General features: G+C 47.2%; 10 protein-coding genes across 18 annotated transcripts in view; 2 read left to right on the top strand and 8 right to left on the bottom strand.

Moving 5' to 3' along the window:
- The window catches only part of AP1G1 (adaptor related protein complex 1 subunit gamma 1), a 65,101-nt gene extending 59,041 nt beyond the window's left edge, over positions 1 to 6,060 (bottom strand). Inside the window, exon 1 of one of the 2 annotated variants that reach the window (XM_040329566.1) lies at positions 5,912 to 6,060. In XM_040329566.1, the coding sequence (XP_040185500.1) occupies positions 5,912 to 5,944 (33 nt within the window). In that variant the 5' untranslated portion in view covers positions 5,945 to 6,060. The remainder of the gene's footprint in view (positions 1 to 5,911) is intronic. The other variant, XM_040329567.1, reaches the window with a different exon arrangement.
- Positions 6,061 to 16,307: 10,247 nt separating this feature from the next.
- LOC120917936 (IST1 homolog) lies at positions 16,308 to 50,412 on the bottom strand. Its single transcript, XM_040329565.1, has 10 exons — positions 50,231 to 50,412; positions 36,320 to 36,420; positions 34,073 to 34,253; positions 31,049 to 31,136; positions 27,172 to 27,255; positions 25,043 to 25,153; positions 22,723 to 22,851; positions 20,820 to 20,945; positions 19,525 to 19,573; positions 16,308 to 16,504 (listed from the first exon to the last, which is right to left on the bottom strand). The coding sequence occupies exons 2-10, from the start codon at positions 36,405 to 36,407 to the stop codon at positions 16,314 to 16,316; spliced, it is 1,047 nt and encodes a 348-aa protein (XP_040185499.1). The 5' UTR covers positions 36,408 to 36,420; positions 50,231 to 50,412; the 3' UTR covers positions 16,308 to 16,313.
- On the top strand, positions 45,611 to 47,751 carry LOC120916847 (protein PELPK1-like). Its single transcript, XM_040327790.1, has 2 exons — positions 45,611 to 45,697; positions 46,708 to 47,751. The coding sequence occupies exons 1-2, from the start codon at positions 45,611 to 45,613 to the stop codon at positions 47,749 to 47,751; spliced, it is 1,131 nt and encodes a 376-aa protein (XP_040183724.1).
- A 2,752-nt stretch (positions 50,413 to 53,164) lies between the features above and the next one.
- On the bottom strand, positions 53,165 to 75,130 carry LOC120916846 (IST1 homolog). The gene is made up of 9 exons (XM_040327789.1): positions 75,033 to 75,130; positions 69,149 to 69,243; positions 66,909 to 67,089; positions 65,482 to 65,569; positions 60,089 to 60,172; positions 58,852 to 59,013; positions 55,563 to 55,628; positions 54,304 to 54,343; positions 53,165 to 53,214 (listed from the first exon to the last, which is right to left on the bottom strand). Exons 1-9 carry the CDS (start codon positions 75,128 to 75,130, stop codon positions 53,165 to 53,167), a joined length of 864 nt encoding a protein of 287 aa, XP_040183723.1.
- Positions 75,131 to 82,680: 7,550 nt separating this feature from the next.
- On the bottom strand, positions 82,681 to 103,245 carry LOC120917935. 5 transcript variants are annotated; one of them, XM_040329560.1, is made up of 8 exons: positions 103,086 to 103,245; positions 94,389 to 94,424; positions 92,478 to 92,726; positions 87,991 to 88,071; positions 86,441 to 86,533; positions 85,954 to 86,037; positions 84,094 to 84,133; positions 82,681 to 82,900 (listed from the first exon to the last, which is right to left on the bottom strand). In XM_040329560.1, exons 2-8 carry the CDS (start codon positions 94,389 to 94,391, stop codon positions 82,746 to 82,748), a joined length of 705 nt encoding a protein of 234 aa, XP_040185494.1. In that variant the 5' UTR covers positions 94,392 to 94,424; positions 103,086 to 103,245; the 3' UTR covers positions 82,681 to 82,745. The 5 variants fall into 5 exon arrangements, with proteins under 5 accessions (XP_040185494.1, XP_040185493.1, XP_040185497.1 ...); XM_040329559.1 differs by lacking the exon at positions 103,086 to 103,245 and adding an exon at positions 96,450 to 96,573; XM_040329563.1 differs by lacking the exon at positions 103,086 to 103,245 and adding an exon at positions 96,450 to 96,573 and having other exon boundaries at positions 92,532 to 92,726.
- Positions 103,246 to 112,238: 8,993 nt separating this feature from the next.
- LOC120917934 (NAD(P)H dehydrogenase [quinone] 1-like) lies at positions 112,239 to 134,676 on the bottom strand. Of its 3 annotated transcripts, none has more exons than XM_040329557.1 (6): positions 134,640 to 134,676; positions 126,802 to 126,966; positions 125,122 to 125,252; positions 121,139 to 121,252; positions 118,265 to 118,366; positions 112,239 to 112,744 (listed from the first exon to the last, which is right to left on the bottom strand). In XM_040329557.1, the coding sequence occupies exons 1-6, from the start codon at positions 134,644 to 134,646 to the stop codon at positions 112,430 to 112,432; spliced, it is 834 nt and encodes a 277-aa protein (XP_040185491.1). In that variant the 5' UTR covers positions 134,647 to 134,676; the 3' UTR covers positions 112,239 to 112,429. The 3 variants fall into 3 exon arrangements, with proteins under 3 accessions (XP_040185491.1, XP_040185490.1, XP_040185492.1); XM_040329556.1 differs by lacking the exon at positions 118,265 to 118,366 and adding an exon at positions 114,181 to 114,282; XM_040329558.1 differs by lacking the exon at positions 112,239 to 112,744 and adding an exon at positions 117,725 to 118,142.
- A 5,603-nt stretch (positions 134,677 to 140,279) lies between these two features.
- LOC120917933 (NAD(P)H dehydrogenase [quinone] 1-like) lies at positions 140,280 to 151,231 on the bottom strand. Its single transcript, XM_040329555.1, has 6 exons — positions 151,099 to 151,231; positions 149,555 to 149,719; positions 146,249 to 146,379; positions 145,375 to 145,488; positions 144,026 to 144,127; positions 140,280 to 140,759 (listed from the first exon to the last, which is right to left on the bottom strand). Exons 1-6 carry the CDS (start codon positions 151,103 to 151,105, stop codon positions 140,448 to 140,450), a joined length of 831 nt encoding a protein of 276 aa, XP_040185489.1. The 5' UTR covers positions 151,106 to 151,231; the 3' UTR covers positions 140,280 to 140,447.
- A 5,754-nt stretch (positions 151,232 to 156,985) lies between these two features.
- On the bottom strand, positions 156,986 to 168,835 carry NOB1 (NIN1 (RPN12) binding protein 1 homolog). The gene is made up of 9 exons (XM_040329554.1): positions 168,688 to 168,835; positions 168,473 to 168,605; positions 165,422 to 165,555; positions 164,114 to 164,185; positions 163,245 to 163,388; positions 161,689 to 161,925; positions 161,505 to 161,602; positions 159,708 to 159,852; positions 156,986 to 157,851 (listed from the first exon to the last, which is right to left on the bottom strand). Exons 1-9 carry the CDS (start codon positions 168,754 to 168,756, stop codon positions 157,582 to 157,584), a joined length of 1,302 nt encoding a protein of 433 aa, XP_040185488.1. The 5' UTR covers positions 168,757 to 168,835; the 3' UTR covers positions 156,986 to 157,581.
- A 2,121-nt stretch (positions 168,836 to 170,956) lies between these two features.
- WWP2 (WW domain containing E3 ubiquitin protein ligase 2) lies at positions 170,957 to 249,604 on the top strand. 2 transcript variants are annotated; one of them, XM_040329551.1, is made up of 22 exons: positions 170,957 to 171,014; positions 173,450 to 173,521; positions 184,716 to 184,838; positions 185,294 to 185,351; positions 194,468 to 194,547; positions 197,287 to 197,479; positions 207,422 to 207,511; positions 207,663 to 207,837; positions 212,860 to 212,914; positions 227,833 to 227,914; positions 229,145 to 229,273; positions 230,011 to 230,095; positions 231,178 to 231,249; positions 231,817 to 231,905; positions 234,347 to 234,506; positions 235,639 to 235,772; positions 237,157 to 237,297; positions 239,539 to 239,659; positions 242,747 to 242,851; positions 244,567 to 244,663; positions 247,004 to 247,076; positions 249,171 to 249,604. In XM_040329551.1, the coding sequence occupies exons 2-22, from the start codon at positions 173,461 to 173,463 to the stop codon at positions 249,268 to 249,270; spliced, it is 2,223 nt and encodes a 740-aa protein (XP_040185485.1). In that variant the 5' UTR covers positions 170,957 to 171,014; positions 173,450 to 173,460; the 3' UTR covers positions 249,271 to 249,604. The 2 variants fall into 2 exon arrangements, with proteins under 2 accessions (XP_040185485.1, XP_040185487.1); XM_040329553.1 differs by lacking the exons at positions 170,957 to 171,014; positions 173,450 to 173,521; positions 184,716 to 184,838; ... (3 more) ...; positions 207,422 to 207,511; positions 207,663 to 207,837 and adding an exon at positions 212,511 to 212,546 and having other exon boundaries at positions 249,171 to 249,603.
- Positions 249,605 to 276,082: 26,478 nt separating this feature from the next.
- Positions 276,083 to 287,447, bottom strand: PSMD7 (proteasome 26S subunit, non-ATPase 7). Its single transcript, XM_040329550.1, has 7 exons — positions 287,293 to 287,447; positions 283,615 to 283,706; positions 280,879 to 280,971; positions 279,577 to 279,674; positions 279,415 to 279,495; positions 278,142 to 278,233; positions 276,083 to 276,827 (listed from the first exon to the last, which is right to left on the bottom strand). The coding sequence occupies exons 1-7, from the start codon at positions 287,364 to 287,366 to the stop codon at positions 276,386 to 276,388; spliced, it is 972 nt and encodes a 323-aa protein (XP_040185484.1). The 5' UTR covers positions 287,367 to 287,447; the 3' UTR covers positions 276,083 to 276,385.
- Between the last annotated feature and the right edge of the window lie 911 nt (positions 287,448 to 288,358).

Genomic DNA, 288,358 nt, shown 5'->3' with positions numbered 1-288,358 from the left:
CCCGCCCCTCCCCCAATGACACCCCCTCCCCCTCTGTCACACACCCTTCCCCCCCTCCAGCCCGCTGTCACTCTCACCGCCCGGTGCAGCTGCTCCTTCCTCGGCTCCGGGACACCCAAAATGGCGGCTGACGGGCCGCAGCACCGCGGCTGTGCGGAAGAATCCGGCCGAGGCCTGAGCGCGGACCGCCGCGGAGGAGACGGGAGGTGTCCGGGGGTCCAACGGGGCCGGTGTGAGTCCAAAGGGCCGCCGCTGTGGGAGGGAGGAAGAACGGGCTCTACGTCACCAGCTCCGGGGGAGGGAAGGGGGGGGGGGACCGGAACTTTTTCTCAGCGGCGGAAGGATACCAGTGAGGCGGCCGAGGGCAGCCAGTGATGACGTCAGCTCAGTGCCCCGTCACTGCCAGACCCGGAAGCGAGGAGAGGGCGGTGCCCGGGGAGTGGGCGCTGTCATGGAGCACGTGACGCCGGCACCTGAGGGCGGAGATGGATGACGTGAGCGAGCTGTCAGTGAGAGGCTCCGCCCCCTCCTCCAGGTGTCACAGCTGCTTGTAGGGAGGAGGAGATCCCATTCCCTGAGCTGAACCCAAATCCCTTCCGGACCCAACCAATCCTGACATTCCCCTCCTACGTCATAATAATCAATAATAATAATTCATCAATTCTTTCTTTTTATAGATAGAAAATTACTTAGGACTCCCAAACATTATATATATATTTAGCAGAGACCCTAGAGAATAAAATGTTGGTCATTGCAATTTAAAAAAAATATATAATTTAATGAATAAAAAAAAAAAACAATGGGCTGGATTCAGGTAGATTTGCGCTTTTTTTTTTACGGAGGCGCAGGGCAAATTTACTGCGCTGCCCTTGATTCATGGAGCAGTAGCTCCGTAAATTGCGTGGGCGCGCCGGCAAAATGCCCGGCGTAAGCGTGCGCAATTTAAATGATCCCGTAGGGGGCGGGAATCATTTAAATTAGGCGCGTTCCCGCGCCGATCGTAGAGCGCATGCTCCGTCGGGAAACTTTCCCGACGTGCATTGCGGCAAATGACGTCGCAAGGACGTCATTTGCTTCAAAGTGAACGTGAATGGCGTCCAGCGCCATTCACAAATCACTTAAGCAAACTACGTAAATTTGAAATTTCGCGACGCGGGAACGACGGGAATACGTAACATTGGCTGACCCTGCTAATAGCAGGGGCAGCCTTACGCGAAAACCGCCGTACGGAAACAACGTAAACTGCGTACGCAGGGCTCTCGTAACGTTGTGAATCGGCGTTAGTATGCAATTTGCATACTATACGCTGAGCACAACGGGAACGCCACCTAGCGGCCATCGCAAGAATGCAGCCTAAGATATGCGGGCATAAGAGCCTTATGCCGCGCAGATCTTAGGCTGCAGTCAGCGTAACGAGGTTCCTGAATCAGGAGCATTCGTTACGCCGGGGCAAGTAAGCAATTGCGCTGCGTAACCTATGGTTACACAGGCGACAATTGCTTCTTGAATCCAGCCCATAATATATATAAAAAAATTTTTTTTTTTTTGCAGAGACCCTAGAGAATTAAATGGCGACTGTTGCAATATTTTATGTCACACGGTATTTGCGCATCAATTTTTCAAACACGATTTTTTGGGAGAAAAAAAAAAACTTTCATTCATAAAAAAAAAAAAAAAAAAAAACAACAGTACTTAAAAAAAATTCAAACTTGTTGTTTACAAGTTAAAATAATTTTTTTTTTGCTAGAAAATTACCCAAAATTTTTATATACATAAATATTTATTTAGCAGAGACACTAGAGAATAAAATGGCGGTTGTTGCAACTTTATATGTCGCACAGTATTTGCTCGGTAATTTTTCAAACACGATTTTTTTTGGGGGAAAAAAAAACACTTTCATTCATTAAAAAAAAAAGAAATCACTAAAGTTATCCCGATTTATTTGTATAATGTGAAAGATGATGTTGTTGGGGTAGATTCAGGAAAGAATTACGCCGGCGTATCCATAGATACGCCGCGCAATTCCAAAGCTGCGCCGGCGTATCTACTTTCTGTATTCAGAAAGCTAGATACGCCGACATTAGCCTAAGATCCGAATGGCATAAGTCTCTTACGCCGTTGTATCTTAGGGTGCATTCTCACGCTGGCCGCTAGGTGGCGCTTCCGTTGTTGTCGGCGTAGAATATGCAAATGACCTAGATACGCCAATTCACAAACGTACGTGCGCCCGGCGCAATTTATTTACGTCGTTTGCGATAAGGCTTTTTCGGCGTAACGTTGTTCCTGCTATTAGGAGGCGCAGCCAATGTTAAGTATGGACGTCGTTCCCGCGTCGAAATTTGAATTTTTTACGTCGTTTGCGTAAGTCGTTCGCGAATAGGGCTGTGCGTAAGTTACGTTCGCGTCTAAAGCATTGGCGATTTGCGGCATAATTTGGAGCATGCGCACTGGGGTTCTTTCACGGACGGCGCATGCGCCGTTCGTAAGAAACGTCAAATACGTGGGGTCACGATTAGTTAGCATAGAACACGCCCCCAACCAGCCTCTTTTGAATTAGGTGGGCTTACGCCGCCCGATATACGCTACGCCGCCGTAACTAAAGGCGTAACTTCTTTGTGAATACAGTACTCGCCTTTCTAAGTTACGGCGGCGTAGAGTTTCTGAGATACGCTACGCCCGCCAAAAGGTAGGCGCATGTATGTGGATCTGGCCCATTTTATCTACATATATATATTTATTTAGCAGAGACCCTAGAGAATAAAATGGCGATTGTTGCAACCTTTTACGTCACACTGTATTTGCGCGGCAATTTTTCCAACACGATTTTTTTGGGGAAAAAAAACACTTTCATTCATTAAAAAAAAAAAGAAATCACTAAAGTTATCCCGATTTATTTGTATAATGTGAAAGATGATGTCACGCCGAGTAAATAGATACCCAACACGTAACGCTTTTCAATTGCGCCCGCTCGTGGAATGGCGACAAACTTATGTACTTAAAAATCTCCATAGGCGACGCTTTAACCGCTTAAGGACCGGGCCTATTTTTCAAACTTGTTGCTTACAAGTTAAAATCTGTTATATATTTTTTTTTGTTTTTTAGCAGAGACCCTAGAGAATAAAATGGCGGTTGTTGCAACTTTTTATGTCGCACGGTATTTACGCGGCAATTTCTCAAACACGATTTTTTGGGGGGAAAAAAAACACTTTCATGAATAAAAAAATAAAAAAATCACTAAAGTCAGCGGGATTTATTTGTATAATGTGAAAGATGATGTTGTTGGGGTAGATTCAGGAAAGAATTACGCCGGCGTATCCATAGATACGCTGCGTAATTCCAAAGTTGCGCCGGAGTATCTACTTTCTGTATTCAGAAAGCTAGATACGCCAACATTAGCCTAAGATCCGACTGGCATAAGTCTCTTACACCGTCGTATCTTAGGGTGCATTCTCACGCTGGCCGCTAGGGGCGCTTCCGTTGTTGTCGGCGTAGAATATGCAAATTACCTAGATACGCCAATTCACAAACGTACGTACGCCCGGCATGCGCCGTCCTTACAAAACGTCAATCACGTCAGGTCATCCATTATTTACATAAAACACGCCCCCCTTCCACATTTGAATTACGCGGCCCATTAAACCACCTCCTGCCCGCCGTATAGGCAAATGATGGTGACGGGGCGGCTCCTTTGTTCTGGGACAGCATCATTTAATGGTTGGCGCGCTGTGTCCCCGACGCGTCCCCAATCGAGGTAGAGAGCCGATCACCCATGTGATCAGCTGTGTCCAATCACTGTGTCCAATCACAGCTGACCACACGTAAACAAGGAAATGCCGGTTATTGGCTTTCTTCTCCTGACACTGAAATCATGAGAGGAGAGGAGAGCCGATCTGCTGCATTTCCTCACAGGGGGCACCTGTACTGATAATCAGTGCCCAGCAGTGCTGCCATTCAGTGCCCAGCAGTGTTGCCATTCAGTGCCCAGCAGTGCTGCCATTCAGTGACCAGCAGTGCTGCCATTCAGTGACCAGCAGTGTTACCATTCAGTGCCCAGCAGTGCTGCTATTCAGTGCCCAGCAGTGCTGCCATTCAGTGCCCAGCAGTGTTGCCATTCAGTGCCCAGCAGTGTTACCATTCAGTGCCCAGCAGTGCTGCCATTCAGTGACCAGCAGTGTTACCATTCAGTGCCCAGCAGTGCTGCTATTCAGTGCCCAGCAGTGTTGCCATTCAGTGCCCAGCAGTGCTGCTATTCAGTGCCCAGCAGTGTTGCCATTCAGTGCCCAGCAGTGCTGCCATTCAGTGCCCAGCAGTGTTGCCATTCAGTGCCCAGCAGTGCTGCCATTCAGTGCCCAGCAGTGTTGCCATTCAGTGCCCAGCAGTGTTGCCATTCAGTGCCCAGCAGTGTTGCCATTCAGTGCCCAGCAGTGTTGCCATTCAGTGCCCAGCAGTGTTGCTGGGCACTGTGGCCGTACTGTAAATTTACTATTGAGGTGTATCCAGGGCTGGTTCAAGGATTTTTGACACCCTAGGCGAAATCTAATTTTGCCGCCCTCCTGGCTCCACCCCTGACTCCACCCCATTTGCCCCGCCCATGTATACCCCACCTTTTTAATAAAGAGCCCATCAAATGCAGCCTGATCAGCGCCCATCAATGTACCAGTAACCATCAATGCAGCCTCACCAGCGCCGATCAATGTAGCCTTACCAGCACCCGTTAATGCAGCCTACCAGTGCCCATCAATGCAGCTTTACCAGCGCGCCACCCATTAATGCAGCCTCACCAGCACCCATCAATGCAGCCTGATCAGTGGCCATCAATACAGCCTCACCAGTACCCATTAATGCAGCCTGACCAGCGCCCATCAGCGTAGCCTTACCAGCACCCTTTAATGCAGCCTACCAGTGCCCATCAATGCAGCCTTACCAGTGCCCATTAATGCAGCCTACCAGTGTCCATCAATGCAGCCTACTACCAGCGCCTATCAATGCAGCCTACCAGTGCCCATCAATGCAGCCTCACCAGCGCCCACCAATGCAGCCGTACCAGTGCCCATTAATGCAGCCTCACCAGTGCCCATTATTGCAGACTATGTGCAAAGGAAGGAAAATATGGACAGCCGCACTCCAAATTCTTAAAAAGACGTGCCCTTTATTGGTTGAAGGAAAAATGCACTACAAGTGCCAGCATGCAGTGGGAAAAACATCTGACGCGTTTCGCATTGGATATCATAGCATTAATGCAGCCTACCAGCGCCCACCAATGTAGCCTTACCAGCGCCCATCAATGCAGCCTCACCAGCGCCTATCAATGCAGCCTACCAATTCCCATAAATACAACCTACAAGTGCCCATCAATGCAGCCTTACCAGTGCCCATCAATGAATGTTTGCTTGCTTCCATTCATTCGGGAGTCGGGACACAGACACAGTCCTCCTCCTCTGTGCCTCTGACACTATGTGCGGACGGAGCGGCGGCTGCTGGCTGATGCTGAGACTTAGTCGCTTGCTGCAGAGAGAAGAGAGCAGGAACACCGGTGGTCCGGGCGCCCCTAGGCAGTAGTGAGCCCTAGGCGGCTGCCTAGTTTGCCTATTGGTTGCACCGGCCCTCATTGTATCTAAGCCCCAAATAAAGGTAACATATTGCAGCTCAGCAGACCTCAGGGGGTCCCTATCCACGCTGCAGCGCCGGGGGCGTCATCACGCGCACTATTGCAAATTGCGGCGGCGGCCATTACATTTTGCACCCCAACAAGCGAAGGCGACGCGTCTGGTCACGTCCAATCTCTGTCAGGTTTCGAGTTTTAATGCATCCGTGCGCCGTAAACCTGCGTTCACCCACCTGCATGAACACATCGCGGCAAAACGGCGAACCCTCCCCCCCCCCCCAAGCGTAAAAAAAAAAATGGCGGTACCTTCAGAATCTGATCCATAATAATCTGCTCCATCTTCCCTTTTCCACGCGCTCCGCGCTCCGCGCTTCTTCCTTCATGCGGCCCAAGCAGCCGTGTCACCCAGACGCAAATTTAAACTTTTACACTCAAAAGTCAACAGCTAAGCCTTCATCACCGTTCTTAGCCCCTCCCCCCGCGACCTGTGACGTGGGCGGGGAGAAGTGACACTTGGATGTCACAGGAAGGACCTGCCCTGCCCCCAATGCGGGGATAGTGGACCTCCGACTCCGGCACAATACCGTCCTGCTTCTGGGAAACGGAAAAAAAGAAAGAAAAAAGTTTTGCCTGCAGTTTGTATTTCACCGTTGTCTTCAGTTTTGTGTTCCAGGCTCCGCCCCCACCCCCCCCCCCCCCCCCCCCCCCCCCCACGCCTGCAGCAAAGAACAGAAATATCTCAGGTGACATTTCCAGCGATAGGAGTGGCGTGTCACAGGTCAGCCGACGCAAGCCGATCACGCCGGTCGTTATACTCCGTGGATTCTTCTGCTCCGCTGTCATGTAAAAAAAAATAAAAATTGTGAAGCAGTTAACCACTTAAGGACCGGACCAATATGCTGCTAAATGACCCAAGGGCTTTTTACGATTCGGCGCTGCGTCGCTTTAACAGACAATTGCGCGGTCGTGCGACGCGGCTCCCAAACAAAATCGACGTCCTTTTTTCCCCCACAAATAGAGCTTTCTTTTGGTGGTATTTGATCACCTCTGCGGTTTTTATTTTTTGCGCTATAAACAAAAATAGAGCGACGATTTAGAAAAAAATGCAATATTTTTTACTTTTTGCTGTAATAAATATCCCCCAAAAACATATATACATTTTTTTTTTTTCCCTCAGTTTAGGCCGATACGTATTCTTCTACCTATTTTTGGTAAAAAAAAATCGCAATAAGCGTTTATCGATTGGTTTGCGCAAAATTTATAGCGTTTACAAAATAGGAGATAGTTTTATTATTTTTATTTTTTACTACTAATGGCGGCGATCAGCGATTTTTTTCGTGACTGCGACATTATGGCGGACACTTCGGAGAATTTTGACACATTTTTGGGACCATTGTCATTTTCACAGCAAGAAATTAATTTAAATTGCATTGGGCCAGATTCAGGTACAGCTGCGCACTTCTTACGGAGGCACAGCGTCCCGTTTTTGCCCTGCGCCCCCGCAAATTATCACGAAGCAGTAGCCACGTAATTTGCGTGGGCACTCCTCAAAAATGCCCGGCATAAGGGCACGTAATTTAAATGATCCCGTAGGGGGCGTGGATCATTTAAATTAGGCGCGTTCCCGCGCCGAACGTAGTGCGCATGCTCCGTCGGGAAACTTTCCTGACGTGCATTGCGGCAAATGACGTCGCAAGGACGTCATTTGCTTCAAAGTAAACGTAAATGGCGTCCAGCGCCATTCACGATTCACTTACGCAAACGGCGTAAAATTTAAACTTTGCGACGCGGGAACGACGGGTATACGTAGCATTGGCTGCCCCTGCTAATAGCAGGAGCAGCCTTACGCGAAACCCGACGAACGGAAACAACATAAACTGCGTACGCAGGGCTCGCGTAGGGTAGTGAATCGGCGTTAGTATGCAATTTGCATAATATACGCTGACCACTACGGGAACGCCCCCTAGCGGCCATCGTAAGAATGCAGCCTACGATATGACTGGCATAAGAGCCTTATGCTAGTCATATCTTAGGCTGCAGTCGGCGTAACGAGGTTCCTGAATCAGGAGCATTCGAAACGCCGGCGCAAGTAAGCAATTGCGCTGCGTAACTATGGTTACGCAGACGCAATTGCTCTCTGAATCTACCCCATTGTTTATTGTGAAAATGACAGTTGCCGTTTGGGAGTTAACCACTAGGGGGCGCTGTAGGAGTTAGGGTTCACCTAGTGTGTGTTTACAACTGTAGAGGGGTGTGGCTGTAGGAATGACGTCATCGATCGAGTCTCCCTATAAAAGGGATCACTCGATCGATGACGCCGCCACAGTGAAGCACGGGGAAGCCGCGTTTACATACGGCTCTCCCCGTTCTTCAGCTCCGGGGACCGATCGCGACGGAGCGGCTATAAACGAATAGCCGCGCCCTCGTCCCGGATCGCTCCTGAAGCCACGGGAACCGCCGCATGTACGGGGGAGGGGGTCCCGATCGGACCCCCGACCCATGTCTAGGCAGGGACGTACAGGTACGCCAATGTGCCTGCCCGTGCCATTCTGCCGACGTATATGTACATGCGGCGGTCCGGAAGTGGCTTAAAACCAATTTTATTTTTTTTCGATTATACATTTTTGTCTTTGATCATTTTTTCGCATTTTTTGACAGGTGGACGCGACGCGCACATCAGGTATTTATAACGTCACGTAGCCTTAGCTGCATTCTATATATACGTCGGCCTTGCATTCTTTTCTCTTTATTTGTATTCAGTTGGGTAAAGTGCGGAGGAACCCCGAGGCTGCGTTCGCACCTACGCCGATTGATTTTTGGCGTTAATTGCATTTTTTTTTTCTGGCGGTTTATTTAAAGCCGAGTTCCACCCGCATTTTTCACTCCTTACCTCGCGGCACTAATGTGCATCCTTAAAGGGGATGTGAAAGTTCCTTTTTTATTGTCATACTTACCTCCACTGTGCAGCTCGTGGAGTGACCCCGATCCTCCTCTTCCGGGGTCCCTCGGCGGCTCTCGCGGCTCCTCCCCGCATCAGATGACCCCCTTGGAGAAGAGCTCTCCCGAGGGGGCTACCTTGCGGGCACATTCCTGAGTCATACACTCGACGTCCCATTGAGGAGATTTCCCTTCACTTCCTGTCTCATAGCAAAACAGGAAATGAGGGGAAATCCTTAAAAAAATGAAAGCGGTTGTATATTTTTTTTTTTTTTTTTTTTTACTTTTACCTACAGGTAAGACTATAATAAGGCTTACCTGTAGGTAAAAAAAATGTTGACTCCTCCTCTGACCCACTGTTGGCTCCTCCTCTGACCTGCTGTTGGCTCCTCCTCTGATCTGCTGTTGGCTCCTCCACTGTCCCGCAGTGGCTCCTCCTCTGACCCGCTGTTGGCTCCTCCTCTGACCTGCTGTTGGCTCCTCCTCTGTCCTGCAGTGGCTCCTCCTCTGACCCGCTGTTGGCTCCTTCTCTGACCTGCTGTTGGCTCCTCCTCTGACCTGCTGTTGGCTCCTCCTCTGACCCGCAGTGGCTCCTTCTCTCACCCGCTGTTGGCTCCTCCTCTGACCCGCTGTTGGCTCCTCCTCTGATCTGCTGTTGGCTCCTCCTCTGTCCCACAGTGGCTCCTCCTCTGACCCGCTGTTGGCTCCTCCTCCGACCTGCTGTTGGCTCCTCCTCTGTCCCGCAGTGGCTCCTCCTCTGACCCGCTGTTGGCTCCTCCTCTGACCTGCTGTTGGCTCCTCCTCTGTCCCGCACTGGCTCCTCCTCCAACCTGCTGTTAGCTCCTTCTCTGTCCTGCAGTGACTCCTGCTCTGACCCGCTGTTGGCTCCTCCTCTGACCCGCTGTTGGCTCCTCCTCTGACCCGCTGTTGGCTCCTCCTCTGACCTGCTGTTGGCTCCTCCTCTGTCCTGCAGTGGCTCCTCCTCTGACCTGCTGTTGGCTCCTCCTTTGACCTACTTTGCGATTTAGGAGATATTCCCCTCGTAATGAGCCTCTGACTGCATGGGCGCATGCGCACAGGGGATTCTCGGCTATAGGCCCGGCAGACGCTGCACCTTGCCGGAAAGAAGTCAGCGCGCATGCATGGGAGTGACGACATTGCGGCTCCAGCCACTCACAGCGCTGGAGCCGCGATACCCGGAAAACACACTGAGGCAACATGTCGGCAACATGTCGGCATGGACCAGGTGAGTTACCGATGCCTCGTTCTAAGGTAAGTATTTCATAATGCGGCGAATACTAGCTCATTATGCCTTTTTCCTTACAGGTGACAAAAAAATTATGTTTTTGTTGGACTATACAACTGCTTTAAGTGAAGTCTTTGGACACCCCCCCCCCCCCCCCCCCAGGTCACCAGAACTAGTGTCCTCCTCATTGGAAGATTTCCCCTCTATTACTTTTCTGGGGACAACCCAGTAAGGGTGGAGTAATGCCCCGTACACACGACTCACCAAACTCACATCGGAGGAAAAGAGAACATGTTCTCTATGTAAACTCCGATGGAATTACTCTGATGGGCATACACACGGTCAGTCAGTCTTTTTCCATCGGAAATTCCGATCGGGTGTACGGGGCATAAGGGAGGGTTAGACCCCCTGTGAGGTTTATGTTTGCCATCTTTTTGGGTAGAGTTGGTTTCTAAAATAGAAATGATCCTCAAACACCCCTTATAATTAGGAAAGGTCCCTCCCTTCTGTACTATGACACGCGTCTCTCCAACCCATAATCTTCCCTGACAGCTCCTTCATTTATGTCCTTATTTCATCCGATCTCCGAATACCTTACAGCACACGCGGCTTTATATCTAATCAATCATTTCATTAATTACCCACAAGCAGGGCGGAGTCATTTACTTTCAACGTTTATTTTTATTTCTACAATTACAAGTATGGGGAATAATAAAGACAATGGGAAGCTAAAGGTAAGTTACATCCTCCAGGCAAAGAGAATTCACTTACTGTGGACACTTCACACGCGAATTTCAGATTGTAGGACCGATCGTTCTGCAGACATTACGCTCCAATCACACCTGGCGTTTCTGGAATTGATTGACAGCAGCGGGGGCCAATAGCTGCACTTCTATCGATCTATCCAACAAAGTGGATTTCATTTAAATCGCTAGTAAAAAGAATCGATCTAAATCAGAATTTTTAAAGAGCAACTGTCATCTCTGTGCCTCAGCAGCTCCCCCTCTGTCCCGGTGTTGACTCCTCCTCTGACCTGCTGTTGGCTCCTCCTCTGTCCTGCTGTTGGCTCCTCTTCTGACCTGCTGTTGGCTTCTCCTCTGACCTGCTGTTGGCTCCTCCTTTGTCCCGCAGTGGCACCTCCTCTGACCTGCTGTTGGCTCCTCCTCTGACCTGCTGTTGGCTCCTCCTCTGTCCCACAGTGGCCCCTCCTCTGACCCACTGGTGGCTCCTCCTCTGACCCGCAGTGGCTCCTCCTCTGACCTGGTGTTGGTTCCTCCTCTGACCCACAGTGGCTCCTCCTCTGACCTGCTCTGACCTGCTGTTGGCTCCTCCTCTGACCTGCTGTTGGCCCCTCCTCTGTCCTGCAGTGGCTCCTTCTCTGACCCGCTGTTGGCTCCTCCTCTGTCCCACAGTGGCTCCACGTCTTTCCTACAGTGGCTCTTTTCCTTTGACCTGCTGTTGGCTCTTCCTCTGACCCACTGTTGGCTCCTCCTCTGTCCCACAGTGGCTTCTCCTCTGACCTGCTGTTGGCTCCTCCTCTAAACTGCTGTTGGCTCCTGCTCTGTCCTGCAGTGGCTCCTCCTCTGACCCGCTTTGACCTGCTGGTGGCTCCTCCTCTGACCTGCTGTTGCCTTCTCCTCTGACTTGCTGTTGGCTCCTCCTCTGACCCGCCGTTGGCTTCTCCTCTGTCCTGCAGTGGCTCCTCCTCTAACACGCTGTTAGATCCTCCTCTGACCTGCTGTTGACTCCTCCTGTGACCTGCTGTTGGTTCCTCCGCTGACCCGCTGTTGGCTCCTCCTTTGTCCCGCAGTGGCTTCTCCTCTGACCCGCTATGACCTGCTGGCGGCTCCTCCTTTGACCTGCTATTGGCTCCTCCTCTGACCTGCTGTTGGCTCCTCCTCTGTCCTGCAGTGACTCCTCCTCTAAACTTATGTTAGCTCCTCCTCTGTCCTGCTGTTGGCTCCTCCTCTGTCCCACTGCTGGCCCCTCCTCTGTCCCGCAGAGGCTCCTCCTCTGACCCGCTGTCGACTCACCGACAGTCTTATTCACTTGAATGGGACGACAGCTGGTGATGCAGCAGTGACACAACAATGTGAGGGACGTGGCAGCAGGTAAGTGGACACCCACTAACAGGCGCTGCTATGATGGATATGAAATGACAGGTGCTCTTTAAATGTAAGGACTTATTCTTGCTGGTAGTCAGAATCTTTAAAGGGGAGGTTCACCCTAAAAACGACTTTCTAGTATTACAATGGCCCCCCACATTACAATACAATTATGCCTATTATGTTTTTTTTTGTGCTGTACATACCTTGGTACAGCGAATTCACCCGTGGCTTCCGGGTTGCGAGTCCCGCGGGAGTGGGCGTTCCTAACATGCTTTTGATTGACGTGATGACCAAAAACTAGCTCCCCCCGTCGCGTAAGCTGCGTCACGATTGGCGAAAGGAGCCGAACGGCGGTCCGCAGGCGCAGTATAGCGATGACTCGCCGTTCGGCTCCTTACGCTCATCTGATTCCCCCTCCCCCCTTCGATGCCACAATTGGCACCTTACAGGGGGGAGGGGGGACAGGATACCTGTCTATGACAGGTATCCTTTCCCACTTCTGGGAGCCTCAGCCGCGGATATTGACGTCATGGCTGGGGCTCCCTCTTCCTCCCTCCCCTGGCCGCGGGGGCCAGTAGGAGTGCAGCGTGGTGTGTTTTTTTTCACTGGGTCCTATGAGGCTGCATGACCCCTGACCCTCTATCTGGACAGTGCTGATTTGCCCTGTGCTGATCACATGCATCCTCCCCCCCCCCAAAAAAAAGAAAAACTCTCTAGCAATACACACCAAACTGAGCATGTGCAGAGTGCCCCCCAAGGCTCTGTACTATCAGCAGATATATTGGGGACAGCGGAAGAAGGGGAGGATCAGAAAAGACAGGATCAAACAGCCTTTTTACACAATGCAGAGGATTAACCCCTTAGGTTCCCCAGGGAGTACAACAAGCATGCTTTTACTGCATATACAGACTGATTTTACTGTTGTGGGTTTAGTAACACTTAAGCCCAGACTTTGCAAAGTGCAAACACTTTTTTTTAATTTTTATTAAAATAACAAACAGGTGATATTACATTTTTTGACACTATGTACAGAGATTCTGTGCTGAGGGAAACTGTTACAATACAATCTTGCTTTATTTTATACAGTATATCGATGACATACGCAGTTCTGGGTTGTAAAGATTTTGACACTATGTACAAACAGATACTGTAACAATACACACAATATTTATATTCTCTATTAAATAAAAAGATTACAATTTGTACATTTACTTTAACATAAATTTAGAGCAAATTCTGCATTTGTATATTGTTTTTTATTTTTTTATATTTATGCATTGAGATTTGTAGGTTGGCCACTAGAGGGCGCAACCATTCAGGCTGCAATCACACCTTCCATCCTAAAGAGCACCTGTCAAAAATGTTTTCCAAATTTTCTTGTTAAACAAAAAAAAAAAAAAAGTTTTCCAAACAAACGTACCTTCAAAATAGGAGCGGGAAAAAGTATCTTATCTGCTGCCCGTGCTGCCATACACCAGTGTTTAGTAGAAATTGCCCCCCCCCCCCCCCAAAGACACTTCAGGGGTATCGATCTCCTGGGTCCCCTCTAACGTTCGCTGGCTTCTCCTACTGCCCTCTGCATGCATACAATATTGACGTTGGAGGTCAGAGGGAGGAACCAATGAGAGCGGCGGGGGTCCCAGGAGAGGGACACCCCCGGGAGTGTCGCTTGGTAGAAGATTTCTACTAAACAAGAGGCACGCTACCGTGTTTCCCCGAAAATAAGCCCGGGTCTTATATTAATTATGCCAACAAAAGACACAGTAGGGCTTATTTTCAGGGTAGGTCTTACCATGTAATGTGCTGTCTTCTCTCCCCCTTCAGACTGTCAGGAATCCCCAGTGTGAACTGAGTTAAAATGCTTGTAAAATCCTATAATCCACTCTATTACAGTAGTATATAATGTACAATGTGTGCGTTTCTGTAATATAATTGTGCCAAATACATTTGTTATAGTGCCGCTCTGCACTTCCGTTACCCGCCGCAGCTCTCTTCCCCGCAATTATATTACAGAAACACACACATTGTACATTATAAACTACTGTAATATAGTGGATTATAGGATTTTACAAGCATTTTTAACTAGGGCTTATTTTCGGGGTAGGGCTTATATTGCAGCCTTCCTGGAAAATAGCGCTAGGTCTTATTTTCAGGGAAGGTCTTATTTTTGGGGAAACAGGGTAACAGTAAGGGAAGCCAGAAAGGCGAGTATTCCCTCACTTATTTAGCAGGTACATCTTCATGGAAAACTTTTTTCATGACAGGGCCACTTTAACAGCATTTGAGATAAGATATGGACTGCACAGGGAGTGCATTGTTTTCAGAGAGTCAGCTGACTCATAGATTTGCATGGTGAGGAAAGAGCAGTAAAGCACAGCCATTGTGTGGTGCTGCAAAGTAGTAAGCAGAGACTGCACATGTAATGAGACAATACAGTATATCATTACAAACCATCACACAAACCAAAGTTTATAAAACATATACATCACAAAAAAAAAATGATATACATTTGCTTTTATTGAACAGCTCTGGGGCCATCCTAAAATGTATTAAATAAAATTCTGAGATTAACAGTCAGAATTCTGAGATTAAAAGTCAGAATTCAGATTTTTAACCTCTGGATTTTGTTCAATACATTTTAAAGTGGCTCCTCCATACCCCCTAACTAGTGTGCAGAGCTATGCCTATTATAAAAAAATAATAATAACATTTATAAAAAAAAAAAAATCTGAGATTAAAAGTCAGAATTCTCATTTTTAATCTCTGAATCATGTTCATTCAATTTTAGGATGTCCACGGGGCTCCGCTGTACCCTTTAATGAGTGTACAGGGCTATGCCTATTATAGAAAAAAAAAATCTTAAACAAAATTCCGACATTAAAAATGAGAATTCTAAGATTTAAAGTCAGAGTTCTGGGCCCAGATTCACAAAGGACTTACGACGGCGTATCTCCAGATACGCCGTCATAAGTCTGAATGTGAGGCGTCGTATCTCGGCGCCTGATTCAAAGAATCAGATACGCCAGAATTTGTCTAAGATACGACTGACGTAAGTCTCTTACGCCGTCGTATCTTAGGTGCATATTTACGCTGGCCGCTAGGTGGCGCTTCCGTTGATTTCCGCGTTGAATATGCAAATGAGCTAGATACGCCGATTCACGAACGTACTTGCGCCCGGCGTATTAAAATACGCTGTTTACGTAAGGCGTCCGACCGGCGTAACTTTACCCCTCATAAAGCAGGGGTAAGTCATGTTAGGTATGGACGTCGGAAACGTCGGAACAGCGTCGTATTTTACGTTGTTTGCGTAAGTCGTCCGTGAATGGGGATGGGCGTAGGTTACATTCACGTCAACTAAACATTGAGCAAGTTCTTTGTGAATACGGCACTCGCCTCTCTAAGTTACGGCGGCATAGCGTATCTAGGATACGCTACGCCCGCACAAAGATACGCCCTCCTACGTGAATCTGGGCCCTGGAACTGTGTTTCCCAGAAGACAGCGCTAGGGGGGGGGGGGCGTGACTGTCTTTCCCCGGAAGTGGGTGCAAAGACCTGTAATATACAGGTATCTGCACCCCCCTCCCGTCTGAAAGGTGCCAAATGTAACACCGGAGGAGGGGAGGGTTCCCGAAAAGCGGAGGTTCACTTTTTGTGTGGAACTCCGCTTTAATGACATCCCAGTCTTAAACCCCATACACACTATAAAGGCCCCATCAGTGCCGCCTATGAGTGCCCAACAGTGCCGCCTATGAGTGCCCATTATTCCCCCTTTGAGTGCCCATCAGTGCCGCCTATCAGTGCCCATCATCATTACCCATCAGTGCCACCTCATTGGTGCCCATCGGTGCCGCCTTATCAGTGCCCATCAGTGCAGCCATATCAGTGCCCATCATTGAAGAAGAAAACTTACTTATTTACAAAAAAAATCACAGAAACAAAGAAAAACTTTTATTTTTCTACATTTTCGGTCTTTTTTTATTTGTTGTGCAAAAAATAAAAACCGCCCTGGGGTGATCAAATACCAACCAAAAGAAATCTCTATTTGTGGGAACAAAATGATAAAAATGTAGTTTGGGTACAGTGTAGGTTGACCGCGCAATTGGCATTCAAATTGCGACAGCGTTGAAAATTGGCCTGGGCAGGAAATGGGTGTAAGTGCCCCCCCCCCCGGTATTGAAGTGGTTAAGATATAAGAAACCAGAAAGCGTCCCTCTGTCGCCAGGCCTCGGTCTGCTTTGACTTTTCCTGGCAATGATCCTATCATTCAATGCAGAAGAAAAGGCGATGAGCGTTTCTGGCGCACAGACGGCATAAATCCCCGAAGATTGATTGGACAGGAAAAGTTCCAGGCGGCAGACACTTGGAGAAAATTGAATTGTTCTTCATCTTCATGAAAAGAAAAACAGCGGAAGACGTTTTATTTTTTATTTAGCGCATCCAAACGTTTAGACAGGTCCTCAAAGTCTATATCCTCGTAGGGGGAGGGGTCCGTTCTGGGGGTCTGCACGGGGCTGATGGGGACAGACGGGAGCTTGGGTAGCGGCAGGCCGTCGTAGCCGTCGGGGACATTGTTTGGGCCCAGTGTTGTCCTTGGTTTCGCTGCAGGCCCTACAAATTAGAAGACATGGCAATGGTTATTACACGAAGGGCTACAGGAAATCCACATTCTTATTCAAGAACTTCTAAGATCCAACCCCTCATATCCTGAAGGAATCTTCTAACCACTTGCCGCCCGCCAATGACAGATTGACGTCGGCAAAGTGGTTGTAGAATCCTGACTGGACGTCATATGGCGTCCTCAGGATTCTGAGCCGCTGCGCGCCCCCGGGGGCGCGCATCGCGGCGATAGTTGTTGCGGGGTGTCAGTCCGACACCCCGCAACACCGATCAAGGTAAAGAGTCTCTCACGGAGACTCTTTACCACGTGATCAGCCTTGTCCAATCACGGCTGATCACGATGTAAACTGGAAGAGCCGTTGACGGCTCTTCCTCACTCGCGTCTGACAGACGCGAGTAGAGGAGAGCCGATCGGCGGCTCTCCTCCTGACAGGGGGGGTTCGCGCTGATTGTTTATCAGCGCAGCCCCCCCCCCGGATCGCCACATGGACCACCAGGGATGCCCACCAGGGAAGGGCAAAAAAAAAAAAATGGGGCAAAAAAAAGTCTGAAAAAAAAAAAAAAAGTCTGGGGAAAACAAAAAAAGATGCCAATCAGTGCCCACAAATGGGCACTGACTGGCAACAAGTAAATCAGTGCCGCCCCACAGTGTCCATCAGTGCCGCCCCACAGTGTCCATCAGTGCCACCCCACAGTGCCCATCAGTGCCACCCCACAGTGCCCATCTGTGCCGCCCATGAGTGCCCATCTGTGCCGCCTATGAGTGCCCAGTGCCGCCCATGAGTGCCCATCAGTGTCGCCCATGAGTGCCCATCAGTGCCGCCTATGTGTGCCCATGAGTGCCGCCTATGTGTGCCCATCAGTGCCACATACCAGCGCCGCCAATCAGTGCCACCTCATCTGTGCCCATCAGTACTACCTTGTCGATGTCCATCAGTGCCATCTCATCTGTGCCCATCAGTGCCCGTAATTGAAAGAGAAAACTTACTTATTTACCAAAAAATTACAGAAAAAAATAAAAACGTAATTTTTTTCAAAATTTTCGGTCTTTTTTTAGTTGTTGCGCAAAAAAAATAAAATCGCAGAGGTGATCAAATACCACCAAAAGAAAGCTCTATTCGTGGGTAAAAAAGGACGCCAATTTTGTTTGGGTACAGTGTTGCATGACCGCGCAATTGCCATTCAAAGTGCGACAGTGCTGAAAGCTGAAAATTGGCTTGGGCGGGAAGGTGCGTAAGTGCCCGGTATGGAAGTGGTTAATCATCAGCTGGGAGCTGGAAGAACCCGCCACTCAAGCTAGGTTTAGACCCCTTTGTTAGATATGACCAGATTCATGTTATAATTCCTCCTTGGACTATCCCTGGTTACCAGGGCCGTTTGAAGGAATTTGGGGGCCCCAAGCAAAATGGGGGGGGCCCCCAAGCACCCACCCCGCATGCAAAGCCTACGTTAACGCTACACAATTTTTTTTTCTATTCTTACCTCCCGTTCTTCCCTGTAGGCTGCCGCTGTAGCGTGGCCGAGCTCCTCTTCCCCCTACCCCTATCAGATAGTGCCGGGTACCGCGCGTGGTACAGGAGATTCAGCTTCCTGTCTTCCCGGGCCGGACTGAAAGGAAGTGAGCACTCAGAACAGGAAACTGAATCTCCTGTACTACGCGCGGTACCCGGTCAGACTGACAGGAGTCCAGGTGGAAGGAAGAGGAGCTCGGCCACGCTACAGCCTGGGAAGGGGAAGTTGGGGGCCCCAGGCCAGCTCGGGGACCCCAAGCAATTTTTTGTTTTGCCTGTCCTGTAGCGACGGGCCTGCTGGTTACTCCTGCCCAGATCTGCCTTAATCCCTTGCCGACCGGCTCACACACTTTTACGTCGGCAGAATGGCAGGGCTGCGCAAAGCAACATGTACATATATATATACATTGCTTTAAAGTTTCATACTGTGCGGGCGCTAGCATGCCCCTGCCGCAAGCTCCGTGACCGTGCACGTGGGACCCGTGGACTGGATGTTCGCCGGTGTTCCGAGATCGCGTCACGGAGTGGCAGAACGGGGTGGCGTGCCGTTGTAGACAAGGCATCTCCCTGTTCTGCCTAGTGACAGGACACTGATCTTCTGCTCCCTGTCACCGGGAGCAGTGATCAGTGTAACGCGCGCGCCCCTGCCGCGAGCTCCGTGACCGTGCACGTGGGACCCGCTAGGTGGCGCTTCCATCGATTTCCCCGTCGAGTATGCAAATTAGCTAGATACGCGAAATTCCCGAACGTACGCGCGGCCGACGCAGTAAAGTTACGACGTTTACGTCAGGCTTTTCCCGGCGTAAAGTTGCCCCTGGGTGTATGAGGCGCAGCCAGTGTTAAGTATGGCCGTCGTTCCCGCGCCGAAAATGTATAAATTTACGTCGTTTGCGTAAGTCGTCCGTGAAGGGTGCCGGACGTCATTTACGTCCACGTCAAAACCAATGACGTCCTTGCGACGTCATTTTGAGCAATGCACGCTGGGATTTTTTTGGGGTAGATTCAGTAAGAATTGCGCAGTTTTTACGTAGGCGCAGGGCACCGTTTTTGCCCTGCGCCCCCGCAAAATCTCTGCGCAACCCGCGATTCACGCGTGGGCGCTCCGGCAAAAATGCCTGGCGTAAGCGCGCGCAATTTAAATGATCCCGTAGGGGGCGGGAATCATTTCAATTAGGCGCGTTCCCGCGCAAGGACGTCATTTGCTTCAAAGTGAACGTGAATGGCGTCCAGCGCCATTCACGATTCACTTACGCAAACTACGTAAATTTTAAATTTCGCGACGCGGGAACGACGGGTATACGTAACAGTGGCTGCCCCTGCTAATAGCAGGGGCAGCCTTACGCAAAAAAACGCCGTATGGAAATGACGTAAGCTGCGTACGCAGGGCTCGCGTAACGTTGTGAATCGGGCCACTGTTATTTTTTTTATACACATCCTGACTCTTTGCATTCTGACGATACTTAGATAAGAAGAAAGATACGGAACTTGTATTGTACTTACCATTGCCCGGCGCAGGAAAAACCTGTATGTCCGGTCCCGGGGGTTTCAGCTGGGAAGAATAAATACAACAAATTTACACAACGAGCCTCTAAAGCGTAATAACTCCCCCGCCCTTCCCCCGTTATTACACACAGATAATAAGGAAGCCTTGGGGGGAGTTACCCATAGCAACCGATTTCTTTCCACATTCCTTAGTTCTGTATGGCCAGAACAATGACGGATCATTAATGAAATTGGATCTCACACACTCCAGAGCATTGGCGTCTGCAGGTAGGGGCAAGGGGGGGTAAAGGGCCCCCCCCCCTGGAATCAGGGATCGGATCTTAAATTCAGCACAGTTACGCTGCTATCGGGGTGCGGGCACCGCCAGTGGGGTGACACCATCAAGGTGCTGTCAAGCCCCCCCCCCCACCCGTGTAGTGTGACTGCGGGCTCTTTTCCCTGCTCAGTCTCCTTTCTAAGTAAGGGCCCGGATTCAGGTACGACTTGCGCATTATTTGCGGAGGCGCAGGGCAACGATTTTGCCCTGCGCCCCCGCAAATAATTTGCGCTGCCCTCCATTCTCCGTAAATTGCGAGGGCGCGCCGGCAAAATTGCCCGGCGTAAGCGCGCGCAATGTAAATGATCCCGCCGGGGGGGGCGGGAATCATTTAAATTAGGCGCGCTCCCGCGCCGAGCGTACAGCGCATGCTCCGTCGGGGAAACTTTCCCGACGTGCATTGCGGCAAATGACGTCGCAAGGACGTCATTTGCTTCAAAGTGAACGTGAATGGCGTCCAGCGCCATTCACGATTCACTTACGCAAACGACGTAAAATTCGAACGTCGCGACGCGGGAACGCCGGGTATAGTTTAGCATTGGCTGCCCCTGCTATTAGAAGGGGCAGCCTTACGCTGAACACGCCGTACGGAAACGACGTAACTTGCGTACGCAGGGGGCGCGCAACATTGTGAATCGGCGTTAGTATGCAATTTGCATACTATACGCTGACCACAACGGGAACGCCCCCTAGCGGCCATCGCAAGAATGCAGCCTAAGATATGCGTGGCATAAGTGGCATAATTTTAGGCTGCAGTCTGAATCAGGAGAACTCGTTACGCCGGCGCAAGTCAGCAATTGCGCTGCGTAACTATGGTTACGCGGGCGCAATTGCTTACTGAATCTGGGCCAAGGTCTATATCCAAACTTGACACAAACCTTTGGAAGGGAATTCTTCCTACCCGCCCACTTCATCACCTACCTACAAACAGCGACTGATGGAGTCAGCCCAGCACCATCTCTAAAGAGGTACTTACCACGGCATAGGAAGGAGGAAGACCAGGGAGGGCTGGCGGAACATTTCCCTTCTGAGAGGAAGGAGGAGGAGGATACATGAAGGTGCACTCTTCATAGACCCCAACTTCAGCCGCAGGAAATTCCTCCTGAAAAAGTCATAAATGTGCCATAAATTAATCTGCACTCACCGACTAGAACCACTAGGGGGAGACATAGAGCGGAAACATTTCTTTCCTTTTGTTTCCATTCGTTATTTCAATCATTTTGTTACATTTGTTTTCGTTTCGTCTTGTTTATTCATTTTTGAATTTGATCCAAATTTTTCATTCTGATTCAAAATGATTCTATTCAAAATTCAGAAGATGGTTATTTTTTTTTATTCTATTGTATTGTTTTTTTCCTATTCAATTATTTTCTATTTTATTCTTTTATTTTCTACTTTATTTGATTCAATTTTTTTCTATTTGAAAATTCTGATTTTGGAAGACGGTTAAATTCTTTCTTACGTATTCTATTCTGTTATTTTTTTCTATTCTGTTATTTTCTATTCTGTTATTTTTTTCTATTCTGTTATTTTCTATTCTATTCTATTAAAATTCGAATGACGTTTATTTTTTTACATTTTATTCTATTCTATTGTTTTTTTCCTATCCAATTATTTTCTGTTCTATTCTTTTATTTTCCACTTTATTTGATTCTATTTTTTTCTATTCGAAAATTCAGATTTTGGAAGACGGTTAAATTCTTTCTAACGTATTCTATTCTGTTATTTTTTCTATTCTATTATTTTCTTATTTTCTATTCTATTAAAATTCGGATGACGGTTATTTTTTTACATTTTATTCTATTCTATTGTTTTTTCTATTCAATTATTTTCTTTTCTATTCTTTTATTTTCTACTCTATTTGGTTCTATTTTTTTCTGTTCGAAATTCAGATTTTGGAAGACGGTTATATTCTTTCTAACGTATTATATTCTATTCTGTTATTTTTTTATGTTCTTGTATTTTCTATTCTATTATTTTCTATGCTCTTATTTTCTATTCTATTCTTTTTTATATTCTATTAAAATTAGACTTTATAAAAATTTTAATTTCGGAAGATGGTTATATTCTTTTTTATTTAATTTTTTATTTTATTTTATTATATTCTATTGAATCGGCATTGGAATTCAGATTTATTCTATTGAAATTTGAATTTTGGAATATTCATTCTATTCTATTATATTCTAAAGTTTTTTTAATATTCAATTATTTTCTATTCTATTCTAATTAGAATTTATTAGAAATTTTAATTTTGAAAGACAGTTATATTCTATTGTATTGTTTTTTTCTATTCTATTCTTTTATTTTCTATTCCATTCTAATCCATTCTATTAGACGGTTTTATTCTTTCTATTCTATTATATTCGGTGCTGTTTTACTCTATTCTTTTATTTTCTATTCTATTCTTTTCTATTCCATTATTTTCTATTCCTAATTTATTCTATTCGTTTCCATTCTATTTTATTTTATATTCTATTGTTTGCTATCTTATTTTTTTCTATTCTATTTCTTTATTCTCTTATTATATTTCCTTTCTTTCTATTCTTTTTTTTAATTCTATTCTGTTCTGTCTTACTCTATTCTATTCTTTTGTATTCTATTCATTTATTTTCTCATTTCAAATTGGAACGATAAGAAGCGCACGTCTACTAGGGGGGGCGAAACGCGTCTGAGGGACCTCTCCTGTGGGTGGAGAGCAGAGCTGACGCCGTCTTACATGACCGGTTGCCATTTTTCTGTAGCATGTGTCTGAACACGGCCATGTTACTGGAGCGTTACAGACCGCCGTGCTAAATAATAATCTGTGCGCGGTCCCACCATTCACGCAATGCGCGCACTTTTGCGACGATAAAACTGGACATTGGTTGGTAGAAACTTACAATCACTTTGGGGTATAGACCGTTCGCGTTGCTTCCGAAACCGCCGCCACCGGCTCCTCCGTTCCCCGGACCCCCTCTTCTATTGCTGCTTCTAAAATCCCTTCCATCGACTTCAGGGGGCACCTCGCTCTGAAGAGAGAGAAGTACAAAGTTAGAATCGTCTGATTTATGAATACAAAATAATAGAATAGAATAGAACAGAATAGAAAATAAAAGAATAGAATAGATTAGAAAATAGTAGTCATACAGGTTGAGCTTCCATGCATTTGGTAACTCAAGCTATTGCAGAAAGCAATGCGTTCACATGGAGCCCATTCACATATATGGGGGGGGGGGTCACGTGACCGCCCAGCAGACGTCAGAGTGGGATCTCAGCCTCTCCCTCTGTAGTCCATAGATTGGAAAAGGAGAGCGGCAGGCGGTCACGTGAGCGGCAGTCGGTCACGTGACCGCCCAGCAGACGTCAGAGTGGGATCTCAGCCTCTCCCTCTGTAGTCCATAGATCAAAAAAAAGGAGAGCGCCAGGCGGTCACGTGACCGCCCGGCAGACATCACAGTGGGATCTCAGCCTCTCCCTCTGTAGTCCATAGATCAGAAAAGGAGAGTGGCAGGCAGTTCACGTGACCGCCCGGTAGATGTCAGAGTGGGATCTCAGCCTTTCCCTCTGTAGTCCATAGATCGGAAAAGGAGAGCGAAAGGTGGTCACGTGACGTCAGAGTGGTATCTCAGTCTCTTCAATGTAGTCCATAAATCGTAAAAGGAGAGCGGCAGTCGGTCACGTGACCGCCTGGCAGACATCAGAGTGGGATCTCAGCTTCTCCCTCTGTAGTCCATAGATCGGTAAAAGGAGAGCGGCAGGCGATCAAGTGACTGCCCAGCAAACGTCAGAGTGGGATCTCAGCCTCTCCCTCTGTAGTCTATAGATTGGAGAAAGGAGAGCGGCAGGCAGTTCACGTGACCGCCCGGCAGATGTTAGAGTGGGATCTCAGCCTCTCCCTCTGTAGTCCATAGATTGGAGAAGGAGAGCGGCAGGCGGTCACTCGGCAGACGTCAGAGTGGGATCTCAGCCTCTTCCTCTGTACTACATAGATTGGAGAAGGAGAGCGGCAGGCGGTCACGTGACTGCCTGGCAGACATCAGAGTGGGATGTCAGCCTCTTCCTCTGTAGTCCATAGATTGGAGAAGGAGAGCGGCAGGCGATCGCTGGCAGACGTCAGAGTGGGACCTCAGCCCCTCCCTCTCTAGTGCATAGATTGGAGAAGGAGAGGGTGGGCGGTCACGTGACCACAGATCAGCGAGTTAAAGTAAGGTATTTAGCAGAAGAATAAAAAAAGAAAATTTAGTGCATTTTGTCATAGCAGAGGGTCCGACAGTGATTGTGAGCACTGCCTTTACGAACACTTTAAGCCTTGTACACGCGGGTCGAATGTCGGGCGACGTCAGCTGGTTCTTTAGAAGCCATCCGACATTCGGCCCATGTCCGAGCACGCAGCTTGGCTGGCTTCCATTGGATGAGCATGCCGGAAAACCAGCAGACGGCCAACTTCCCCTGTCAGGCCACAAGAGCTCAGCTAGTGGTGTCGCTGGCTCTGCCAGTTGGCGTTGGCCCTGGGTCTATGAATGTAGGCACCATCAGGTAGAAGGTCGGTCAGCCACGGCTCAAGGAACCCCGGGAGACCTCCTGAGGAAGCCCGGGAGACCTCCTGAGGAAGCCCGGGAGACCTCCTGAGGAAGCCAGAGAGACCTCCTGAGGAACCCCGAGAGACCTCCTGAGGAAGCCCGAGAGACCTCCTGAGGAAGCCCGAGAGACCTCCTGTCCTGAGGAATCCCGAGAGACCTCCTGAGGAAGCCCGGGAGACCTCCTGAGGAAGCCCGAGAGACCTCCTGAGGAAGCCCGAGAGACCTCCTGTCCTGAGGAAGCCCAGGAGACCTCCTGAGGAAGCCCGGGAGACCTCCTGAGGAAGCCCGGGAGACCTCCTGAGGAAGCCCGGGAGACCTCCTGAGGAAGCCCGAGAGACCTCCTGTCCTGAGGAATCCCAAGAGACCTCCTGAGGAAGCCCGGGAGACCTCCTGAGGAAGCCCGAGAGACTTCCTGTCCTGAGGAAGCCCGGGAGACCTCCTGAGGAAGCCTAGGGTTGACAATGGCTGTAGTAGACAGTAGCTGGGTTCCTATCAGAGAAGGGAGAGTGGCGCAGTCTAGGTGCCAGGCAGTCATGGGGGAGTAAATGCCACACTTGCTGAGCCCGTTGGCACCTCGCTGAGTGATGCCACCGTTGTCTGAATGAAACCAGTGCTGCCATAAATCCCCCATGTCACTCACCATGACTCTGGCGTCCGGCTCATACTCCACTTTGTAATTCTTGGCGATCTCGATCAGGTATCTCTCCACCAGGATTTTAGGGGGCGCTTCCGCACTTAGCTTCTGCATGAGCTGCGGAAAGAAAGCAGATCAACAAAAGTTTGTACACCCCGGAATGAAATAACATTTTATTGTTCCTGTGGGCATGTGCAAAACTAAAAAAAAAAAGGGGGCAGATCCACAAAGATCTGCCCCGGCGCAACGTATCTGAGATACGCTACGCCGCCGTACCTTACCTGGCTTTGGTTTCGAATCCATAAAGATTTCGCGCCGCAAGTTACGGCGGCGTAGTGTATCTCAAGCGGCGTAACGGCGCGGAATTCAAATGCGGCGAGTAGGGGGCGTGTTTCATTTAAATGAAGCGCGTCCCCGGCGCCGAACGAACTGCGCATGCTCCGTTCCTAAATTTCCCGCCGTGCATTGCGCTAAATGACGTCGCAAGGACGTCATTGTTTTGACGTGGACGTAAATTACGTCCATCCGCGATTCACAGACGACTTACGCAAACAAAATATATTTTTTTTTAATTATACGCGGGAACGACAGCCATACTTAACATGGCTGGTTTAACTACACGCCACGAAATAGCAGCTTTAACTATACGCCGGAAAAAGCCGACTGGAGACGCCGTAAAAGAATGCGACGGCCGCTCGTACGTTCGTGGATCGTCGGAAATAGCTCATTTGCATACTCGACGCGGAAAACGACGTGAACGCCACACAGCGGACGCCGAAGAATTGCATCTTAGATCCGAAGGCGTACGAAGACGTACGCCTGTCGGATCTAACCCAGAAGCCGTCGTATCTTGGTTTGAGGATTCAAACTAAAGATACGACGCGGGAAATTTGAAAGTACGCCGGCGTATCAGTAGATACACCGGCGTATTTGCTCTGAGGATCTGGCTCTGTATGTACAATTTAACTTCTTGAGACCCGGGCCATTGACAAATGACGGCCACAAGGTGGCGCTACAGGTCCGGGAGGCCGTTTTTTTACCGCCTCCGCTCCTCCTCGCACTGGGGGGCGCGCGAGCGCCGCCGGCGCGTCACTGAGATGCCGATGCACGTGCCTAGCGGGCCCCCGATGTCCGCCAGGTACCCGCGATCACCCGTTACACAGCCAAGGACGTAAACACAGAGATCCACGTCCTGTCAGGGAGAGAGGAGACCGATGCTGTGTCCCTTGTACATAGAGACACATATCGGTCTTCTCCCCCAGTCAGTCCCCTCCCCCCACAGTTAGAATCACTCCCAGGGAACACATTTAACCCCTTCCTCGCCCCCTAGTGTTAACCCCATTCCCTGCCAGTCACATTTATACAGTAATCAATGCATATTTATAGCACTGTTCACTGTATAAATGTGAATGGTCCCAAAAATGTGTCAAAAGTGTCCGATGTGTCCGCCATAATGTCGCAGTCCTCACAAAAATTGCAGATAACCGCCCATCAATGTTGTCTATCAGTGCGGCATATTAGTGCCTCCTCATCAGTCCTGCCTCATCAGTGCTCATCAGTGCAGCCTCATCAGTGCTCATCAGTGCAGCCTCATCAGTGCTCATCAGTGCAGCCTCATCAGTGTTACCTATCAGTGCCGCCCATCAGTTCTGCATATTGGTGCCTCCTCATCAGTGCCTGTCAGTGCAGCCTCATGAGTGCTCATCAGTGCAGCCTCATCAGTGTTGCCTATCAGTGCCCATCAGTGCTGCATATTAGTGCCTCCTCATCAGTGTCTGTCAGTGCAGCCTCATCAGTGCAGCCTCATCAGTGTTGCCTATCAGTGCCGCCCATCAGTGCTGCATATTAGTGCCTCCTCATCAGTGTCTGTCAGTGCAGCCTCATCAGTGCCGCCCATCAGTGCTGCATATTGGTGCCTCCTCATCAGTGCCTGTCAGTGCAGCCTCATGAGTGCTCATCAGTGCAGCCTCATCAGTGTTGCCCATCAGTGCCGCCCATCAGTGCTGCATATTAGTGCCTCCTCATCAGTGCCTGTCAATGCAGCCTCATCAGTGCTGCACCACATTTTGCACCCTCCAGGTTTTAGTAAATCCCCCCCCTCCCCCTCCCGGTGTCAGTTCACAGACTATACTCACTCTTTCGCTGACTGTTCCGATCTGATTGGTCCGGCAGAGGTTGCCGTATTCCTTGCTGTATTTATTGCAGAGCTGGCTGGCCACCTGGAACAGAAAGTAGGAAAAGTAAGTCGCATTATTCATGTATTTTCTTTCGCAATAGCAAGAAAAAAAAAGTTTCCACTCCTAAACATCAAAGCAATTGGAGTCCTGAGCTTTCTCAACTGAATGGCAGAGGGCGGGGACTGATGTCTGGAGTGGGCGGGGCTTTATCTTGACTTTTAGCAGAAGTCAAAGCCTCTTGACAAAGACCTGTGCTTGGGATCTGGGCTTGGCTCCACAGGGACACACCGATCATTCTGAAACGCTAACAAAGGTGTTCAGAGACGCTTCACACTACACACTGCGTACTGCGGCCATTGGAAGTATAAAATACCCCCCCCCCCCCCGGCATCAGTGCCCCATCATTGGTTCTAGTGGGAGGAATAATGCCCCATTGATGGTGTTAGTAGGGTGAATGGTGCCCCATCATTAGTGTTCAGTTGGTGGAATAGTGCCCCAAGGGCCAGATAAAGACAAGCAAAGGGCCACATCTGGCACCCGGGCCCTTGTTTGGAGACCACTGATATGTAGGGCTAGATTCTCAAAGACTTAAGACGGGCGTATCAGTAGATACGCCGTCGTAAGTCCGAATCCGCGCCATCGTAACTTTAAGTGTGTGCTCAAACTGAGATACGCTTAAATGTTGCTAAGATAGGACCGGCGTAAGAGCCCTTTTACACTGGTGCGTTCTTGCAGCGTTTTCGCGGTAAAAATAGCGCTGTTAAAACGCTCCAAAAACGCCCCCTCCATTGAAATGAATTGAAAACGCTGTAAAAACGCGGTAAGGTAAAAACATGGTAAAATCGCTGTAAAATAGCAATGTTTTACCGCTATTTTAACACTCCACTATAGGCCTTTTCAGTGTGAAAGGGCTCTTAGTCTCCTACGCCGTCGTATCTTAGGGTGCATATTTACGTTGGCCGCTAGGTGGCGCTTCCGTCGATTTCAGCGTAGAATATGCAAATGAGCTGGATACGCTGATTCAGAAACGTACGTGCGCCCGTCGGATTTTTTTACGTCGTTTGCGTAAGGCTTTTTCCAGCGCAACGTTACTCCTGCTATATGAGGCATAGTATGGACGTCGTTCCCGCGTCAAATTTTGAAAATGTTACGTCGTTCGCGAATAGGGCTTTGCGTAAATTATGTTCACGTCGAAAGCATTGACTATTTGCGACGTGATTAGGAGCATGCGCACTGGGATACGTTCACGGCCGGCGCATGCGCCGTTCGTGAGAAACGTCATTTACGTGGGGTCATGTTTTATTTACATAAAACACGCCCACCTCTTGACAATTTGAATTTGGCACGCTTACGCCGGCAGATTTACGCTACGCCGCCGCAACTTACGGAGCAAGTGCTTTGTGAATACTGCACTTGCCTCTCTAAATTGCGGCGGTGTAGCGTAAATAACATACGCTACGCCCGCACAAACTTACGTCCCCCTACCTGAATCTAGCCCATAGTATGTAACAGAAATGTTCTTGCAGTTCTTCTTTTGACCAGGTGAGGGTGCAAAATACTCGCATCTATTTGTTCACTGTGATGTAATCATTGCTACTATTTACTTGCCCTGCAAAGCTTTTGGGAAGGGCTGTGTACACAGAAAATACATTTTCTATAGAGTTGTTATATCCCGGTTGGGTCTATGCTGCCTTCATGGAACATAAAAATAAAAATAAAAGCCCATGTTATTGTGGATTTTTATATTTTAGGTGTTTATCGACTAATAGTCTGTAATGAATAATCTCAAAGCAAATGTATTTTTTTTTAATTATTTTCCCATTAGTTGTGTGTAATAATATGTTATGGTTTTTCTGTGTACTATAAGGATGGTCATATATCTGTGTATTTAAATATTTTGAATAATATTATTATTATTATTATTATTATTATTATTATTATTATTATTAATAATAATAATAATAATAATAATAATAATAATAATAATAATAATACTATTAACACTACTACTACTACTACTACTACTACTACTACTAATAATAATAATAATAATAATTCTATTAATATAATACTAATTCTATAAATACTACTACAAATAATTATATTAAAATATTAATATTAATAATAGTAATAATTATTAATATTAGTAGAAGTTGTAATATTATTAATAATAATAATAATAATAATAATTATTATTAATATTTTAACAGAATTATCATCATTATTATTAGTAGTAGTAGTAGTTTGAGTAGTAATAGTATTTATAGAACTATTATTATATTAATAGAATTATTATTATTATTATTATTATTATTATTATTATTATTATTATTATTATTATTATTATTATTTTAATAGAATTATTATTAGTAGTTTGAGTAGTAGTATTTCTATAATTATTTTTTTTTTAATAGAATTATTATTATTATTTTAATAGAATTAGTAGTAGTAGTAGTAGTTTGAGTAGTAGTAGTATTTATATAATTATTATTATATTAATAGATTTATTATTATTTGTAGTAGTAGTAGTATTAGGCCCCGTACACACGATAGAATCCATCCGCAGTTAAATCCCAGCAAATGGGTTTCTGCGGATAGATTCTATAGTGTGTACACGCCAGCGGATCTGTTTCCGCGGAGAAATCTCCTCTGGGATGGATTCCAGCAGATCGGATATTTGCTGACATGCACAACAAATCCATCTGCTGGAATCCATTCCAACGGATGGATCCGCTCGTCTGTACAGACTTACCGGATCCATTCGTCCAAAGGGATTCCCCGCACGCGTCGTAATGATTTGACGCATGCGTGGAATTCCTTATATGACAGCGTCGCGCCCGTCGCCGCGTCATAATCGCGGTGACGGGGTGACACGTCATCGGCAGAGGATTTCCGCGCGGATTTCAATGCGATGGTGTGTACACTCCATCGCATCGAAATCTGCGGAAATCTTTGAGAGGATTTATCCGTGGAAACGGTCCGCTGGACCGTATCTGCGGATAAATCCTCTCGTGTGTATGGGGCCTGTGTGTTAATAGTATTGTTGTTATTATTATTATTATTATTATTATTATTATTAATATTATTCAATATATTTAGATACACAGATATATGACCATCCTTATAGTACACAGAAAACTGCAAACTATTGCTACGTAAATCATAAATATTACTAATAATAATAATTTTCAATATGTTATTAGTATTATTATTATTATTATTATTATTATTATTATAATAATAATAATAATAATAATAATAATAATAATAATAATAATAATTAATATTAGTAGGAGTAGTATTAAAATAATAATAATATATTGAACAAAAATTATAACAGATTGAAAACTATTATTATTATTATTATTCATGATTTACGTAGCACCAATAGTTTGCACAACGCTTTACAAAATTGAGGCCGACAGCCTTGTTTCCCATCTTCGCCCCCGGCAATGCTTGTCCCTGTCTCGGTGACTTGTTGTTAAGGTTCCCCTATCGAGATGGTTCCTGTAAGGACTGCGCAGGCGCAATCCTTGCCGACGGAAATCTCAGAACCTCGGCCGGCATCCAGGCTCATTCTTTAACATCCCCGTGGATTGGATGATGTTAAAAAAAGAGCCAGGAGGCCGAGCGAGCGGAGCGAGGACGTGAGGCCGACTGGCCACTTTCCTCAAATTCAACGTCGCCCTCCGAGGTTCGGAGATTTCCGTCGGCAAGGATTACGCCAGCGCAGTCCTTACAGGAACCATCCTGATAGCCGGAACCAGATCGTCAGATCACCGGCACTGGTAGACACCACAATGTTTTGGAAGCTGTTGGTAAATTTGTTGCTCACTGTCTTGAGCTCAGAGACTTCAGTCTGCATGCGGGGGGCCGCCCAGATCAGGGTGGACACAGCTTCAGCCAATCCGGGGTCCAGTTGCCTGTAGAAGAGAAGACGGTTACACAGGACCCTGAAATGGTTCTTCAATACTCATTTGCACATTTTAAGGTACTTTAGTGGCCTTTTTTAAACTTTTTTTTGCTACTAAGTGATAGCCCTATTATTAACCCCTAATCCTAATACTAAACCCAACCCTAATATTAACCCCTAACCCTAATATTAACCCCTAACACTAATACTAACCCCTAATACTAATCCCTAACCCTAATGTTAACCCCTTACCCTTATATTAACCCCTAATACTAACCCCTAACCCTAATATTAACCCACAACCCTAATACTAACCCCAACCCTAATATTAACCCCTAACCCTAATACTAACCCACAACCCTAATACTAACCCCAACCATAATATTAACCCCTTACACTACTACTAAACCTTAACCCATAACTATAATACTAACCCCGAACCCCAACCCCTATTATTAACCCCTAACCCTAATATTAACCCCTAAACCTAATTCTAACCCCAACCCTTAATATTAACCCCTAACACGAATACCAACACCTAACCCTAATACTAACCCCTAATGCCTCGTACACACGACCGTTTTTTCCGTCGGAAAAACTGCGATGAGAGCCTTTGGCCGGGAATTCCGATCGTGTGTATGCTCCATCGCAGTTTTTCCGACAAAAAAAAAAGAGAGCAGGATCTCTTTTTTCCTGTCAGGAAAAATCCTAGCGGGAAAACCGTTCGTCTGTATGCTTTTCCGACGGGAAAAAAAAAACGCGCATGCTCGATGTAGAACTTCATTTTGTCGGCTCGTCGTAGTCTTTTACGTCACTGCGTTCTTGGCAGTCGAAAGTTCACCGGACTTTTGTATGAACGTGTGTATGCAAGGCAGGCTTGAGAGGAATTCCGTCGGGAAAACCATCAGTTTTTTATCCGACGGGAAAACCGGTCGTGTGTACAGGGCATCACCCTAATACTAACCCCTAACACTACTATTAACCCCAAACCCTAATACTAACCCCTAACACTACTATTAACCCCTAACCCTAATACTAACCCCTAATCCCAACCTCTAAACCTAATATTAAGCCCTAACCCCAATATCAACCCCTAAACCTAATACTAACCCTAATATGAAACCCAACATCTAACCCTAATATTAACCCCTAACCCTAATTCTAACCCCTAACCCTAATATTAACTCCTAACCCTAATATTAACTCATAACCCTAATACTAACCCCAACACCTAACCCTAATATTAACCCCTAACCCTAATACTAACCCCTAACCCTAATAATAACCCCTCACCCTAATACTAACCCTAATATTAACCCCTAATACTAACCCCAACACCTAACCCTAATATTAACCCCTAACCCTAATACCAACCCCTAACCCTAATAATAACCCCTAACACTAATACTAACCCCTAACCCTAATACTAACCCCAACACCTAACCCTAATATTAACCCCTAACCCTAATACTAACCCCTAACCCTAATAATAACCCCTAACCCTAATTCTAACCCCTAACCCTAATATTAACTCCTAACCCTAATATTAACTCATAACCCTAATACTAACCCCAACACCTAACCCTAATATTAACCCCTAACCCTAATACTAACCCCTAACCCTAATAATAACCCCTCACCCTAATACTAACCCTAATATTAACCCCTAATACTAACCCCAACACCTAACCCTAATATTAACCCCTAACCCTAATACCAACCCCTAACCCTAATAATAACCCCTAACACTAATACTAACCCTAATATTAACCCCTAACCCTAATACTAACCCTTAACCCTAATAATAACCCCTAATACTAACCCCTAACCCTAATAATAACCCCTAATCCCAACCCCTAACAATAATATTAAACCCTAACACTAATACTAACCCCAACACCTAACCCTAATATTAACCTCTAACACTAATTCTAACCTTGATATTAACCCCTAATACTAACCCCTAACCCTAATACTAACCCCTAACCATAATACTAACCCCTAACCCTAATACTAATTCCTGACCCTAATAATAACCCCTAACACTAATACTAACCCTAATAATAACCCTAACCCTAATATTAACCCCTAACCCTAATATTACCTCTAACACTAATTCTAACCCTAACCCTAATATTAACCCCTAACACTAACCCCTAACCCTAATATTAACCCCTAACCCTAATACTAACCCCTAACCCTAATCCTAACCCCTTGCCCCAACCCCTAACAAAAATAAATAAATATTATTTCATAAATAATTAAAATAAATAAATAATCAAAACAATAAATAAATAACAAATTAATTAATGAATTAACTAACCCATAACCCCTTACTCTAACTTAACAAAAAATAAAAAATAAATGAATAATAATATTAAATAAATTAAATAATTTAATACATTAACCCCTAATCCTAACCATAAACTCTAACCCCTAACTCCTAACCTGTAACCCTTAACCCTAACCCCAAACAAATACATATGTACAAGAAAAGTATGAAATATGAATAAATAAGTAATAAATAAAAGCAGATAAAAAACCCCAAAAACACAGAAATACATGATGAAACTGATTATATTTTTCTGGGGTGGCTAATACAAAAAAAAAAAGCAAAGCTCAAAAACGCTTTAAAAAAAACGATGCAAAATGCTCAAGAAATTTGCATTAAAACGCAAGACAAAACGCCTGAAAAAATGATCAAAAAGGTGACGCACAGGTGTGACTGCACCCTAAGTTGAGTACACCGGATTTCTGACCAACTCTGATTGCTGTATGTGCCCCCATTGGAGCAATTACCATTCACTTCCTGTCTAAGTGACAGCAACACCGGGACATAGGGTGAGGAGAAATCAGCAGTAAAAGCCAAATGCCGTATTTAACCCTTCCTATTCTATTTTCTAAAAAAAAAATTGGGCTGGAGCCCCACTTTCATTCAAGTCTTACTTCATGGAATGGATTAATCCGAATCGGGCCAACAAGAGGTCACAGTACAACTCCAGGATCTCCATGGCCTCCACCATGTAGTCTTCTCGGATGATGTGCTCCACTCGGATTCTCGCTCGTTCGTCTTTTCTGCACGATAAGTAGTCAGCGATCTCCTTCCTGGACTTCATGGCCATTTCAGCTACAGGGACATAAACACTCAGTGATTAATTGTTATGCAGTGAAATCTCCACTTAATAAATTATATATTTGCTACACCAGCCATTGTGCAGTTATATTATGTAGCACTGCCCCCTTGAGGGGCTGCTTAGAGTCACATGTTCATCTGCACCGCCCTGGCCCTGTAAAGCCTCAAGCCCACCTGACACTCTAGGTTCAGACATTTTGCAGGCACCTTTAAATTACATTTCAACACGCGTCAGATAAAATATTCTCTTAGGTTTTACTGAAACAAAGATACGTGGATAGGAGGATATTAATCAACTGAGTCCTGAATGACAGCCAAGACTCAGGTATGGAACCCCCCCTCCCCAAAACAGTGTAATTACAGTTCAGAACCACAGGTGCAATATATATATATACACACACTGTGACAGGAAGTCAGGTAAATCTGTGGGTGTTGTCACAGATGGAACATACATTTCTGCCTTGTTTAGACAATACACCAATCGTTATTAGGCGTCGGCTGGAAAATGTGCCAGGAAGGCTAAGGGCCGTTGGAAGACTCCAGCTGTTCAGAGTGAGGCAATTAAGGCCTCTATAAGAAGTCCAGAGGGTTACCACTAATTGGCTGCATCACTCCTAAGGCTTTGTGAGTAGGAGAGCAGTGCCAGAAGGTCTTCTGTGGAGGTGAGGAGAGGATTGATTTTTTCTGTGTGATAAAAATCAAAAGACTATTGTTTTGTGCTGTACGACCAGCACTGTCTGCCCAGCAGTAGGCTGTGTTAGACTTCATAGATAGGTTCCTGTGTGCAAGGTAGACGCCCAAAGTGGCTAGGATTTATTTTATGTTTGATTTTGTTTATGCTGTTTGGATGCTTGCAATTGTTTTCCAGCAAGATGGAAAAATAAACCAAAAACTTTGTTTTTAACTGTCTTCGACTGCCAGTCTGTATAAATTCAGTGTGTGGTGAACCCATTCAAGGGGTCACACACCCCGCAACCGAGCTAACTCCTTACAACACACATATTTACAATAGAATAACAGTTAGAGATTGACTAGTTACTGCAGTGTGATATCACACTAAAGGGGAATCCCAGGCTGGCCTAATAAACCTGTATGTCCTAATGAGAGACCAGATAGAATAAGCATAGAATAGGCCGATAGGGACTCTTTAAATAGTAGTAACAGCAGGGGCGGACTGACAACTCATGGGGCCCCCGGGCAATAGAAGATTATGGGGCCCCTGGGCTTACAGATGGCCACCATGCCAGGAGGCAGTGCAGAGGCGGGGCATCTAAAATCTCGGGATTTTCACATCAAAAGCATGTCGGTTTCAGACATATCAGGGACAGATCTAAAAAAAAACATAGATTTTTACATACTGTCCCTGTTTTTACTGAGGCTGGCAACCCTGATGGGGCCCCCTAGTGGCATGGGGCCCTCGGGCAGTGCCCGAGTGACTCAATGGTCAGTCCGCCCCTGAGTAACAGCAATGTCCAGTGTGCAAGGCCTGCAGTGACCTTCACCGGCAGTTGGAGCTCTTTGAATTGTATCTGAGATATGACAGAGTGATGGTAAAGTAAGCAGGACAGCTCAAACTGGTTAGTGGTATTCCTTAAAGTATACTGCTTCCTGTTCCTGTTTCCTGCTGCATCAGCTCAACTGACAATATTGCCGTTCAACCTGCTGGTCTATCCTGGTGGCACATCTACTACACTGAAGACGATACAGACACCCATACACCTGCCAGGCTCTTGCGGCCACTGTTGCAACATCGGTGGCCCTTGAACCGGGGGGTTGTACGAGAAAGCCTTCCCACTACACGTCAGGCTCATCCATCAGGTACGTGACAATTTGCCATGACATGCAGAAACAGCGTGATCGCATGGCGGCTCTGGAGGGGCGCCCGGGCATCCTGGAAGATGAATGGGCGCCATTACAGCACGATGTGCATTATCAACAATCTTTGTCCGCTAAACATGCTGCCTGGCTGGATGACATGGAAAATAGATTATGTAGAAACAATGTAAAGGGCCATTGGCATTCCAGAAAAAAAATGAAGGAATTCAGGACAGAACACTCACTTTTCTTTTTTTCCAGAAGTTTTAGTCGGTTGATAACGAGTCTCAGATTGACCTTCAGCCGCTCAGCTTTAAATCCTGAACCCGGCATGGTGCCTTCTCCTCTAAAAAAAAGAGAGAAATGTAAGTTTACAGTAGGAAATTCCTGTAACTGCACAGTCTATTTGCCTTTAGTAAATGAGCCCCGATGTGTTTAATTCACTGCTCTGACTCATGCATATGTGTGTGTAAATTTCAGCTTGAACCGCTGAGGTCTGTAATCAACAGGATTTTTATAATTGGAAAACAATGAAAAATAAGTTTAATGGTCGAATTATACAACTGGCTTTAAGTAGGAAATATATTCACGTGCAATGTTCCATATATACCTGGAAAAATAATATAAAACATTTTTTTTTCAGTCGTTACCATAACAAACCCATAAAAAAAAAAACTGTATATCAGCAGCATCTCCTGATAACATAAAACAAGGGAGTAAAGGGTTAACCACAAAACAATCCTCTGCTATGTGGCTTTGCCAGGATACACGGTACCGCCGCGTACTCGTCTGGCAGGTGTGCAAATTCTCTTCCTGTGAGTTTGTCTCCATCACGTGGAAGAAAGAAATCCATCGGCGTGCGGGTGATAAGTAATGGAAAAAGACGTACTGAGTCATTGTTTACTTTGAACCTTTTTATCTTCTGTCACAACCATAGCTTGATGGGAAGTAAAGCTAACTGATATCGATTTAAAGCAACCAGCAGGCTCACTCTTCAGAGGTGTGGAGCAAAAGGGGAACCAATGCTGATCCAATCACTCCAATCCCACAAAGGCCGGTTTACGGAAACTAGGCTCAACCGCTTTTTTCTATTGGCTGCAAGTGTAAACGAGCCCTTATAGTGTAATTGTCTGCAAGAGCGTTAATATTTGTGTCATAATATAAACAATTGTCATGATAATTATTATTATTATTGGCCCGGATTCAGAGAGAATTTACGCCGGCGTATCCATAGATACGCCGCGTAAATTCAAATCTGCGCCAGGGTATCTTCTTTCTGTATTCAGAAAGCAAGATACGCCGACATTAGCCTAAGATCCGACTCTTACGCCGTCGTATCTTAGAGTGCATTCTCACGCTGGCCGCTAGGTGGCGCTCCCGTCGTTTTCAGCGTAGAGTATGCAAATTACTTAGTTACGCCGATTCACAAACGTACGTGCGCCCGGTGGTAGTTTTTTACGTCGTTTGCGTAAGTCGTTTTCGTCGTAACGCTGCTCCAGCTATTAGGTGGCGCAGCCAATGTTAAGTATGGATGTCGTTCCCGCTTCGAAATTAGAATTTTTTACGTTGTTTGCGTAAGTCGTTCGCGAATAGGGCTGGACGTAATTTACGTTCACGTCGAAACCAATACGTCGTTGCGGCGTACTCGGGAGCAATGCACACTGGGATATGTACACGGACGGCGCTCGTACAAAACGTCAATCACGTCAGGTCATCATCGATTTACATAAAACACGCCCCACCTTCCACATTTGAATTCCGCGCGCTTATGCCGGCCCCATTTACGATACGCCGCCGCAACTTACGGAGCAGGTGCTTTGTGAATACTGCACTTGCTCCTGTAAGTTGCGTCGGCGTAGCGTAAATACAATACGCTGCGCCGCCGTAACTTAAAGCGCAGCTACGTGAATCTACCCCATTGCTACTATGACTATAACTTATTTGGTTCTTCACACCGGCGCCAAAAATACAGCGTATTTAGGGTTTCAACTGTTCTTTTTTTTGTGATCTAGCACCGCGCTTAGATCATTAAAATAATTACAAAAATCTGTGTTAGGCTGCATGTACATGGGCGTATACGTTTTTGCATATCTTGCTGCTAAGATGTTGCTAAGAGACTCTTAAAGCGGAGTTCCACCCAAAATCGTAACTTCCGCTGTAAGTACTCCTCGCCCCCTTACATGCCACATTTGGCGTGTATTTTTTTTTTTTGCGGGGAGTGGGGGCTTCGTCAGGAGAGGGACTTCCTGTACCACTTCCCCCTTCCGCCTACAGGCCGCCTAGGCTCCTCCTCCTCTCCCCCTAGGTTAAGGTGGCCAGATTTTTTTTTTTTACTTATCTTTTATTTATGTTTTTTTCCAACAAACAGTCACAAATACTACAACTGACAAGATGTAATTACAACTTCAATACATTCTCCTTCAGTTTTTTTTTTCTTTAACAGTCATCATTCCTATTACCACTCTTATTTAATACCCCCAAACAACCAACCTCCTCCCCCCCTCCCCCCAAAAAAAAAAAAAAAAAAAAAAAAAAAAACCCATAGAAACCCCCCCCCCTCCCCCCCTCTCTCCTCTCCCGAGACGTAGGACTAATTCTTTCAAATTCCTTCTCCTCTCCCCTGCCTTTACTCTAATAACTTCTTCCCTTCCTCCGATCTTATAAATGCGTTCCATCCTGACCATGCTTCTTCATACTGTGTCCTCCTGTTCTGCGCTGAATGCACCAAATCTTCCATTGCACTAACCTCTTGAATCCTTTTAAGCCAACCTACAATAGAGGGGGGGCGTGAATCCCTCCACCTCAACGTTATTCCTGCCCTTGCTGCATTAACCATATGAGGCACTACGGACCTCCTATACTTCTGCACCGGTATCTGTGAGCTATGTAGCAGAAAAAATGCGGGATCATCTGGGATCACCTCTTCCTCAAATTTTTGTAAAATTCTTCTCACCTCCTCCCAATACCGTCTGATTTTTTGGCAGGACCAAAAAATATGGATCAAAGTTCCTTGTTCTCTATCACACCTCCAGCACCTTTCATCTGCTTCTTCATCAAATTGATGTAATCTTTCTGGGGTGTAATACCATTGTATAAGGAGTTTATAGTTAGCTTCTTGTGTCTTTGAGCATACCGAAGAATTGAATGCTAGGTAAATTATTTGTTTATGCTGACTTGGGGTAAAGGTTCTCCCCAAGTCCCTCTCCCATTTCCGCATTCCGGGCATCACAAATTCTTCCGGTGGCATGTTCAAAAACCCATACATTTTAGATAAAACTCTTGATATTGGTTCCACCCCATTACAATAAATTTCCATTGTTGTCAGCTGCCTTTGAAATTCAGTTACCGAGCCCAGAGATCTTACAAAATGACTTACTTGAAGCGCCTGCCACGTTGAGAGTTCAAATAAACCTCCCACCTCCGTCAGATCTCCGATCGATGGCCAGGCATTTGGCTTTAAAAAATCCGAGACCTGTCGGAGGTTCTTTCCTTTTAGCTTTTCAACTATATCCTTCTCCATCCCTGGGATAAAATTAGGATTACCAATTATGGGTAACAGTGGTGATTTACTTGGTGTATATTTCTTATCTCCACAAACTTTTGCTGAAATTAACAGTGTGGGGCCTATTATAGGGTGTCTCTTAAGTTGTCTAGGAAGAGCCGCGTAGCACCAGGGTGCTCTACACAAAGGTATCTGACTTATGTACTGCTCTATACTTACCCAACGTTTACACTCCCCATGTCTACACCAGTCTACCAACCTGGTCAAATGTGTTGCTCTATAATATTTTATTATATTTGGGACTGCCATCCCTCCTACACTTTTAGGCATTCTCAGCAGATCTCTTTTAATTCTGGCTTTTTTCCCTGCCCAAATAAATTTCATAAACAGGGTATTCACCTGTCTAAGAAAGGTCATTGGTATAGAGATTGGCAGTGCCTGAAATAAATACAGAACCTTTGGCAAAATGCACATTTTAACTATACTTCCTCTCCCGAACCACGAATGCATTCCATTTCTCCATTTATCTAACAAAATTCGTATTGCATTGTATAGTGGGGGAAAATTCAATGCATATATATTTTTAATCTCTGATGATATATATGTACCTAAATATTTTAATACCTTCCCCCATTTAAATTTAAAATTCTGTTTTATTATGTCGCCTATAGGTTCTGGGATTGCCACCTTCATTGCCTCAGATTTTGTTTTATTTATTTTCAGGTTCGATATCCTCCCATATTTCTCTATTTCTCTTACCAGGTTGGGGAGTGATACATGAGGGTTGGTCACTGAAAAGAGCAGGTCGTCCGCGTATGCAGCTACTTTATGTACCTGGTCTCCCATCTCGATTCCCTGGATATTCGCATTTTGTCGTATTCTATTTAACAGGGGCTCTAATGTAAGAGCGAACAACAGGGGCGACAGGGGGCATCCCTGTCTTGTTCCGTTCGTAATTCCAAAAGGGGGTGATATTACTCCATTAACCCTTACTGAGGCACGTGGGCTTGTGTACATACTCATGATCCATCTGACCATCCGCTCCCCCAAGCCCACTTGTCTCAACACTTGCTCCAAAAAACGCCAACTCACTCTGTCAAACGCTTTTTCTGCGTCAGTGTTCAAAAATACACAGGGAATTTTTTTCTTTCCAACATAATGCACCAGATTAAGGATTTTAATCGTATTGTCTTTTGCTTCCCTCCCTGGCACAAAACCCACCTGGTCCATGTCCACTAAATCTGCTATCAATGGTTGCAGTCTAGACGCTATTATTTTAGAGAAGAGTTTTAGATCAGCGTTTAACAATGATATAGGCCTATAACTACTACACTCTGCCGGATCCTTCCCCTCTTTAGGGATCACCGTAATATGAGCCAGCAGTGCCTCTGGGGGAAAAACCGCCGTTTCCCCCACTGCATTAAAGAATTTTGTCATCTGCTCGTTTAGTATTCTGGAAAATTCCCTGTAATAACTTACCGAAAATCCATCGGGACCTGGAGATTTCCCAACTTTGACTTTCTTTAAATTTTCCTCTACTTCTTCAGTAGTTATAGGGCTCTCTAATTTCTTCCGAACCGGTGATGGCACTCTAGTTAATCCTGCCGCGGAAAGATACTCCTCCGTCTCCAACTTTGTATCTGCTTCTGATGGTAAGTTATATAACCCCGAGTAAAATTCCCCAAATGTTTGGGCTATCTCTCTAGGTTTTTTTATAAGCTGTCCCTCTTTCCCTTTAATCTGCGGAACATATATCGACCTGCTCTTTTCCTTGAGTTTCCCTGCCAATAATTTACTACATTTATCGCCTAACTCATAATTGACCTTCTTTCCTCTTTGTATGATCGCTTTGGCTTTAAACCGCATAATCTCTGAAATCTGCCTCCTTAATTGTCCTAGCTCTCTCCCCACCTCGGGTGATTGTTTTTTTTTGTGTTGAAGTTCTAATTCCTGGATTTCCTCTAATATCTCCCTGATCTGTTTTTCTCGTTTTTTCTTTAAGTACGATCCATGTTTTATCAGAATTCCCCTGATTACTGTTTTATGAGCTTCCCACACCATACTAGGGTTACTCCCTGGCGTATCATTGACCTGAAAGTATGCCTCAATCTCCCTAGCGACATCCTCTCTTACTTCTGAATTTTGCAACAAACTCTCGTTTAATCGCCATATTCTATCTTGAGCAAATACATCCGCCGAAAGGGAGAGGCCTAGGCTAATCGGTGCATGGTCTGACCATGTTATGTTCCCAATAGTTGTCTCCGTTACTGAGGTAATCAGATAATGAGGGATAAGAAACATATCTACCCGAGTATATACTTGATGTGGATTAGAAAAAAAGGTATAGTCCTTTTCATCTACATGAAGGATCCTCCATACATCCACTAATTGTACCTCGTGTAGTTTCCTTATTATCCCCCTTCTGATACTCCCTGACACCGATGAGGTCCCTGAAGATGCATCTATTCCTGGGTCGAGCGTGATGTTGAAATCCCCTCCCAAAATTAATTTACCCTCTGAAAATTCATCCAATTCTGTAAGAGCTTTTTTAATAAATATGTCTTGTTTCGTATTTGGTGCATACAGCGAAGCCAGAGTCACCTTAACCCCTCCTATGCTACCTTTCAGGAAAAGGAACCTGCCACTAGAGTCCAGGCGTTTATCTTGTAAAGTCCAAGCGACTCGATTTGAAATCAGGATTGATACTCCCTTTGTTTTCGCCTCCTGGTTCATTGCGTGGTACACGCATGGAAAAAATCTATTCTGGAGAAATGGCAGGCTCCCTCCCCTGAAATGAGTTTCCTGTACAAAGGCCACATCCGTCCCCCAATTCCTTAAGTCTTTCAAAAGCATTTTTCGTTTTTCTGGAATATTCAGTCCTCTAGCATTCAGTGAGGTTACTTTTATAGTCCCCATCTCGAAAATCAGAGAGAGGAGAGAGAGAGAAGAAAAAAAAAAAAAAAAAAAAAAAACCCAACCTACCCCCCTCCCTCCCTTAAATCAACCCCAGTCCCTCTTCTCTAGCCCTAAGGAAAAATACCACCCAAGACTGGATCCTTCTCCAGTAGTCACCGTGGGTGTGTACCTACTCTGGGGGAAATAACGGAGCGGTCAAGTAGCACCGTCCAGCCCCACTCCACTCCACTCCTCTCCTCCCCCGACCCTCTTCCCATCCTGCTTCCCCATCTTCCCCTCCTCTCAATCCCCCTATCTCCCGCTCTCCTACGTCTCTTCCCCCCCCCTTCCCCTTCCCTCTCCTCATCCCCCCTCCACCATTCTATGCTTCCCTTCCTAGTTTCTTTCTACTGCTTTTCTCATTCCTCTTACTTATCTCAACTCCCCACCAGAAAACCAGGAAACAGGTTAAACTCACTCTCAGTAATCCTCTAACATTATAGAAATACCCTCATCATCTCTAACAGAGGGGGGAAGAGAAGAGAGAAAAAAAAAAAAAAAAAAAAAAAAAAAAAAAAGGGAAAAACCCCAAGAGAAAAGGGGGGGGAAGAGAAAGAAAAAAAACATAGGGGAGCTAAATCATTTATTCCGGTCCCCCCTTTCGATCCCCCCTTTCCCAGCCTCATGTCCCTTATGAGGCCTGAAAGGAAGATAAGACCCCTAATTCCTCCGTGGTGCGCCTCCCCCACCAACCCCCCACACACCCCCTTATTGTGCTAAATATTTATATCAGAGTGTATGTATCTATATATATGAATCTACTTCACATTTCACCCTTCTACTCATCCCCTATCTATCTTATCTACATTATTTAACATTAGCAGATACAGCTCAAATACAGTCCGGATACAGATACGGTCCAGTACTATCTGTGATTTCTATAAATCTGTGAGTCTGTGAAACGAAAACACTCAAAACACAAAAAAAAAATAATAATTTTTAAAGGTATCTGCTAATTACCTAAATGAGCCTGCCTTATTCCCAAACCTCCTCTCTCATTATTTCTCTTTTTCCCTGGCTACTTTATCTACTTCTTAATTTAGCAGATACAAAATCCAGTGTTATCTGTGAATTCTGTGAATCTGTGAAATAGTGAAATAGTGATTCTGTAACATACTACACACCGCAACCAAAAAAGAAGAAGAAGAAAAGGGAAGGGAAAAAAAAAAATTTCCCCTTTCTTCTTCCCCCCCTACTCCATATTCCTGGAGCTCCTTAATAAAAAGTAACTATATATATTTATATTTATATTTAAACAAGGGGGGCGAGAGAAAAAACCCCCCCCCTCCACTCATCCCCAAATACCCCCCCCCCCCTCCCCCCAAAAAAAAAAAAAAAAAAAAATTCCTCCATCCTCCTCTTTGTCCTGTGCAATTTGTGTCTCGTGTCTCAATTTCCTTAAATTTCTTAAGTTTCTCTTCTTATTGCCTATATCCTGTATCCTCTTGTAAATATGTGCAAATTCAGTGAAGGGGTCGGGCAAAAAAAAAAAAAAAAAAAAAAAAAAAAAAAATCAGGAGAGAGGGAAAAACCAAACCCTTCCCTCCTCTCCCCTCAAAACTAGGGGGGCAGGGGGGAGCGGGGGGGAGGGAGCCAAGCCACAAAAAAAAAAAAAAAAAAAAGGGGCACAAGGGACCCCCCCCCTAAACGTCCTGGGCCTCTTCAGGGTCCTTCCCTCTTCCGCCTCTCCTCTACTTCTGCTTAGCCCTATCTTCTTAACTTTGATAGTTGTAGCCAATCTGGGACTTCTATTGGTTCTATTCCCATCTTTTCAAACAAACCAGGAAGCTCCTCATGCTGCTGCAGGAGAAAGGACTCTGCTCCCTTTCTTATTGTCACGGATATTGGATAACCCCATCTATAGTTCCCACCAACCCCCTTTACTTTGTCCAGCAGTGGGCGCAACATTGCTCTTCTTTGTAGCGTAGCCCTCGATAAGTCCGGGAGAATTTTAATTTGTGCCCCTTCCAGCACTACCTCCCCCGCCTCCCATGCAGCTCTACTGACCATCTCTTTATGAGAATACCTATGGAAGCATCCAATTATATCCCTCGGTCTGTCCAGGTTCGTTGAACGGGGGCCCAATGCTCTATGCAACCTTTCAAATTCAAACCCCTGAGGGGGAGGCGAGCCCACCAATTGATTACATATCCCATTTATAGTCGTCTGCAGGTCCTCTTTTTCCACTGTTTCGGGGACCCCTCTGAACCTTAAATTCCTACGTCTGCTACGGTCCTCCATTTCTTCCAACCTAAGCTGGATATAGTCTACTTGGGACATTTTAACACTGTATATCTGCTCTATTGCAGTGACCCTTGCATCCAAATTTGTCAACAGTAATTCATCTCTCTCCAACTTATCTGCTATCTGCTGGACTTCTCCTCGTATCGCCTCCGCCTCCTTACGGTGGGACTCCTCCATGCGGTGCACCAATGCTTCCATATCTGCTTTGGTAGGGAGAGCTTGTAACATGGCTTTTAATATACTCAATTCAGTCTCCTGCGGGGGCTGTGGGAACTGTACCTGAGACATTTCTATTCCCCTCCGCTCCTGATCTCTCTCCTCTCCAACTTCCTTTCCTCCTGTACACAGCGTATCCGTCTCTGCTGACACCGTCGGGAAGGGAGAGAGAGTAATTGTCGGCGTCTCCCCAAGCGTCACACTACCATGTGACCCGGTCTCGCGGTGTTTGCTTGCAGCTGATCTCGTCAGGGGAAAGTACCGCTGTATCTCCGGCTGGGACGGGTAAGTCTGTTTTGCCCTTTTGGATGTCCTGGAAGGTCCCGAGGATCCAGACAGCCGTGCCTGTAGTGGTTCTTTCCGCGGCTCCTTTCCTGGTGAGTTGACAACTTTCCTCTCGTCCACTTTTTCTCTCCTCATCCCCCGTATCCTTCCGCTGTTATTCAGCTATCTGTTACAGTCTCCTCCGCAGTGCTATACTGTAGCTGCTACTCTTCCCTGCTAGGATCGCCAAAAAGCCACAAGCTCTGCTTCGCTACGGGTTCATGTCCGGGAGTTTCACATGAGAGGGTTCAATCAGGGTTCAATCAATCATACACTCTCGGTCGGGTGGGAGTACATGGCGTGGTGTGTGGAGCGGAGCCTGTCTGATCCTACTCCACCATCTTCCGGTCACACCCCCCAGGAGCCACCACCATGTTTCACGGTAGGGATGGGGTGTTCAGGGTGATGTGCAGTGTTCGGCCAGATTTTTTAAATGAAATCCGGGGACATATTTTTTCTTTACTAGTAATGGCAACAATCAGTGACTCTCTGCCTGTCGCCGCCGTGCCTCACAGCCTCACTCTTTGGGCCCCGGCTACTACTGGATGGGGAGCGGAGGAAGATCACTCCTCCAGGGAAGGCAAGGAGATAGGCAGGTGGCTGGCCAGGATTTGAGCCAAGGCAGAAGAACATGCGAGCGAAGCTGAATGGTCATGCGCCCAAAACTGAAGAAATATTCCCTCCGCTCCGACCAGCACATGATCATCAGAAAGGGGCACAGATAATGGGAAAAATTCAACCCCCCTATGCTAGTAGGCACGGCGGAGCAGGGGTGTGTAATTCAATTTTTTTTATTTTAATTCTGCACTGATTGTTTTTTAAATTGCCCCTGCCCCCTATTAAATCCAATCTGGGGACAAAACCAGGGACCGACTTGGTCCGGGGACAGTGTACTCAATCAGGGGACTGTCCCCTGAAACTGGGGATGTCTGGTCACCCTACCCTAGGTGGCCCCTCCCTCTAGGCAATCTCCTGGGACACATGACAGGTCCCAGAAGATCGCCTATCCACTACGAGAGCGCAGCGCGACTCGCGCATGTGCAGTGCGCGCCCGGCCGTGAAGCTTCAAGCCCCAGGCCCTGGTGGTGAATAAGCTTCAAATGATTGTTTACTTTATAATGATGATCCGCTGTGTCAGTGATAATGAATGTTAGTGACGTATTCTGGATCACATGCTCGGTTCATATTGAACTCTGTTGACAGAAGCGATTATATCTGTGCTTTGTGTGAGGGAAAAAAAGGCCGGCCTCCTCCATACAGGAGTTTCTGTCAGGTTATTATCGGCTGAAACTTGAGTAATGTTCTCCCACAGGAGGTAGGCCCGAAACCTGCCAGACCGGTCTGTGACAGAGAGCTGCGGTCAGCTGACATCCATGAGAGGCTCTTCTATAGAGCCCTATCCTTTCCATAAGTTCAGCTGAGCGTCCCTCACACACCGAGAGAGCGTCAGCTGAGCGTCCCTCACACACCGAGAGAGCGTCAGCTGAGCGTCCCTCACACACCGAGAGACCGTCAGCTGAGCGTCCCTCACACACCGAGAGAGTGTCAGCTGAGCGTCCCTCACACACCGAGAGACCGTCAGCTGAGCGTCCCTCACACACCGAGAGAGCGTCAGCTGAGCATCCCTCACACACCGAGAGACCGTCAGCTGAGCGTCCCTCACACACCGAGAGAGTGTCAGCTGAGCGTCCCTCACACACGAGAGAGCGTCAGCTGAGCGTCCCTCACACACCGAGAGAGCGTCAGCTGAGCGTCCCTCACACACCGAGAGAGCGTCAGCTGAGCGTCCCTCACACACCGAGAGAGTGTCAGCTGAGCGTCCCTCACACACCAAGAGAGCGTCAGCTGAGCGTCCCTCACACACCGAGAGAGTGTCAGCTGAGCGTCCATCACACACCGAGAGAGCGTCAGCTGAGCGTCCCTCACACACCGAGAGAGCGTCAGCTGAGCGTCCCTCACACACCGAGAGAGCGTCAGCTGAGCGTCCCTCACACACCGAGAGAGTGTCAGCTGAGCGTCCATCACACACCGAGAGAGCGTCAGCTGAGCGTCCCTCACACACCGAGAGAGCGTCAGCTGAGCGTCCCTCACACACCGAGAGAGCGTCAGCTGAGCGTCCCTCACACACCGAGAGAGTGTCAGCTGAGCGTCCCTCACACACCGAGAGAGTGTCAGCTGAGCGTCCCTCACACACCGAGAGAGTGTCAGCTGAGCGTCCCTCACACACCGAGAGAGCGTCAGCTGAGCGTCCCTCACACACCAAGAGAGCGTCAGCTGAGCGTCCCTCACACACCGAGAGACCGTCAGCTGAGCGTCCCTCACACACATAGAGAGCGTCAGCTGAGCGTCCCTCACACACCGAGAGACCGTCGTCTGCCCAGCCAGTCAAGCAGAACGTTAGAAGAAAAGCCTATTTTTAGGCCCCGATGCACTTGAGTTTCTACAGTGCCTTGAAGAAGTATTCATACCCCTTGACATTTTCCACATTTTTTCATGTTACAACCAAAAATGTAAACGTATTTTATTGGGATTTTATGTGATAGACCAACACAAAGTGTCACATAATTGTGAGGTGGAAAGAAAATTATAAATGGTTTTCAACATTTTTTACAAATAATTATGTGAAAAGTGTGGGGGGGCATTTGTATGGCGCCCCCCGGAGTCAATATTTTGAAAAAACCCCTTTCTTTGCAATTAAAGCTTTGAGTCCTTTTGGGGGTGTCTCTACCAGCTTTGCCCATCTAGAGAGGAACATTTCTCCTCCATTCTTCTTCTTTGTAAAATATCTCAAGCTCTGTCAGATTGGATGGAGAGCGTCTGTGATCAGCAATTTTCAAGTCTTGCCACAGATTCTCAATGGGATTTAGGTCTGGACTGTGACTGGGCCATTCTAACACATGAAGAGGCTTTAATCTAAACCATTCCATTGTAGCTCTGGCTGTACTTTGGGGTCGTCATTCTGTTGGAGGGTGAACCTCCGCCCCCCGGTCTCAAGTCTTTTGCAGACTCTAACAGGTTTTCTTCTAAGATTGTCCTGTATTTGTCTCCATCCATCTTCCCATCAACTCTGACCAGCTTCCCCGTCCCTGCTGAAGAAAAGCATCCCCACCACATGATGCTGCCACCACCATGTTTCACAGTTGGGATGGTGTGTTCAGGGTGATGTGCAGTGTTAGTTTTCCCCCCACATAGCGTTTTGCTTTTAGGCCAAAAAGTAAAATTTTGGTGTAATTTGACCAGAGCACCTTCTTCCACATGTTTGCTGTGTCCCCTCCCCCACATGGCTTCTCACAAACTGCAAACAGGACTTCTTATGTCTTTCTTTCTCCAATGTCTTTCTTCTTGTCACTCTTCCATAAAGGGCAGATGTGTGGAGAGACCACTAATAGTTGTCCTGTGGACAGATTCTCCCCCCTGAGCTGTGCAGCTCCTCCAGAGTTACCATGGGCCTCTTGGCTGCTTCTCTGATGAATGCTCTCCTTGCCCGGCCCGGTCAGTTTAGGTGGACGGCCATGTCTTGGTAGGTTTGCAGTTGTGCCATACTCTTTCCATTTTCCGATGATGGAATGAACAGAAGCTCCGTGAGATCTTCAAAGCTTGGGAGATTTTTTTATAACCTAACCCTGCTTTATACTTCTCCACAACTTCATCCCTGACCTGTCTGGTGTGTTCCTTGGCCTTCGTGATGCTGTTTGTACACTAAGGTTCTCTAACAAACCTCTGAGGGCTTCACAGTATTTATACTGAGATTAAATTACACACAGGTGGACTCTACTTACTAATTGGGTGACTTCTGAAGGCAATTGGTTCCTCTAGAATTTAGTTAGGGGTATCGGAGTAAAAGGGGCTGAATACAAATGTCCCCCCCCCCGCACACTTTTCACATATTTATTTGTAAAAAATTAGCAAAATCATTTTTCATTTACCTTCCACTTCACAATTATGTGACACTTTGGGGCAGATTCACGTACAGCCGTGCAAAATTGTGCGGGCGTAACGTATCTGATTTACGTTACGCCTCCGCAACTTACACGGGCAAGTGCTGTATTCTCAAAGCACTTTCTCCGTAAGTTGCGGCGGCGTAGCGTAAATCACCGGGCGGAATCCAAATTCGGCGGGTAGGGGGCGTGTATCATTTAAATCAAGCGCGTCCCCGCGCCGAACTAACTGCGCATGCGTCGTCCGTAAAATATCCCAGTGTGCATTGCTCCAAATGACGTCGCAAGGACGTCATTGGTTTCGACGTGAACGTAAATGACGTCCAGCCCCATTCACGGACGACTTACGCAAACAACGTAACTTTTTAAAATTTTGACACGGGAACGACGGCCATACTTAACATTGGCTGCGCCTCATATAGCAGGGGCAACTTTACGCCAGGAAAACCCTAACGTAAACGTTGTATCTGTACTGCGTCGGCCGCGCGTACGTTTGGGAATTCGCGTATCTAGCTAATTTGCATACTGGACGCGGAATTCGACGGAAGCGCCACCTAGCGGTCAAAAAAAAAATGCAGTTTAGATCCGACGGCGTAAGAGACTTACGCCTGTCGGATCTAAGGGATATCTATGCGTAACTGATTCTAAGAATCAGTCGCATAGATACGACGGCGCTAGGCAGAGATACGCCGTCGTATCTCGGTTGTGAATCTGGGCCTTTGTGTTGGTCTCTCACATAAAATCCCAATAAAATACATTTACGCTCTTGGTTGTAACATGAGAAAATGTGGAAAATGTCGAGGGGTATGAATACTTTACACCCGTGCTTGTGTATAGAAAACCTGACATTTAAAGGGACATACATCACATTTCCAGGGACTGCCTTTCCAGACCTTTATATCAGGAATAGCGAGCAATGGGGATAGTACAAGTCTAAACGAACGCTTTGCGGGATTTATGAAGGCGAAGGTCCTTACCTGAGCGGACTCCAGACAGGTCCTGACGGCGTAAGGAAGAGGAGTGAGACTCTGGAGGATGTAGTCAGGCTGGATAGATCAGTGTTATGGTATGTGTGGTAGGAAGAGGAAGGCACGTGTTGTGTTTAGTGACATCATCGCTGGGTGTGGATCATGTGACATGTGTGATCATCACACTGATCCCTTACCTGGGTGTGGGCGAGCGCTCACCTGTCACACACACTGCACTGCCGCTGTGAAAATAACACAGGGAGAGCTGAGTGTGGATAGACAGGCTGGAAAATGAAAGGGGTTGTAAAAGTTTGTTTTTTATTTTCCAAATCAGGTTCCTTTAACCACTTAAGGACCGGACCAATATGCTGCTAAATGACCCAAGGGGTTTTTACAATTCGGCACCGCGTCGCTTTAACAGACAATTGCGCGGTCGTGCGACGTGGCTCCCAAACAAAATTGGCGTCCTTTTTTCCCCACAAATGGAGCTTTCTTTTGGTGGTATTTGATCACCTCTGCGGTTTTTATTTTTTGCGCTATAAACATAAATAGAGCGACAATTTTGAAAAAAATTCAATATTTTTTACTTTTTGCTCTAATAAATATCCCCCAAAAAGATATATAAAACATTTTTTTTCCCTCAGTTTAGGCCCATACGTATTCTTCTACCTATTTTTGGTAAAAAAAATTGCAATAAGCGTTTATCGATTGGTTTGCGCAAAATTTATAGCGTTTACAAAATAGGGGATAGTTTTATTTTTTTTATTTTTTTTTACTACTAATGGCGGCGATCAGCGATTTTTTTTCGTGACTGCGACATTATGGCGGACACTTCGGACAATTTTGACACATTTTTGGGACCATTGTCATTTTCACAGCAAAAAATGCATTTAAATTGCATTGTTTATTGTGAAAATGACAGTTGCAGTTTGGGAGTTAACCACAAGGGGGCGCTGAAGGAGTTAGGGTTCACCTAGTGTGTGTTTACAACTGTAGGGGGGTGTGGCTGTAGGTGTGACGTCATCGATCGAGTCTCCCCTATAAAAGGGATCACTCGATCGATGCAGCCGCCACAGTGAAGCACGGGGAAGCCATGTTTACATACGGCTCTCCCCGTTCTTCAGCTCCGGGGAGCGATCGCGAGGGGGCGGCTATTCGAAACGAATAGCCGCGCCCTCGTCCCGGATCGCTCCTGAAGTCACGGGAACCGCCGCATGTCCCGGGGGGGGGGGGTCCCGATCGGGCCCCCGACCCACGTCTAGGCAGGGACGTACAGGTACGCCAATGTGCCTGCCCGTGCCATTCTGCCGACGTATATGTACATGCGGCGGTCCGGAAGTGGTTAATCTTGTGCATTGTGGGTTCCCTTACCTTTTCCTTCTATTTCCCTTCTAAATGTATTTTTTCTTCGTCTGAATTTCTCACTTCCTGTTCCTCCTCAGTAAGCTTGCCCCCGTCATCCGAGACGTTCTGGCTGGGGGTTAGGCAGCATGCTCGCCCCCCTCATTTGGGAATACATCCCTGTAGGGAGACGCAGGGATGTAGTGGCCTGGTAAGGAAGGGGTTAAGGTACAGTCAGGGGCGGACTGACCATTGATGCACTCGGGCACTGCCCGAGGGCCCCATGTCACTAGGGGGCCCCATCAGGGTTGCAAGGCTCAGTAAAACCAGGGACAGTACAGTATGTAAAAATCTGTGTTTTTTTTACATCTGTCCCTGATATTTTCGAAACCGAAATGCTTTTGATGTGAAAATCCCGAGATTTTAGCTTCCCCGCCTCTGCACTGCCTCCTGGCGTGGTGGCCATCTGTAAGCCCAGGGGCCCCATAATGTTCTATCGCCCGGGGGCCCCATGAGTTGTCAGTCCGCCCCTGGGTACAGTAGACTCCGATGTGAAAAAAAAGTAGTTTTCTAATTATCATATATACTCGAGTATAAGCCTAGGCACCTCATTTTACCACAAGAAAATGGGAAAACCTATTGACTCGAGTATAAGCCTAGGGTGTCCATCTGCATGCCTCAATGTGCCCATGCCTCACTGTGCCCATGCTTCACTGTGTCCATGCCTCACTGTGTCCATGCCTCACTGTGCCCATGCTTCACTGTGCCCATGCCTCACTGTGTCCATGCCTCACTGTGCCCATGCCTCACTGTGCCCATGCCTCACTGTGCCCATGCCTCACTGTGGCCATGCCTCACTGTGTCCATGCCTCACTGTGCCCATGCCTCACTGTGCCCATGACTAGACTGACGTTTAACATGGGAGTCTATGGAAGGGGTGCCCAGCTTTGAAAAATCGGTGCTTCCCAGCCATAGGTCCTCCAGACAACAAACTTTGCACACTTGTAGAGGAGAAATGGGGCTACATGTGTGCCAATTCCCGGGTCCAGGGGACCTATGATCGGCCGGTACCGGGCCACCAAATCACTGGAGAAATTACAGTTTAACATAGGAGTCTATGGAAGAGGTGCCCGGCTTTAAAAAATCAATGCTGCCCGGTCGTAGGTCCCCCGGACAACAAACTTTGCACACAAGTAGAGGAAGAGTGGGGCTACATGTATCCAGGGGACCTATGGCCGGCCAGTACCGGGTCCCTAAAGTCCGGGAGATCAGGCGCAAAAAGGTGACTTGAGTATAAGCTGAGGGGGTCATTTTCAGCACAAAAATGTGCTGAAAAACTTGGCTTATATTCGAGTATATACGGTACTTTCCTCATTTATTACACAGTTACATAGTAACTAGAGGTAGGGAAGAATATTTCCATCGGGTATTTTAACATACGGTGGTATAGGGGCACAAAAAGGAATACAAGCTGTAAGACTTCAATTAGGTTTTAATTTGAATTTACAAGAAATTATGATGTCATTCCATTCTCTGAGGACGTTGTTTCTCTGTAGCGGGGGTTGTGTCTTGAGCTGCTGGGTGTGAGGTCAGGCGGGTCATCTAATCTTTTTCGCTGTTATTCAACACTTCTTCTTTAAAACCAGGGACACCTAAAAACAGCAAACATTGTGATACAAGTTATAAACATAAAAGATAATCCTGTAGCATAAAGAGCAGGATGCAAAGTAAAAAAACAACATAGTAGCCAGTCCACTCATCTTCCAATGTTCTCTGTATGTTAAAGCGGGGGTTCACCCTAAAAAAAAATTCTAACATTACATTGAGCCGAGATGTGAGAATGACATTATGCTGACCTTTTTTATCCTCTTGCCGTACATACCGTTTTATCTATATTTTCGCCGCGGCTTCCGGGTATGTAATCCTGCAGGACTGGGCGTTCCTATTCACATGCTAAATGATTGACAGGCTTCCCACCGGCGCATACAGCGCGTCACGAGTTGCCGAAAGAAGCAAAACATCGGTGCGCAGGCGCCGTATAGAGCCGACTCGCAGTCAGGCTTCTTTCGGCAACTCGTGACGCGCTGTATGCGCAGGTGGGAAGCATGTCAATCAATTAGGCCCGTTTACGCCGGCCCCATTTACGCTACGCCGCCGTAAATTAGGAGGCAAGTGCTTTGTGAATACAGCACTTGCCTCTCTGATTTACGGCGGCGTAGCGTAAATACGATACACTACGCCGTACAAATGCGCCACCCTACCTGAATCTAGTCCATTGTTTCTTTTTCAAAATTGACGGTCGTTTTTTTGTTTATGGCGCAAAAAATAAAAAACGCAGAGGTGATCAAATACCACCAAAAGAAAGCTCTATTTGTGGGGAAAAAAAAGGACAAATATTATTTGGGTACAGCGTCGCACGACCGCGCAATTGTGAGTTAAAGTAACACAGTGATGCATCACAAAAATGGCCTGGTCATGAAGGGGGGGGTAAACCTCCCAGGGGTGAAGTAATTATAGCATATAAGTGGGCTGGCTAGGACCAAAAGCCCGGGAACTGAGCTTACAACACTTAACCCTTTCCCCCAGCCGGGGCCAGCCGATAACTCACCAGAAGCACATATTTTAGCCTGCTTTACACGCATTATAATAGATTTTTGTTCCTGACTTTAGATACAATTTAATGATCCCAAATATTTTCTGTTGGACAAGGTTTCTGCCTCTGGCCAAAGTTCAATACTCACAATCAAAAGAAGGTGGGTCTGGCTTCTGACTTGATGTTTCCTGTAAAAAAAAAATTAAATACAATTAAAAGACAAAATAAGGGACTTCTCTAAGTCCCCTTTCACACGATTTTGGGCTTCAAAATCGTATGACAAGTCATTCTCCATTATTCAATGACTACCATTCATACTGGCACGACTTTAAGTTGTGCCTACTTCAGAGTAGTCCTTGCACTACTTTGGTCCGATTTTGATGCCACTTACACAGGCATTCATTGAAATCGCGGCCGCGAATCGCGGTAAAATCGCGGTAAAATCGCGCAACTTTGAAGTCGTACAAGTGTGTCTGGTGACATTTAGCTGAGTGTTTAGTTCTAGCGCCACTCTGTTACCTTCCTCATCACCATCACATTATAGAACAGAGGAGAGGACTTCTATGTCAGGAATAGTTCTGATTGACGTCAGACTGGATTTTTGGCTCAGGGGACCCCGAATATGCATGAAAACTCCATGTCCCTGTAGTGCCCCCCTCACTAGCCCTTCAGGCTAACTTCTCCCCACAGTTCTCCAGACTGACACTCACCAGCCCACCCGGCTGACTCCTAGGAGATCTACCAGACCTGCTGCCCTCTCTCCTTGCTCCCGTGCCTCCTCTGTGTGCCCTAGCAGGATCTTTTAGTACCCGAGCCCCAGGCCTGAGGCCACCCCCCCCCCCAAGACTAGGGGGGTTACCCTCAAGGACCACCAACAGCTTCCTCAGCATTCCATCTCCATCTTCCACCCAACTGCCCCTCCCTGGCATGACTCATGCCTATTTGTGAGGTGGCCTGCCCCCTGCTACCCCTTTACTGGGGATTGGCTGAGGCTCTCATTAATATTCCAAGCAGCCCCTCTTAGCCTCCACACACTATGTCTAGAACATTCTCCAGTGTTCCACAGAACAGAAGCTGCTAGGATGAGTCACCCAGTCCTGAGTCAATGAACCCTGACCCAGATTCATAGCTCGGGCTAAGCTAAACTTTTACCTACACTAACAACAAACCTATCTACATTTAGTACACTAGAGGGTGCTACATATACAGTTCTGACACTTCCGCCTGGCTTTCCTTGCTGCTGCCTTGCCCCTCCCCCCTTCCGTTCAATTCTGGACCACTACATCACTACTCCTTTCAGACCCGAAGTGACACACTAGTGACGTTGCAGCCTTAGGAGGAAGCAGCAAGAATCATTCCTACTTCAGGTACTTCTAAGCCGTGAGGCCATCAGCACATGGGACTCACCAAACTGTTTTCTAAATCAATTCCTAATTCCTCCATTATATTCTCCGGATTAGGAAATTTCTGCAACTGGAAAAATAAAAATACATTTTTGGAAGATAAAAATGTAAGATAGCAAATTGTCTCAAGACTGTACGGCCCAGATTCAGAAACAACTTACGATGGCGTATCTCCAGATACGCCGTCGTAAGTCTGAATGTGAGGCGTCATATCTTGGCACCTGATTCAAAGAATCAGATACGCCAGAATTTGTCCAAGATACGACTGACGTAAGTCTCTTACGCCGTCGTATCTAGGGTGCATATTTACGCTGGCCGCTAGGGGCGCTTCCGTAGATTTACGCGTAGAATATGCAAATGAGCTAGATACGCCGATTCAGAAACGTACTTGCGCCCGTCTGATTTAGTTACGCCGTTTACGTAAGGCGTCGGTCCGCCGTAAGTTTACCCCTCATAAAGCAGGGGTAAGTCATGTTAAGGTATGGACGTCGGAAACGTCGGAACAGCGTCGTATTTTACGCCGTTTGCGTAAGTCGTACGTTAATGGGGCTGGGCGTAGGTTACGTTCACGTCGACAAAGCATTGAGCCGACGTATCCTAGGGAGTATTTGCGACGTGACTCTGAGCATGCGCGCGCATGCGCCGTTCGATCGGCCCCTCATTTACATGGGGTCACGGCTCATTTCAATACAACACGACCACTGCCTTGATCATTTGAATTACGCGGGCTTACGCCAGCCCATTTACGCTACGCCGCCGTAACTTAGGGCGCAAGTTCTTTCTGAATACGGTACTCGCCTCTCTAAGTTACGGCGGCGTAGCGTATATGAGATGCGCTACGCCCGCCTAAAGATACGCGATTCTTTCTGAATCCGGGCCTACATTTGAATACTGACACGTTTCACCCCTTGTATTACCAGACCATTTTTCAGTTTGCAGTGCTATGATACTTTGGCTGACAATCAGAGGCGGATCTCTAATAAGGAAATTAGCCACCAAATTTGCCTGTGCTCGATCACTAATGCGGGCTGACCATCTGGCTCCAGGTGCCAGCTGTAAAAGGCGTGCGGGCAGCCATAGGGCACACCGGGCTGGCCGCAAGTCCATGTGGGGCCCTAAAGCAGCTGAGCTGCTCCAACAGCCTGCGCCACCCACCTGGCCTCTCTGCGTCTGGCCGGCTGCCTATTCGGGTCAGCAGTCGGGCCAGGCGGCGGAAACTATCCAGCTGCCCTAGGACTGTCTGCGAAGGGGAAGGAGGAGCTCCGGTGGATGGATCCCATCCCAGCGCCTGCTGCAGCTAGGGTGACCGCATTTCCAAACTACCATTCAGGGACACCCCCCTCCCTTCCCAAAAATCATCTTGTGCTGTAACGAATCACAGCACAGTGATTGGACACAAGAGGCGGGATTTATGATTTCTCCAATCACAAGCAGGGGGCGGGGATTGTGCTCCTCCAGCCATTCCCGGTCAGGACAAGTACTGTCAGTGAGTAAAGCGGTGACGTGGTGGCCTTTTTTGGGGGGCATCAGATTGGGCCGGGAGAGGGGGTGGCTGTGTCAGTTTCATTCCGGGACACTGTATTGTCCTGGAATGAAGGTGCCCGGGACAGACCTGCAAAATGCGTGACTGTCCCAGCCACAGAGGCGGCTCTAGGCTTTGTGAGGCCTTAGGCAAAACTTGACATGGGGCCCCCACTCTCACCCATGATGGGAAAAATAATTAAAGGACAAGAGCCTCTTCCCCACAACCCTGGACGGTGGTTGTGGGGGTCTGCGGACAGGGGCGTTTATCGGAATCTCGAAGCCCCTTTAACGAGGTGGCCCCCAGATCCTGCTCTTTAATAACTAAGGGGCGGGGGCCACCCTGTGATGTCACCTGGTGAACCCGCCCCCTTTTCACAACATTGACTGAGGGCATTGGCTGGGTCATTGACGTCACAAGGGGTGATGTCACCAATATTCACTGGTTGTTAGGGACGCTGGCGGCCCCACTCCTGAGTCAGGGCTCATAACGCTGCCTGAGCACATCAGCGCTAAGGTCCCCTGTCCCTCAAAACTGGGATAATGCATTGGGCAAGTTAGGCTGCCGCTAGGCCCCTGTGAGTGTGAGGCCTTAGGCGACTGGCTAACTTGCCTAATTAAAAAGCCGCCTATGCCCGGGACACGTGGTCACCCTATCTGTGAATCGTTGATGTCGTGATAACTTGATATATTGTTGTGTTGCAGATCTTGCATTCCTGCACTGGATCTCTTCTGTTTCCGGGGACGGGTATATCTGCACACTGAGGGTTCTGGAGGTAAGTTAAAAACCTCATTGCACGCTATCTCTATAAGGTATTACCAAGAGGAGACTTTTGCCTTGCCTTGTGGAACAGTCTAGACCAGTGGTTCTCAACCTTTCTAGTGCCGTGACCCCTTGATAACATTTCCCTAGTGGTAGGGGCCCCTCACAGTAAAATCAGGAGATAGGATCCCTTCCAGCCCCTCCGCCTTCACATTCCTCACCAGTCAGCTGACCCGTAGTCTCTGGGCCCCCAGCCATGCCGTGAACCGAATGGGCGGCTGCAAAGAGGCTGAGTGGGCGGCCGCGGGCTCCGGGGACAGCCCAGCTGGGCAGCCGCGAAAAGGCTGGGAAAGAAGTCCGTGCTTCAGGAACAGCCCAGAATTTAGTGACCCCTGGCAAATCGTCATTCGACCCCCGAGGGGGTCCCGACCCCCAGGTTGAGAACCACTGGTCTAGACCAGGGGTCTCCAAACTTTCTAAACAAGGGGCCAGTTTACTGTCCTTCAGAGTTTAGGGGGGCCGGATTGTGGCCATTGAGAGTAGAAAAGGTCCAGACAACAGTGGAAATAAACAATGTCCCATTGATGGTGTCATTGGGAGAATTATGCCCCATCATTGGAATCATTGGGTCCCATTGTAAGTGTCATTGGGAGAAATTGTTCCCCATCATAGGTGTCATTGGGAGGAATAGTGTCCCATCATTTGTGTTGTTGGACTCCATTGTTGGTGTCGTTGGGAGAAATTGTGTCCAATCATTGGTGTCATTGGGAGGCATTGTGCCCCTTTATTGATGTCAGTGAGGGAAATAATGCCCCATTGTTGGTATCAGTGGATGAAATAGTGCCCCAAGAGCCACATACAAGCAAGCAAAGGGCCGCATCTGGCCCCCGGGCCACAGTTTGGAGACCACTGGTCTAGACCATGGCTGAAAGGAAACACCAACTGGATTTTGTATATTTAGCCATCTCGATGCGCAAACCCATATACAGTCCCACATATGTGTACTTACTGGTGTTTGAGGATATGGCGTACTGGCTCCAGGGTAAGGTGGGCTATTACCAGATCTTCCAGGACCGGACTGGTACTCAACCCCAGCCTGCATGGCGATATCACACAGGCGTTTCTCCACCTCGGATTTGGAAGGGGATTCGGCACTTAATTTCTGCATTACCTGTGGACACAAAATGGTTGATATGAAGGAACGTTTTAGGGTGACCACCATAAATGGCCAGACCTCTCCCTAATACCAAGGCCCGGACCGGTGGAATGCTCAGGAGTGGATCGAGCGATGTATCCAAAATGGAAATTGGAGCTCCAAACCACTGCTCAGAGGTACAAATGCAACTTTATTCCAATAAAAGTTGGGAGGACAATCCAAAAAGTCTTCAACGCCATTTGCGCCGTCATAAGTCCTAATCTGGCCCGGCGTATCTATGCGACTGATTCTTAGAATCAGTTACACATAGATATGCATTAGATCTGACAGGCGTAAGGCTCTTACGCTGTCAGATCTTAGATGTAATATTTTTTCCCGCCGCTAGGTGTCGCATCGTCGTTTTCCCCGTCGTCTATGCAAATTAGCTATTTACGCGAATTCCTGAACGTACGCGCGGTCGACGCAGTGATTTTACGACGTTTACGTAAGCGTAAACTTGCCCCTGCTATATGAGGGGCAAGTTTACGAAGGTCCGTCGTATGCCATGTTAAGTATGGCGTCGGGTCAGCGTCGGCTTTTTCCGTTGTTTAAGTCTTTTTCCTAAGTCGTCCGCGAATACGACTTTACGTCAATGACGCTCACATCGGCGTCATTGACGTTTTCCGTCGTGAGCTGGAGCATGCGCACTGGGCTATTTTTCCGCCCGGCGCATGCGCAGTTAGATCGGCGCGGGGGCGCGCTTAATTTAAATACAAGCCGCCCCCTTTGAATTACGCGGCCTTACGCCGGGCCATTTACACTACGCCGCCGCAAATTACGGAGCAAGTGCTTGGAGAATACGGCACTTGCTCCAGTAATTTGCGGCGGCGTAGTGTAAATGGCTTACACTACGCAAACGCCAATTCTATGAGAATCTGGCCCTAAATTCCAAACCCGAACTGTCCGGGTGAATCCCGGACAGGTGGCAACCCTAAGAATAGGTAAAGAAACGAGGAGGATGGAGACAGGCAGGGTCAGTAGGTAGGTCAATTCAAAACAACAAGGAAAATGGCGTCTATGAGCCGGCTGACAGTATATACTGTACACCTACTGTGCTATTGACAAATCCTGTTTTTCCCGAGCGGCACTGGTTTCCATATTCCCTGCTGTACTTAAGACAGAGCTGATGAGACACCTGTAAGGAAACAAACTCATCAGAACACTACAATACACCACACCTCGCCCAATCACCTGATACACCCAATAAAAAAACAGTTATTAATGGGCGATTCAGTCCTTGAGATAACGATGTGAAGGACCTGAACGGCGGAGGCTCCTCCCAAGAAACGTCCAATGGAGGGCCCAGGACTGGTCACCAGAAGTGCTTATAGGACCAATGCAGCTGATCTTTTCCCAGGACCAACTTGCAGGGTTTAGGAGTACGCTATGTACAGAGTGCACGGTTTAGGAGTACACTACATACAGAGTGCAGGGTTGAGGAGTACACTATGTACAGAGTGCAGGGTTTATGAGTATGCTATGTACAGAGTGCAGGGTTTAGGAGTACACTATGTACAGAGTGCAGGGTTTATGAGTACACTACGTACAGAGTGCAGGGTTGAGGAGTACACTATGTACAGAGTGCAGGGTTTATGAGTATGCTATGTACAGAGTGCAGGGTTTAGGAGTACACTATGTACAGAGTGCAGGGTTTAGGAGTATGCTTCGTACAGAGTGCAGGGTTTAGGAGTACGCTATGTACAGAGTGCAGGGTTTAGGAGTATGCTACGTACAGAGTGCAGGGTTTAGGAGTATGCTATGTACAGAGTGCAGGGTTTAGGAGTACGCTGCCTACAGAGTGCAGGGTTTAGGAGTATGCTATGTACAGAGTGCAGGGTTTAGGAGTACACTATGTACAGAGTGCAGGGTTTATGAGTATGCTATGTACAGAGTGCAGGGTTTATGAGTATGCTATGTACAGAGTGCAGGGTTTAGGAGTATGCTACGTACAGAGTGCAGGGTTTAGGAGTATGCTTCGTACAGAGTGCAGGGTTTAGGAGTACGCTATGTACAGAGTGCACGTTTAGGAGTACGCTTTGTACAGAGTGCACGGTTTAGGAGTACGCTTTGTACAGACTGCACGGTTTAGGAGTATGCTTTGTACAGAGTACAGGGTTTAGGAGTATGCTTCGTACAGAGTGCAGGGTTTAGGAGTACGCTATGTACAGAGTGCAGGGTTTAGGAGTATGCTACGTACAGAGTGCAGGGTTTAGGAGTATGCTATGTACAGAGTGCAGGGTTTAGGAGTACGCTGCCTACAGAGTGCAGGGTTTAGGAGTATGCTATGTACAGAGTGCAGGGTTTAGGAGTATGCTACGTACAGAGTGCAGGGTTTAGGAGTATGCTTCGTACAGAGTGCAGGGTTTAGGAGTACGCTATGTACAGAGTGCACGGTTTAGGAGTACGCTTTGTACAGAGTACAGGGTTTAGGAGTATGCTACGTACAGAGTGCAGGGTTGAGGAGTACACTATGTACAAAGTGCAGGGTTTAGGAGTATGCTACGTACAGAGTGCAGGGTTGAGGAGTACACTATGTACAAAGTGCAGGGTTTAGGAGTATGCTACATACAGAGTGCAGGGTTTAGTAGTACGTTACGTGCAGAGTTCAGGGGTATGCTACATACAGAGTGCAGGGTTTATAAATACACTACATACAGAGTGCAGAGTTTTGGAGTACGCTCAATACAGAGTGCAAAGTTCAGGAGTATGCTACGTACAGAGTGCAGGGTTTAGGAGTATGCTATGTACAGAGTGCAGGGTTTAGGAGTATGCTATGTACAGAGTGCAGGGTTTAGGAGTACGCTATGTACAGAGTGCAGGGTTTAGGAGTATGCTATGTACAGAGTGCAGGGTTTAGGAGTATGCTATGTACAGAATGTAGGGTTTAGCGGTGTGTTACATACAGAGTGCAGGGTTCAACTCCCTTTCACAGGCTGTCCACATCTCACTTCCACCCCTCCTCCTTGGCTATGACCTCTGCACCACCCTCCTCCATCCCCATGAAGTCGCACTGATGTCAGGCAAGTTGCACCTGAAGTCGCACTGACACGCGGCTTTGGAATTGTGCGATTTCAAGTGAATTTTCACGATTTCAAAACTCAGTTTTGGGGGAGGAGTCTCTATACAGCAATACAGCCTCAAGGAACCGTTGTCAAACCTTCATGTCTGGAAAGAACAGGGACAGTTCCTATCTTTCCTGTTCCCTATTCAATCAACGTATCAATATATTTCCTACTGTTATTACAGGTGAAATTTCCAGAAGAATCGCATCCCGGACACACAGATGACCCCGGACACACAGATGACCCCGGACACACAGATGACCCCGGACACACAGATGATCCCGGACACACAGATGATCCCGGACACACAGATGTTCCCGGACACACAGATGATCCCGGACACACAGATGACCCCGGACACACAGATGATCACGGACACACAGATGATCCCGGACACACAGATGACCCCGGACACACAGATGACCCCGGACACACAGATGACCCCGGACACACAGATGATCCCGGACACACAGATGATCCCGGACACACAGATGATCCCGGACACACAGATGATCCCGGACACACAGATGATCCCGGACACACAGATGATCCCGGACACACAGATGATCCCGGACACACAGATGACCCCGGACACACAGATGACCCCGGACACACAGATGACCCCGGACACACAGATGACCCCGGACACACAGATGACCCCGGACACACAGATGACCCCGGACACACAGATGATCCCGGACACACAGATGATCCCGGACACACATATGACCCCGGACACACAGATGATCCCGGACACACAGATGACCCCGGACACACAGATGACCCCGGACACACAGATGACCCCGGACACACAGATGATCCCGGACACACAGATGATCCCGGACACACATATGACCCCGGACACACAGATGATCCCGGACACACAGATGACCCCGGACACACAGATGTTCCCGGACACACAGATGATCCCGGACACACAGATGATCCCGGACACACAGATGATCCCGGACACACAGATGACCCCGGACACACAGATGATCCCGGACACACAGATGATCCCGGACACACAGATGATCCCGGACACACAGATGACCCCGGACACACAGATGACCCCGGACACACAGATGATCCCGGACACACAGATGATCCCAGACACACAGATGATCCCGGACACACAGATGACCCCGGACACACAGATGACCCCGGACACACAGATGACCCCGGACACACAGATGACCCCGGACACACAGATGATCCCGGACACACAGATGATCCCGGACACACAGATGATCCCGGACACACAGATGACCCCGGACACACAGATGACCCCGGACACACAGATGACCCCGGACACACAGATGACTCCGGACACACAGATGACCCCGGACACACAGATGATCCCGGACACACAGATGACCCCGGACACACAGATGACCCCGGACACACAGATGACCCCGGACACACAGATGACCCCGGACACACAGATGATCCCGGACACACAGATGATCCCGGACACACAGATGACCCCGGACACACAGATGACCCCGGACACACAGATGACCCCGGACACACAGATGATCCCGGACACACAGATGACCCCGGACACACAGATGATCCCGGACACACAGATGATCCCGGACACACAGATGACCCCGGACACACAGATGACCCCGGACACACAGATGATCCCGGACACACAGATGATCCCGGACACACAGATGATCCCGGACACACAGATGACCCCGGACACACAGATGACCCCGGACACACAGATGTTCCCGGACACACAGATGATCCCGGACACACAGATGATCCCGGACACACAGATGACCCCGGACACACAGATGACCCCGGACACACAGATGACCCCGGACACACAGATGATCCCGGACACACAGATGACCCCGGACACACAGATGATCCCGGACACACAGATGACCCCGGACACACAGATGACCCCGGACACACAGATGACCCCGGACACACAGATGATCCCGGACACACAGATGATCCCGGACACACAGATGATCCCGGACACACAGATGACCCCGGACACACAGATGATCCCGGACACACAGATGATCCCGGACACACAGATGACCCCGGACACACAGATGACCCCGGACACACAGATGATCCCGGACACACAGATGATCCCGGACACACAGATGATCCCGGACACACAGATGATCCCGGACACACAGATGATCCCGGACACACAGATGACCCCGGACACACAGATGACCCCGGACACACAGATGATCCCGGACACACAGATGATCCCGGACACACAGATGATCCCGGACACACAGATGATCCCGGACACACAGATGACCCCGGACACACAGATGACCCCGGACACACAGATGACCCCGGACACACAGATGATCCCGGACACACAGATGATCCCGGACACACAGATGACCCCGGACACACAGATGACCCCGGACACACAGATGACCCCGGACACACAGATGATCCCGGACACACAGATGACCCCGGACACACAGATGACCCCGGACACACAGATGATCCCGGACACACAGATGATCCCGGACACACAGATGACCCCGGACACACAGATGACCCCGGACACACAGATGACCCCGGACACACAGATGTTCCCGGACACACAGATGATCCCGGACACACAGATGATCCCGGACACACAGATGACCCCGGACACACAGATGACCCCGGACACACAGATGATCCCGGACACACAGATGACCCCGGACACACAGATGACCCCGGACACACAGATGACCCCGGACACACAGATGTTCCCGGACACACAGATGATCCCGGACACACAGATGATCCCAGACACACAGATGATCCCGGACACACAGATGACCCCGGACACACAGATGATCCCGGACACACAGATGATCCCGGACACACAGATGACCCCGGACACACAGATGACCCCGGACACACAGATGATCCCGGACACACAGATGATCCCGGACACACAGATGATCCCGGACACACAGATGATCCCGGACACACAGATGACCCCGGACACACAGATGACCCCGGACACACAGATGATCCCGGACACACAGATGATCCCGGACACACAGATGATCCCGGACACACAGATGATCCCGGACACACAGATGACCCCGGACACACAGATGACCCCGGACACACAGATGACCCCGGACACACAGATGACCCCGGACACACAGATGATCCCGGACACACAGATGATCCCGGACACACAGATGACCCCGGACACACAGATGACCCCGGACACACAGATGACCCCGGACACACAGATGATCCCGGACACACAGATGATCCCGGACACACAGATGACCCCGGACACACAGATGACCCCGGACACACAGATGATCCCGGACACACAGATGATCCCGGACACACAGATGATCCCGGACACACAGGTTGCACTTACATTCTGCAGCTCGGGGGCCTCCGTCACCAGATGGGGGGCCGCCCAGATCACAGTGGACACGGCTTCATACAGGCTTTCCTCAACGTCTCTGTACACAATGGAACAACCAACACTATTAGGAAATGTTTAATGCAAATGCAACAATGTTCAAAAGTATCTGGGCAGAAATTGTACATACAGGGCACTCTTATCATGCACAGTGCCTGGTTAAAGCTTGTAGGAGGAGTTTTCCTTCTCCTCTGACTGTCCTATGAGGCTGCATGACCCCTGACTCTCTGTCTGGACAGTGCTGATTGGCCCTGTGCTGTGTGACCGTGTGTATGCAACACAAGTTTGAGCCAACATCCGTCGGAAAAAAATCCATGGTCTTGTTGTCGGAATGTCTGGTGAGTGTCTGGTGAGTGTCTAGCGAGTGTCTGGTGAGTGTCTGATGAGTGTCTGGTGAGTGTCTGGTGAGTGTCTGGTGAGTGCCTGGTGAGTGCCTGATGAGTGTCTGACGAGTGTCTGACGAGTGTCTGATGAGTGTCTAGTGAGTGTCTAGTGAGTGTCTAGTAAGTGTCTAGTAAGTGTCTGGTGAGTGCCTGGTGAGTGTCTGGTGAGTGTCTAGTGAGTGTCTAGTGAGTGCCTAGTGAGTGCCTGGTGAGTGCCTGGTGAGTGTCTGGTGAGTGTCTAGTGAGTGTCTTGTGAGTGTCTAGTGAGTGCCTGGTGAGTGTCTGGTGAGTGCCTGGTGAGTGTCCGGTGAGTGTCTGGTGAGTGCCTGGTGAGTGTCTAGTGAGTGCCTGGTGAGTGTCTAGTGAGTGTCTTGTGAGTGGCTAGTGAGTGCCTGGTGAGTGTCTAGTGAGTGTCTAGCGAGTGTCTGGTGAGTGTCTAGTGAGTGTCTAGTGAGTCTCTGGTGAGTGTCTGCTGAGTGTCTGCTGAGTGTCTGCTGAGTGTCTGCTGAGTGTCTGGTGAGTGTCTGGTGAGTGTCTGGTGAGTGTCTAGTGAGTGTCTGGTGAGTGTCTAGTGAGTGTCTAGTGAGTCTCTGGTGAGTGTCTGCAGAGTGTCTGGTGAGTGTCTAGTAGTGATTGTCTGGTGAGTGTCTGGTGAGTGTCTAGTGAGTGTCTGGTGAGTGTCTGGTGAGTGTCTGGTGAGTGTCTAGTGAGTGTCTAGTAAGTGTCTGGTGAGTGTCTGGTGAGTGTCTGGTGAGTGTCTGGTGAGTGTCTAGTGAGTGTCTAGTAAGTGTCTGGTGAGTGTCTGGTGAGTGTCTCGTGAGTGTCTGGTGAGTGAAATATTGATACTTAGCGCCCATATTTTGTAAGCTTGTTGGTTAGATTTCTGTGTTATCAACATGGGATGTTTTGGTTTAGCAGAAGGCGTAGCACAAATCTATATAGAAATCTTTGGCGCAGTGATTGCAGTTTATTTTTCCCATAAATATGGCTACTTACGGTTTTGATTCTATCAATCCGACTTTTTTGTGGAGTACATCACATAACATTTGTACGATTTCCATGGCCACCAACAAGTTGTCCTCCCGAATGATGCGCTGTACGCACACTTCAGCTAGAAGGGTTTTCTTTTGCTTTAAATGATTTATGACGTCGTTCCTGGTTATCTCCATCCCCGTACCTGTATGGAAACAGCTTGTTGTAATTCATTGCCGGTGCTTTCTAGAGCAGCCGTTCCCAACCAGGACTCCATGGATTCTTCCAGAGGTTGCTCGGGCTTCCTTCAGCAGGGGCTGGTTGATCTCCTGCCTGATGGCAAAGACAGTGGTTTGGGAACCAATGGACCACAGCGTCTGTGTTGTTATCTCTGGTATACAGCAATGGGCCGTCCAATCAGGGATGGCCCTTCTATGGGTTCCATTGGGTCCATTGGACCCAGGCGGCAATTTGAGAACAGGGGTGAAGCCAAGTGAAGTGAAGGCCATGGAAGGATGGGGGGGGTCAGGCAGAAGTGTACAGCAGTGGCGGCTGGTGTTTTTTTTTTTTTTTTGGGAGGGCTGAAAACGACCACCCCCCCGGGCAAAACTCAATCCCCCACCCTCCCGCACACTTGCACGTTGTATGTTGGTCGGTCCCGCACATAACCCATCTAGGTGGCGGGTGGTGAGCGGCTCCTGTGGTCTCTCCTTCAGTACGTCAGTTCCGCCGTGCGTCTCCTCTCTGCTGCTTCTAGGTGCTAGGCATCCAATAGGATTGCATGTCCTTTCAGCTAACCGGGTGCCGGGTCTCACGCGACACTTCCTGATTGGCCCGGGAGGAGGATTATTGTGAGAATAGCGAATATTCAGTCGCTTTTGTCACACAACTGGGTGCGCCCCGAGCCCACCCTTTTTGAAGCCAATTAGAGCCCCCTCATTGGACTCCATGGTCCGGTGCCCTGTATGTAGATCAGATGGCAGGACGCGTAAATGGGGGGGGGGGCCGTGCCTGTGCGCCCCTAATGGACGGGCTGCCACTGGTGTAGAGAGTCAGCATACTCACCCCCTGATCCAGCACCAAAAGCTACGGCTGCCGGCTGTATCATGGGAGCTCACCCACAAGAACTTAGACTGCATTCACACCCTTGCGTAGGCGTTTTGTACCACGATTTGCCGCGACAAATTGCAGCGTTTTGTACCGATATTTGCCGCGAAAAAAGGCAGCGTTTTTAACCGCGGTTTTGTATAGGTCATTGTCGGCTATGGAAAACGCCGAAGCCGCCCGATACGCGCGCCAAAAAAGGGTTCCGGGACTTGTTTCAGCTTCAGGCGTTCGGCGTTTCGGCATTCGGCGTGGAGATGTGAACCATCTCCATAGACAATAATGTTATTTTTCCCCTCCAGCGTATTGTAGCGTCGCGCTTCAGGCGACAAAACGCCTAGGTGTGATCGCAGCCTAAGGCTGCATTCACACCTGAGCGTTTTGTCGCCTGAAGTGCGACGCCCCAAAACGCTGGAGGGGAAAAAATACATTATTCTCTATGGAGATGGTTCACATCTCCACTACAAAATGCCTGACGCCGAACGCCTGAAGCTGAAACAAGTTCTGGACCCGTTTTTGTCGCTCAAATTTGGGCGTTTGGGCGTTCTACATTGGTGACCCTAGACCTGTAAAAAATCGCGGCAAAAAACGCTGCGTTTTGTCGCGGCAAATCGTGGTAAAAAAACGCCGCAAAACGCTACGCTCAGGTGTGAATGCAGCCTTACCCTCATGGGCGAGAGCTCCCATGAAGGGGGTTAGTTCTTGCGGGGAAGAGCCGAGACAGCCGCCGAGGGACTCCAGAAGAGGAGGTTCGGGGGCCAATCTGTGCAAAACGAGCTGCACGACGTTATTTTAAAAAAAAATGTATCCTTTACAACCCTTTTAATCATCATGATATAAAATGATTGATGTGGGGGCCTTTTGGTGGGTGTCATTTTTTTTTTCTGGGGGGGCAGCATTTTATTTTTTGGACCCAGGCAGCACAATGTCTTGGGCCAGCCCTGCATTCAAAAGAGCCCGTTTGGAACCGATGGATCCTCTCTTGCCATCTTTCAGGTAAGTAGCCAATTATCTTTTTTTTTAGAAGTCAGTAATAAATTCGGAAACTCTGAACACGTCCCTAAGATTCCAAGACAGATGCCGTGTTCTATGCCAGGCCGATCGCCACCCACTGATAGAAGCCGACACGTCGCTCAATCCATCAGACAAAATGTACTTACTTTTTGTCTTTTTTTTTTTCTCCAGTTGATCCATGGTGTTTTTTAGGCGTGAAGACAAATTACTTGCTTTAAACCTCTCTCTGAACATCTTGCTTCTGTTAGGAGGGAAAAAAATACTTTGTAAAAGCCCAAATTCAGTGCACATTTTTGTACACACAGCATTTTCTCCACTTTCATTGGCTCGAATGGAACAGTCTAGGGATGTCTTTTTGGGCTTTTATTGGAACGATGAACTTGGACGGAGTGAAGGGAGCCCAAGATACCCCATGAAATAAAAAAGCTGGTAAACCAAACACTTTGAGGACTCCTTCTTTATCTTGCTGAGCTATACAAATACCCCACAGAATGCCTAATGCAGGGGTGTCCAAACTTTTTTCAAAGAGGGCCAGATTTGATGAAGTGAACATGCGTAAGGGCCGACCATTTTTCTGACATTCTTTGAACCATTAAAATTTGTGTTTGCCCGAGCACTAATACACGGCCCAACAAGAATTCTCCTGCCTTTGTGGCTGTGTGTGGTGAAGAGATGAGCTTGGGTGTGTTATTTGGATATACTGGCCCAGATTCAGGTAGAACCGCGCAATATTTGCGTGGGCAAAGGGCAACGATTTTTGCTCTGCGCCCACGCAAATATTTCAATTTGCCCGCGATTCACGGAGCAGTAGCTCCGTAAATTGCGCGGGCGCTATGCTAGTTTGCCCTGCGTAAGGGCGCCTAATGTAAATGATCCCGCCGGGGGCGGGAATCATTTAAATTAGGCGCGCTCCCGCGCCGAGCGAACAGCGCATGCTCCGTCGGGAAACTTTCCCGACGTGCATTGCGGCAAATGACGTCGCAAGGACGTCATTTGCTTCTAAGTGAACGTGAATGGCGTCCAGCGCCATTCACGAATCACTTACGTAAACGACGTGAAATTTAAATTTCACGAGCGGGAAGGGCGGCTATACTTTAGCATTGGCTGCGCCTACTATGAGTAGGAGCAGCCTTACGCTAAAGTTGCCGTACGGAAACTCCGTACCTTGCGTGCGCAGGGCCCGCGCAACTTTTGTGAATCGGTGGTAGTATGCAATTTGCATACTATACGCCGATCACAATGGCCGCGCCCCCTAGCGGCCAACGCAAGAAAGCAGCCTGAGATATGAAGGCATAAGGAGGCTTATGTCTGTCATATCCTAGGCTGCAGTCCGTGTAGCGATGTTCCTGAATCAGGGGCATTCGCTACGCGGGAGCAAAACAGCTATTGCGCCGGGCAACCTATGGTTGCGCGGGCGCAATAGCTTCTTGAATCTGGGCCACTGTATTTATTGGCATATAACACACACAATCACTTTAGTAGGGAAGTTTCAGGGAAAAAAAATGTAAATAAAGAACTGTGAAGCAAAATAAGGGTCATTGCCCATCAATGCAGCCCAATCAGTGCCATGAATGCAGCCTCGCCATTGCCATGAATGCAGCCTGATCGATGCCCATCTGCAGCCCCGGAGGGGAGGGGGGGGGGGCGGGACGAGTGCCAACAGATTACATACAGGAGAATCTCGTGTTTACACAGCAGCCTCTTTAATACAATGTCCCGCCTCCTATGCTAGACATAGGAGTCGTCCAATGGCAGCCCAGGAGACGAGACTTCCTATTACAGATGCCGCAGAGTAAACGGGAGATTCTCCTGTATGTAATTTGGCAGCACTTGTTCCCCCTCTCCCTGTCCCCCCCGAGGCAGCACCGATAAATACAGTATATATCCAAATTACCAGGGGGGCCACATTAAACTGGAACGGGGGCCGCAATTGGCCCCCGGGCCGGACTTTGGACATGCCTGGCCTAATGCTTACAGGTGACTGGACTTTCCTAGAAGATCAAATGCTTCACACAGTCACTTACTTCCAGCATCGGGGTCACCTACTTACATGGCCACAGGATCATTGGTCGCCTCCTTCTGATATCCACTGGGCACTCTCTATTTTGATTGAGACATGGACTCATACCACCATAGGTCAGATGGACATCTTTCTCCCAACTTCCATCTGTTACCAGTGGCAGCCCGTCCATTAGGGGCGCACAGACTCTGCATGCAGGGCACCAGACGCATGGTTTCCAACGGGAGGGGTGTTTTTTTTTAAGCACATGATTAAAGCCTAGAGGCGATTCAGTTCGCATGCGCAGCGCTATACAAGTCATTCATTCATTCATTCATTCATTCATTCATAAAGCCAGAAGCTCTAATAGGCATCAAAAAAGGGTGGGCTCGGGGCACAAAGCACTGCGCCCAAAGCTCACCCAGTTGTGTGACAATAGTGAATATTCGCTATTATCACACTGAATCTCCTCCCAGACAATCAGGAAGCGGGTCATGACACCCATCACACACTGATTGGTCGAAAGGAGATCCGATCAGAATGGCCGGCAGGAGGAGGGAGGAGACGCTCAAAGGAGAGGAGAGAGAAGACGCAGAAGAACAGAGGCAATAAGCAGCCCTGAGAGAAGCCACCGCCACGCTGCCCGTGAGATGGGGTAAGTGCAGGCGCCCCGACTGACTGAAGGATGGGGGGGTGCCGTCTGTGACCCGACGGACCGGGGAGGTTGAGGCAGATGCATTGTTTGCCGCCCCCCCAAAAGAAAAAAAAAACACAGGCTGCCTGGTACTCTCCAGTGAGCTTCTCCAGGCCCAAACAAATCCAGGACTTGACTCTGCAAGTAGGCCCTCCAGCTAAAGCTTCACTTTGGACCTTGATGTCTTCTAGATGGCACCTCTACAGACCTACACGGCTTAGGCGAAATTTACATAAATGACGGGCGCCGATGTCTACGGCACATGCACCGTAGACAACGGTGCAGGCTCACTTTAGCAACAGCGATCGTTCCGTTACTAAAGGAGCCCGTGCCGTGACTGGTGGCTCCCGCGCGCATCACAGCGCCAGAGCCGCGATACCCAGAAGTAACCCCGGGAAAGATGTCGGCCGCCCGCGCGGTGTACGAAGACTGCTGCGGGGGCTTCGATCGAAGGTGATTATTACATAATGAGCTAGTATGCTATGCATACTAGCTCATTATGCCTTTGCCTTTTCCCCCCAAAAAATGGGTTTACTTCCTCTTTAAACAAACCTCATTCCATTAACCAATAAATAATGATAGTATTTGTGTTTCTGGATAACCTGACTGAAATGCAGCCCAAAGCAATAATTCCTGGAATGTTTATTACCACCATCCCTACTCAAATACAAATTACAATATATATTGCTCAGGGGACTTTGAGGGCAATATGCATAAATCATAAACGAGATATGTAATAAAAATTGTACAACAACTTTATTAATAACAAACTATAAAACAGTAAAACTTAAAATTCCATCTTGGCTGGCATGTTGCCAGTATGTAGATACATCATTTATTGAAAAAATACCCAACAGTCCATAGTTGGGGGGGCGGTATTTATCCAGGAAGTTATAATTGTCAACACTCTCCCCAGACCAGGACAGACCTGTTGTGTTTTGGAAATTTCCTTCTCTGGGGGTATGGCGGGTATAGCGTGTAATAGAATGTATAAATAACTGACTCCATTAAGTAGAAATTAACTTTTGAATGTATGTATTTTGACAAAATTAGCTTAACTAACAGTTAGCATAGAAACACATCCTGCGGGTCATTGTGGTTAAGCTGATTCACGGAGCAGCCTGTTGTATAAGCAAAAGTATCAGCTAGTTCTTGTTAACTAAAGTCAGCAGTTAAAATCATGATAAGTAAAGTACTGAGTTTGTATAACTTTTAGAAACTATGGGCCAGATTCACAGAAGAGATACGCCGTTGTATCTCTGTGATACGCCCGTCCTAACTATGCGGCTGATTCATAGAATCAGTTCCGCATAGATAGCCCTAAGATCCGACAGGTGTAATTGAATTACACCGTCAGATCTTAGGATCCAAATTTTTGGCCGGCCGCTAGGTGGCGATTCCATAGCGGTCGGCGTAGAATATGCAAATGACTAGTTACGGCGATTCACGAACGTCCGCGTTACCCGTCGCTCTAACTTTACGTTGCTTCCGTCGAGATACGCCGCGTAAAACTAAAGCTGCCCTCTAGGTGGTCTAAGCAATGTTAAGTATGGCCGTCGTTCCAGCGTCGAAATTTAAAAAATCACGTCGTTTGCGTAAGTCGTCCGTGAATGGCGCTGGACGCCATTCACGTTAACGTCTAAACAAATGACGTCCGTGCAACGTCATTTAGCGCAATGCACGTCGGGTAATTTTCCCGAAGGAGCATGCGCAGTACGTTCGGCGCGGGAACGCGCCTAATTTAAATGGTGCCTGCCCCATTTGAATTAGGCGGGCTTGCGCCGAGCGGAATTACGTTACACAGCCGCAAGTTTACAGGTAAGAGCTTTGTGAATCAGGCACTTACACTGTAAACCTGCGGCGGTGTAACGTAAATGGGATACGTTACGCCGCCGCGGAGTAACGTAATTCTACCTGAATCTGGCCCATAGGCATTAATACACAGCCCCTCCCTTCTTCCTCTGTGGTACTGAATAAGCTCTTCCTGCATTACCTGAAGTACACCTGGGTGGCCGTATTACCTGTTTCATGGCGTATTTACAATATAATTTGACATTTTTAGATAAAGCGTTTATTGACTAGTATCCACCATATTGTAAAATCATCCCATACTCACATCATAAATTGTATAAAAAACACAGCCAAATTAAAATTGTTGTTTTTAATCCGGAAATTAAAATTCCATCATTATTTTATGGTTCATGGGATGAGATTTGTTTTAGCAAAAAAAAAAAAAGGGAAAACACGTGTTGGAGTCAGGGAGACGCACACCCCAACGAAATTGCAAAATAGAAAGGTTCCCCCAGGGTTTTTTTTAGCGGCATGATACATTGATCAAAGAAGATGGAAATATAATAAAATCTTTTATTTGTACAAAGAATGAAATACGAGCTATTACCGTATATACTCGAGTATAAGCCGGCCCGAATATAACCTGAAGCACCTAATTTTACCACAAAAAATGGAAAAAACGTATTGACTCGAGTATAAGCCTAGGGTATCCATCTGCTTGCCTCACTGTGCCACACTTTGCCTCACTGTGTCCATGTGCATGCCTCACTGTGTCCATGCCTCACTGTGCCTATGCCTCACTGTGCCCATGCCTCACTGTGCCCATGCCTCACTGTGTCCATGCCTCACTGTGCCCATGCCTCACTGTGCCCATGCCTCACTGTGCCCATGCCTCACTGTGTCCATGCCTCACTGTGCCCATGCCTCACTGTGTCTATGGCTCACTGTGCCCATGCCTCACTGTGCCCATGACTAGACTGACGTTTAACATGGGAGTCTATGGAAGGGGTGCCCGAGTTTGAAAAATTGGTGCTCCACAGCTGTAGGTTCCCCAAACAAAAAACTTTGCACACTTGTAGAGGAGAAATGGGGCTACATGTGTGCCAAGGTCCGGGTCCAGGGGACCTACGACCGGCCGGTACTGGGCCACCAAAATCACCAGAGAAATTACGTTTAACATGGGAGTCTATGGAAGGGGTGCCGGCTTTGAGAAAACGGTGCTCCCCGGCCGTAGGTCCCCTGGACAACAAACTTTGCACCCTTGTAGGGGAAGAGTGGGGCTATATGTGTGCCAAGTTTGTCCAGGTGTCCCAGAGTCCAGTTGTTCGGCCGCCATGGGAGAGACCTGTCAAAGTGGGCCAGTCTGGATGAAGTCCAGGGCCAAATTTTTGTCCCAGTCCAGCCCTGGACTGCACTAAGGTAAAGGAAGCTATTTAGGATATTTTTTTTTTACCTTTACAACCCCTTTAAGTACTTACAATAGTCTACAGTTATAATGAGGCCGTGTAGCTTGGCAGATACAGAATGGAGTTATCTATCGACTTACCTGGTCCTGGACAGCGGACAGTAGCCACAAGAATCTTCAGTAATCAGGATATCTTCATAGAACTCAATAGGTAACGCTGGCCTGTGGGTGGGACTCATTCATTTTATTATTGTGGGAGTGCAGAATTCAATATTCAATAATAAATAGCATTCTGGAGAAATTTAACTTTGACAAGGAAATAGTCTGAAGAAAAACATTTCATGCTTAACGTTTAGGTTTTATTGCTATTTAATGTATGTGGGGGGGTAAAGTATCTGCCTTCTGAATGCCTAATCCTTTGCTAAGTATCAAAGAGGAATACATGGGGGGGGGGGGGATATTGATTATTTGAAGGAAATCTACTTTCAAATACAATATCAATTTGTGACCTTTTAGAAATAGCTTAAGGTATCACACCATGTGCAAAAATATTTATTTCCTTAACCAAACCCCCCCCCCCCCCCTGTTTTACTCAGAAAAATTAGAATATTCATTAAAAATATTAAAAAGTAGGTCGCACATTTATAGAGCCCCTTATTTTGCTTCTAATAGTCTGCATGACCTCACATCCTCCATATTGTGTGGGAAATAACTCCGGTGGCTTTCCTTCAAGGATGCCCCCCAACAGGGCCGAGCCTAGGGTCACAGACTCCTGGGTGCAGAAATATTTCTGGCGCCCCCACATGGGCAGGGTCATCTCACTAACTCCCCCCCTTTACACATGTTTCTATGGCTACGATTTAAACACAGAGCTCCTCCCCTAAGAATTCTTCATTAGTGTCCCCCATCAGAGCCCCCCCCACAGCAGGTGTCCCCCATCAGAGCCCCCCCACAGCAGGTGTCCCCCATCAGAGCCCCCCCACAGCAGGTGTCCCCCATCAGAGCCCCCCACAGCAGGTGTCCCCCATCAGAGCCCCCCCACAGCAGGTGTCCCCCATCAGAGCCCCCCCCACAGCAGGTGTCCCCCATCAGAGCCCCCCCCACAGCAGGTGTCCCCCATCAGAGTCTCCCCCACAGCAGGTGTCCCCCATCAGAGCCCCCCCAGCAGGTGCCCCCCATCAGAGCACCCCCACAGCAGGTGTCCCCCAGAGCCCCCACAGCAGGTGTCCCCCATCAGAGCCCCACACAGCAGGTGTCTCCCATCAGAGCCCCCCCAGCAGTTGTCCCCCATCAGAGCTCCCACAGCAGTTGTCCCCCATCAGAGCCCCCCAGAGCAGGTGTCCCCCATCAGAGCCCCCCAGCAGGAGGTGTCCCCCATCAGAGCCCCCCAGCAGGAGGTGTCCCCCATCAGAGCCCCCCACAGCAGGTGTCCCCCATCAGAGCCCCCCACAGCAGGTGTCCCTCATCAGAGCCCCCCCCAGCAGGTGTCCCCCATCAGAGCCCCCCCCAGCAGGTGTCCCTCATCAGAGCACCCCCACAGCAGGTGTCCCTCATCAGAGCCCCCCCAGCAGGTGTCCCTCAGAGCACCCCCACAGCAGGTGTCCCCCATCAGAGCCCCCCCACAGCAGGTGTCCCCATAGATCAGTACTTGTCCAATAGATCCCTGTAGCTCGGGCGCGCTGGGAGCAGAAGCACATTACAGGGGGGGGCATACGTGGCATCTTTGGTTACTTGGAGGGTGGCACTCAAAGAGCATTTCTGAGAGTGCACGGGATGAATGACAGCAGCTCCGGCCAACCCAGAAGCCTCTCATCACACCGCCTATGGGAGAAGAGCCGACACACACAGAGGGGGCGGGGCAGACAGGAGACTGCTCCATGCGCACCGGACAGAATTAATTAGTGAAGCCTAGTACTGGAACGTGTTACTGTGGTACCCAGTTACCCAGTTACCCAGTACCCGGATTCCGAAGGTATGCGCTCTTGTCAGTTGCCAGCGGAGAGAGCAGGCGGGATGGGGAACCGCGGCACCCGCGACATGCGCTCCGCCTCTGGACACAGACAATGAGGAGAAAGGGGAGCACTTTGGAGCTTTGGCACCCCCACCTCTGTGGCGCCTGGATGCAGAGCACCCCATGCACCCTGCCTAGGATCGGCCCTGCCCCCCAAGATGATACAAAGATTTTAAAAAAAATTGTTTTATCATTTTTGAGCATTTTTTTAATTCCCCAAAACATGTCGCTTCAATAGGGCAGTGCAACGTTCTGCATTTTCTAAAACCCCTAAATCTAGGCCCCTGTGCAAATTGATAATAAATAATGTGAATATTAAAAAAAAAAAAAAAAAAATTTACTTTACGTTCACTTTAATATTGAAGAGAGAATCCCTTTCTCCTAGTCTCTCACATGACCATGGCCGTCTTTAACATGGGGCAAAAGGGGAATCTGCCCCAGGGCCCAGTCATTTTTGTGGGGCCCAAAGCAGCTGCCCCTTGAGCCTGTGCTCCTTGCAACTAGTTTTCCCAGCCAGGGGCGGACTGACCATTCAGGCACTTGGGCAGTGCCTGAGGTCCCGGGGTCAGTAGGTTGCCCCATATCCTCCCCCTCTCCCATGCTCTGCAGTACCCCACTGCCAGCTTCCTACCACTCCACCCACTGACCTCATCATCCTCATCTTCATCCCTCCTGGTAGCCCACTGCCAGCTTCCTTCCTGACCTCCCGTCATCATTATTCTCATTATCATTCCTCTTGTACCCCAATGATATGCAGTAACCTCTAGCAACCAATCAGTGAGCAGTAATAATGTGCAGTAACCTCTAGCAACCAATCAGTGAGCGGTAGGGATGTGCAGTAACCTCTAGCAACCAATCAATGAGCAGTAATAATGTGCAGTTACCTCTAGAAGCCAATCACTGAGCAGTAATTATGTGTAGTAACCTCTAGCAACCAATCAGTGAGCAGTAATAATGTGCAGTTACCGTATTTATTGGGGTATTGCGCGCTCCGGTGTATAGCGCGCACCCCTAATGTGGAGTACTCAGTTTTGGTGTCTTGCGCGGCGTCCATCGGCGGCCTCGTCGGGTCTGGCGTCCGTCTGCAGCTTCGGTGGTGTCCTCCCGGCTTCTCCCGCGCTGTCTCCCCGTCGAATCGCGGCTTCCCGCGCTCAGTTTGAATGCCTGCGCCGATATATACCGAGTGCAGTACACTCGGGTATATTCGGCCAGGCTCGGCTTCGCTCGTGCTCGCGCTCTGTGACGTTAATGCGTGAGCACGAGCGAAGCCGAGCCTGGCCGAATGTAGCCGAGTGTACTGCCCTCGTTATATGTCGGCGCAAGGCATTCAAACTGAGCGCGGGAAGCGGGTATCGGCGTACATCGCGCACCCACGATTTTCCCCTTGTTTTAAGGGGAAAAAAGTGTGCGGTATACGCCGATAAATACGGTACCTCTAGAAGCCAATCACTGAGCAGTCATTATGTGCAGTAACCTCTAGCAACCAATCAGTGAGCAGTAATAATGTGCAGTAACCTCTAGCAACCAATCAGTGAGCAGTAATAATGTGCAGTAACCTCTAGCAACCCATCATTGAGCATTAATAATGTGCAGTAACCTCTAGCAACCAGTGAGCAGTAAGGATGTGCAGTAACCTCTAGCAACCAATCAGTGAGTGTAATGATGTGCAGTAACTTCTAGCAACCAATCAGTGAGTGTAAGGATGTGCAGTAACTTCTAGCAACCAATCGGTGAGCCTCACAGAGCAGGGACGTGGATCTGTAAACACACAGATCCACATCCTGTCAGGGGAGAGGAGACAGATCGTGTGTTCTTTGTATATAGGAACACTGATTGGTCACCTCCCCCAGTGAGTCCCCTTCCCCCCCCCCCCCCACAGTAAGAATCACTCCCTAGGGAATTTGGAAATTTGAAGTTCGGAAATTCAGAATTTGAAAAGTTTTGCATTTTCGTGTTTCAAAGTTTAGAATTTCTGAAAAAAGCTAAAAAATGAATAAAACGAAAATTAACGTATTTTTCGGCAGTGCACATGTCTAAATGCAACTGTAGCATTTCTAGCAATACATCATATGAACACTATGTGGCGCACTTTCCTGCATTTGCACACAATGGGGTAGATTCAAAGAGCAATTGCGTCTGCGTAACCATAGTTACGCAGCGCAATTGCTTACCTGCGCCGGCGTTACGAATGCTCCTTATTTAGGAACCTCGACTGCAGCCTAAGAAATGACTGGCATAAGGCTCTTATGCCCGCATATCTTAGGCTGCATTCTTGCGATGGCCGCTAGGTGGCGTTCCCGTTGTGCTCAGCGTATAGTATGCAAATTGCATACTAACGCCGATTCACAACCCTACGCGAGCCCTGCGTACGCAATTTACATCGTTTGCGTACGTCGGTTTTTGCGTAAGGCTGCCCCTGCTATTAGCAGGGGCAGCCAAGGCTACGTATACCCGTCGTTCCCGCGTCGCGAAATTTGAAATTTACGTCGTTTGCGTAAGTGAATCGTGAATGGCGCTGGACGCCATTCACGTTCACTTTGAAGCAAATGACGTCCTTGCGACGTTATTTACCGCAATGCACGTAGGGAAAGTTTCCCGACGGAGCATGCGCACTACGCTCGGCGCGGGAACGCGCCTAATTTAAATGATCCACGCCCCCTACAGGATCATTTAAATTGCGCGCGCTTACGCCGGGCATTTTGCCGGAGCGCCCACGCAATTTACGGAGCTACTGCTCTGTGAATCGAGGGTAGCGCAGATAATTTGCGGGGGCGCAGGGCAAAAACGGTGCCCTGCGCCTACGTAAAAACTGCGCAAATCTTACTGAATCTACCCCATTAAATGGCAATGCAAAGCATACATCAATGCACATTGCTGTAACACGTTCTACAGGTCCCCAGATACACATCCCTAATCATTGATATCACCGGCGATCATTTATTATTTTCAGCCAGCAGTGAGATCCTTTTTTTGTTCTTTGTTTTTAAATTCTTTATTTAAATGTCGGTTTAAACACAAGAATAAAACCGGAAATAGCAAATATAGAGAAACAAAAATCTGAGAGTAGAAGAATACATAATAAATAATTTCTCTAAGCATCATAACGTAATAAAAACTGCAGAAAGAAAAAGAAGTTCACACAGGCAGTGATTGGTGGCTGATTAGCCTATCACAAAGCCCCAAGCCCTGTCCCTCGGGGGCGGGGCATACTACTAAATCCCTATGCAAATGCAGACTTTCAGGGCAGTGTTTGCATACAATATTTGGGGCGATCCCATTGGTGCAATAAAGGAGTGTCCGGTAAAGCTGGCGGTACGGTCATCGACCTTTCTGTCCTTATAAATGAGCCAATCGGTGTGCTGGCAAAGAAGCATGCTAATAGCGGTGAGAGCAGAGTGAGAAAGAGCTGAGCTCATCGCTGTGCTACTTCTCCTTTCACTGTCCAGTCACAATAGTGGGCAGGTTCAGAATGACCTGGGCTCAGAGGAAACAGGCTGAGTGATGCTGGCCTTAGGATACCCCAAAAAAGTACTGCGGGGGTAATCTCAGGATTGAAGGTGAATATTGCAGATGGTTTTGTTATTTAATTTTTATACTGGGCTCTACTTTTTACCTTTTTGGTATTTTGCCTGGAATTCCGATTTAAACAACTGAACAAAAAAAAATATACCTGTCTATCTGCAGCCCTCCATCAAAATCCTCCAGCATAAGTTGTACCTGTTTATCTACAGGACAGGCTGCAAACTCCTCCCACATAAGTTGTACCTGTCTATCTGCAGCCCTCTTAGGCCTCGTGCACACTGGTTTCTTGTAAACACTGGCCCAGATTCAAGTAGAATTGCGCGATATTTGCGGGGGAGCAGGGCAACGATTTTGCCCTGCGCCCCCGCAAATATTTTGCGCTGCCCTCGATTCACGGAGCAGTAGCTACGTGAATTGCGAGGGCGCGCCGGCAAATTTGCTCGGCGTAAGCGCGCGCAAGTTAAATGATCCCGCCGGGGGCGGGAATCATTTAAATTAGGCGCGCTCCCGCGCCGAGCGTACAGCGCATGCTCCGTCGGGAAACTTTCCCGACGTGCATTGCGGCAAATGACGTCGCAAGGACGTCATTTGCTTCTAAGCAAACGTGAATGGCGTCCAGCGCCATTCACGTTTCACTTACGCAAACGCCGTGAAATTCAAATTTCACGGCGCGGGAAGGCCGGCTATACTTTAGCATTGGCTGCCCCTGCTATTAGAAGGGGCAGCCTTGCGCTAAAAGTAGCCGTACGGAAACTCCGTACCTGGCTTGCGCGGGGCCCGCGCAAGCTTGTGAATCAGTGGTAGTATGCAATTTGCATACTACACGCTGATACACAATGGGAGCGCCCCCTAGCGGCCCTGCAAGAATGCAGCCTAAAATCTGCGAGGCATAAGAGCCTTATGCCGCGCAGATTTTAGCCTGCAGTCGGTGTAACAAGGTTCCTGAATCAGGAGCACTCGTTACACCGGAGCAAGTAAGCAATTGCGCTGCGTAACCTATGGTTGCGCGGGCGCAAGTGCTTCTTGAATCTGGGCCAGTGTTAATCCTGACCAGAGAAAATCAGGGTTACAAACTCACCTAAGCTGCATTTTGGGACTTCCGCTATTCTGGAATTACATTTTTCCTGGGATAATCTATGGCCCGGATTCACAAAGCACTTGCGCCGACGTATCTCGAGATACGCCGCGTAAATGCACATATGCGCCGTCGTATCTATGCGCCGGGCCCACAAACCGAGATACGCCTAAAAATAGGCTTCATCCGACCGACGTAACTTGCCTACGCCGGCGTATCGTGGGCGCATAGTTACGCTGGCCGCAAGTGGCGCTCCCATTGATTTCCTATTCAAATATGGAAATGAGGGAGATACGCTGATTCACGAAGTACTTGCGCCCGGCGCATAATATACGCGGTTTGCGTCAGTCGTACGTCCGGCGTAAAGTTATTCCCCATATAGGAGGCGCAACCCATGCAAAGTTATGGACCAGGGAACACAAGCCGTCGTATCTTTTGTCGTTTACGTTGTACGTGAATATGACTAGGCGTAGGTTACGTTCACGTCGTAGGCAGTGATCCGTCGTATCTTAGGGAGTAGTTCCGACGTGATTCTGAGCATGCGCACTGGGATGCGCCCACGGGACGGCGCATGCGCTGTTCGTTATTCGTATCTTTATGGCGCTCGGCCCATCATTTGCATGGGGTCACGCCTCATTTGCATGGCTCACGCCCACTTACGATGACTTACGCCTAAGAAACCCAGATTTGGTGGCAAGTGCTTTGTGAATCCAGTGCTTGTCTCTCTGCGCTGCGTCGGCGTAGCGTAAAGAAGATACGCTACGGCGGCATAAATAGGCGCCGCTGTACGTGAATCCGGGCCTATGTTTTTAGGAAGGAGGAAATTTCAAGTTTGCCAGATATTTGGTGACCATTAAAGTGTATGTAAAACCAAATCTTTTTTTATCACAGTTTTGGATAAAACGTGGAAGGGTTAGAGCCCCTGTCAGCCTTGTACTATCTTTTTTTAAATAGCCCAAAAAAAAAAAGTGACCCAACATTTTCTGAGTGGTCACAGAAGCAGGAAGTGACAGAAAACCTTCCAATGGAGAAACCTGTCCCTCACTTCTCTTTTTACTTCCTGTTGTGTTTCCAGGAACAGGAAGTAAAGAGAAATCTCCCTGAACCTAACAGGGGTCCTAACACTTCCCTTATCTGTTCAAAACTATAAAATAAAATAAAAGTTTTCCTTTTACATACAACTTAATGGGAAGAAATTCCAGTCTTTGGTTTTATTGTAAGCATTGCACAGTAATAAAAAAAAAAATCAGGATTGTTTCCCAACTTCTGCCTTCTTCTTCAGGACATCTACAGCGGGTTTCTTCTCGGAGGTGGCCACCGGTGCAGCATCAGGCGGGTTCTTCGTCTTCTGAGGGTCTTTGGTTTCATTCAGCACTTCCTCTTTGAAACCAAAACCGACGTCTACATAAAAAAAATAAAGAGCACACGTTATAAATTGCAAAGTATTACAATTCCAGAGACAAAGCGCAACATGCCCAAAACGAGTCATTTCCAAAACGATCATTTCCGCTCACTTTGCTCTCTCCTCCTGTCCCCCTTAACTGGTTGCCGACCAGCCGCCGTCGTTTTACGGCAGCAGGTCGTCTCCCCTGCGCGAGAGCACGTAATATAACGTTGGCTCTCGAAGCGGCCACTAGGGGCGCGCGCGCGCCCCCCGTTCGCCCTACTGACACCCGTGTGCGTGCACGGCGGGCGCGATCGCCGCAGGGGACACGCGATCGCTCGTTACAGAGCGAGGATCGGGAGCTGTGTGTGTGTAAACGTACAGCTCCCGGTCCTGTCAGGGAAGAAATGCTGATCCTCTGTTCATACAATGTATGAACAGCGAACAGTCATTTCCCCTAGTGAGGCCACCCCCCCTACAGTTAGAACACACCCAGGGAACATACTTAACCCCTTCCCCGCCCCCTAGTGTTAACCCCTTCACTGCCAGTGGCATTTTTATAGCACTGATCGCTATAAAAATGCCAATGGTCCCAAAAATGTGTCAAAAGTGTCCAAAGTGTCCGCCGTATTGTCGCAGTAACGATAAAAATCGCTGATCGCCGCCATTACTAGTAAAAAAAAAATATTAATAAAAATGCCATAAAAATACCCCCTATTTTGTAAACGCTATAACTTTTGCGCAAACCAAATAAACGCTTATTGCGATTTTTTTTTTTACGAAAAATATGTAGAAGAATACGTATCGGCCTTAACTGAGGAAAAAAATCGTTTTTTTTATATATTTTTGTAGGGATATTTATTATATCAAAAAGTAAAAAATATTCATTTTTTTTCTTCAAAATTGTCGCTCTATTTTTGTTTATAGCGCAAAAAAACTAAAAACCGCAGAGGTGATCAAATACCACCAAAAGAAAGCTCTATTTGTGGGAAGAAAAGGACGCAAATTTCGTTTTGGTACAACATTGCATGACCGCGCAATTACCAGTTAAAGCAGCGCAGTGCCAAATTGTAAAAACACCTCTGGGCATTTAGCTGCATATTGGTCCGGGGCTTAAGTGGTTAAAGGACTGACAGTGACGCGTTTTACCCATAAAAACTGACCAGCTTCTAGTAATAAAGACATTTTCGTTGTATAATGTGGTACTCACCAAACAAGCATGGAGGAGAGTGCGGAGCATCCGGCGCTGCCTGTGATAAAAAAAAGACAAAACAGGATATTTCTCAATATCTAATAATATTTCCTTATCTAATCTTCAACTTCTATTAACATTTCACCTCCTGCCTGCTGATCCTATCAGGGGGCCCGAGGTGTGCAGTCATTACCCATTGGTTGTCCATGTATTTTAATGGATTCCCATTGGTTGTCCATGTATTTTAATGGATTCCCATTGGTTGTCCATGTATTTTAATGGATTCCCATTGGTTGTCCATGTATTTCAATGGATTCCCATTGGTTGTCCATGTATTTCAATGGATTCCCATTGGTTGTCCATGTATTTCAATGGATTCCCATTGGTTGTCCATGTATTTCAATGGATTCCCATTGGTTGTCCATGTATTTTAATGGATTCCCATTGGTTGTCCATGTATTTCAATGGATTCCCATTGGTTGTCCATGTATTTTAATGGATTCCCATTGGTTGTCCATGTATTTTAATGGATTCCTATTGGTTGTCCATGTATTTCAATGGATTCCCATTGGTTGTCCATGTATTTTAATGGATTCCCATTGGTTGTCCATGTATTTTAATGGATTCCCATTGGTTGTCCATGTATTTTAATGGATTCCCATTGGTTGTCCATGTATTTTAATGGATTCCTATTGGTTGTCCATGTATTTCAATGGATTCCCATTGGTTGCCCATGTATTTTAATGGATTCCCATTGATTGCCCATGTATTTTAATGGATTCCCATTGGTTGCCCATGTATTTTAATGGATTCCCATTGATTGCCCATGTATTTTAATGGATTCCCATTGGTTGCCCATGTATTTTAATGGATTCCCATTGGTTGTCCATGTATTTTAATGGATTCCCATTGGTTGCCCATGTATTTTAATGGATTCCTATTGGTTGTCCATGTATTTCAATGGATTCCCATTGGTTGTCCATGTATTTTAATGGATTCCCATTGGTTGTCCATGTATTTTAATGGATTCCCATTGGTTGTCCATGTATTTTAATGGATTCCCATTGGTTGTCCATGTATTTAAATGGATTCCCATTGGTTGCCCATGTATTTTAATGGATTCCCATTGATTGCCCATGTATTTTAATGGATTCCCATTGGTTGCCCATGTATTTTAATGGATTCCCATTGGTTGCCCATGTACTATACCAATGTTCTGTTTTCCCCCCAAGCCTTGTAGTAGTTGCTCCTTTGCTGCCCATTGTATTGTAGGAGTTGTAAAGATATTACAGTGCCTTGAAAAAGTATTCATACCCCCTTGAAATTTCCCAAATTTTTTCACATTACAACCAAAAAAACGTAAATGTATTTTATTGGGATTTTATGTGAGAGACCAACACAAAAGTGTCACATAATTGTAAAGTGGAAGGAAAATGATAAATGGTTTTCTATTTTATTTTACAAATAAATATGTGAAAAGTGTGGGGGGGGGGCATTTGTATGGCGCCCCCCGGAGTCAATACTTTGTAGAACCCCCTTTCTCTACAAGTCTTTTTGGGGGTGTCTCTACCAGCTTTGCACATCTAGAGAGGTTTGTAAACCTCGTGTGACTCCTGTCTGCTCCACCAGGGGGCCTCGAGTCAGAGGTGTAAGAGAGGCCGTCCTCTGCATATCAGGCTCTACCGTCAGGTCAGTGACACACCTCTTGGTGCCCGGCCCGCCCTCCAGGAATCTCAGGCTCGCTGCTTGCTAAAGGTGTGATCACATGACACAAGGGGTGGAGCTTGTACAAGCGTGTGTCTTCATTCAGATTTGTCTAGCGCTTGCGTACTGGCTACATAAGGTCTCGCCTGAACTAAATCATCGTACAGAACTTACCGTTATGTTTGCTGGAGGTTCCTGACAGGTAGGCGACTCGATGCTTAAATCTTTCATGATTTTATCCACATTTGGAAACTCCCCCTGAAATAAAAATGATACAAAGTTCTAGAGGATAGACAAAAACTAGCAGCTGCAGCATAGACAATTTTATTTGGCCATCATGTCTAGTTTTAGCCCATTCCCATTCCCCCAAACTTCTGGGTGGCGTCTAAAGTTACAGGGGGTGGGGCTTTACTGAAGCAAGGGCTGGACCTGATTAAGATACCTTTCTTCATTAGCTTTACTGGGACACTTTACACAAAAATCCACCTAAAACTGATGTTTCCACCCAGAGCCACCAACCCAACATATACTGTGTAATTTTACACAATCTGGGGGGCAAATGCCTACCTGACCCTCAGCCCAGTACCCTCCCCCCCACATTGAGCCTTTATGCCATCTTGATGTGTGGAGCCAAGTTCAATGCAATACATTTTGGACTTACTGATGTTTCACAACAAGGAAATCCCACATCTTCGCCGGGTCTTCCAAAAAAGCCTTCAAAGCCAAGTCCACCGGGCTTCACTGAAGTATCAGTCTGGTAAGAGTAAAGAAAATCATTCTGAAGATATTGGGAGGTAAGACGCTAACACATGGAGAAATGCTGGTAGATATTAGAAGAAGGGGGAAGTGCCATTAAAGAAAGGAACTTACCTGGAATGGGGCGAAATGACAGGTGTACTTGTTAGATTGTATGAAGAGTTAACCGTTCTTTGGGCCAGTCAGGTTATCCCTTTCATGTTTCTAGTGCAATATTAGAGAACCCTTATTGTACATCACTACAGCTTATTAAGGACCTTGACCTTCTGGGGGATGTGTGCCTATCCTTCTCTCTCCAATCTCAGATTCCGAGACGTGTTAGGTCTTATTTTCAGCAGGAACGCGGGGGGAACGCATTTCCGGCACCTCTAGCTCTGAATTCATGTAGTGGCAAGGGGTGCTGGAGTGTACTGGAGGGTCTATTGATGCTGGCTGCTGGGGGATCTACTGTTGCTGGAGGGGAATCTATTTTTTTCAGTGGAAGGGTCTATTGTTGCTGGGGAGGTCAGTTGTCGCTGGTGGGGGCTCTATTGTTGCTGGGGGGCTACTGTGAGACAATTGTTGCTGGGAGACATCTATTGTGGAGGGAGGGGTCTATTGTTGCTACCTGCTCAGTCTAATATTGCTGGGGGTGCTCCATTGGTGCTGGCTACAGGGGATCTATTTGACTTTCTATCATTGACAAATTAAATACAAATTACTTAGCACCACAAATGGATACTTGGTTCTGTATCCATTACTGAGAGGTGGGTAGGCGTTGAAACTAAGCAATGGTGCTCGGAGGTGGGTAGGGGGTGGACACAAGAGGTGACTTGGAAGGAGGGAGTTCCTGCCCCTATTGTCTGAGAGAAAAAGCCCTGTAAATACCTATCCTTTGGTTTACAGAAATTACCTTCTAGTATTTCTTTATAGGTTTGTAGCACCCTCCTGGATAGGTTTCTGGAAAGGATAGGTCATTTTAGTTTTTTGGCTGCCCTGTAATCAGCGGAGCCGTTTTGTGATTGCTTTGGTCTGTTCTAGGCTTCACTGGCTGTGGGTTTGACTGCTCTTCCCTGCCTTCTAGAGAATTCTAGAATGTAGTAAAGTGAAAGAGGCAGACCCAAAGCCTGAATATTTATGTTGTCTCGGGCCAGTCCCTGATGGAGGGTGCCCAGTAGGTGGCCGAGGAGTGCATAAAGAGTCTGGGGTCTGAGGTAGCCCTGTTCTTGTACAGGAGTGGAAGTTCCCAGCCTCAAGGGATGCTGCCATTCTGGGCAGTCCAGCTGTACTTGTCTACATGTGCTCATCGAGGTCCCAGCTATGTTAAGAGCTGAGGGGCCCGTTATGCTGAAACTTACTGGAACTGATTACGGGATTTCACTGAGGATCTGGTCTGGACTATCAGGGAGAAGGAAGAATTAGGGAGAAAGAAGTTCAACATTTTGTGGGCCAATATCCTCCATCTGTGATACTTACTGGACTGCCTTCTGGAATCTCATTTGGGATAGTTGATTCAATGCCCAAGTCTTTCATTATTTGTCCCACATTTGGAAGGGCCTGCAAAAGATTGCAAAGGAAATCCTTTGAGGACGGCAAATTTGAGAAAAATGTATCTGAAATATCCTTTTTTTTATTTATAAAAGTGGGACAATGACTGTGCAGGGATCACTTGTGGCTTAAAGTAAGCCTGTAATGGACTGCCATTGCTGACCTCCTTCTGAAAATGCTAGCTGCCTGCTTCTTACCTCTGTTTTGTGTTGATCAGATTTTCACGCTGTTGTCAATAAAGTGCTCCTAAAGTATCTTCAGTAAAGTGCTCCTAAAGTATCTTCAGTAAAGTGCTCCTAAAGTATCTTCAGTAAAGTGCTCCTAAAGTATCTTCAGTAAAGTGCTCCTAAAGTATCTTCAGTAAAGTGCTCCTAAAGTATCTTCAGTAAAGTGCTCCTAAAGTATCTTCAGTAAAGTGCTCCTAAAGTATCTTCAGTAAAATGCTCCTAAAGTATCTTCAGTAAAATGCTCCTAAAGTATCTTCAGTAAAGTGCTCCTAAAGTATAATAATTGTCAGTGTTTTTGCCAGATTTATGTATCTGTCAAAATAGGAATCTGTTGAAGGCCGTCATTGAGGTTGGAGTGTCCATACTGGATATTCCTTCCTCAGTGCTCTGTGTTCAACACACAAACAGGAACATAGCTGAGGAGTTTTGTAGTAGGGTGGGTGAAGCCTAATTGGGAATCAAAAGACTAGTTCACCATCGGGTACATCTTGCCTGATTGACAGTTCATAGCAGTCTTGGGTTGAGTCAGGCTGAAGCCGTCTTTGTTGATTCACCTTTCTGGCCGGGTTGGTGTGTGGTGGTGTTTTTCCCTTTCCAATATAGGTGGACTCATAGTCACTATTCAGTGCAATAGTGGCATTTAAATCCACCCACCGCCACCATCCGCTGTCAATCAAGGTGGACCTGATGGGGAACTAGTCTCTCAATTCCCCATCAGGCTCCACCCACCCAGTGGGCGCTTTGGTTGTGGGGAATAGTTCCCCATCAGTTCTGCCTCTCCTGTGACTCATGTCATATCCCAAATATAAATGTTACCATATTTGGGTAATGACATTCCCACTATCCCAGCCCCCCTTGTTTACATGTAGCTGTTGGCTGGGAAATCTCCTGGGGCGTACTAAGTGGGGGGCGAAGGGGGTGGGCCGCCCTAGGTGTCACTGGGGATGTGTCAGGCTGATGCCCCTCCCCTCCGCGACTGAATCAGAGACAGCAGGCGGGTTTAGGTGTCGGAGCTGAGCTTAGTTACCGCCAGTTTCCAAAACCGCAAACTGGCGGTAACTCTTTAAGAAACGGTCACAGTCATAGCAACAGGTTCTTAAAGTAGCAATAGTTAGTACTACTTGAATTTGTCACACATGTCGGTAATGCTACTGAAACTGGCTGAAATGCTTGCCCAAATTAGGCACAGGTGGTTTTAAAGAGAGCTACTGCCAGAAAACTGAGGTTAGTGCTTTACCGAAAACCTCAGAACATCGTCAAATAAATACATAAAGTCCTCAAGGTGTTCTTTCTACACTTTACTCCACATGCTTTCACCTTTTGCTTTCATCTAACTGAATCCAATGAATCCAAATATTTACCCCTTTGTGTTAAATAGGTCAAATGTGCTTATTATATAAGTGCCGGTTCACACTACAGCGACTTGGGATCCAACTTGTCAGACCTCAAGTTGCCCCAAATCGCTGGACATAAGAAATTCCATTGAAGTGAATGGGAGCCAACTTAATGTACACTACTGAAGTCGCTCCGACTTCAGAAAAGGTTCCAGTACTACTTCAAGGCAACTTCAAGCCGACTAGTAACCATAGATTTCAATGGAAGTTGACTCCTTCTCTTAATTGATGTGATTTGGATCCGACATTACAGGAAGATTACCCGGAAATTACCCAGGAATTCCTTAAAGTTGCCTCACAAAATTGTGCCGACTTTCATGTCGCTGTAGTGTGAACCGGCACTAAGTCTTCACTCCATAAAGATCACCTTCTGCAGCCCATAGGTGTTTCATAAGAAAGACAAATCTTCATAGCATGCTCAATTTAGGATGATGCCTATACGATTTCCACCTAGGCTTAGATGTATCAAAGTGCTCCTACAAAGAACTGGAGTTGTTTTCCCTCCACTACTGGTTTCCAACTATCAGGACTGGTTTAAATGGGGCTAAAGGCTGAGTTATTTGGAACGCCACATCAAAGCAAGAACACATTGGGCCACTTGCCTCCTGGTTCTACCTATCCAATAGCTGGAAGGAAACCCCTAACCCTAAAATTAAACTTGTATACTGAACCATTTTGATGTGCAGACCTGTACACAAGCCTATAGGTTTGGACTCACAGAAGATTGGAGGCTACTTCGAACTTCACACCTTGGGAAGAACACATCCATACATCAAGTCTCTTGGCTCTTGGTTCTACCTATCCAATAGCTGGAAGGAAACACTTAACCCTAAAATTAAACTTGTTTGTTGAACCATTTTGATGTACAGACCCGTACACAACCCCATAGGTTTGGATTCACGGAAGACTAGAGGCTACTTCGAACTTTACACCTTGGGAAGAGCTCACCCAAACATCAAGTCTCTTGGCTCCATAGGTTTGTATTCACAGATGACAGGAGGCTGAATTATTTGGAAGTCCACATCAAAGCAAGAACACATTGATACATCAAGTCTCTTGCCTCCTGGTTCTACCTATCCAATAGCTGGAAGGAAAACGCCTAACCCTAAAATTAAACTTGTATACTGAACCATTTTGATGTGCAGTCCTGTACAGAACCCCATAGGTTTAGCCTCACAGATGACTGGAGGCTACTTCGAACTTCACACCTTGCAAAGAACACATCCATACATCAAGTCTCTTGGCTCTTGGTTCTACCTATCCAATAGCTGGAAGGAAAGACCTAACCCTTTCCTACTGTATCTATGTAGTGAACCATTTTGATGTGCAGACCCGTACACAACCCCATAGGTTTGGATTCACAGAAGACTGGAGGCTACTTCGAACTTTACACATTGGGAAGAACTCACCCAAACATCAAGTCTCTTGGCTCCATAGGTTTGGATTCACAGATGACAGGAGGCTGAGTTATTTGGAACTCCACATCAAAGCAAGAACACATTGATACATCAAGTCTCTTGCCTCCTGGTTATACCTATTCAATAGCTGGAACGAAATGCCTAACCCTAAAATTAAACTTGTATACTGAACCATTTTGATGTGCAGACCTGTACATAAGCCTATAGGTTTGGAGTCACAGAAGACTGGAAGCTACTTCGAACTTCACACCTTGCGAAGAACACAGCCATACATCAAGTCTCTTGGCTCTTGGTTCTACCTATCCAATAGCTGGAAGGAAACACCTAACCCTTTCCTAATATATTTATGTAGTGAACCATTTTGATGTGCAGACCCGTACACAACCCCATAGGTTTGGATTCACAGATGACTGAAGGCTGAATTATTTGGAACTCCACATCAAAGCAAGAACACATTGATACATCAAGTCTCTTGGCTCTTGGTTCTACCTATCCAATAGCTGGAAGGAAAACGCCTAACCCTAAAATTAAACTTGTATACTGAACCATTTTGATGTGCAGTCCTGTACACAACCCCATAGGTTTGGCCTCACAGATGACTGGAGGCTACTTCGAACTTCACACCTTGCGAAGAACACATCCATACATCAAGTCTCTTGGCTCTTGGTTCTACCTATCCAATAGCTGGAAGGAAAAACCTAACCCTTTCCTACTGTATCTATGTAGTGAACCATTTTGATGTGCAGAACCCTACACAACCCCATAGGTTTGGATTCACAGAAGACTGGAGGCTAATTCGAACTTTACACCTTTGGAAGAACTCCTCCAAACATCAAGTCTCTAGGCTCCATATGTTTGGATTCACAGTTGACTGAAGGCTGAGTTATTTGGAACTCCACATCAAAGCAAGAACACATTGATACATCAAGTCTCTTGCCTCCTGGTTATGCCTATTCAATAGCTGGAAGGAAACGCCTAACCCTAAAATTAAACTTGTATACTGAACCATTTTGATGTGCAGACCTGTACTCAACCCAATAGGTTTGAATTCCCAATGACTGGAGGCTACTTCGAACTTCACACCTTGCGAAGAACACATCCATACATCAAGTCTCTTGGCTCTTGGTTCTACCTATCCAATAGCTGGAAGGAAAAATCTAACCCTAAAATTAAACTTGTTTGTTGAACCATTTTGATGTGCAGACCCGTAGACATAGGTTTGGACTCACAGAAGACTGGAAGCTACGCCTTGGGAAGAACACATTGATACATCAAGTCTCTTGCCTCCTGGTTGTACCTATCCAATAGCTGGAAGGAAACACCGAACACTTTCCCATTATATCTATGGAGTGAACCATTTTGATGTGCAGACTCACAGATGTTTCAGGATAAGGCAGATTCACAGATGTTTCAGGATAAGGCAGATTCATAGATGTTTCAGGATAAGGCAGATTCATAGATGTTTCAGGATAAGGCAGACTCATAGATGTTCCAGGATAAGGCAGATTCACAGATGTTTCAGGATAAGGCAGATTGACAGATGCTTTAGGATAAGGCAATCGCGCATCTTCACTAGGACTTCCTTCTGAGCCTTCAACCTCAACAGTCTTCCCCGACATAGCAGCCTGATAATAGAAAATTAAATCAGACTGAGAAGACTGGACAGTACATGGCGGTTATTATTGGTTGTTATGTTCTCCGGTTCCAGCCCAAAACCCTTGTCATGTTTCACATGCTTTGTGATATGCCTTTAAATGTTATATGTATAATTCTGTCCCTGGTTCCTCCCCTTCCTGTATAGTTTGCCCCACCCTTTGTTCATTTTCCCAGTAATGCATCTCAGCACATGTCTGGACTGGATCACATTATGATCTTTTGACCTATCCGGTGTTCATTGTTGTAAGATCCCCACAGTTTATGGATTAAACTTCACAAGATCAACAAGGTGTCGTCTGGATCGAGTCACTGTCTGTTTATCCAAATAAGATTGGGGTTACCGACATCTCAACACAACTAACTGTAAGTTACGGAGATCACACTTTCAATGCTTAGATTGGAGAGACAGAACAACCCTTATCACCCTTTTAGTGTCCTTTACCTGGGAGAACCTGGGGGGCAGCACAGCTTCTGTATCATGAAACTGCTGTGATTGGCTCTCACAGGGAGTCGGATGTCTCTGGCTCCCAATCCAAAGGCTTCTCTACAGGGCCTGGGATAAGGGGTGGGCAGGAGTGACGGCTGCCCTGGGCACTGTGGCATCATGTGAGCTGGGGAGGGGCACCACAAGGAGATTGGGGGGAGAGGGGGATTTATGTTGGGAGGGGGAATTTCGGGGTCAGCAAAGGATAAGGATTGTTCTAGAAGGGGAAATTTGGGGAGGTATGCTAGTGTTGATTTGTTTTGGGAAGGGGGATGGGGAAGAGGATTTAGGCTAAGAGGGGGGATTTGGATGGTTTGTGTTATAAAAGTATAATGGTAGGGGGGAATGTTTTTGTTGGGGGGGGGGGGATTGGATTGGAGGGGATTTGTTCTAGGAGGGGAAATGTGTTAGGGGGGGGGGATTTGTGCTAGGATTGGGGGAGGGGAATTTGTACTGGAAGCAGGGGATTTGAAGCGAGGAGAGGATTTGTGCTTAGGGGGTTGATATTTTTGTTGGGGGGAGGGGGGGGAATTTGTGCTGGGGAAAATGGGAAGAGAGAGGATTTGACCTGAGGAGAATGAGGGGCAAATATTTGTGCTGGGAGAAGTGGGAATTTATGGGGGGTGAGCATGCAGATTAATGGTTGTTTTTTTTGGGGGGGAGGCCGGGATTTTTTGCTGACACATAATGCTCATACATCTTGGGGGGGGGGGGGGGGGATGGGGACACTTTATGGCATGTTCACCCCGGGCTCTAGATTTTTTTTTTTTTTTTTTTTTTAAAGGTAAATTTTTATTTTGAAATTTTTGTACATACAAAACAGACAATACAACAAACACACATCCTAGGCGAACATCGCCCGGTACATCATTTTACACCCCGGGCTCTAGATGACCTTGTATAGACAACATTTTAGGCACCTGCTAGGACTGATCTAGTGAATCCATAGGAAACCCAAATAGTCTCCAGAGTTTTTGCATTTGCTGATGATAATATTAGCTACCTACAATGTTTTACTTTGATCTATTAGTTCCTAATCTATTGTATTGAATGATAGCAGATAATTTATAACCTTTCTGTACTATTTAAAAAAAAAACACACAATACATAGATATATTTCCTTTCCAGGCCACCCGTATATACGCACCATAAGTGGGAGGAGTCAGTCAACACTCAGTATTACCTACAGAAATAAAAGAGAATACAGAAAGAATTACTATTCGGCAATCACCTCTTTGATGTAACTGATTAGTATTAGTATACAGTATATACATCATTTTGAGGAGGGCTGCCCTGTAGCAGTGTATCTGCCATGGGGTGGTCCTTAAAGGGTTGCAAAGGTTCATGTGTTTACCTTAATGCATTCTATGCATTAAGGTGAAAAAACATCCAAGGATTAGCGGGCCCCAAAGCCCCCCCCCCACACTTTACGTACCTGACCCCTCGAAAGTCCCGCAACCTTAACTATGGCACACTTATAGCCCCCACTCTTCCTCTACAAGTGTGCAAAGTTTGTTGTCCGGTGGGACCTATGGCCGGGGAGCACCGTTTTTTCAAAGTTGGGCACCTCTTCCATAGACTCCCATGTTAAAAGGTAATTTCTCTGGTAAATTTGGGGACCTGGTACCAGCCGGTCGTAGGTCCCCTGGACCCGAAACTTGGCACAGATGTAGCTCCAGTTCTCCTCTATAAGTATACAAAGTTTTCTGTCTGAAAGACCTACAGCCAGGGAGCACCGATTTTTCAAAGTCGGGCACCCCTTCCATAGACTCCTATGTTAAAAGGTAATTTCTCTGGTAAATTTGGGGACCTGGTACCAGCCGGCCGTAGGTCCCCTGGACCCGAAACTTGGCACAGATGTAGCCCCAGTTCTCCTCTATAAGTATACAAAGTTTTCTGTCTGGAAGACCTACGGCCGGGGAGCACCGATTTTTCAAAGTCGGGCACCCCTTCCATAGACTCCCATATTAACCGGTAATTTCTCCGGTAATTTTGGGGACCCAGTACCAGCCGGTCGTAGGTCCCCTGGACCCGAAACTTGGCACACATGTAGCCCCAGTTCACCTCTACACGTGTGCAAAGTTTTCTGTCTAGGGGACCTACGTCCTGGGGAACACCGATTTTTCAAACCCGGGCACCCCTTCTATATACTCCCATGTTAAACGCAATTGTAGTCATGGACACGGTGAGGCATGGGCACAGTGAGGCATGGGCACGGTGAGGCATGGACGCGGTGAGGCATGGACACGGTGAGGCATGGGCACGGTGAGGCATGGGCACGGTGAGGCATGGGCACGGTGAGGCATGGGCACGGTGAGGCATGGGCACGGTGAGGCATGGGCACGGTGAGGCATGGGCACAGTGAGGCATGGGCACAGTGAGGCATGGGCACAGGGAGGCATGGGCACGGTGAGGCATGGAATACTAACCTGCTGCTAACAAAGCAATGCATTAAAAAGGGGATCTTTGGATAAGCTCGATATTTTTGTACCTTTACTACATCTGTACATTTGTACTGCTGTTTTGTTTTTATTGACATACAAAATAAAAACTGTTATGTATAAAAAAAAAAAAGAAGGGGGATCAACTCCGGAGATAAAATGATATTTCCCCCGCTCTACAAGACTCTGGTCCGGACGCACCTGGAGTATGCCGTCCAGTTCTGGGCACCAGTCCTCAGGAAGGATGTACTGGAAATGGAGCGACTACAAAGAAGGGCAACAAAGCTAATAAAGGGTCCAGAGGATATTAGTGATGAGGAAAGGTTGTGAGCTCTGAACTTATTCTCTCTGGAGAAGAGACGCTTGAGAGGGGAGATGATTTCAATGTACAAATACCGGACTGGTGACCCCACAATAGGGAGAAAGCTTTTCCGCGGAAGGGAGTTAAACAAGACCCGTGGCCACTCAGAAGAAAAGTGGTTTAACCTTAAACTGCGTAGAGGGTTCTTTACTGTAAGAGCGGCAAGAATGTGGAATTCCCTTCCACAGGCGGTGGTCTCAGCGGGGGAGGGGCATGGATAGTTTCAAGAAACTATAAGATAATCACCTGAATGACCACAACATACAGGGATATACAATGTAATGCTGACATATAATCACACACAGAGGGGGGGACTTGATGGACTTTTCCACCTCACCTTCTATGTAACCGTGTCCCAGGACTGCCCGGGTAGCTTGACCAGTACGGAATAAGAAAAAGGACTTACCTGACCCGAGTCCAGAGAGAAGAAGAGTGAGAATGGCCCCGGGGATCGTCTATCAGGATGTGGTCATATGTTGGAAAGGTAACTCTATCTGGCTCATGTAGTTTATGTGTTATTCATGAGCTCCCTTTATTGTGGACGGGCGGACAGATGGAATCATGAAAAAAACATGCGGAGCCAAAAAAAAAAAAAAAGAATATTTAACGAGATAAGAATAGAATAGTACTGAAAAAAAAAAAAATATAACAAAACTATAAAGTGATCTCGGCTTCCTTTACAGCTTTGTGTTATTTTTTGTGTAAAATTCGATATAATATTCAAGCAGCTTTGGGCTGCTTTTGCTAATTTCCACGTCTCATAACTTGCTTCTGAGCATGCGCGCTGTTTTTCCCCCCCTCGTTAGATTGAACACACGACCTTTTTTCACGACGTGAAAAAGAACGATGTAAAAAAAGAAAAAAAGTTATTTTACCTTCATACCTTCTATGCATGAAGGTAAAAACACCGGCCCAGATTCAAGAAGCACTTGCGCCCGCGCAACCATAGGTTGCGCGGCGCAAGGGCTTACTTGCTCCGGTGTAACGAGTGCTCCTGATTCAGGAACCTCGTTACACCGACTGCAGCCTAGGATATGACAGACATAAGCCTCCTTATGCCTTCACATCCCAGGCTGCATTCTTGCGTTGGCCGCTAGGGGGCGCGGCCATTGTGATCGGCGTATAGTATGCAAATTGCATACTACCACCGATTCACAAAAGTTGCGCGGGCCCTGCGCACGCAAGGTAAGGAGTTTCCGTACGGCGACTTTAGCATAAGGCTGCTCCTGCTAATAGCAGGCGCAACCAATGCTAAAGTATAGCTGCGCTTCCCGCTCGTGAAATTTAAATTTCACGTCGTTTACGTAAGTGAACCGTGAATGGCGCTGGACGCCATTCACGTTCACTTAGAAGCAAATGACGTCCTTGCGACGTCATTTGCCGCAATGCAAGTCGGGAAAGTTTCCCGACGGAGCATGCGCTGTTCGCTCGGCGCGGGAGCGCGCCTAATTTAAATGATTCCCGCCCCCGGCGGGATCATTTACATTAGGCAGCCTTACGCCCGGCTGTTTAGCATATCGCCCGCGCAATTTAGGGAGCAACTGCTCCGTGAATCGCGGGCAAAGCGCAATATTTGCGTGGGCGCAGAGAAAAATTTTTGCTCTTTGCCCACGCAAATATTGCGCGAATCTACCTGAATCTGGGCCACCTTCTGTATGATGAGGTACTGACTAGTTACTGAAAGGTGTTCCTGCTGGGCACTGATTGACACTGTAATGGGCACTAATTGGCACTTTATTGGGCACTGGCAGGGGGTTATGATAGGGCACTGACTGGGCACCGATTGGCAGCTTATTAGTACATTTAATGGGGGCTGTGCTAATAATCAATGTGCTGATTATCAGCACAGACCCCCCCCCCTCTGACAAGGAGAGCCGCCGATCGGCTCTCCCCGTCAGCGCGAACCAAGGAATGTCATTTACCGGTGACTTGTCGGTATGGTTCCCCTATCGAGATGGTTCCTGTAAGGACTGCGCAGGCGCAATCCTTGCCGCTGACAGAGACTCCTTATCACGATTGAAGATGCGGCGTGTCAGACACGGGCGCGCGCCGGCATGTTATCCTGCTGTCTGATCAATATTCCTATCGCACACGTTCCTGGTAGATATTGCGCATAAAAATGGTGGGTGCTGCGGCAATTACCAGTTGGGTCCTGGAAACATCAAACAAGCGTACATATTCGCCAGCACACCATGGATCGACAAATTTCGTCCAGAAAGTTTTAATGAAAAGAGATCACAAAAGGTGCAATATTTTGGAGCCACGCAGGACCCCTTTGTCAGGCGTGTGATGACATGTGATGAGTAACATGCCTGACAAAGGGGTCCTGTGTGGCTCCAAAATGTTGCATCTTTGTGACGTGATCGCTTTCATTAAAACTTTCTGGACGAATTATGTCGATCCATGGTGTGCTGGCGAATATGTACGCTTGTTATCCTGCTGGACGTCATATGACACCCAGTCAGGGTTACAGAACCACTTCCCGGCCGTCATTCTACATACGGCGGGCAGGAAGAGGTTAAACAAAGCTTAATATCACTTAAATGCGAGGTTCAGAACTATCATTCCTGAGTGGGGGAAGCTGTGTTTTTTTCTCCAGGTTCGGAAGTTCTGGATCAGAACATTCAATCCTGTGTCTGGGTTTTGCTGGACGCCTGTGACCTGGCGGACTGCACAAATGTGCAGGGTCATTATATACGCAGGTCTGAGCACAGCTCAGGGGTCAGAGGTGGTCTCATCAAGGTGCCCCAGCCAGAAGCAAAGAGACAGAGGGTCTCATCGAGGGGTCAGAGAGCCCAGCCAGAGGCCAGGAGACAGAGGGTCTCATCAAGGGGTCCCAGCCAGAGGCCAGGAGACAGGGGGTCTCATCAAGGGGTCAGAGGGCCCAGCCAGAGGCTAAGAGACAGAGGGTCTCATCAAGGAGTCAGAGGACCCAGCCAGAGACCAGGAGACAGGGGGTCTCATCAAGGAGTCAGAGGACCCAGCCAGAGACCAGGAGACAGGGGGTCTCATCAAGGTGCCCCAGCCAGAAGCAAAGAGACAGAGGGTCTAATCAAGGGGTCCCAGCCAGAGGACAGGGGGTCTCATCGAGGGGTCAGAGGGCCCAGCCAGAGGCCAGGAGACAGGGGGTCTCATCGAGGGGTCAGAGGGCCCAGCCAGAGGGTCTCATTGAGGGGTCAGAGGGCCGAGCCAGAGGCAAAGAGACAGGGGGGTCTCATCAAGGGGTCAGAGGGCCCAGCCAGAGGCTAAGAGACAGGGGGTCTCATCAAGGGGTCCCAGCCAGAGGCCAGGAGACAGGGGGTCTCATCAAGGAGTCAGAGGACCCAGCCAGAGGCCAGGAGACAGGGGGTCTCATCAAGGAGTCAGAGGACCCAGCCAGAGGCAAAGAGACAGAGGGTCTCATCAAGGAGTCAGAGGACCCAGTCAGAGGCCAGGAGACAGGGGGTCTCATCAAGGAGTCAGAGGACCCAGCCAGAGGCCAGGAGACAGAGGGTCTCATCGAGGGGTCAGAGAGCCCAGCCAGAGGCTAAGAGACAGAGGGTCTTCTCAAGGGGTCAGAGGACCCAGTCAGAGGCCAGGAGACAGGGGGTCTCATCAAGGAGTCAGAGGACCCAGCCAGAGGCCAGGAGACAGAGGGTCTCTTCGAGGGGTCAGAGAGCCCAGCCAGAGGCTAAGAGACAGAGGGTCTTCTCAAGGGGTCAGAGGACCCAGTCAGAGGCCAGGAGACAGGGGGTCTCATCAAGGAGTCAGAGGACCCAGCCAGAGGCCAGGAGACAGAGGGTCTCATCAAGGGGTCAGAGAGGCCAGGAGACAGAGGGTCTCATCAAGGAGTCAGAGGACCCAGACAGAAACCAAGATACAGAGGGTCTCATCAAGGGGTCAGAGGACCCAGCCAGAGGCCAGGAGACAGGGGGTCTCATCAAGGGGTCAGAGGACCCAGCCAGAGGCCAGGAGACAGGGGGTCTCATCAAGGAGTCAGAGGACCCAGCCAGAGGCCAGGAGACAGGGGGTCTCATCAAGGAGTCAGAGGACCCAGCCAGAGGCTAAGAGACAGAGGGTCTCATCAAGGAGTCAGAGGACCCAGCCAGAGGCCAGGAGACAGGGGGTCTCATCAAGGAGTCAGAGGACCCAGCCAGAGGCTAAGAGACAGAGGGTCTCATCAAGGGGTCAGAGGGCCCAGCCAGAGGCCAGGAGACAGGGGGTCTCATCAAGGAGTCAGAGGACCCAGCCAGAGGCCAGGAGACAGGGGGTCTCATCAAGGAGTCAGAGGACCCAGCCAGAGGCCAGGAGACAGGGGGTCTCATCAAGGAGTCAGAGGACCCAGCCAGAGGCCAGGAGACAGGGGGTCTCATCAAGGAGTCAGAGGACCCAGCCAGAGGCCAGGAGACAGAGGGTCTCATCGAGGGGTCAGAGGACCCAGCCAGAGGCCAGGAGACAGAGGGTCTCATCGAGGGGTCAGAGGACCCAGCCAGAGGCCAGGAGACAGAGGGTCTCATCAAGGAGTCAGAGGACCCAGTCAGAGGCCAGGAGACAGAGGGTCTCATCAAGGAGTCAGAGGACCCAGCCAGAGGCCAGGAGACAGGGGGTCTCATCAAGGAGTCAGAGGACCCAGTCAGAGGCCAGGAGACAGAGGGTCTCATCAAGGAGTCAGAGGACCCAGCCAGAGGCCAGGAGACAGGGGGTCTCATCAAGGAGTCAGAGGACCCAGCCAGAGGCCAGGAGACAGGGGGTCTCATCAAGGAGTCAGAGGACCCAGCCAGAGGCCAGGAGACAGGGGGTCTTATCAAGGAGTCAGATGACCCAGCCAGAGGCCAGGAGACAGGGGGTCTCATCAAGGAGTCAGAGGACCCAGCCAGAGGCCAGGAGACAGGGGGTCTCATCAAGGAGTCAGAGGACCCAGCCAGAGGCTAAGAGACAGAGGGTCTCATCAAGGAGTCAGAGGACCCAGTCAGAGGCCAGGAGACAGGGGGTCTCATCAAGGAGTCAGAGGACCCAGCCAGAGGCCAGGAGACAGAGGGTCTCATCGAGGGGTCAGAGAGCCCAGCCAGAGGCCAGGAGACAGAGGGTCACATCAAGTGGTCAGAGGACCCAGACAGAAACCAAGATACAGAGGGTCTCATCAAGGAGTCAGAGGACCCAGTCAGAGGCCAGGAGGCAGAGGGTCTCATCAAGGAGTCAGAGGACCCAGCCAGAGGCCAGGAGACAGAGGGTCTCATCAAGGAGTCAGAGGACCCAGCCAGAGGCCAGGAGACAGGGGGTCTCATCAAGGAGTCAGAGGACCCAGCCAGAGGCCAGGAGACAGGGGGTCTCATCAAGGAGTCAGAGGACCCAGCCAGAGGCCAGGAGACAGAGGGTCTCATCAAGGAGTCAGAGGACCCAGCCATAAGCAAAGAGACAGAGGGTCTCATTGAAAGGTCAGTTGACACAGTAGGTCTGGAATAAGTTGCAATCAGCAGGTGCTTCAGGGGGTAGGTAGAGTACCTGCAGTATGTGGACACCCCCGGCCGCTGCCTCTGCAGTTGGGGGGCAACAACGCTCAACTGTGGGGTTTTACCGTCCCTAAACCTTCAATGTGAATGAGCCTTTAAAGTTATCCTGTCCTCACTCTCTGACCGACAACAATGTATCCTGTCCTCACTCTCTGACCGCCAACAATGTATCCTGTCCTCACTCTCTGACCACCAACAACGTATCCTGTCCTCACTCTCTGACCGACAACAATGTATCCTGTCCTCACTCTCTGACCGACAACAATGTATCCTGTCCTCACTCTCTGACCCCCAACAATGTATCCTGTCCTCACTCTCTGACCACCAACAATGTATCCTGTCCTCACTCTCTGACCACAAACAATGTATCCTGTCCTCACTCTCTGACCCCCAACAATGTATCCTGTCCTCACTCTCTGACCGCCAACAATGTATCCTGCCCTCACTCTCTGACCCCCAACAATGTATCCTGTCCTCACTCTCTGACCCCCAACAATGTATCCTGTCCTCACTCTCTGACCGACAACAATGTATCCTGTCCTCACTCTCTGACCCCCAACAATGTATCCTGTCCTCACTCTCTGACCGACAACAATGTATCCTGTCCTCACTCTCTGACCTCCAACAATGTATCCTGTCCTCACTCTCTGACCACAAACAATGTATCCTGTCCTCACTCTCTGACCCCCAACAATGTATCCTGTCCTCACTCTCTGACCGCCAACAATGTATCCTGCCCTCACTCTCTGACCCCCAACAATGTATCCTGTCCTCACTCTCTGACCCCCAACAATGTATCCTGTCCTCACTCTCTGACCGACAACAATGTATCCTGTCCTCACTCTCTGACCCCCAACAATGTATCCTGTCCTCACTCTCTGACCACCAACAATGTATCCTGTCCTCACTCTCTGACCACCAACAATGTATCCTGTCCTCACTCTCTGACCACAAACAATGTATCCTGTCCTCACTCTCTGACCGACAACAATGTATCCTGTCCTCACTCTCTGACCTCCAACAATGTATCCTGTCCTCACTCTCTGACCACCAACAATGTATCCTGTCCTCACTCTCTGACCCCCAACAATGTATCCTGTCCTCACTCCCTCCCCTAGATCTGCAGTCTCTGACACTCCTCTCCAGCATTACATACACTGAACATTATGTGTGGCTCTTAGGTGATGTCAGGGGCCACATCTGAGCCCCCCTTTAGCTCATAAGTTGACAAACACTGAGTTAGAGTTATAAAAAAGGTGAAAGGTCGGCATTAAATGACAGCAGACATTCGGCCTTGTGTCTTTCAATGTTTTCTCACCTCTGGATTGTCAGATTTTATTTTTGGTTCCGTTAAAGCGAAATCTATGATAACATACAATCAGATTGGAAGGTGTGTAGTCAGCTTTTGACATTTAGGGGGATTACTGGTGCTGAGAAGCCCCCCTGCACCCCCGGAGAGCTGGCAGAGATCCAAGTGTCTGCATGAAACAGCCGACTCAGCTCTGTTTCCAGCCTGTCCCTGCTGCCCAGCATTGAAATGTCATTGTACTTGCCTGCAGCCAATCAGGGAGGGAGCTGTCCTGAGCCCACTGTGTGCTTCTCTCTCTCCGACTCTTTTCCACCACTCTGGATAGACCCGCCCCCCGAGCCTGCAGGCAGAATCACTCAACTTCCTGTCCGGGGACTGAGTCCCATACACAGTGCGACTCATTTCTGATAGGGCCTTCCCCTGGGGAGGGGACTGAGTCCCATACACAGTGCTACTCATTTCCTATCCCTCTTCTGATACGTCCTTCCCCCGGGGAGGGGACTGGGCCAAAATCGTACCTTCCTCTCCGACAAACGTCAAAGTATCAAATATCTGGAGCAAAGGGCGTCCATTGCCCCCCCCCCCCCCCATCCAGAATATTGCCCTTCAACGCCGTTTTCTACCCCCGCTGTACGCAAATGTTTCGCTGAGAGGAGTCACTCCACTTCATGGGAAAAAGGAGCAACTTAGAGAAAAATTATCACATAAACAATTCATACACAACACAGTCATATTGTAACTGAATGTTATTACAAAGTATCTTTCCTTTTCTCTCCCCTCCCCCTCTTCTCTCCTTCTCCTCTCCTCTTTTCTTCTCTCTATCCTCTCTCCCCTCTCTATCCTCTCCTCTCCTCTCCCTCTCCTCTCCCCTCTCTATCCTCTCCCTCTCCTCTCTCTATCCTCTCCTCTCCTCTCCCCTCTCTATCCTCCCTCTCCTCTCCTCTCCCCTCTCTATCCTCTCCTCTCTCTATCCTCTCCTCTCTCTATCCTCTCCCCTCTCTATCCTCTCTCCCCTCTCTATCCTCTCCTCTCTCTATCCTCTCCCCTCTCTATCCTCTCCTCTCTCTATCCTCTCCCCTCTCTATCCTCTCTCCCCTCTCTATCCTCTCCTCTCTCTATCCTCTCCCCTCTCTATCCTCTCCTCTCTCTATCCTCTCCCCTCTCTATCCTCTCCTCTCTCTATCCTCTCCCCTCTCTATCCTCTCTCCCCTCTCTATCCTCTCCTCTCTCTATCCTCCCCTCTCCCTCTCCCCTCTCTATCCTCCCTCTCCTCTCTCTCCCTCTCCTCTCCCCTCTCTATCCTCCCCTCCTCTCCTCTCTCTATCCCCTCTCTATCCTCCTCTCCTCTCTCCTCTCTATCCCCTCTCCCTCTCCTCTTCTCTCTCTATCCCCCCCTCACCCTCTCCTCTCCCTCTACTCTCCTCATCCTCTCCTCTCCCTCTCTATCCTCTCCTCTCCTCTATCCCCCCTCTCCCTCTCCTCCCCCCTCTCTATCCCCTTCTCTCCCTCTCAATCCCCTCCTCTCCCTCTCTATCCTCTCCTCTCCCTCCTCTCCCTCTCTATCCTCTCCTCTCCCTCTCTATCCTCTCCTCTCCCTCTCTATCCTCTCCTCTCCCCTCTCCCTCTCTATCCTCTCCTCTCCCTCCTCTCCCTCTCCCTCTCCTCTCCCTCTCTATCCTCTCCTCTCCCTCTCTATCCTCTCCTCTCCCCTCTCTATCCTCTCCCCCAGAGCTTTTTTTCTCAGAAAATAGGTGCAGGAACTCCACCACGACCCCGTTCAAATTTCACAAACAGTAGAAGGGTCTTAAAGGGGCAATAAATACCAGGATTGCATTACATACAGAGTGCAGAGTCCAGGGGGTTACACACAGAGTGCAGAGCTGTCACTTGTAAACACAAAAACCAGACTTCTGTGTTTACAAGTGATTGTGGTGAGCAGGCACCAAAGGGTCTGAGCCAAAGGTGGTGGAACTGAGTTCCCCCAAGTTCCCCCTGAAAAAAAGCCCTGCTCTCCCCTCTCTATCCTCTCCCCTCTCTATCCTCTCCTCTCTCCCCTCTCTATCCTCTCCTCTCTCCCCTCTCTATCCTCTCCTCTCTCCCCTCTCTAGCCCCTCCTCTCCCTTTCTATCCTCTCCTCTCTCTATCCTCTCCTCTCCCCTCTCTATCCTCTCCTCTCCCCTCTCTATCCTCTCCCCTATCTATCCTCTCCTCTCCTCTCTCCCCTCTCTATCCTCCCTCTCCTCTCCCCTCTCTAGCCCCTCCTCTCCCTTTCTATCCTCTCCTCTCTCTATCCTCTCCTCTCCCCTCTATATCCTCTCCCCTCTCTATCCTCTCCTCTCCCCTCTCTATCCTCTCCTCTCCCCTCTCTATCCTCTCCTCTCTATCCTCTCTCCCCTCTCTATCCTCTCCTCTCCTCTATCCCCCCTCTCCCTCTCCTCCCACCTCTCTATCCCCTTCTCTCCCTCTCTATCCTCTCCTCTCCCTCTCTATCCTCTCCCTCTCTATCCTCTCCTCCCCCCTCTCTATCCCCTCCTCTCCCTCTCTAGCCCCTCCTCTCCCTTTCTATCCTCTCCTCTCTCTATCCTCTCCTCTCCCCTCCCCATCCTCTCCTCTCCCCTCCCTCCCCTCTCGACCCCTCTACATTCCGTCTCCTCTCCTCCCCTCTTCTCTCCCTTCCCTGTTCTTTCCTCTCCCTCTCCCCCTACTGATATCAATGATGGGGCACTATTCCTCCCACTGACACCAATGATGGGACACTATTCCTCCCACTGACACCAATGATGGGACACTATTCCTCCCACTGACACCAATGATGGGACACTATTCCTCCCACTGACACCAATGATGGGACACTATTCCTCCCACTGACACCAATGATGGAACACTATTCCTCCCACTGACACCAATGATGGGACACTATTCCTCCCACTGACACCAATGATGGGACACTATTCCTCCCACTGACACCAATGATGAGACACTATTCCTCCCACTGACACCAATGATGGGACACTATTCCTCCCACTGACACCAATGATGGGGCACTATTCCTCCCACTGACACCAATGATGGGACACTACTCCTCCCACTGACACCAATGATGGGACACTATTCCTCCCACTGACACCAATGATGGGACACTATTCCTTCCACTGACATCAATGATGGGACACTATTCCTCCCACTGACACCAATGATGGGGCACTATTCCTCCCACTGATACCAATGATGGGACACTATTCCTCCCACTGACACCAATGATGGGACACTATTCCTCCCACTGACACCAATGATGGGACACTATTCCTCCCACTGACACCAATGATGGGGCACTATTCCTTCCACTGACACAAATGATGGGGCACTATTCCTCCAACTGATACCAATGATGTGACACTATTCCTCCCACTGACACCAATGATGGGACACTATTCCTCCCACTGACACCAATGATGGGACACTATTCCTCCCACTGACACCAATGATGGGACACTATTCCTCCCACTGACACCAATGATGGGACACTATTCCTTCCACTGATATCAATGATGGGGCACTATTCCTCCCACTGACACCAATGATGGGACACTATTCCTTCCACTGATATCAATGATGGGACACTATTCCCCCCACTGACACCAATGATGGGGCACTATTCCTCCCACTGACACCAATGATGGGGCACTATTCCTCCCACTGACACCAATGATGGGGCACTATTCTTCCCACTGATACAAATGATGGGGCACTATTCCTCCCACTGATACAAATGATGGGGCACTATTCCTCCCACTGACACCAATGATGGGGCACTATTCCTCCCACTGATACCAATGATGGGGCACTATTCCTTCCACTGATATCAATGATGGGACACTATTCCCCCCACTGACACCAATGATGGGACACTATTCCTCCAACTGACACCAATGATGGGACACTATTCCTTCCACTGATATCAATGATGGGACACTATTCCCCCCACTGACACCAATGATGGGGCACTATTCCCCCCACTGACACTAATGATGGGACACTATTCCCCCCACTGACACTAATGATGGGACACTATTCCCCCCACTGACACCAATGATGGGACACTATTCCTCCCACTGACACCAATGATGGGGCACTATTCCTCCTCTTGAAATTTTAAAGGACAGTAAACTGGCCCTTTGTTTAGAAAGTTTGGAGACCCCTGAATTATAGGAGAGATAAAAGAGTTGTTATACAAATAATACTTTTGTTTTATAAAGTTCTAAACATCTGTCCAAAATGAAGAACAGCCAATAGAAAAGGAGGGACTGAGGGATCTGGTCCTGGAAAAGGAGGGTAGGAGGGATCTGGTCCTGGAAAAGGAGGGACAGAGGGATCTGGTCCTGGAAAAGGAGGGACAGAGGGATCTGGTCCTGGAAAAGGAGGGACAGAGGGATCTGGTCCTGGAAAAGGAGGGACAGAGGGATCTGGTCCTGGAAATGGAGGGACTGAGGGATCTGGTCCTGGAAAAGGAGGGACAGAGGGATCTGGTCCTGGAAAAGGAGGGGCCGAGGGATCTGGTCCTGGAAAAGGAGGGACAGAGGGATCTGGTCCTGGAAAAGGAGGGACAGAGGGATCTGGTCCTGGAAAAGGAGGGGCCGAGGGATCTGGTCCTGGAAAAGGAGGGACAGAGGGATCTGGTCCTGGAAAAGGAGGGACAGAGGGATCTGGTCCTGGAAAAGGAGGGGCCGAGGGATCTGGTCCTGGAAAAGGAGGGACTGAGGGATCTGGTCCTGGAAAAGGAGGGACAGAGGGATCTGGAAGATGGTCAGTCCCTGAAAATGAGGAGGATCGGGAGGATCGGGTTTTGTTCTTATAATGATTAGTAGAAGATAATGAAATATCCGATCCTCAGTTCATATATAGAATCCCCGGCGCAGTTCCTCCCGACACGTCCCGATCATAAAACGAAACGTTCTCGCAGGTCAATGATTACCTCGGATTCCGCAATAAACACTCCAGCATTCAGGATTGTGTTATACAGTGATATGTGAAAAAGTATTCATACCCCTTGGAATTTTCCACACTTTCTCATGTTACAACCAAAAACGTAATTGTATTTTATTGGGATTTTATGTGAGAGACACAAAGTGTCACATAATTGTGAAGTAGAAGGAAAATGATAAATGATACAAATAAATCTGTGAAAAGTGTGGGGGGAGGGGCATTTGTATGGCGCCCCCCGGAGTCAATACTTTGTAGGACCCCCTTTCTCTACAAGTCTTTTTGGGGGGTGTCTCTACCAGCTTTGCACATCTAGAGAGGGACATTTCTGCCCATTCCTCTTCTTTGTAAAATATCTCAAGTTCTGTCAGATTGGATGGAGGGCGTCTGTGATCAGCAATTTTCATGTCTGGCCACAGATTCTCAATGGGATTTAGGTCTGGACTGTGACTGGGCCATTCTAACACATGAATAGGCTTTGATCTAAACCATTCCATTGTAGCTCTGGCTGTACTTTAGGGTCGTTGTCCTGCTGGAAGGTGAATCTCCGCCCGGTCTCAAGTCTTTTGCAGACTCTAACAGGTTTTCTTCTAAGATTGTCCTGTATTTGGCTCCATCCATCTTCCCATCAACTCTGACCAGCTTCCCTGTCCCTGCTGAAGAAAAGCATCCCCACCACATGAAGCTGCCACCACCATGTTTCACAGTGGGGATGGTGTGTTCAGGGTGATGTGCAGTGTTAGTTTTCCCCCCCACACATAGCGTTTTGCTTTTAGGCCAAAAAGTTGAATGTTGGTGTCATGTGACCAGAGCACCCTCTTCCACATGTTTGCTGTGTCCCCTCCCTCACATGTTTGCTGTGTCCCCTCCCCCACATGTTTGCTGTGTCCCCTCCCCCACATGGCTTCTCACAAACTGCAAACAGGACTTCTTATGTCTTTCTTTCTCCAATGTCTTTCTTCTTGTCCCTCTTCCATAAAGGGCAGATTTGTGGAGAGACCACTAATAGTTGTCCTGTGGACAGATTCTCCCCCCTGAGCTGTGCAGCTCCTGTGCAGCTCCTCCAGAGTTACCATGGGCCTCTTGGCTGCTTCTCTGGTGAACGCTCTCCTTGCCCGGCCCGGTCAGTTTAGGTGGACGGCCGTGTCTTGGTAGGTTTGCAGTTGTGCCATACTCTTTCCATTTTCCGATGATGGATTGAACAGAAGCTCTGTGAGATCTTCAAAGGAGATTTTTTTTTTTATAACCTAACCCAGGAGCCAGATCAGGTGGATAGGAGGGGCGGCATGTTGGAGGGAAACGATCCTCTGCATTTTTACTGCCCTGAGGATCAAATGATTTCACCCCAACCGCATTTCTGAAGTCCATCAATACCCGAGGCCAGTAATTGAAGTCCCTTTTTGAGAGGGATGCAGTAGATCTGGTCGGCCACTGCAGAGCATTCTCTGTGTTCACCACTAGAGGGTGCTAGTGTGTAGCGTATTCAGCCCTCTGATGCACGGCGTTCAAACACGGATTTGTCAACCAACAACTTAAAAATGTCAAATATTATAAATTGTATGATCTTCTATTATATTATATGATAAGTTAAATAAAAAAAAAAACGTGTAGCATTTCATTTTAGAAGATTTTCAGAAATAATTATAATACTCATTATAATAATCTTCTTTTTCTAATTCTATATATATATATATATTTAAAAATGTTTTTAATTTTATATATATGTATATAAATATTTCTAATTCTATATATATACATACACATATATATATATATATATATATAAAATTAGAAATATATATATATATAATTAGAAATATATATATATATATATATATATATATATATATATATATATATATATATATATATATATATATATATATATATAAGAAAAACAGTAGGATACATTTTGGACAAAATGTATAAAGAAATTGGATATGTTTTATAACAGAAAGTAGAAAATATATTTTTTTTTTTTATTTATTTTTTTGTTTATAAAAACGTGTAGTTTTTTTTTTTTAGAAGATTTTCAGAAATAATTATAATACTCATTATAATGATCTTCTTTTTCAATATATATATATATATATATATATATATATATATTTAAAAATATTTCTAATTTTTTTTTTATATATATAAAATTTGCATGTGCTGCGCTATATAAGTTTTCATTCATTCATTCATTATACATACATATATAAGAAAAACAGTTGGATGCATTTTGGACAAAATGTATAAAGAAATTGGATATGTTTTATAACAGAAAGTAGAAAATATTGTTGTTTTTTTTATTTTTATTTTTGTTTATAAAAAATAAATAAACCCAGTAGTGATCAAATACCACCAAAAGAAAGTTCTATTTGTGTGGAAAAAAAAATGATATAACTCTCATTTGGGTACAGAGTTGCATGACCGCGCAATTAGCAGTTAAAGTAGCACAGTGCTGAATAGCGAAAATAGGTTCTGGTCATGAAGGGGGGGGGGGGTAAAACCTTCCAGTGGCACGGAAATAACACATATACAAAATGCAACATGATGCCAGATGCACTCCAACCTTTTATTAGGGTGACATTTTTGGAAAACTGAAAAACATTTATTATTGATATAAAACTTTTTAATGTTAAAATATTTCACTTCAAAACTTTATTGTTATCGCCTAAAAACCTATAATGACAGATACAATGAGGTATTGACATCTTTATAAACATCTGCTACAACCTGGTGCATCACTCTACAAATTAGACGTCTGCACTGCTAAAAAATGTGTTATAGCTGGATTCAAAGAGAGCGCCGCAACTTTAATGTGGTGTAGCGTATCGTATTTACCCTACGCCGCCTTAAGTCAGAGAGGCAAGTACTGTATTTACAAAGTACTTGCCTCCAAACTTACGGCGGCGTAGCGTAAATGGAGCCGGCGTAAGCGCGCCTAATTTAAATTAGGATGAGGGGGCGTGTTTTATGCTAATGGGGGGTGACCCGACGTGATTGACGTTTTTTAGGAACGGCGCATGCGCCGTCCGTGTACATATCCCAGTGTGCATTGCGGCAAAGTATGCCGCAAGGACTTATTGGTTTCGACTTGAACGTAAATTACGTCCAGCCCCATTCACGGACGACTTACGCAAACGACGTAAAATTTTCAAATTTCGACGCGGGAACGACGGCCAAACTTAACACTGACTAGTCCAGCTATTTGATGGAATAACTTTACGCCTGAAAACGCCTTACGTGAACAGCGTCTCTTTACTGCGACGGGCGCACGTACGTTCGTGAATAGGCGTATCTAGTCATTTACATATTCTACGCCGAACTCAACGGAAGCGCCACCTAGCGGCCAGCCTAAATATTGCACCCTAAGATACGACGGCGCAGGCCGTCGTATCTTAGCTAGGTTTAAGTGTATCTCAGTTTGAGAATACAATTAAACTTACGACGGCGCAGATTCAGAGTTACGTCGGCGTATCTACTGATACGCCGGCGTAAATCTTTCTGAATCTAGCTATTAGTTTTAGTTTCATTCATTTATTTTATTTTTTTTCGAGTCATTCTTTATGATCGAAATTCGTTATTTCAAATGAATTTGTAAATTCGAAAATTCAGAAATTCTAAATCTGAAAATTAAAAAAATCGGAAATTCAGAAATTAAAAATCTGAAAATGAAAAAATTTGAAGATTCGGAAATTCAGAAATTCGATGTCTCAAAATGTAAAAATGATAATAATTTAGAAATTCCAAAAATCACAAAATTCAAAAGAATAAAAATCCGAAATAATAACCAACTAACTAATAATAACTAACTATTAAATTATAGGTATTGGAAATTCCTTTCAAATTTTCTGTTAGTGAACGTAACGAATGTGAAGTTACGAATTATCTAATGATAGCTGCATCTAAACAAATGGAACTTAACAAACTAACAATAATAAATAATAATAATACGTTTTTATTTTTACTTTTATTAATTTGTTACGCTTCATTCGTTTAGATGCAGCATTTGTTATTTTCAGATAATTCGTAACTTTGGATAAATTGGTATTCGTTACTTTCACTAACAGCCACATTTGAAAGAAAAAATCCAATACCTATAATTTAATAGTTAGTAATAGTTATTATTAGTTAGTTATTTTAGTTTTTCAAATTTTTGGGGTTTTCTAATTTTCGTTCTTTAGAATTTTTGGATTTTCGTCCTTACTTTCAAATTTTCTAATTTGGGATTTTAAGATTTACACATTTTTGAATTTCGGAAAAATTCATTAAATGGGTTTTTGTTAATTCTAATATTTCCGATTAAACAAATTTGTTGAATTTCGGCAAGAAACAAATCTGGAACTAAAGAAATTGCACATGTCTAGTACAAATATTTGGTTGCAGAATACATATACTGTAGAAGCACAGAAGATATGGTATCCAATCAACGTCAACATTTCATGTTCTCATTATTGTACTGGAAACATGAAAAGGAAAGTCGTAATGGTTGCTGTTGGCTAAGGAACCATCCTTCTTTCAGACACACATAAACTAAGTACATAGTCACAGCTTTGTACTGTCTCCCGAGCCCCACCGGTGGCACAGTACTGCATCCCCTGAGTGCGCCATATACTCTTATGACAGCCTGGAGCCTTCTGCTTTCACCTGGCTGTCAGGCGGTAGAGGCTTCCCCAGGTTCTGCCCCACCGTCGGAGCATACTTGGATGCAGACAGCGACTCCTCCACCTCTTTCTTCAGTGAAAATCCACCAGAAAAGTCTTCGAAGTCTTTAACTGGAAGGTATTTGATGGGCTTTTCATCCCAGATAGTCTCCAGCCGCTTCTCCCAGCTCTTCAGTGTCTCCACGCGGACCTCCTGGGACACGTGAGCCACGCTGTATGAAATTTGGGGCGCCAAGACTTTAAAGCCACAGGAATTCAGAACACCGTTCTGCAGATAGAATGAGATCTCATGGTGAGTCATAGCAATAATCGTTGGGTCATGAAGATGTGATGCATGAAATTTGAGGGTGCCTGTCACTTTTCCTGCTGCCTACAACAGTGACCAGTTGGAGCTCCATAACCTGACCCAACTATAACACATGTCAACGTATCTGCCTCTTCATGATGATGGTGGACTGATGCGTTATATCTTTCTAAGGTATAATAACTAGAGGTATACTATATGGTCAAAAGTATTGGGACACCTGCCTTTGCACGCACATGAGCTTTAATGGCATCCCAGTCTTAGTCCGTAGGGTTCAATATTGAGTTGGCCCCGCCCTTTGCAGCTATAACAGCTTCAACTCTTCTGGGTTTAGGAGGGTGTCTATGGGAATGTTTGACCATTCTTCCAGAAGTCCATTTGGCACTGATGTTGAACGAGAAGGCCTGGCTCAGAGTCTCCGCTCTTATTCATCCCAAAGGTGTTCTATCGGGTTGAGGTCAGGACAGGCAGGCCAGTCAAGTTCCTCCACCCCAAACTCGCTCATCCACGTCTTCATGGACCTTGCTTTGTGCACTGGTGCGCAGTCATGTTGGAACAGGAAAGGGTCACCCCCAAACTCTTCCTACAAAGTTGGGAGCATGAAATTGTCCAAAATGTCTTGGTATGCTGACACCTTAAGAGTTCCCTTTACTGGAACTAATGGGCCAAGATCAACCCCTGAAAAACAACGCCATAATCCCCCCTCCCCCCACACCACAATCCCCCGTCCACCAAATGATTTGAACCAGTGCAAAAAGCAAAGTCCATTAAGACATGGATGAGCGAGTTTGGGGTGGAGGAACATGACTGGCCTGCACAGAGTGCTGACCTCAACCTGATAGAACACCTTTGGGATAAATATTCACTATTGTCACACTGATTCTCCTCCCGGCCAATCAGGAAGTGGTTTCCGAGACCTGTTTCCCAATTGGCCGAAATGAGAAACAACCCCCTTGGGCTAAGAGAAGGAGGGAGGAGATGCACGGCTGCCGTGATGCCGAGGACCGAGTGACCGACCCACCGACCGACAAGTCCAATCTTCTGGCCCCTCCATTCTGAGTGCTGTCTGCTCCTCCTGTGGCTGCAGAAGAGGGGAGAACACACCTATAGAGAATCGCCCTTGTTACACTGTGCACACCTCTCCGACATCGATCCCACCCTGCCAACGTCTGCTGACCTCATCAAGCTGACATCCCTGGGCCCGGAGCCTACACAGAGCCCCCTATTTTCTCCTGTTGGACCATCCAGCACAGCACAGGGTAAGAGAGCCGGTGACCAGGGGGTGACCGGCAGGTGGTCCATCTGCCCAAACGCTGGAGCACCAGCCACCACTTCTGGACAGGATGGGACATCAGGATGGGTTCTTATTCTTACGAGTAACAAAAAAGACAATGTCTTACCTGGAGTGGCCATAGAATGACATTTATGTCTCCATCTATTCCTGAAGGTGTGAACATTGATTGTAGGCTGCCAGTTGTGAATGAAAGCAAAGCTTTCTTATTCTGTAAGGAATACATGAAAAAAAAAAATGAAAACCAAATCTTAGGGTACCCCTTGCAGTCCATTATTCTCTGTCCCAGATCCTACATAGAGGGGTCATCTAGTGTCACATAAAACAAGAAGATCCCATTCTCATTATTAGTGGTGTTGTATTGTCCAGGTCTCCTTCTCTTTGGGAAATGACCACATCTAAAGCTGGCCACACATCTCCAGAATCAAACGTCCAGGACTGGTTTAAATATAACAGGACCAGCTTTGTAGATCAGCAAAAGAGAATGGGGTGGACTGATGCAATATAGGCAAACTTGGACTTCATCTCTCTCACTCTCTCATACTGGTCACTGGAAGGACAACATGGCACCTCATGGCAAAGAACTCTCTGAGGATCTGAAAAAAAAGAATTGCTGCTCTAGATAAAGATGGCCTAGGCTATAAGAAGATTTCCAAGACCCTGAAACTGATCTGCAGCACGGTGGCCAAGACCACCCAGCGGTATAAAAGGACGGGTTCCACTCAGAACAGGCCTCGCCATGGTCCACCAAAAAAGTTGAGGTCACATGCTCAGCGTCATATCCAGAGGTTGTCTTTGGGAAATAGACGTATGAGTGCTGCCAGCATTGCTGGGGGAGGGGTCAGCCTGTCAGTGCTCAGACCATACGCCGCACACTGCATCAAATCGGTCATGGCTGTCGTCCCAGAAGGAAGCCTCTTCTAAAGATGATGCACATGAAAGCCCACAAACAGTTTTCTGAAGACAAGCAGACTAAGGACATGGATTACTGGAACCAGGTCCTGTGGTCTGATGAGACCAAGATAAACGTATTTGGTGTCAGATGGTGTCAGGCGTGTGTGGCGACAACCAGGTAAGGAGGACAAAGACCAGTGTGTCTTGCCTACAGTCAAGCATGGTGGTGGGAGTGTCACGTTCTGGGGCTGCATGAGTGCTGCTGGCACTGGGGGGCTACAGATCATTGAGGGGACCATGAATGCCAACATGTACTGTGACATACTGAAGCCGAGCATGATCTCCTCCCTTCAGAGACTGGGCCGCAGGGCAGTATTCCAACATGATAATGACCCCAAACACACCTCCAAGACGATCACTGCCTTGCTAAAGAAGCTGAGGGTAAAGGTGATGGACTGGCCAAGCATGTCTCCAGACCTAAACCCTATTGAGCATCTGTGGGGGGTCCTCAAACGGAAGGTGGAGGAGCGCAAGGTCTCCAACATCCACCAGCTCCGTGATGTCGTCATGGAGGAGGGGAAGAGGACTCCAGTGGCAACCTGTGAAGCTCTGGTGAACTCCATGCCCAAGAGGGTTAAGGCAGTGCTGGGAAATAAAAAATAAATAAACCCAGTAGTGATCAAATACCACAGAAAGAAAGCTCTATGTGTGTGGGGAAAAAACATGGATATGTCAATCAACAACTAAATAAATTCAAATATAAATTATATGATCTTGTATTATATTATATGTTATATTCTGATTTAAAAAAAAACGTTTAGTATTTCATTTTAAATAATCTTCTTTTTCTATTTTTATATATATATATATATATATATATATATATATATATATATATATATATATATATATTCTAATTATATGTATGTATATATGTATATATATATATATATATATATATATATATATATATATAAATATTTCAAATTTTATATATATATATATATATATTCTAATTATATGTATGTATATATATATATATATATATATATATATAAATATTTCAAATTTTATATATATATATATATATATATATATATATATATATATATATATATATATATATATATATATACATATATATATATATATACATATATATGAATATAAAAAAAAACCAGTAGGATACATTTTGGACAAAATGTATAAAGAAATTGGATATGTTTTTTAACAGAAAGTAAAACATATTGTTTGTTTTTATTTCTTTTTTTTTTATATAAAAAATAAATAAACCCAGTAGTGATCAAATACCACCAAAAGGAAAGCTCTATTTGTGTGAAAAAAATATATAAATCTCATTTGGGTACAGAGTTGCATGACCGCGCAATTAGCAGTTAAAGTAGCACAGTGCTGAATAGCGAAAAAGGCTCTGGTCGTGAAGGGGGGGGGGGTAAAACCTTCCAGAGGCCAAGTCACACGGAAATAACACATATACAAAATGCAGCATGATGCCAGATGCACTCCAAACTTTTATTAGGATGAATTTGCCATTTTATTGTAGTGACATTTTTGGAAAACTGAAAAACATTTATTATTGATATACAACTTTTTTTAATGTTAAAATATTTCACTTCAAAACTTTTTAAATTTGTTATTTCTAATGAATTTGTAAATTCGAAAATTCTGAAATTCTAAATCTGAAAATTTTAAAATTAGAATTTCCGAATTTCCGAAAATCTGAAAATCTGAAAAATGTAAAAATTCCGAAATTCCAAATCTGAAAATGAGAAAATTCTGAAATTAGAAAATTCTGAAATTTGAAAATTCTGAAATTCAGAAATGCGAAAATTCGGAAATTTGAAAATAAGAAAGAAAATCCGAAAATTTGAAAGAACAAAAATCAGAAAATTCAAAAGAATGCAAATCCAAAATAATAACCAACTAACTAATAATAATAAACTTTAAATTATAGGTACTGGAAATTCCTTTCAAATTTGTCTGTTAGTGAACGTAACGAATGTGAAGTTCAGAATTATCTAAAATATTATCTAACATATGGAACTTAAACTAATAATAATAAATAATAATAATACGCTTTTTTTTTACTATTATTCATTTTAATTATTATTAATTTGTTAAGTTTCATTTGTTTAGATGCGGCATTTTTTATTTCAGATAATTTGTAACTTTGGATAAATTGGTATTCGTTACATTCACTAACAGCCAAATTTGAAAGAAAAAATCCAATACCTATAATTTAATAGTTAGTAATAGTTATTATTAGTTAGTTAGTTATTTTAGTTTTTCAAATTTTCAGGTTTTATAATTTTCGTTCTTTCTAATTTTTGGATTTTTGTCCCTATTTTCAAATTTTCGCATTTCGCATTTTAAAATTTGGGATTTCTTTTTCATTTTAAGGTTTACGAATTTTCGAATTTCGGGTTTTTGTTAATTCCGATATTTCCGATTAAACAAATTTGTTGAATTTCGGCAAAAAAAAGAATTTGGAACTAAACAAATTGTACATGTCTAGTACAAATATTTGGTTGCACAATACATATACTGAGGTAGCACAGAAGATATGGTAAGAAAACTGCCAAGGTTGGTCATTGTAAACTGTCTCAGGCTTATAAATGTCCAGAAGTCTTCTTTTACACATAGCAACCAATCAGATTCACCATTTCATGATCTCATTATTGTACTGGAAACATGGAAAGGAAAGTCGTAATGGTTGCTGTTGGCTAAGGAACCATCCTTCCTTCAGACACACATAAACTAAGTACATAGTCACAGCTTTGAACTGTCTCCCCAGCCCCACCGGTGGCACAGTACTGCATCCCCTGAGTGCGCCATAATATAGTCTTATTACAGCCTGGAGCCTTCTGCTTTCACCTGGCTGTCAGGCGGTAGAGGCTTCCCCAGGTTCTGCCCCACCGTTGGAGCATACTTGGATGCAGACAGCGACTCCTCCACCTCTTTCTTCAGTGATAATCCACCAGAAAAGTCTTCGAAGTCTTGAAGTGGAAGGTATTTGATGGTCTTTTCATCCCAGATAGTCTCCAGCCGCTTCTCCCAGCTCTTCAGTGTCTCCACGCGGACCTCCTGGGTCATGTGAGCCACGGCGTATGAGATTTGGGGCGCCAAGACTTTAAAGCCACAGGAATTCAGAACACCGCTCTGCAGATAGAATGAGACCTCATGGTGAGTCATAGCAATAACACCAGCCACCACTGCTGGACAGGATGGGACATCAGGATGGGTTCTTATTCTAACGAGTAACACAAAAGACAATGCCTTACCTGGAGTGGCCATAGAATGACATTTATGTCTCCAACTATTCCTGAAGTTGAGAACATTGATTGTATGCTGCCAGTTGTGAATGAAAGCAAAGCTTTCTTATTCTGTAATGAAAAATGAAAACCAAATCTTAGGGTACCCCTTGCAGTCCACTATTCTCTGTTCCAGATCCTACATAGAGGGGTCATCTAGTGTCACATAAAACATGAAGATCCCATTCTCATTATTAGTGGTGTTGCATTGTCCAGGTCTCCTTCTCTTTGGGAAATGACCACATCTAAAGCTGGCCACACATCTCCAGAATCAAACGTCCAGGACGGGTTTAAATATAACAGGACCAGCTTTGTAGATCAGAAAAAGAGAGTGGGGTGGACTGATGCAATATAGGCAAACTTGGACTTTACCTCTCTCACACTGGTCACTGGAAGTACAACATGGCACCTTGGCATCATGGCAAAGAAGATTGGCAAGACCCTGAAACTGATCTGCAGCACGGTGGCCAAGACCATACAGCGGTAAAACAGGACGGGTTCCACTCAGAACAGACCCCATCATAGTCCACCTAAGGGGTTGAGGTCACGTTCTTAGCGTCATATGCAGAGGATGTCTTTGGGAAATAGACGTATGAGTGCTGCCAGCATTACTGCAGGTATTGAAGGGGTGGGGGAGGGGTCAGCCTGTTAGTGCTCAGACCATATGCCGCACACTACATCAAATTGGTCTGCATGCCTGTCGTCCCAGAAGGAAGCCTCTTCTAAAGATGATGCACAAGAAAGACCACAAACAGTTTGCTGAAGACAAGCAGGCTAAGGACATGGATTACTGGAACCATGTCCTGTGGTCTGATGAGACCAAGATAAACGTATTTGGTGTCAGATGGTGTCAGGCGCGTGTGGTGGCAACCAGGTGAGGAGGACAAAGACAAGTGTGTCTTGTCTACAGTCAGGCATGGTGGTGGGAGGGTCATGGTCTGGGGCTGCCGGCACTGGGGGGCTACAGATCATTGAGGGAACCATGAATGCCAACATGTACTGTGAAATACTGAAGCAGAGCATGATCCCCTCCCTTCAGAGACTGGGTCACAGGGTAGTATTCCAACATGATAATGACCCCAAACACACCTCCAAGACCACCACTGCCTTGCTAAAGAAGTTGAGGGTAAAGGTGATGGACTGGCCAAGCATGTCTCCAGACCTAAACCCTATTGATCATCTGTGGGGGGTCCTCAAACGGAAGGTGGAGAAGCGCAAGGTCTCCAACATCCACCAGTTCCGTGATGTCGTCATGGAGGAGGGGAAGAGGACTCCAGTGGCAACCTGTAAAGTTCTGGTGACCTCCATGCCCAAGAGGGTTAGGGCAGTGCTGGAAAATAATGGCGGCCACACAAAATATTGACACTTTGGGCCCAATTTGGACATTTTCACTTTTGTTGCCAGAGGTTTAGACATTAATGGCTGTGTGTCGAGTTATTTTTAGGGGACAGCAAATTTACACTGTTATACACTCACTACACAACATTGTAGCAAAGTGTAATTTCTTCAGTGTTGTCACATGAAAAGATACAAGGAAAGATTTACATTAATGTGATGGGGTGTACTTACTTTTGTGAAATACTGTGTGTACCTAAGTAACAAAACTTCATTTTTTTTAATATATTATTTTCTTATAAAAGTAAAAGCGGCCAACATAAAACTAGTGCCATATCTGACAATGTTTCTCATAAACTAACACGATTCGGCACTACGTCGCTTTAACTGACAATTGCGCGGTCGTGCGACGTGGCTTCCAAACAAAATTGGCGTCCTTTTCTCCCCACAAATAGAGCTTTCTTTTAGTGGTATTTGATCACCTCTGCGTTTTTTTTTTGTTTGCGCTATAAACAAAAAAAGAGCAACAATTGAAAAAAAAAAATATTTTTGACTTTTTGCTATAATAAATATCCCCAAAGAAAATATATAAAAACAGCAATAGCGATCAGTGCTATAAAAATGCACGGATTACTGTAAAAAATGACACTGGCAGTGAAGGGGTTAACCTCTAGGGGGCGCTGTAGGGGTTAAGTGTGCCCTAGTGTGTGATTCTTACTGTAGGGGGGCCTGGCTGGGCGTGTGACGTCACTGATCGTCGTTCCCTATGACAGGGAACAGTCGATCAGTGACAAGCCACAGAGAAGAACGGGGAAGGTTTGTTTACACTTACCTCTCCCCATTCTTCAGCTCCTGTGACCCGATCACGGGACATCGGCGGCGATCGGGTCCACAGGTGCCGCGGGCACGGTCATGGAGCTTTGGACCGGGTCCCACGACTGGGTTCCTAAAGGGGACGTACCTGTACGTCCTTGTGCCCAGCCGTGCCATTCTGTCGACGTATATCGGCGTGCGGCGGTCCTTAAGTGGTTGAGCAAGTTGACTATTTTGTTTGCATTCATAGCCGCCTGGGGCTGCTTGTGGCCCTTGGTCCACAGGTTGGGCACCGCCGACTTATGCCTTGTACACACGAACGGAGTTTAGAAATAGAACATGTTTTGGAAAAAAAATCCTATCAAAAATTACGATCGTCTGTGTGGAACTCCGACGGAGAAAAAAAACACGCATGCTCAGAATCAAGTCGACGCATGCTCGGAAGCATTGAACTTAATTTTTCTCGGCTCGTCGTGGTGTTTTACATCACCGTGTTTTGGGGCGGTCGGAATTTGGTCTGACAGTGTGTATGCAAGCCAGCTTGAGCGGAATTCCGACTGGAAAATTCCATCGGATTTTACCCCATCGGAAATTCCGATCGCGTGTACGGGGCATTAGACAGTTAAAAGGAAGTCTCAGACAGGTACAATGTGTTGCCTGTATTCATTGCAATGGCCGATGTTCACTTCTTCTTACCTTGAATGGTCCTTCGGAGCACAAGGTCTTATAATTGTAGGCAAAATCCAAACACAACACTCGCTCAAACCATCCTTTCATTATGGCGGGCGTCCCGAACCAATACAGGGGGAACTGTAATACATAACACATAGCTTGTATTATCTTTGTCCTCTACATATAAAGCATTATTATAGCACTGTACATAAAATACTAATCTAATACCCATGACAAAACCCCAAACAGACATCTACAGAAAGATAAGAGGGCAAATAATCTAATAGATGGGGGTAGCATTGGGTCAAGCTTCTGTGATTGTTTCATGTACACTACCAATCTGCCCATTACTTTGTTGGGCAGCCTGACTAACCAATATTAACCAATAGGGGGAGTCAAGTGCGGGGTTGGTAAGCGTAATACAGAGCAGCGCGGGTTTCAGGAGACCAAAGCTGATGTGCAGAATGAAGCAGATCTGTCAAACTTCCTAAATCTGGCCATACTAGGGCCCAGATTCTCAAAGCCTTACGACGGCGTATCTCCAGATACGCCGTCGTAAGTCCGAATGGCCGCCATCGTATCTATGCGCCTGATTCATAGAATCAGTTACGCATAGATTTGGCCAAGATACGAGCAGCGTAAATCTCCTACGCCGTCGTATCTTGGGGTGCATAGTTACGCTGGCCGCTAGGTGGCGCTTCCGTTGATTTCCGTGTCGAATATGTAAATGAGCAAGATACGCCGATTCACGAACGTACGTACGCCCGTCGCAATTAGTTACGCCGTTTACGTAAGACATACGCCGGCGTAAAGATAAAGCTGGTCTCTAGGTGGCGCAGCCCATGGAAGGTATGGACGTCGGAACAGGCGTATCTTTTTACATCATTTACGTAAGTCGTACGCGAATAGGGCTGTGCATAAGTTACGTTCACGTCGTAGGCAGTGTTCGACGTATCTTAGGCTTTGTATCTGACGCATGCGCACTGGGATACAGCCACGGACGGCGCATGCGCCGTTCGTTCGAAGCGTAATTTACGCGGGGTCATGCTTAATTTACATAAAACACGCCCACCTCTTCCACATTTGAATTACGCGCGCTTACGCAGGCCGATTTACGCTACGCCGCCGTAACGTAGCTTTGTGAATCCAGCACTTGCCTCTCTAAGTAGCGGCGGCGTAGCGTAAATAAGATACGCTACGCCCGCACAACGTAATGCCGCCCTACGTGAATCTAGGCCTAGGTTTTCAACGACGTTCATACGAACATTCGTGTAATAAATTCTCAGCACATCCAATGACTTGACGAATGTTGTTCAAAAGTACTTCAAAATTTAGTTTTAGCTTTTTACATTCAGTTTTTGAATGAACAGACTTTCTCAAATTAGAACCACCTACGCCATTCATTCAAGAAAAAATGCCCATCCTTCTACTTCAAATTCATTCAAGAAAATATTTCCATACTTCTTCGAATTCTCTACGAGAACCACCTATGCCATTCATTCATTCATTCAAGAACAAATTTCCATCCTTCTCCTTCTAATTCATTCAATAAAAAATGTCCATCGTTCTCCTAATTCATTCATTCAAGAAAAAAATTCCTTCCTTCGCCTTCAATTTTCATTTATTCAAGAAAAAAATTCCTGCCTTCTCCTTCGAATTCATTAATTCAGAACAAATTTCTATCCTTCTCCTTTGAATTCATTCATTCAAGAAAAAAATTCCATCCTTCTACTTCAATTTTCATTTATTCAAGAAAATGTTTCCATCTTTCTCCTTCAAATTCATTCATTCAAGATAAAAGTTCCATCCTTTTCCTTCAAATTCATTCATTTAAGAAAAAAAATCCATCCTTCTTCTAATTCATTCATTCAAGAAAACATTTCCATCCTTTTCTTTCAATTTACATTCATTTAAGAACATTTATTCAAGAAAAATTTCCATCTTTCTCCTTCGAATGCATTCATTCAAGAAAACATTTCCATCCTTCTTCTAATTTATCCATTCAAGAAAACATTTCCATCCTTCTTCGATTTTTATTAATTCAAGAAAACATTTCTATCCTTCTCCTTTTTTTTGTCATCGCTGCGTTCGAAAACAAATGTCAATTTGACCCCCAATAACCATTAGAAAATCTTACTATTGTATGGCCAGCTTTAGACTTCTCAACAATTATGTCTATCCCTTTCAGGTTTTTTCCTTTTTGGTTGTTTACATTATAAGCCCTGCTGCTAACTTAGAATTCATTCATTCAGAACAAATTTTCATCCTTCTCCTTTGAATTCATTCATTCATTCAAGAAAAAAATTCCATCCTTCTCCTTCAATTTTCATTTATTCAAGAAATTTTTTTCCATCTTTCTCCTTCAAATTCATTCATTCAAGATTAAAGTTCTTCTAAATCATTCATTAAAAAAAATTCCATCCTTCTCCTTCTAATTCATTCATTCAAGAAAACATTTCCATCCTTTTCCTTCAATTTTCATTCAAGAACATTTATTCAAGAAAACATTTTCATCCTTCTTCTAATTTATTCATTCAGGAAAAAATTTCCATCCTTTTCCTTCAATTTTCATTTATTTAAGAAAAAATTTCCATCCTTCTAATTCATTCATTCAAGAAAAAATTTCCATCCTTTTTCGATTTTTATTCATTCAAGAAAACATTTCCATCCTTCTCCTTTTTATTTTGTCATCACTGCGATCGAAAACAAATGTCAATTTGACCCCCAATAACCATTAGAAAATCGAACAATGTTCCTAGACAATGAATGGTTTCGAACACAATTTTACTATTGTATGGCCAGCTTTAGACTTTGCAACAATTATGTCTATCCCTTTCAGGTTTTTTCCTTTTTGGTTGTTTACATTATAAGTATAAGAAACTTGCCAGCCCTGCTGCAAACTAATAATAAATAACAATGAAGATGTGCAATATATATTAAAAGTGCTAAATAAATAGTCCAAGTGGATGAAAAAACTAAATATATATGAATATTGATGGATGAAAGGGGGGTGAATGGAAAATGTATGCTTGTGCCACATCCAGTATATATGAGAAAATGGGTGGACTTTTAAGGCACTAATAGTATTCCAAAATATACAGGATATTGAGAGTAAACAAATATAGTTTTATTCACAAATGTACAGTTGGGAATAAAACTATATTTTTTTACTCTCAATATCCTGTATATTTTGGAATACTATTAGTGCCTTAAAAGTCCACCCAGGGGAACCCCTTTTTTCTTTTCTGAATATTGATGGATGGTCTTCTTATACAAAATGTGCATCAAATTTCACTGTGAAAAGGATTAATAATGGTTCTCATCAGCAACACCCACATGACAATGGATGTACAAATAGGGTCAGTAGTCAGCGGATGCCACCATCTGCTGCGCCAACTACGCAGACTCATTCCCTTTATCCCGAAAGAGGACATTGCAGTCGTGGTGGGTACAATTATCAACTCCAGACTTGACTATGCGAATGCCCTTTACCTCGGACTCCCAAAATACCAAATCACTCGTCTGCAAGTCGTTCAAAATACGGCCGCTCGACTCGTGACTGGGAAAAAAACATGGGAATCAATCTCAGCTTCACTGAGATCCCTTCATTGGTTGCCAGTAAAAGACAGAATCACTTTTAAGGCTCTCTGTCTGACACATAAGTGTGTTCAAGGAAATGCCCCCCAATATCTATGCGAAAATTTTTTATTTCACAACCCCAATCGCGTTCTGCGATCCAACAACCAAAATCTACTCCAGATACCCAAAGCTAGATACAAGTCCAAAGGAGAACGAAGATTTGGAATCCAAGGACCTAGACTATGGAACGCTCTACCAACCAGCATCCGAATGGAGGTGAATCACCTGGCCTTCAGAAAAAAACTCAAAACCTATCTTATCTGAGGGCAAAAGTACAGTAGGGAAAGGATACTAAGCGCCCCGAGGCGATTCAGTTCGCATGTGTTGCGCTATATAAGTTTCTCACTCACTCACTTCGATAGACATACCTGGAAAATGATAAGGTCGGCCATTTCAATCTTTTTCTGTTCTTCAACGATGTCTTTGGTGAGGCGACCTTCCTTCCACGCTTTTGCAGTCTCCGATCCATATTTGAAATGATTTGGATCCTTGGGATTACCTGCGGAAATAATAAAAAAAATTACAATCAGGTCTATCCGCTATCCGATATACGTCGGCAGAATGGCACGGACAGGCAGATGGGCGTACAGGTACGTCCCCTTTACGCCCACCCGCCCCCCGCAAGCTCCGTGAGTCCGACCGCGGGTCCCATGGACTCGATGTCCGTGGGGATACCCGCGATCTACTCACGGAGAGGAAGAACGAGGGAAATGTTGATGTAAACAAGCATTTCCACATTCTTCCTAGTGACAGGACACTGATCACCGGTTCCTGTAATTGGGAGCGGTGATCAGTGTCATGTCACACATAGCCCATCCCCCTACAGTTAGAACACATCCCTAGGACACACTTTACCCATTCAGAGTCCCCTCCTGGTTAACCCCCTTCACTGCCAGACAGTAATAAGTGCACATTTATAGCACTGATCGCTGTGTAAATGTGAATGGTCCCAAAATAGCGCCAAAAGTGTCCGGTGTGTCCACCATAATGTCGCAGTCACGATAAAAATCGCAAATCGCCCCCATTACTAGTAAAAAATTTAAATATTGATAAAAATGCCATAAAACTATACCCTATTTTGTAGACGCTATAACTTTTGCGCAAACCAATCAATATACGCTTATTGTGCTTTTTATTTACCAAAAATATGTATAAGAAAACATATCAGTGTTATATATTTTTTGGGGATATTTATTATTGCAAAATTTTAAAAACATTGGGGCAGATCCACGTACAGCGGCGCATTATTCCGCCGGGCGTAGCGTATCTAAGATACACTACACCTCCGTAACGTACTTTTTTTTTCCGAATCCTCAAAGAATCCGCGCCACAAGTTACGGCGGCGTAGTGTATCTTTGGCGGCGTAAGGGCGCGCAATTCAAATCGATGTGATGGGGGCGTGTTTTATGTAAATACGTCGTGACCCCGACGTAAACAACGTTTTTTTTTGAACGGCGCATGCGCCGTCCGTGGGGGTATCCCAGTGCGCATGCTCGAAATTAAACCGGAACAAGCCAATGCTTACGACGGTGACGTCATTCTACGCAAATCCCTATTCGCGAACGACTTACGCAAACGACGTAAAAAAATTAAAATTTCGACGCGGGAACGACGCCCATACTTAACATTGAGCACGTCACCATATAGCAGCTTTAACTATACGCCGGACAAAGCCGAACGCAAGGGGCGTAAAAAAATGCGCCGCCCGGACGTACGTTGTGGATCGCCGTATCTAGCTAATTTGCATACTCGACGCGGAATTCGACAGAAACGCCACCTAGCGGCCAGCGTAAATATACACCTACGATCCGACGGCGTACTAAGACGTACGCCTGTCGGATCGATCCCTCATTCCGTCGTAGGAGGCCTACAGAGGAATGAACTGCCATTTCGTGAAACTGCAATAAAGTTTAAAAAAAGTAAACAGTAAAATTCATTTAATTTACGACAGCGCCCACCAGTGGCTGGCGGTGGGAACGCGCCCTCCCTTCCTACACATAATATAATCGGTAATATTATAAAGCAGTAGATTTTTTTGAATAAATTACCTGTGATGTCATCTCGTGATGTCACGGGATTGAATTGCATTGCGTAGAGGTCAGACTCGATCACGTTCCATCCCTCCTTCTTCAGGACCGTCACTGCCGCCTCCTTCATAGCATAATTAAAAGAAGTGCGCTCCTGGTGAGCTAAGACAATCAGCGCCGTTTTCCCTGGGAACAGATGGACATGACAGTTCCGTATCAAATGTCACTTTACGCATTGGCATAACTCTTTAGGCCCAGTCTGTCTGCACAGTATGGTCACTTGCTTACTTGGAATCATTCACAGGCAGCTTAACTCTTCACTAAGACATAGAAGTTCAATCCAATACTATTTTACTTCAGATGCCCATCCGTGTCGCCTTTCAGTGCCCATCAGTGTCGCAGCATCAGTCCCTATCAGTGCAGCTTATCAGTGCATCCTTAGCAGTGCCCATCAGGGCAGCCTCATCAGTGTCCATAGTATATCAGTGCCCATCAATGCAGCCTCATCTGTGCCCATTAGTGTCCATAGTATATCAGTGCTGCCTTGCAGTGCCCATCATTGCAGTTTATCATTCCCCATCAGTGCAGCCTCATCAGTGCCGCCTATCAGTGCAGCCTCATCAGTGCCCATCAGTGCAGCCTCATCAGTGCCCATCAGTGCAGCCTCATCAGTGTTGCCTCATCAGTGCCCATTAGTGTCCATAGCATGTCAGTGCTCATCAGTGCAGCAAATCAGTGCTGCCTTTCAGTGCCCATCATTGCAGTTTTTCAGTGCCCATTAGTGCCGCAGCATCAGTCCCCATCAGTGCAGCTTATCAGTGCAGCCTCATCAGTGTCCATAGTATATCAGTTCCTATCAATGCAGCCTCATCTGTGCCCATCAGTGTCCATGGCATATCAGTGCTGCCTTTCAGTGCCCATCATTGCAGTTTATCAGTGCCCATTAGTACCACAGCGTCAGTGCAGCTTATCAGTTCTGCCTTAGCAGTGCCCATCAGTACAGCCTATCAGTGCAGCCTCATCAGTGCCCATTCGTGTCCATAGCATGTCAGTGCTCATCAGTGCAGCAAATCAGTGCTGCCTTTCAGTGCCCATTATTGCAGTTTATCAGTGCCCATTAGTGCCACAGCATCAGTCCCCATCAGTGCCGCTTATCAGTGCAGCCTCAGCAGTGAGCATCAGTGCAGCCTCATCAGTGCCCATTAGTGTCCATAGCATGTCAGTGCTCTTCAGTGCAGCAAATCAGTGCTGCCTTTCAGTGCCCATCATTGCAATTTATCAGTGCCCATTAGTGACGCAGCATCAGTCCCCATCAGTGCAGCTTAACAGTGCCGCCTCATCAGTGCTCATCAGTGCAGCCTCATAAGCGCACATCAGTGAAGAAGAAAAATGACTTATTATTTTCAATGTTATAATAGAAATAAAGAACGTTTTTATTTTCAAAATTGGCCTCATCAGTGCAGCCCATCGGTGCCTCTCAGTGTCACCTTATCAGTGCCTCTCAGTGTCACCTTATCAATTCTCATCAATGAAAGAGAAAAATTACCTGTTTGGAAAATGTTATAACAAACTATGAAAAACATATTTTATTTTTTCACTTTTTTAGTCTTGATTTTTCATATGTTTAGCAAAAAAAAAAAAAAGAACCCCCCCCTCAGTGGTGATTAAATACCACCAAAATAAATCTTTGTCTGTCTCAAAAAAATGATGTGACTGTCCTATGGGTACAATGTCACGTGACCGCGCAACTGTCACTCCAATCTGACAGCGCAGAGAGCTGAAAACTGTCCCGGGCAGGAAGGAGGGGGAAGTGGCCGGGATGGAAGGGGTTAAATACTGTGTAATGTATTAGGGACCTGGCGCTGTGAAAGTGGCCGTGGAGTTTGACCGGGACGCCGTGTACACCGAGCACGTGTCTGACGAAGGCCGCTCCATGCAGAAGACGGACAGAAGAGGTAAAGGGAAAGGGAAAGGCCGCTCCATGCAGAATACGTACACAAGAGGTTATGTGAGGGGAAAGGGAAAGGCTGTCCCATGCAGAATACGTACGGTAAAGGGAAAGGCTGTCCCATGCAGAATACGTACGGTAAAGGGAAAGGCTGTCCCATGCAGAATACGTACGGTAAAGGGAAAGGCTGTCCCATGCAGAATACGTACGGTAAAGGGAAAGGCTGTCCCATGCAGAATACGGACGGTAAAGGGAAAGGCTGTCCCATGCAGAATACGTACGGTAAAGGGAAAGGCTGTCCCATGCAGAATACGGACGGTAAAGGGAAAGGCTGTCCCATGCAGAATACGTACGGTAAAGGGAAAGGCTGTCCCATGCAGAATACGGACGGTAAAGGGAAAGGCTGTCCCATGCAGAATACGTACGGTAAAGGGAAAGGCTGTCCCATGCAGAATACGTACGGTAAAGGGAAAGGCTGTCCCATGCAGAATACGGACGGTAAAGGGAAAGGCTGTCCCATGCAGAATACGGACGGTAAAGGGAAAGGCTGTCCCATGCAGAATACGGACGGTAAAGGGAAAGGCTGTCCCATGCAGAATACGGACGGTAAAGGGAAAGGCTGTCCCATGCAGAATACGGACGGTAAAGGGAAAGGCTGTCCCATGCAGAATACGTACGGTAAAGGGAAAGGCTGTAACATGCAGAATACCTACGGTAAAGGGAAAGGCTGTCCCATGCAGAATACGGACACAAGAGGTAAAGGGAAAGGCTGTCCCATGCAGAATACGGACGGTAAAGGGAAAGGCTGTCCCATGCAGAATACGGACACAAGAGGTAAAGGGAAAGGCTGTCCCATGCAGAATACGGACGGTAAAGGGAAAGGCTGTCCCATGCAGAATACGGACGGTAAAGGGAAAGGCTGTCCCATGCAGAATACGGACGGTAAAGGGAAAGGCTGTCCCATGCAGAATACGGACGGTAAAGGGAAAGGCTGTCCCATGCAGAATACGGACGGTAAAGGGAAAGGCTGTCCCATGCAGAATACGGACACAAGAGGTAAAGGGAAAGGCTGTCCCATGCAGAATACGGACGGTAAAGGGAAAGGCTGTCCCATGCAGAATACGGACACAAGAGGTAAAGGGAAAGGCTGTCCCATGCAGAATACGGACACAAGAGGTAAAGGGAAAGGCTGTCCCATGCAGAATACGGACGGTAAAGGGAAAGGCTGTCCCATGCAGAATACGGACACAAGAGGTAAAGGGAAAGGCTGTCCCATGCAGAATACGTACGGTAAAGGGAAAGGCTGTCCCATGCAGAATACGGACGGTAAAGGGAAAGGCTGTCCCATGCAGAATACGGACGGTAAAGGGAAAGGCTGTCCCATGCAGAATACGTACGGTAAAGGGAAAGGCTGTCCCATGCAGAATACGGACGGTAAAGGGAAAGGCTGTCCCATGCAGAATACGGACGGTAAAGGGAAAGGCTGTCCCATGCAGAATACGGACGGTAAAGGGAAAGGCTGTCCCATGCAGAATACGGACGGTAAAGGGAAAGGCTGTCCCATGCAGAATACGTACGGTAAAGGGAAAGGCTGTAACATGCAGAATACGTACGGTAAAGGGAAAGGCTGTCCCATGCAGAATACGGACACAAGAGGTAAAGGGAAAGGCTGTCCCATGCAGAATACGGACGGTAAAGGGAAAGGCTGTCCCATGCAGAATACGGACACAAGAGGTAAAGGGAAAGGCTGTCCCATGCAGAATACGGACGGTAAAGGGAAAGGCTGTCCCATGCAGAATACGGACGGTAAAGGGAAAGGCTGTCCCATGCAGAATACGGACGGTAAAGGGAAAGGCTGTCCCATGCAGAATACGGACGGTAAAGGGAAAGGCTGTCCCATGCAGAATACGGACGGTAAAGGGAAAGGCTGTCCCATGCAGAATACGGACGGTAAAGGGAAAGGCTGTCCCATGCAGAATACGGACACAAGAGGTAAAGGGAAAGGCTGTCCCATGCAGAATACGTACGGTAAAGGGAAAGGCTGTCCCATGCAGAATACGGACGGTAAAGGGAAAGGCTGTCCCATGCAGAATACGGACACAAGAGGTAAAGGGAAAGGCTGTCCCATGCAGAATACGGACGGTAAAGGGAAAGGCTGTCCCATGCAGAATACGGACACAAGAGGTAAAGGGAAAGGCTGTCCCATGCAGAATACGGACAGAAGAGGTAAAGGGAAAGGCTGTCCCATGCAGAATACGGACGGTAAAGGGAAAGGCTGTCCCATGCAGAATACGGACACAAGAGGTAAAGGGAAAGGCTGTCCCATGCAGAATACGTACGGTAAAGGGAAAGGCTGTCCCATGCAGAATACGTACGGTAAAGGGAAAGGCTGTCCCATGCAGAATACGGACGGTAAAGGGAAAGGCTGTCCCATGCAGAATACGTACGGTAAAGGGAAAGGCTGTCCCATGCAGAATACGGACGGTAAAGGGAAAGGCTGTCCCATGCAGAATACGGACGGTAAAGGGAAAGGCTGTCCCATGCAGAATACGGACGGTAAAGGGAAAGGCTGTCCCATGCAGAATACGGACGGTAAAGGGAAAGGCTGTCCCATGCAGAATACGGACGGTAAAGGGAAAGGCTGTCCCATGCAGAATACGTACGGTAAAGGGAAAGGCTGTAACATGCAGAATACGTACGGTAAAGGGAAAGGCTGTCCCATGCAGAATACGGACACAAGAGGTAAAGGGAAAGGCTGTCCCATGCAGAATACGGACGGTAAAGGGAAAGGCTGTCCCATGCAGAATACGGACACAAGAGGTAAAGGGAAAGGCTGTCCCATGCAGAATACGGACGGTAAAGGGAAAGGCTGTCCCATGCAGAATACGGACGGTAAAGGGAAAGGCTGTCCCATGCAGAATACGGACGGTAAAGGGAAAGGCTGTCCCATGCAGAATACGGACGGTAAAGGGAAAGGCTGTCCCATGCAGAATACGGACGGTAAAGGGAAAGGCTGTCCCATGCAGAATACGGACACAAGAGGTAAAGGGAAAGGCTGTCCCATGCAGAATACGTACGGTAAAGGGAAAGGCTGTCCCATGCAGAATACGGACGGTAAAGGGAAAGGCTGTCCCATGCAGAATACGGACACAAGAGGTAAAGGGAAAGGCTGTCCCATGCAGAATACGGACGGTAAAGGGAAAGGCTGTCCCATGCAGAATACGGACACAAGAGGTAAAGGGAAAGGCTGTCCCATGCAGAATACGGACACAAGAGGTAAAGGGAAAGGCTGTCCCATGCAGAATACGGACGGTAAAGGGAAAGGCTGTCCCATGCAGAATACGGACACAAGAGGTAAAGGGAAAGGCTGTCCCATGCAGAATACGTACGGTAAAGGGAAAGGCTGTCCCATGCAGAATACGGACGGTAAAGGGAAAGGCTGTCCCATGCAGAATACGGACACAAGAGGTAAAGGGAAAGGCTGTCCCATGCAGAATACGGACGGTAAAGGGAAAGGCTGTCCCATGCAGAATACGGACAGAAGAGGTAAAGGGAAAGGCTGTCCCATGCAGAATACGGACACAAGAGGTAAAGGGAAAGGCTGTCCCATGCAGAATACGGACACAAGTGGTAAAGGGAAAGGCTGTCCCGTGCAGAATACAGACACAAGAGGTAAAGGGAAAGGCTGTCCCATGCAGAATACGGACACAAGAGGTAAAGGGAAAGGCTGTCCCATGCAGAATACGGACGGTAAAGGGAAAGGCTGTCCCATGCAGAATACGGACACAAGAGGTAAAGGGAAAGGCTGTCCCATGCAGAATACGGACACAAGAGGTAAAGGGAAAGGCTGTCCCATGCAGAATACGGACGGTAAAGGGAAAGGCTGTCCCATGCAGAATACGGACACAAGAGGTAAAGGGAAAGGCTGTCCCATGCAGAATACGGACACAAGAGGTAAAGGGAAAGGCTGTCCCATGCAGAATACGGACGGTAAAGGGAAAGGCTGTCCCATGCAGAATACGGACACAAGAGGTAAAGGGAAAGGCTGTCCCATGCAGAATACGTACGGTAAAGGGAAAGGCTGTCCCATGCAGAATACGGACGGTAAAGGGAAAGGCTGTCCCATGCAGAATACGGACACAAGAGGTAAAGGGAAAGGCTGTCCCATGCAGAATACGGACGGTAAAGGGAAAGGCTGTCCCATGCAGAATACGGACAGAAGAGGTAAAGGGAAAGGCTGTCCCATGCAGAATACGGACACAAGAGGTAAAGGGAAAGGCTGTCCCATGCAGAATACGGACACAAGTGGTAAAGGGAAAGGCTGTCCCGTGCAGAATACAGACACAAGAGGTAAAGGGAAAGGCTGTCCCATGCAGAATACGGACACAAGAGGTAAAGGGAAAGGCTGTCCCATGCAGAATACGGACGGTAAAGGGAAAGGCTGTCCCATGCAGAATACGGACACAAGAGGTAAAGGGAAAGGCTGTCCCATGCAGAATACGGACACAAGAGGTAAAGGGAAAGGCTGCTCCAGCTTTATAGGAAAGGCTGAAATATGAATGTATAATAGGTGTATGATCTGACCGGACATACAGGAGTTCCAGGGGATGGGAGAGGCTCTGGAGAAGTCCCGTAGGCGAGCGCGGGAGGAGGTACACTACACTAGAAGTAAGGGGGCAGTAAAACCCAGCGGTTGAGCTGCAGTTTTACCATCCCCCAACCACTCCCACTATAACTGCAGAGACAGAATCTGGGGGTGCGCACATACAATGGTGAAGCATCACGGTTGCAGCATTGAATTATATCACCCTAGTATTCACGTGAATGGGGCCGCTCTGCAAAGTGCCCTGTACCTGCGTGCAATGCGTGCAGGGCCGCCATCAGGGGGGGTAAAGACAGTACATATGTAAGGGGCCCGGAGCTCCCCAGTGCCCCGGATGGCAACCCCCCCTTTTTTAAAGAAAAATTATAAAAAAAAAAAGACATAAAAAAAATGTTATTTATATATTTTTTTTTTTATTAAAGGGCCCAGAGGTCCCCAGGGCCCGGGATGGCAACCCGCCTTTTTTTTTATTAAAAAATAAATATATATTTTTTAATATATTTTTTTTATTAAGGGGAGGGTTGCCCCTTAATAAAAAAAATATATTAAATAATATATATTTATGTTTTAATAAAAAAAAAGGGGGGGGGTTGCCATCCGGGGCCCTGGGGACCTCTGGGCCCTTTAATAAAGAAAATAAAAAAATATATAAATAACATTTTTTTAATGTTTTTTTTTATAATTTTTAAAGAAAAATTATAAAAAAAACATTTAAATATTTTTTTTATATATATTTTCTTTTATTAAAGGGCCCAGAGGTCCCCAGGGCCCCGGATGGCAATCCCCCCCCCTTTTTTTTTTATAAAAAACGTTTTAATTTTTTTTATATTTTTTTTTATTTTTTATTTTTATTAAAGGGCCCAGAGGTCCCCCCTTTTTTTTTTTTTTTTTTTATAAAAAAATAAAAAAAACATTTATATATTTTTTTTATATATAAACATTTTTTTAAATTTATTTTTTATTTATTTTTTAATTAAAATTTTTATTAAAGGGCCCAGAGGTCCCCATGGCCCCGGATGGCTACCCCCCTTTTATATATATATATATATATATATTTTTTTTTTTAGGGCAACCCCCCCCCCCCAATTCACGGCACCCCTCCACTTCTCAATTTTTTCAATTAGCGGCGGCACCCCCTGCTTCTTAATTCGCGGCAACCCCCCCCCCCGCTTCTCAATTTGAGGTGGCAGAATCCCCCCCCCCGGTTCTCAGACGAGTCACAATCAGTGAAGGGGTGAACTTGCAGCAATTCGTCTCTGGACAGCCATAACCCTACAGAAACATTGGCAGATTCTGCCCGGTACTCACCAGCCATGATTTCCTATCAGGGATCCTATAGGACGTTGAAAATTGTGAAAAGGAAGGCGGACGGGCTTTATATAGGAATTGTTGAGAACGCTTCTCACCGTGACAAGGTGAAAAGTGAGGGAAGCGTTGGGTTTATCGGTAGATAATAGAACACTCCCTCCAGGCCAAAGAGCCAGAGATAAAACACAAGGCAGAGAGCGGGCAGAACTCATAGGGGTGGAAAGAGAGACAGGGATACAATGTAATTCTATACAGTGCCTTGAAAAAGTATTCATACCCCTGGACATTTTCCACATTTTCTCATGTTACATCCAAAAAACTCTAATGTATTTCATTGGGATTTTATGTGATGGACCAACACAAAGTGGCACATAATCGTGAAGTGGAAGGAATTTTTATTTATTTTTTTATAAATAAATATGTGAAAATTGTGTGTGTGTGGAGGGGCATTTGTATTCAGCCCCCTTTACTCTGATACCCCTAACTAAAATCTAGTGGAACCAATTGCCTTCAGAAGTCACCTAATTAGTAAATAGAGTCCACCTGTGTGTCATGTAATCTCAGTATAATCACAGCTGTTCTGTGAAGCCCTCAGAGGTTTGTTAGAGAACCTTAGTGAACAAACAGCATCATGAAGGCCAAGGAACACACCAGACAGGTCAGGGATAAAGTTGTGGAGAAGTATAAAGCAGGGTTCGGTTATAAAAAAAAAATCTCCCAAGCTTTTGAAGATCTCACGGAGCTTCTGTTCAATCCATCATCGGAAAATGGAAAGAGTATGGCACAACTGCAAACCTACTAAGACATGGCCGTCCACCTAAACTGACCGGGCCGGGCAAGGAGAGCATTCATCAGAGAAGCAGCCAAGAGGTCCATGATACCTCTGGAGGAGCTGCAGAGATCCACAGCTCAGGGGGGAGAATCTGTCCACAGGACAACTATTAGTGGTCTCTCCACAAATCTGCCCTTTATGGAAGAGTGGCAAGAAGAAAAATATTGGAGAAAGAAAGACATAAGAAGTCCTGTTTGTAGTTTGTGAGAAGCCACGTGGGGGAGGGGACACAGCAAACATGTGGGGGAGGGGACACAGCAAACATGTGGGGGAGGGGACACAGCAAACATGTGGAAGAAGGGGCTCTGGTCACATGACACCGAAATTGAACTTTTTGGGCTAAAAGCTAAATGCTATGTGTGGCGGAAAACTAACACCGCACACCACCCTGAACACACCATCCCCACCGTGAAATATGGTGGTGGCAGCATCATGTGGTGGGGATGCTTTTCTTTGAACAGGGAAGGGAAGCTGGTCAGAGTTGATGGGAAGATGGATGGAGCCAAATACAGGACAATCTTTGAAGAAAACCTGTTATGCCGCGTACACACGATCGAAATTTCCGATGGAAAAAGTCAGACGGACATCAGATATGCTGATCGTGTGTAGCCCCATCTGAGTTTTTTCATCGTAAATTCCGATGAATTCCATCGGAGTTTAGATATAGAACATGTTCTATTTTTCTCCGATGGAATTCCGTTGGAATTCCCATGTGATTTGGCCGGGCAAAAGCCAGATCGTGTGTATGCAGCATTAGAGTCTGCAAAAGACTTGAGACAGGGGGGAGGTTCACCTTCCAGCAGGACAACGACCCTAAAGTACAGCCAGAGCTACAATGGAATGGTTTAGATCAAAGCCTATTCATGTGTTAGAATGGCCCAGTCACAGTCCAGACCTAAATCCCATTGAGAATCTGTGGCAAGACCTGAAAATTGCTGATCACAGACGCTCTCCATCCAATCTGACAGAACTTGAGATATTTTACAAAGAAGAAGAATGGAGAAATGTCCCTCTCTAGATGTGCAAAGCTGGTAGAGACCCCCCCAAAAAGACTTGTAGAGAAAGGGGGTTCTACAAAGTATTGGCTCCGGGGGGCGCCATACAAATGCCCCCCCCCCCACACTTTTCACTGATTTATTTGTAAAACATTTGGAAAACCATTTATCATTTGCCTTCCACTTCCGGACACGCCCATAGCATACACACGGCAGGACTTTTCTGAAAACTTTCCCCAAACTTTCCCAACATCACATGGTTTTTCTGCTCTTTTCTGCTCTTTATCGCCACCCTTTGGTCAACTTCTGCTATTGTTGGTTGATTTTAAACATTGGTTCTGGGCATGCGTATTTGTACTTCGGACAAAAGTCCGATGGATTTCTGTACACGCGGTCGGACTATGCACCATCGGACTTTTGTTGCCGAAAAGTTTGTCCGTTTGCAGAGCGAACTTTTGTCCGATGAAAACCGAAAAAGTTTGCCCGATGGTCAGATTTTTTTGGAAAACTTGCTGATTTTGAAGTTTGTTGGCAAAAAGTCCGACCGTGCGAATGGGGCTTTAGATACGTGCAAAGAGAGAACACACAAATACTTAAAAGTATAACATTTATTAAAACGTAATGACAGATACAGATAAAGAAATTATGAAAGAATACTTAGACCGCATTCACATCTAGGCGTTTTTACGCCTGTAGCGCTACGCCGCTGCCGCCAGAGGGCTGGAAATACATGTCCCTCTATGGAGATGGTTCACATCTCCACGCCGAACGCCGGACGCCTGCCGCCTGAAAAAAGGTCCCGGACCTTTTTTTCAGGCGTCTTTAGGCGTTTCGGCTAGGAGATGGGAAGCATTTCCATAGAGGGGGTCATTCTGGGGCACATCTAGGCGGACAATACCGGCGTTTTGTCGCTGCAAATCGCGGTTCAAAACGCCGCTATTTGTACCGCGATTTGCGGAGACAAAACGCAGCGATTTCGTCTGCCTAGATGTGAATGGAGCCTTAAACTAAAGATGCTTTTTCCGACCACGGAGTCCCGTTTTCTGTTACGCAACATGGCACAGGAATAGCATTGTTCCTTACAAGCAGGCCCGGATTTCCCACAAGGCCACTGAGGCCAGGCCTTGGGGTGGCAGGGCGCCAAGGGGCGGCAGTGGCATGGATTCCCCCGACGCCCGTAACATTAAGGGCGGTAAGTTATGGGGGAATCCGCTCGCTCGTTAACAAGTGATTGCGGCGATGTCGCCGAAATCACTTGTAAAATGTGTGCTCCCGTCCGTCCTCCCCCCACCCCACATACCTCTCTCTGCTGGCTCTGTCTTCGGGACTCCGTCCTCCCCCCCGGCCACCGAGTCTGTCTCCTGTTCCTGCTGCCGATGTACACAGTGAGAGGGGAGAGCTGTGCTCTTCCCATCTCAGCTGTGACAGGAGTTCTAGCACAGCGCTAGGACTCCTGTTTTGGAGGTGACAGGGTCAATAAAGAGAACCTGTCACCTCCAATTGCTATCACACAGGGAATTGTTTTCTCCTGTATGATAGCAAAAAAGTTAAGTGAAAAAATAAATTGATAAAAAATAAATAAATAATAAGAAATAATAATTAAATTAATAAAATAAAAAAGTAATTAAAAAGTGAAAAATAAGAAAATTATACAAAAATAAAAAAAAGTAAGCAACAAGCTACAAATAAAAATAAATAAAAAAAGTGATGATAAAGTAAAAAAAAAGAAAAAAAATATTTGAACTAACTGTGCCGCCCCTGCCATCCGGTTGCCATTCTCCGTTGATTAGGGGGGGTAGTTTGGTTGGCGGGGAGGGGGTGCATTGCGGAACCTGGCCTTGGGGGCGGTAGGGAGAGCAAATCCGGCCCTACTTACAAGGGGTGTTGGCCGGGGCTTGTCTTTTCCTTAGATTCAAGTCTAAATACCACAGCCAAACTGGAATAAGTTTGGCTCATACCAAAGCTTGTAACCATGCAAGCGTGTGATCTGATCATCTAGCCATGTTGCGTAAGAGCAAACAGGAGCCATGGCAGAAACAGCATCTTTAGTTACGTTTTCTTGTACAGTATATAACATAGTTTACAGATGCTATAACCTTCGCAAAACCAATTAAAATACACTTATTGGGATTTCTTTTTACCAAAGACATGTAGAAGGATACATTTGGGCCAAAATGTATAAAAGAAATTTGATTTTATTGAATATGTTTTATAAAAGAAAGCAGAAAATATTGTTTGTTTTTTTTTCATTTTTTTGGTATTTTTTCGCTTATATAATAAAAAAATAAAAACCCAGTGGTGATCAAATACCACCAAAAGAAATCTCTATTTGTGTGAAAAAATATCTAAATTTCATTTGGGTACAGTGTAGCATGACTGTGCAATTACCAGTTAAAGTGGCTCAGTGCTGAATCGTGAAAAAAGGCTCTAATCTTGAGGGGGGTAAAAACTTCCAGAGGTCAAGTGGTTAACAACTTGCCGACCAGCCGCCGTCATTATACGGCAGCAGGTCGGCACGATCCCGCGAACCGTTGTAGCTGTACAACAGTTCCTTTAAGCGGGATAGCGGGCGCCGCCGGGCACGAGAGGCAGAACACACACATCCCAGTTCTGTGAGGAGAGGAGAGGCAGATTGCGAGTTCCTACTAGCTAGGAACCACGATCTCTTATTTTCTCCAGTCACTCCCATCACCCTACAGTTAGAACACACACAAGGGAACACAGTTAACCCTTTGATCGCCCCCTAGTGTTAACCCTGTCCCTGCCAGTGACATTTACACAGTAATCAGTGCATTTTATAGCACTGATCTCTGTATAATTGACAATGGTCCCAAAAATGTGTCAAAAGTGTCCGATCTGTCCGTGGCAATGTCGCAGTCCCGATATAAATCGCAGATCGCCGCCATTACTAGTAAAAAATAATAAAAATGCCATAAATCTATCCCCTATGTTTTAGATGCTATAACTTTTGCTATAACTTTTGCCAATCAATATGCGCTTATTGCGATTTTTTTTACCAAAAATATTTATAAAATATGTGTATCGGCCTAAACTGAGGAAAAAATTAGCTTTTTTTACAAAAAAAGTTGGAGATATTTATTATAGCAAAAAGTACAAAATACTGTGTTTTTTTTTTCAAAATTGTCGCTTTTTTTTGTTTATAGCGCAAAAAATAAAAAACCGCAGAGATGATCAAATACCACCAAAAGAAAGCTCTATTTGTGGGGAAAAAAGGACTTCAAATTTGTTTGGGTGCAACGTCAACGTCGCACGTTAAAACGTATCGAAAAGTCCGGTCATTGATCAGCCAAGTCTCCTGGGGCTGAAGTGGTTAAAGGTGTGGCACACTAACACATATACAAAATGCAGCAGATGCCACGGGTGGGACTGGGGTGGCAGAACAAAGCTGTGACTATGTACTTTGTTTATGTGTGTCTGAAGGAAGGATGGTTCCTTAGCCAATCTTGTATTATGCCTTTTTACTGTAGCCAGTGTATTACTGATCGAAAAAAAATACTTTTTAGTGTCGAAATATTTCACTTCAAAACGTTTTATTGTTTTAGCCTAAAAAGCGTAACATCTATGAGGACAAATTAGGGATATTGAGGTATTGACACTTCTGACAGCCTGGTGCATCGCTGTACAAATATTTGGTTGCACAATACAGATATACAGTAGAAAGATAGAAGATATGGTAAGAGAACTGCCAAGGTTGGCCATTGTAAAAGGTCTCAGGCTTATAAATGTCCTGATGAAGTCTTCTTTTACACATAGCAACCAATCAAATTCACCATGTCATGCACTCATTATTGCACTGGAAACATGGAAAGGAAAGACGTAATGGTTGCTGTTGGCTAAGGAACCATCCTTCTTTCAGACACACATAAACTAAGTACATAGTCACAGCTTTGTACTGTCTCCCCAGCCCCACCGACGGCACAGTACTGCATCCCCTGAGTGTGCCGCCATAATATAGTCTTATTACAGCCTGGAGCCTTCTGCTTTCACCTGGCTGTCAGGCGGTAGAGGCTTCCCCAGGTTCTGCCCCACCGTTGGAGCATACTTGGATGCAGACAGCGACTCCTCCACCTCTTTCTTCAGTGTAAATCCACCAGAAAATCCTTCAAAGTCTTGAACTGGAAGGAATTTGATGGGCTTTTCATCCCAGATAGTCTCCAGCCGCTTCTCCCAGCTCTTCAGTATCTCCACGCGGACCTCCTGGGGCACGTGAGCCACGCCGTATGAGATTTGGGGCTCCAAGACTTTAAAGCCACAGAAATTCAGAATACCGTTCTGCAGAAAGAAGAGAATATTACGGTGAGTCATAGCAATAATCGTTGGGTCATGAAGATGTGATGCATGAAATTTGAGGGTGCCTGTCACTTTTCCTGCTGCCTAGAACAGTGACCAGATGGAGCTCCATAACTTGACCCAACTATAACGCATTTCAACGTATCTGCCTGTTCATGAAGTTGGTCGACTGATGTGTTATATCTTTCTAAGGTATGATAAAAGTATAAGCAGCTTTCCTTATTAGCGATGAGCCGAACACTCCCCCTGTTTGGTTCGCCGCAGAACATGCCAACAGGCAAAAAATGTGTTCGAAAACGCGATTACACCATTAAAGTCTATGGGACACGAATATGAAAAATCAAAAGTGCTAATTTTAAAGGTTAATATACAAGTTATTGTCATAAAAAGTGTTTGGGGACCCGGGTCCTGCGCCAGAGGACATGTATCAATGCAAAAAAATGTTTTTTTCGGGAGCAGTGATTATAATAATGCTTGGAGTGAAAGTCAAATATTCCTTTAAATTTCATACCTGGGGGGTGTCTATAGTATGCCTGTAGTATGCATGTTTCCCGTATTTAGAACTGTCCCTGCACAAAATGACATTTCTAATGGAAAAAAAGTCATTTAAAACTACTCGCGGCTATTCATGAATTGTCGGGTCCCGGCAATACAGATAAAAGTCATTGAAAACAAAACAGAATGGATTCCATTACCAGGTCCCTTGGGTCTGGGATGAATATAAAGGGGAACCCCAAACAAAACAAAAAAAAAAGCAAGGGGGTCCCCTCCATATCAGGTCCTTCAGGTCTGGTATGGATATTAAGGGGAACCCTGCGCCATTTTTTTTTAAATGGGGTGGGGTTCCCCCCAAAAATCCATACCAGACCCTGGTATGGAGTTTAAGGGGAACCCGGCACCGAAATAAAAAAAATGACGCCATTTTTTTTTGTGCGGTGTTCCCCTTAAAATCCATACCGGACCTGAAGGGTCTGGTATGGATTTTTGGGGGGAACCCCACACCATTTAAAAAAAATGGCGCCTTTTTTTACTTTGGTTCCCGGGTTCCCCTTAAAATCCATACCAGACCTGAAGGGTCTGGTATGGATTTTTGGGGGAAACCCCACGCCATTTAAAAAAAATGGCACAGGGTTCCCCTTAATATCCATACCAGACCTGAAGGGCCTGATATGGAATTTGGGGGGGAACCCCACGCATTTTTTGTTTTCATTTTGGTTCGGGGTTCCCCTTAATATTCATACCAGACCCAAAGGGCCTGGTAATGGAATTAGGGGGGATCCCATGCTGTTTTTTTTTTCAATGACTTTTATCTGTATTGCCGGGACCCGACAATTCATTAATAGCCGCGAGTAGTTTTAAATGACATTTTTATTCTTTTAGAAATTTTGTGCAGGGACAGTTCTAAGCACAGGAAACATGCGCTATTTTACAGGCATACTATAGACACCCCCCAGGTATGAAATTTAAAGGAATATTTCACTTTTATTGTTTCACTTTAAGCATTATTAAAAATCACTGCTCCCGAAAAAAATGCAGTTTTTAAAACCTTTTGTTTTTGCATAGATATATGTCCCCTGGGGCAGGACCCGGGTCCCCAAACACTTTTTATGACAATAACTTGCATATTAACCTTTAAAATTAACACTTTTGATTTCTCCCATAGACTTTTAAAGGGTGTCCCGCGGCTTTTTCGAATTTGCCTCGAACACCCCAAATTGTTCGCTGTTTGGCGAATGGGCGAACAGCCAACAGCCCATCCCTAATCCTGATGAAGAGGTAGGTGACTGGATGAAACCTCCAGCCAATGAGGCAAACAACCTGCATGTTGTCTTTTGTTTTTCATTGGCCACAACTGGGCTGAGACAACATACCTTTTTGGTTGACAATTGCTTTCACATAATGTACCCACTCATCAGTAATGGGTATATGTATAAAACACCTGGTTTTCCTTTCTTTGTTATGAGTGTTTGGATGGCCTCTTGCACACAAGGTCATCCACACTATATTACCAAAAGTATTGGGACGCATATGAACGTTAATGGCATCCCAGTCTTAGTCTGTAGGGTTCAATATTGAGATGGAAGGGAAAACACAGGAATCTGCACCTAAGTGTAGTATTAGAAGCAAAATTGTAATGGCAAGGTATGTAGTACACTCACAGGATAAAGATAAAAATCAAGCTCATCTGTGTGTATAGGGGGGTAACTCTCCCAGCGTCCGAGACAGGTATCCATACGTTGAGGAGATGGCAGGGGATCTGTTTGCAATCCTGTGGCCACCATGAACACCAGGGAAAGACTGTCAGAGGCGGCGCTACGCTTTGTGAGGCCTTAGGCAAAACTTGACATGGGGCCCCACTCACACCCATGATGGGAAAAATAATTCAAGGACAAAAGCCTCTTCTCCACAACCCTGGCCGGTGGTGGGGTAGGGGTCTGCGGGCAGGGGGCTTATTGGAATCTGGAAACCCCCTTTAACAAGGTGGCCCCCAGATCCTGCTCTTTAATACCTAAGGGTCGGGGGCCGGTGATGTCACCTGCTGAACCCGCCCCCTTGTGACATCATTGACTGAGGGCATGCTGGGCCATTGATGTCACAAGGGGTGGTGTCACCGATATTCACTAGTTGCTAGGGATGCCGGCGGCCCCGCTCCTGAGTCAGGGCTCTTAACGCTGCCTGTCCCTCAAAACTGGGGTAAAGCATTGGGTAAGTTAGGCGGCCGCAAGGCCCCTGTAAGTGTGATGCCTTAGGCGATCGCCTAATTTGCCTAATTAAAGAGCCGCCTTTGGAGACCGTACTAGATGGACAGAAAAGGTGGACTGCACACAACTTGGTGAACTCAGGGCGCAGTCCTCTGCACCCCAAGAACACCCTTTTTGAAGTCACTTAGAGCCTTAGGCTCTAATCACGTGCTTCAAAAAAAAAAAATTTAAATCCATGCGTCCGGCTCCCTGCCTGTAGATTAGGGGGGCGGTGCCACTGCGCTTCTAATGGACAGTCCACCACTGTGTGCATGGACACATAGAACAACATGGAAAGGCGTTTTTTTTGGGCATTGGTCAATATCAGACATTTTTGCACTTAGAATGTTCCCATTTCCCATTAATCTTCGTAAGATTGTATTGGCAAGTTAAATTGAGCCATTCTCTAATCAGCCACAGAACCCAAGTCCTTCAATACTTGGCCAACCCTGGGCAGGATGGGACATCGGGATCGGTTATTTCTCTTACGTGTAACATACAACTTACCTGGAGAGGCCATAGACTGACATTTATGTCTCCATTCACTCCTGTAGGTGTGTACATTGATGGGGGGCCTCCAGTTGTGAATGAAAAAAAAGCTTTCTTATTCTGTAATGAAAAAAAGAAAAATTAAAACCAAATCTTAGGGAACCCCTTGCAGTCCACTATTCTCTGTTCCAGATCCTACATAGAGGGGTCATCTAGTGCAATGCTTCTCAACTCCAGTCCTCAAGGCGCCCCAACAGGTCATGTTTTCAGGCTTACCATTATTTTTCACAGGTGATTTCATCAGTTTCACCGCATTAGTATTTACCACAGGGAAATCCTGAAAACATGACCTCCTGGGGTGCCTTAAGGCCGAGTTGAGAAACACTGATCTAGTGTCACGTGTTTTTAGCGGCGCTTTACCGTCGTTTTTGTGGCGCTATTGGACCGCTAGCGAGGCGCTTTTAACCCCCGCTAGCGGCCGAAAAAGGATTAAAGCCACCGGCAAAGCGCCGCTGTAGTTCGGCTGCGCTGACCATTGATTTCAATTGCCAGGGGCGCTGTATACACCACTTCTACAGCGCCTCAAAGATGCGGCTAGCAGGACTTTTTGGAGCTTCCGGTCAGCACACCGATCCAGTGTGAAAGCCCTCGGGCTTTCACACTGGAGTGAGACAGGAGGCTCTTTCAAGGCCAGTGGCGGCTGGTGCTCAAAATTTTTGGAAGGGCGCAAACAAACTGAAAAAAAAACCATCAATAGCAGCCTCACTGTGCCCATCAAATGCAGCTACTGTGCCCATCAATTGCCGCCACTGTGCCAATCAATTGCCGCAACTGTGCCATCAAACGCAGCCACTGTGCCCATCAATAGCCGCCAGTTTGTCCCATCAAATGCCGCCAGTTTGCCCCACTAAATGCTGCCAGTTTGCCCCATCAAATGCTGCCAGTTTGCCCCAACAAATGCTGCCAGTTTGCCCAAACAAATGCTGCCAGTTTGCCCCATCAAATGCCGCCAGTTTGCCCCATCAAATGCTGCCAGTTTGCCCATCAAATTCTGCCAGTTTGCCCCATCAAATGCTGCCAGTTTGCCCCATCAAATGCTGCCAGTTTGCCCCATCAAACGCTGCCAGTTTGCCCCATCAATAGCCGCCAGTTTGCCCCATCAAATGCCGCCAGTTTGTCCCATCAAATGCCGCCAGTTTGCCCCATCAAATGCGCCAGTTTATGATTTTGTGTTGGGCCGCATTCATCGCGTCTGGGGGTTCATGCGGCCCTTGGGCCACAGGTTGGACACCCCCGACTGAGACAGTTAAAACTAAGTCTCAGACAGGTTCCCTATATTTATTTGGTCGATGTTCACTTCTTCTTACCTTGAATGGTCCTTCGGAGTACAAGGTCTGAAAACTGTAGGCAAAACCCAAACATAACACTCGCTCAAGCCATCCTTTCATTATGGCGGGCATCCCGAACCAATACAGGGGGAACTGTAATACATAACACATAGCTTTTATTATAATTGTCCTTTACATTATTATATCACATAGTGCTGTACATCAACTGATACACATGGCAAACCCCAAATAAACATCTACAGAAAGATAAGAGACGACCAGGAAGCAGTGATCAGTGTCCTGTTACAAGGCAGAATGGGGAAATGCCTTGTTTATATTAGCATTTCCCCTTTCTTCCTCTCCGTGAGACGATCGCGGGACTCCCGGCGGACATCGAGTCCACGGTACCTGCGGTCACACTCACGGAGCTTGCAGCGGGCGCGCGCCCACAATCCTGGGCCTTAAAGTGGATGTAAACCCAGAAAAAAAATTCTTTGCTGTTACGATGTACATATCATCTGTGCCCAGTCTTGCCACTCAGAGTTAATCCAGCTCTGAGCAATCCTCTTTTATTGTTCAGTGAAATAAAACGGACTTACAGAGAAAAACCTTAGTCAGAGAACTTTTGTGTGACCGCGTGTATGCAAGCCAAGCTTGAGCAGAATTCCATCAGAAAAAACATCCAAGGTTTTTCCGACGGAAAATCCGATGATGTGTACGGGGCATAAGTCCTCAAGCTGTTTCTGTTTTTGGAGTATCCCACCTAATTCTCTCAACCCTATACCTAAGTTCTCCAAAAATAAAAACAACAAAAACAACACCACTTAGACTGGCTGTAGGGTGAGGTTTGTGGGCAAGACCTGGACGGTAATCCTGCGGCTCCTATGGGAGTAGTGCTACATTATAGACATACCTGGAAAATTATAAGGTCGGCCTTTTCAACCTTTTTCTGTTCTTCAACGATGTCTTTGGCAAGGCGGCCTTCCTTATACGCTTCTGCAGTCTCCGCTCCATATTTGAAATGTTTTGGATCCTTGGGTTTACCTGTGGAAATAATGAAAAGGTTACAGTCAGGTCTATAGAAGGTCAATAAGTCCAGCCCAAGGCCTAGAGCCTCTGATAATTTATTCTCGGTTGTTCCCCTCTTCTATCCATCCCTAGACATTTGGGGGCCATGTCATCTTCCACAATTTATTCCCATCAGCAATAAAGAAAAAAATGAATATGTTCTGTCTTCCCTCCCAACCCCCTCTGAGCCCTAGACTAAATTTTGTTTTTTGGCCTCACTGTAGTTAGTGGAACAGTAATCTATTACTTTTGTCTGGTGAGGGCTTCCCTAAGCTGGGTGTTTGATTTCTCTCACCTGGTTCTTGCTAGAAACTTACAGAACTTAGGGCAGGGAGAGTCAAATAACCAGTGTGAATATTCTTCAAACCCCAGCCAGTCCTTGGAAGGAGGCGTCCAGAAGGTGGCTGGGGAAGTGAAAAATATTTGGAAGGCCTTTCCAGAGTGTTTTTCCTATTCTAGGAGGGTTACAGGGGCTGCTGCCCCTGGGAGGCAGCTAGAGTGTGCTGAAGAAAGGATATTGTGCCTCAGCAGGTGCTGGGTTGAGGGACTGAAGATGATGTTTCTGGGAGAAGCTTCCAGAACATAGGGCAGGGAGAGTGAAATAACCAGTATGAATATTCATTATATCCCAGCCAATCCTTGGAAGTTGGCATCCAGAAGGTGGCTGGGGAAGTGATAAATATTTGGGAGGCCTTTCCAAAGTGTTATTCCTATGCTAGGAGTGTTCTAGGGGCTTCTGCCCCTGGGAGGCAGCTAGAGTGTGCTGAAGAATTGATATTGGGCCTCAGCAGGTGCTGGGATGATTGCTAAAGAATAATTTGCTGGAGGGCACTGTCCTGAAGTCCTGGTCTGGAGAAGGATCTCTTATCTCCCTCAATGAGGATCTACCTGTGGAGGCTGGGTATCAGACAGCTCCTGGGACATTGTAAGACCTGGGTTTGGGACTTTAATGTATGCCTTTCTTCTATAAGGATTGATGCTTGAAGTCTGTCCTCTAGTCATGGTTTCCTAGCTGCGTTTTTTGATTTGTTTTACAGTTTCTGGAAGAAGCTTCCAGAGCTTAGGGCAGGGAGAGTCAAATGACTAGTATGAAAATTCACCATACCCCAGCCAGTCCCTGGAAGGTGGTGTCCAGAAGGTGGCTGGGGAGGTGATAAATGTTTGGGAGGGCTTTTCAGAGTGTTCTTCCTATGCTAGGAGGGTTCCAGGCGCTGCTGCCCCTGGGAGGAAATTAGAGTGTGCTGAAGAATTGATATTGGGCCTCAGCAGGTGCTGGGTTGAGGGACTGGAGATGATTGCTAAAGAACTTCAGGACAGTGCCCTCCAGCAAATTATTCTTTAGCAATCATCTAAAGTCCCTCAACCCAGCCCCTGCTGAGGCCCAATATCAATTCTTCAGCACACTCTAGCTGCCTCCTAGCATAGGAAGAACACTCTGAAAAGGCCTCCTAAACATTAACCACCTCCCCAGCCACCTTCTGGACACTGTTCTGAAGTCCTGGTCTGGAGAAGGATCTCTTATCTTCCTCACTGAGGATCTACCTGTGGAAGCTGGGTATCAGACAGCTCCCCTGACATTGTGAGTGAGACCTGGGTTTGGGACTTTAATGAATGCCTGCTACTATAAGGATTGGTGCTAGAAGTCTGTCCTCCCATTGACTGTTATAGAGTCTCCTGAGCCCCTCTCCTATTTCAAGTTGTAAACTCAGCAGCAACAGGCTCATCAGTTGCCTGCTGTTAATATCCACCAGGCTCTTCCCAGTGAGGGAGATGTAGACTCGCACCACCATAGGACAGCTGAACTCTTTCCCACCAACTTCCTCCTCGCTCTCTCCAGTGAGCTTCTCCAGACCCAATTTAATCTTTGGATTTCAGCTGCCAATTGGCCCCCCCAGCTAAATCTAGCTGGGACCTCAGTGCCTTCTTCCTACAGATCATTCCAGAAAGCTGCCTCAGGGGCAGAGACCCTACACAGGGGTTCCCCCCAGCAAGACTGAACCCAGAAACGCTGCTGCTGCTCAGGCCTCAGACTATTTATGGGTTCTCTCACCATCTTCTGGGCACACCTCCCCAGGGATTGGCTGGAGCTCCATAAATATTTAGACTGACTGTTCTGATCTTCCTCCCACTATACTTCTAGAATCCTCTAGAACACAGGGGGGAGTAGCTGAGCAGCAGCGTGTGAAACTCTGAGCAGACCTAAGTAATCAACTGCCGCTCCACTGATTACAGAGAAGCCTAAAAGGCTGATGCAGGAATCCATTATGAATGTAGAACAACCGGTACTGCAGGCTGACTTGCTTAACTAGTTTAACGCCTGGCTGTCTGCTCTGAGTTCTGGCCAGTGTAAATAGTGAGTACGGCAGTGTCCAGGGGTCAGCGGTAGGTAGGGCAGTGTCCAGGGGTCAGCGGTAGGTAGGGCAGTGTCCAGGGGTCAGCGGTAGGTAGGGCAGTGTCCAGGGGTCAGCGGAAGGTAGGGCAGTGTCCAGGGGTCAGCGGAAGGTAGGGCAGTGTCCAGGGGTCAGCGGAAGGTAGGGCAGTGTCAAGGGGTCAGCAGTAGGTTGGGCAGTGTCCAGAGGTCAGCAGTAGGTTGGGCAGTGTCCAGAAGTCAGCAGTAGGTAGGTCAGTGTCTACAGGTCAGCAGTAGGTAGGTCAGTGTCCAGAAGTCAAGCTAGATTTACCTGGCAGCCTGCTCTATCCTAGGAGGGTGCTGCAAACATTTGTAATCTTAAAAACATTTCTTTGATTATCTAATCATCGATGGGGTCACATTTCTGATCATTTTCAACCACAGTGATAGGAAAATCGAAGGAACAGGATGGAGAATTTTTCCTGAACGAACACATTTCTATTGGGGAATGTCAGGTTTTCCTTTGGGAAAGTTCATTCGTTACAAAATCAAGGCTGTAGTACCCCCCATGTGAATGAGGTCTCAACAGGAATCAACTGCCACTTTGTGAGATTACAATAAAGTTGAAAAAATAAAAATAAAATAGTACAATTCACTTCATTTACAAGGCACCGGCACAGCGCCCCCCAGTGGCTGGTGGTGGGACTGCGCTCTCACTTTTTGTACTGTTCCTACCCATAAAATACAATCAGTAATATTAAAAAGCAGTTGATTTTTTTTTCCCAATGTAGAATAAATTACCTGTGATGTCGTCTCGTGATGACACGGGATTGAATTTCATGGCATAGAGGTCAGACTCGATCACTTTCCATCCTTTCTTCTTCAGGGCGCTCGCTGCCGCCTCCTTCATGGCAAAATTAAAAGAAGTGCGCTCCTGGTGAGCTAAAACAATCAGCGCCGTTTTACCTGGGAACAGATGGACATAATAGTTCTGTTTTAAATTACGCATTGACTGCACAGTATGGTCACATGCTTACTTGGCATCGTTCACAGGCAGCTTAACTCTTCACAGAAACAAAGAAGCTGTATCCAACGCAATTTTACTTCAGATAATTGCAGAACAGAGAAAGATTTTTTTTTTCTCCAGCTGTTTGAAGTGTAAAGAAGCTAATGACTAACCTAAACCCTGCCTCTGTTAATAACTAACATTGATTGAGGGAATATGAAAGAAGTGGGCTCAGCTGAGAGTAAACTAACTACAGTGGAACCTCAGATTGCGAGTAACTCGGTTAACTAGCGTTTTGCACTGCTGGCACTGTATTTTAAAAATCCTGATTCGGTTTGTGAGTGTTGTCTCGCAAAACGAGCAGGATTCAAGCCACAGTGGTGTGCAGTACCGCGTTTGGCCTGAGGTGGGGGGGGCGCCGGAGCCGAGCAGAGCTTAAACTGGCAGCATTTTATGGGGAACACCAGTGGCGTTTGATGGGAAAAACTGGTGGCGTTTGTTGGCGCAAGCTGGCAGCATTTAATGGGGCAAACTGGCGGCTATTGATGGGCACAGTGGCTGCGTTTGATCGCACAGTGGCGGCAACTGGTGGGCACAGTGGCTGCAATTGATGGCACAGTGGCTGCTTTTGATGGGCACAGTGGTGGCAATTGATGGGCACAGTAGCTGCGTTTGATGGGCACAGTAGCTGCGTTTGGTGGGGCAAACTGGCGGCATTTGATGGGGCAAACTGGCAGCATTTGATGGGGCAACCTGGCAGAGTTTGATGGGGCAAACTGTCTGCGTTTGATGGCACAGTGGCTGCGTTTGATGGGCACAGTGGTGGCAATTGATTGGCACAGAAGCTGCGTTTGATGGGCACAGTAGCTGCGTTTGATGGAGCAAACTGACGGCATTTGATGGGGCAAACTGGCAGCATTTGATGGCACAGTGGCTGCGTTTGATGGCACAGTGGCAGCAACTGATGGTCACAGTGGCTGTGTTTGATGGCACAGTGGCTGCGTTTGATGGGCACAGTAGCTGCGTTTGATGGGGCAAACTGGCGGCATTTAATGGGGCAAACTGGCGGCTATTGATGGGCACAAAGGCTGTGTTTGATGGCACCGTGGCAGCAACTGATGGGCACAGTGGCTGCATTTGATGGGCACAGTGGTGGCAAATGATGGGCACAGTGGCTGCAATTGATGTTTTTTTTTACCAGTTTGTTTGCGCCCCCCCACAAAAATGTTGAGCACCAGCCGCCACTGCATACAATAAGTGAAGGGGTGACCTTACAGCAATTCGTCTCTGGACAGCCATAACCCTACAGAAACAATGGCAGATTCTGCCCGGTACTCACCAGCCATGATTTCCTATCAGGGATCCTATAGAACGTCCTCTCCGCAAAGCTAAGAATGGTGAAAATGAAGGCGGACGGGCTTTATATAGGACATTTTGAGAAAGCTTCTCACCGTGACAAGGTGGAAAGTGAGGGAGCGTTGGGTTTATCGGTAGATAATAGAACACTCCCTCCAGGCCAAACAGTTCCCATCCCAGAAAATGACAGGTAATGACCAACCAGACGGGTTCCTCTAACCATTCGTTATTACAGGATTCTAGAAAAAATGTCTTCTCTGTTCACACCCAGAGATGAAACGCAAGGCGGAGAGCAGGCAGAACACATAGGGGATGCAATGTCATTATACGCATGTACTTTATATATAGAGGTTTGTATACACAGAGATACAATGTAATTACTGTATACACATGTACTTTATATATAGAGGTTTGTATACACAGAGATACAATGTAATTACTGTATACACATGTACTTTATATATAGAGGTTTGTATACAGTACACAGGGATACAATGTAATTACATATGTAGCACCCTGATGTTTAGGCAAGGTCGCTCTTAAATTTACCTGCAAAGTGATAGTTGCCTTGGCCGATCGATTGGAGGTCAATTGATTTCACACTAATTCTGGAGTTGCTGCACTTCTCTCTTCTGTCACTAGAGGGCCGGGTATCCAGAGGCAGCTCTTTAATTAGGCAAATTAGGAGGTCGCCTAAGGCCTCACACTCACAGGGGCCTCGTGGCTGCCTAACTTGTCCAATGCAATACCCCAGCTTTGAGGGACAGGGGACCTTAATTCTGATGTGCTCAGGCAGCATTAAGAGCCCCGACTCAGGAGCGGGGCCGCCAGCGTCCCTAACAACCAGTAAATATCGGTGACACCACCCCTTGTGACGTCAATGACTCAGCATGCCCTCAGTCAATGACGTCACAAGTGAGGCGGGTTCACCAGGTGACATCACTGGGTGGCCCCCGCCCCTTAGTTATAAAAGAGCAGGATCTGGGGGTCACCTTATTAAAGGGGACTTCCAGATTCTGATAAGCCCCCTGCCCGCAGACCCCCACAACCACCGGCCAGGTTTGTGGGGAAGAGGCTCTTGTCCTTGAATTATTTTTCCCATCAAGGGTGTGCCCCATGTCAAGTTTTGCCTAAGGTTTCACAAAGCCTAGAACCGCCTCTGCGGGTATCTGGTGGCATTAAATAAGACAAGGGCATTGCAAGGACAGATTAGGAATGAGTGGGGTGTCTCAGCCAATAGGCAGGGATTTTCTTGGGTCCCTTGGCCTGCTGGGAGAGCCTATTTATTTGGGTGGATTAACCCCACAGTGGAGCGGAGAGCGGAACGGGAGGAGCGGTCGGGCGGCAATTAGCCCCACAGTGGAGAGTGGAGCTGGCAGAATGGGATGGCGTGCAGGCACGAAATTTGCTGCCCCCCTGAAAGTGCTGCCTGGTACAATGGTACCATCGGGTCCCATGGTAGGGCCGGCCCTGCTGAGGGGTGTAGTTACTTTTATGAGATACTGTATATCAACAGGCTTGTCTACGTGTGCGCTCCCACACATTCTTCATTAGGGTAAAACAGCTGTAGCCAACTACTCGCCATTTGGACCGGTAAGCCCCCCCATAAAATAATATATTTACAAAAATGTGAGGGGGTGTACTTACTTTTGTGAGACCCTGTACAGGTTTGGTTGAACCTCGTGCTGAGTCACCCTGACTATAACATTCGAGGGATTCTGGTTTTTCTGCATTCAGTTGAATCCTCCCAGGCTGCTATTTATCATGACTCCTGAGATTCCATCCATTGTTGGTGGTAGAAGGAGATTTGCGTTTTTCGATAAGCGGATTGCGGATGTGAATGAGGCCGCAGATCGTTCTGAATTTTGGAATCTCGAGTTTATTAGACACGTGCGCCGCCGAATATCGCAATTAGTAAATTCAAAAATAAGAAAGACAATTCTGAAAAATTCAGGGTGAGTGAGCTGCAATATATTACATTTTTGTTTTTTTTAGGGTATGACGACATTAAAGGTCCAAAATCGTTACAATAAGTAGAATAGAAAAGAAAAACTTCACAGCCGCGGAGTACTTTACACATTTTTAATATCACGATTCTCTTTGTTTTTCACATGTATTAAAAATACTTCAAAACCTTATTTCACTTCACTCATATGACCACAAGGGGGAGACAGAGCCGCACTACTGGAACACAACAAAGGTCAAACCACATGGGAGCTCAACCTGCGGCCCTCCAGCCGTTGTGGAACTACAAGTCCCATGAGGCATTGCAAGTCTGGAAGTTACAAAGCAAGACTCCCAAAAGCAGAGAGGCATGATGGGACTTGTAGTTTGGCAACAGCTGGAGGGCCCCAGTTTGAGCATCTATGGTCTAAAGCAGGGGTTTCAAAGTGGCGGCCCTACAGCTGTTGCAGAACTACAAGTCCCATCATGCCTCTGTGAGTAAATGTAACTGCCAGCCTTGCAGTGCCCCATGGGAGATGTAGTTCTACAACAGCTGGAGGGCCCCTGGGTTGCCTTTGGGAGTCATACTTGTAATTGTCAGCGGCTTGCAATGCATCATGGGACTTGTAGTTCTGCAACAGCTGGAGATCTACAGATTAAGCACCCATGCTTTAGACCAGGCGTCTCAAACTGGCGGCCCTCCAGCTGTTGCAAAACTACAAGTCCAATGAGGCATTGCAAGAATGACAGTTACCAGCATGACTCCCACAGGCAGATGCATGATGGGACCTGTAGTTTTACAACAGCTGGAGGGCCACCAGTTTGAGACCCTTGCTTTAGACCAGGGATATGCAATTAGCGGACCTCCAGATGTTGCAAAACTACAAATCCCATCATGCCTCTGCCTCTGGGTGTCATGCTCATGGCTGTCAGAGCCTTGCTATGCCTCATGGGATTTGTAGTTCTGCAACAGCTGGAGGTCCGCTAATTGCATATCCCCGCTTTAGACCAAGGGTAGGCAACCTGGGGCCCTCCAGCTGTTGCAGAACTACATTTCCCATGATGCATTGCAAGCCGCTGACAATTACAAGTATTACTCCCAAAGGCACTTGTAGTTGCGCAACAGCTGGAGGGCCACAGGTTGAAACCCCTGGTGCTTTCACGCTTCTATACCGTTGAAAAATACGCATTTTCGGAGCGTTTTCTGGGTGCCCGTTACCCAGCATGCACCTGTGAAACGTGTGACGCAAAATGTGCAACAAAAATGCAACGCGTGTGCGTGTTTGCAGCGTTTCCTATCCATTCCAATGGGGGGACCTACGTTTTTTTTTGTGCGATTTTGAAAACGGCACCAAAAGATGCTGCAAGCAGGACTTCTCTAAACACAGCGCAGCGGCGAGAAGAATCCCATACGATTTAAAAGGGTAACATATTTCCTACGTTTTCTTTTAGCAAAGTGAAGAAATAAAAAAACGCGCCGGTGAAGGACGCACGCGAGCTTCGGAGATCCAGAAATAAATGAAGAAGCTGAACTTTGCAGCTGACAGCGGATCACAGGAGCGCAAAACGAACTATAGTGAAACCTCGGAATGCGAGTAACGCGGTTAACGAGCGTTTTGCAATACGAGCAATTATTAAAAAAATCCTGACTTGGTTTGCGAGTATTGTCTCACAAAACGAGCAGGATTCAAGACACAGCCGCGTGCAGTACCACATTTGGACAGAGGTGCGGGGGCGCCGGAGCCTTTCAGAAATACTGCGTTCGAGGGTTTCCGAATTCAGCATTTCCAAGGCTCTCCAGCCCCCCCCCCCACCTCTGGCCACATACGGTATTGCATGCCATAGAAGTCAATGTGGAACCAATTATTTTAATTTCCATTGACTTCAATGGGGAAACTCGCTTTGATATGCGAATGCTTTGGATTACAAGCATTCTCCTGGAACGGATTATTCTCGTAATCCGAGGTTCCACTGTACCACAGGAGAAGTACAGCCAAACAAGCTTTCCCCGTACTACTTCTTTAACCGCTTCCGGACCGCCCACCGTTGTTTTACGTCACTACTTTGAAGCGCAATACCGTTTGTTATGGTAGCAGCTAGATACCAAATCCGCTTCAAGATAAAAGTGGTCTCTGCAGCAGATTCGCAGTCAGATCACTTATCGGCAACGGGACCTCCCGCCACCGGAGCCGATCGGGTCCTGTCCCCCGTCTCCATATCATTGCAGGGCGGAAGTGACGTCAAAACGTCACTTCTGCCCAAAGCTCTTAAAAGGGATTTTATTTTTTATTTTCAAATTACATAACATTTTTATTTTATTCTTTTATTGCATTTTAGTGTAAATATGAGATGTGACGTCTTTTTGACCCCCAGATCTCATATGCAAGAGGACCTGTCACGCTTTTTTTTTCTATTACAAGGGATGTTTACATTTCTTGTAATAAGAATAAAAGTGACGCAATTTTTTTTTTAAAACAGTGTAAAAAAAAAAAAAAAAAAAAAAAAGGGAAAATAAATAAGAAAAATAAAATTGTATTGGCGCACCGAGCTCGCGTTCAGAAGCGAACGCATACGTGAGCAGCGCCCGCATACGAAAACGGTGTTCAAACCACACATGTGAGGTGTCGCCGCGATCGTTAGAGCGAGAGCAATAATTCTAGCCCTAGACCTCCTCTGTAACTCAAAACATGCAACCTATAGAATTTGTTTTTAAACGTCCCCTATGGAGAATTTTAAGGGTAAAAAGTTTGTCGCCATTCCACAAGCGGGGCGCAACTTTGAAGCGTGACATGTTGGGTATCAATTTACTCGGCGTAACATTATCTTTCACAATATAAAAAAATTCAAATAGGCTTTACTGTTGTCCTATTTTTTTAATTAAAAAAAGGGTTTGTTTTTTCCCAAAAAAAAAAAAAAAAAAAAATGCGCTTGCAAGACCGCTGCACAAATACGGTGTGACAAAAAGTATTTCAACGACCGCCATTTTATTCTCTAGGCCTAGGCAATGATGGCGAGTCTTGGCACCCTCAGATGTTTTGTAACTACATGTCCCATGATGCTCATGCACTCTGCAGTGTAGGTGAGGATCATGGGAAATGTAGTTCCAAAACATCTGGGGTGCCGAGGTTCGCCATCATTGCTCTAGGGCATGGGTCTTCAAACTACGGCCCTCCAGTTGTTCAGGAACTATAATTCCCATCATGCCTAGTCATGTCTGTTAATGTCAGTGTGTTTAAATGCTAAATGGGATGTGTAGTTCTACAACAGCTGGAGGGCCGTAGTTTGAGGATCCCTGCTCTAGGGTGTTCGAAAAAAAAAAAATAGGATTTTTGTACTCACCGTAAAATCCATTTCTCTGAGTTCATGGCCGAACACAGCAGCAATTGACCATAGTCAATCTCCTAAAAGGAAGGATAATACCCTATGGTCAATTGCTGCTGTGTCCGTCCATGAATGAAAGAGAAATAGATATAGCGGAATCTCGCATTAAGAGTATAATCCGTTCGAGGAGAATGCTCGTAATCCAAAACACTCGCATTTCAAAGCGAGTTTCCCCATAGAAGTCAATGGAAACGAAAAGAATTAGTTCCGCATTGACTTCTATGGCATGCAGTACCGCATGTGGTCAGAGGCGAGAGGAGCGCCGGAGAAACTCGGAAAGGCCCAGGGACAGCTCCGCTGAACTCAGAAAGGCTCTGGAACTGAGTATTTCTGTCCGGCTCCGGCGCCCCCCCAACCTCAGGCCAAATGCGGTACTGCGCACCATTAGCTTAAATCCTGCTTGTTCTGCTAGACAACATTCGCAAACAGTCAGGTTTTTTAAAAAAATAAAAGCGCTCTTATTGCGACACGCTCGTTAACCGCATTACTCGCAATCCGAGGTGTCACTGGATAAGGTTTGGGGGTTCTAAGTAATTTTCTAGCAAAAAAAAAAAAAAAAAAACAGTTTTTAACTTGTAAACACCAAATCTCATAAAGAGGCTCGGCGGTTAAGAGTAGACATGGGGTTAGGTTTGAACCAGCCATGTTCCGGTATCGCCATTACTTATTTATGTTTTAATATTCCTCACAGAGGCACAAACTTACACTGAAAGCCAGGATGAGGTTCTCTTTAGCAGACCGCGCTTGATCACAGAGAACCCCATCTAGAGAAAAAATATTCAAATCCAACCTAATGTGAATTGATTACATGTCAAAGCTGCTAGCTCAAAAACAACATCTGCTCCTCTTTCACTGCATTTTCGTGGTGGAAGTGTATTCTGGAGCTCAGACAACACAGTGATCATTCCTGATATCACATGACCGGCAAATCACCAATCCTGGGCAGTCTCGGCCAGGTTGAACTCAGCAGCATGCACCGTGGACCGGCCTACATTCATCACTCCAGAAAATTACATATTTTTAAGCTAAGCAGGTTACAACATTAAAAATTGTCACTTTTTTTCTATCCAAGGTTCAACTTTTACAGAAGGAACCGCTTGAATAAATACAGTGAAAGCTGAGAAGATTCCCGCTCTACTTCTCATCTCTTCTTCACCCCCTTCTTCCTGGAGGCGTTGGGGTTCACCCGGCGGCGGCCAGCTCCCTGCGCCGCGTCTTTGATGTTTAGGTTGGCGGCGCGGCTGTAGATGTCGTTTTCCGCGAAGGGCGAAGCTCCGGCGATGTAATCCGGGTTGAAGACGTCGGTCTTGGACCTCGCCTTTTTGGAGAGACGCTGCTGGGGGAAATTCTGGTCCTCCACCAACTGCGGGTTTGCTGCGTGTTTTCCCCCCTGAGGGGCGGGCAATGAATGCTGCAAAGAGAACACATAGAAATCAAAGGAGGCAGGACCAAACGCTGCGCATGTTAAATGCCTCTATATTAGAGCTGCAAGATTAATCGCGGAGACGTAGGGTTGTCCCGATACCACTTTTTTAGGACCGAGTACAAGTACCGATACTTTTTTTCAAGTAGTCGCCGATACCGAATACCGATACTTTTTTTAAATGTGTCCCCAAATGCAGCCATGTCCCCCCCATATGCAGCCATGTCCCTCACATATGCAGCCATGTCCCTCTAGCCATGTCCCTCACATATGCAGCCATGTCCCTCACATATGCAGCCATGTCCCTCTAGCCATGTCCCTCACATATGCAGCCATGTCCCTCACATATGCAGCCATGTCCCTCTAGCCATGTCCCTCACATATGCAGCCATGTCCCTCTAGCCATGTCCCTCACATATGCAGCCATGTCCCTCTAGCCATGTCCCTCACATATGCAGCAATGTCCCTCTAGCCACGTCCCTCACATATGCAGCAATGTCCCTCTAGCCACGTCCCTCACATATGCAGCAATGTCCCTCTAGCCATGCCCCTCACATATGCAGCCATGTCCCTCTAGCCATGTCCCTCACATATGCAGCAATGTCCCTCTAGCCACGTCCCTCACATATGCAGCAATGTCCCTCTAGCCACGTCCCTCACATATGCAGCAATGTCCCTCTAGCCATGTCCCTCGATGCGGCGGCAGCGGCGGGGGGGGAAAGTATTCTATTTAGGTATCGGGGGTATTTGCGCGAGTACGAGTACTCCCGCAAATACTCGGTATCGGTACCGGTATCGGTATCTGGACAACCCTAGCGGAGAGCATCGCGATTTCGATTCTCCCCACGGGATGACCCGCGATTCTTCCGTTTCACGGCCGGTTCCATGTAACCAGCGTGAAATGCAAATGCCGCCGATATCGGAACCGACGTCAGCAGCCTGCGCCGATGGATGCCTGGGCTTCTCTTGCAGATCTGTACAACTGTAGTGTGTATCCATGCGCCACCCAGTGGTACTGCTTCTGATGCATTAATCTTTCTCACAGTTCTGAACAACTGTGTGTATCCATGCGCCACCCAATGGTTGCTGGCGGTACTGCTTCTGATATATATATATATATAAAAAAAAAAAAAAAAAAAAAAAGAGACCAGTGATATGTCTATAATGTTAAAGACCATATAACTCCTATGAAAAAAGCAGAATCAAACTTTGATTCTGCTTTTTTCATAGGAGTTATATGGTCTTTAACATTATAGACATATCACTGGTCTCTATTTTATATATTCATATTTTCAGATAAATCACAGGTTTATTTATTTATTTATTTGAGGCCTCGGGGGGGTTTCTGGCATTCAGTTTTTGAGAATCGTGATCTTTAGTCTAAGCAAAAGAATCGCGATTCTCATTTTGACCAGAATCGTGCAGCTCTACTCTATATACAGTGGAACCTCGGATTACGAGCATAATCCATTCCAGGAGAATTCTCGTAATCCAAAGCACTCGCATATCGAAGCGAGTTTCCCCATTGAAGTCAATGGAAACAAAAATAATTTGTTCCTCATTGAGTTCAATGGCATGCATTACCGCATGTGACCAGAGGCGGGGGCCTCGGAAACGTCCGGAAAGGCCCGAGGACAGTTTAGCAAACCTCAGAAAGGCTCGGGAACAGTATTTCTGTGTCTTTCCGAGCATTCCGGAATGGCTGCGTTCGGCACCGGAGTCTCCCCCCCCCCCCAACCTCAGGCCCAACGCGGTACTGCACACCGCTTTGGCCTGAATCCTGCTCGCAACGACACACACACAAATTGATGGAAAACCCTCACAATGCCGATTTGGTGTCTTACCCTCATGCCCCGGGTGTTCAGGACTTTGGGGTTCCTGGAGAAATGCATGTGCTGCCCGCCATCCTCATCCACAGACACAGCCACTTTCTTTAGGGTCATATTCCCGCAATGAGGACAGAAATTTTTGGACATGTCAGAAGTTGTCCTGCAAAAGCAAGGAAAGTCCTGTGAGCCAAAAGATCAAATATCACCTCACATGGGAGGAGTCAGCATAAAGAAACACTAAAAAGAGCAGAAATATGAAACTTCAGATGTAAAACATACAACTCTGTATTAACACATCATGAAAAGTATCCTAAATACAAGAATTTGAAGTTCCTGAATCAGGAACAGTCGCCCATCCTTGGCGTCTAGCGGGGGGGGAGCAACAGTCGCCCATCCTTGGCGTCTAGCGGGGGGTGGGGGGGCGCAACAGTCGCCCATCCTTGGCGTCTAGCGGGGGGGGAGGGAGCAACAGTCGCCCATCCTTGGCGTCTAGCGGGGGGGGAGGGAGCAACAGTCGCCCATCCTTGGCGTCTAGCGGGGGGGGGGGAGGGAGCAACAGTCGCCCATCCTAAGCGTCTAGCGGGGGGGGGGGGGAGCAACAGTCGCCCATCCTTGGCGTCTAGCGGGGGGGGGGGGGGGAGGGAGCAACAGTCGCCCATCCTTGGCGTCTAGCGGGGGGGGGGGGGAGCAACAGTCGCCCATCCTTGGCGTCTAGCGGGGGGGGGGGGGGGAGGGAGCAACAGTCGCCCATCCTTGGCGTCTAGCGGGGGGGGGGAGCAACAGTCGCCCATCCTTGGCGTCTAGCGCGGGGGGGGGGGGGGGAGCAACAGTCGCCCATCCTTGGCGTCTAGCGCGGGGGGGGGGGGGGAGCAACAGTCGCCCATCCTTGGCGTCTAGCGCGGGGGGGGGGGGGGGGAGCAACAGTCGCCCATCCTTGGCGTCTAGCGCGGGGGGGGGGGGAGCAACAGTCGCCCATCCTTGGCGTCTAGCGCGGGGGGGGGGGGGGGAGCAACAGTCGCCCATCCTTGGCGTCTAGCGCGGGGGGGGGGGGGGGGGAGCAACAGTCGCCCATCCTTGGCGTCTAGCGGGGGGGGGGGGGGGGGGGGGGGGGAGCAACAGTCGCCCATCCTTGGCGTCTAGCGCGGGGGGGGGGGGGGGGGGGAGCAACAGTCGCCCATCCTTGGCGTCTAGCGGGGGGGGGGGGGGGGGAGCAACAGTCCCCCATCCTTGGCGTCTAGCGCGGGGGGGGGGGGGGGGGAGCAACAGTCGCCCATCCTTGGCGTCTAGCGCGGGGGGGGGGGGGGGGGGGAAGGAACAGTCGCCCATCCTTGGCGTCTAGCGGGGGGGGGGGGGGGGAAGGAACAGTCGCCCATCCTTGGCGTCTAGCGGGGGGGGGGGGTGGGGAGGAACAGTCACCCATCCTTGGCGTCTAGCGGGGTGGGGGATTGACGGACAGTCACCCATCCTCGGCGTCTAGCGGGGGGGGGTTTTTGTGGGGGAACAGTCGCCCATCCTTGGCGTCTAGGGGTGGGGAGGAACAGTCGCCCATCCTTGGCGTCTAGGGAGGGGGGGGGGGGGCGGAACAGTCACCCATCCTTGTTGGCGTCAGGGGGAGGAATAATATCGCACTCTTGGTGTCAGTGGGTGGAATAGTGATCCCAAAGGCTGGATAAAGGAAAGCAAAGTGCCCCATCTGGCCCCCAGGCCATAGTTTGGAGACCACAGATCTAGAGAGATAGGACAAGGGAAGAGAGAAAAAAAAAAGAAGAGAGAGACCTTTTTTGTCATTTTACGCAGTCTGATGGAACTTACTTGAAACAGCCATGACAACGCAATATGTAATTTCTGGTCTGGCGGATCAGCATTCCATCTACAGACAACACATGGAGTCCCATCTGGATGAGGACGTTCTGCAGGTAGAGTAGGGATAGGATTAGAAGATGTAATAAATAAAAGATAACACAGAACATATCACAGATAATGGTCGCTGAGATACCTGCATAGCAAAATCCGTAGTCAAGCAGCCGACCACCACATTATCCGGAGCCTCGAGGACTCCCATGTCCTGCTGGATTTGTTTGATGTTCCCAGGTGTAATCCAACCTCCTCCATCATCTTCATCATGGTGATCATGTTCCCCCCCTTCATCCCCAGAGGTGCTGGGTGACTCCTCCCTCTTGTCTGGTGACTTCACCGGCTCAGGGATGGCAATTACTGACACGGCCTGGGCATTCTGTAGATGGAAGGCAGTAGAGCTGAAGATCGGCCATTGAACGTGGAATAGGAGTCACAGCTGCCTGCTGCTCAGAGGAGTCCAGTTTAAGTGCCCGTATGCTACAAATCCATGTATACGTGGGCTTTTTACTGGCTAGGCTTACACACGAATTTCCAAAGCAGCTGTTCAACTACAATTTAGATGCCGTTCAGCCACCAATGTCTTTACCATTAGCTGGTTAAGGAGTGGGCCTGGGAAGCCAGCCACCGCATCCTTAACAACAGATGACTCATCAGCTGCCAGCTGGGTTCCCGCTGACAGTTGAATGTAAAAGAAAATATTGCTGGCAATAAAGACTTGTTAACAAAAAAAAAAAAAAGGGGCATGCTTCCCCCCCTAAAACCCATACCAGACCCTTATCCGAGCATATAGGAAAGGGGGACGGGGGTACGCTTCCCCCCTAAAATCCATACCAGACCCTTATCCGAGCATATAGGAAAGGGGGACGGGGGTACGCTTCCCCCCTAAAATCCATACCAGACCCTTATCCGAGCATATAGGAAAGGGGGACACGCTTCCCCCCTAAAATCCATACCAAACCCTTATCCGAGCATATAGGAAGGGGGGACGGGGGTACGAGCGAGCGCCTCCTGGATCATACCAGGTCACGTCTGGTGCTTTTGGGGCAGTTCTGCTCAGACCCAAGGGCCGGGTATGGATTTGAGGGGGACCCCACGCTGTTTTTGGCATGGGGTTCCCCTTAAAATCCGTACCCGACTTAAAAGGGCCTGGCATTGATTGTGGGGGGGGGGGGGGGCATGCAGGTTTTTTTTTTTTTGGATCGCATTAGTGTTCATAACTGATCAGATGTGCAATTTAGATGCTTTCCCATAGAAGGCAATGAGCCTGGAAGTATAGAACAAGTAAATATACCAACGATGGGGCACCATTCCTCCTCCTGACACCAACGATGGGGCACCATTCCTCCTCCTGACACCAGCGATTTTTGTATTTTTTTTTTTTATACCCCTGCTGACCCCCAAGACATGGTCTATTCCCAATGGCTACAAACCAGCCCCCCCAAAGTCTGAAGGAGAGTACATTGGACATTTAGAACGTTTGGAGACCCCGGCCTTAGGGCATGCAGACAACAAAATTTTTACGGAAATCACACTGAGATGTTCCATTTATGCAGACAACAAAAACTCCAAAGTATAAAATTAAATATAAAGGGGGGGGGGGGGGGGACACACAATGAGCACATGAAAATGCAGAAAGGGTCCTGAACTGGCCATGTTTTCAAGGGGTAATTTATGTTACGATTAGTCATGACTTACCATCAGTTCTGCCAAATCATCTTCTATACTGGGCAAGGGGCTCCTCCAAAAAAGGAAAGAATCGAACTCTTTGTTCTCCTGAGTGGTGTCATTCTTCTCCTCCACCACCGGGGACTTCACTGAGCCTTCCTTTTTACCTGCAGACTGGAGAAGAAGACATATTGTACACAACTAGAAAATGCAAAACAAGAAGCTAGGGGCTCATTCACACCAGCGGGGGGCACAAAGAAGAATCCCCGGCCATAATATACAGTTACATTGGCCCAGCTTGGTCCAATGAAACGATTTATATACCATACCCGACCAATGCCCCAGGAAGCTGAAAAAAATCACTAAAGTAGACATTGTTACTTACAGCGATCAGCAAATTACAGTGGGACTGCGATATCGCGGTGAACAATTGGACACTACCTGACATTTTTTTTTTTTTTGAGAACCAGTAACACCAATACAGTGATCAGTGATAAAAATATGCACGGTCACTGTACTAATGTCAATGGCTGGGAAGGGGTTAACATCAGGGGCAATCTAGTGATTAAATGTGTGCCCAACATGTGTTCCTGTATTTGCCAAGTAATGTGCTTTCTACTTCCTGTTTTGCAGGAAGAAAAAAAAAACAGCACACTGATGAGAGCCCCGAGTTTGTTTACATACATAGGGCTCTCTTCGATTACCGGTGAACAATTGGTGAACGGCACCCACTGATTGGTTCAAGCTGCAGCGAATCGCTGCAAAGCCAGGGCGGTGGGAAAACGCTCCTCCGGCGCACTTCATACGTGATCCGGTGCCGAGCGGCCGCAGTATACGGGGGATGGGCGTTCATAAAACGGTGAAATAAATTGGGACAGACAAATGAGATCTTCAGGTACCTTGGATGGGAAGTGGAAGCCGACCACATTCACAGGAGCTTCTGGGTGCCGAACTGTTGTGCTGACAGAGACCTAAAAAACAAACATGTACAGTGTCTTGAAAAAGTATTCATACCCCTTAAACATTTTCAGATGTTCTCATGTTACAACCAAAAATATAAATGTATTTTATTGGGATTTTATGTGAGAGACCAACACACTGTGTCACATCATTGTGAAGTGGAAGGAAAATGATAAATGTTATTTTTCCCAATTAAATACAGTAAAACCTTGGTTTGAGAGCGTTTTGCAAGACAAGCAAAACGTTTTAATACATTTTGCCTTGATATACAAGCGATGTCTTGATATAAGAGTAGCGTCATGTCACAACTGAGTATAAAAGAGAAGAGAGCAGCCTCTAAGTGTAACAATATGGTTACATTTAATGTATTTTAATGATACAACATTTAGCAACTTATTGCTACACTTAGAGGCGCCAGTAAAAAAAAATGCTTTGATATACAAGTGCTTTGGATTACAAGCATGTTTCTGGAATGAATTATGCTTGCAATCCGAGGTTTTACTGTATGTGAAAAGTGGGGGGGGGGGGGATTTGTATTCAGCACCCTTTACTCTGATACCCCTAATTAAAATCTAGCGTAACCAATCACCTTTAGAAGTCACCCAATTAGTAAATAGAGACCACCTGTGTGTAATTTAATCTCAGTATAAATACAGCTGTTCTGTAAAGCCTTCAGAGGTTCGTTGGAGAACCTTAGTAAACAAACCGCATCATGGTTCCCCCAAAAAAATATATATATAGAGTTCCGCCGAGATTATTATCTTTTTAAAGTCAGCAGCTACAAATACTGCAGCTGCTGACTTTTAATATATGGACACTTACCTGTCCACGGCGCCCGCGATGTCCTCACCTGAAGCTGATCTGTCTCTCGGCTCCCGGGTGGAGGTGCCGCCATCTTTAGGAAGTAAAGCCTTGCATGAGTCGCGGTGAGCGTCCTCACTGGTCCCTGCTGTCTTCTGGGACCCGTGTGTCTCCCAGGAGGAGGAGGGGCCGGACATGGTATAAATCGCCGAAGAGCCGCCAGTGGGAGCAAATACCTGGATTACACAGGAATCTGTTCGCCCCCCCTCCCCCTGAAAGGTGCCAAATTTGACACCGGAGGGGGGGGGGGGGAGTTATGAAAAGCAGAAGTTACATTTTTGGGTGGAACTCCGCCTTTTAAATTGTCCATTTGGGTTTTCAGCCAAGTGCATCCTGGATTTTCGGTCCAGAATTTTATCTTCGATACACCACTAATCCTCTCTCACCTTACTAGTCGGTTCCGTCCTGATGTGATCCCGTCCGACATGCTCGGCCTCAAGCTGGTAAGCGAGAGCCAGAACCTTGATGTCAATGGCGGACAGGCTGCCATAGTCTCCGGTCTTCTTGGAGAATTCCGTCACTGTAAAACAGATAGACACAATGTCAGCATGCGGTGCCCCTCCGCAGAGTCTACTCAACAGCGGGAAGGACGTGCCAACAATACCATCCTCTGCCCATTGATTTGGACTGACATGAAAATTAAAGCCGACCTTTAGTCATATTTCCCCCCCATCTATTAAATCTTCTGCCCTTGTTGTTGTTGTAACTTTGGATACTAAAAATAAATTCTGCCAGTAAATCGCTTATACAGCCCACTTCCTGTTTCTTGTCTGGTCATTAGCCTATGCCAGTGATGGTGAACCTCGGCACCCCAGATGTTTTGGAACTACACTTCCCATGAAGCTCAACTACACTGCAGAGTGCAAGAGCATCATGGGAAATGTAGTTCTAAAACTTCCGTGGTTCCAAGGTTCACCGTCACTGGCCTAGGCTAATGAATGACTAGAATAGCGCTACTCATGCAAACTGAATCGCCTCTGGGCGCTTTTTCCAGCCAGTGTCTGCTTGGCTGGTGCGGTCATTTTACCCCGTAGGATCGTGACACGCTTTGGACACACAGTCATACACACACACACACACACACACACACACACACACATATATATATATATATATATATACTGGGCCAAGATCCAATTTACCTACCAGCATGTCTTTGGAGTGTGGGAGGAAACCTGAGTACCCGGAGGAAACCCAGGCAGGCACAGGGAGAACATGCAAACTCCAGGCAGATGGTGTCGTGGTTGGGATTCGAACCAGCGACCCTTTTGCTGCTTGGCGAAAGTGCTACTCACTACACCACTGTGCTGCCCTAATGACATCATGTACATGTCTCTCTCTCTTTCTCCTGAGAGTTTGCCAGTAAGGGAGGGGCGATGAGTCCTAGGAGGGCTAATGAGATCTGCCGAGCTGGAGGTGTGTCTCTGTGGAAAATCCAGGAAGTGAACAGGCAGCAGCTTCAGCTGCCCACAGTTAAAATGGCTACAGCCAGACTCAGTGGATGGAGATTTCTGCAGCATATTTGGCGAGTACAGAATCACAGTGTATATAAAATAAATATGGAAAGTGGTTGGAGGGAAGCTGCAGATGTTTTTATTACAAATGAGGTGACTGCAGTTCCTCTTTAATGACCAGAATTGCACAATAAAGTGCATCCGTTTCCCGAGCCCTCACCGACATTCCTTCTTCCTGGCAAAAAAGACAGTTGTGGTGACAGTTGTTTTTCACCAGATAAAAGCAGATCCTGGGGAGATGTAGGGACTATCATACCACGGAGGGGAGCAGATGGCAGAAAAGAACGGGGGGGGGGTTCCTCCAAGGCTCCATGTTATTCTTCTACATCTTCCTCTTGAACAGACAATAAAGGACGATAAGCCAAATGGACCTGTCCCCACCCCCCCACCCCCCAGCTAAAGCAGAACTTCACTCTCTCAATCAGCAATGATTATTTGTAATCCTTATGCTGCTACAATCAAAATAAATAAATGTCCTGTTCACTTTTCACTGGGGAGCCTCCCGGCCCTTTAAGTGGTGCATGACACAGGGAGGCGGGTCTTAAGAACATGTGACCGCAGTGATTGGCTGTCACTCGGACAGGAGCAGCAATCGGGAGTTTCCGGTTAGGCGCCGGGAGCGCGCACCATTCCCGATCTCGGCACAGCTGTATTGAAAGCAATTTATGCAAATATGCGGCCCCCCTCAGCGCCAAGGACCAGGCGTCGTGAGGCTGCATATTTGCATACGGCCTGCGCCAAAGGGTTAAACTTTTTTTCCCCCATTAAAAAAATCCCAATAAGCGTATATTGATTCGTTTGCACAAGAAGTTATAGCGTCTAGAAACTGTGGATATTTATTTATATATTTTTTATTCTCTAGGGTGTTAGAATAAAATATATATATAATGTTTGGGGGTTCTAATTGGAGGGAAGGAGATGGCAGTGAAAAACACATTAGAACTGCTGTTTTGCTACTTGTAATGCCAACGGCCACCACAAGATGGCGCCAGATCACAGATGGAAGCTTAGGCCTGCAGAAGGCCGCGGCCTCAATTACTGGCCGACCCGCGCCGGGCAGTAATTGAGGCCGCACCTTTGCGGCCTTCTGGAGGCCTAAGCTTCCATCTGTGAAGGCCGCAAAGCCGCCGGCTGGTAATTGAGGACGCGGCTTTGCGGCCTTCTGCAGGCCTCAGCTTCCTTCTGTGAGAGCCGCGGCCTCAATTACCGGCGGGCGTGGGACCGCCGCGATCGCGCCGGGCAGTAATTGAGGCTGCGGCTTTGCGGCCTTCTGCAGGCCTAAGCTTCCATCTGTGAAGGCCGCAAAGCCGTGGGCACGCCGCGATCGCGCCGGTCGGTAATTGAGGCCGCAGGTTTGCGGCCTTCTGCAGGCCTCAGCTTCCTTCTGTGAGAGCTGCAAAGCCGCGGCCTCAATTACCAGCGGGCGCGGGCCCGCCGCGATCGAGCCGGCCATTTAGGCCGTGGCTTTGCGGCCTTCTGCTGGCCTAAGTTTCCTACTGTGAAGGCCGCTGCGGGCGCTGCAGCCTTAATTACCGGCGGGGCCGCCGCAATTTTTTTTTAGCACCGATTCCTGTATTGGTGTCGGTGCTACCCAAAAGTCTCAATTAGTATCAGACTGTCCACCACAATATCGCAGTCCCGCCATAAGGCGCTTAAATTGTATTTGACTACAACGTCGCATGACCGCGCAGTTGTCAGTTAAAGCGATGGAGTGCCGTTTTCGCAAAGAATTGCTCGGTCATGAAGGGGGTAAATCTTCCAGGGGGGAAAGTGTTAAAGATATCCAAAAACGGATGGGGCAGCAAATAAAGAGGGTCAGACAGCCCCCTCCGTGTGTCAGCTTTGCTGTTATTCTTGGACAGCTGCGATCAGGGCATGCTGGGACTTGTAGTCGCACCCTCTCCCAGTCAGATCTCCGCTCACCTATCTGCACGCTCTCCGGTTTGGGCTCCTTGAAGAGCAGCTCGTAGGGCAGCACAGCCAGCCGCCTCCGGGTGGCCTTGTCCCGGATCTCGCTCACCACCTCCCGCACCGTGTGGATAGAAGCGCCGATATCCTACAAAACACACAAAGATAGGTCAGTACCGGACTACCGGGCACCCCCATCCCCCGCCTTCCCCGGGGCCCCGACACCCCACCTGGAGCGCCGCATTCCTCAGGAAAGCCCCGGAATCCGCAACAACGTGCTGCACCCTGGACGCCGCCATGTTTTTCTGACGGGTTACCTGATCTGACAGAGCACCGGTGGGTGTACCAAGATGGCCGCGACGGGACGTCACTTCCGTGCCTGCCGCGTCTCAGCCAATCACAATCCTCGGCTTATTCCTTCTCTACACGGCTAGACGTCACTTGGCTGTCAGGACTCCCTTCAGCGACATCTGCTGGCAGTACTGTGGCGTTGCCGCTCATAGAAATATAAAAGGAGCTGCTCTCTATTGCACGCACTTTTTTTTTTCTTCCTTCCCTGGATGCCTTTACCCCAGAGGAAGAAAATGCAGCTGAAAAAACGCGTCACAATTTGCATGCATGCGTGGAAAAAAAAAACACCCCTTGCGGCACCTCAAACCCCCCCCTCTAGGGTTGCCACCTGTCCGGGATTCCCCCGGAGTACAGTTCGGATTTTGGATCATGTGTCCGGGTTGTGTCCATTATTCAGACCAGGCTGTGGCTCCCCAAGTAACCGAGATAGTCATACACAAATCTCTTGCCGCTGTGGGCGGCTGTTTGGGGGCCGGTTTGGCCTCACTGAAGTATTTTGGCCACACCCACTGGCACGCGCTGTGCGCTACATTACTACTTTCATTGGGGCACCCAAATGTGTCCCAGGTCTTTTATAATCCTATAGTGTTTACTGCAAAAAAAAAAAAAGTTGCCCTGTGCTGCAAAAGTGTTCGGGTTTGGAGAAAAGGTGGTAACTCTACCCCCCTCGCTGTCTGCCGGTGCAGTGTCACATTCCGCTCCCTATCACAGAATGCTGCGGAAGTGACATTTTTTTGCTGCCATCTTTGCCCCCACACTCCTGGACAGTAAAGATAGAGTGAGAAGGGGCAAGTGGACATCTTGTTACACCCACCGGAGTTTTAGATTTGAGACTTATTTTCAACACAAAACAGAGCTTATATGCTTAAAGACAGTATTTGGAAATCTGACGGACTGTTTAAATGTTAAATGTTGAAAGCAGCAGCAAACCTGATGACCTCACATGTTTGCTCATGTGACAAAACACCTCTGATTTTCACATTTAACATCTAAACAGTTCGTCGGATTTAAAAACACTGTATTTAAGCATATAAGCTCCGTTCTGTGTTCAAAATAAGTGTGAAATCTAAAACTCAGATGGGTGTAACAAGATGTCCGCTTGCCCCCTTCACACTCTATCATTACTGTGCAGGAGTGTGGGGTGTAGCAAGATGGCGGCAACGGAACCTGACTTCCAGAGCATTCTGTGACGGGGAGCAGAATGTGACAACACACCGGTCCACCATCATTGACCCCCATCTAGGCGGCGTGCACATCGGGCATCGGCAGAAATCGGGCAGCGGCTGGTACAATACGCTTATCAGGTTTTTTCTTTTTTTTTTTACCATATTGGCTTAAATTTTGATGGGCCCATGAATGCAGCCTATCAGTGCCCATTAATTGCAGCCTATCAGTGACCATCAATGCAGCCTATCAGTGCAGCCTCATCAGTGCAGCCTCATCAGCACACATCAGTAAAAAGAAAAATTACTTATTTGCAAAATGTTACAACAGAAACGAAAAAGGTATTTAAAAAAATAAACACCCCAGTGGTGATTAAATCACACCTCCCAACATGCACGGATTCTGCGGTACTTTCCCGCATACACACCTGATTCCTGCATTCCCGCAATAGCACAAATTTTCCCGCAAAATGAAGATTGTCGGGCGTTCCCCCGCTCAACCCCCCCCAACTTTGATTGCAAGAAGAAGAAAGATTGTCCCACGGTGGACATTTGGAAAGTTGGGAGGTATGATTAAATACCAACAAAATAAAGCTCTAGTTGTGTTTAAAAAATTATAACAATTTAGTTTGGGTGCAGTGTTGCAGGACCGCGCAATTGTCAAAGTGTGACAGCGCTGAAAGCTGAACCTGGGCAGGAAGGGGGTGAAAAGTGCCCGGTATTGAAGGGGGTGTTGAGCCCCCACCAAACCAAATGCAGAAGAATGTTGGATTTACAATCACTCCTCCATTTTTAAATGACAACATAATTTAGGAGCAGAACATGGCTGTTATCAATTAAATGCAAAGATGCACCACTTCACCCTGTGCTTGAGTACATTTCATTGTTTACTTATGGTTTTTAATCCCACATCCGCCACAACAAAGATGGCGGCGGTGCATTCGGCCATTTCCGGTGCAATCCTCGGCTCTCTTCCGGGTCAGCTGACAATGCCGCGCTGGTCACATGACCGAAAGTGCAGGAGGCGGAAGTGGAGAAGGCAGGTAATGTCAACACAGGGCTGACGGTGGGTGATATTACCGGGGACCGGGGGGAGGGGCAAGCTGTGTACCGGGAGAGGCGGAGCACACAGCGGGGGGAAGTACAGGGAGGGGGCGGGGACATCATAATACAGGCTGGCTGGGGCTCACCGGCTAATGAAGGACTACATGTCTCAGCATGCCTTCTAAAAAATAAAACTTCAATGTGAACCCGATCACTGCGATCTGATCGAAGTTTTAGCATTTTATTGTCATTTTAAAAGTTGTATTTTGTGCTAATAAATCTGCAGCTTTCTAAAAAAATAAAATAATCTCTGATGTTCCTGTGATCTTCAGACACTTCCTGTTATGGGGTGACAACGCTGTCCCTGTTTCCTCATTTGCTGTGGGGTTGTCACCCATCATTGGTTGTCACCCCATCACAGGCGGCTGTGCGGACACACTGCGCCCAAATGAAGGAGGTGCGGGAAGTGGCCGGAGGAGATCAGCAGCACAGGAAGCAACAAAGAATGACAAATCAGGATTTTATTTCAAGCAAAGGGGAGCAGCAGGTACCAACTTCCACCTATGCTCTGATCACTTAGGACGGAGGTCTCCAAACTGCGACCCCTTGGGCACTACCCCCCGACCCCGCCACTGACAATGGGGTACTAGTCCCCTCCCTGACACCAATGATGGGACACTATTCCCCCCACCGACACCAATGATGGGACACTATTTCTCCCATTGACACCAATGATGGGGCACTATTCCTCCCACTGACACCAATGATGGGACACTATTCCCCCCACTGACACCAATGATGGGACATTATTCCTCCCACTGACACCAATGATGGGACACTATTCCTCCCACTGACACCAATGATGGGACACTATTCCTCCCACTGACACCAATGATGGGACACTATTCCTCCCACTGACACCAATGATGGGACACTATTCCTCCCACTGATACCAATGATGGGACACTATTCCTCCCACTGATACCAATGATGGGACACTATTCCTCCCACTGACACCAATGATGGGACACTATTCCTCCCACTGACACCAATGATGGGACACTATTCCTCCCACTGACACCAATGATGGGACACTATTCCTCCCACTGATACCAATGACGGGACACTATTCCTCCCACTAATACCAATGATGGGGCATTAATCCTCCCACTGACATCAATGATGGGACACTATTCCCCCCACTGACACCAATGACGGGACACTATTCCCCCCACTGACACCAATGATGGGACACTATTCCTCCCACCGACACCAATGATGGGACACTATTCCTCCCACTGACACCAATGATGGGACACTATTCCTCCCACTGACACCAATGATGGGACACTATTCCTCCCACTAATACCAATGATGGGACACTATTCCTCCCACTGACGGGAACATTTACTAGCCTGTCGTCCAACATTTGTTGGCGGAAAGTTGGAGAACGATTGTCAGAAGGAGCGTACTAACGGTACGAATTTAAGACAACAGTCTATCGATAGACAATCCCCTTCCAACAATCGTACCGTGTGTACAAGGCGGCCCCTTTCACAGGGAGGGATCCGCTTGGTGGACTCCGCTTGCTCAGTGGGGGATCGCTCCATTGACCCCTCCTGAGCCGGCGGGTGACAGGTCCGTCTCCGCTCACTGTGCAGGGACGGACCTATCAGATCCCCGCTGTCCTCTATGGGAAGATCGGACGAAAGCGGATCCGCCTGTCTGTTTTCATCCGATCTGCTGGACGGATGGCGATCGCCATACGTCTGTTTTGAGCGGATCTGATCGGATCGGATAGCAGGCGGGTGTCAGAGGACACATCTCCGCTTACATCCGCCTGCCCATACAAGTCAGTGGGTGGCCCACTCGGATCCGCCTGAAAAAACAGACAGACGCATCCCTGTCGGCCTATCTTGTGAAAGGGGCCTTAGGGTTACATCTACTTTTTGGGCTCCTTAAAGGGGATGTAAAGCCTTGTGTTTTTTCACCTTAATACATTCAATGTATTAAAGTGAAAAACCTTAAACCCGCCCCCCCATATCCCCCTAATACATTCAATGTATTAGGGTGAAAAACCTTAAACCCCCCCGAGCCCCCCCGTTTTACTTACCTGATCCTAATCTTTCTTCGGTCGGGAATGAGCACACCACCACTAGCTGGTGTCTCGTGTCCTGATTGGATAGATTGATAGCAGCGCAGCCATTGGCTCCTTCTTCTGTCAATCAAATCCAACGACGCTGTGACAGGGGCGGGGCCGAGTCCTGCATTCTGTGTGAATGGACTCGGGAGCACGCCGAGGAAGCGGGAAAACAGAACTTTCCCTTTAGGGTGAACTTCCGCTTTAACCTTTACAATTGGTTTGAAATACTGTACCAGTGACCAGTAATATTCATCGATTTCTGATGTATTTTATTTTTCCTTTTTCTTGCAGGGGATCCAGTCATGGCAACTGCAGGCTCAGGACAGACCAATGATGGTCAGAAATTACACCTGAACCTCAAAGGTAAGACTGCAGAATACAAGGAAAGTTTCCTTCAGCTAGCCAGTTAGATTAGAAGAAAATAGAAAGGGGTGTCTAATGTGGTGTCCTCAGCTTACTGCGTCTCTGACACTGATTGGTCGCCAGATTATAAAGTGAGGGTGAAACTTCAATAACAACTAATTCCCATGTGTGGCCATACAATGACCATGGCAAACCATAGTGCTCTCTGCTACTGATATTTATTAAAACTATACATAGGGAATAAAATACTCGCATAAATATGTGAAAAAACATGCATATCATCAACTTTCCATGTTGTTATGAAACAGAAAAAAAAAATGTCTGAATGGTGGCACCTCACACCTGTACGCGTTACGCTCTCTAATGAGCTTCTTCAGCAGGAAGACCTGCTAAAGAAGCTCATTGGAGAGCGTAACGCGTACTGGTGTGAGGTGCCGCCATTCAAAACTTTTTTTTTTTGTTTTATATCAAGCTGGGAAAGTCCAGGGACACCAGGAGGAGGATTCGTTTTCCCAGTGGTATCCTAAGAAACATAATACCAGGCGTGTGTGTCTCTGTAGTGGGGTAAATCAATTGGAGGTGAGCAGGCGTTCCAGCTAGAGGTGGTGGTCACTGAATATTGTGAATTAAAAACATTAGGGTTGTCCCGATACTAGTATCGGTATCGGCACCGATTCCGAGCATTTGCCCAAGTACTTGTACTCGGGCAAATGCTCCCGATGCTTCACCCAATACCTGGACAGTCATCGGTGATCATAGGGGAGTTACAAGTTTCTTCCCCCGCGGCTTTCAGCTGCTTTAGTGAAATCTATACAGCGTTGATCGGTGCTTGTAACTCCCCCAAACAAGATCACCACTGACTGTCCCTGCATCCTCCTCCAGTCCCCCTCCATGCCCCCTCCGTTCTTTCTTCGCGTCCCCCTCCGTTATGCTGTCCCCCTCCGTTCTTCCTCCATGTCCCCCTTTATTCTGCTGCTGTTCCCCCTCCGTTCTTCCTCCGTGTTCCCCTTTGTTCTTCTGTCCCCCTCCGTTCTGCTGCCCCCCTCCGTTCTGCTGCCCCCCTCCGTTCTGCTGTCCCCCTCCGTTCTTCCTCCGTCGCGTGACATAAAAAAAAAAAAGTATCGGTAATCGGTATAGATGAGTACGTGAAAAAAAGTATCGGTACTTGTACTCGGTCTTAAAAAAGTGGTATCGGGACAACCCTAAAAAACATGCAAATCATCAACTTTCCACATTGATATAAAACAGAAACATTTTTCTGAATGGCGGCACCTCACACCTGTACGCGTTACGCTCTGTAATGAGCTTCTTCAGCAGGAAGACCTGCTAAAGAAGCTCATTGGAGAGCGTAACGCGTACAGATGTGGGGTGCCGCCATTCAGGAAGTTTTATTTTTCATTTTTTTATGTGTAAACGTGGAAAGTCCAGGGACACCAGGAGGAGAATTAATTTTTCCCTGTGGTATCCTATGAAACATAATACCAGGCGTGTGTGTCTCTGTAGTGGGGGGTCATCATTTGGAGGTTAGCAGGCATTCCAGCTATAGGTGGTGGTTACTGAATATTATGAATTAAAAACATGCATATCATCATAAAACAGAAAAAACGTCCTGAATGGCGGCACCTTACACCTGTACACGTTACGCTCTCTAATGAGCTTCTTCGGCAGGAAGACCTGCTAAAGAAGCTCATTGGAGAGCGTAACGCGTACTGGTGTGAGGTGTCGCCATTCAAAACGTTTTTTTTGTTTTATATCAAGCTGGAAAGTCCAGGGACACCAGGAGGAGGATTCGTTTTCCCCGTGGTATCCTAAGAAACATAATACCAGGCGTGTGTGTCTCTGTAGTGGGTAAATCATTTGGAGGTTAGCAGGCGTTCCAGCTAGAGGTGGTGGTCACTGAATATTATGAATTAAAAACATGAATATCATCAACTTTCCACATTCATATAAAACAGAAAAAACATTCTGAATGGCGGCACCTCACACCTGTACGTGTTACGCTCTGTAATGAGCTTCTTCAGCAAGAAGACCTGCTGAAGAAGCTCATTGGAGAGCGTAATGCGTACGGTCACACGGTTGGGAGCTGGTCACACGATTGGGCTCTGGTCACACGATTGGGCTCTGGTCACACGATTGGGCTCTGGTCACGCGATTGGGCGCTGGTCACACGATTGGGAGCTGGTCACACAATTGGGCTCTGGTCACACAATTAAGAGCTGGTCACACGATTGGGCGCTGGTCACACGATTGGGCGCTGGTCACACGGTTGGGCGCTGGTCAGACGGTTGGGAGCTGGTCACACGATTGGGCGCTGGTCACACGTTTGGGCGCTGGTCACACGTTTGGGCGCTGGTCACACGTTTGGGCGCTGGTCACACATTTGGGCGCTGGTCACACGTTTGGGCGCTCGCTGGTCACACGTTTGGGCGCTGGTCACACGATTGGGCTCTGGTCAGACGGTTGGGAGCTGGTCACACGATTGGGCTCTGGTCAGACGTTTGGGCGCTGGTCAGACATTTGGGCGCTGGTCAGACGTTTGGGCGCTGGTCAGACGTTTGGGCGCTGGTCAGATGGTTGGGCGCTGGTCACACGTTTGGGTGCTGGTCACATGGTTGGGAGCTGGTCACACGATTGGTAGCAGCTAACAAATGTTAGGGGGGATGGAGAGCTGGACCCCCCCTCCAGCCGCCAAGCCCAAGCTATTAGTCTCCAGTAATGATCTATAAAGGTCTGAGGACAGTGATAAACTTGGAGATGACTTGGCTGCGTGACGCACGTAATCCGTACCGCTCAGAACTTTCTGCCGCCTCCAATAGTCTTCCTTTCCAGCTGTGACTTGTTCTGTGACTTTGGAGGAAGCTGCAGAATTTATTGCTGGGGTGACTGAATTCCACAACAATATAATGTTTGTGAGTCACATAAATTCTGGATTTGTTCTCGGTTTTCTATAAACAGAGATAACGATCCGCGTCTCTGGTTTAACCCCTTTCCACCTGCTCTGAAGTTGCTTTAAAAAGTTATGAAGGCCTTGGGGGGGCAGGAAGGATTGGTGATCATATGACCACAGTGATTGGCTGTCCAAGTGGTCCCATGATTGGGAGTCGGTTCCCAGTACCACCAGTTAGTGGTCGGTCAGGTGGGTCTGGTGCACTCACCCCATCTACGGTGGGCAGCGCTTCATCGACGGCTTCCCTCGCTCAGTGGTGGCCTTCCCTTCCTCTGCTCTCCACGTGCATTGTGGCGGCTTCTGTTTCCTCCCTCCTCCTCGGCGGCCAATTGGGACTCAATCGGAAAACTGGTCTCAGACCTGCTTCTGATTGGCCGGGTTGAGGATCAGTGTTTCAATAGCGAAAATGTATTTGCTTTTGTAACACCCGGGCGGGCTCCTGGCGCAGATGCGCCTGGAGCCCACCCTCTGGCTCTAATCAGGTGCTTAAAAAAAAACAACCCCCCGCCGCTGTAATTCACGCGCCTGGTGACCTGAAAGGGGCCTGATGCTTAAATAGGGGGTGGCGGGGGTCCTGTCAGAATAGCGTCCGTGGATAGAGCATGAGGGTGGTGGCCGTGGATAAAGGGGGCGGTGCTTTAGAAGAGCTTTAAAGGGTAAGTCATATTGTAATTGAATGTTATTAAAAATTCCTTTTCCTTTTCAATCTGCAGCCGCTGTAGTTTTCTGTACAAATGCAATATGGCCACCTGGAGGCGCTCTGTACACAGATGGTATACAGAGTCACACGATTGGGCGCTGGTCAAACGATTGGGCGCTGGTCAAACGGTTGGGCGCTGGTCACACGGTTGGGAGCTGGTCACACGGTTGGGAGCTGGTCACACGGTTGGGCTCTGGTCACACGGTTGGGCGCTGGTCACACGGTTGGGAGTTGGTCACACGGTTGGGCGCTGGTCACACGTTTGGGCGCTGGTCACACGGTTGGGCGCTGGTCACACGGTTGGGCGCTGGTCACACGGTTGGGAGATGGTATACAGAGCGCCACCCAGATATGTCATTTCCTGCTTGTGTGATTGGCTCACTAATTTTCCCAGAAGTCTACACCAAGATACAAGTCAGATTTTGGGCATCCCCTGCAACAAGGTGTGATAGTACTCCTGCGCCTTTAAGAGACCCTGTGCACACCTCACGCAAGGGGAAAAGGTAAAGGATCCCCTCATAGTTTGGTAAAATCCAGTTTTATTTAAAATAAATATAACAATTTTTTTTACGTCCGTGTTAAAATACTCAGGCAAATGTAGGCATAGAAATGGAAACCAAAAGTGCCGGTTTGCGCTCCAATGACCGGAAGTGACGTGTCCCAAAAGTCCCGCCCAACGCGTTTTGTCATAACTGTCATTTTTTGGTGAGACACTCCCAAAGGGAAATCACGTCTAAAGCGATGCAGACCCTGCCACTTTCCTCATTAGAGCCCAGCAGGTGCAGCAGCTGATTGATCATCATAAATTCACTCCCATTCACATACACTAAGCACATGGACACAGAGAAACACACAGCTATTTCTTCAAAATAACAAAAGGTAGGAATCTGCAAAGTTTGTTATAATCCCTGCAATGCACAAAGATCACCCGGTGGGGGGGGGGGGTTCTCAGCAAAAGTGGAGTGACTCTTTAAGAAAATGATGATATTGCTGCATATTGTGACAATAGGAATGTATTCATTCAGACTTATAACATTACAATGCAGCGAATGACATTCATACAGACAGCCACTAGAGGGAGTCTCTAGAAATCTGAGTGTTTAATTGCCTAAGCGAAGTATTGAGCAAGTATGAAGTGCTGGAGCAAAAACGACTTTCAGGTAACCTTTACATTAATAACACAAAATAAACATTAAATATACAATGAAAAAGGGGATAAGAAGTAGACTGCGCTCTTATAAATGCAAGTAATGCCAAATAAACAATGAACAATTGTGCAAGACGTCTATAATATGGAGCCCAATTAAAGTTCCCAGTGCAAATAAATAGATTCAAACTTCAAAACTCGCTTATAATATCATCGATGGGTTCTCCCTAATGTAGCTGTTAGGTTCTCAATCAGCTGATGGTGTTCTGTACACATGGATGGCTAGATCCCCCCCCATATACAGTGGAACCTCGGATTACGAGGATAATCCCTTCCAGGAGAACGCTCGTAAACCAAAGCACTCGCATATCAAAGTGGGTTTCCCCATTGAAGTCAATGGAAACGAAAATAATTTGTTCCGCATTGACTTCAATGGGATGCAATACCGCATGCGACCTGAGGTCGGAGGGGGGCGCCGGAGAGCCTAGGAAAAGGCCAGAGGACACTTCGGCTGACCTCAGCAAAAGACTTTCTACCCGAGATTTCCTGGGGCCTTTCCGTGCATTTCCGAACGGCTGTGATTGGTGACGTTCAGCTCTGCTCGGCTCCGGTACAGGGGTCTCCAAATTGCGGCCTGAGGGCCAGATGTGGCCCTTTTTTAGCCTTTATCCGGCCCTTGGGTCACAATTCCTCCCACTGTTATGAGGCACTATTCATCCCACTGACACCAACAATGGGGCACTATATCGTCCACCGATACCAATGATGGGATACTATTCCCCTTATTAATAGGGGGAATACTCCTACTATTGACCACCAACCCTGGGGCCATATTTATTGTAGTTGATGCTGGGCCGTGACATTTTCTGCCCATGGTGGCCACAATCCGGCCCTCCTAAAGTCTGAAGGACAATGAAGTGGCCCTTTGTTTGAAAAGTTTGGAGACCCCTGGTGTAGTAATATCCAGTTTTGTTAAAAAATAATAAAAAAAAATTGGCTTTAGATACATTGTAACAGATTGAAATTTTCGGTTAAGTCCATTCTACTTGAGGCAGAGCCAGCCTGTCCTTTCCTCTGCCTGAAAGGTGATCCTCCTTCCACAGAGACCCCACGAGGATGCTGTGGCATTGGCCAGCTTGGTGCGTCATTCAGCACTTTGATGAACAATTTTGCAAATAATATTTGGATGAAGTACAACTGCGCCTTCGCTTATTATTTTGAAGAGGTTCCCCCCTAAACATTTCTGAGCGCCCTCATCAAATTCCGGATTTCCTCGTCCAATAGAATTTTATAGATATAAAAGAGACATTTTTTTCATTTTAATCATCATCCACAAGCGCACGACGTGGCCAGTGCACCGTCCCTCGGCTCCCTCACAGACTCCTAATTGATCCGACTCCGCGCAGTCTGGAAGCGTCCGGCCTTGTTCTGCTAATTTGAACGCACACAATGATCACACAGACGCAGGTATAGAATAGAGAGCCCTTACATCCACGTGTATATAATCGGGGCAGTGTATAGAAGGGGGGAGGATTGTGCACTGGGATTCATGGAGCACGTCTGTAACTGTAGAGGGGGGGGGGGGGGGTATTTGGGGGTAAATGCCTGGGCACATAAGAACCTGAAGAGGTATAAATGGGCAGCGTTCATGCTCACACTGCATGTTTTGTTCATTATGAAGCTGCACATTGTATGGTTGGGGGGGGGGGGGCTGCCTCTTCTCTGCGCGGTGATACAATACCGGTCTGTCCTAGCCCTCTCCAGGTAGCCTGAGGTTACTGCAGTGAGTCATTCAGGGACACACAACGTTCACAGGCTCATGTAACATTCCCGCTACAGGGATGGACGCTACATTCTTTTAGGCTGTCGCTGTGTTAATGGCAGAGGTGATATTGGCGTCCGCACGGGTTTACAGACCGCTTTTTGTGCCACACATATTTGGTGCAAAATTCCCCAACGCACTACACAGCAAAGGAGTCCTAATAAAACTTTTTTTTGACATTCTCGTATAAATAGAGGTCTGAATTGCGTGCATTTTATGTGTTGCTTTACATACTGTACATTTGCATCAGGCCCTGCTCCCAAGGAGCTTACAATCTAAGACAGTGGTTCCCAACCTTTTTGGCACCGGAGACCGGCTGCGTGGAAGAAAATTGTGGCAAGACCTGGTGAGGGGGGGGGGGGGGGTATGCACAAGCGGGGGGTAAACGATTTTTCCCGGGTAATTTATCGGGGCAATAGCAGGTGTTCTGTCACTTGCCACGTTGACTGCCACCAGATGAGGAGTGGCAATTGCCACACTGCCTGCCTCCAGATGAGGAGTGCCACTTGTCACGCTGCCTGCCACCAGATGAGGAATGCCACTTGCCACGTTGACTGCCACCAGATGAGGAGTGGCAATTGCCACACTGCCTGCCACCAGATGAGGAATGCCACTTGCCACGCTGCCTGTCACCAGATGAGGAATGCCACTTGCCGCGCTGCCTGCCACCAGATGAGGAATGCCACTTGTCACGCTGCCTGCTACCAGATGAGGAATGCCACTTGCCACGCTGCCTGCCACCAAATGAGGAATGCCACTTGCCACGTAACTTGCCTGTGCCACCAGATAAGGAATGCCACTTGCCATGTCACCTGCCAGTGCCACCAGATGAGAGCGGAGGTGCGGGGCGAGCGGTGAATGTCATATGATGTCCATATGACCTGTGGTGGAGCGCATCGTGGCGATTGGTGTAACGGTGTGTCAGTCTGACACACCGCTGCACTGATCTTGGTAAAGAGCCTCTGACGAAGTGCTGTATTCCCCAAACACTTGCTTTGTAGTTTGCGGCGGCGTAGTGTAAAAGGCCCAAGGTATCCCCGCGTAATAATTCAAAGGGGGCGGCTTATATTTAAATTAAGCGCGCCCCCGTGCCGATCGAACTGCGCATGCGCCGGGCTAAAAATAGCCCAGTGCGCATGCTCCAGTTCTCGACGGAAAACGTCAATGACGCCGAAGTGTGCGTCATTGACGTAAAGTCGTATTCAAGAACGACTTACGAAAACGACGTACCCGACGGGAAAAGACGGCGCGGACCCAACGCCATACTTAACATGGCATACGTGGGACTGGCGTAAGGTTACCCCTCATATAGCAGGGGTAACCTTGCGCAAACGACGTAAGCGACGGTTACGCGACGCGATTTCGTTCGGGAATCGGCGTATCAGGCATAAACAAATGAGACCTGAACGTAAACGCCACCTAGCGGCCGGCGGCGAATTACATTTAAGATCCGACAGTGTAAGTGACTTACACCTGTCGGATCTACAGTGTATCTATGCGAAAATGATTCTAGGAATCACTCGCATAGATACGCGGGTCAAAAAACAGAGATACGACGGAGTTTCCTGAGATACTCCGTCGTAACTCTTCTGAGAATATGGCCCAGAATGATAAAGAATTTGTATGGGTGCAGCGTAGCATGACCGCGCAATTGTCATTCAAAGTGCGAGAGCGCTGAAAGCTGAAAATTGGCCTGGGCAGGAAGGGGGTGTAGGGGTCCGGACCGGCATTGAAGGGGTTAATGAGCTAGTCATTCCATTATTTACTTTTAAATTTCTGCATTTGAAAAAAATAAATAATGATATTTGCACGGATGTAGAAAGTGACGCTCTCCGCGCTCTTCCTTTATGGAAACCGGAAAGTATTGCCTGTCTGGGGGCTTTCATTTCGGTTCCACGCGACTCCCTAGAATGGAGAATTTAGATTTGCGCCTTTTTTTTCCGTTCTGCCATCCTGCAGTTTTGGGTGGTGTACATAATCCTGTAGGATATAAAGTAGTTTATGAGCTTCCCCGGTGTACCAAGGGGGGGGGGGGGGCAGGGAGGGTGTCAGATTTTGTCCCTTTTTTTTTTTAAAGGCCAGAACACCTATGGGCACCTTGAGACGTATTTTCCTGTGACTTTTTATTGTCGGAGGTCACCAGCCTTGCCAGTAGCTCACGTGCACGGGAGGGGGGGGGGGTTGAATGGCATGCTTTGCCAGCCCCTGCTCTGGTTTCGTGCCAAGGCTGACGTCCCCCCCTGTTTTTCGGAGACCTGAGAGGTTAACCTGGGCTAAGTGAAGGGAAGCTTTGTTCCCCCCCGACCTTCCCCATTGGCCTGGGCGGCCCCTCCTAAATAAAAAAAAAAAAAAGTATAATTGGCTTTCGTTTTCTGTGCAGCGAAGGCTCCACAAACAGCAGCCATGTAGTGGATACAGAGCGTCGCTGTACGCTGCCGAGGGGGGTATAGAATGCCCCTCTGTGTCTTGGGACCCCCCCCTTCTTCTTCCTCTTCTTCTTCTCTCCAGGCTGTGTTTATTTAACTTCAGGAACAGAGAGGTGTGTGTAAAGCGAGCGAGGAGGAGGGGGGGGCTAATTCCCCCCCCCCTCCCAATTTGATACACCTTGTAAATGCAGCGGAGTCTGCTCTGGGCAGCCTGACTTCCTCCAAGTCATTAGTGTCATTACAAGTAGGGGAGCCGCACACACAATGAGCTCTGTGTCTGCATGGTGGGTGCAGAAAGAACCATTCAGAGCAACACGACACACCTCATCAAAACTCACAATCCGCACACTATACACCTATAGCATTATCCCAGAACATAGGGCCTTGCACCAACCTACATGTGAGCGAAACCGGTGTACTCCCAGATCCTCGTGCATCCAATGCGCTCAGATTGATCGTGTTTATTAAAGGATATCTAAAAGTTCCTTTTTTTTTTTTTTAACAAACATGTTATACTTACCTCCTCTGTGCAGTTGGTTTTACACAGATCCTCCTCTTCTGGGGTGCCTCAGTGGCGCTCCTGGCTCTTTCTTTTCTCGAGTGCCGCTCTCCATGGGGGCACTCGTTCGGGCGCGCTCCCCGTGTGTCGTGCTGCTGCCTCCATTGGCACAGAGAGCAGGACTCCGCCCCCTGCCTGGCTCCCACATCATTGGATTTGACGGGCCTTCCTTTATGTAGATCAGGGGGGTCTCCAAACTTTCTAAACAAAGGGCCAGGTTACTGTCCTTCAGACTTTAGGGGGGCCAGACTGGGCAGCTGAAGCAGAAAATGTCCCATCATTGGTTTTAGTGGAAGGAATAGTGCCCTATTGTTGGTATCAGTGATAATAATAATAGTGCCCCATGGTTGATAATAGTAAGAAGAATAGTACCCCATCATTAGTGTCAATGAGAGTAATGGTGCATCATTAGCACCCCATCATTAGTGTCACTTGTGGATACAATAGTGCCCTAAGGGCCAGATAGAGGCAGGAAAATGGCCACATCTGGCCCAAGGTCCACAGTTTGGAGACCACTGATCTAAATGGCAGCTCACTTCTTGATAGAAGGTTAACGGATTGGTTTGGCAAGAGCGATTTTTCATGAATCCATGCTGATTTCTGCTAATGATACGGTTTGCATTGCTGAAATCTTGTATTATAGTCCCTCATCATCCCCTCCAAGAGCTTACATACTATTGAGGTTAGGCTAACTGGTCTGTAGTTCCCAGGAATATATCTTGGTCCTTTTTTATATTGGTGCTACATTGGCTTTTCTCCAATCAGCTGGCACAATACCAGTCAGTAGATTGACAGCAGGTTGGGGGGCAGCTGTATCACAGGAGGTTTTTCACCTTGCTGCATAGAATGTATTAAAGGGGTTGTAAAGGTTAAGGGTTTAAAAAAAAATAAAAAAACATGTTATACTTGCCTCCTCTGTGCAGTTAATTTTTGCACAGGGTGTCCCCGATCCTCCCCTTCTGGGGTCCCTCAGCTGCGCTCCTGGCTCCTCCTCTTCTCGAGTGCCGCTCTCTATGGGGGCACTCGTGTGGGTGCGCTCCCCTTGTCGTGCTGCTGCGTCCATTGACACAGACAGCAGGACTCGGCCCTGCCCCCCCGCCCGGCTCCCACATCATTGGATTTGACGGGCCTTTGTTTATCTAGATGGCAGCTCACTTCTTCATAGAAGGTTAATGGATTGGTTTGGCAAGAACGATTTTTCATGAATCCATGCTGATTTCTGCTAATGATACGGTTTGCATTGCTGAAATCTTGTATATAGTCCCTTATTATTACCTCCAAGAGCTTGCAAACTATTGAGGTTAGGCTAACTCGTCTGTAGTTCCCAGGAATATATCTTGGTCCTTTTTTATATTGGTGCTACATTGGCTTTTCTCCAATCAGCTGGCACAATACCAGTCAGTAGATTGACAGCAGCGGGAGCCAATGGCTGCATTACTATCAATCTATCCAATTAATATACGAGACAGCAGCTGGAGCTGGAGACGTTTTTCTGTATTGAGAGTTAGACTGATGGTACTTGTTACTTGCAAAATGTATTTGCTAGATGGTTGTACGTTTTTTGTGAACATTGCGGCTCTCTTTTCTTTGCAGTGAAGAACACCCCAATGCGGCTCAACATTCAGGCGGAGCACAGAGGCAGCGCAGAGTCCAGAGGGAAGCAGAGCATAGAGCGGGACCAGGCCGGTGCGGACCCGGGATCAGCGCCCGAGGATGGTGAGTACACAACACGTGCGACTCCTCTACCTTACTGCGGGGGGGATTTACTAAAGGCAAATAGACTGTGCAACTCTGCAAGTGCAGTCGCTCCAGAACTTGGTAAACGAGGTGAAGCTTCACTTTACAAAGAATGCCCAATCACATGCAAGGAAAATAATAAAAAAAAAAAAGCTAGAGGTGCACCGAAATGAAAATTCAGGATGCACTTGGCCGAAAACCGAAAACTAAAATGGACAGTTTAAAAAAAAATACGTGCAAGTCGCGAAAAAACGCAGCAAAAGCGCTCAAAGACACCGCCCTTAGGTGTGAATGCAGCCTTACCAAGGTCTGGAGCAACTGCACCTTGCAGAGTCCCCCGTCTATTTGCCTTTAGTAGACGTACCCCAGTGTGACTGAACAAGGGCTTGTTCTGGTGTCCGCACCCCTGTGACCGTGTCGCTCTTTCCATACAGAAACGTCAGACGGCGAGATGATATTCGAGAACGGTCACTTCGCTCTGGACAAAGTCAGGTTTGTGTTCTCAGATCCGTGTAATTCATTGTAAACATTCAATGGACTCGTGTTCACCTTCCGCATCCATCATAAAGGCGGCTTTCATTATAGCGCGACAAGCTTTATGTATATAAGGGGGGGGGGGGGGGCATCACTTCAAGATCCCTCCATTCATACACACTTCTATAGAAAAAGAAATAAAAAATATCCCATCATTTTTATAACTTTTGCACAAACCAATCAATGTACGCTTATTGGGATTTTGTATGTATGTAGCAGAAAATATATTGGCCATATCCAATTTTTTATTTATTTATTTACTACTATTATTATTGTTATATAATATATATTATTATTTATTTTATATTTATTTATTATTATTATATAATAATATATATTATTATTTATAATTATTATTTAATAATATATATTCTGTATGTTTTAAGCTGAAAGTTATAAATATTGGGCCAGATCCACAGAACAATTACGCCGGCGTATCAACAGATACGCCGGCGTAATTGTTCTGTGGATCTGGCCCAATATTTATAACTTTCAGCTATAAAACATACAGAATATATATTATTAAATAATAATTATAAATAATAATATATATTATTATATAATAATAAATAAATATAAAATAAATAATAATATATATTATATAACAATAATAATAATAGTAATAAATAAATAATAAAAAATTGGATATGGCCAATATATTTTCTGCTACATATTTTTGGTAAACAAAATCCCAATAAGCGTAATTTTAAATTTTGCGCGTCGTATCTTTGTTTTGTATCTACAAAAGAAGATACGACTGCATCTGGGATCTTAGTTGCAATATTTCGGCGGCCGCTAGGTGGCGTTTCCGTCGAATTCCACGTCGAGTATGCAAATTAGCTAGTTACGCCGATCCACGAACATACGTCCGGCCGGCGCATTTTTTTACGCCGTTTGCGTTCGGATTTTTCCAGCGTATAGTTAAACCTGCTATTATGAGGCGTACTCAATGTTAAGTATGGCCGTCGTTCCCGCCTCCCGTTTTGCGTTCGCGAATAGGGATTTGCGTAGAATGACGTCACCGTCCTAAACATTGGCTTGTTCCGGTTTCATTTCGAGCATGCGCACTGGGATCCCCCCACGAACGGCGCATGCGCAGTTAAAAAAAAAAGTCGTTTACGTCGGGTCACAACGTATTTTCATTAAACACGCCACCCTTCACAGATATTTGAATGCCGCGCCATTACGCCGCCAAAGATACACTACGCCGCCGTAACTTACAGCGCGCATTCTTTGTGGATTTAAAAAAAAAAAAAGTTACGGCGGCGTAGTGTATCTTAGATACGCTGCGCCCGGCGGAGAGAAGCGCCGATCTACGTGGATCTGCCCCTACGTTTTTTTTTTTTTTTTTAATTGTCTGCCTATTTTATTGATAGCGCAAAAAAAAAATATATATTTGCGGTAATCAAATACCATCAAAAGAAAGCTCTATTTGTAAGGAAAAAAAGTTGGTTTTGCACAGAGTAGCCCCGATCCTCCTCTTCTTGGGTCCCTCAGTGGCGCTCCTGGCTCCTCCTCTTCTCGGGTGACCCGTTGGAGAGCTGCTGTCCCTCAGGGCACTTGTGTGGGTGCGCTCCTGTGTCCTGGTGCTGCGTCTATTGACACAGACAGCAGGACTCAGCTCCGCCCCCCCCCCCCCCCCCCGTCTCCTGCGACATTGGATTTGATTGACAGCAGCGGGAGCCAATGGCTGTGTATCAATGTACTCCTTTTGCGATTTTGTTTACCAAAAATATGTAGCAGAAAATATATTGGCCATATCCAAAGTTTTTTTATTTATTTATTACTATTATTGTTATATAATAATATATATTATTATTTATTTTATATTTATTTATTATTATATAATAATATATATTCTTATTTATAATTATTTAATAATATATATTATTTTTATATATTTATATGATATGTTTTATAGCTGAAAGTTATAAATATTGGCCCGGATTCACATACATTGGCGCATATTTATGCCGGCGTAGCGCACAGAGGCAAGCACAGTATTCACAAAGCACTCGCCCCCAGTTGCTCTCAAATCTACGCTGGGTTTCCTCAGCGTAAGCCGGCGTAGGTGGAAGTGGGCGTGAGCCATGCTAATGAGGCGTGTGACCCCCATGTAAATGAAGGACTGAGCGTCATAAAGTTACGAATAACGTACGACGCATGCACCATCCCGTGGACGCATCCCAGTGCGCATGCTCAGAATCACATCGGAACAACTGCCTAAAATACGTCAAATCACTGCCTACGACGTGAACGTAACCTACGCCTAGCCCTATTCATGTCCAACGTAAACTGCGTAAAATACGACAGCTTGTGTTCCCTGGTCCATACCTTTTGCATGACTTGCACCTCCTATATGGGGAATAACTTTACACCGGACGCAGGACTTACGCAAAGCGCGTATATTATGCACCGGGCCCAAGTACGTTCGTGACTCGGCGTATCTCCCTCATTTGCATAGGTGCATAGGAAATCAATGGGAGTACCACTTGCGGCCAGCATAAATATGCGCCAACGATACGCCGGCGTAGGAAAGTTACGTCGGTCGGATGAAGCCTATTTTCAGGCGTATCTCAGATTGTGGGCACGGCGCACAGATACGACGGCGCATAGTTATACTTACGTGGCGTATCTCGAGATACGTCAGCGTAAGTGTTTTGTGAATCCGGGCAATTGTTTTTTTATTTTTTTTATTGTCAGCCTTTTTTATTTATAGCGCAAAAAAAAAAAATGTAGTGGTATCGCAAAAAATGGCCTGGTCATGAAGGGCGGAGGGGGGGGGGGGGGCAGTAAATCTTCCGGAGGTCAAGTGGTTAAAGGGGACCTATGCTCTAAAATAAAAAGACACATATTTTATGTGCACCTCTGTTTTCTAACGCTCGTTCCCGCTTTGCGATATGTGAAGAGGACCTAACACCGCGCTCCCGGCAAGCTCACCTGTTAGTGCAGTGAATAGCTTGTTTGGGCCAGCTTGGTACGAACGCACTATTTAACCACTTCCCGACCGCCGCATGTATATGTACGTCCACAGAATGGCACGTACAGGCAAATGGGCGTACATGTACGTCCTTGCCTTCTAGCGGGTGGGGGGTCCGATCGGGACCCCCCCCGCTACATGCGGCGGTCGGATTCCCGCGGGGAGCGATCCGGGACGACGGCGCGGCTATTCGTTTATAGCCGCTCCGTCGCGATCGCTCCCCGGAGCTGAAGAACGGGAAGAGCCGTATGTAAACACGGCTTCCCCGTGCTTCACTGTGGCGGCGTATCGATCGAGTGATCCCTTTTATAGGGAGACTCGATCGATGACGTCAGTCCTACAGCCACACCCCCCTACAGTTGTAAACACACACTAGGTGAACACTAAATCCTACAGCGCCCCCTGTGGTTAACTCCCAAACTGCAACTGTCATTTTCACAATAAACAATGCAATTTAAATGCATTTTTTTGCTGTGAAAATGACAATGGTCCCAAAAATGTGTCAAAATTGTCCGAAGTGTCCGCCATAATGTCGCAGTCACGAAAAAAAATCGCTGATCGCCGCCATTAGTAGTAAAAAAAAAAAAATAATAAAAATGCAATAAAACTATCCCCTATTTTGTAAACGCTATAAATTTTGCGCAAACCAATCGATAAACGCCTATTGCGTTTTTTTTTTACCAAAAATAGGTAGAAGAATACGTATCGGCCTAAACTGAGGAAAAAACATTTTTTTTATATGTTTTTGGGGGATATTTATTATAGCAAAAAGTTAAAAATATTGAATTTTTTTCAAAATTGTCGCTCTATTTTTGTTTATAGCGCAAAAAATAAAATCCGCAGAGGTGATCAAATACCACCAAAATAAAGCTCTATTTGTGGGGGAAAAAGGACGCCAATTTTGTTTGGGAGCCACGTCGCACGACCGCGCAATTGTCTGTTAAAGCGGCGCAGTGCCGAATTCGCAAAACCTGGCCTGGGCATTTAGCTGCCTAAAGGTCCGGGGCTTAAGTGGTTAAAGGGGCCTTAAATTTGGCTTTAAATATGAGATCTCTCTTATTTGTCTTCTTTTTTTTCCCCTGTACACCGCGCCCGTCTTTCTCAGCTCGCACGTTGTCTTCTCTCATTTCACACTTCTCTGTAGAATGTCTTGGTGAATTCTGTCTCTGAGGTGCTAGAGCCTCGGGTCATTGTTCCTTTCACCCCGCTTCCAGAATTTCTCCCCGGACACATGCTGAGCGCGCACACAAAGAGCCACACCTCCATTCTCAGGGAGGCGATACACTGGCCTTTGTGTAGGGGGCTTCTCTGATTATCAATGTATATCGGGGAGGGGGGGGGGGAATCGTTAAACTCTTGGGAGCTGCGTTTGAATACGGTAGGAGGGGGGGGGCAACAGTGAGTGTAAATTTGCTTACTTTGGCCCAGATTCTCAAAGGACTTACGACGGCGCAGCGCCATGTACGCCATCGTAAGTCCTAATCTGGGCCGTCTTAGAATCAGTTACGCATAGATATCCCTTTGATCCGACAGGCGTAAGTCTCTTACACCGTCGGATCGTAACTTCAATTTTTTTTCCCCCCGCTGGGTGGCGCTTCCATCGATTTCCGCGTCGAGTATGCAAATTAGCTAGATACGCCAATTCCCGAACGTACGCGCGCCCGACGCAGTAAAGTTATGATGTTTACGTTAGGCTTTTCCCGGCGTAAAGTTGCCCCTGCTATATGAGGCGCAGCCAATGTTAAGTATGGCGGTCGTTCCCGCGTCGAACATTTATAAAATTACGTCGTTTGCGTAAGTCGTCCGTGAATGGTACTGGACGTAATTTACGTCCACGTCAAAACCAATGACGTCCTTGCGACATCATTTAGAGCAATGCACACTGGGATATTTTACGGACGGCGCATGCGCAGTTCGTTCGGCGCAGGGACGCGCTTCATTTAAATGAAACACGCCCCCTACCCGCCGAATTTGAATTCCGCCGGGTGATTTACGCTACGCAGCCACAACTTTACAGGCAAGTGCTTTGTGAATAAAGCACTTGCCTGAAAAACTTGCGGCGGCGTAACGTAAATGAGATACGTTACGCCCGCCCATTTTTGCGCCCATCTACGAGAATCTGGGCCTTTGTGTCCAGTTCAGGCCCCTTTTACACTTGTGCGGCTTGTCCTTGTCAAAGCCAGTGACGAGAGAGTGGGAGGCGGGGAAGAGTCCCACTGTTTCAATGGATGCAGCAGCGGGGTCTCAGGAGCGGGCAAGCACCAGTGCCCCCTTAGGAAGCGGCACTGGACAGGGAGGAGGGGCCCAGGAGCGCCGGCGGGGGACTCAAGAAGAGGAGGTTTGCAGGCACAGCAGGTAAGTACAGTGAGGGGGAAAAAAAGTATTTGATCCCCTGCTGATTTCATATGTTTGCAAACTTACAAAGAAATGATCAGTCTATCATTTTATTGGTCGGTTTATTTTACCAGCGAGAGACAAAATAACAACAAAAATATCCAGAAAAACGCGTTTCAAAATAAGTTATAGATTGATTTGCATTTTAATGAGTGAAATAAGTATTTGATCCCCTATAAATCTGCAAGAGTTCTGACTCCCAGGTGTCTTCTATACAGGTAACAAGCGGAGATTAGGAGCACTCTCAGCTTGTTACCTGTATAGAAGACACCTGTCCACAGAAGCGATCAGTCAATCGGATTCCAATCTCTCCACCATGGCCAAGATCAAAGATCTGTCCAAGGATGTCGGGGAGACCGTCAAACATGGAGAACACCATCCCCCACCGTCATACATGGAGAACACCATCCCCCACCGTCATACATGGAGAACACCATCCCCCACCGTCATACATGGAGAACACCATCCCCCACCGTCATACATGGAGAACACCATCCCCCACCGTCATACATGGAGAACACCATCCCCCACCGTCATACATGGAGAACACCATCCCCCACCGTCATACATGGAGAACACCATCCCCCACCGTCATACATGGAGAACACCATCCCCTAACGTCATACATGGAGAACACCATCCCCCACCGTCATACATGGAGAACACCATCCCCCACCGTCATACATGGAGAACACCATCCCCCACCGTCATACATGGAGAACACCATCCCCCACCGTCATACATGGAGAATCATCCCCACCGTCATCCATGGAGAACACCATCCCCCACTGTCATACATGGAGAACACCATCCCCCACCGTCATACATGGAGAACACCGTCCCCCACCGTCATACATGGAGAACACCATCCCCCACCGTCAAACATGGAGAACACCATCCCCCCCACCGTCATACATGGAGAACACCACCCCCCACCGTCATACATGGAGAACACCACCCCCCACCGTCATACATGGAGAACACCATCCCCCTCCGTCATACATGGAGAACACCACCCCCCACCGTCATACATGGAGAACACCATCCCCCACCGTCATACATGGAGAACACCACCCCCCACCGTCATACATGGAGAACACCATCCCCCACCGTCATACATGGAGAATCATCCCCACCGTCATCCATGGAGAACACCATCCCCCACCGTCATACATGGAGAACACCGTCCCCCACCGTCATACATGGAGAACACCATCCCCCACCGTCATACATGGAGAACACCATCCCCCACCGTCATACATGGAGAACACCATCCCCCACCGTCATACATGGAGAACACCACCCCCCACCGTCACACATGGAGAACACCATCCCCCACCGTCATACATGGAGAACACCATCCCCCCACCGTCATACATGGAGAACACCATCCCCCACCGTCATACATGGAGAACACCATCCCCCACCGTCATACATGGAGAACACCATCCCCCACCGTCATACATGGAGAACACCATCCCCCACCGTCATACATGGAGAACACCATCCCCCACCGTCATACATGGAGAACACCATCCCCCACCGTCATACACGGAGAACACCCTTCCCTCACCGTCATACATGGAGAACACCCTTCCCTCACCGTCATACATGAAGAACACCACCCCCCCACCGTCACACATGGAGAACACCATCCCCCACCGTCATACATGGAGAACACCATCCCCCACCGTCATCCATGGAGAACACCAATCCCCACCGTCATCCATGGAGAACACCATCCCCCACCGTCATACATGGAGAACACCATCCCCCACCGTCATACATGGAGAACACCATCCCCCACCGTCATACATGGAAAACACCATCCCCCACCGTCATCCATGGAGAACACCATCCCCCACCGTCATCCATGGAGAACACCATCCCCCACCGTCATACATGGAGAACACCATCCCCCACCGTCATACATGGAGAACACCATCCCCCACCGTCATACATGGAGAACACCATCCCCCACCGTCATACATGGAGAACACCATCCCCCCCACCGTCATACATGGAGAACACCATCCCCCACCGTCATACATGGAGAACACCATCCCCCACCGTCATACATGGAGAACACCATCCCTCACCGTCATACATGGAGAACACCATCCCCCACCGTCATACATGGAGAATCATCCCCACCGTCATCCATGGAGAACACCATCCCCCACTGTCATACATGGAGAACACCATCCCCCACCGTCATACATGGAGAACACCGTCCCCCACCGTCATACATGGAGAACACCGTCCCCCACCGTCATACATGGAGAACACCATCCCCCCACCGTCACACATGGAGAACACCATCCCCCACCGTCATCCATGGAGAACACCAATCCCCACCGTCATCCATGGAGAACACCATCCCCCACCGTCATACATGGAGAACACCATCCCCCACCGTCATACATGGAGAACACCATCCCCCACCGTCATACATGGAAAACACCATCCCCCACCGTCATCCATGGAGAACACCATCCCCCACCGTCATACATGGAGAACACCATCCCCCACCGTCATACATGGAGAACACCATCCCCCCACCGTCATACATGGAGAACACCATCCCCCACCGTCGTACATGGAGAACACCATCCCCCACCGTCATACATGGAGAACACCACCCCCCACCGTCATACATGGAGAACACCATCCCCCACCGTCATACATGGAGAACACCATCCCCCACCGTCATACACGGAGAACACCCTTCCCTCACCGTCATACATGGAGAACACCCTTCCCTCACCGTCATACATGGAGAACACCACCCCCCCACCGTCACACATGGAGAACACCATCCCCCACCGTCACACATGGAGAACACCATCCCCCACCGTCATACATGGAGAACACCATCCCCCACCGTCATACATGGAGAACACCATCCCCCACCGTCATCCATGGAGAACACCATCCCCCACCGTCATACATGGAGAACACCATCCCCCACCGTCATACATGGAGAACACCATCCCCCCACCGTCACACATGGAGAACACCATCCCCCACCGTCATCCATGGAGAACACCAATCCCCACCGTCATCCATGGAGAACACCATCCCCCACCGTCATACATGGAGAACACCATCCCCCACCGTCATACATGGAGAACACCATCCCCCACCGTCATACATGGAAAACACCATCCCCCACCGTCATCCATGGAGAACACCATCCCCCACCGTCATCCATGGAGAACACCATCCCCCACCGTCATACATGGAGAACACCATCCCCCACCGTCATACATGGAGAACACCATCCCCCACCGTCATACATGGAGAACACCATCCCCCACCGTCATACATGGAGAACACCATCCCCCACCGTCATACACGGAGAACACCCTTCCCTCACCGTCATACATGGAGAACACCACCCCCCCCCCCGTCACACATGGAGAACACCCTCCCCCACCGTCATACATGGAGAACACCATCCCCCCCACCGTCATACATGGAGAACACCATCCCCCACCGTCATACATGGAGAACACCACCCCCCACCGTCATACATGGAGAACACCATCCCCCACCGTCATACATGGAGAACACCATCCCCCCATCCCCCAGTATTTGAAGATAATATGTGTAGTAGTTGTGTAAAGTTTTAGAAACGCCGAATGTAGTTTTTTGTCTTTTTTAATATTCATATTTTATTCCACATTTATCTTTACAGGGATTGCAACACTCAGAACGCAGAAAACAACTCTTCGTCAGTCAAAGGCCAGAATGGCGCCAGCGATATCACTGTACTGGGTAAGTGAGAATACAGACCGGAGTGCGCCACACACTCTGCCATGCTGCTGTACAGACCACCAGCTTGGGTATAATGGCACATTGTAGAAATATAATAACCACTTCAGCCCCGAAAGAATTTACCCCCCTTCCTGACCAGAGCACTTTTTGCGATTCGGCACTGCGTCGTTTTAACTGACCATTGCGCCGTCGTGAGCCATGGCACCCAAACAAAATTGGCGTCCTTTTTTTCCCACAAATAGAGATTTTCTTTTGGTGGTATTTGATCACCTCTGCGGTTTTTATTTTCTGCGCTATAAACAAAAACAAGAGCGACAATTTTGAAAAAAAGCAATGTTTTTTACTTTTTGCTATAATAAATATCCCCCAAAATATATATATAATAATAAAAAAAAATCTTTCTCAGTTTAGGACGATACGGATTTTTCTACATGTTTTTGATAAAAAAATCGCAATAAGCGTTTATTGATTGATTTTGCGCAAAAGTTATAGGGGCAGATTCACATACATTTAGATAGGCGCAGCGTATCAGAGATACGCTACGCCACTGTAACTTACTTTTTCATTCCTTGAATCCACAAAGAATTTGCGCCGTAAGTTACGGCGGCGTAGTGTATCTCTCGGCGCGTAATTCAAATCGGCGGGTAGGGGGCGTGATTCATTTAAATGAATCGCGTCCCCGCGCCGAATGAAATGCGCATTCTCCGTTTCGAAATTTCCCGCCGTGCATTGTGCGAAATGATGTCGCAACGACGTCATTTTTTTAACTTAGACGTGAATTGCGTCCATCCCGATTCACGGACGACTTACGCCAAAAAAAAAAAAATTCTAATTTCGACGCGGGAACGACGGCCATACTTAACATGGCAAGTCTATCTATACGCCGCAAAATAGCAGCTTTAACTATACGCCGGAAAAAGCCGACTAGAGACGACATAAGAGAATGCAACGGCCGCTCGTACGTTCGTGGATCGTCGGAAAAAGCATACCCGACGCGGAAAACGACGCAAACTCCACCCAGCGGACGCCGAAGTATTGCATCTACGATCCGAAGGCGTACGCCTGTCGGATCGAACCCAGATGCCGTCGTATCTTGGTTTGAGGATTCAAACTAAAGATACAACGCGGGTAATTTGAAAGTACGCCGGAGTATCAGTAGATACGCCGGCGTACTCGCTATGAGGATCTGGCCCATAGCGTCTACAAAATAGGGGATAGTTTTATGGGATTTTTATTATTAATAATTTTTTTATTAGTAATGGCGGCGATCAGCGATTTTTATCGGGGCTGCGACATAATGGCGGACACATCGGACACTTTTGGCGCTATTTTGCGACCATTGTCATTTATACAGCGATCAGTGCTATAAAAAGGCACTGATTATTGTGTAAATCTGGGTATGACAAAATCCGGGTGCCAGGTCGCAATTGCGACTAGAATTAGCGGGCTGGCGCCTGGGGAAGGGAGCATAGGCATCTTTTACCCTTTAAAATCTCCATAGGCGACGATTAAAAAATTCTACAGGTTGCATGTTTTGAGTTACAGAGAAGGACTAGGGCTAGAATTATTGCTCTCGCTCTACCAATCACGGCAATACATCACGTGTGGTTTGAACACCGCTTTCATGTGCGGGCGCTACTCACGTATGCGTCTGCTTCCGCGCGCGAGCTCGGTAGGACGGGGCGCGTTTCTGGCTCCTAACTTTTTTAGCTGGCTCCTGGATTCCAAGCAAATTGGTCAAACCCTGGTGTAAATGACACTGGCAGGGAAGGGGTTAAACACTCGGGGGCGATGAAGGGGTTAAGTGTATCCTAGGGAGTGATTCTAACTGTGTGGGGGGGGGTGGGCTACAAGTGACACGACACTGATCACTGCTCCCGATGACAGGGAGCAGACGATCAGTGTCCTGTCACTAGGCAGAACAAGGAAATGCCTTGTTTACACAGGCATCCCTCTGTTCTTCAGCTCAGTGACACGATCGCGGGACACCGGCGGACATGGAGTCTGCGGGACCCGCAAGCACGGTAACGGAGCTCGCAGCAGGGGGCGCGCGTGCCTTCACGGTGTGAAAATTAAAGCGACGTATATTTACATTGCTTTGCACAGCCGTGCCATTCTGCCGAAAAATAAGTGCGTGACATGGTGGGCAAATGGTTAACCAGCCGCCGCAGTTATTCGCTGATGGTGCCTCATTCTTCAGAGACCTGGCAGGTGACTCAAGCAGAAGCAGGAAGTAGAGGTGTCACCTGTGTGGCGCTGCAGTGGGGCGCAGGTTTGTGCGAATTATAAAGCTAACTGAACGGAATTATTCATTCTTTTGTATTCTCTGCACTTCACTTGTGTTTTTGCTGTTTGTTCCAAGTTCTTCTTCAAAGTTTATATTTTGAAACAACTGTTGCAATTTTTTTTTTAGAGACCTAGAGCTGGTTCACACAGGGGCGTCTCGTCGGGGGCGACTCAGCCGCCTGACAAGTTTCGCGTCCCGTTCTATTCAATAGAACCGTTCTAATAGGAGCGACGCAAGTCCCTCCGACTTAGAAAAAGGTTCTTGTACGACTTCGGTGGCGACTCGGGGCGACCTGCATTGACTTCTATACAGAAGTAATTTTGCAAGTCGTCTTCAGGTCGCCTTGCCGCGCCGCCCCGGTGTGAACTGGCTCTTACAAAAATATACATTCAGATAGCAAGTATTTCTTACTCAGGGATTCTTCTTCTAATTGTTTTTTGTTCTATTTGCAGTGAACGGGGATCATTCCCACACACCCGCCGCCATCGATGTGGTCTCTTCAGGTGGCACCTTATCCACCAGTGTCACCAGCTCGACGCCGTCTCCGGGTTTAGGCTTACCTCCTGGGCCCAATGTGGAGTCCTCCGGACCTGACTCATTGCGATCGACTGAAGCCACTCCATCTTCAGACGGCTTGCCAACGGGGTAAGACCTGCAGGATGCTCCTTAACCCCTTCCCGCTCACCCTGGTGTCCCTTTAACCACTTCTGGACCGCCCGCCGCCGTTTTATGACGCTACTTTGAAGAGGAATACTGTTGTTATGGTAGAATCTAGCTATCATAACCCTGGTATCCTCTTCAAGAGAGGGCGGTCTGCTTCAAAATCAAAGTGGTCTCTGCGGTGGACTACTGACAGCATCCACTGATCTACTGACACCGTCCACTGCTCTACTGACACCATCCACTGCTCTACTGACACCGTCCACTGCTCTACTGACACCGTCCACTGCTCTACTGACACCGTCCACTGCTCTACTGACACCGTCCACTGCTCTACTGACACCGTCCACTGCTCTACTGACACCGTCCACTGCACTGCTGACACCGTCCACTGCCCTACTGACACCGTCCACTGCTCTACTGACACCGTCCACTGCTCTACTGACACCGTCCACTGCTCTACTGACACCGTCCACTGCCCTACTGACACCGTCCACTGCTCTACTGACACCGTCCACTGCTCTACTGACACCGTCCACTGCTCTACTGACACCGCCCACTGCTCTACTGACACCATCCACTGCTCTACTGACACCGTCCTCTGCTCTACTGACACCGTCCACTGCTCTACTGACACCGTCCACTGCACTACTGACACCGTCCACTGCTTTACTGACACCGTCCACTGCCCTACTGACACCGTCCTCTGCTCTACTGACACCGTCCGTTGCCCTACTGACACCGTCCGTTGCCCTACTGACACCCTACTGACACCGTCCGTTGCCCTACTGACACCGTCCGTTGCCCTACTGACACCGTCCGTTGCCCTACTGACACCGTCCGTTGCCCTACTGACACCGTCCGTTGCCCTACTGACACCGTCCGTTGCCCTACTGACACCGTCCGTTGCCCTACTGACACCGTCCGTTGCCCTACTGACACCGTCCGTTGCCCTACTGACACCGTCCGTTGCCCTACTGACACCGTCCGTTGCCCTACTGACACCGTCCGTTGCCCTACTGACACCGTCCGTTGCCCTACTGACACCGTTCGTTGCCCTACTGACACCGTCCGTTGCCCTACTGACACCGTCCGTTGCCCTACTGACACCGTCCGTTGCCCTACTGACACCGTTCGTTGCCCTACTGACACCGTCCGTTGCACTATTGACACTGTACACTGCCCTACTGACACCGTCCACTGCCCTGCTGACACCGTCCTCTGCCCTACTGACACCGTCCACTGCTCTACTGACACCGTCCACTGCTCTACTGACACCGTCCACTGCTCTACTGACACCGTCCACTGCTCTACTGACACCGTCCACTGCCCTACTGACACCGTCCACTGCCCTACTGACACCGTCCACTGCCCTACTGACACCGTCCCCTGCCCTACTGACACCGTCCACTGCACTACTGACACCGTCCACTGCCCTACTGACACATCTACTGCCCTGCTAACATTGTCTGTGCTTTAATACATTTTACAATGTTTATTTAGAAGAGTGAGTATATGTATGTATTTTGTGTGTGTGTATATATAATATATTTATTATTATTAAAAATAATAAGGTACTTATACAGCGCTATCAACTTACGCAGCGCTTTACATATACATTGTACATTCACATCGGTCCCTACCCTCAAGGAGCTTACAATCTAAGATATATATGTGTGTGTGTATATATATATATACGTGCGCGCATGTTTTTGCGCTTTGGAGCGCCCACTTATGATCTTCAGCTCTTTCGCTGGTTTTGTCCTTTTTAGCTTCAACATCTGGAGTGCTTTGCGGCTAAATGGTTGCATTATGATGATGATGAATCCCCTGGAGCCTTGCCCTGGTGTGTGGCGCTTTGTGTGTGTGTTTGTTTGTGCGCGAGGGGCGTTCACCGTCCCGCGTTGTCTTCTGTACAAAGAAGGGTTAAGCGGAGGCCCAGGAGTGCTTGTTTGTTTGGTGGGTGAGGTCAGAGGCTGCGAGCGATGTCAGTCACAGGTAATTAGGGTTTGTGCTTTCACTGCCTCTTTATGTACGGCTCTGTGAGGGGCTTCTGTTCTCTACACTGGACATTTCCTGCTCACAACTCCTGGAAAACTTCTGCCTGATCTGTGAAAACCCCCTTTATGTGATGGCGTTCGGCTCCGGGGTCCCGCGGATCCTACATGGGATGCTGCGAGGAGATTTGCTTCATGCTCACAATCAAAGGCTGAGCAAATAAACCACTTTGTATAAAGCTGGCTGAAAAGAAACATCTATTTTACTTTTATTTTTATCATCTTTTTTTTTTTTTTACTCAATATTTAGATGATGGGCTTTGAAGAGGATTTACTGGTTTGTAGATTTGTATTAATTGTGTTTCAATGACACAACTATGGCTCAGCTGACTTGTAGATTCATGGCTTTGTTTCCAAGAGCAACGCAAGCGTTTCCCTTTGTGTCTTCTCAGTGATTGCGAGGCGTAAAGGGCTTGTAAACCCGCAAGGTTTGCATCCTATGCATTAAAGCGGAGTTCCACCTAAAAATGGAACTTCCGCTTAACCCACTCCTCGCCCCCTTACATGCCACATTTGGCTTGAATCGTGAATCAAGTTTTTTTTTAACCACTTAAGGACCGCTTCCTGCACGGCTGGGCACAAGCACGTACAGGTACGTTCTCTTTAAGTGCCCAGCCGTGGGTCGCGGGCGCGCTCCCGCGACCTGGTCCGAAGCTCCGTGACCGCGGGACCCGCGGACCCGATGGCCGCTGGAGTCCCGCGATCGGTCCCCCGGAGCTGAAGAACGGGGAGAGCCGTGTGTAAACACAGCTTCCCCGTTCTTCACTGTGGCGCCGTCATTGATTGTGTGTTCCCTTTTATAGGGAAACACAATCAATGGCGTCACACCTACAGCCACACCCCCTACAGTTAGGAACACAAATGAGGTCACACTTAACCCCTACAGCGCCCCCTAGTGGTTAACTCCCAAACTGCAATTGTCATTTTCACAGTAAACAATGCATTTTTAATGCATTTTTTGCTGTGAAAATGACAATGGTCCCAAAAGTGTGTCAAAATTGTCCGAAGTGTCCGCCGTAATGTCGCAGTCACGAAAAAGATCGCTGCCATTAGTAGTAAACAATTTTGTTTTATAAAAATGCAATAAAACTATCCCCTATTTTGTAAACGCTATAAATTTGACGCAAACCAATCGATAAACGCTTATTACAATTTTTTTACCAAAAATATGTAGAAGAATACGTATCGGCCTAAACTGAGGGAAAAAAAATGTTTTATGTTTTTGGGGGTATTTATTATAGCAAAAAGTAAAAAATATTGCATTTTTTTCAAAATTGTCGCTCTATTTTTGTTTATAGCGCAAAAAAATAAAAACCGCAGAGGTGATCAAATACCACCAAAAGAAAGCTCTACTTGTGGGGAAAAAAAGGACGTCAATTTTGTTTGGGAGCCACGTCGCACGACCGCGCAATTGTTGGTTAAAGCGACGCAGTGCCGAAAGCTGAAATTTCACCTGGGCAGGAGGGGGGTATATGTGCCCAGTAAGCAAGTGGTTAATCCCCAACGTCTGAGCTGGACAAGCGGTGCCGAGTAGGTAAATAATAAGGTGTCGGTCACAGAAATGTTCTTGGCCAAAAACCCCGAAGGACGGGGATGTGTGAGATGAAGCCGGGCAGAAGGTAGACGGAGAATGTGGAACACACAGACGGAAAGACGAGGTGGGATGGAAAGGCAAACATTGGCTCCACAGCAGCCATTTTTATTGCCTCTCCTCTTCTTTTTTTTTTTTTTGCATCTCCTTCTTCTTCTCTACAAAGTGTGTCTAGAGTCGGGTGTTGCGCCTTTTATGTCCCCCCCTCCCCCTCTCGTTGTACATTCACCGCAAGGTGCAGAACGTAGGTTCGATGTGAAAACGTGTTTTTCTTTTTCTCCCTGAGTTGGCTGCCGATCGCTGTTCTAGCGATCGGCACAAAGAAACGTATGTGTGTCCGTCACGCTGGCACTCGGGCCGCGGTTTCCTCCTGCAGTTAAGAGAGGCTCCTTGGCAGATGTATCGCAGCCCTGTGCCCTGACCATAGAGGAACTGGGCAGAATCGCTCTACCCACAGGGCACCGCCAACCCAGAGATCAATCACCCCCCCCTCCCCCCGCTGACCTCCATGTTGGTTTTACTTCTGCTATGCTGTCTGTCTGGCTACGGTGGAATCAATTACAAATACTTCAGGATCATTTCACCGCGACGTGCGATTTACTTTCGACACGTAGCCTATTTTATTTCCTCATCAGGATGATCATTTCACAAAAACGGTTACACAAAAGCGGAATTGTCATTTTTTTTTTTTCACAGGACATTTAAAGCGGAATTCCGCCCGAAAAAAAAAAAAATAGTTATAAGTCAAAAAAAAATATATATATAAGTCAGCAGCTACAAATACTGCAGCTGGTGACTTTTAACCACTTCAGCCCCTGGGCCATTTGGCTGACCAAAGACCAGGAGGCCTTTTTGGCGATTCGGCACTGCGACGCTTTTACTGACAATTGCGCGGTCGTGCGTCGTGGCGTCCAAACAAAATTGACGTATTTTTTTTCTCACAAATAGAGCTTTCTTTTGGTGGTATTTGATCACCTCTGCGGTTTTTATTTTTTCCTCTATAAACAATAATAGAGCGACAATTAAAAAAATATATATATATATATGTGTGTGTGTGTTTTACTTTTTGCTATAATAAATATCCCGATTTCTTTTTATATTTTTTTTTCTCAGTTTAGGCCGATACGTATTCTTCTACATATTTTTGTAAAAAAAAAAAATCGCATATGCGTTTATTGATTGGTTTGCGCAAAAGTTATAGCGTCTACAAAATAGGGGATAGTTTTATGGCATTTTTATTAATATATTTCTTTTTTTTACTAGTAATAGCGGCATTATGGTGGACACTGATCACTGTAAAAATGACACTGGCAGTGAAGGGGTTAACCTGTAGGGGGGCCCTGAAGGGGTTAAGTGTGTCTTGGGGAGTGATTCTAACTGTTAGGGGCCGTGGCTACGAGTGACACGACACTGATCACTGCTCCCGATGAGAGGGAACAGACGATCAGTGACCTGTCACTAGGAAGAATGGGGAGATGTTGTGTTTACACATGAATTCCCCCTGTTCTTCAGCTCCGTGGCCCGATCGAGGTTGGAGGCTGCAGCACTGGAACAGCGCAAGTGTTGGAGGCTGCAGCACTGGAAAAGCGCAAGGGTTGGAGGCTGCAGCACTGAAACAGAGCAAAGGTTTGGATGCTACAGCACTGGAAGGGTTGGAGCCTGCAGCACTAGAACAGAGCAAGGGTTGGATTCTGCAGCACTGGAAGGGTTGGAGGCTGCAGAACTGGAAGGGTTGGAGGCTGCAGCACTGGACCAGAGCAAAGGTTTGGATGCTGCAGCACTGGAAGGGTTTGAGGCTGCAGCACTGTAAAAGGTTTGGATTCTGCAGCCCTTTATAGGGTTGGAGGCTGCAGCACTGGAACAGCGCAAGGGTTGGAGGCTGCAGCACTGGAACATAGCAAAGGTTTGGATGCTGCAGCACTGGAAGGGTTGGAGGCTGCAGCACTGGAACAGAGCAAGGGTTGGATTCTGCAGCACTGGAAGGGTTGGAGGCTGCAGTACTGGAACGGAGCAAAGGTTGGAGGCTGCAGCACTGAAACAGAGCAAGGGTTGGAGGCTGCAGCACTGGAAGGGTTGGAGGCTGCAGCACTGGAACAGAGCAAGGGTTGGAGGCTGCAGCACTGGAAGGGTTGGAGGCTGCAGCACTGGAACAGCGCAAGGGTTGGAGGCTGCAGCACTGAAACAGAGCAAGGGTTGGAGGCTGCAGCACTGAAACAGAGCAAGGGTTGGAGGCTGCAGCACTGGAACACAGCAAGGGTTGGAGGCTGCAGCACTGGAACATAGCAAATATTTGGATGCTGCAGCTCTGTAACGGAGCAGAGACTGGAGGCTGCAGCACTGAAACAGAGCAAGTGGAAAGGTCCTAGTAAACAACTTGATATCGGTAGTCTTTTTCTACACAGCAATTAAGAACATTAAAGGCAAATTCTAAAAAGTTCTCATTGCTGCCCAGACACGGTTCTAGATTTATTTCAGCCCTATGTTATGAAATGTGCATCGGGTTCTGCCTGTCACCTGTACTCTGTTCAGTGCTCACCGTGAATTGTCACAATTATGAGGAGTGGGGACTTTTCGGCAATGTCACTATGTCTTGTAGATTTGGTATCGGCTCAACCAAGCATCCATAGGAGACCGGTACACCATGCGTGGTAAACCGTGTCAGGCTTTGAAGCAGACGCAATGCATGCAGGACAGGGGGCATGGCGCGACTCGCATGTCGGTGCCAGTTTTGCTGTGGGGCTGGACAGGACACAGGCACGAGGATGACGGAATTTCCAGTCAAAGCCACAGTGGCAGACACTCACCAGGTTACACTGCGACTTGGCAGCTCTCCTGGCATCTGTTTGCACAAGGTTGTTTTATTTTGTCAGCAGCTCTGAGAGAAGATTCTGTACATTAATTACATTTTGCCATTTATTAGAACATTCCATGCGGTGTAGAGGAAGTCGGCGAAGCCCGTTTTATTTTTACCATATACATGTGTGCATCACAACAATCCGCCTAGTTAGTCTGCGTTAATGGTGGGAGTCTGGCTTCTGTGTAGCTTCATTTCTAAGCTGTCTGCTCGTGCTAGAGCTTGCAGGCCTAAAATGAACACGTGGTTTAACCTTGCAAGTAGGGTTGTCCCGATACCACTTTTTTAGGACCGAGTACAAGTACCGATACTTTTTTTCAAGTACTCGCCGATACCGAATACCGATACTTTTTTTTAAATGTGTCCCCAAATGCAGCCATGTCCCCCACATATGCAGCCATGTCCCCCCACAAATGCAGCCATGTCCCCCCCATATGCAGCCATGTCCCCCCCATATGCAGCCATGTCACCCCACAGATGCAGCCATGTCCCCCCACAGATGCAGCCATGTCCCCCCCATATATGTAGCCATGTCCCCCCCATATCCAGCCATGTCCCCCCCATGTCCCCCCATATCCAGCCATGTCCCCCCCATATGCAGCCATGTCCCCCCCATATGCAGCCATGTCCCCCCCATATGCAGCCATGTCCCCCCCATATGCAGCCATGTCCCCCCCATATGCAGCCATGTCCCCCCCATATGCAGCCATGTCCTCCCCATATGCAGCCATGTCCCCATATGCAGCCATGTCCCCCCATAGATGTAGCCATGTCCCCCCACAGATGCAGCCATGTCCCCCCCATATATGCAGCCATGTCCCCCCCATATATGCAGCCATGTCCCCCCCATATGCAGCCATGTCCCCATATGCAGCCATGTCCCCCCATATATGTAGCCATGTCCCCCCACAGATGCAGCCATGTCCCCCCCATATATGCAGCCATGTCCCCCCCATATATGCAGCCATGTCCCCCCCACAAATGCAGCCATGTCCCCCCCATATGCAGCCATGTCCCCCCATATGCAGCCATGTCCCTCCACAAATGCAGCCATGTCCCCCCACAAATGCAGTCATGTCCCCCCCATATGCAGCCATGTCCCCCCACAAATGCAGCCATGTCCCCCCACAGATGCAGCCATGTCCCCCCACAGATGCAGCCATGTCCCCCCACAGATGCAGCCATGTCCCCCCACAGATGCAGCCATGTCCCCCCCCATATATGCAGCCATGTCCCCCCCATATCCAGCCATGTCCCCCCATATCCAGCCATGTCCCCCCCATATCCAGCCATGTCCCCCCATATGCAGCCATGTCCCCCCCCATATGCAGCCATGTCCCCCCCCATATGCAGCCATGTCCCCCCCCATATGCAGCCATGTCCCCCCCATATGCAGCCATGTCCCCCCCCATATGCAGCCATGTCCCCCCCCATATGCAGCCATGTCCCCCCCCATATCCAGCCATGTCCCCCCCATATGCAGCCATGTCCCCCCCCATATGCAGCCATGTCCCCCCCATATATTCAGCCATGTCCCCCTTACCGTACATGCTGCCGCCGCTTGGTTAATACGGGCGGGGAACATTACAGCTTTCATTTGAATAGCTGTAGTCTTTCGCGCCGCGCTGCGTATAGACACTCCCCCCTTGCTCGGGAATGGACAGTTCACCCGAGCAAGGGGGAGTGTCTATACGCGGCGCGGCGGGAAACACTACAGCTATTCAAATGAAAGCTTTAATGTTCCCCGCCCGTATTAACCAAGCAGCGGGGTATGCGGCGGGGGGGGGGGTGCAAGTATTCTATTTCGGTATCGGGGGTATTTGCGGGAGTACAAGTACTCCCGCAAATACTCGGAATCGGTCCCGATACCGATACTAGTATCGGTATCGGGACAACCCTACTTGCAAGGCAAAAGCGACAGGTTCTCTTTATGTAACACCTTCGATCCTGCACAGAACTCTCTTTCCCTTCACTCCTGTTTACCCTTTTTACCCATTAGAAGAGGAAAGGTCTGGACAGCTGCACTCCAATAAAGGGCTACAGGATAAAAAAAGACTGACGCGTTTCACACTCTAAACAGTGCTTAGCCACTTGCTTACTGGGCACTTAAACCACCCCCCCCCCCCCCCCCCGCCCAGACCACTTTTCAGCTTTCAGCGCTGCATGCCGTGATTGGCTGGGCAATCATCTGGGACCTGTGACGTGTCCCAGATGATTGCCGAGAGGGAGAAGTGAACTTCCTTTTGGCGCCGCTGTGCCCCGGGAGGAAGTGGGAGCTGAAACCCTCTAAAAAGAGGGTCCCCCCCCCAAAAAAATGACATGCTAAATGTGGCAAGCACGCTGACTAACCCCCAGCCAGGACACGGCGTCCCCCCGCAGGAATGTAGTCCCAAGGTAGGGGGCGAGCACGCTGACTAACCCCCAGCCTGAACAGCGCTTCCCCCTTCAGGGATGTAGACCCAAGGTAGGGGGCGAGCACGCTGACTAACCCCCAGCCAGAACACAGTGTCCCCAAGCAGGGATGTAGTCTCAAGGGAGGGGGCGAGCACGCTGACTAACCCCCAGTCAGAACACTGTCTCCCCGCAGGGATGTAGTCCCAAGGTAGGGGGCGAGCACGCTGACTAACCCCCAGCCAGGACACAGCGTCCCCCCGCAGGGATGTAGTCCCAAGAGAGGGGGCGAGCATGCTGACTAACCCCCAGCCAGAACACAGTGTCTCCCCGCAGGGATGTAGTCCCAAGGGAGGGGGTGAGCACGCTGACTAACCCCCAGCCAGAACACAGTGTCTCCAAGCAGGGATGAAGTCCCAAGGTAGGGGGCGAGCACGCTGACTAACCCCCAGTCAGAACATAGCGTCCTCCCGCAGGGATGTAGTCTCAAGGGAGGGGGCAGGAACACTGACTAACCCCCAGCCAGAACACAGTGTCTCCCCGCAGGGATGTAGTCCCAAGAGAGGGGGCGAGCACGCTGACTAACCCCCAGCCAGAACATAGTGTCTCTCCGCAGGGATGTAGTCCCAAGGGAGGGGGCGAGCACGCTGACTAACCCCCAGCCAGAACACAGTGTCCCCAAGCAGGGATGTAGTCCCAAGGGAGGGGGGTGAGCATGCTGACTAACCCCCAGCCAGAACAGCTCGGATGAAGCTCAAAAGCTTACTGAGGAGGAACAGGAAGTGAGAAATTCAGACAAAGAAAAAAAACATTTAGAAGGGAAATGGAAGGAAAAGGTAAGTGAACTGACAATGCACGAGATTAAAGGAACCTATTTAGAAAATAAAAAACAAACCTTTACAACCCCTTTAAACATACATGGGGGCACACTTGGTGAAGGCTCTGGAATGCCATTGTTGTTTTTTTTTTATTTTTTATTATGTATGCATTATGATTAAATCATTTCTCCTTTAAAACCCCGGTTTCTTTTTTAGGTGGGAGCAGAGAATGCTGAGCAATGGACGTGTTTATTACGTAGACCATAACACAAAGACCACCACGTGGGAACGACCTCTGCCACCTGGGTGAGACCTCACACTTTGTAGGATAACTGCTTTCCATGTCACTGCCATGTGCCCTCAGTGATGCAGGTGGTGGGGGTGGGGGGGGGGGGGTTGCTGTAGAAAGCCTATTCAGTGCTCACAGCAACTAAACATTTGTGTTTTCTCCATGCAGATGGGAAAAGCGGGTGGACAGTCGAGGGCGATACTACTACGTTGACCACAACACTCGCACCACCACTTGGCAGAGGCCTACGGCGGAGTACGTCCGCAACTATGAGCAATGGCAGTCGCAGAGGAACCAGTTACAGGGGGCAATGCAGCAGCTGAGTCAGCGCTACCTGTACCAGGTAAGACACACCATGCAAATACAATGGTGAGGTGTCTTATGTTTTTAGTTAACCCCTTCGTGGCTAAGGGTAAAACAAATCTCAATGCCTAAGCGCAATTTTGCAACGTTGACACGTGTTAGTAATACTGGGGTGGATTCAGGTAGGGGCGCGCACTACTACGGAGGCGCAGCGTACTGTTTTTACGCTACGCCTCCGTGAATTAGTTGAGCTACGCTTCATTCACGAAGCATTTGCTCCGTAATTTGCGGGGGCGTTGCGTAAAAGTGGCTGGCGTAAGCACGCGTAATTTAAATGATCCCATAGGGGGCGTGGATCATTTAAATTAGGCGCGTTCCCGCGCCGAACGTAGTGCGCATGCTCCGTCGGGAAACTTTCCAGATGTGCATTGCGGTAAATGACGTCCAGCGCCATTCACGATCCACTTACGCAAACGACGCAAATTTCGAAAAACGCGACGCGGAAACGACGTCCATACTTAGCATTGGCTGCGCCTCCTAATAGCAGGAGCAGCCTTACGACGGAAGCGCCGTACGCAAACGACGTAAAACTCGAATGCCGGGCGCGCGTACGTTTGTGAATCAGCGTAAGTATGCAATTTGCATACTCTACGCTGACCACTACGGGAACGCCACCTAGCGGCCAGCGTCAGAATGCACCCTACGATACGACGGCATAAGAGCCTTATGCCAGTTGTATCTTAGGCTACAGTCGGCGTATCGAGCTTTCTGAATACAGAAAGTCGATACGCCGGCGCTACTTAGCAATTACGCTGCGTATCTATGGATACGCAGGCGTAATTGCTACTTGAATCTACCCCATTGTCCATATCACAACTACTTTGTGCATCCAGGGGGAGTATACCGCGTTACTTTCAGGACAAATTGGTGGTAAATGGTAATGGATAGTAGAGAATTTAAAACCACCAGAAAGATCCATAGATTGTTGCCAACACCCCTATTCATTTGGAAATATGCAAGAATATATGCTTCTCGAATGAATACTTAATAATAATTGGATTAAAAAGTGGACCCAGTGATGTAATTACTGGGTCTCTATGCTTTCCTGTGCAGTGCATGCAGATCATGGCTGGTGGGAGGGGCCTGTACCTTTCTGAAAACACCACAGCACCCTGGCTCAGTACGTCTCTCAGAAGTATTCATGCATTAGGCTTGCTCTTGGGAGTTGTTGTACAAATATCAGAATGCCTTCAGGGGGAGGTGTCAGTCAAGAGGAGCGGGCATTTTTTAGACTACCCTGAATAATGCACACATGATGATGATGCCCCCTTATGATTGGAAGGGGTGGTTCAGGGACAGTAAGACTGAAGAGGAAAGAGCGAAATGCAGTTGGATGTCCTGCAGCCAGGAAATGAGGCGGGGCTCTCTCTGACTTGCTGCAGCTTCTAATGCACACTGTGAGAAGCTGTAGACATAATATGCCAGACTCATGCTAGTTCGTTTTACTACCAAAGACCCATACAGGGGCACCACCCCACATACATGCGTCTGGCCCCCTAATCTACATGCTGGGCGTGCCGCCCCCCTCATCTATGCACCCAGCCCCCTAAACTACACGCAGGGCACCGGACGCATGGATTCCAATCGGGAGGTGTTTTTTTTCAAAGCATGTGATTAGAACCACAGACTCTAATAGGCTTCAAAAAAGGGTGGGCTCGGGGCGCAGAGCACTGTGCCCTGGTCCCACCCAGTTGTGTGAAAGCACTCGGGCTTTCAAACTGGGGTGCTTTTCAGGCTTTTTAAGCGCTAAAATTGCATCAGAAAGGCGCCTCTCAAGCCACCCCAGTGTGAAAGCCCGAATGCTTTCACACTGGGGTGGTGGTGCCCTTGCAGGACAGGGAAAAAAAGTCCTGCAAGCATCATCTTTGGGTCGGCGTGGGAGCGCTGTATACACAACTCCTAAACCCCCCCCCCCCCCGGCCCATTGAAATGAATGGGCAGCGCTGGCGAAGCGCCTGCAAAGCGCTTTAGCAGCGCCGCAACATGGGCGCTATTAACCCTTTCTTCAGCTGCTAGCGGGGGTTAAAATCTCCCACTGGTGTCTGAAATACACTGCTATAACAGCGGTAAAGCCCCACTAAAACTAGCGCCACTTTACCGCTAACGCCTGCACCGCCCCAGTGTGAAAGGGGTCTTAGTGGTTGAATCTGCTGAAATACATAAAAGGAATGATAAGCCAAAAGTTTTTGGCAGCGCCGCAACACAGGTGCTTTTAACCCTTTCCTCGGCCGAAAGCGACAGTTAAAAGCACCCCGCTAGCGACCAAAAAGTGCCGCTATAACAGCGGTAAATCGGCGCTTTACCACTACCAGCCCCAGTGTTCTAATATTCTTGGAAGTTTATTCCCAATTTTGGATAAAGCATAAAAAAAAAAAAGAACAAAAAAATCATACACACAATTAATGCTAAAAACAACGGGCCGGATTCAGATACAAATGCCTATATTTAGGCTGGTGTAGCGTATCTCATATACGCTACGCCGCCGTAACTTTGACAGGCAAGTCCCGTATTCCGAAACAATTTACGCCCGAAGTTACGGCGGCGTAGCGTATATGGGCCGGCGTAATTCAAAACTGGCTGGTAGGGGGCGTGTTGTATGCTAACTAATCGTGACCCCACGTCTTTGACGTTTTTAATGAACGGCGCATGCGCCGTCCGTGAAAGTATCCCAGTGCGCATGCTCCAAATTACGCCGCAAATAGTCAATGCTTTCGGCGTAAACGTAACTTACGCAAAACCCTATTCGCAAACGACTTACGCAAACTACGTAAAACGTAAAAAATTTGACGCTGGCCCGACGTCCATACTTAACATTGCGTACACCTCATATTGCAGGGGTGACTATACGCCGGAAAAAGCCTTACGTAAACTATGTAAAAAAAATGCGCCGGGCGCACGTACGTTTCTGAATCGGCGTATCTACCTAATTGACATATTCTACGTGTAAATATACGGAACCGCCACCTAGCGTCCAGCGTAAATATGCAACTGAGATACGACGGCGTAAGAGGATCTTAGGGAAATCTATGCGTAACTGATTCTAAGAATCAGGCGCATAGATACGACCGCGCACACTTAGAGTTGCGACGGCGTATCTGGAGATACGCCGTCGTAACTCGTACCTGAATCTGGCCCAACAAATCTGCACACTTGATTTATTTTTATTTTTTTGATGCACATGCTTTTTATTTATTTATTGATGCACACGTGTTTATTTTTATTTTTTTTATGCACGCGCGTTTTATTTATTTATTGATGCACACGTGTTTTGTTTTTTGTTTTTTTGATACACAAGTGTTTTATTTATTGATGCACACGCGTTTATTTTTATTTTTTTTATGCACATGCGTTTTATTTATTTATTGATGCACATGTGTTTTGTTTTTTGTTTTTTTGATACACAAGTGTTTTATTTTTTTGATGCACACGTGTTTTTTTTTTGATGCACACGTGTTTTATTTATTTATTGATGCACACGTGTTTATTTTTATTTTTTTGATGCACACGTGTTTTTTTTTTGATGCACACGTGTTTTATTTATTTATTGATGCACACGTGTTTATTTTTATTTTTTTGATGCACACGCGTTTTATTTATTTATTGATGCACACGTGTTTTGTTTTTTGTTTTTTTGATACACAAGTGTTTTATTTATTGATGCACACGTGTTTATTTTTATTTTTTTGATGCACATGCGTTTTATTTATTTATTGATGCACATGTGTTTTGTTTTTTGTTTTTTTGATACACTAGTGTTTTATTTTTTTGATGCACACGTGTTTATTTTATTTTTTTTGATGCACACATGTTTTTTATTTTCTGATGCACACATGTTTTATTTATTTTTTGATGCACACGCGTTTTATTTATTTTTTGATGCACACGTGTTTTGTTTTTTTGATACACAAGTGTTTTATTTTTTTTATGCACACGTGTTTTGTTTTTTATTTTTTTGATGCACACGTGTTTTTTTTTTTTGATGCACACATGTTTTTTTTATTTTTTTTTTTATGCACACGCGGTAAAAGCGGTATTACCTTTTGTGTTTTACCAAAATCTTTGGAATGGCCGGGTTTTATTAATTGTCTGCATGGTATGTATGGTCTATTTTCTTAATATCCCCTTTAAGCTGTGCCTATATTTTTTTTTTAGTAGCACACAGATGAATGGGATGACTGGGCAGGCAATGGAAATCCATGCCACACATTCCCCCCCCCCCCTTTATAAAAGATTGCTTTTCTTAGACGATTGAATAGTGCAACGAGTCTCTTGTTTCATCAGGATGAGAATGCACAAATGCCCATTACATGTGTTTTCACAACTGCTGCTGGTATTTTGTGGGGGATCCTTTTCAGGAGGTCGCACACAAGCTGCCCACAGTGGTCCTGTATCCCCCCGGGGACTTCGGAGCTGGTCAAGTGAGGGAGAGTTATATAAACATTAGCAGTCCCGCTCGCCCCCCCCCCTCTCTCTCTCTGCACCTCCCAGCAATTTCACACCCCCCCCTTACACACCCCCTTCCTTCTCTCTAAGCATCCCCTCACTGCAGGAGAAGAAAGGTGCATTGTAAGCCAGGATCCAAGGGAAGGGGGGCAGCAAAGCGGTGCCTATAAGTTGCTGGATATTCCTTCAGTTTGGACTACTCTTGCTCACCGCTCTGCCAAGGGACGGTTTTTGGGAGGGGAGGAGGTGAGAGAGAGAGGGGGTCTGTGTTGGAAAGGGGGGCCAGGATCTGAGCCCAGAGCCGGGAAGAGCTGGGCGTTTACTGGTGGCTTGTGGGAATGATTTCATTTGAAAGGCCTGCAATATTTTCCCCTCTGGTTTTGGGAGCAAGTCGGACGTGCGAGAGGCTGAGTCCAGCTTGGGACGTCTGCAAAGCACATGGCATCTCCTGCGCAGGGGGCAGCCTCCAGTCCAGAACCCTCCTGTCACTAGAGGGGACCTACCTAAGTTACCTGCTTCCCTTCCCTCACTTTCTGCCTTGCTGTCTCTCTGTTCGCAGTCGCCGTCCGCCGCACCAGACAATGATCCTCTCGGACCTCTACCCAATGGATGGGGTAAGCCAAAGCTCCTTGATTATTTTTATTTTATTATTCATTTTTTTATATATTTATTGAACTTTCAAGGTGCATGTTAAAATATCAATCGTCTAGTATTTAGAAATGTTAGAAGTGCAATGAGGCTGATTTTATATTTAGAAAAGAAGCGGGGATGGTGTATATTTGAACCAATCAGTTTTCATCTTTTAAAGCGGGAGTTCACCCTAAAAAATCTAATCTTAAAAATTGTAATTTCCGGGTGAACCTCCACTTTAAATGAGACGAGGAGTCGGGTTAGCATTGACAACTGCTCCAGTTTTTATACCTCAAGTCCATTGGTTTGTTTTCCGCGTGATTGATGTACTATGAAAGTCAAGCTTGTTCATTTTTTATATATTTTTGTTCTGTATGCTTTTACAGTAAAACCTTGGTTTGAGAGCGTTTTGCAAGACAAGCAAAATGTTTTAATAAATTTTGCCTTGATATACAAGCGATGTCTTGATATAAGAGTAGCGTCATGTCACAACTGAGTATAAGAGAGAAGAGAGGCGCCTCTAAGTGTAGCAATATGGTTACATTTAATGAAGGGACAACATTTAGCAACTTATTGCTACACTTAGAGGCGCCTCTCTTCTCTTTTATACTCTGTAAAAAAAAATGCTTTGATATACAAGTGCTTTGGATTACAAGCATGTTATCCTCGCAATCCAAGGTTTTACCGTACTTCAATACGGGAGCTATAATAATGATGGACCAATCTCTGTGTCCAGGTAGGCAGTGCCCCTAAAAACATTACAGGCGGGGGGCTTTTTATGCTGAAACTTTTTTACTTCTATTATCCATAGAAGTGTATATATATATATATACTGGTTCTAAAATATGATCCTGTTGGCTGCTCCAACATACCGACTGGCTCTTGAATTCTGTTTTTTGATCTACAGGACTGTAAAATCTTTTAGAGTTGGCCAATTATTAGTGTCGTATTGATTTTATGATGCACTTTTGTATCTCTAAACCAACAATAGGGGGTACTTATGGGAAGGAATGAAAGCAGCTTTATGTTCGAAGTATGCTGGTCCAGGAACGATAGATGGCCCCCCAGTTTTGAGTATATATATATATATATATATATATAGTTCCATAAGGGCACATTGGCTTTAAGTGGTTTTGTATTAGCTGCCTGGGAGAACGTAGAACAATTTTGGGTCCTTGCAGGTCCAGGGAAGTTAGATATGTTTGGATGATCACACAAACAAGTTTTAGAGCAGTAAGTAGTCCAGTCCTGGGTATGTTTACTTTTAGTTTGAGTTACATTTAACACCCTAGAGTAGTAAGCAACTTGTTGTGGGGTGTATTCTGGTTCCCTAGTGTAGTAAGTGACTTGTTGTGGGGTGTATTCTGGTTCCCTAGTGTAGTAAGCAACTTGTTGTGGGGTGTATTCTGGTTCCCTAGTGTAGTAAGCAACTTGTTGTGGGGTGTATTCTGGTTCCCTAGTGTAGTAAGTGACTTGTGGGGTGTGTACTGGTCATTCCTTGGTGTAGTAAAGTACTTGTTTTGGGGTATATACTGGCTGTTCCCTAGTGTAGTAAGTGACTTGTGGGGTGTGTACTGGTCATTCCTTGGTGTAGTAAACTACTTGTTTTGGGGTATATACTGGCTGTTCCCTAGTGTAGTCAGTGACTTGTTGTGGGGTGTATACTGGTCATTCCCTTGAGTAGTAAGCGACTGGTTGCAGGGTGTATTCTGGTTCCTTAGAGTAGTAAATGAATGGTTTCAGGGTGTGTACTGGCTGTTCCCTAGTATAGTAAGCGACTTGTTGCAGGGTGTATTCTGGTTCCTTAGAGTAGTAAGCGATTTGTGGGATGTATTCTGGTTACCTAGAGTAGTGAGCATCTTTTTGCAGGGTGTGTGCTGGTCGTTTCCTAGTGTAGTAAGCAGATTGTTGTGGGGTGTGTACTGGTCGTTCCCTAGTGTAGTAAATTAATTGTTGTGGGGTGTATACTGGTTGTTCCCTGGTGTAGTAAGCAACTTGTTGTGGGGTGTATACTGCTTGTTCCCTGGTGTAGTCAGTGACTTGTTGTGGGGTGTATACTGGTCATTCCCTTGAGTAGTAAGCGACTGGTTGCAGGGTGTATTCTGGTTCCCTAGAGTAGTAAATGACTTGTTTCAGGGTGTGTACAGGCTGTTCCCTAGTGTAGTAAGCGACTTGTTTTGGGGTGTATACTGGTTGTTCCCTGGTGTAGTAAGCAACTTGTTGCGGGTGTATACTGGCTGTTCCCTAGAGTAGTAATCAACTTGTGGGGTATATGCTGGTCATTCCCTAGAGTAGTAAGCGACTTGTTTTGGGGTGTATACTGGTCGTTCCCGAGAGTAGTAAGCGACTTGTTGTTGGGTGTATACTGGTCATTCCCGAGAGTAGTAATCGACTTGTTGTTGGGTGTATACTGGTCATTCCCGAGAGTAGTAAGCAACTTGTTGTTGGGTGTATACTGGTCATTCCCGAGAGTAGTAATCGACTTGTTGTTGGGTGTATACTGGTCATTCCCTAGAGTAGTAAGCGACTTGTTGTGTGTATACTGGTCATTCCCGAGAGTAGTAAGCGATTTGTTGTTGGGTGTATACTGGTCATTCCCGAGAGTAGTAAGCAACTTGTTGTTGGGTGTATACTGGTCATTCCCGAGAGTAGTAATCGACTTGTTGTTGGGTGTATACTGGTCATTCCCGAGAGTAGTAAGCAACTTGTTGTTGGGTGTATACTGGTCATTCCCGAGAGTAGTAATCGACTTGTTGTTGGGTGTATACTGGTCATTCCCTAGAGTAGTAAGCGACTTGTTGTGTGTATACTAGTCATTCCCGAGAGTAGTAAGCGATTTGTTGTTGGGTGTATACTGGTCATTCCCTAGAGTAGTAAGCGACTTGTTGTGTGTATACTGGTCATTCCCGAGAGTAGTAAGCGATTTGTTGTTGGGTGTATACTGGTCATTCCCGAGAGTAGTAAGCAACTTGTTGTTGTGTGTATACTGGTCATTCCCGAGAGTAGTAAGCGATTTGTTGTGTGTATACTGGTCATTCCCGAGAGTAGTAAGCGATTTGTTGTTGGGTGTATACTGGTCATTCCCGAGAGTAGTAAGTGACTTGTTGGGTGTTTACTGGTCATTCCCGAGAGTAGTAAGTGACTTGTTGCGGGTGTATACTGGTCATTCCCTAGAGTAGTAAGCGACTTGTTGTTGGGTGTATACTGGTCATTCCCGAGAGTAGTAAGCGACTTGTTGTTGGGTGTATACTGGTCATTCCCGAGAGTAGTAAGCGACTTGTTGTTGGGTGTATACTGGTCATTCCCGAGAGTAGTAAGTGACTTGTTGCGGGTGTATACTGGTCATTCCCTAGAGTAGTAAGCGACTTGTTGTTGGGTGTATACTGGTCATTCCCTAGAGTAGTAAGCGACTTGTTGTTGGGTGTATACTGGTCATTCCCTAGAGTAGTAAGCGACTTGTTGTGTGTATACTGGTCATTCCCGAGAGTAGTAAGCGATTTGTTGTTGGGTGTATACTGGTCATTCCCGAGAGTAGTAAGCAACTTGTTGTTGGGTGTATACTGGTCATTCCCGAGAGTAGTAATCGACTTGTTGTTGGGTGTATACTGGTCATTCCCGAGAGTAGTAAGCAACTTGTTGTTGGGTGTATACTGGTCATTCCCGAGAGTAGTAATCGACTTGTTGTTGGGTGTATACTGGTCATTCCCTAGAGTAGTAAGCGACTTGTTGTGTGTATACTGGTCATTCCCGAGAGTAGTAAGCGATTTGTTGTTGGGTGTATACTGGTCATTCCCTAGAGTAGTAAGCGACTTGTTGTGTGTATACTGGTCATTCCCGAGAGTAGTAAGCGATTTGTTGTTGGGTGTATACTGGTCATTCCCGAGAGTAGTAAGCAACTTGTTGTTGTGTGTATACTGGTCATTCCCGAGAGTAGTAAGCGATTTGTTGTGTGTATACTGGTCATTCCCGAGAGTAGTAAGCGATTTGTTGTTGGGTGTATACTGGTCATTCCCGAGAGTAGTAAGTGACTTGTTGGGTGTATACTGGTCATTCCCGAGAGTAGTAAGTGACTTGTTGCGGGTGTATACTGGTCATTCCCTAGAGTAGTAAGCGACTTGTTGTTGGGTGTATACTGGTCATTCCCGAGAGTAGTAAGCGACTTGTTGTTGGGTGTATACTGGTCATTCCCGAGAGTAGTAAGCGACTTGTTGTTGGGTGTATACTGGTCATTCCCGAGAGTAGTAAGTGACTTGTTGCGGGTGTATACTGGTCATTCCCTAGAGTAGTAAGCGACTTGTTGTTGGGTGTATACTGGTCATTCCCTAGAGTAGTAAGCGACTTGTTGCGGGGTGTATACTGGTTCCTTAGAGCAGTGGCCATCAACCCTGCCCTACAGGGCCCACTAACAGGCCAGGTTTTATGTATTACTTCGGGGAGATGCAGTCTAGAATACTGCAATCACTGAGGAGCAAATGATATCAGCTGTGATGTATTTCAGTTATCTTGCAAACCTGGCCTGTTAGTGGGCCCTGCAGGACAAGGTTGATGACCACTGCCTTAGAGTAGTAAGCGACTTGTTGCGGGGTGTATACTGGTTCCCTAGAGTAGTAAGCGACTTGTTGCGGGGTGTATACTGGTTCCCTAGAGTAGTAAGTGACTTGTTGTTGGGTGTATACTGGTCATTCCCAAGAGTAGTAAGTGACTTGTTTTGTGGTGTATACTGGTTGTTCCATGCAAGTGACTTGTTGCGGGGTGTATGCTGGTCATTCCCGAGAGTAGTAATTGACTTGTTGCGGGTGTATACTGGTCATTCCCGAGAGTAGTAAGTGACTTGTTGGGTGTATATTGGTCATTCCCGAGAGTAGTAAGTGACTTGTTGGGTGTATACTGGTCATTCCCGAGAGTAGTAAGCGACTTGTTGGGTGTATACTGGTCATTCCCGAGAGTAGTAAGCGACTTGTTGGGTGTATACTGGTCATTCCGTGTTTGTAGATCTAGAGCATTATTCTGGGTGTGTGAGGTCCCAGATTGAGTAGACCAATGTGGCCAACGTTGCTTGTGCTTCAGGTGAGGATCGGGGGTGCTGATATAGTGGTTGGAGCGACTATGCGATTACTCAGGGGTGGCTTTTTGGTAAGTGTGTATAGGATCAGGAAAGCATTTGTCTTTTTGTGTGCAATTTATTAGAGTTCACTGGTTTGGTTTTGGGTGTATGGAGGCTCATTTGGCGTAGTGTCGGGTGTACGAAATGCCAAAATGGGGAAAGGGATATCACCGCTCCCGGTAGGTCAGACAACAGTAAACTTCTCCTCCAGTTTGGAAGCCACAGGGGCTGGCAATGCCTATAGCAATGAGATGGGAAGAAGTTCTGGACAGCCGCACTCCAAAAATTGCCTTTTATTCAAAAAATAGGATCAAAAATACATGTCACAGCAGAATGGACAGAAGAGCCGACGCGTTTCTCACTGTTAAACAGTGCTTAATCATAGGTGATATGATTGAGCACTGTTTAATAGTGTGAAACGCGCCGGCTCTTCTGCCCGTTCTGCTGTGACATGTATTTTTGATCCTATTTTTTTTTTAATAAAAGGCAATTTTTGGAGTGCGGCTGTCCAGAACTTCTTCCTATCTCCTTGTACGAAATTCCAGGTGAATTTGTAGTGCTGGTGGTACGTTCATGGCTCCAAGGAACAACCTTTTCTAGTTTTGTATCGTGTAGGTTGCTCCAATGTTTTTATATATTTTTAAGTTGAATAGAATTGTGTCTTTAAGCATTTTTCTTAAGAAAATAAAAAAATGACTCCAAGAGTAAAACCAAAATTATAGACCGAGCCCCTCCCCCGCTCTGCTCAGACGTTGGACTCGTACGCTGCGAGTGGTCAGAGCTCTAGATCAGATTGGTTATCGGCAAATTGTGGGAAATTCTCCGGTGCCGGGGCCCTTTTGCTCGGAGGAGAGGAGAATGATCGGCTTCCAGATCGGTAGCTTTGGCGGGTTTTTGAGGCTGCAGTTTGGATCTTGGGAAAGTTGATGAAAGGTAATTGCTGAGCACAGAGGGGCCGTGTCTTGCCAGCCGTTGTGTAGATGTTGGAAGGGTCCCGTCTGAGAATGTTTAGGTGAGACCCCCGGGGCACAGCTTCACGAGCGGTAATTCTTTATTCCTTGGCTGCCTTTCAAACCTGCACCTGCTTTTATGTGAAGAAAAATATATATATATATATATATATATGTATGTGGGACCGTCTACTTTTTTTCATGTGTGTTCCAGATGGTCGTCTAAATCTGGTCACACACAGAGAGACCTTATTGTTTGAAAATTGGCAATAAGACCCATGAGTGATTCCACGTTCAGAGTCTTTATCACTAGAACAGTGGTCTCCAAACTGTGGCCCTTTGTTTGCCTTTATGTGGCTTTTGGGATACTGTTTCTCCCACTGACCCTAATGATTGGGCACTATTCTTCCAACTGATACCAATGATGAGGCACTATTCCTCCCACTGATACCAATGATGGGACACTATTCCTCCCACTGACACCAATGATGGGGCACTGTTCCTCCCACTGACACCAATGATGGGGCACTGTTCCTCACCCTGACACCAACGATGGGACACTATTCCTCCCACTGACACCATTGATGGGACACTATTCCTCCCACTGACACCAATGATGGGGCACTATTCCTCCCACTGATACCAAGATGGGTCATTATTCCTCCCACTGACACCATTGATGGGGCACTATTCTTTTCACTGGTACCATTTTCTGCTCCCATGGGCCACAGTCGCACAGCTGCAAGCAAAATCATCCAAGAAAGCGATCCGCAACTCCGTCCTCTGCTCTTAAAAATCTTCCATTTATTAATTCTCCACAAAAGACATCATGTCAGTACAGCAGTTGACGCGTTTCAGCCTTATCGGACGTATCACCACGTCTTTATTTCTCCATGGCACTCCTGCAGCTTTCTGCTCTGTATGTGAGAAGAAAGAGAACGTATCAAATACTTACCATAATTCTCCTTTCCTGGCGCCAATCCATGGCAGCGTACCAACTGCATTCTGCCATGCTGGCACCAGGATAGAAGATTTTTTAAGTAAAAGGCGTTTTCTTTCTCGCATGTCCCGTTTGGTCACGCTGCATCCCAGAATGTGGCGGTTTGTCACCAATGAGGCACTCGAATCATTTCCATCACCAGAGGAAAATACACCGTGGATCTGATTTTAATCTTTGTTTCCAGAATAATGAGAACAATTTCTCTGCTGGTCTTTTTTTCCAGGTACATTGGGGGAAAATGTATAAAAACTGGGTAAAAAAAATAAGAATTTTGGGGTAGATTCAGAAAGGGGTGCGCAATGATACGGCGGCGCAACGTATCGTATTTACGCTACGCCGCCGTAATTTACAGGAGCAAGTGCTGTATTCACAAAGCACTTGCTCCGTAAGTCGCGGCGGCGTAGCGTAAATGGGGCCGGCGTAAGCGCGCGCGTAATTCAAATGTGAAAGGGGGAAATTCATGCAACACTGCAATCAATCAAAAACCATTTTAAGTAATCCAAGATATACTTTCTCAGTCACCCTATGCCGGGATGGCACAGGGTGACCTAGGCCGCGTACACACAATCAGTCCATCTAATGAGAACAGTCCGAGGGACCGTTGTCATCGGTTAACCGATGAAGCTGACTGATGGTCTGTCGTGCGTACACACCATCAGTTAAAAATCCGATCGTGTCAGAACGCGGTGACGTAAAACAAAACGACGTGCTGAAAAAAATGAAGTTTAATGCTTCCAAGCATGCGCCGACTTGATTCTGAGCATGCGTGGGTTTTTAACCAACGGTTTTCCATACTAACGATCAGTTTTGACCTATCGGTTACCAGTCCATCGGTTCAATTTTTTAAAGCAAGTTCTAATTTTTTTGACCGAAGGTTAACTGACCGATGGGGCCCACACACGATCGGTTTGGACCGATGAGAAGGTCCTTCAGTCCGTTTTCATCGGTTTTGACCGATCGTGTGTACGCGGCCTTAGACATAAGAGGTGCATGGGGAGCTGAAACAATGGTTTCCCAAACTTTCCAAGGGATTCTGGGTTCCCCGAGCCCTCCCGTCACATGCACAATCACTAGGACCTCAATCTTTCTCGTAAAGTCCAAGCAGCTAAAATGACCCTAGGTTGGTGCTGTCGGAGTGTGTCCCTGTGGGACTAATTGCATAGTTTGTGTCAATACCTCCCACCAACTCGTTGTTGGATATGACCCGCCAGTTCACATTAATAATTTTTTCGGGGCAGCTTAGAGAATAAACGTAAACTTGCCTGGTTGCTACGAACAACATCCCTTTATTCCGCTTCTCTGTGGATTTTGAAGCCACCGTCTGCTCAGGGTGTGGTTGGGTGTTTTTCCACACACATCACCGCTATTGAGAGTGTGAAATTGCTTGGAACCAGTAGGCGAAACAACGTTGCTCGGTCCAGTACAGACTTACCCATAAACTAAAATACGAACAGGATTTTCATTGTGTAATAGATGCCTGAGTTAGCTTAAGCTCGGAGCCAATATTCCAAGCTTGGTTGTAGATGACGAGCAAAGACTGTGTGTCCTATTTTGCTTCTGGATGGTATAACAATCCACATGTAAAGCCAGAGGTTCTTGTGATCCAAGGCTGGCGCGCGTGCTCCTCCCGGGTTGCTTTGCACGCTTGCCAACTTTTTTGGAAAAAGGTTTCCAGGGACACTTTGTCATTGATTCAGTGCGCTGGGGGCTGACGGTCCCCCAATTTTCCGAACCGTTCCAGGTTTTGAGGTTTTGTCCGAAGGAAATTTATACCCCTGGAAATTTCCATGTTTTTTTTTAGTTCTGAGGGACTGTACCACAAAACGGGCCTCTTTGTGCATTAAAGACTCCGTTCTTATCACCTAGCATAAGGCTGGAAAATCCCAAGGAGCTTTGTCGCCAATCTACAGCTGGTTCTAACGTTTCTATTGCTGGGACAAAATGTACCACGGGTCCGAAGACGGGGCTTATTGACTCTTCAATCTTCTATTTATTCACCAGTCCCTGACCTCGCAGCACGAAACAAAACAAAATGTATATTAGTTAAAAGTTCATTATGGCAGGGCTGTCTTAATGAGAGGACACACCTGGGCACTGCCCAGGGGCCCCAGCTGCATGGGGGGCCCCTGCACTTTCTCCAAAGCAGCTGGTCCATGAGCCCATGCTGCCCCGAAATTGGGGGCCCCATGATGGCACTGAGAATGATAGATACACAGGGAAAGCAGTCTGCCTCCTACCTACTTGATGTCTGTTACCTGCACTGTCATCATTGTAGGGGCCCCAGAGCATTACTTTGCCCAGGGGCCCATGATGCTATTAAGATGGCCCTGCATTATGGTGTATGTGGTATCCCATTAATCTGCTGTCTTCTCAAAGTCGTCTTTAACTTCAGCCCCCCGGAGGAGTTGGCTGCCCAATGACCGGGCCATTTTGTGCGATTCGGCACTGTATCGCTTTAACTGACAATTGCGCGGTCGTGTGACGTGGCTCCCAAACAAAATAAACGTCCTTTTTCCCACAAATAGAGCTTTCTATTGGTGGTATTTGATCACCTCTGCGGTTTTTATTTTTTGCGCTATAAACAAAAGAAAGAGACAATTTTGAAAGAAAAGCTATATTTTTTACTTTTTGCTATAATAAATATCCCCAAAAATATATAAAAAAGTTTAGGCCGATACGTATTCTTCTATGTGTTTTGGTTAAAAAAAAAAAGCGTATATTGATTGTTTTGCGCAAAATTTATAGCGTTTACAAAATAGGGGATAGTTTTATTGCATTTTTTTTTTTTTACTACTAATGGCGGCGAACAGCGATTTTTTTCGTGACTGCGACATTATGGCGGACACTTCGGACAATTTTGACACATTTTTGGGACTATTGTCATTTTCACAGCAAAAAATGCATTTAAATTGCATTGTTTATTGTGAAAATGACAGTTGCAGTTTGGGAGTTAACCACAGGGGGCGCTGAGTTAGGGTTCACCTAGTGTGTGTTTACAACTGTTGGGGGGTGTGGCTGTAGTTCTGACGTCATCAATCGCGTCTCCCTATAAAAGGGATCACACAATCGATGCAGCCGCCGCAGTGAAGCACAGGGGAAGCCGTGTTTACACGCGGCTCTCTCCGTTCTTCAGCTCCGGTGAGCGAGGGGGCGGCTAGAAACGAATAGCCACGCCCTCGTCCCGGATCGCTCCCTGAGGCTTAATGACCGCCGCATGTACCGGGGGGGGGGGTCCCGATCGGACCCGCGGAAAGGCAGCTGCCTGTCCGTGCCATTTTGCCGACGTATATGTACATGCGGCGGTCGTTAAGTGGTTAATGGTAAACTCAGCTCTTCTTATACAGTTAGCAACCAAATATGGACAATGACTCAACTCCACCCACAACATGACACAAGGAACTTCAATACACATTCCTTTAGATAATGACATTCAGATAATCCACATACTAGTCATTACCCAGAAGTTATTCTCACCTGCTACACAATACACATTCCTTTGTAGACGTAAGTCAGACGTCTGACCTTTAGAGGGTGCTAACTCACAACACATATTATCATCAATAGAACTTCACACAATGAAAGGTTCTTGAGAGGCAGACTTAATTAGCACAATAGACAATAGAATGCAATCACAGCAAGCTTTTATCACTACAGCCAGGTAGACTTAATTAGCACCTCAACAGTCTATGTACCACATTGAATGAGTCACTCTCCTATTGACCTGTTGGGGTCAGAATTAACAACTTGTAATTTTTCAAGATATCCTGTAATACATGAATTTTCATTATTGTCCCATCTCATCTAATTCATAATATAATTTCTCAGTCATCCTATGCCCCTAGTGGACATAGAATGACCCTAGACCAGGGGTGTCAAACTGGCGGCCCTCCAGCTGTTCCGAAACTACAAGTCCGATCATGCCTCTGCCTGTGAGAGTCATGCTTGTAACTGTTAGCCTTGCAATGCCTCATGGGACTTGTAGTTTTGCAACAGCTGGAGGGCCGCCAGTTTGACACCCCTGCCCTAGACCCAAGAGTCATTAGTGAAGCTGGCACAGTACCCCGCATCATTCAAAAGTCTCTGGGTATCACGGGATATCACTGGGTATCACGGGCTATTCCGTTACAATATACAAGTGCTTTGGATTACAATGAACAGGTTATACTCGTAATCCGAGGTTCCACTGTATATGAATCTAAATATGGAATAACAATCTCTTGGCTCATATAAAACTCACAAAAAGAAAACAAAATTACTTTTACGAAGACGTTACGATATTAAGTAAAAATGTGTGCGCAGAGAAAGCAGCCCATTGGCCCCCTTTTTAAGCTCCGTAGGAGTCGAGTCTGTAACAAGCCTTCATTCTAAGCTGTAACATCATGGCCGTGCTTCTGTTTGGGCGCGCGCCAGTTTTGTGCTCCGTCCTATGAGACTCGGCACTCAACGCCTGGCTTAGAGGCCGCTCTGACTGGCGTGGGCAGGAGGCTAAGACTGTACTTTTATAAAAACAGTAAGCGTTGTGTATGCGCAATAATTTATATAGACATTCATTGGCTGAAACAAAATATAAAAAAAAAAATGTGTCCGCTACCCTCGGCTTAAAGTTTATGGAGGTGTTATATGATAAGCCAGGCCTCACAGCCCCCCCCCTCCTCCTCCCCCTCCTCCCCACAGGCACATAATTCACTTTAGTAAAAGCAGAATGTTTGAACGCCGCTAAAATCTCGCCAAACTCAGATCCTTACATTACATATGTGGTGGAATCTGCGCAACGTCTCTAAGGCAGTGGTGGGCATTCGTTTTTTTTAAATTCAGGAGCATTTTAATCCAATCTTGGCAATTTTTCTTAATGTCAACGAATGTGACCAGTACATATTATTTTATATATACTGTGATTCTGTACTCGCCAAATATGCTGCAGAAATCTCCCTCCACTGAGTCTGGCTGCAGCCATTTTCACTGTGGGCAGCTGAAGCTGCTGCCTGTTCACTTCCTGGATTTAAACAGACACACGCCTCCAGCTCTGCAGATCTCATTAGCCCTCCTATGACTCACCCCCCCCTCCCTTCCTGGCAAACTCTCACCAGCGTGAGACAGAGAGATCTGTGCATGATGTCATAAGCCTAGGTGTTAGGGGGTTGGAGAGGGCAGGATTTGTGTTAGGGGGTTGGAGAGGGCAGGATTTGTGTTAGAAGGGGGGTTGGAGAGGGCAGGATTTGTGTTAGGAGGTTGGAGAGGGCAGGATTTGTGTTAGGAGGTTGGAGAGGGCAGGATTTGTGTTAGGGGGTTGGAGAGGGCAGGATTTGTGTTAGGGGGTTGGAGAGGGCAGGATTTGTGTTAGGGGGTTGGAGAGGGCAGGATTTGTGTTAGAAGGGGGGTTGGAGAGGGCAGGATTTGTGTTAGAAGGGGGGTTGGAGAGGGCAGGATTTGTGTTAGGGGGTTGGAGAGGGCAGGATTTGTGTTAGGAGGTTGGAGAGGGCAGGATTTGTGTTAGAAGGGGGGTTGGAGAGGGCAGGATTTGTGTTAGAAGGGGGGTTGGAGAGGGCAGGATTTGTGTTAGAAGGGGGGTTGGAGAGGGCAGGATTTGTGTTAGAAGGGGGGTTGGAGAGGGCAGGATTTGTGTTAGAAGGGGGGTTGGAGAGGGCAGGATTTGTGTTAGAAGGGGGGTTGGAGAGGGCAGGATTTGTGTTAGGGGGAAGATGATTTTGTGGTAATTGAGGTAATTATATATTATATTCTGCTAAAAAGAACTCAGGAAGTGCTAATGATTCACAGGTAGGGGTACAATGAAATGGCAAACCCACTACAAACAAAAAAAAAAAAGTGATATCCTGTTATTTGCAGGTATTTCTTCTCACTTCCTGTTTTGGCTTTGGGACAGGAAGTGAAGGTAAATCTCCCCCAATTAAATACTGGCAGATTTGAAGCTGGCGAGGGACCTTCCCTTACTCTATACAATATGGAGAAAACGTTATTATAATAGTTATAAAGTTTTGCCTATAGTTCTACTTTTAGGTGTAATTTCCACATACAGCGGGGAAAAGATTAGCTTTTTATTGCTTTGTTTGTTTTTGGTCAGACATACACTTTAAAAAAAAACGTATGACATATAATGTCCACACACATTTGTGCTGTCCTGGACACTGTAGTTCTGAGCATGGGAGGCACAGAAGTTTGGAATGTAAAAGAAAAAAAAACTTAAATTGTATTTTATAAAAAACAAAAAACCATGGCTCTTTTGTTGTATTTGGTGCTGTCAGTCTAGCACTGTAAACCTGCTTACTGGAGAGACAAGCTCAGGGAGATGATGACCTCATCAGTGTGCTGCTGCTGCTGCTTCATTTTCCAAGGGTTGCTTAACTGCCTCGGGGGAATAGTGAAGTCACCAACCTGGCAGCTCTGCCTGGCATCATTACCAATCCTTGGCGGGTAAAACAGAGATATATATATATAAATGTTTCCCAACTGTGTATTTAGCCGCTTGCCTGGAGTTTCGCTTTAATTGGCTCCAGTTAGCGATTTTAACAGATTTTAAAACAATATCCTGCTTTTTTTTAATTTTTTTTTATTATTATATTGGAATTCTTTTAAATCATATAATTAGAAGACTGTATAGGTCTTGTGGGAGAGTTGTGGGGTCGCTGCCATGTGTGGGTGGCAGGATGAGATTTATATATAGTGCGTCGGGCAATGTGCGGTGAGGCTGAGGTTAGGAGAGCGGACCTGATAGTCTGCAATTAGCAGGGGCCGTTCCATCAGAAAAATCTCCGGCTGCATCTGAAGTTCTGTTTTAAAAAATGCCGTATATGAAATGAAATGTGGCAGAAGAAGTACATTTGCTGTATGTGACTTGTGATGAGGCAAACAAGCGACTCCTTACAGCTCCTCCCTGAGCACAAAGTCGCACTAATGAGAAGCAAAGACACATTTTTTGCTCCTGATCTCCTGGACATTGGGGACCCGGTACCAGCCAGCCGTAGGTCCTCTGGACCCCAATCTTGGCACACATATAGCCCCACTCTTCTACAAGTGTGCAAAGTTTATTGTCCGGGGGACCTACAGCCGGGGAGCACCGATTTGTCAAAACTGAGCACCCTTCCATAGACTCCTATGTTAAACAGTAATTTCTCCGGTGAATTTGGGGACCCGGTACTGGACGGCCGTAGGTCGCCTGGACCCGGAACTTGGCACACATATAGCCCCATTTCTCCTCTACAGGTCTGCAAAGCTTGTTATCTAAGGGTCCAATGGCTGGGGAGCACTGATTTTTCAAAGCCGAACACCCCTTCCATAGACTCCTATGTTAAACAGTAATTTCTCTGGTAAATTTGGGGACCCGGTACCGGACAGTTGTGGGTTCCCTGGACCCGGAACTTGGCACACATGTAGCCCCATTTCTCCTCTACAAGTGTGCAAAGTTTGTTATCTGAGAGTCCTACGGCCGGGGAGCACCGATTTTTCAAAGCCGAGCACCCCTTCCATAGACTCCTATGTTAAACAGTAATTTCTCCGGTGATTTTGAGGACCCAGGAGTTTTTTTTTTTTTTTTCTATGGCTTCTCTGGTTAACAGAAATGTATTTTAATGTGAGAACGGAGGCAGGTGTGGTGGTGCACACTGTCAGAACGGGTTTGGGGACTTGAATTTAACAGGAATATTATATTGAAATGGTGCGGGCTTGGGGACTTTTTTGAAAATATGGTCAGGAAAAAAAATTACGTGTTCTAAAACCTTTTTAGAGGCTTTTGGCTTATTTTATCCTAATCTTAGTAACTTGAATGGCCAGATTGGTCATCAGCCTTATTCTTAGTAATGTTTTTTTTCTCATTTCTTTTCTTCTCCATTTCAGAGAAGCGGCAGGACAATGGGAGAGTCTATTACGTGAACCACAACACGAGGACCACACAATGGGAGGATCCACGCACTCAGGGGTGAGAACATGAAATGAGAAGGATTGATAATCCGAGTTCCTGAGTTACGACTTGAAGAGAAAACATCTTTGTTGTCCATAGTAGCCAAAATTGGTTGCTGCTGCTATCTATCCTTCAGTAACAGTATGAGAAAGAAGTTCAGATTAGTGTCTATTGGCAACACATGACACAGTGGGCCAGATTCTCAGTGGAGATACGACGCCGTATCTCCAGGTACGCCGTCGTATCTCGGTCGTATCAATGCGCCTGATTCTTAGAATCAGTTACGCATAGATATCTATTAGATCCGACAGGCGTAAGTCTCTTACGCCGTCGGATCGTAACTGCATATTTATGCTGGCCGCTAGGGGCGTGTACGCTGATTTACGCGTCGAAATATGTAAATCAGCTAGATACGCGAATTCATGAACGTACGCCCGGCCGACGCAGTACAGTTACGCCGTTTCCGTTAGGCTTTTCCCGGCGTATAGTTACCCCTGCTGTATGGTGGCGTAAGTGCGGCGTACCAATGTTAAGTATGGCCGTTGTTCCCGCGTAGAAATTTGAAAAAGTTACGTCGTTTGCGTAAGTCGTCCGTGAATGGGGCTGGACGTCATTTACGTTCACGTCGAAACCAATGACGTCCTTGCGGCGTACTTTGGAGCAATGCACACTGGGAAATTCCACGGACGGCGCATGCGCCGTTAGGGAAAAACGTCAATCACGTCGGGTCAAGCCTGATTTACATAACACACGCCCACCTCTTCACAATTTGAATTAGGCGGGCTTACGCCGGCCTATTTACGCTACGCTTGCCTGTAAAAGTTGTGGAGGCGTAAAGTAAATAGGATACGTTACGCCCGCACAAAGTTACGCCATTCTATGTGAATCTACCCCAGTATGTTCAGTTAGAACAGTGGTCACCAAACTGCCCTTTGCAGCCCTTTGCATGTTTTTATCTGGCCCTTGCGGCACTATTCCTTGCACTGACGCTAACAGTGGGGCATAATTCCTGCTACTGACACCAACAGTACGGCTAAAAAGATCATTGGTGTCATGCTGCTGGCTTCGCCAATTGGTGTTGGACCCAAAAACTATGCAAACACCATCCATTGGGAGGTCAATCAATTACAACTCAAGGAACTTCTTAACCTCTGGAGGAACCCTAAGGTTTCAAGTAACCCTGTTTGAGAATGTCTGGTCTAGACAGCAGAACCCCTGTATTCATTTCCTTTTCTGTCTTTTTTTTAGTATGATCCAGGAGCCAGCACTGCCTCCAGGATGGGAAATGAAATATACTAGCGAGGGAGTCCGCTACTTTGTGGATCACAACTCTCGTACCACAACGTTTAAGGATCCCAGGCCTGGCTTTGACTCGGGGTAAGTATGATAACCAAAGTTTAAGGTTGCCCATAGATAGATCTTTTTTTTTATTTCCCGGCTGAATTTCGATCCAACTATGGCCAGTCACCCAAAAGGAGAAGTTCCGCTTTAAGGCCCCCTTTCCAGCTTCTCATTAACAAATGGCACTTTTTTTGGTGGGGGGGGAGTGGGGTACAACCAGCCAGACCATAGATGGATCATAAAAGAGAGAAAGGGTTGGGACTTTAAATGAGATGCGTGTTGATGCAAACGGTATGTATAGGTAAATAATTAAAATTGTATAGCGTAATAAACAGGCTCAAACTTACCAACCAAATTGCAAGCCGAATTCAACTGTCTAACTTAGTATGTTAAAAGCAGAGGATTAGTTGCACACATTTGCAAATATATGGATAAGCCACAGGCCTGCTGAATTTTGATCGGTCCATCTGCACCTTTAGATACATGGCAAGCAGTGTAAACTCCTGTGCACCTGTGCCTGCCCCCACCAGCTTGACTGACGTTGAAACCGGAAGAAAAGCGCCAACCGGTCTGTAGAAGCCGATCTCCTCTTCTGTTTTAGGTTTAGATCCATTCAGCCATGGTACAGAGCAGGAGGAGTGGCAACACACCACACAGTAGCTGGCATTCCAATTTATTTGCTGTTATAGGCAGGAAAGAGTGCAGGAGCTGTGGCTACTCATAACATTGGGTATGGCTTTCATGTAAAAAAATATTTTCTTTGTTTTCTAAAGGGTTAAACCTGGAGGATCACCTGGAGCCTATGACCGAAGTAGAAGCTTTCGTTGGAAATATCATCAGTTTAGGTTTCTGTGTCATGTAAGTAATCACTGTGGAGAACCTGAAGTTCAAAAAACAGACCAATTCTTCAATGTGCAATTCTTTTAGTGTCGAGAGAGACTTGATTTAAAGTGTATACAAAATCAACAAAATTAAATAGCTCGAAGACCCTAGTGCAGTTAACTCTTTCAATAAAAGTAATCAAATGCACTCACAAATGTAAATCTTGCAAAGGCTCATTATCATCATACAATGGGATTCTATTACGCCCTCCTGGATATGTTGCTGACAGGGAAAAGTTCCATGCAGTTCCCCTGGAAACACTCTGTAGCATGCCGGGGCAAATTGAGAAGCCAACAGGCTGGAGTGGTGCTCTGCTATACTGACTGCTGGTTGGGAACACAGAGCACTTCAGAACAACGAGTTTCGGGGACATGGTCTCCTTTTTCAAGTCACTTGCACGTGACTTGATAAAGGAGGCCATGCCACCGAAACTCGTCCTGAAGTGCTCTGTGTTCCCGACCGACAACTCGTTTTCGGGGACATGGCCTCCTTTATCAAGTCACTTGCAAGTGACTTGATAAAGGAGGCCATGTCCCCGAAACTCGTCCTGAAATGCTCTGTGTTCCCGACCAGCAGTCAGTAATAGCAGAGCACCACTCCAGCCTGTCGGCTTCTCAATCGGCATGGCATGCTACGGAGTGTTTCCAGGGCAGGTCATGCCTCCGAAACTGATTGTCCCATTAACCTAACACCACCTCTACCTGTAAGTCGCCCCCTGTGCTTTCCGGCATCTGAAGAGAGCCACGCCAGTTCCTTCTGAAGCTCTCTGTTCTCAACGAGCTGCCGGAATGTCAGAGTGGGTCTTTGGGAGGCTTTAACTCTTTGTGGCCGAACTGTGGCTGAGAAATTAGTGGACTGAACTCTAGCAGGTCTTATATCGTACAATAAGCGCAGTCACTATATATTATATTTTGTTGTCTAATTTAAAGTGCATGCATGGGCAAAATAAAAATAAAACGCATGCAGTACATGTCTCCAATGCAAACTACGATCCCACCATTGTTAGTGTCTCGGTAGCATACATGAGTTATTTATTTCCTCTCTATTTTTTTCTTTAGTCAAACACACTCCCCAGTCATGTGAAGATCAGTGTATCACGACAGACGTTGTTTGAAGACTCCTTCCAGCAGGTAATACAGGAGATTGCGTTTTGATTATCACAAATTCTTCACATTTTCTGTGCAGGGACCATATTTATCACGGTGTCATGTATATATAATTATTTTATTATTCGATCTCTTATTACTCAGCACTTACATCGGAATCAGCATACGGATGTGTGTTTGTAGTTTACTTACATTATATGGCCAATAGTTATTGGACTCTTGGTCATCACACCTACATGAAGCTTGTTGTTCACACCCATGCGATCCGATTCATCTCCGAACTGTCAGTTCGCAGTGTGATATGCGAGTTGAAATGGGGGGGTCATTAACATTGTATTGACACTCTCTACTGTTTGCATATGGCAGTGTGAACTGCCTTGGGAGTCGGGTGCGATGGGGGAACCCGCAGTGGATTTGCATCACATAAGTTTGAACCGCCGCTCAGTAAGATATGATTTTAATCAGTTGGGAGGAGCCCAACCATTTACACACAAGTCACGTTAATCAGGACAACATTCACTTGTGCAATGTCTTCAGATAAATTGTAAAAAAGGAGACTAATGTTCTTGTAACACCGTGTAACCTTCCCAGATCATGAACATGAAGCCGTACGATCTCCGCCGTAGGCTTTACATCATTATGCGCGGTGAAGAGGGTTTGGACTACGGTGGCATTGCCAGGTAAGAAGGCGCTATCTCTACCAATGTAGAGCTGAAGGGAATCTATAGCTGGCAGACGTATTTGCTTGGGGCAAATAGAAGCTGTCCCTTTGCAGCATTGTTATTTGTTCCTGTATCTTCACCGCAGGGAACGGTCGGCTTAGACCTAAAATGATTCACAAAAATGACATTAAGTAGAACTTATAGGCATTTTGAATCAAGTAATATAACCCCTGTAAGGTTTATTTTTGCCATCTGTGTCCCATTGGGGAGATTTACCTTCACTGCACTTCCTGTCCCATATCCAAAACAGGAAGTGAGAGGAAATCCCTGCAAATCAAAGCGGAGTTCCACCCGTGTTTTAGTTTATTAAAAGTCAGCAGCTACAAAAAGCATAGCTGCTGACTTTTAATATACCGACACTTACCTGCCCCACGGTCCAGCGATGCGGCCGCCTAGAGGCTCGCTTCTCTCCCCCTTCTCTGCTCGGCACCATCATCTTAACTGTGGGCAACCGGCTGTGACAGCTTGCTTCACGGCCGGGCACGCACTGCACATGCAGGAGACTTGCTGTGCTCTCCTATTGGCCAACCGATCTTCTGGGACCTGAGTTGTGTCCCAGAAGATCGCTGGCAGGGAGGGGCCACCTAGGTGGGCAAAAAAAAAAAGGAATGAGGAAGCTGACAGGAAGCCCCACCAAAAAGAGGGTACACCCCCCCCTCAAAAAATGACATGCCAATTGTGGCATGTCAGTGGGCGTGGAGTGCTTTAAGCAGAAGTTCCACTTTTGGGTGGAACTCCGCTTTAAGGGAATCTCTTGGGGTCTCCCATGTCACCAGAACTAGTGTCCCCTTTGGAAGATTTCCCCACTTTTTTGGGGACAACACAAAATCTGTGATTTCCTTTCACTTTCAATGAGAATGATAAATAGAGAGGGTGAATCTCCCAAATGGGGACACAGGTGGCAATAAAAACTGACAGGAGTCCCTGCAAATTAAGGGAATCTATTGGGGTCTCCCAAGTCACCAGGACTAGTGTCCTCATTGGAAGATTTCCCCTCTTTTTTACTTTTTTTGGGGACAACCCAAGATCTGGGATTTCCTTTCACTTTCAATGAGAATGATAAACAGGGCAAATAGAGAGGGTGAATCTCCCTATTGGGGGTCCCTGCAAATTAAGGGAATCTATTGGGGTGACCAGAACTAGTGTCCTCATTGGAAGGTTTCCCCTCTTTTTTACTTTTTTGGGGACAACCCAAAATCTGGGATTTCCTTTCACTTTCAATGAGAATGATAAATAGAGAGGGTGAATTTCCCAAATGGGGACACAGATGGCAGTAAAAACTGACAGGAGTCCCTGCAAATTAAGGGAATCTATTGGGGTCCCCCAAGTCACCAGAACTATTGTCCTCCATTGGAAGATTTTCCCTATACCCTTTACTTTTTTGGGGACAACCCAAGATCTGGGATTTCCTTTCACTTTCAATGAGAATGATAAACAGGGCAAATAGGGTGAATCTCCCTATGGGGGGTCCCTGCAAATTAAGGGAATCTATTGGGGTGACCAGAACTAGTGTCCTCATTGGAAGGTTTCCCCTCTTTTTTACTTTTTTGGGGACAACCCAAAATCTGGGATTTCACTTTCAATGAGAATGATGAGGGTGAATCTCCCTAATGGGGACACAGATGGCAATAAAAACTGACAGGGGTTCTAACCTAGCTCTACTCTATCCAAAACTAAAAAACAAAGTTTTGCCTTAAGTCATATTTTAATATTATTGTACACATCTGCTATAGTTTCCCTTTAGGGCTCCAACTGATTTTCTTTTTGTTGTCTATAGTCTGTTTGCTGCTGTTGATCTTTTTCTCTTGGTTGCAATGTGGGTTCATGTGGGGGTTTAGTTTCTCTGTCAATGAATTTATACAGCTCATCATCTCCGGGATAGTGGTTCAGCTCCTCTGTGTCCATCTTCTTGGTTCTGGGTTCTGATATCTTATTCACTGTTTTTTTCGGGTCTTCTGAATATCTTTTGGTATTTGCATCATGTGTGGTGTTCATCTTCGGTGTCCTTTGGCTCTCTTGTCTCTCTCTCTCTCTCTCTGTGTCCTCCCAGTGGTTTTACCCTATGGTAGGTTACGTAAAGCTGTTCTACCACAGGGTAGAACCACGGACAGGATACGGGGAGCTCTCAGCATGGAAGCCGTTCAACCTTCAACCTGTCATTTATTATTGGAGAGGTCACAATGGTTTGATATGACGATTATCGATTTTATAGTATCTGGTACAGAACTGGAGTGACTCTTTAGGGTCCGTGATCAGGATTACAAATTGAAGCCAATTTTCTCTACTATTGTCTAAATTGTGGTCTTTTTTTGTCATTTCCACATGTTACCCCTCCCCCACCCCATCCTTTCGTCATTTTTTGTGTTTTGTTTTCTGACCCCTTTCAACCCCCTCGACAGAGAGTGGTTCTTTTTACTGTCCCACGAGGTTCTGAATCCCATGTATTGCCTCTTCGAATACGCGGGGAAGAACAACTACTGCCTGCAGATCAACCCGGCCTCGTCCATCAACCCGGACCACCTCACCTACTTCCGCTTCATTGGCCGCTTCATCGCTATGGCAAGTAGAAGACTTCGGGGTGGATTTGGGGACAATTCGTATTACAGTGGAACCTCGGATTACAAGCATAATCCGTTCCAGGAGAATGCTTGTAATCCAAAGCACTCGCATATCAAAGCGAGTATCCCCATTGAAGTCAATGGAAATGAAAATAATTCATTTTGCATTGACTTCTATGGCATTCAATACTGCATGTGGTCAGAGGTGGGGGGGGGGGGGCGCCAGAGAGCCTCGAAAATTATTATTATTATTATTATTTAAGGTACTTCTGTAGTGTCAATTCACGCAGCACTTTACATATACAGGCATACCCCGCTTTAAGTAGACTCACTTTACATACACTCGCGAGTAAGGACATACCTGCGACTGTATGTAAAGTGCCTTACGAGTACTGTACGCAGTAGAAGGAGCTGAAGCTCCGAGAGCATACCCCACCCTGTTCCAGTGTGCCCCTGACACCCCCACTACAGCCCCTGAGACCTCAACTACAGCTCTTGACACCCCATTACAGTCCCTGACCCCCCACTACACCCTTGAAGTGAAAAAAGGGTATTGTTTCACTTTAAGTACATTTTTGTTTTACATACATGCTCTGGTCCCGTTGTGTACTTAAAAGTGGGGTATGCCTGTACATTCACATCAGTCCCTACCCTCAGGGAGCTTACAATCTAAAATCCCTAACTCACATTCATATACATACTTGGAAAGACTCTGGGACAGCTCGGCTGAACTCGGAAAGGCTCGGGAACAGAGTATTTCCAAACGGCTCCGATCGGCTCCGGCGCCCCCGCACCTCTGGTACTGCATGCCACTGTGGCTTAAATCCTGCTTCCCCTCTGGAGCAACTGCACTTGCACAGTGTACAGCTTGAGTGCTCAACTTGTGGCACTCCAGCTGTTGAGAAACTACAAGTCCCATGAGGCATTGCAAGGCTGACAGTTACCAGCACGATTCCCAAAGGCAGAGGTATGATGGGACTTGTAGTTCAGCAACAGCTGGAGGGCCCCATGTTGAGCAACTATGGTGTACAATCTGTTTGCCTTTAGTAAATCAACCGCGTTGTGTTTAGGTAAATAACGTGTAGCGTTCCTGAAATTGCAATTTTTTTATTCTGTGCTTCCCTCCTGTATAGGCTCTCTACCACGGCAAGTTCATAGACACCGGATTTACCCTGCCGTTCTACAAGAGGATGCTCAACAAGAAACCGACGCTGCAAGACCTGGAGTCCATTGACCCCGAATTCTACAATTCTGTTATCTGGATCAAGTGAGTGCAGCTAAGTGGTAGATATACTAAAGGCAAACAGACTGTGCACTTTGCAAGAGCAGTTGCACTCATTTTCCCCCCGGAGCTCAGTGAATGTGGTAAAGCTCTGCTGATTTCCATGATCCAATCATGTGCAAGCAAAAAATATGTTTTTTTTTTCCTTGCACCTGATTGGGTATTCTTTACCCAATCAGCTTCACCGCATTACATTTACTAAGGGAAATGAGTGCAACTGTACTTGCAAAGTGTTCAGTCTGTTTGCTTTTACTAAATCAAGTCCATTGATCTTTTTTTTTTATTCTGGTGTTCTTGATAGGTTTGTATTCTTTTTTTTTATCTGCCTTTTTGATGTGTCTGAGCATGAAAATCAGAGCGCCACACCAAGATTTGGAGCCCAAAATGAAGTTCATTTAAAAACGTTCGATGTCGCTACATCCAACACGTTTTGGGGACTGCATCATGGTTAAAACATTCCCTACATCAGGGATATGCAATTAGCGGACCTCCAGCTGTTGCAGAACTACAAGACCCATGAGGCATAGCAAGACTCTGACAGCCACAATTACAACACCCAGAGGCAGAGGCATGATGGAACTTGTAGTTTTGCAACAGCTGGAGGTCCGCTAATTGCATATCCCTGCCCTACATGATGAAATTTTTTTCTTTCTTTTTTAACTAAAAAACTAAAGTTACCCCCAAGCATGTACAACCCCACCCCCCACACACATATGTTTTTGCGCCTGATCTCCCGGACTTTGGAGACACGTTACCCGCTGGCCGTAGGTCCCAAACTTGGCACGCATATAGTCTTCTACAAGTGTGCAAAGTTTGTTGTCAGGGGGACCTACGGCCACGGGAGCGCCGATTTTTCAAAGATGGGCACCCCTTTCATAGACTCTCATATTAAATGTAAGTCTAGGCATAGACACAGTGAGGCATGGACACAGTGAGGCATGCACATGGACAAAATGAGGCAAAGTGAGGCATGGGCACAGTGAGGCATGCAGATGGACACCCTAGGCTTATACTCGAGTCAATAAGCTTTCCCAGTTTTTTTGTGGTAAAATTGGGTGCCTCGGCTTATATTCGGGTCGGCTTATACTCAAGTATATACGGTAGATCAAATACCACCAAAAGAAAGCTCTACTTGTGGGGGGGGGGGGGGGGGGACATCAATTTTATTTGGGTGCGGTGCTGCACGACCGCGCAGTTCTCAGTTAAAGTGCCTTATAGATAAAAATGGAAGGGGGTAAAACCTTCCGGAGCTGAAGCGGGCTAAAGTCAAATCTAGATCATCGCCCAATGCTGTTTTGTGTGGGGAGAGTTGTCTGTGTTGTCCTTGTTTGTCGTATTTCATGGTGTTGTCCCCTCTGTCCCCCTGCAGGGAGAATAATCTGGAGGAGTGTGACCTGGAGCTGTACTTTGTGCAGGACATGGAGATCTTAGGAGAAGTGACCTCCCATATGCTGAAAGAAGACGGGGAAAACATCCGCGTGACGGAGGAGAATAAAGAAGAATTTATCACGTGTGTAGCTTGAAATTACTCTGGCAGTTGCATGTCCATAGGGCTGGGTTCACACATGTCCATAGGGCTGGGTTCACACATGTCCATAGGGCTGGGTTCACACATGTCCATAGGGCTGGGGTCACACATGTCCATAGGGCTGGGTTTACACGTGTCCATAGGGCTGGGTTTACACGTGTCCATAGGGCTGGGGTCACACATGTCCATAGGGCTGGGTTCACACATGTCCATAGGGCTGGGTTCACACATGTCCATAGGGCTGGGTTCACACATGTCCATAGGGCTGGGTTCACACATGTCCATAGGGCTGGGTTCACACATGTCCATAGGGCTGGGTTCACACATGTCCATAGGGCTGGGTTCACACGTGTCCATAGGGCTGGGTTCACACGTGTCTATAGGGCTGGGTTCACACGTGTCCACAGGGCTGGGTTCACACGTGTCCACAGGGCCGGGTTCACACGTGTCCACAGGGCCGGGTTCACACGTGTCCACAGGGCCGGGTTCACACGTGTCCACAGGGCCGGGTTCACACGTGTCCACAGGGCCGGGTTCACACGTGTCCACAGGGCCGGGTTCACACGTGTCCACAGGGCCGGGTTCACACGTGTCCACAGGGCCGGGTTCACACGTGTCCACAGGGCCGGGTTCACACGTGTCCGGTATGAATTGTATGCCCGTTTTCACATTTGTTCAGGTGCATTTTTGATGCGGTTCTGATGCGAATTTGCAAGGCTCGGGACCAGATTTTTCTCACAGGTGCGATATCAGTGCTGACCAATACAAATCCTGCACTGAATCCTGAACACAACTGAACATAGAACCTGGAAACTCAAAGGGGTTGTAAACCCTCAAGGTTTTTCATCTTAAAGAGGAAGTAAACCCTGATGGGTTTTACTTCCTCTTTTGCTTACTGGAAACGTTGCCAATTAAAAGCATAATGGGCTAGTAAGCATTGCATACTAGCCCATTATTTGACACTTACCTGCAAACGAATCCAGCTCTGTCCCCTGTGCAGGCTGCGTCCATCTTCTCGCCCCTCTTACTAAAGGGGGCTGTGGACTCTGGCTCTCTGATTGGTGGGAGCCACGTCATGTCACTCCCATGCATGCACGCCGGGGGCGCCAGTAACGGCAGAGTTTCACTGAAGCAACGGCACGACGTGCCATTGCTTCAGTGCGCATGTACCGATGGCTTCGGCACATGCAGATACAGGGGGGATATTTCCTAAACCATGCAGGTTTAGGAAATATCCACGATAAGCTACAGGTAAGTCTTATTATAGGCTAACCTGTAGCAAAAAGTGGTCTGTAAGGGTTTACAAGCACTTTAGAGCATTCTATGCATTATGGGTACGTCTGGGTAAGTGAGGCACATCAGAAAGTCCTGTGGGGTGAGTCTCTGCACTTGCTGGGTTGCTGCTGTGGTTCATTGGCCTGGTCTCCTGTGGGCGCCGATCATCGGCTGGGAGTATAGGCTGGAACAGGAAGAAGGGCCTGAAACGCACGTGTGACGTCACCGGAAATGTTGTAACGCGTTTCCTGAGTGTGCGCTCTGCCTATTGTAATGACAGGTGCACTCATTTTTTTGAGCTTGAAAAAGTCTCATGTATGTCTGGACACCTATAGGCCCCATTCACACGAGGCGGACCCTGTTCCTACGGAGTCCGCCTGCTCCCGCCAGCTCAGCGGGAGATCTGTCCGCAGATCTCCGCTGAGCCGACGGATGACAAGCTCCTCTCTGCTCACTGAGTGGGGAGGGGCTTGTTGGGCACCGCTGTCTCCTATGGAGCGATCTGATGAAAACGGACAGCATGTCTGTTTTCATCAGATCTTACCCGATCCGATCCGCATGGACGGATGGGGACGTGCCCCCATACGTCTGTTTTTATCGGATCGGGTCGGATGTCAGCGGACATGTTTCCGCTGACATCCGACGCTCCATAGGGATGCACGGAGCGGCCGTTCTGGTCCGCCGTCAAAACTGACAGGTGGACCCGAACGGTCCGTCGTGTGAATGGGGCCTAAGATACTAAGAATTGAAACTGCTCAGAGACTTTGGAAAGTGGAATAGTTGGATGTTCAGTAGCTGTCCAATAATAGTGACATCAGCCAGCGAGACGGTCGCCCAGTCCAGCTAAACCTCGCCTGATTGGACTGCTGTCATTTTGTTATATGCTGGATTCTGGAATATACAAGTGTTGTCCTTAGCGGAGATGTAACTTTCAGTTCTCTATCACAGACTCCTTACAGACTGGAGGTTCACACGTGGGGTGGAGGAGCAGACTAACGCGTTTCTGGACGGCTTCAATGAAGTCGTCCCCCTGGAGTGGCTGCGGTACTTTGATGAGAAGGAACTGGAGGTAGGTTCACTAAATGAGAGTTGTCTGCTTTAGTAAGGCCGTGCACACACTATCACAGTGATGGAGAACCTCGGCACCCCAGATGTTTTGGAACTACATTTCCCATGAAGCTCAACTACATTGCAGAGTGCCAGAGCATCATGGGAAATGTAGTTCCAAAACATCTGGGGTGCCGAGGTTCCCCATCACTGCGACTAGCGTGTCCTCAAAGGAAACCTGTGCAGCCGTTGCTGACCTTTCTCTGAAAATGCTACTTGTCTGGAAGGTCACTGGCTTTAGTACTTTCTGATTTGGAGAAATCGGGAAATTCAGAGTGAAGCGTGTTCCTGGTTTGTTCCCCAGAGTGGGGAGGGAAAAAGTTATTACATTTGTATTTTTATTTTATTTTACATACTTTCACCAGTCAGTGTCCCTGATCTCCGCCTCACCAGTTAGTGTCCCTGATCTCCGCCACACCAGTTAGTGTCCCTGATCACCGCCACACCAGTTATATGATGACAATGTACTACACTGGTGACAGTGGGGTAGATTCAGGTAGCAATTACGCCTGCGTATCCATAGATACGCAGGCGTAATTGCTAAGTAGCGCCTGCGTATCGACTTTCTGTATTCAGAAAGCTCGATACGCCAACTGCAGCCTAAGATATGCCTGGCATAAGGCTCTTATGCCGTTTTATCGTAGGCTGGATTCTTACGCTGGCCGCTAGGTGGCGTTCCCGTAGTGGTCAGCGTAGAGTATGCAAATTGCATACTCACGCCGATTCACAACCGTACGCGCGCCCGGCGTTCGAATTTTACGTTGTTTGCGTTCGTCGGTTTCTGCGTAAGGCTGCTCATGCTATTAGCAGGCGCAGCCAATGTTAAGTATACCCGTCGTTCCCGCGTCGCGATTTTTGAAAATTACGTCGTTTGCGTAAGTGAATCGTGAATGGCGCTGGACGCCATTTACTTTCACGTTGAAGCAAATGACGTCCTTGCAACGTCATTTACCGCAATGCACGTCGGGAAAGTTTCCCGACGGAGCATGCGCACTACGTTTAGCGCGGGAACGCGCCTAATTTAAATGATCCACGCCCCCTACGGGATCATTTAAATTACGCGCGCTTACGCCGGACACTTTTACGGAACGCCCCCGCAAATTACGGAGCTACTGCTTCGTGAATGAAGCGTAGCGCAAGTAATTTACGGAGGTGTAGCGTGAAAACGGAACGCTGCGCCTCCGTAAGAGTGCGCAGCCCTACCTGAATCTACCCCAGTATTTTTATTATTTCTTCATTTTCTAAAAAATTGTGACAAAAAATTACGTCAAAAAACTTGCCATGCCTCTTACTAAATACCCTGGACTGTCTCATTTTTAAAAAGGGGTCACTTGTAACGTCCTGGCATTTTTAGGCCTCAAGAAATTAGATCGGCCATCAGTACATCAGGATTGATCGATTTTCAGATATATATCCCATAGTTTGTGGTCCTAACTTTCTTACAGACAAAATAATAAACACTTATTTGGGGTTATTTTCACCAAAGAAATGTAGCAGAATACATTTTGTCCTAAATTTATGAAGAAAGATTATATTACAGTACAGTAAAACGCTGTTAACGAGCGTTTCGCAATACGAGCATTTTTTCTTTTTTTTTTTAAATCCTGACTCGGTTTGCAAGTGTTGTCTCGCGAACGAACAGGATTCAAACCTCTGCGGTGTGCAGTACCACATTTGGCCAGAGGTGCGGGGGCGCTGGAGCTGATCGGAGCCATTCTGAAATACTCAAACACTTGGAAATACTCAGTTCCTGAGGATTTCTGAGTTCAGCCGAGCTGTTCCTGAGTATTTCCGAGTCTCTCCGCCGCGCCCCCCCCCCCCCACCTCTGGTCACATGCGGTATTGCATGCCATAGAAGTCAATGCAGAACAAATTATTTTCGTTTGCATTGACTTCTATGGGGAAACTCGCTTTGATATGCGAGTGCTTTGGATTACGAGCATTCTCCTGGAACAGATTATGCTCGTAATCTGAGGTTCCACTGTATTTGCAAAATTTTATTTTAAGAGACAAACATAGAAAAAAAAAATATATATATTTTTTTTAAAGTCTTGGGGCTAGATTCAGCATTGAATTACGCCGGCGTATCTATAGATACGCCGTGTAAATTCAAAGCTGCGCCGGCGTATCTTCTTTCTGTATTCAGAACACAAGATACGCCGGAATTAGGCTAAGATCCGACTGGCGTAAGTCTCCTACGCCGTCGTATCTTAGGGTGCATACTTACGCTGGCCGCTAGGTGGCGCTTCCGTCGTTTTCGGCGTAGAATATGCAAATGACCTAGATACGCCGATTCACAAACGTACGTGCGCCCGGCGGAATTTTTTTACGTCGTTTGCGTAAGGCTTTCCCGGCGTAACGTTGCTCCTGCTTCTATGAGGCGCACGCAATGTTAAGTATGGACGTCGTTCCCACGTCAAATTTTTTATTTTTTTACGTCGTTTGCGTAAGTCGTTCGCGAATAGGGCTGGACGTAATTTATGTTCACATCGAAACCAATACGTCCTTGCGGCATACTTTGGAGCAATGCACACTGGGAATATGTACACGGACGGCGCATGCGCCGTTCGTAAAAAACGTCGATCACATCGGGTCACCACCCATTTACATAAAACACTCCCCCCTCATTTGAATTAGGCGCTCTTATGCCGGCCCCATTTACGCTACGCCGTCGTAACTCAGGAGGCAAGTGCTTTGTGAATACAGCACTTGCCTCTCTGATTTACGGCGGCGTAGCGTAAATACGATACGCTACGCCGCCGTAACAATGCGCAGCCCTACCTGAATCTAGCCCATTGTCTTTTTTTTGTTTAGCAAAAAATTTAAAAACCCCAGTGGTGATTTAATGCCACCAAAAATAAAGCTCTGTTTGTGTGAAAAAAAAAAAAAAAATGATAAAAGTTTCATATGGATACAGTGTTGCATGACCGCGCAATTGTTATGCTGAAAGCTGAGAATTGGCCTGGGCAGGAAGGGGGTGAAAGTGCCCGGTATTGAAGTAGTTAAAAAGAAATGTTACTGATATTAAAACCTATTTTTTGTCTTTCAGCTCATGCTGTGTGGTATGCAGGAGATCGACATGAATGACTGGCAGAAGAATACAATCTATCGGCACTACACAAAAAACAGCAAGCAGGTCCAGTGGTTCTGGCAGGTGGGTGAAGAGACTCGGGTGCTTATATCTGTCTAGAACTCTACAGTAAAACCTTGGTTTGTAATTCCCCTAGAGCAGGGATCTCCAAACTTTCTGAACAAGGGGCCAGTTTACAGTCCTTCAGACTTTACAGGGGCCAGATTGTGGAAGTAGAAAATATCCTGGGGTCACTGGGAATAAAGAATGCCCCATCTTTGGTATTAGGGGTAGGAATAGTGCCCCATCATTGGTGTCAGTGGGAGGAATAGTGTCCCATCATTGGTGTCAGTGGGAGGAATAGTGTCCCATCATTGGTGTCAGTGGGAGGAATAGTGCCCCATCGTTGGTGTCAGGGGAAGGAAAAGTGTCCCATCATTGGTGTCAGTGGGAGGAATAGTGTCCCATCATTGGTGTCAGTGGGAGGAATAGTGTCCCATCATTGGTGTCAGTGGGGGGAATAGTGTCCCATCATTGATATCAGTGGGAGGAATAGTGTCCCATCATTGATATCAGTTGGAGGAATAGTGCCCCACCATTGGTGTTAGTGGAAGGAATAGTGTCCCATCATTGGTGTCAGTGGGAGGAATAGTGTCCCATCATTGGTGTCAGTGGGAGGAATAGTGTCCCATCATTGGTGTCAGTGGGAGGAATAGTGTCCCATCATTGGTGTCAGTGGGAGGAATAGTGCCCCATCGTTGGTGTCAGGGGAAGGAAAAGTGTCCCATCATTGGTGTCAGTGGGAGGAATAGTGTCCCATCATTGGTGTCAGTGGGAGGAATAGTGTCCCATCATTGGTGTCAGTGGGAGGAATAGTGTCCCATCATTGATATCAGTGGGAGGAATAGTGTCCCATCATTGATATCAGTTGGAGGAATAGTGCCCCACCATTGGTGTTAGTGGAAGGAATAGTGTCCCATCATTGGTGTCAGTGGGAGGAATAGTGTCCCATCATTGGTGTCAGTGGGAGGAATAGTGTCCCATCATTGGTGTCAGTGGGAGGAATAGTGTCCCATCATTGGTGTCAGTGGGAGGAATAGTGTCCCATCATTGGTGTCAGTGGGAGGAATAGTGTCCCATCATTGGTGTCGGTGGGAGGAATAGTGTCCCATCATTGGTGTCAGTGGGAGGAATAATGCCCCATCATTGGTGTCAGTGGGAGGAATAGTGTCCCATCATTGATATCAGTGGGAGGAATAGTGTCCCATCATTGATATCAGTTGGAGGAATAGTGTCCCATCATTGGTGTCAGTGGGAGGATTAGTGCCCCATCATTGGTGTCAGTGGGAGGAATAGTGTCCCATCATTGGTGTCAGTGGGAGGAATAGTGTCCCATCATTGGTGTCAGTGGAAGGAATAGTGCCCCACCATTGGTGTTAGTGGAAGGAATAGTGTCCCATCATTGGTGTCAGTGGGAGGAATAGTGCCCCATCATTGGTGTCAGTGGGAGGAATAGTGTCCCATCATTGGTGTCAGTGGGAGGAATAGTGCCTCATTGTTTGTGTTAGGGGAAGGAATAGTACCTCATATCAGTGGAAGAAATAGTTTCTCAAGGGCCAGATAAAGGCAAGCAAAGGGCCGCATCTGGCCCCTGTGCCGCAGTTTGGACAAATTGCCCCAGACACTACGAAATCTTCTAGAAAGACTTCCTGGAGGGGTGGAGTTGGTTGAAATGAAACAATGGACTGTAGTTGTACAATGACCATGTCGTGTTCAGACTCATGTGCGTCTCTTTGCAGGTGGTGAAAGAAATTGACAACGAGAAGCGGATCAGATTGCTGCAGTTTGTGACGGGAACTTGCCGCCTCCCAGTGGGCGGATTCACAGAGCTCATAGGTTAGAGGCCATGTTTTTTTTTTCTGTGCCTTTTTATATTTTCTTCAGTGGCCCTTTTGTCCTTTCTGTTTTGCCACATTACAGAGCAGATTTCTTGTGACATCATTAAAAAAAACATCAGCACTTGTGGTGTGTGCCGGTAACGAGGCACTGCTCCCAGCATTCCCTCCTGCTACCTGCCACTCCCAGTATGATGCCACTCCCAGTATGATGCCACTCCCAGTATGATGCCACTCCCAGTATGATGCCACTCCCAATATGATGCCACTCCCAGTATGATGCCACTCCCAATATGATGCCACTCCCAGTATGATGCCACTCCCAGTATGATGCCACTCCCAACTTGATGCCACTTCCAATATGATGCCACTCCCAGTATGATGCCACTCACATGCCTCAAATTCAGTTTAGCTCTCTGTAACTAAATGGGCTTCTGATGTGTCCTCTCTGTTGGCTGGAATAGGCAGGCTGCAGGATTAAATGAGAAGCGAGGGATGCCAAGATAACAAACAGACATACTCACCGAGATGGCTGCAGCATCGATCCGAGCTGCAGCTGTCCCTCCGCTGACTCTTCACTGAGAACTGAGAGATCAAAGACCTCTGATCGCTCAGTTCTCCTCAGATCCACTCTTGAGCACAGAGCAGTCGCTGTCAGTCACCGCTCTGTGCTCAGCCCCTCCGGCACTCACTGGAGCTCTGGGCTGTGGAGCGGGTGGAAGCAGTTGGCTCAGGCTCCCAGCAGCTCGCTAAGAGGCTGAGATAGCTGCGGGTCCGGGATCTGGGTAGATCCCGATATTAAAGGGGTTGTAAACCCTCAAGGTTTTTCATCTTAATGCATTCTATACATTAAGGTGGGAAACCTCCTGTGATGCAGCAGCCCACCCCCCCCCCCCCCCTACCTTTTTTTTAACATAAAAAACAGCTGTACATTCTTGACAATCGTTATCTATATCGGGGATGACAGTTCTACAGCACAGCAGCGAACAGCAGAATACCAGGGCACATCAAGCACAGAGATACATTATCTTTAGATGTCATAAACAAGTAAATGAAAATCCACGAATCCACACGTCCCATGACAGAAATGAATCAACCATGGAGCCAAGTACAATAAGACACAGGGTTAAATGGGGTTACATCCCCCCCAGAGCCCCCCTTTTACTTGGCTGAACCAGGTCTTTCCAGCGACGGGGACAAGCACATCATCTCCAGCTGGTGTCTCAGCTCCCGATTGGATAGATTGATAGTAGCATAGCCATTGGTTCCCACTGCTGTCAATCAAATCCAATGACGTGGGGGGCGGGGCCGAGTCCTGCTGTCTGTGTCAATGGACGTAGCAGAACACAGGGGGGTACGCCCGCATGAGTGCCCCAAGGGAGAGTGGCTCTCCAATGGGGCACTCAAGAAGAGAAGGAGCAAGGAGTGCCACTGAGGGATCCCAGAAGAGGAGAATTGGGGCCACTCTATGCAAAACCAACTGCACAGAGGAGGCAAGTATGACATGTTTCTTTTTTTTAAACAAACCTTTACATATCCTTTAAAGTCTGGATCCTTGCAGAGCCTAGACCGACTGAGTGACGTCATCTGATAGCAGGCTTTATCCCACTGTTGGCTGACTCTGGGTCACAAGAGTGCAGAACTAAGTGCACTTCTGTGACCCACCGGAGGAGTATGACCAAAGGAGCCAGCTGCTTTTCCAGGCATCAGGATGGATCCTGACTGTAAAGTTGAGATCTTTCCAGAGCCTGGACCGGCTGAGTGACATCAATGGACAGCGAGCTTTAGCACACTGTCAGCTAAAAACGGGTCACAGGAGTGCGGAACAAACTGCACTCCTGTGATCCATAGGAGAAGTACAGTGGAACCTCGGATTACGAGCACAATCTGTTCCAGGAGAATGTTTGTAATCCAAAGTACTCGCATATCAAAGCGAGTTTCCCCATAGAAGTCAATGGAAGTGAAAATAATTTGTTCCGCATTGACTTCTATGGCATGCAATACCACATGTGGCCAGAGGTGGGGGGGCGCCGGAAAGCCATAGCCAAAATAGCTTTGACAATACTTCTCCTTTTAGCCAGTGGCAGGCATTGATGTTTAGGGAACAGACAAGCCTAAAGGAATGCTGAGCATGTCTTCCCGCCTGTCTTCCCCCACCCTGTGCATTCATTTCATTAGGAACCACTGGCACTGAATTCTTTTATTTTTTATCACAGCATTTCATTTATCGAAGGATTTTTCTGTGTATAGCAGTGTTCATTTTTATGCATTATCGTATTTTATTTTTACATTGCATTCCTTGCCCACTTCTTCACCCCACGTTTCCGGTTGTGTCTTGCAGGAAGTAATGGACACCAGAAGTTTTGCATTGATAAAGTTGGCAAAGACACTTGGCTGCCAAGGAGTCACACCTGGTAAGACCCGTAGCATAGGGCCCCGGGGCCCAACATGTAGCCCTTTTGTACTTCTGGTGCAACCCTCCAGCATAGTGAAGTGAGACCATTGATTTATAAAGGGGTTGTATTGTCAGTGATCTTTGGTAGTATCGTGTAATATATATCAATTTCTAACAACCTACTGCAGCATATTTCTGACGTACGGCTATAACTGCAGCATGTCAGCAGTCTCTGACCTTCTCTAGTAGTGTGTCAGCAGTCTCTGACCTTCTCTAGTAGTGTGTCAGCAGTCTCTGACTTTCTGTAGTAGTGTGTCAGCTGGTCTCTGACCTTCTCTAGCAGTGTGTGAGCAGTCTCTGACCTTCTCTAGTAGTGTGTCAGCAGGTCTCTGACCTTCTCTAGTAGTGTGTCAGCAGTCTCTGACCTTTTCTAGTAGTGTGTCAGCAGTCTCTGACCTTCTCTAGTAGTGTGTCAGCAGTCTCTGACCTTCTCTAGCAGTGTGTCAGCTGGTCTCTGACCTTCTCTAGCAGTGTGTCAGCAGTCTCTGATCTTCTCTAGTAGTGTGTCAGCTGGTCTCTGACCTTCTCTAGTAGTGTGTCAGCAGTCTCTGACCGTCTCTAGTAGTGTGTCAGCAGTCTCTGACCTTCTCTAGCAGTGTGTCAGCAGTCTCTGACTTTCTGTAGTAGTGTGTCAGCTGGTCTATGACCTTCTCTAGAAGTATGTCAGCAGTCTCTGACCTTCTCTAGCAGTGTGTCAGCAGTCTCTGACCTTCTCTAGTAGTGTGTCAGCAGTCTCTGACCGTCTCTAGTAGTGTGTCAGCAGTCTCTGACCTTCTCTAGCAGTGTGTCAGCAGTCTCTGACTTTCTGTAGTAGTGTGTCAGCTGGTCTATGACCTTCTCTAGAAGTATGTCAGCAGTCTCTGACCTTCTCTAGCAGTGTGTCAGCAGTCTCTGACCTTCTCTAGTAGTGTGTCAGCAGGTCTCTGACCTTCTCTAGTAGTGTGTCAGCAGTCTCTGACCTTCTCTAGTAGTGTGTCAGCAGTCTCTGACCTTCTCTAGTAGTGTGTCAGCAGTCTCTGACCTTCTCTAGCAGTGTGTCAGCAGTCTCTGACCTTCTCTAGTAGTGTGTCAGCAGTCTCTGACCTTCTCTAGCAGTGTGTCAGCAGTCTCTGACCTTCTCTAGTAGTGTGTCAGCAGTCTCTGACTTTCTGTAGTAGTGTGTCAGCTGGTCTCTGACCTTCTCTAGTAGTGTGTCAGCAGTCTCTGACCTTCTCTAGCAGTGTGTCAGCAGGTCTCTGACCTTCTCTAGTAGCATGTCAGCAGGTCTCTGACCTTCTCTAGTAGTGTGTCAGCTGGTCTCTGACCTTCTCTAGCAGTTTGTCAGCAGTCTCTGATCTTCTCTAGTAGTGTATCAGCAGTCTCTGACCTTCTCTAGCAGTGTGTCAGCAGTCTCTGATCTTCTCTAGCAGTGTGCCAGCAGTCTCTGACCTTCTCTAGTAGTGTGTCAGCTGGTCTCTGACCTTCTCTAGCAGTGTGTCAGCAGTCTCTGACCTTCTCTAGCAGTGTGTCAGCAGTCTCTGACCTTCTCTAGTAGTGTGTCAGCAGTCTCTGACCTTCTCTAGTAGTGTGTCAGCAGTCTCTGACCTTCTCTAGCAGTGTGTCAGCAGTCTCTGACCTTCTCTAGTAGTGTGTCAGCAGTCTCTGACCTTCTCTAGCAGTGTGTCAGCAGTCTCTGACCTTCTCTAGCAGTGTGTCAGCAGTCTCTGACAGTCCTCTGTAGAACAGGAAAGGAAGGGTAACCCCTGGAAGTCGCACATCTTACGGTGTCCTACTGTTGTGAATGGAGTGGCAACCTCAGCCTGGTCTCAGACCAGACCAGGCCATGCGCCCAACGCGTTTCACTCAGCCCCCTGGAGCTTAGTCACTTTGCATTAACCACATCCGTTTCCCAATTAACAGCTCCCACGTATGTTATCTCTGCATTTAGCTTTAGCCGGGAAGGTGATTCAACCCATTGGTACCTAAATCTAGAATGGTATTTCATGTCAGACTTGTGTAAAAAGATAAAGTAATAATCTCCAGGGTTTCTTATCATGTCGTTTTCTGCTTTCAGCTTCAACAGACTGGACCTCCCTCCATATAAAAGCTACGAGCAGCTGAAAGAAAAGCTGCTTTTTGCCATTGAGGAGACGGAAGGGTTCGGCCAGGAATAACGTCTGTGAGCTGCAATGGCAGACGAAGGAAGAGAGGCGGATCCTTTCCCCGGCACCAGGTTCCTTATATCACATCACAGGGCCTAAGTGTGGATGCAAAATACGGCTGTTCCATGGTTAGAGGCTGCCGCCGTGAGATTGACACGCCCCCTCAAAGCGTTGTCCACACCCCCCGCGCCTCTATGATACACTCAGTCGGTTGTGTTGGTCCATTGCCATTTGACTTTTATTTTTTATAAGGTGTTTGCTATGCATCTGAAATCTAAAGGGCGACTCCACCCAAATATATATATATATCTCGCCATTGGTGGATTGGAAAAAGAGTTTCATATTTCGGGTCATTCGTTATGATCACAATTCGTAAATTCGAAAATGAGAAAATAAGATATATATATTTTTTTTAAATTATAGCTACCGTATTTATCGGGGTATACAGCGCGCCGGCGTATAACGCGCACCCCAAACCTAGAAAGGTAGTTTAAGGGGGAAAAATAAAAACTTACATTTTTGCCCTGCGTCCATCGGCGGGCCTTGTCTGGCGTCCGTCTGCGGCCTTGCGCGGGGTCCGCCCGGCTTTGGAGGTGTCCGTCTGCGGCTTCCTCGCGGGGTCCGTCCATCCGCACCTTGCCCAGGGTTGCAGCGGTGTTTGTTTCTGCATTTGGCGCCGAGAGGAGCCGGATTTCCTGTGTGTTCAGCTTCTCTCGGCTCCTCTCGCGTGGCTGCGGGCCGAGCCGAGTGCACAGTACACTCGGCTCGCCTCTAGGCTGCGGCGCTTGGCTTCTCTCGGCTCCTCTTGCATGGCTGCGGGCGGAGCCGAGCCTAGCCGAGTGCGCAGTACACTCGTCTCTGTCTATTTCGGTGGCGCCCGGGAACAGCAGTATCGGCGTATATCGCGCACCCACGATTTCCCCCTGATTTTAAGGGGAAAAAATTGCGCTGTATACGCCGATAAATACAGTAACTATTAATAACTATTATAGGTATTGGAATTTTCTTTCAAATTTGTCTGTTAGTGAACGTAAAGCCTCGTACACACGATCGGATTTTCTGCGGACAAAGCGTAGGACTTTTGTTTTCCGAAGGGCGTTGGCCATTAACTTGTCTTGCATTCAACCGGCAAAGACTTGTCGGCCAAAAACCGCGAAACAACTTGTTTTTTCCAGCTCTTTAGCGCCACCCTTTGGGCAACTTCTGCCAATGTTGTGTTATGGTTAGCATTGCTTCTTCTGAGCATGCGTGTTTTGTACTTTGGAGTTTTGTCCGACGTACTTGTGTACACTCGATCGGATAATCCGACAACGCACAATTGTTGGGGGGACAATTTTAAAGCCTGCCGCCCAACGTTTGTTGGCCGGAAAATCCGACAACGATTGTCCGATGGAGCGTACAAACAGCCCGTCATCACACAATTCCCGTCGGATAATCCGATCGTGTGTATGAGGTTTAACGAATACATAACTTCGGATAAATCCGTATTTGTTACGTTCACTAACAGCCAAATTTGAATGGAAATTCCAAAACCTATAATTTAATAGTTCGTTATTATTTCAGATTTTCGAGATTTTGAATTTACGAATTTACAAATTTTCGAATTTGCGAATGTTCAGAAAAATTTGTTAAGCGGGTTTTCGTTAATTCTGATGTTTCCGAATTAACGAATTTGTCGAAATTTGTAAAAAATTAATTCGGAACGAAACGAATTGCACGTCTACTCTTGGGGAGAATCCACTAGAGGGCCCCCAAAACTGTATTTCTATTCTTTGTACTCTATAGTGCACAGGTGTCAAACCGGCAGCCCTCCAGCTGTTGCAGAACTACAAGTCCCATGAGGCAGTGCAAGGCTGACAGTTACAAGCATGGCTCGCAACGATCAGAGGCATGATGGGACTTGTAGTTCCGCAACAGCCGGAGGGCCACCAGTTTGACACCCCTGCTATAGTGGATTCACCATAGGTTAATAACAATTTTTTTTCGACTGGTGACAACAGGAGCTCGGCTTTTATCCAAACTCACGTCCTGTCGTGGCTCTTTGAGGAGGAAAGATCTCTTGGCACAGTTTTGGATAGCAGTGAAGACCAGGCAGGGGATTGAATGATTCTCAACGCCACACAAAATCTAGCAGCCAGTTTTGGGCAGAGTAGTTATTTAGGTCTGTTTCACGCGAGCTTCCTCTTGTATAATTTGCAGAGCTTTAAGCAAGCTTTGTTGAAGCTTTTACAGTGTCATTCAGCTCCAGTTTGTAAATGTTGAACGCCAGTTCTAACGGGAGAGCTGATTGCCACTTTAAACATGCTGCTAGCAGGCTTCAGAAAACTAGTCTAGTATCTTGAAAGCCTGCTAGCAGCCTGTTTAAAGTGGCAATCAGCACTCTCAATAGGTTTTGCGTTCAGCATTAACAAACTGGAATTGAATGATACTTTAAAAGCTTCAACAAAGCTCGCTGAAAGCTCTGCAAATGCGTTGCCAAAGCTTGCTGTTCACACAGCGCTCTTATACAAGCTGAAGCCCGTGTGAAACCGGCATTACCGTGACCTAGGACTTTCAGCAGTGTAGGCCGCCATTTTGCTGGGTGATCCAATATTTGTAACCCTGTAGGCACTAATGACCTCATTGGTACAAAGGGAAATCTGCTCCTCAGTACCGTCACCGGTGCCTATTTCTATCGGGGTTTGGGGTCAGTCCACTTCAACAAAAATCTAATAATGAATGGAGCGATGGAGTGTGAGTAACTGTTTATAGGAAATTATGGCGTTTTCTGATTATTTTTTTTTTTTTTATGGATTTTGTTTGCACCGTCTTCTGAATCTGGCCACACACAATCAGATTTTAACCTATCAGATCAGCCAAATTCACAAACTGTTTAGTGTAAGGCTGCTCATAGAGAGTAGTGGGATATGGAGGGCCTGTACAGATAATATAAACACAAAAGTCAGCGCTACTACCCATACATCACATAGAAAGCAGAGCTCCCGGATCCTCCATCCACAGTCGCTGGCTGAGTAATGAGGAAAAGATGATCTGCACTCTGGTTGTTGCTGTTAAAAAAAAAATCGTTGTATTTATTAACAAGCCACAGTGAACAAACGCAAATGAGAACAATTGACGTGTTTCAGCCTATAAGGCCTTAGTCATAACCATTATGACTAAGGCCTTGTAGGCTGAAACGCGTCAACTGTTCTCAGTTGCGTTGGTTCACTGTGGCTGGTTAATAAATACGACGATTTTTTAAGAGCAGCGACCGTAGTGCGGATCATCTGTATGGATCACATGAATCCCTAGCGGCCCAGTAAAATGGAGTTCCACGCGTTTATTTTTTCGTTTATTAAAAGTCAGTAACTACAAAAAGTGTAGCTGCTGACTTGTAAGAAAACAGACACTCACCTGTGCCACGGTCCAGCCATGTGGCCGCCCTGAGCCTCAGCCCTCTCCCCCCTCCTCTTCGCTGGCGCCGTTATAGCCACTGTGGGCCCCCGGCAGCTTTACGGCCCAGCCCGCACTGCGCATGCGCGAGTCACTCTGCGCTCTGCTAGTGGCCAGGCAAACTTCTGGGATGTGTGACGTGTCCCAGAAGATTGTAGAGAGGGCGGGGCCGCCTAGGGGGAGAGGCTGGAGTCGCCTAGGTGGCCAAGAGCAGGAAGGAGGAAGTGGGGCAGGAAGTCCCACTCTAAACTAGGTACCCCCCCCCCCCCCAAAAAAAAAAAAATTACATGCCGAACGTGGCATGTCAGTGGGGGGGGGGGGGGGCTTAAATTGGAAGTTCCACTTTTGGGTGAAACTCCGCTTTAAGACCTCATTCACATGGGGCATACTAAGGCATACACCCATGGAGGGCCATGTTTACATGCACAAGGATGTACGGGTGTTCCATGCATCTCCATGCAGGCAGTGCCATTCATGTCAATTGGGATGTAGCAGCTGCACAGATACAGCGGCTGCTCCCATGGTGACATCCAAGTGGGTGGGCGCCCCAGAACGCTCACAGTTTGCTTTCAGGGACATACACCAGCACCCACATGGATGTGCCTGTTTCGTCAGATTTGGCAACCCGTCAGAATTGGTAACGGAAGTTACACGCTGGTAGTGGATGACTTTCATTTACGTACCACAAGCGCTGGAAGCCCTTTCATGCGCAGTCTTACAGTGGTTGGTCCTTTTTAACCTCACAGCATTGGGCAGCAGCTGTCACATATTTTAGTGCGTTTTGTTATTAAAGAACCTTTTGTTTTAGTGTGAGCACCTTATTAATATCAGTTTTTTCTTTTCTTTTCTTTTTTTTTTTTCTTTTTTTTTATATAATTCTGTTTTGTTATTGAATTATATTTACAGGCATTTTATCTTCTGTGTTTTTAATAGAAAAAAAAACAATGAGTGAATTTCATTGTGGAAACCTTTTAAGGATTGTATCGATTTTTCAATAAAAAAAAAAAAAAAAAAGGTTCCAAATTATTTTTAAAGGTTTCTGATTGGCTGCATTGCTGGTAGAATTCCGTTCTTTACCACATTACCGAAATACTGAAAAGTTGTTGGTGTCTCTGGTGTGATAAAAGTTCGGGCACGCAGGGATGTAGTCACAAGGGAGGGGGCGAGCACGCTGACTAACCCCCAGCCAGAACGGCTCGGATCCTCAGGGATGTAGTCCCAAGGGAGAGGGGCGAGCACACTGGCTAACCCGCAGCCAGAACGGCTTGGATGATGGGGGCAAGCTTACTGAGGAGGAACAGGAAGTGAGGAATTCAGACAAAGAAAAAACATTTAGAAGGGAAATGGAAGGAAAAAATAAGTGGACCGACAATGCACTAGCTTAAAGGAACCTATTTAGAAAATAAAACACAAACCTTTACAACCCCATTTAAGTTCTTGACAAAGGAGGGGGGGGGGCTGTCTGACGTCCACAATAAAGCCTCAGAATGTTTACAGAGATGACACCATTGACAAGAGTCGCCAATGGCAAGACATCGCTCTTCTCAATGGTGTCATCTCTGTAAACATTCTGTAGCCATCTGTGGATGTTGGACAGCCGGCACCCCTCCCCCCCCTCCTTCATCAAGAACTCAATGATGGCACATCAGTTTTTTGCCTGAAATAAAAAAACAATTAGAAGAGTTACTATAGAACAAAAGTCTCCAAACCTTCTAAACAAAGGGACAGTTTTCTGTTCTTCAAACTTAAGGGGCGCCGCACCGTGGCCACTGAAAGTAGAAAATGTCCTGGCGTCAGAGGGAGAAAAACGATGCCCCATAATTGGGAGGAATAATGTGCCATGGTTGTTGTCCGTGGGAGCAATAGTGCCCCATCGTTGGTATAAGTGGGAGGAATAGTGCCCCCCTCATTGGTATTAATGGAAGAAATAGTGCCCCATCATTGGTATCAATGGGTGGAATAGTGCCCCCATTACTGGTATCAATGGGAAGAATAGTGCGCCATCATTGGATACTAATGGGAGAGATAGTGCCCTATGGTTGGTATCAATGGGAGGAATAGAGCCCCATCATTGGTGTTAGTAGGAGGAATAGGGCCCGAACATTGGTGTGAATGGGAGGAATAGTGCCCCATCAGCAGTGGGGGGAATAGTGCCCCATCATTGGTGTCAGGGGGAGGAATAGTGCCCCATCATTGGTGTCAGTGGGAGGAATAGTGACCCATCATTGGTGTCAGTGGGAGGAATGGTGCCCCATCATTGGTGTCAGTGGGAGGAATAGTGTCTCATCATTGATGTCAGTGGGGGGGGGAATAGTGTCCCATCATTGGTGTTAGTGGGAGGAATAGTCAGTGGGGGGAGGAATAGTGCCCCATCATTGGTGTCAGTAGGAGGAATAGTGCCCCATCATTGGTGTTAGTGGGAAGAATAGGGCCCTATCATTATTGTCGGTGGGGGGGGGGATAGTGTCCCATCATTGGTGTCAGTGGGAGGAATAGTGCCCCATCATTGGTGTCAGTGGGGGGGGATAGTGCCCCATCATTGGTGTCAGTGGGGGGGGGGGATAGTGCCCCATCATTGGTGTCAGTGGGGGGGGGGGTAGTGTCCCATCATTGGTGTCAGTGGGGGGGGAATAGTGCCCCATCATTGGTGTCAGTGGGAGCCACTGATGGCACCGAGACTTTTATCATTGACCAGAATGAAAACACTGCATCCCCTATAGAATAGCAATGCATGTTGTGCTTCTAAGCAGGGAATCCAAGCTATGGATTGGTTACCCAGAGTAGCCAGTCAGCTTACAGTTTTCAAATTAGAATGTGAAAGCTGTCTTTGGATTGGCTAGCGTTGGCAATGTAGATACATTTCTTTTTATAGTTTATCATACTTGGGTTTCCTCGGGCGTTATCCTGCAGAAACTCGGCGATATCCTAAAAAACAGGGGGGGAGGCAACCTGTGGGCAGAACTACAAGTCCCATCATGCCTCTGGGAGTAATTGTAACTGCCGGCCTTTGCAATGCCTCGTGGGAAATGTAGTTCTACAACAGCTGGCGGGGCCTCCAGGTTCCCCTCCCCCCTGCTGTCAATCACCACTGACCAAAAAAAAAGGCAATAGTTGTTATTTTTGAATTGTATAAAGAACTCAAATCCGCTTGAATCTTCAATCCCACAAAATATCAATTTTATGTTTTACCGATTTATCAACAACGGATCCTTTTCTCCGAAATTCTCTTTCTGTACAGGTCTGTTCCATTTTCTACTTTTTAAGTAAATATCTTTTAATTGTGTTCAGATACAGAGATTGTACAGTGTGTATATAATAAAGGATGGCATATAAATATATATATATCTATATGTAAAAAAAAAAAAAGATTGTTTGCAAAAGCTTTGGAGTAATCCCCAGAGATTTGTATAGGTCTCTGCATCCGTGATGCTCACTTTCTTGTGCAATAAACACACAGGTTTGTAGAAGAAGTGTGCGCTCTGTTTGTCAAATGCATTATTTTTGGGGTATATCAAACTTCAAAATAAAAAGTTTTATTCATATAAAATTACAACACATATTGGGTTCAATAAAAAAAAATCTGAATCCCCCTGAAGAAGCCAATGTTGGCGAAACATGTTCGGATATAACACCAAATATCGATCACCTTCTCTATATGGACACCAGTGGCCACTAATGTGAAATGTATTATACTCAGATCTTTTTTTTTTATTCTTTTTTTATTGAACCCAATATTTGTTGTAATTTTATATAAATAAACTTTTTATTTTTATACAAAATGTATCCTTTCTAATTGTGGGCAGCGCTCTAATCCAAATCATCCTGTTGCTGCTATTTTTCATTCAATAGGGATGAGGTGTCGCGGATACCATATTGTCACCCGATTTGCTATTCAAGCTAATTTAAAATTTGAACATGAAAATCACTGAAGGTGTAGAGTTTTTTTGTGGCTTTCAGGCTTTTTACATTTTTTTTTAATTTAATTAAAAAAAAAAAATGGTGGCTTTCAGCCTTTTTAAAAAAAAAAATTTCATCTTTTTTTTTGGTGTGGCTTTCAGGCTTTTTTTACATTTTTTTTTATTTCATCTTTTTATTTTTGGTGTGCCTTTTAACCTTTTTTTTTTTTAATTTTAATTTAATATTTATTTATTTTTTTGTGGCTTTCAGGCTTTTTTTTTTACATTTTTTTTATTTCTTTTTTTTTTTTTTGCAGCTTTCAGGCTTTTTTTAAAAATGTTGTTTACTTCAATTTTTTTTTTTTGTGTGGCTTTCAGTTTTTTTTTATTTCTTTTTAAATTTTTTGTGTAGCTTTCAGGCTTTTTTTTTATTTTCTTATTTAATTTTGTATTTTTTTGGGGCTTTCAGGCTTTTTTGGACAATTTTGACACATTTTTGGGACCATTGTCATTTTCACAGCAGAAAATGCATTTGAAAATGCACTGTTTATTGTGAAAATGACAGTTGCAGTTTGAGAGTTAACCACAGGTAGCGCTGATGGGGTTATGTGTGACCTGAAGTGTGTTTTTAACTGTAGGGGGGTGTGGCTGTAGGTGTGAGGTCATCGATTGTGTCTCCCCTATAAAAGGGATCACTCAAGCGATGACGCCGCCACAGTGAAGAACGGGGAAGCCGTGTTTACATACAGCTCTCCCCGTTCTTCAGCTCTGTTCTTCTGTCTGTAACTCCACAGAGTAATGCAAGGCTTTCTCCCTGGTGTGGAGTGTCGTGCTCGCCCCCTCCCTTGGACTACAGGAGAGTCAGGACGGCGTCCTGACTCTCCTGTAGTCCAAGGGAGGGGGCGAGCACGACACTCCACACCAGGGAGAAAGCCTCGCATTACTGTGTGGGGTTACAGACAGAAGAACAGGAAGTGAGGATTTCTCAGAAGAAATAAGGACATTTAAAAGCAAAATGGAAGGATGAGGTAAGTGAAGGAGGACGGCACTAAGGGAAAGGAAGATATTTTGGGAAAAAAAACCTTATACCTTTACAACCCCCTTAAAGCGGATGTCCGCCATCCTCGGTGAGGGAACCAGGAAGTGAAGTGCTCCGGCTTCACTGCCCGGTTCCCTACGGCCCATGCGTGAGTCGCGCTGCGCATGCTGATTGGCTCCCGCTGTGATCTGGGAGCCAAGTGTTCCCAAAACACAACGGGGGGGGGGGGGGTGACATCCTGCCCGCAGACTGTGTGGCCGGAAGTGGGTGCAAATACCTGTCTTTAGACAGGTATCTGCACCCCCCTCCCCCCTGAAAGGTGTCACCGGAGGGGGGGGAGGGTTCCGATCAGCGGGAGTTTTCACTTTAGGGTGGAGCTCCGCTTTATGTGACCCTCACGGGTCTCATTCCTCTCCCAGCCTGCGACTGCACAGTGAAAGGAGAAGCAGCACGCCTGCTCTTTCCTGATTAGACTCTTGTGCTGCTTCTCCCTCCCCCAGACTGAGCTCTGCTGTGCAGGGTTTTGCAAGAGGCCGATACGTAGGAAAATTTAGGTAGGAAAAAAAAGATGTATGAATGAATAAAGAGTTGCATTGATTTGTGTCTTTTTTCTATTTGTAGAGCCTTAAATGAAGGTGATTTGTACTTTAATATAAGCGAGTGCATTGAGTCCTCTCTCCCCAGTCCATCCCTTCCCTCCTGCTCCGTCTCTGAGGTTTGCTGCGTCGGGTGCCAGCTGCTGGGAGAAGCAGGAAATGCTTTCATGTAAGGCAGAAATGTGGAGTATGTGAGCTGTTACTGAGCAAATACACAGCCAGACACCTTTACAAGGATGGCATTGACAGGGCCGCCTCACCTTCCATAATGGCATCCTTGTGTAAGGCGAGACGTGGCGGGGGAAGAATGAGCTCAGCGGCTCCCGCCCCCCCCGCCCGCGCCAATCCCCCCCCTCATCACATCCTCCGGGATATTTATAGATGGATTTTTCAGAAACGCGTTGTGCAGTCGCTTTCACCTATTTTCCGTGTTGTAATAAGAAGCCGAGTTCTAAACTGATTTATCTTCTAAAAATGATCAATAGTCAAAAAAAGAAAAAAATATTTATAAAGCTGAACTCCCGGCAATCTGTTAACCACTTCAGCCCCGGAAGAATTTACCCCCTTAAAGTGGAGTTCCACACAGATTTTTTTTTTTTTTTACCAGAAATCAAAAAAAAAATTGTAAAAAAAAAATAAAAATTGAAAAAAATATAATAATTTATACTCACCAGAAAGGGCAGTTGCTATGCGGAAGTAGCCCTTCTTCCACCGCGGTCGTCTTCTTCCTTATTCTCCGTTGCGGTGTCTTCTGGTGACTGGGGGCGCGCTGCCTTCTGGGAGCTGTGGGCCAGATTCCCGTAGGAGCGCCTAACTTTGCGCGGGCGTAGCGTATCTAAATTAACGTTAAGCCTCCGCAACTTAAGACGGGCAAGTGCTGTATTCTCAAAGCACTTGCTCCGTAAGTTGCGGCGGCGTAGCGTAAATCGGCCGGCGTAAGCCCGCCTAATTAAAATGTGGGACAGTGGGGCGTGTTTTATGCTAATGTTTTGTGACCCGACGTGATTGACGTTTTTTCACGAACGGCGCATGCGCCGTCCGTGGAAATCTCCCAGTGTGCATTGCTCCTAATACGCCGCAAGGACGTATTGGTTTTGACGTGGACGTAAATTACGTCCAGCCCCATTCACGGACGAGTTACGCAAACAACGCAAAATTTTCAAATTTCGTCGCGGGAATGACGGCCATACTTAACATTGGTACGCCGCACTTACGCCACATAGCAGGGGTAACTATACGCCGGGAAAAGCCTAACGTAAACGGCGTAACTTTACTGCGTCGGCCGGGGCGTACTTTCGTGAATTTGCGTATCTAGCTGATTTACATATTTAGACGCGTAAATCGGCGTACACGCCCCTAGCGGCCAGCGTAAATATGCAGTTACTATCCAACGGCGTAAGAGACTTACACCTGTCGGATCTAAGGGAAATCTATGCGTAACTGATTCTAAGAATCAGGCGCATAGATACGACGGCGTGACTCAGAGATACGACGGCGTATCTCTTTTGAGAATCTGGCCCTGTGTGTATCCCAGGAGGAGGCAGCCGCCCCATTCACAAAGCGCCGTGCGAGTCGCGCATGCGCAGTAGTAAGGCTTCACTGCCTGTTTCCCTTAGCCAGGATGGAGGCGCCAGGACCGAGCGATCGGCGTCGGGGGACCGGCATCGCGGGCGCCTAGGACAGGTAAGTGTCCATATTAAAAGTCAGCAGCTACACTGTTAGTAGCTGCTGGCTTAAAAAAAAAAAAAAAAAATTGCGGGTGGAATCCCGCTTTAATGACCAGAGCACTTTTTGCGATTCGACACTGCGTCGCTTTAACTGACAATTGCGCGGTCGTGCAACGTACCCGAACAAAATTGACGTCCTTTTTTCCCCACAAATAGAGCTTTCTTTTGGTGGTATTTGATCACCTCTGCGTTTTTTTTTTTTTTGCGCTATAAACAAAAAAAAAGAGCGACGCTTCCGCAACTTAGACGGGCAAGTGCTGTATTCTCAAGGCACCTGCTCTGTAAGTTGCGGCGGCGTAGCGTAAATCGGCCGGCGTAAGCCCGCCTAATTCAAATTTGGATCAGGGGGGCGTGTTCTATGTAAAACGACTGTGACCCGACGCGATTGACGTTTTTGCGTAACAGCGCATGCGCCGTCCGTGGAATTTCCCAGTGTGCATTGCACCAAAGTACGCCGCAAGGACGTCATTGGTTTCGACGTGAACGTAAACGACGTCCAGCCCCATTCATGGACGACTTACGGAAACGACGTAACTTTTTCAAATTTCGACGCGGGAACGACGGCCATACTTAATATTGGTACGCCGCACTTATTTTTAAATTTTTTTTATTCTCTGTTTTTTATTTTATATCATAGTTCATACATAAACATTACGCCGCACTTATGCCTCATATAGCAGGGGCAACTATACGCCGGGAAAAGCCTAACGTAAACGTCGTAACTTTACTGCGTCGGCCGCGCGTACGTTCGGGAATTCGCGTATCTAGCTAATTTGCATACTCGACGCGGAATTCGACGGAAGCGCCACCTAGCGGGCAAAAAAAAAAATGCAGTAAGAGACTTACGCCTGTCGGATCTAATGGATATCTATGCGTAACTGATTCTAAGAATCAGGCGCATAGATACGACGGGTCGGATTAGGACTTACGACGGCGTACATGGCGCTGCGCCGTCGTAAGTCCTTTCAGAATCTGGCCCACAGTTCTAACTTCAGAGTCCACTGTGTCTTCACTCCAAATGTGTCCTAACACAAAACCCGCTTGTAGCGAACCTCAGACTGGGAGGGATTTTTTTCCTTTAAGCCGCCTCTGCAGAAAATGTTTTTTTATTTTTTTCATTTTCAGACCATTTGTCAAGCTGAGAAATCGAATGCAAACCTCAGGCCAGCCTGCCAAATACTGCGAGGACCCCTCCGCTCTCCCCGCCAGCACATCGCGGTTCCCTGAGAGCACAAATCTCTCTTTGTTATGCTTTCTGATCCCCCCCCCCCTCCACCATTACAGGGAAATGTATGTTGACCTTAAGGGTCTAAACAGTGCGTCCTGTTAGTGGACGCAAGTATGGCCGCCGCTTGGATCCTTATGTTCTTGCGCCAGAGACTTCATGTGGTCCAGGCGAGTATGAACGACCCCCAGATTTCCATTAGTAGCCGAACTGCGGAATGTTTATGGGGCACAACGGGAAATTTCGGGGCCCACGTCCAGGGCCGGCCTTAGGTGGTCAGGCGCCCATGTGCGAGCTAATCATGTGGCGCCCCCCCATCTTCACCCCTGGTCACCTAAACTGACTTACCTTTCGGTGGACAGTGCGGCTTTCCATTTAAAAATGGCGCCGCCCGGCGCTTAGACGCCCCTGCGCATGCACCGTCTGCCCGAGAATAGCCAAGCGTTTTCTGGCTTTCCCGTGCAGCGGCGGCACATGCGCAGTGTGCCTGTCGGGGGCCGGCAGCAGCCATTTTTTTCAGGTGCCGCAACCGATGCGTTGCTCTTCACCCAGTCCCAGGGCAGGGGGACCTGGCAGCGCCTGCTGCTGTGACTCATAGGAGTCGGACTCCTGTGATGATCATGTGAGTAACTGACTGCGACTCACATTCTGCAAGCTGTGATGGCTGCATGGCGCCCCTGTTGCCCAATGGCGCCCTGTGCGGCCGCACAGCTCGCACACCCCAAAGGCCGGCCCTGCCCACGTCTCTTTTAAAGCCCATGCTCTGTATATGGTGGTGATGCCACTGCAGATGTAGGGTGACCACATGTCCCCGATTGCCCTGCATTCTGCAGGTCTGTCCCGGGCACCTTCACTCTGGGACAATACAGTGTCCCGGAATGAAACTGACACAGGTCCCAGCATGAACCCCTCAGAGCTTAAGATGTGACCCCTCCCCCCAACTAGTGAAAAACTACAGGTCCCAGCATAGATCTGTGAAATCTACGGGGTCACATCCTTAGATCTCACGGGTTCATGCTGGGAGTTTCAAAATCGGGGGGGGGGGGGGGGAGTCACATCTTTAGATATCATCAGTTCATGCTGGGATTGGTAGTCCTTTACTTTGAGGGGGGGGGGGTGTGACCTCCCCAAAGTTAAGGACTACAGGTCCCAGCATGAACCCCCCCCCCCCAGAGCTGAAGATGTGAGACCCCCTGCCCCCCAAATAGTGAAGAACTATAGGTCCCAGCATAAACCTGTGAAATCTATGGGATCACACCCTTAGATCCCAGGGGTTTCATGCTGGGTGTTGTAGTCCTTCAAATTAGGGGGGGGGGGACATCTTTAGATATTAGGAGTTCATGCTGGGACTTGTAGTCCTTCACTTTTGGGGGAAATGTGACCCCCAAAAGTGAAGGACTACAGGTCCCACCATGAACCCCTCAGAGCTGAAGTTGCGACCCCCCCCCCCCCAACTAGTGAGGAACTACAGGTCCCAGGATGAAACAGTGAAAACTATGGGGGGGTCACAATTTTTTTTTTAGGAAGGGGGGGGTGTCCCTGAATGGCAGTTTGGAAATGTGGTCACCCTATGCAGATGGGATTAGGTTAGTGTCGGGGTGATGGGTGAATCCAGGGCTTGAATCTGATTTGGGGGTAACGCCGCATTACGCTGCGGATTTATGTAATTAACACAAACGTATTCTGAAGAAAATGCGGTCAGTCGTTTCTTTTCTACAAACATTACAAGCAGTTCTACTCAGACGTCTCGATTTTCCGGGAGGCCCAGCAGCCAGAAGGTGTGGGCTGGAGACGGCTGCAGAACGGTAAGACAGCGAAAATGTGACACAAAGAGAAATCGAACAAATCCTAAATATAGAAACTCCAGGAAAACACCCAACCACAAAAACAAGGGGAAAGGAAAGTATATTTCCAGCGCCCGTCGGCTGGGTGCGAACATCCTCACCCCGGCCTTCTCACTCATAAGCATGCCAGTGACACGCCAGCGGACATTCGTTAAATCTGTCGCAAAGGCAAAGCTAGACAGGAACAATGAGGCGGATTTACTACAAGGTTACATAAAAAAAAAGTCTTAATATAAATATAAATACACAATAAAGTATAGCTAAAGTCAACTTTTTAGAGTTTTGGATAGAATGCAGATGCCATCCCCATGAGTAAGCTCCAGTGGGCAGAGTGAAACGTGTTGGGGACGTGACCCGGGGGGGGTCCAGACTGACATACAGCGGGTCTTGTTCTGATGTGCGTCTCACGGGACCTTCAGCTCTTATCTAGAGTGGAGAAGGATTAGAATGACTGTCAGGTTGTTATTGCTGCCTGTGCCCCTGTTATGGAGATTCCCCCTCTCTAGTTAATAGAAAATACCACATTTTGGGTTGTCATTAAAGCAGGAATAGAAGGAAATCTTTCAGTGGAGACACTAGTTCTGGTGACAACCAGGGCCTTCTTTAACATGGGGCAAAAGGGAAAACTGCCCCTGGCTCATTCATTGTTGTGGAGCCTAAGCAGCTGCCCCTTGAGCCCTTGGCAGTGGCGGAATACCAGGGTCAGAAGCCGAGTCCTGGTGTTCCGCCACTATGGCGCCTGAACATGGTACCCTTAAGGCCCCTTTCATACTGGGGCATTTTTCGAGCGTTATTTGAGCGTTTTTCGAGCGTTATTTGAGCGTTTTTCGAGCGTTATTACAGCGTTTTTCAAGCGTTATTCGAGCGAAGCCTCATCTGCAATCCCAATGTGATGGTAAAGCACCGCTAAGACCCTAACGTTTTAGGGCGTTTTTGCAGTGCCTCAGTGTGAAAGGGTAAGGCGTTTTTACAGCGCTTTTCAATTTGTTTTTAATGGAGAGGGGCGTTTTTGGAGCGTTTTTTTTCAGCGCCCAAAAGCTGCTCCAAAGATGCTGCTTGCAGGACTCAGTGTGAAAGGGTCCATTGAGATGCATGGAGAGCGTTTTAAGAGCGCTATTTTTAATGCTAAAACGCCGTAAAAACGCTTCAGTGTGAAAGGGGTCTAAAGGAGTTGTAAAGTAAAAACATTTTTCACCGGTATAAAAAATATCTGATGCTGCCGGCCCCCGTTATACTTACCTGACCCCCCGAAAGTCCCGCGCTCGGTCCCGAGATCCTCTTCGCCGCTCAGCCTGGCCGCTGATTGGCTAGAGCGGATGGCTTGAGAGCAGCGCAGCCATTGGCTGGCGCTGCTGTCAATCGCATCCAGTGACGCGGCGCGCCGAGGGGCGGGGCCGAGTGATACAGCAGCCGCTCGCTGTATCACGGGAGCGCGCTCTGCAATTACTCACCACCATGCGAGCTATCTCGCATGAATGTGGTCAGTACTTGCGGGGAGGACCAGAGACAGCCGCCGAGGGACCCCAGAAGAGGAGGATCGGGGCCACTCTGTGCAAAACGAACTGCACGGTTGAGGTAAGTATCACATGTTTGTTATTTTAAGGGAAAAACATTTTTTCCTTTACTAACCCCTTAAGTCACTGCCACACAGCGCCACTCGCCTAGCCTCTCTGCGACCGCCCATTGAATTCATAGCTGCAGGCAGATTGGGCATGGTCATTGGGGGGGCGGAGACTAGAGGTCCGCTGACCCAGGAGCTGGAGGAGACCCCATCTGGTGATCTCGGGATAGGTGTCACTGAAGACACGTGGAGGGAGCTATAATGTTAATTTTTTTCCTGACATGTTGGTGTTATATCTTTCACTTGTATGTTCTAAGTCTCACTGAGTAAATACAGATCCACAAAACAAAAACTGTGTCTGTCTTCATTTCAGGCTGCAAAGCAACAACATTTTATTTTTAAAGGGGTGTGATTCTTTTCTATACCCAGTGAAGTGACTGGCATCAGGTGATAGATACACAGAGATGAAACAAATCCTCCTACATAAGTTGTACCTGTTTATCTGCAGCTTGCCCTCAAAATCCCTTTTATGTCAGGATCAGCAGATAAGACCACCAGACACGAAGCTACACAAAGTGAACTGAGACCAAACAAAGTATTTATCATTAAAGTGATATTTTTATTTACAGTGAACACCCACCAATAAACATACACAGCAACCAGTGAAAGCATTAGGGTTGTCCCGATACCACTTTTTTTTAGACTGAGTACAAGTACTGATACTTTTTTTCAAGTACTCGCCGATACCGATTACCGATACTTTCCATCCTGACAGATCGGAGACGGGGGGGGGGGGAGCACGGCAGGGGACCAGAGCAGTACACAGCGGGGGACCAGAGCAGTACACAGCGGGGGACCAGAGCAGTACACAGCGGGGAGCGGGGGACCAGAGCAGTACACAGCGGGGAGCGGGGGACCAGAGCAGTACACAGCGGGGAGCGGAGGACGGCGGGGGACTGGAGCTGAGCATGGCGGGGACACTAGCGGAGCACGGCGGGGGACACAAGCAGTACATGGAGGGGGACTGGAGCTGAGCATGGCGGGGACACAAGCGGAGCATGGCGGGGACATGAGCGGAGCACGGCGGGGGACACAAGCAGTACATGGAGGGGGACTGGAGCTGAGCATGGCGGGGACACGAGTGGAGCACGGCAGGGGACACAAGCAGTACATGGAGGGGGACCGGAGCTGAGCATGGCGGGGACACAATCGGAGCATGGCGGGGGACTGGAGCGGAGCATGGCGGGGACATGAGCGGAGCACGGCGGGGGACACAAGCAGTACATGGAGGGGGAAAGGAGCGGAGCATGGCGGGGACATGAGCGGAGCACGGCGGGGGACACAAGCAGTACAGGAAGGGGGACCAGAGCTGAGCATTACGGGGACACGAGCGGAGCACGGCGGGGGACACAAGCAGTACATGGAGGGGGAAAGGAGCGGAGCATGGCGGGGACATGAGCGGAGCACGGCGGGGGACACAAGCAGTACATGGAGGGGGACCGGAGCTGAGCATGGCGGGGACACAAGCGGAGCACGGCGGGGGGCACAAGCAGTACAGGAAGGGGGACCAGAGCTGAGCATTACGGGGACACGAGCGGAGCATGGCGGGGGACACAAGCAGTATATAGAGGGGGACCGGACCGGTTCACGGCGGGGGACAGAAGCGGTACACGGCGGGGGACAGAAGCACCACTGACAAAAGTATCGGATTAGGCATCGGAGCATTTGCCCGAGTACAAGTACTTGGGCAAATGCTCGGTATCGGCACCGATACTAGTATCGGTATCGGGACAACCCTAGAAAGCATAAACCACTCCAGCAAACAAGAACAAGAAAAACTAATGAACCTAACTGCTATCTATATACAATATCTACAACATAAGGGACAAGGTAACAGGGATGCAAGGAAGGGGACACAACTGGTACAAGAGCATTGAACAAGGCAGAGGGGTGTAGGACGGATCAGGACACTGGAAGGTTCAGGAAGGTTATCGGGCACAAGCTGGTAGCAAGTAGGCGATCAGACAGGATAGTGACGCCCTGGGGGAAGGGAGGAGCAGCCTTAAATATCCACCTGGCAGCTGAAGCCAGGTGTGGCTGATCAGAACCTGCTGGCTTCTGGGAGACACCTGCTGGTGGACACTGGAACTGCAGCCATCGGCAAAGTGAACCCCAGTGCCACTAGCAGGTGAACTCAACCCTGACACTTCAACAGCACACAGGAACAGAGCTTAGGCTGTCAATCACAGGGTGTGCGCTGGAGCTCCCCATCACCTTTTTATCTCTTGGTGTCAGGAAAACTTGTCTGAACTGATAGCAGAGGAAGGAAGCAGCAGACAGAAATGACACTTAGAGCTCTGGATTGAGACAACGACACACTATGGAGCAGTGGGCCACATTAGCATTGTATGGTCATCCTCAATAAAGCAACACACAGGTAACATGGCTCCAGGTGATAAAGATCCCCTCCTTAGCAGTCAGGTGCTGGTCCAGTCTGTGTCTCTGGGCAAATGATTCAAAAGACAAAGCCATGACCGCACTCCAGAAACAATAAAAACAGCCAACATCGAACAACGCTTACAGCAGAGGCATCATAACGAGCACAGAGCGGAGCATGGTTGACGCGTTTCACAAATTTCTTAACCCTTAATAGGCCAGTTGTATCTGGGGTGTTCTACATATAGAGTGCAGGGTTCAAGAGTGTGTTCCGTACAGAGTGCAGGATTACACTACGTACAGAGTGCAGCAGTGTGTTATGTACAGAGTTCAGGAGTGCGCGGTGTACAGAGTGCAGAGTTCAGGGGTGAGCTACGTACAGAGTTAGGAGTACACTATGTACAGAGGGCGGAATTTAGGAGTGTGCTATGTACAGAGGGCAGAGTTCAGGAGACCACTATGTATAGAGTTCAGGAGTACACTACGCATAGAGTGCAGAGTTCAGGAGTGCGCTATGTACAAAGTGCAAAGTTCAGGAGAGCGATATGTACAGAGTGCGATATGTACAAAGTGCAGAGTTTGGGGAGTGTGCTGTGTACAGAGTGCAGAGTTCAGGAGTACACTATGCACAGAGTGCAGAGTTCAGGAGTTTGCTATGTACAGAGTTCAGGAGTGTGCTATGTACAGAGTGCAGAGTTCAGGAGTTTGCTATGTGCAGAGTTCAGGAGACCGCTATGTACAGAGTGCAGAGTTCAGGAGTGTGCTATGTACAGAGTGCAGAGTTCAGGAGACCGCTATGTACAGAGTGCAGAGTTCAGGGGTGTGCTATGTACAGAGTGCAGAGTTCAGGAGTATGCTATGCACAGAGTGCAGAGTTCAGGAGTATGCTATGCACAGAGTGCAGAGTTCAGGAGTACACTATGTACAGAGTGCAGAGTTCAGGAGTTGCTATGTACAAAGTGCAGAGTTCGGGGAGTGTGCTGTGTACAGAGTGCAGAGTTCAGGAGTGTGCTATGTACAGAGTGCAGAGTTCAGGAGTATGCTATGTACAGAGTTCAGGAGTTGCTATGTACAGAGTTCTGGGGTGCGCTATGTGCAGAGTGCAGGGTTTAGGGGTGCGATATGCATAATGCACAGTGTGCAAACCTAACTCCAATGCCCCCAAAGTTTCCTTGCATCTTTACTCTCTCTTACATGGCCCTCATACCTCCCTATGTAGCCGGCTGTGCCTCGCCTTGCAGGGAGATCTCTCTCTCTCTCCGGAGATCTGTTCCCGCTGTGAGCGCATGCTGGGATCTGTTAGATCCGGGAGCCGCTGTGAGCAAAGCTGTCCCTTGTAAACACGGACGGCTTCTATGTTTACAAGGTACAGCGGGGAGCCGAAGTGGAAGGACGACTTTGAGGAATTATTAGGTTTTCACCACAACGCAGACCCCCCCTTTTTTTTTGTCCAGAGGCCTCGTTGCCGGGGGCGACCATGGATGAGAACACGGGAAGATTTAATGATGTATTTTTAGCAGCGCGATGTGACACACGGATTATTCCGGTGCCCAGGAAAGCCGTTACATGTCTGCTGGCACAGCGATCGATGTTTCCAGTGCCGAGGTTGTGAAAACTGGTGAAAAAAAGTTTCCCGGATGGAGGGAATGATGTGACAGAACAAATCTCCTGTAATGATCTCGGAGTGTATGGGGAACAAATTATACAAAGTAGCCAAATATCTGTAGGAAGAACAAATCTAGTTATAAATATCAGCCAAAAAAAATGTGTGCTTGGCGTGTCGTGAGATCGCTGAAATCAAACATATCCCCCCCATCCCCACGTATCATACAAACATATCCCCCCACCCCCAAGTATCCATACAAACATATCCCCCCACCCCCAAGTATCCATACAAACATATCCCCCCCCAATCCCCATGTATCCATACAAACATATCCCCCCCAATCCCCATGTATCCATACAAACATATCCCCCCCAATCCCCATGTATCCCTACAATCATATCCCCCCCAATCCCCATGTATCCATACAAACATATCCCCCCACCCCCACGTATCCATACAATCATATCCCCCCCAATCCCCACGTATCCATACAAACATATCCCCCCACCCCCAAGTATCCATACAAACATATCCCCCCACCCCCAAGTATCCATACAAACATATCCCCCCCCCAATCCCCATGTATCCATACAAACATATCCCCCCCAATCCCCATGTATCCATACAAACATATCCCCCCCAATCCCCATGTATCCCTACAATCATATCCCCCCCAATCCCCATGTAGCCATACAATCATATCCCCCCCAATCCCCATGTATCCATACAAACATATCTCCCCCAATCCCCACGTATCCATACAAACATATCCCCCCCAATCCCCACGTATCATACAAACATATCCCCCCTAATCCCCACGTATCCATACAAACATATCCCCCCCAATCCCCACGTATCCATACAAACATATCCCCCCAATCCCCATGTATCATACAAACATATCCCCCCCAATCCCCATGTATCATACAAACATATCCCCCCCAATCCCCATGTATCCATACAAACATATCCCCCCCAATCCCCACGTATCCATACAAACATATCCCCCCCTATCCCCACGTATCATACAAACATATCCCCCCCAATCCCCATGTATCATACAAACATATCCCCCCCAATCCCCATGTATCCATACAAACATATCCCCCCCAATCCCCACGTATCCATACAATCATATCCCCCCCTATCCCCACGTATCCATACAAACATATCCCCCCCAATCCCCACGTATCCATACAAACATATCCCCCCCTATCCCCACGTATCTATACAAACATATCCCCCCAATCCCCAAGTATCCATACAAACATATCCCCCCCCCAATCCCCACATATCCATACAAACATATCCCCCCCAATCCCCATGTATCCATACAAACATATCCCCCCCAATCCCCAAGTATCCATACAAACATATCCCCCCCAATCCCCACGTATCATACAAACATATCCCCCCAATCCCCACATATCCATACAAACATTTCCCCCCCAATCCCCAAGTATCCATACAATCATATCCCCCCCAATCCCCACGTATCCATACAAACATATCCCCCCAACCCCACGTATCCATACAAACATATCCCCCCCAATCCCCATGTATCCCTACAAACATATCCCCCCCATCCCTATGTATCCATACAAACATACCCCCCCCCATCCCCATGTATCCATACAAACATATCCCCCCCTATCCCCACGTATCCATACAAACATATCCCCCCCCAATCCCCACGTATCCATACAAACATATCCCCCCCATCCCCATGTATCCATACAAACATATCCCCCCCAATCCCCATGTATCCATACAAACATATCCCCCCCAATCCCCAAGTATCATACAAACATATCCCCCCCAATCCCCACGTATCCATACAAACATATCCCCCCTATCCCCATGTATCCATACAAACATATCCCCCCCATCCCCACGTATCCATACAAACATATCCCCCCCAATCCCCACGTATCCATACAAACATATCCCCCCCAATCCCCACATATCCATACAAACATATCCCCCCCAATCCCCAAGTATCCATACAAACATATCCCCCCCAATCCCCAAGTATCCATACAAACATATCCCCCCCCAATCCCCACGGATCCATAAAAACATATCCCCCCCCAATCCCCACGGATCCATAAAAACATATCCCCCCCCAATCCCCACGTATCCATACAAACATATTCCCCCCAATCCCCATGTATCCATACAAACATATCCCCCCCAATCCCCACGTATCCATACAAACATATCCCCCCCAATCCCCATGTATCCATACAAACATATCCCCCCAATCCCAAAGTATCCATACAAACATATTCCCCCAATCCCCACGTATCCATACAAACATATCCCCCCCAATCCCCATGTATCCATACAAACATATCCCCCCCAATCCCCATGTATCTATACAAACATATCCCCCCCAATCCCCAAGTATCCATACAAACATATCCCCCCCAATCCCCACATATCCATACAAACCTTTCCCCCCAAACCCCATGTATCCATACAAACATATCCCCCCCAATCCCCACATATCCATACAAACATATCCCCCCCAATCCCCACGTATCCATACAAACATATCCCCCCCAATCCCCATGTATCCATACAAACATATCCCCCCCAATCCCCATGTATCCATACAAACATATCCCCCCCAATCCCCAGGTATCCATACAAACATATCCCCCCCAATCCCCACGTATCATACAAACATATCCCCCCCAATCCCCACGTATCTATACAAACATATCCCCCCCAATCCCCACGTATCTATACAAACCTTTCCCCCCCAATCCCCACATATCCATTCAAACATATCCCCACGTATCCATACAAACATATCCCCCCAAATCCCTACGTATCCATACAAACATATCCCCCCCCAATCCCCACATATCCATACAAACATATCCCCCCCCCCCCAATCCCCACGTATCCATACAAACATATCCCCCCCAATCCCCACGTATCCATACAAACATATCCCCCCCAATCCCCACGTATCTATACAAACATATCCCCCCCAATCCCCACATATCCATACAAACAACCTATTGATCTCTGCGGATTGCTGGAGGGGTTATGGGTTATTTGGTCATAGTTACATAGTTACATAGTTAGTCAGGTTGAAAAAAGACACAAGTCCATCCAGTTCAACCACAAAAAATAAAAAAACAAAAATTAAAAAACACAGTAAAATCCCATACACCCAACTCCATTCCCACAGTTGATCCAGAGGAAGGCAAAAAACCCCAGCAGAGCATGATCCAATTTGCTACAGCAGGGGAAAAAATTCCTTCCTGATCCCCCGAGAGGCAATCGGATTTACCCTGGATCAACTTTACCTACAAATCTTAGTACTCAGTTATATTCTGTACATTTAGGAAAGAATCCAGGCCTTTCTTAAAGCAATCTACTGAGCTGGCCAGAACCACCTCTGGAGGGAGTCTGTTCCACATTTTCACAGCTCTTACTGTGAAAAAACCTTTCCGTATTTGGAGGTGAAATCTCTTTTCCTCTAGACGTAAAGAGTGCCCCCTTGTCCTCAGTGTTGACCGTAAAGTGAATAACTCAACACCAAGTTCACTGTATGGACCTCTTATATATTTGTACATGTTGATCATATCCCCCCTTATTCTCCTCTTCTCAAGAGTGAATAAATTCAGTTCCTCTAATCTTTCCTCATAGCTGAGCTCCTCCATGCCTCTTATCAGTTTGGTTGCCCTTCTCTGCACTTTCTCCAGTTCTCCGATGTCCTTTTTGAGAACTGATGCCCAAAACTGAACTGCATATTCCAGATGAGGTCTCACTAATGATTTGTACAGGGGCAAAATGATATCTCTGTCTCTGGAGTCCATACCTCTCTTAATACAAGAAAGGACTTTGCTCGCTTTGGAAACCGCAGCTTGGCATTGCATGCCATTATTGAGCTTATGATCTACCAAAACCCCCAGATCCTTCTCCACTACAGATCCCCCCAGATCCTTCTCCACTACAGATCCCCCCAGATCCTTCTCCACTACAGATCCCCCCAGTTGTACTCCCCCTAGTATGTATGATGCATGCATATTCTTAGCCCCCAAGTGCATAACTTTAGATTTATCTACATTAAACCTCATCTGCCACTTAGTCGCCCAATTAGACAGAGCATTGAGGTCGGCTTGTAAATTGGAGACATCCTGTAAGGACGTTATTCCACTGCATAGCTTGGTGTCATCTGCAAAGACAGAAATGTTACCTTTGATCTCAGACCCAATATCATTTATAAATATATTGAAAAGTAAGGGTCCCAACACTGAACCTTGGGGTACACCGCTGATAACCTTGGACCATTCAGAGTAAGAATCATTAACCACGACTCTCTGAATTCTGTCTTTCAGCCAGTTTTCTATCCATTTACAAACTGATATTTCCAATCCTGTAGACCTTACCTTACACTTGTCATTGTTGTCTACAGTCAGCAGTACCGGCAATTTAAAGTGTGATTCTTGGCTGACCCCCAGTGGTCAGAAAGTGAATAGCAACAAACCACAAGCTGTAGTGTACAGCCTCAAAGGAAGACTAAAGATAATTATTATGTTTTTTAAATAACAAACATGTTATACTTACCTCCACTGTGCAGCTCGTTTTGCACAGAGTGGTCCCGAACCTGGTCTTCTGGGGTCCCTCGGGGGCCTTTCTCAGCCCCTCCCCGCAAGAACTCAACACCTTCGTGCTAGCGAGCTCACATAGGGGTTAGTTCTTGCGGGCGCGCTCCAGTGATACAGCCAGAGGCGATAGCCGCTCACTGTGTCACTCGGGCCCCGACGCGTGGCATCATTGGATGTGATGGACAGCAGCGTGAGCCAATGGCTGCGCTGCTTTCAATTAACCAATGAATGAGCCAAGAAGCCGGCACATTCACGGCGCAGGACTTTCGAGGGGGTCAGGTAAGTAAACGGGGCGGCTCGCTAATCCACAGATGTTTTTTCACCTTAATGCATAGAATGCATTAAGGTGAAAAAACTTTTACAACCCATTTAAAGAGATATGCTGGAAGAAGTAGATCAGATTGGAAAACACGTGTTCGCAAATTACATTTTGAAATTGAAAGAAATTATTGCAAATGGGAAAGTACAGGAACCGTCCCTAAAATAAAAATGAAGAAGGTAATGGGATTTCTATCCAATGGGGACACAGGTAGCTACAAAAAATAAATAAAAAAATCAGTAGTTTGGGCAAATATTACAGCCACTGGGGTGAAAGAGGTATCAACCTATGGGCAGCACGGTGGCCAAGTGGTTAGCACTTCCGCCTGGCAGCACTGTGGAGTCATGGGTTTGAATCCCAACGACAGTAAAACCTTGGTTTGAGAGCGTTTTGCATGACGAGCAAAATTTTGTAATACATTTTGCTATAAGAGTAGCGTCAAGTGACAGCTGAGTAGAAGAGAGGCGCCTCTAAGGATGCTTTCACATTGGGCAGCGGAGGTGCGGTGACGGTATAGCCACGCTATTTTTAGCGCCGCTATACCGTCGTATTTACCGCGATATTCGGGCACTAGCGGTGAGGTTTTAACCCCCGCTAGCGGCCGAAAAAGGGTTAATACCGCCCGCATTGCGGGCGGTATTACCGCGATTTCCCATTGATTTCAATCAAAATTTTAATTTTTTTTCTGCAGGAGAAATCTTAATGCAGACTTCTGGGGAAAAACCAGTGAGCCAATCACACAAGCAGGAAATTACATTTCTGGGGGGCGCTCTGTCTGCCATCTGTGTACAGAGCGCCTCCAGGTGACCATATTGCATTTTACAGAAAATTACAGCTCTGCAGATTGAAAACAAAGGTCATTTTGATTAAGATCTAATTATTATAGGACTTGTGTCACTGAATTTAAAGATATGAATTTGAAGGATTATACCGACTTGAAAGCGGAGGTCCCACGAAAAAATAAAAATAAAAAAAAAATTTAAAGTCAGCAGCTACAAATACTGCAGCTGCTGACTTTTAAATAAATGGACACTTACCTGCCCAGCGCGCCCGCGATGTTGTCAGCAGAAGACGAGCAATCAATGCCAAACCAGGGGGAGGCAACCGGTGGCCCTCCAGCTGTTGCAGAACTACAAGTCCCATCATGCCTCAGGGAGTAATTGTAACTGCCAGCCTCATGGGAAATGTAGTTCCACAACAGCTGGAGGGCCCCCAGGTTACCTATCCCTGCCCTAAACTGCTTTAAGACCCCTTTCACACCCTGAGGGCGTATTGCAGGCGCTATAGCGTTAAAAAGAGTGCCTGCAATCCGCCCTTAAAAAGCTGCTCCATTGTGGAAGCCCAAGGGGCTTTCACACTGGAGCATTGCGCCAGCAGAGCGTTAAAAAAAAAAATAAAGTCCCGCTAGCCGCATCTTTGGAGTGGTGTGTTTACCGCGCCTGCCCATTGAAATCAATGGGACAGCGCTGCTAAACCGCCCGCAATGCGCTGCTTCAGTTTTAAACGCAATTAAAACACGCGGGCAGTTTTAACCCTTTCTCGGCCACTAGCGGGAGCTAAAAAGCGTCTCGCTAGCAGCCCGAAATGCTCCTTAAATCCGTCCATATCGTCGGCGGTAAAAATAAGTTTTTACCGCCGACGCTATTGACAGCTCAGTGTGAAAGGGGTTTAAATCTCCGATTCTGTAACTGAAAGCTATGTAAAGTTAGGTACAGTGGGGTAGATTCAGGTAGGGGCGCGCAACACTGCGGCAGCGTAATGTATGACATTTACGTTACGCTGCCGCAAGTTTTATGGGCAAGTGCTTGATTCACAAAGCACTTGCCTATAGTTGCGGCGGCGTAGCGTAAAAGGTGCCGGCGTAAGCGTGCGTAATTCAAATGATCCCGTAGAGGGGGCGTGGATCATTTAAATTAACCTAAAATTTCCCGACGTGCATTGCGGTAATTGACGTCGCAAGGACGTCATTGGTATCGACGTGAACGTAAATGGCGTCCAGCACCATTCACGGACGACTTACGTAAACGGCGTAAAAGTTTCAAATCGCGACAGGAACGACGTCCATACTTAACATTGGCTGCGCCTCCTAATAGCAGGAGCAGCCTTACGACGAAAACAACGTACGCAAACGACGAAAAAAGACTACCGCCGGGCGCACGTACGTTCGTGAATCGGCGGAAGTATGTAATTTGCAAACTCTACGCTGACATCTATGGGAGCGCCACCTCGCGGCCAGCGTCAGAATGCACCCTAAGATACGACGGCGTAAGAGACTTATGCCAGTCGTATCTTAGGCTAAAGTCGGCGTATCTAGCTTTCTGAATACAGAAAGTAGATACGCCGGCGCTACTTAGCAATTACGCGGCGTATCTATGGATACGCCGGCGTAATTGCTCTCTGAATCTACCCCCAGTGCTTTTACATTGTAAAAACATTTCTAAAATGGCCGCTCCGAAATCAGGATCAAGTATTCTAGCAAAAATCTGGACGCTGACAGACTATTCATTTTTTTTTTTTATTATTTGCCATTTTTATTTTCCCACAAAAAACATAGAATTATCCTTTAAGTTCAGCTTTTGAAAAAAATCTTTAACGAAGGCAGCGACGCTAAACAACTTCCAGGTGTGCGCTGTCAGGGAGGATGGCCAGAGAATGGAACTACATAACTGACCCCGACATGCAAGGCTTGCAGAAGAGAGGTCGGTTTGTGACTCTTCTATAGTATAAATAGGAATGCCTGGTCAGCAATCATATGTTTCTTTATTACATGATCCAGCCACCAGCAAACATACAAATAAAAACTACAAACGAGACGCCATCATTTCTTCTCCTTCTCCTTCTTTTCCTCTTTCTTGGAGGAGTCGGCTTTTTCTTTCTCCTTGTCGTCTTTCCTTTCTTTCTTGCTCTCTTCTTTCTCCTGCCCCTCCTTCTTCTCGGCGTCTCTGTTGGCGATCTTATTGTTGATGAGATTGTGAAGGGCGACTACCGAGCGGATGAGGGAGGCCAGGTAGACCACCAGCATCTGATCATTAGTCTTTAGGTAGAAGGCCTTGACGAACTCCTGCAGGTTGACGTCGGGGAGAAGGTTGAAGACGTCCTGCAGTTGGTAGATGATCTGGTGGTTGATGGGCAGTTTGCCTGTGGAAACTTTCTCAAGGTAACTCCTGATGTCCAACAGTTTGGAGTTGAGTCCTTTCAGCCCATGTACCTGATTGGTGATACGCTGCGACAAGGTCCCCACTGTAGTGTCTTTGATGTCTCTGCAAGGTTAATAAACAAGAAGCTAAAAAAAAACATGCACAGACCTAAAATGTATCGCAGGAACAAAAATTGTGCATCTTACTAGTCTTTTTTTACTTTTCATTTATTTTTACCTGGTGATTTTTACCTGCCAGGATGGGTTGGCGAGGGCACACCACTGCAGGCTGGCACAAAAGTGGTAACCTCAGGCAGAGCATCGCAAGCTGCTGTGCCGGGTCTGTTTCTAGTGCAGATACCAGAGGGCCCTCCTCCCACATGATGTCATCTATTAGCGCCTTGGATTACTGAAGAGGAGAGCCAGAAAAGAGCGGCACCAACGATGGGCTCGGGCATGTTCGCATCGAACCCATCACAGCACACTGCCAATCATAGGCAGTGAGGCATTTCCCAACAGGCAGCTGCACATACACACTCTGCCTATGATTGGCGGTGTGTAGTGCCGGGTTAAGTCTGAACACGGCCGAGCCTATTCTTAAACTGGCACAATACACTCCGGGCATGAGCTCAGGCACCTTCAGACAAGAGCCCAGGCCACCTGAGCTGTCCTGCTTAAAAGCTGCCCCAAGTCGGCTGTACCCCCGGACGGAGGTTTGATGGAGGCCTGGTTGCCACCTTTCTCTAGAGGCGGAGCTGGTTGGGTCCTCGGTGGCCGCCCCCTGGTGGGGGGGGGCACCATGGAGCATATGCATTTGACCTATAGCTTGGGTCGGGTTCCTAATCAGGATCACTTAGGGGGATACCCGCTTTTGTTTGTAATGTGGACTTGTATGCCTCCCCCCTTCCCCAATCCTCCTACCCATACCCCTTCGCTTTCCCTGTTGTAAGCAGACAAGTTGATGCATCTATGTTATGTTATGTTATATTCCATGTATCAAAATAAAGTATTATTTATAAAAAAGCTGTCCTAGGTGACAGAGGTATTCCACCACCCCGCAGCTGCACATACGCAAAGGGCATGCTGCGGAGCAGGGAAAGCCCTTGCCGGCCTGCCATTCACAGGTCAACGAGGGAAGGACGACAGCGCAATCTACCAGACATCTGCCTGTGGTCGACCTGTAGATTGCCATTGACAAGTTACTAACGCCAGTTTGTGGTGATCAGACACAATTTAGTTCTGTGATAGAAACATATTATCCCTAAAGAAATCTCTAGTTTAGTGTGGTCAGTATTCTTTTATCTAGTACACCTAAACAATCATTAGAAAAAATTAGTTTTTTTAAGGTGGTGTATATTAGTAAATTAGCTGCTGTCAGAACAGATATTTACGAACAATACCAAAAAAGGGCAAAAAAAGGGGAAGATTAAGAAATTACCGTAACAAGTGCTCCACCCCAACCTCTTCAGCCTCCTCAGCGCCGATCTCACTGGTCACATGTTCAAAGGTCTTGGAGGTTGGAGTTCCATCCTGAAGAGGCAAAATACATATCATTAGACGTTAATCAATTCCACTCAATACTGCACTGGATTATAAAGATGCTAAAGTGGTTCTATGCATTAAAGGGGTTGTAAAGGCAGAAGGTTTATCATCTTATTGCATTTAGATAAAAAGCCTTCTGTGTGCAGCAGCCTCCCAATACTTACCTGAGCCCCATCCCTCTGTCCACGAGTGTCTCAGCCATCCCAGATTCTCCTCCTTGAGAAAGGGGGCGGGGCTTGGTGTCTGAATGAATACACAAAGCTGTGACTCAGCTCGGGTGCGCCCATAGCAAGCGGCTTGCTGTGGGGGCACTAAACAGGAGGGAGGGGTCAGGATTAAAGAGGGACCCGAGAATAGGAGGATCCGGGCTGCTCTGTGCAAATCCACTGCAGAGCAGGTAAGTGTGACATGTTTGTGAATTTTATATCTCCCCCCCCCCCCCCCCCCCCCCCCGCTTATTCTTGATCTGGAGCTGTAGCTTTCTCCCCCCCCCCACGGTAGATTGAGAGCAGCGGGAGTCATTGATTACCACTCCTGTTAATTAAATTCTATGACGAGGGAGTGGGCGAGCAGGGCCGAGCCCCGTTGTCTGTGTCAATAGATGCCGACAGGGCGGCTGGGGAGCGAGCCAGCATGAGTTCCCTCATAGAAAGACACTTTCTATTGTGGGCGAGAGGGGGAGGAGCAAGTGCACTGGCAGGGGACCTGAGAAGAAGAGAATCGGGGCTACTCTGTGCAAAACCATTACACAGAGCCGGTAAGTATGACGTTTGTTATTCACATATTTGGGCATTCTGGTTCCCCTTTAGTAGTACGGGGCCCCGGGGCTCTGCATGAGACCCTGGTCTCTGTGCTGGGAGCGCGCTGTGCGGTGTGCTCCCAGCAAAAAGGTAGATACACAAATATGCAACCCCACGGAAAGCAGCTCAGTCCAGTGGGGCCACATATTTGTATTAAAGCTGTGCACGCTCATAGCTGTAGGTAAAGCTGCCTACATTGCATAAAAAAGCCCAGAGATCCAATGAGGGCATCATTGGGTCTGAAATTAAGTATGTAAGGAAAACAGAAAGATTGTAATTAACATGTTGAAGGGGGAAATAAGAGACCAGGAAAAATATAAACAGACTAAACTTCAGCTCTTAAAATAAAATCAATCATGTTAAACTTACATCATGAACTTCCTCCACAGAGATGTACGCCTCGGTGGGAAGGCCCAGATCTTTAGGCTTCACATCAATGATGACAAGAACCTGGAATAGACACAGACAAGGTCATGTGAACATGAAGGTCTGATTGTGTGTAGAAGGGTGCACTGCGGTGGAAATACTTACAGAATTTGGACAGTATCTCTTCATCAGCTCGTTGATTGCAATGTCATTTTTGTGCAGTTTGGGTCCGGTGTGATACCAACCGACTATCCTCTCCCGGGCTACAAAGGAAAAAAAAATGAAATGATATCAGGTACAAGTCCAGTATGTGGAGTGCCGACTGTCACAGCTAAACCCCAAGCAGATATAAACATTAAAGGGGCTGTAAACCCTTGAGGTTTACATTCTATGCATTAAGGTAAAAAACCTCCTGTGATGCAGCTGCCCCCCAGTGCTCCCCTTTTACTTACCTGAACTCGGTCTTTCCAGCAACGGGGGATGAGCACACCAGCTCCAGCCGGTGTCTCAGGTCCTGATTGAACAGATTGACAAGAGCACAGCCATTGGCTCCCGCTGCTGTCAATCAAATCCAACAACGCAGGAGTCGGGAGGGGCCGAGTTCTGGTGTCTGTGTCAATGGACGCAGCACGACATGGAAGTGTGCCCCCCAATGGTGCACTTGAAGAGGAGGAGCCAGGAGCTGAGGGACCCTAGAAGGAGGAGGATCGGGTCACTCTGTGCAAAACCAAATGCACAGAGAAAGCAAGGACGACAGTTTTTTTTTTTTCAAAACAAACCTTTACACATGCTTTAAAGCCGGGTACACATATGTGCGGCTGTGGTTTCTGGGGTCTAGTGTTGTTCTCTATCGGTTCAGGGGCGTATCGGATGCAAATTTTTGCCTGAATTTGCATCTGAATTAAACCCAAAAAACTTACAGGACCCCTTTGAAAACCACACCATCCCATAAAGACCAAAATGTAATGAATACGGGGGGGGGGCCTTCCTGCCTGACAAGTCACCATCAATTTGATAGATAAGAACAAAAGATGATCAGGACAGCCGCACACACATGTTCCGTTGCTGTGATTTGTAGTGCCCGTTTCCAGTTTTTTACATTAAAGTTACGTTGGATTGGAGTGCGGCTGTCCTGATCATCTTTTGTTCTTATTTGCCATGTGCATTGCTAGCACCCTCAGTTCCTGAGAAGAAGATTGCACCCAACAAGACCTGCCTGGAGCGGCAATTTCTGTCCCTATCAATCTGATAGAGCAAGGCCAGGTACCAGAGACTGGAAGTTACGGTTGTGACGCAAGAAGGGGCTGATTTTTGTAGAAGGGGTGCAAATCTTCCAGTCTCTCTCTCTCTCTCTCTCCCTGCTCTTTCATTGTCATGCTGAGCTCTCCCATTCGCTGAATGTCCCGGCGAGCCAGCGGCCTGAATTTCAGTTTAAACAAAATTGCAGGAAACAGACGACTGACTCACCATTGACTTTCTTAAACATTCCGTACATATTCTCCAGATAGTCGTGGTCAAGAAACCAAACCGAATCATCTTTGTCATCTTCATCAAATGGAACTGTGAGAAGGATTTTGTAATTAGACAACAAAAACTATAAGAAAACTTGAAAGCAAAATTCCAAAAAGAGGAAAAAAAACAAAAAAAACAAACAAGGGTTTAGCATTAGCTGGAAAGGGAGGAACCAACATGGGAAAGGAATAGCTCTGGCACTTTTTGCTATAATAAATATCCCCAAAAAATATATATAAAAAAAAAAAAAAAAAATTCCTCAGTTTAGGCCGATACGTATTCTACATATTTTTTTCGTAAAAAAAAAAAAACGCTTATTGATTGGTTTGCGCAAAAGTTATAGCATTTACAAAATAGGTGATAGTTTTATGGCATTTTTATTAATATTTTTTTTTTTTAACTAGTAATGGCGGCGATCTGCGATTTTTTCCGTGACTGCGACATTATGGCGGTCACATCGGACACTTGACACATTTTTGGGACCATTGTCATTTTCACAGCGAAAACGGAGCTTCAGACCGGGTCGCGTCGCCACGGCTGGGCTCTTAAAGGCGAAGTACAGGTACGTGCCTGTGCCCAGCCATGCCATTCTGCCGACGTATATCGGCGTTAGGCGGTCCTTAAGTGGTTTATAGTCGCAAGTAGAAATTGAATAGGTTACTAAAGTCACAAATTCTCGCACGACAGGAAAAAAAAAAAAAAAAAATTCCGTGCTTGCCCGATAGAATAATATTGGATGAAATTTCTAAACAAAGGGGCCGGTTTACTGTCCTTCAGACTTCAGGAGGGCCAGATCATGGCCAGTTTTTTTCTGGCATCACTGTGACGGGAGTCCCTTTTGGGCATAGGATGACTGAGAACGGATATCTCAGATTACATGAGATGGGACATTAATAAGTCATGTATTGCAGGAGATCTTGGAATATTACAAGTTGTTCCTTATGACCAGGTCAATAGACTGTTTAGATGTTAATTGAGTCGGGCTCCTAAGACCTTCCATTGTGCGATGCTAATACCGTTTTGTGTCTATTGTACTAATTAAGTCTGTAAAGGTCAGATGTCTAACTTTGAGGTGTTAATTGAGTCTGGCTTCTGAAAGACCTTTCATTGTGGATGCTAATGACACTGTATGGTGTCAAAATACTATTGATGATAGATGTGATGTGAATAGCAGGTGAGATTCATAACGTCTGACTTCTCAGATGTAGTAATTAGGTCATGTTAATTATGTCAGTCCGGTGCCGAAAAGTCTGTGGGATGTGTATTGGAGACTCGTTAGCCCCCCCCCCCCCCATTGTGTGATGTGTGGGTGGAGTGTGTCTTTGTCCCTGTGCTTACTGAAGCATGCTTGTAACTGTATAAAAACCTGAGAGCTAACCATTAAAGGATTCATTCATTCATTTCGGAACCAGTAACAGAGCTGTCTGTCATTATTTCTGGGGAAAATCCAATGGGTCCTGTCTGCTGGATTGTGGAGTGTCGGATAAGCTGTTGTGGTTGGTGGAATGGAAGATCGTAAACGGTGGTGACCGTTACAATCACCACTTTGGTATTTTATGTTAGAGGGAAAGTGCCCCATCGTTGGTATCATAAGGAGGAATAGTGTCCTATTATTAGTGTCACGTGGGAGAAATAGTGCTTTATTGTTGGTGTTCGATGGCAGAATGGTGTCTTGAATCAGTGGAAGGAGAAGTGTCCCAAGGGCCGTATAAAAGTGAGCAAAGGGCCCCCCCTCGGGCCGCAGTTTGGAGACCCCTGCTTTATATTCACGAAAAATTGCATTTGAAAGACCGCTGTGCAAATACTGTGTGACATAAAATTTTGCAACAACCGCCATTTTATTCTTTAGGGTCACTGCTATATATATATATATATATATATATAAAAATATTTGGAGGTTTGAAGTAATTTTGTAGCAAAAAAATACTGATTTGTAAGCAAAAAGTGTCGGAAAAAGGTTTAGCCCAGGTTCACACTGGGTGCGATTTCATTCGATTTGAGATGCGATTTCACATGTGAAATCGCATCTCAAATGCCTCCAATTGTCGGCAATGGCGCCGTCCTAATCGGTGCGACGCCGCATCTGCGGCGCTGCACCGATTTCAAAAAGTAGTTCTTCTACTACTTTTTGCGATTTCGGGCCGCGATTTACATAGACATCTGTGCAGAAACCTGCACAGATGTCTCTTAAATCGCGGCCGAAATCGGGACTGCCGGCGGGAGTGAAATCGTGCGAGTTCAGCTGAACTCGCACGGCTTCACTCCCGCAGCCCAGTGTGAACCAGGGCTGAGTCTTTAAGTGGTTAAACTGACCTCATTTACAGACGGAAGTTCATCACTTTGATCTAAAAGCACTAAATGTTACTTTGTATATAGTTATCTCCTAGCGCTGACAATGTTGTGAGAAACTTGGCAGGCTGCCCGTTTTTTTTTTTTTTTTGACAGTTGTGAGCAGAGATCTCTCCTGCACTGAATCGAGGAAATGCAGGATGAAGATCATAAGGGGGTTTGAATCGAGATCACAATTTATTTAACGATTAATCGTGCAGCTCTAGCTGCTGTGCAACTAAATACCAGAACTATCACATGGGAGGAAAGGGAAAGAGTCACATGATCCCCATGTCTGGGAGTAGCAGGTACAATTGTGGTCTGCATGAGGCTGCTTACTTAAATAGAAGCTGAACTTCTTACCTGCGAAGCTGTTTGAAACATCTAAAATTTTCTTGTGCCAGGACCCGAGGAGAACACCGACCACTCTCTTCTGATTTCCAACCTTTCCGATCCTGTGGAAGAGAAACACAGAGAGGTCCTTAAAGCTCTGCAACGTCCCAGTGAAAAAAAATGGTGTTACATAGAACCACAGGCTACATAATTGCACAGCGCACCACAATGCACGCTGCAATAAGGAAGAGAAAAAAAATATGATAGTAAAAGGTAAACTAACCCTTTAAAGTGGTAATAAAGGCTCAAGGTTTTTTTTCAATCTTCTTTGTGCAGCTCCCCTAATACTTACCTGAGCCCAATTGTGATCCAGCGATATGCACCAGAGCCTCAGCTCTCCAGGTACTCTACTTCCTTACTGGCTGGGACTGCAGTGGGAGCCATTGACTCCTGCTACTGTCAATCAAAGCCAGTGAGCCAATGAGAAGAGAGAGGGGGCAGGGCTGACCCACAGCTCTGTGTGCGAATGGACATGCATTGCAGCGGCTAGGGAGTAAGCCTGCTTGGGTGTCCCTATAGTAAGCTGCTTGCTGTGGGTGCACACAGCAGAAGGAGGGGCCAGGAGCTCTGGCAGGGCCCCCCCCCCCCCAAGAAGAGGGAGATCAGGGCTACTCTGTGCAAAACCATTACACAGAGCAGGTAAGTATGGCAGGTTTGCTATTTAAAAACAAATAGATGTTTAGGGATTCTACGTAATTTCTAGCAAAAAATATCGACTTAAACTTGTAAACAAAAAGTTTAAGGCCCGGTCAGCAAGTGTATCTCCTGACAGGAGAAAAGCGTTCAGAAGAGCTTAGTGTGCATGAGGCCCAACTCTCAGCAAGGCATGGAGGGAAGACCGGCAGTTACTCCTAGGAGCCGAGGAATGAAGGGAAGACCGACAGTTACTAATAGGAGCCGAGGAATGAGGGGGAAGACCGGCAGTTACTCCTAGGAGCCGAGGAATGAAGGGAAGACCGGCAGTTACTCCTAGGAGCCGAGGAATGAGGGGGAAGACCGGCAGTTACTCCTAGGAGCCGAGGAATGAGGGGGAAGACCGGCAGTTACTCCTAGGAGCCGAGGAATGAAGAGAAGACCGGCAGTTACTCCTAGGAGGCGAGGAATGAAGGGAAGACCGGCAGTTACTCCTAAGAGCCGAGGAATGAAGGGAAGACCGGCAGTTACTCCTAGGAGCCGAGGAATGAAGAGAAGACCGGCAGTTACTCCTAGGAGGCGAGGAATGAAGGGAAGACCGGCAGTTACTCCTAAGAGCCGAGGAATGAAGGGAAGACCCACAGTTACTCCTAGGAGCCGAGGAATGAAGGGAAGACCGCCAGTTACTCCTAGGAGCCGAGGGATGAGGGGGAAGACCACCAGTTACTCCTAGGAGCCGAGGAATGAAGGGAAGACCGGCAGTTACTCCTAAGAGCCGAGGAATAAGGGGAAGACCACCAGTTACTCCTAGGAGCCGAGGAATGAAGGGAAGACCGGCAGTTACTCCTAAGAGCCGAGGAATGAAGGGGAAGACCGGCAGTTACTCCTAAGAGCCGAGGAATGAAGGGAAGACCGGCAGTTACTCCTAAGAGCCGAGGAATGAAGGGAAGACCCACAGTTACTCCTAAGAGCCGAGGAATAAGGGGAAGACCACCAGTTACTCCTAAGAGCCGAGGAATGAAGGGAAGACCGGCAGTTACTCCTAAGAGCCGAGGAATGAAGGGGAAGACCGGCAGTTACTCCTAAGAGCCGAGGAATGAAGGGAAGACCGGCAGTTACTCCTAAGAGCCGAGGAATGAAGGGAAGACCGGCAGTTACTCCTAAGAGCCGAGGAATGAAGGGAAGACCGGCAGTTACTCCTAAGAACCGAGGAATGAAGGGAAGACCGGCAGTTACTCCTAGGAGCCGTAGAATGAAGGGAAGACCGGCAGTTACTCCTGGAAGCAGAGGCATGAAGGGAAGACCGCCAGTTACTCCTAGGAGCCGAGGAATGAAGGGAAGACCGACAGTTACTCCTAAGAGCCGAGGAATGAAGGGAAGACCGACAGTTACTCCTAAGAGCCGAGGAATGAAGGGAAGACCGACAGTTACTCCTAAGAGCCGAGGAATGAAGGGAAGACCGACAGTTACTCCTGGAAGCAGAGGCATGAAGGGAAGACCGGCAGTTACTCCTATGAGCCGAGGAATGAAGGGAAAACCGGCAGTTACTCCTAAGAGCCGAGGAATGAAGGGAAGACCGGCAGTTACCCCTAAGAGCCGAGGAATGAAGGGAAGACCGCAAGTTACTCCTGGGAGCAGAGGAATGAGAGGGGGGGGGGGGAGACCGCCAGTTACTCCTGGGAGCAGAGGAATATGGGGGGGGAGACCGCCAGTTACTCCTGGGAGCAGAGGCATGACGGGAAGACTGACAGTTACTCCTTGAAGGAGGCATGATGGGAAGACCGCCAGTTACTCCTTGAAGGAGGCATAATGTGAAGACCGCCAGTTACTCCTTGGAGGAGGCATAATGTGAAGACCGCCAGTTACTCCTTGGAGGAGGCATGATGTGAAGACCGCCAGTTACTCCTTGGAGGAGGCATGATGTGAAGACCGCCAGTTACTCCTGGGAGCAGAGGCATGACGGGAAGACCGACAGTTACTCCTTGAAGGAGGCATGATGTGAAGACCACCAGTTACTCCTGGGAGCAGAGGCATGACGGGAAGACCGACAGTTACTCCTTGAAGGAGGCATGATGTGAAGACCGCCAGTTACTCCTGGGAGCAGAGGCATGACGGGAAGACCGACAGTTACTCCTTGAAGGAGGCATGATGTGAAGACCACCAGTTACTCCAGGGAGCAGAGGCATGACAGGAAGATTGACAGTTACTCCTGGGAGCAGGGGCATAACGGGAAGACCGCCAGTTACTCCAGAGAGCATAGGCATGACAGGAAGATTGACAGCTACTCCTTGGAGGCATGACGGAAAGACCGCCAGTTACTCCAGGGAGCAGAGGCATGACAGGAAGATTGACAGTTACTCCTTGGAGGCATGACTGGAAGACCGACAGTTACTCCTGGGAGTAGAGGCATGACGGGATGGTTGACAGTTACTCCTAGAAGATGCATGATGGGAAGACCGACAGTTACTCCTGGGAGTAGAGGCACGATGGGACTTTTAGTTCTGAAACTGCTGAAGAGCCGCCCCCTTCTGGAATTGCTATTGCTCGCACTTATGTCCTGTGCGTTGAATGACGCGGCGCTAAAATAACGCACATAAAATTGTTAAGTGACACATTGCTGTAACAACGCCGCACAGTGCGTGATTGCACCCTACCCAATTAATAATTTCACGAAGGAAAGGCGGTCACAGAACGCGGCGCAACAAAAATACACTCATCGCGCGTCAACGCGCCTCGGTGTGGTTGCCATGACGCTTGCAGTGTGGCGAGAATCAGGCCTAATGAAGCCCAGTGTATGAATGGGGCCCTGGGGGGGGGCCACACATAGTAAACAAATAAAATAAATCCCGCCCTAGAACCTCCCTCTAATAACTCAGGACTCCACACGGGCCTATCATTGGCCCCTGAGGGCCCTCACACCCTGGGAGCCCCGACACTGGGAAAATCGCCCAGTCACTGTGAGGCCTAGAAGGTTCTTCCCCGGCCCGTGACTCCGCGCTTCCCTCCCACACTCACCTATTGAAATGATCCACCACACTGAGCAACACCAGCGGGTGAACCACCACCCTTTCCACCGCCAGCTCCGGCATCTTCCCCGGCTACAATGACTCAAACACACCGGCCGGAAACTGCACTGCTCCTCGCTTCCCGGCACTTCCGGTGACGGCCACCCCCCACAATGCACCGTGCGCGCACCCGGAAGTGGAGAGGTGTCCTGCGCCGGGCGCCATGTTGGTGGAGGCACTGGGCAGTGACACCCGATAATTAACCAATAGAGAATAAATACGAAATCATTATAATATAAAAGAGTATAAAAGGAACATAATCTCCCTATATAAAGGCTTATTGGACCAAAAAAAAATAAAGCATTAAAGCGGAGGTTCACCCAAAAATCAACTTTCTGCCATTAGATCCAGCATACTGCTGACATCTGCAGTATGCTGTCTTTTTTTTTTTGTACTTATCGTTTTATCAGCCGTTGTTATCCGGCTCCGATCGGGGATTTCTGCGGGGAATAGGCGTTCCTAAGCCAATCGGATTTGATTGACGGGCTGCTAAAGCGCGTCACGCCTTCCGAAATTGCACTCGAGTGTTTACGGCGCCTGCCGTGTAGAGCTGACTGCGCAGGTGCCGTAAACACTCGAGTGTCACTTTGGGTATTTTTGGAAGGCGTGACGCGCTTTAGCAGCCCGTCAATCAACTCCACTTGGCTTAGGATAGCCTATACCCGGAAGGAATCCCCGCTCGGAGCCGGTTAACACGATAAGTACAAAAAAAAAAAAACCAGCATGCTGCAGATGTCAGCAGTATGCTGGATCTAATGGCAGAAAGTTGATTTTTGGGTGAACCCCCGCTTTAACCACTTGAAGCTGGGCATTTTCTGACACGTTTTGTGAAAATCATTTTTTTTTGTTAGAAAATGACTTAGAACTCCCTAGCTCTCTCTCTATATATATATTTTTTTAAAGCAGAGGCCCTAGAGAAAAAAATTGTGGATTTTGCAATTTTTCACTTTCAATCTGTTTATTAAAGTGATACAAAAGGTTCCCTTTTAAAAAAAATTATATTAATAACAAACATG

Source organism: Rana temporaria, chromosome 11 (assembly GCF_905171775.1).
Source record: "Rana temporaria chromosome 11, aRanTem1.1, whole genome shotgun sequence".
Classification (NCBI taxonomy): domain Eukaryota; kingdom Metazoa; phylum Chordata; class Amphibia; order Anura; family Ranidae; genus Rana; species Rana temporaria.
Note: the sequence above shows the minus strand (reverse complement) of the source record. Positions and strands in the feature narration are given on the sequence as shown.

Bases quoted from the DNA above. Each gene is read 5' to 3' on its own strand.
- WWP2 (XM_040329551.1), top strand. From the start codon at position 173,461: ATGGCAACTGCAGGCTCAGGACAGACCAATGATGGTCAGAAATTACAC. The intron at 212,915-227,832 runs GTAAGCCAAAGC...TCTCCATTTCAG, and splicing joins ACCTCTACCCAATGGATGGG to AGAAGCGGCAGGACAATGGG. The intron at 231,250-231,816 runs GTAATACAGGAG...TAACCTTCCCAG, and splicing joins TTGAAGACTCCTTCCAGCAG to ATCATGAACATGAAGCCGTA.
- LOC120916846 (XM_040327789.1), bottom strand. From the start codon at position 75,130: ATGAGTCCCACCCACAGGCCAGCGTTACCTATTGAGTTCTATGAAGAT. The intron at 69,244-75,032 runs GTAAGTCGATAG...CCCTCCTAACAG, and splicing joins TGTCCGCTGTCCAGGACCAG to AAGCAAGATGTTCAGAGAGA. The intron at 59,014-60,088 runs GTAGGTGTACAG...TTGTGTCCACAG, and splicing joins CAGGATTTGTCAATAGCACA to GTAATGCAGAAATTAAGTGC.
- LOC120916847 (XM_040327790.1), top strand. From the start codon at position 45,611: ATGGCGTGGTGTGTGGAGCGGAGCCTGTCTGATCCTACTCCACCATCT. The intron at 45,698-46,707 runs GTAGGGATGGGG...GCTCTTCTATAG, and splicing joins AGCCACCACCATGTTTCACG to AGCCCTATCCTTTCCATAAG.
- LOC120917936 (XM_040329565.1), bottom strand. From the start codon at position 36,407: ATGCCGGGTTCAGGATTTAAAGCTGAGCGGCTGAAGGTCAATCTGAGA. The intron at 31,137-34,072 runs GTAAGACTTGAA...TCTCTTCTACAG, and splicing joins GGATTAATCCATTCCATGAA to GCAACTGGACCCCGGATTGG. The intron at 20,946-22,722 runs GTAAGTTTCTAC...TGACTTTTTCAG, and splicing joins GTCTATACCCCAAAGTGATT to GAGGAATTTCCTGCGGCTGA.
- NOB1 (XM_040329554.1), bottom strand. From the start codon at position 168,756: ATGGCGGCGTCCAGGGTGCAGCACGTTGTTGCGGATTCCGGGGCTTTC. The intron at 164,186-165,421 runs GTGAGAGAGGAT...TTTGTTTTTTAG, and splicing joins GGACGGAACCGACTAGTAAG to GTCTCTGTCAGCACAACAGT. The intron at 159,853-161,504 runs GTAAGTTCCATC...TTGCTTTTGCAG, and splicing joins CGTTGTCATGGCTGTTTCAA to GACAACTTCTGACATGTCCA.
- LOC120917933 (XM_040329555.1), bottom strand. The intron at 146,380-149,554 runs GTAATTTATTCT...TTATTTCCACAG, and splicing joins ATCACGAGACGACATCACAG to GTAAACCCAAGGATCCAAAA. The intron at 145,489-146,248 runs GTATGTCTATAA...TATGTATTACAG, and splicing joins CCGACCTTATAATTTTCCAG to TTCCCCCTGTATTGGTTCGG.
- PSMD7 (XM_040329550.1), bottom strand. From the start codon at position 287,366: ATGCCGGAGCTGGCGGTGGAAAGGGTGGTGGTTCACCCGCTGGTGTTG. The intron at 278,234-279,414 runs GTAAGTTTAACA...TTGCCTCTTCAG, and splicing joins CTGTGGAGGAAGTTCATGAT to GATGGAACTCCAACCTCCAA. The intron at 276,828-278,141 runs GTAATTTCTTAA...TTAACCTTGCAG, and splicing joins GGGGTGGAGCACTTGTTACG to AGACATCAAAGACACTACAG.
- LOC120917934 (XM_040329557.1), bottom strand. The intron at 125,253-126,801 runs GTAATTTATTCA...TTATTTCCGCAG, and splicing joins ATCACGAGATGACATCACAG to GTAATCCCAAGGATCCAAAT. The intron at 112,745-118,264 runs GTAAGGCATTGT...TTCTATCTGCAG, and splicing joins TCATTCTATGGCCACTCCAG to AACGGTGTTCTGAATTCCTG.
- LOC120917935 (XM_040329560.1), bottom strand. The intron at 88,072-92,477 runs GTGAGTCTGCAC...AATCTTTTGCAG, and splicing joins TGCCTTATCCTGAAACATCT to GCCCTTCCAAATGTGGGACA. The intron at 82,901-84,093 runs GTGAGTACCACA...TTTTTTATGTAG, and splicing joins CTCTCCTCCATGCTTGTTTG to ACGTCGGTTTTGGTTTCAAA.